This window comes from Xyrauchen texanus, chromosome 27 (genome assembly GCF_025860055.1).
Source record: "Xyrauchen texanus isolate HMW12.3.18 chromosome 27, RBS_HiC_50CHRs, whole genome shotgun sequence".
NCBI lineage: Eukaryota > Metazoa > Chordata > Actinopteri > Cypriniformes > Catostomidae > Xyrauchen > Xyrauchen texanus.
Window position 1 is genome coordinate 22163069 of NC_068302.1, and position 288358 is coordinate 22451426.

Sequence of the window (288358 nt, forward strand, 5' to 3'; positions counted from 1 at the left end):
GTTTTTGACAGATTTGTCAATTGGAAATGACAATGCAGACTTTTTTGCATGTCTGTCAAAACTCCATAAAAGAAGCAAATAAATCCTGTCATAATACACTTACAAATACCATATTTTGTACATAATTTGATATGAGTTGTACGGTGTTTATTTTCTGTTGTTCAACTCTTGGGTGGGGGAGGTTTTGTGTGGATGATTGAAAAATACATCTGGATGAAGCATATTTTGTCCACTTATTTTTATAAAGATACTGCTATTAATCGTGATAAATTACAAAAAGATTGGCAAAGCCAAAAAGTATTTGGGACATGCCCCAACCATAATGCAATTCTAGTTGCTATGCATAAAATGATAAATTGCCCAGAATAGTCTGCCATTTAAATGTGCAATTTAACAGCTTTAGTCTGCTAGACAATATATTTTAACCTTTCTATTTTGACACTGTTGCAGAGCACTTGTGGTACATGTGGCCAAAGTGATGCAGCTTCATGCAGACATCCTGCTGGGGACAAATAGGACTGGTTATGACAGTTGCTAAATTTATATTGTGCATTTCTTGTTGTAGCTAAGCAAATAAGATAAAGTCCATTAGCTTTGGACTATGAAAACAGCTGTGTGGTCTCATTTAAATCATTTAAAAGGAGAAGATGGATACAAATGTGCACAAAACATTTGTAGTCAATTTAAAATAAATTCACAGATCTCTACTATCCAGTGACTAAATAATTACATGAATTTACCTTGTAGGCCAGTGTTTCATTTGAATTTAATCTAATCTCAATATTCTGAAAGGAGATTCAGTGTTCACTGGATAAATCTCAATGATGATGTAAGAGCATAGATGAACAGCAGACATTCAATAAATTTATTGAAATTAGATATATTGAGAATAATTTATTGAGATCTTCCCCTATCATATGTTACCAAGTTGTGTATTAGCATAATGTCTGATGATGATTAACTATAAATACAACATGAGTAAGAATATTAAACCATAGAATGTCAATAAAAATGCTTCAACCCAACCATATAGTGCACCAGACTTATTGGTAGTGTGTTGATAAAGAAATCCCATCAAATGTGAAAAAGCACAGATTAAAGTACTATGATTTGATAGTGATGCAGTGGTGAGTTAATGTGTTACTTTTTGTACATATATATATATATACACACACACGAACAGCTTGTGTAGCAAAGAGCTCACTCATAGGGTTATATTTAACTTTTTCTTTATTTATTGAACATCTCCAAATAACTCTGCAAATATAGGTTGAAAGCATCTATTCAGCATGTAATGGCATTACTTTTTACAAACAACTTTGTGGTATAAAGGGTTCAGTCCTTCATTTAAAAAAAAAACATCACTTATTCATGCACAAGCTTCCAATATTTTCTGTCCAGTGTGCATGCATGTCCTTCTGAATGCATGTTGTTATATTTTCATATTTGAAATCTGTCTGTTAGAATTGCCCTGCTTTCTGTCTTTCTCTCTTTCCTCTTAGGATTACTTACACACACACACACACACACAAAAAAGAGTAAACTTTAACTAAATAAAATAATAATAATATTTATGTTTTATTTCTTTAATATTGTTGAAAGTTATACAGTTCAATATGATGGAATTTTGCTATTAAATTGAAATGCGTAAATCTTAAAAATAGGCTAAACTATTTTTTTTTTAAATTGTATTCATAAATGTGCTTTTAACTTCTGATTCCTTACTCAATTATCCAATTTTTTTCTGAACGCGAAAGTGTTCTACGATTTATAAAGGATTCCTGTTTTCAATTTCCTGTAACCAGTGTTTTCCCTTGTAATGTTGTGTGTTCTAAGCGTATGATGTGACGCATGTTTGAGTATTACATTTGTAAAAATTGTAAAAAAATAAAAAATAAAAAAAAAAAAGCATGTGGTTCCATACTACCAATAGGCTATTTTTGATTTGTGGTGACGGTTTTTGACAGTGCCACACCTGAGTGGGTAGATGACAGGAAGAGATGGTCCGAGGCAGAAACGGTCAACAGAAATGGAAAGGATGTCCTGCCTTACAGGTAAAAGAGCCAAACACTTTTTAGATACAGACATCACCTGTAAGGGCCCTTACATAGTCAACGTGAGCTACGCAAGCAAGCAACGCGAGTGACGCGAGCGACGTGCTCCCTTTCATAGTCCGCAAGCAGACGCACGTGTCACGGGCGATGCGTGAAATGCAATACACCGCTCCCGCAACAGGGGGTAGTAGAGTCTGGTGATATTAGTAGAGTCGGGTCACGTCATATTCAGACCAAAATGGCAACTGAAGAGGAGTGCATATTGCTGATTTTATATAGGCGGCATCAAAGGCAGCGCAGAGATAGACGGTGGTATGTTCAGCCCTTTAAATCAAAAAAGGGATCAGGATGGTGAGTTTGTGTCTCTGGTGCTTCCCATACGAAGCATGGACGAGGAGAGACATTTCCAATATTTTAGGATGTCGGCGCCAAAATTTGATGTATTGCTATCAAAAGTCGTCCGCTTTCTCCCGGACACTCACCTAAATCACCGCTACCCGATTGGATATAATATACTTGAATTAATGTACAATACTTGCAATGTCGCCCCCACCGACACCGCGTAGTATTGCGCGCATCGGTGCGTCGCGTATCAAAAACTAGGACGACACATTTGGCTACGCATCGACGCATAATGGCGGCCGAAGCGTAGCGAAGCGTAGCCTTTCAGACGCGTACGCGTACCGATGCGTTGACTATGAAAGGGCCCTAAATCTACTCGAGAATGTGCATTAGCAATACAAACCTGGGGAAAAAAATAAATAACATTTTTGTGTAAACTGAGCTAAAGAAGCACAATTTATGATTCCATTGTTGCCGACAAACCATTTTGGAGATTTCGGTCATTCAAGTAAGCTGCACTGTCATGACTGGAAATAGCTTCCCGGGAGCATCCAAAAATGGCTGCCAGTGGACTCACTGGCGAGAAAGACTTTGGGTGTTTCTCAATTCTAAGAATGCAGAGAACAGACTTGTGTTCCTTATAAAGACCATTCTTGCCAAGCTACCTTGGAAGAATGAACTCAGAAGAACAGGAGGATGTAGAATGCATCTATTGTGAGCTTAGAGATGTTCTGCATTCTTCCTGTTGTGCAATTAACATCACAGCACATTTGACCCAGTGAGAGAACTACTGGCATTATAACATCAGTAACAGCATTGATATCATCACACCAGTGAGTTTTTGCAGGACTAGTGACACATTAAAAGAATAAAGTCTGTAAACACCAGTTTTATCCATGTTTATTAAAAATGATGACCAAAAAATACAACAAATAGTCAAAGAGACTCACAGAGAAATAGCTAAGCCCTCTTCTCCTAAACTTAAGCATGCCGCAGGTGCACAGACAGGGCATGTAACTCACTCACCCTTCTTGCTGAGGTAATAGCAAGAAGAAAAGAGATGAGAGAAATCTCTTAAATGAGAGAAAATATATCTATAATTGTCCAAGGGTTCAAAGGGGGGCTCTGTCAGAGCATCCAAGACAATGTGCAAATCCCATGAGGGGATAATTCAAGCTTGTGTTGGGCAAAATCTTTTAGAAAGCATCTGATGAGAGGCTGGGAACCAGCTGAAGAGCCGTCAAAACATGCATGGTGATCAGATATGGCTGCTACATACTCCCTCAAGGTTGATTATGCCGGACCACTCTCCAACAGGGCCTGAAGAAAAGACAAGATCAACTCAGCATCATAAGAGACTGGGTCTGTCCCCCTGGACTGACACCACTGAGAAAACCTTCTACAATGGTTAGCATAGAGCATTCTTGTAGACGGAGCTCTAGCTACCTGTAAGGTTGTCAGAACTCCTTGTCCAAGACCTCGAATGGCTCCCGTCCTTGGGCCAATCATGCAGTCTGTACTGCCCTGGATTCAGGTGCCAGAGTTGGTCCAAGGCCTGTGACAGCATGTCTTGCCTGACTGGGAGACACCACCGTAACCCCACCAACAAAGTGCCCAGATCTGGCATCCATGGCTGCTGGGGCCAGTCCGGTGCAACAAACAGAAACTCCACACTCTGACCAGGACCACTGGCAGAAGTAGAAAAGGAGGAAATGCATACAGGAGAACTTGAGGCCACTCGTTCACCATAGCACCCACCCATAAGGTTCCTCTGGGCCACACCATTGAATATCACAGGGGACAATGTGTAGTTTCCTGTGAGGCAAAAATGTTCACCTGGTCTTCCCCGAAGCAAGACCAGATGGCTTGAACATTGGCCGGTGAAGTCGCCATTCCCCTGGCCTGGGACCTCCCCTGGACAAAAGATCTGCTGCTACATTGTCCTATCCTTGAAGATGTATGGCCCTCAGTGACAACCCTCAAGCCTGTGCCCATACGAGATTCTCTCAAGCCTTCCTGTGTAAAGTTGTATGTATGTGACCACCGTGGTACTGTCTGAACGAATAATCACTTGTTTCTCCTGAAACTGTGGCCTTCTTCCAAGAGGCTTCCCACAGACCTCATACTGGATTGCCTCAACAGACAGCTCTGCAGCCCATCACTGAGGCATCCGTTGTTGTGCTTACCTTCGAGCACACTGGGCACAATGTAATCCCATCCTTCAGACCTGGGGACGAGAGCCACCACTGTTACGTTGGGAGAAAATCTGGGTTGGGTTCCTTGGACTCAGCTGCTGGCCATCCTCGTATGGACCCACTCTGTGCCTCACAAACCACAGCTGCAGCAGGTGCATATAAAGCTGCCCCAAAGGCACAACCTGACTGGCTGCCACCATAAGGCCAAGTAGCCTCCGGCCACTCCTCTATGTCACCTGCTCCTCTGCAAAGACCTGTGACAAGTGATCTCTCAACACTGATTGCCTCTGTGGAGTCAGAGAGGCTCTCATTGTTAATGAATTCAAAATCAAGCCGAGATAATTCACCACCCTGGTGGGAGTGAGGTAACTCTTCTCCCTTTTCAGTGTCATCCCCAGTTTTTATAGGTGGGCCAACATGACCATTGTGACTACTCCTGGCCTGCTGTTCTGTGGGGTAACAAATTAACCAAATGTTGATTTAATTGGCTATGAAAATACCCTGGCGACGAAATTGAATGAGCAATGTATACATAAATATTGGGACATCGACACAATTCTAATCTTTTCTAAATCCACAATGGATTTGAAATGAAACAAACAAGATGTGATTTAACTGCAGACTTTCAGCTTTAATTTGAGGATATTTACATCCAAATCAGGTGAACGGTGTAGGAATTACAACAGTTTGTATATGTGCCTCCCACTTTTTAAGGGACCAAAAGTAATGGGACAGATTAACAATCATAAATCCAACTTTCACTTTTTAATACTTGGTTGCAAATCCTTTGCAGTCAATTACAGCCTGAAGTCTGGAACGCATTGACATCACCAGATGCTGGGTTTCATTCCTGGTGATGCTCTGCCAGGTCTCTACTGCAACTGTCTTCAGTTCCTGCTTGTTCTTGGGGCATTTTCCCTTCAGTTTTGTCTTCAGCAAGTGAAATGCATGCTCAATCGGATTCAGGTCAGGTGATTGACTTGGCCATTGCATAACATTCCACTTCTTTCCCTTAAAAAACTCTTTGGTTGCTTTCGCAGTATGCTTCGGGTCATTGTCCATCTGTACTGTGAAGCGCCGTCCAATGAGTTCTGAAGCATTTGGCTGAATATGAGCAGATAATATTGCCCGAAACATTTCAGAATTCATCCTGCTGCTTTTGTCAGCAGTCACATCATCAATAAATACAAGAGAACCAGTTCCATTGGCAGCCATACATGCCCACGCCATGACACTACCACCACCATGCTTCACTGATGAGGTGGTATGCTTTGGATCATGAGCAGTTCCTTTCCTTCTCCATACTCTTCTCTTCCCATCACTCTGGGAAGAGAAGAACTGTGAAGGCTTTTTTAGATGTTGTTTGGCAAACTCTAATCTGGCCTTCCTGTTTTTGAGGCTCACCAATGGTTTACATCTTGTGGTGAACCCTCTGTATTTACTCTGGTGAAGTCTTCTCTTGATTGTTGACTTTGACACACATACACCTACCTCCTGGAGAGTGTTATTCATCTGGCCAACTATTGTGAAGGGTGTTTTCTTCACTAGGGAAATAATTCTTCGGTCATCCACCACAGTAGTTTTCCGTAGTCTTCCGGGTCTTTTGGTGTTGCTGAGCTCACCGGTGCGTTCTTTCTTTTTAAGAATGTTCCAAACAGTTGATTTGGCCACACCTAATGTTTTTACTATCTCTCTTATGGGTTTGTTTTGATTTTTCAGCCTAATGATGGCTTGCTTCACTGATAGTGACCGCTCTTTGGATCTCATATTGAGAGTTGACAGCAACAGATTCCAAATGCAAATAGCACACTTGAAATGAACTCTGGACCTTTTATCTGCTCCTTGTAAATGGGATAATGAGGGAATAACACACACCTGGCCATGGAACAGCTGAGCAGCCAATTGTCCCATTAATTTTGGTCCCTTAAAAAGTGGGAGGCACATATACAAAGTTGTAATTCCTACACCGTTCACCTGATTTGGATGTAAATACCCTCAAATTAAAGCTGAAAGTCTTTTAGTTAAAGCACATCTTGTTTGTTTCATTTCAAATCCATTGTGGTGGTGTATAGAACCAAAAGGATTAGAATTGTGTCGATGTCCCAATATTTATGGACCTGACTGTACACTTTGTGAAGGTGCAGGGAGCTAGAGACAGACCAAAAGGGAGCACCTTGTACTCGTGTACTTTGCCTTAAAAATAAAAATTGAGGTACTTACTGTGACTCTTGTGGACTGGGATGTGGAAGTAAGCATCGTGGAGATCCACTGCTGTGAATCAGTTCCCTTGCCTCCCGAAGGTGAAGAGGGTTTTTAGGCAGAGCATTAGATGATGATTAAACCTCTTGAGATTTAGAATGAGGCTAATACCCCTATCCTTTTTGGAATCAGGAAATAGGTGGAATAAAACCCCTGCCCTGTCAACTCTGAGGTCAGGAGGGTTACTGCTACCTTTCCTAAAAGCACTGAGACTTCTACTGTAAGAGACTGGAATTCTGTCTAGTTCCTTAGAATTCTGTCTAGTTCTCAGATGACCCTGCCTGAGACCAGCTACCACCAGCTGATATGTGCGGCACATGAACAGCTGGTGTCCGACACACAGATTCCCCCAGAATCACTGGAGCAGCAAGGACTGCTATGTAGTCTTGGTCTACTAAATTGGATTGGGATAGCCATGCTTGGGAACATGCCTGAAACATACAGACCATGGAATGGCCCAGAGCCTGTGCATGCGCACTTGTTCCCCAGATCAGCACATCTACTACACAAAGAGACTCTGGAATCTCTTTGCTGGACACAATGAGGGACAAATCCTGTATCCGGTGCTCCATATCCCCATCTGTGTGCTTACCTTTACGAGTCTGCTTCCTTCCACTGTGTTTTTGTCTGTAATCCTCCTCCTGTGGCTCCTGCTATGGCTGTTGCAATGCTTTGCCTGGCAAAACCTCAGAGGAAATGCCACTGCTGTCTTCTTCCTTCAGCATTGCTCAACAATATACAGGAAGTGGATTTAATCCAGATAACTTTTGCCCTCTTGGATGAAGAGGTTTCTTTATCTATTTATTTATACCTTCCTTAATTTTTTATTAACATTACTATTACATTGATAACAATAGCCAAAACAAAATATTATTTATACTAAATAAATGTGTAAACATGTGTAAATATAACTACTTAACTGAACATATATATATATATATATATATATATATATATATATATATATATATATACACACACATCTATAACATATATCCATCCAGAAAAGCAACAAGCCTACAATTAGGCAACTGCTAGGTAAAAATAATGTTGGTTGAATAATCACATACAAATTGCTATGCCAATTCCAACAGCCAATGCCGACATGGTAGTGTTCATCCTCACGGGCGAAGAGGCTTCGCCCAGCACGTGAAGAATTAACTTTCGCACGAGGGTTCTCTTCACTTCTAAATTTCTATCTTTGTCCACTCTTATAGTTGCTTTCATGTTTTAAACCCTAATAACAACGACTCGCAGTTACAAACAGCTTGTTCCTCATGAGGCAAAAAGAGAAAGTGCCGGCTGGTTCGCACCTTTAATACTAGAGGTTGGCATGCAGGGGCATGATTATTTTGCTATATGTCTCCTGACAATTTAACATCAGTGAGACTGACCCATACTGTGGAGTGTTGACCGAGGTGAAATAGAACTGCCTTTTCCGAGGTTAGTTATGTTAATATCATTAACTACTTTGAGTGGCTATGACACCCAAAAGTTGAAAAAAATTTTTTGCTCCAACTAATACATAAATGGTTGATGATAAATTTTTTTCTTGACACCAGAAACAGGCAATTATATTGAATAATGGTTGCACTACTTGTAATCTGGAACCAGATTACAATAACCCGCTCCATGCATGCGCTCCACTCATCTGCTCACAGCCCAAGCAGATGCTCCATTCAAGTATCGCTCACGCTCACCTGTAAAAATGCCTTTGCTCAAATCCTACCCCGACATTACATTTCTCTGTAGTATACTTGGTTCCAGGCGCACACACACACAGGGGGTAGCTACAGTGGTCCGAGCAACTGCCCCTTTGCCCACATGAGCTGAGGTGCCAATTATCAAATGCTTAGTAACATACACATCTGAAATTATGTGATTGTATTGTTGTGTTTTAGTATATAAATTCTCGCTGTTTTTTTTGGACTGGTTTACGGCTGTTAGATAACCGGGCCTACCAGACCTTCCTTATCATTTGTAATCAGTCAGATATTTCTCTGTTAGCACATATGTCATTGAACATCTTCAAATAATGCCATAACATTTGTTTTCAGTTCTAATTATCTTTATTTACTTTAAACAAGTCATCAAACATGCCTCTACAAGTGATAAATCTTATGTGCGTTAGCACAGAAACGCAAATTTGCACTTTTTAGTTTAAACTGGACCCGAGTGATACAACCGACCCAGAAAACCACAATCTTTTCAACTTCAAAGTTTGTTTGAGTTATGCAATAATGAAAACATGGACTGGTACCAGAAAAAATATTGCAAGTAAAAGTGAAATTCATAATTGTTTTTAGTTGTATCCATGGAATGATTATATTGAAGATTGATACATTAATAGGTTTCTGATTTAATTCTTAAAATGAGTAATTACTCATCCTAATTTTTTGTTCAGTTTTAAAGGGTGTATTAAGTTATCCAGAAAAGAGCATTGAATGTTTTTCTCTTTTTTCAGTGTTGTTGATTTATTAATATTCCCTACTATTTTATTAGTACAAATCATATGCAATCTAAAAGGACTTTGGTTATTTATATTATAATTACTATATTAGTAGATACCATGTGTCCCCTTTGTTTTCCCTTGATATTTTTAAAGCAGCATAAAGTGAATCTGGACTTTATATGCGTCAAACGATCATGTCTTGTACATGCGCTCTTTATATGTGCAGCAAATACATCCATAATAGTAAATCTCCATAGATTTAACAAATAAAAAATATTTGTCCAGCATAAAGTGAGATTTTGTCCAATATGTATATGAAATCATGTTTAATGATCCCAAAGCAAATATAAATTATCTAATTCACAAATTACACTACCTTCATTTAAGAATTAATTCCATGACCAGTATAACCAAATTTAAATAAATAACTAAACCAAAGCAAAACTAATGATACCACTTAGAATTGAACCCTAAATAAAATAAATCCTAAAACAAGACAGCAGCACTTCCTGTGAGTGGCCAATATTCAGCCCCGGAACTCCAGCACAAGGCCACACCATCAGATCTTTCAAAAACAGCATGAACACCAAATAGAACATATAAAAAAGGCAATTACTTACCCAAAATACGGTTACTTACTACCCCATACGAGCGCCGTATCGACCACTCGAGGACACAGCAAAGCAATCCGACCCCAGCCAGGAGCTAACTAGCTGGAAAATAAAACAAATCTAAGCCACTCAGCTGCCTTATAACTCTACAAAATGGCCATATGACCAAGCAAAATATCACTCATAACTGGGAGGGTACTGTTTGCCCACGCAAGGAAAATTATGTGGTGAAGAACACCAGCTTTAATCATCCCTATAAGGAGTAAGCAAACCAACTCACATTAATATTAAAACCAGCGATATTCACGCACAGTCACGCTAACACCATAACACATATCTCTCTCTCGCAGGGTGCCACGAACCTGAAACAAAACAGATACTAGGGTGCATTACCAAGAGGAAAATCTCCACCTTAAATAAACTGAAGGAAACACTGATAGGTTGTCAATTGCTGACATCACCATACAGTCCTTACAATGAGGGAATACTGCCCAACTACACAAGGATAAGAATCCAACCTTCTCCAAGCCATCTCTCCGTCCATCTTATGTGTACTCACACACATACTTAACACATCTCTACTTATAGGCATTTTTCCCACTACATTTAAGCAAGCTTGTGAAATCCTGCTGCTTAAAAAACCTGCACTTAACTCAACACAAGTAGAACAGTACAGACCATTCTCTCTCATCCCATTCATGGTAAAAACACTTGAAATGGTAGTTTTTAGTCAGATCTCGGCCTATCTCTCGCAGAACAAGCTGCTGGATGACAATAAGTGAGGCTTCAAAAGTGGACACTGAGACTGCCCTGCTGTCTGTCATTGAGTCGCTGAGACAGGCAAGAGCTGGATCCAGATCATCTGTTCTAATTCTGCTGAACCTTTCTGCAGCTTTTGATACAGTCAACCATCAGATTCTAGTTTCCACCCTCTCTACTCTGGGCATCACAGGAACTGTGCTTGACTGGTCTACGTCCTATCTCTCAGGTAGGTACTTCAAGGTAACCTGAAGAGGTGAGGTGTCCAAGTCACATCAGCTACTTACTGGGGTACCTCAGGGCTCAGTGCTTGAGCCACTTCTCTTCTCTATATATACAATATAACTTGGAACCATCATTCAAGCATATGGTTTGTCTTACCACTGCTACACTATACTTGTCTTTCGAGCCCAACATGATGACTACTCGAATCTCGGTCTGTTTGTAAGAGATCTCATCCTGGATGACAGAACACCACTTGCAACTTAACCCAGTGAAGACTGAGCTCCTCGTCTTCCAGCCAACCCAGCTGTTGAACACAACAGGGGAAATCTAGGGGTAACCATCGATAATCAAGACAGTTTCACAGACCACATCTCAAAGACAGCACGATCATGTAGATTTACACTCAACAATATCAGGAAAATAAGACAACTCCATCTATCAAGCAGACTCACTCTCGGTCACATCTTTCCATGAGCACATTACCATGTTTATATACATACATTCAGGATTAGGAGGGTTAATTTTGAAATGTATTCCACTACAGATTACAGAATACATGCTGTAAAATGTAATTTGTGACGCATTCCGTTAGATTACTCAAGATCAGTAACATTGCAGCAGCGGTAGATTTTTTTTCACTTGCTTTGACTATAAAAACTCTGCCAGTAGAGTAAAACAAAATACACATGTTAAAAATACATTCTCTGAAAACCTAAATATCTTATGCAGTATTGTTTGTAAAACAAGTTCAATCAAATTGATCTTGTTTTAAGGATTTTTTATATTTTTACAGGAAAACAATTATTTTTTTCATATCATATATTTTTTCATATCATACTATTCTCCAGTAGTTAAATCTATATCTTTTGAAGCTATATAATAGATGTTTGTGAGAAACAGATCAATATATAAAGAGACAGTTTACCCAAAAATGAAAATTCTCTCATCATGCCATTCCAGGTGTGTATGACTTTGTCTTCTGCTGAACACATTTGAAGAAAAATGCACAGATTTACAGTCTCAGATGCGGAGGCAACTGTGTTTCGAGGCAAGTCACTGTCCCACCACGAGGGCTTAGATTGCACTGGGAATTGGACATTCCAAATGGGGGAGAAAAAGGGGAGGAAAAAAAAACAGCATACTGAAAATTCCAAGTTACACCACAGCTTTGAAATGCAAACAAACAGCTGTTCTATTTTAATATCAAGAATAGAATGGACTAGAATATGTTAATTTATACAATAATATTCATATTATAAAAATGTAACCTCTCTCTCTGATTGACTGAAATTCCAGTGCATTGTAATGCTTTGACCCTGTTAAGCAAGCGAGCAGTCAAAGCTAGGAGCACATGAGGATATGAGTTCATGACCATGCAATATAACTTTTTATGCACTCAAAATATTATCTTACTCATACAGAAATGTTGTGTGTGCTCAAAATCACATTTTGCACGCTCAACATATCACCTTGTACAAGCAGAATTGTGGCACAAATATAGCTCATACAGATCCACAAAAAATAAATTCAGTAAAGTTAATATGTAAAATTACTCATTTAATCATGGTTGTGGTAATGATTTTTAACAAGTGTGTCAAACACTGCTTAAATTCTTAATTCTTTTTTTTAAAGTTTCTTCTATGCAGCTGCTGCAATCCCTCCTTTGAACACATCAGTCAAGTCAAGTTTTTATTGTCGTTTCAACCATATACAGTTAGTACAGTACACAGCAAAACGAGACAACGTTCCTCCAGGACCATGGTGCTACATAAAAACAACAAAGGACCAACACAGGACCACATGAGACAACACAACGAAATAAAATACCTATATAAAAAACCTACATATACCTATATAAAGTGCACGTGCAAACATGTGCAAAAAGTACGGGACAGTACAACAAATTTTTGACAATGAACAGGACAATAGATTAGCTCTTGTGTTCAGCTTGTGCTTGTGTTCAAACCTCTGAAAACACACACACACGATCCACATTGACAACAGCACACACATCTGCAGGTAGAATTTCATTTAACAAATAAATAAATAAAGATATTGATGATCAATCAACAACATTAGTCTGATCACTTGCCAATTAGCAAAACACATTTCATCCAAAATTTCTTAGATTGCAGTGTTTATCTCATACTTCGGGAACTTCAGTATGATTTTATTATGTATGCTCAGTTTAATTAAGAACAGTAAATAATTCAAAAGTTTTTTCTTCAATTTAGATGGTAATCTGTGTAGGGCCTAGTGTTGATTTATCATGGGTGTTGTGGTTGAGGACATGCTGTGCTTGAGGTCTTGTCTGTATTCTGAATAAACACTTTTCTGTTCTGGAAAATCTATTTACAAATGATACTAAATATGATTCTGTCTCTCTCTCAGATAATTCTAGCATATATGAACTAGTCTCACCAACAGTCCAATCAGGTTCCACACCCCAGGTGAAAAGCTCTGGTAACTGATACATTTGTTTGATTGTTTATTTAGCTGTTGGAATTATTACATTTGATTTGTACATGCAAGGAAATAGGACATTTATTTGTTTTTATGATTGTACTTACACTAGCTTATTTACTGATGACACTCATGTTGCAGCAAAATGAAAATCCAGTAATTATCATGTCATGATTTGTTTCCCATTCCAGTATACATGTCTATGGTTAGCACATGTATGGTTAGCGTATGTGTCTATGGTACCTCTGCTGTATATGTGCCAGATAAAAGAATCTTTTTCAACACAAGAAGCACATTTATTTGATCAAAAGAAAAAAGAAACCAATGATAAAATTCAAAAGATCAACATTGCATTAATACATTTGAATTGTATAGAAAGTAAATATCTTGAATACACTCAATATTGAATCTTAACTGTATCTACCCATATCATTCTCTTTTTCTTGCTCCCAGACTTTGGAAGACTGTCATCTCTATGAAGAAGTGTATTAGTTTATAGTAGTGTATTATCTGGATGATCCACCTAAAGATTCTATCTTTAATCTATACCACTGTGCATTACTGTGATAACTCAGCACTGAGGCTAAACTGTGGTAAACTCAGGAGGGTAAACTAATGTGAAATTATATATTTTCATACACATCACGTCTCATATGCAGTTCCATGTTTGGTTCAAAACATTATCTCTTGGCTCAGTCTTGTCTTCAGTGTTTTAATCTGTATATTATAAAAGATAATTGCTGTAATTGTTGCATGCAGTGTAACCTTCCTTCAGCTGTCCTTCAGCCAAACTTTTATATGTAGTTCATAATTTCCTGTGTGAAAATGCCGTTGCTCTGCTGCCCATTATGTTTTGACAATGTTGCAGAGCATTTGCAGTGTGTGTGTGGCCAAAGTGTGGAAAGTTGCTACTGTTCATTTCCTCCAGTTGCTCACCTAATATAATTGTCTTTGTTTGAATGTCTGTAAATTACGTGTCTGATCAGTAAGTTCTGAACCTTATACAGATTTTTGTGAGCCAAATCACCAAATTCACAGTTTGATGAGTTAATTGTCAAAGTCCTACTGTATCTGTTACCTTTGTGATCAGGGGAAGGAACCTTGATTCTCAAAGCGTGCAGTATTAATATGATGCTTCCATTTATATAAACCTTGTGTGACCTTCTGGACATTTTTTTCTTTTTCATTGTTTTAGTTTTGTGTCAAAATGTATGCCAATGGCATACATTTTGCCAAAGGTATATATTTTTGAGGGAATTTTGATATTTCAACCTCAGTTCCTATAATACATCCACAATACAATGTGTACACAAAATAGTTACACTCAGGACCTTCAGGAAGAAAAAAAAATGTCCCCACTGAAACACATTAAAACTGCAATATTTGAACTAGTGCCATTAAAGTATAAAATCATGAATTCTATATTATGCTTTCATTCTGGAGCCCAGGCTTCTTAAATTTTTAATATTTTTCACCAGATGGCGCCATTAGTTTAACCTACGGAGCAAATACATGCTTTTCTTGCTGTTTTCTGTAGAGCACTGCAGGGGCCTGTACCATGATGGTAGTTGAACAAACTCGAGGTTACAGGATTGGTTTTGAGTCGACAAAACCAAACCGATGCAATCAGGCTTTATTGGTACCATGACGCAGCTCATCAACTTTCTCTGTCAACTCAGGCTTTGATCCTTAAGCTATGATTACTCCACACGCGCGTGCAAATAAAAGAGTGACGTCGACACTGAACAACCAATCGCGTTCGATATGGATAGAGCAAGAGCTATATATTTTTCCGCGCAGGAGCAAGAGATTATTATTCAGAAATATGAAGAATATAGGAGTGTTTTTCAAGCACGCAGTAACACTGTATCTGCTGCCAAAGCAAGAGAACAATCTTGGAGGAAGATTGCTGATCGCGTTAATGCGTAGGCTAAGTTAAACAATTAATGTAAATTTATGTAGGATAATCATATTAAAAACTTATTAAATGCTAAAATTAAAATGTGTATTCGTGCTGATATATACATGCATGCATAAGTGTGTGTGTGTGTGTGTGTGTGTGTGTGTGTGTGAATGTATAGGCTATTACATCCTAAGAAAGATTGATATTCATTGATTTTTAGATGCAACCCCAACTCCAAACGTTCTTGGCAGCAGATCAAAACAAAATATAAAAATATAATTCAAAGTGGTGAGTATTTACCAAAACCTTTTATTACTTTTGTGAACATTTAATCACAAACACTTGTTTGCAGCAAACAGAAAAAAGTGTGACATAAGGAAAACTGGGGGATACACTGTGGCGGAGGAGTTGGTACTGAGTAACAACAAGGGGCGGCCGATTATGGATGGGATTGCAAGTGCTGTACAGTCTGACCCTGGTGCTGGCTCCTCTAAGCAAGTGACACTGGGTATGTGTGTGCAATGCATTACTAATGTTTTAAAAAAAAAAGTTAAATATGGCTGACTCTATGTTCTGAATCTGCACAGTAGAGGGAAATACAGTGTCCCTGTTGAAGCCAGCACACATGCACACAGTCTCCTGCACAGAGGTCAGTACACCAGACAGAACACAATGAACATAACCTGCTTTATAACAATTTTGATTTAAATTGGCCTTCAATTTATAGGGTGAACCAAATGATGAAGACACTCTGCCTGTGTCTTCAGAGACAGTTGCTGAGGTGAATGCACTGGGCTTTTTATTATAGCACACATTTGAATGTCATAATTAAATGACTGGCTCTTACACATCTTTTATTGTAGGATTTTTCACAACCTGCCCCAGAAACTGAAGCCTCTACCTCAATGGGCTTCAGAAGGAATGTGAACAAGGTAATGCTTTAAACCCTTAATTACAGTCAGTCCTATGTTTGTAGAAAGTCATGCCACTTTTTGTGATTTGATCAACCTCCAAAAAACGTGTAATGATTGTTTGTGGTGGAATTGTTTCAGGTGGAAACAGACTCAGTCAGGGCCCTTTACAAAAGGAGTCTAGAACTAGACTGTTGAAGGAGCTGGACTGTGAGCTGAGGAGGCTCCAAATTAAAAAAAATAAATTGGAGATCAAACAGCTGGAAAAAACAGATCTCAGTATGTGAACTTTTTTTTTTTTTTTTTTTTTTTTTAAAACCAAGTTACCCTGTATGAACACTATGAATGTTTATTAATGTCATTTTTCTTTCTCTCTTTCCTCCCTAGCCACATGACCAATAAAACAGTTTGAGACCTATCAGCAGTGTCAGTGTGCTTTTATTAAGTAAAATATTGTGTTGTGATTGCATCTCTGACAGCTGCGCCAGCTGGGTGGTCAATTGTGATGGGGTCAATTTCATCAGGGATAAGCTGGTTTTGTGGTGGTACTCGCTCCTTTCTGATAGTGGCTATATTGTGCAGAATGGCACATGCAGCCACTATCTGTGATGCCCACTCTGGTGACACTCTTAAACGCCTAAGGCAGTTGAAACGTGCCTTTAGGATGCCAAAGGTCATCTCGATCTTGACCCTGGTTTTACTGAGGGCCACATCGAAGCGGTTTTGTGGCCCTGTCTGAGGGTCAGGATAGGGGGTTAGCAAAAACCTCTGGCATGCATAACCTCGATCTCCTACCAACAGGCCATCAAAAAGCCCTGTCATAGAACAGAAAAGGGAAAAATTGTGTAAGCTTTTCAAATTAAAACTTTAAAGTGTACTGTACCAATTTCAACTTGCCTTCCTCAAAGCGCTGACACAAAATAGACTCACGGAAAATTTGTGAGTTATGCACTGAGCCAGGCCATTTGGCATCCAAACTTGTGATCATGCATTCATGATCACAAGTCATCTGCAGATGAAATGTACAGTAAATAATTGTCCTATCTGTTAGTTACTTAAAGACTGATCTCAATGCAAATAAAAATAACTTCACATTTTTCAAATACCTGAACATTAAGGCTGTGAAAGGACTTTCTGTTCACATAATCTGCCTCATGTTCTCCTAGAGCTGTGGCGATTGCAACGTGTGCAGTCTATTGCTCCTATGACTCTAGGGAATCCTATCATAGGAATTAAAAATATATATTTAAAATAATTCTTAACCGCTACTGTAGACTATTGCATTATATATTTCTAAGTATGAAATGTGCTTTTTTTGCAGAAGAAAAAAAACGAACGTGAAAGGTTAAATTTGTTCATATGATGTCACCCAATCAAGATATCTTACCGGCAATTTTATAAAATCCCTCTTTTATGGACATGGTCGATAAATGTCCAGGGAACACAATGAAGCTATTTATGTACCCCTGCAGAGCGAGGACCACCTTACGAATGGTCCGACAGACCGTGTTTTTCCCTAGATTCTCTGCATCACCGACCGCATACAAGTATGTACCACTTGCCAAAAAACGCAACGCAATACATAGGCCTACCATTTGCGGTACAGTAAGGGCATGGCTTCGACGAGTCACATTTGTTATGTGCGGCTCAAGAAGTTCACAAAGATAAGACATTCCTTCCGCGGAAAATCTGTATCTTTCATACAAGTAAGTATCGGGAAAGTCAAATGGATTTTGTCTGTCCCTAAAAACTCTTTCTCTACGAAGTGCTCGTCTAACAATTTGCGCGGAGATGTCCACAGGATTTGGAAGAAAAGGTGAAGCCATTGCAGCAGAGAACAGACGCTGGGAATTAGTTGCGTCACCTATATGTTTCTTTGCTCACAGCTGATTGGTCAAACTTCAGTCTGAGATCTTGGATCCAGAACATAACCTGCCCCGGAGCAGGTTAGCCGTGCAGCGTAAGATACCATGGCAACGAACACCGATTAAAGCCGAGCTACTTTCATAGTACCTAAAACCCAGGGTTGGCGGAAGCTAAACTGGAACATAGCTGGCTAGCCACCTAAACCGGCTTCATGGTACAGGCCCCAGGCCAATTGAAAATATGATGCCGCTAAAATTGCCTGGGTGTGTTGGTATATGGATGTCAGAGTGTGTTTTGTATGTGTGGTGTGTGAAAACAACAATGGCATTGTGTAAACAAACTGGCATTTAAAAGGTTAAAATCTTGAAAATTAATGAATATTTGGTAGTTATGTCCAGGACTGATGTTGGTTAAAATATCTAAGTCAGTGAAAGTGGAAAATAAATGTAATATATAATATTTTAGGGGAATTTTTTGACACGGACATTTTGTCCTCTAAGGATAAGTGTTTTTTTTTATTTTTTATCTGACACTGCACAACAAAGAATAATGTATCACCGTGATAAGATGCGCGGATTGACAGTCTAAGGCGCGGAGGCAACTGTGATTCCGCGTCTTTAAGTAGAGAATAATTTGTATATACAATATTAACATGGCAGTTTGTTGACGCAGACATTTTTGTCCTCTAGTGACCACAGAGTAACTTTTTTTATTGACGCGCAAGCTTACGCCACAGCAGCATTTTCTCTGCAGTAAAGTGTATTTGGTTGGACAGTAAGGCTCTTTTTTGTTTCTTCTATCTCCGTCTCTTTATTTTCTTAGCTAAACAGAACAAAATATTTTTGCACACTCTGAAAACTTCCACACCGAATCTTGTAGAGCAATCATCACAAAATAGTTCTGATTCAGCTGTACAATGTGAAGCAAGAATCGTCTGACCACGCACAGATTTCTGGACAGTTTCTCCTCTATATACAATTTTAAACTACAGAGCAGCTGTGGGCCTGTTTCTTGTAACTCACGATGGAGACTAAACAACTGATCATTGATTTCAAATGAGTGAGTGTTCATGTGTGGATATTGAATTGCTTTGGTACGAGAGTAAATTAGGTCTTTTTTTAATCATGTATATGCCATTTAAAGATTTAAGAGGCTCACATGCTGATATTATCTCACTTTGAACTTGATTCCATGAATAAAGAAAAGTAGCTTTCATTCACGGTGCCTTTTTAACCCGTCCGTGACTGCACGTGTCAGACCAGTCGTCCGCACCCTGAGAGTGACGTCTGCATTCTTGAGACCGGGGTCGGAGAGCGTGCGGCGGAACACGCGTACACGGTGAGTAAAGAGTTTGAAAAAACCCTGAACCACAGCGAGCTTGTAGGGGCATTTACAAGTACTTACGAGCATAATAGTCTGATTTTTTGGGGATGATCGGCGTGTAGAACCTCTCGTGATGAAGCTGAGCGCGAGCTAATGAGCCGCAGGCCGGTCTGTAGCCAGTTAGCATTGTCACCGGGCGGTGAAGCAGAATTGAGGCGCACAGCAGCGCCGCTATCCGTCGAAACTCACAGGAAACAACACTGCTTTACAGGCCGCGGTTTCTCCTGTGAGCACACGAATAAACATACCTGTCAGCGGTAAAATCTGTGCGTGTTCTATATCGTTAATATGGGTTGATGTATACGTTAAACTCCTGATGTTAATTCTTCGCACTTCGTACTTCTAGTACACTTGAATACACTGCTAACTTTCACTCGTCAAGTGATATTGATTTCAATAAATCAACGGTAATCAACAATCCAATTAGTATTACAGCCATTAGTGTAGTGTAAGCTATGCTTCGTGCAGTTCTGACTTTATAGTATTAGAAGAGCTGCGGATTGTGTTTTATTGCCAGATTAAAGAAAGCCAACAGTACTGGTGATACTAAAACCTAATTTAATATGTGTCTACATTACGATATTTATTTTGAATGTCTGGAAAGTTTTTGGATTCAAATTGAGATTGACGAAGCACTAGAAACAGTGTACAGTAAGGTTAGTTTGTCTCGTTTAAGATTCTACCTCCCTTCATAGTGGAGACATTATGTGATGCTTTGAATGGTTTTGTCTACATGTCATTAGAAAGAACACACGGATTCCATATGATGCAGTCTTTCCTAGAGATATGTTTGTGATCTTCAATATTTATGTATTGCAGTAAATAGACATGCCTTCAGGCTTCTTGCCCTGATCCTTGAACATTATGCTTTCACTAACCCCAAGTCTTGCATTAGAGATAGTGCTGGATCTGTATTTCATAATTCATGATCTGTATCATTCGTTATGTGCATGCTTGATTTGCCCTGTTAAAAGCCCTGTTATGGTTTAAAGCATTTAATTGGTTTTCATATATTTTCTAGTTAACGCATTCAGTACTTTTTAAAGGAAATCAAATAAAAATATAGTTGCAAGCAGCAGTTGCGGGGCCAAGCACACCAACGTCATGTAAAAGTATGATTGGACATCACTGATTATGATTAAAAAAAAAAGCAGAACAAAAAACTTGAGTAGAATCACTAATACTACAATATGACTTGACAAATAGGTGCATTGTCACCAAATTTATATGATGCAGTCAGGGTGTGGTGACAATGACATGCGCAATTTCATGTGAATACGCCAAAGCGTAGCCTCAGATCCTTATTGGCATATTCCAATGAAATATGTTGATGTTTCTCAAGAGACTGTTTGGGTTTGTCTATCAAAAAGCTTGTCATGAGTGCCCCTAGATGTTATACAGCTAATTTTGTACTTGTATTCAGCATGACCCAAGAAAGGAAACAACTGTCTAAACTTTGAGCAACTTTAGGGCATTGAACATAATATATTGTAATGCACTGGTAAAATACAGCATTTAAATCCAAAATGGCCGACACCCAATATGGCCTACTTAGAAAAATTGGGTATCATATGATTTGGTATGGCCCAAGGAATCCAAAGATACGAGACTCAGGATTTTAAGTTATAAGCAAAAAATAGCCATTTTCAGATTTCTTGACCAGTAAGTGGCGCTATGCCAAACATGCTCAGGTACACTCAAGGAATATTGGCATACATTTTCATTTCAATACGCCAAAGCATTTCAAAGATACAGCCTCATGTCCATTGTGGCATAATCAATGTCTATTTCCTTGAAGAGGTATATGAAAAAAGTTTGGTCAATCATTATGAATTCCAAATGAATGATGCATGCCAAATTTCAAGTGAGTCGGACACACGGTCTAGGAGGAGTAGAAAAAAAAGGAAAATTCAAAATGGCGAAAAATCTAGTCTTGGGGAAATTGTAACTGGTATCCATTCGACTCCGCATACATTTTGTTTCTAGGAAGTTTACATACACTTAGGCTGAAGACATTAAAACAAATTTTTTAACCACTTCACAAATTTAATAATAGCAAACTGTAGTTTTGGCAAGTCATTTAGGACATCTACTTTGTGCATTGACAGATTGTTTCACTTTTAATTGTCTATAGCACTATTCCAGTGGGTCAGAAATTTACATACACCAAGTTAATTGTGCCTTTTAAGCAGCTTGGAAAATAAAAAAAAAATTATATCAAGCCTTTAGACAACTAGCTTCTGTATCTGTGGATTTATTTTAAGGCCTACCTTCAAACTCTCTTTGCTTGACATGGAAAATCAATAGAAATCAGCCAAGACCTCATAAAAAAAACATTGTGGACCTCAAACAAGCCTGGTTCATCCTTGGGAGCATGATGGTACCATGTTCATCTGTACAAACAATAGTATGCAAGTATAAACCATGGGACCACGCAGCCATCAGGAAGGAGACACATTCTGTCTCTTAGAGATGAATGTAGTTTGGTGCGAAAAGTGCAAATCAATCCCAGAATAACAGCAAAGGACCTTGTGAAGATGCTGGAGGAAACAGGTAGATTAGTATCTATATGCACAGTAAAACGAGTCCTATATTGACATAACCTGAAAGGCTGCTCCGCAAGGAAGAAGCCAATGCTCCAAATCTGCCATTAAAAAAAAGACTACAATTTGCAAGTGCACATGGTGACAGATGTTACTTTCTGGAGAAATGTTCTCTAGTCTAATGAAAAGAAAATTGAACTGGTTGGCCATAATGACCATTGTTATGTTTGGAGGAAAAAGGGTGAGGCTTGCAAGCTGAAGAACACCATCCCAACCGTGAAGCATGTGGTGGCAGCATCATTTTGTGGGGGTGCTTTGGTGCAAGAGGGACTGATGCACTTCACAAAATAGATGGCATCATGAGGAAGAAAATTATGTGGATATATTGAAGCAACATCTCAAGACATCAGCCAGGAAGTTAAAGTTCGGTCGCAAATGGGTCTTCAAGATGGACAATGACCTCAAGCATACATACATATTTATGGCAAAATGGTTTAAGGACAGCAAAGACAAGGTATTGGAGTGGCCATCACAAAGCCTTGACAGAATCTGATAACAGATCACTCAGATCATTAGGATCACATCAGCTAGAAATACCAAGGGTTCACTCTAAGCAAGGAGAGTCTGCTTTTAGCTATTATGCCAGCCGCAGCTGGAACCAGCTTCCAGAAGAGATCAGATGTGCTCCTACAGTAGTCACATTCAAATCCAGACTCAAAACACATCTGTTTAGCTGTGCATTTACTGAATGAGCACTGTGCCACTGTGTGTCCGATTGTTTGTACTGTTTTTTTATTTTATATTCTAAACTGTTTCAATTATTCGTATTTTTTTAATTCTTATTTTAATCTCGTCTATGTAAAGCACTTTGAATTACCATTGTGTATGAAATGTGCTATATAAATAAACTTGCCTTGCCTTGACCTCAATCCGATAGAAAATTTGTGAACAGAACTGAAATGGTGTGTGCGAGCAAGGAGGCCTACAAACCTGACTCTGTTACACCAGTTCTGTTTGGAGGAATGGGCCAAAATTCCAGCAACTTATTGTGAGACGCTTGTGGAAGGCTACCCAAATCATTTGACCCAAGTTAAACAATTTTAAAGCAATGCTACCAAATACTAACAGTGTATTTAAACTTCTGACCCACTGGGGAATGTGAAATTTTTTTTTTTATTTCTACGATTATTCTGACATTTCACATTCTTAAAATAAAGTAGTGATCCTAACTGACCTAAGACATGGAATGTTTTCTACGATTAAATGTCAGAAATTGTGAAAAACACAATTTTTCACAGTTTAAATGTATTTGGCTAAGGTGTATGTAAACTTCTGACTTCATCTGTACAGAAGAAGTGCAACTTTGAACAGTTGGTGTCACTTGAGGCTTTAAGTTAGAGACCCCACATTTTAGTCATTTACATTTAAGAGTGTCCTCTATCAGTATGCTAAATTTCATAACTTTCCGATGGGCTGCCATGGACTTCAAGAGTAGAATAAAAATAATACGGCTCTGCACCTTTGGTGCTTTGCCCCCTAAAAATAGGCTTCAAGAGTTGGGTTAAAATATTCTGTTGGATTACACATGGTAAAATACGTGTTTTAGAAGATACTGGAGGGTGGTAGATATATGTAACAGTGCTGTTTCTGGGTGTCACTTGAAAATAAATGTAATTTTTTTCAAACTGTATCAAATCATGAATGGAAAAAAGGAAATGTAAATATGAAATCAAATTATTAATATAAATTCAATGAAGTACGTTCAAATTTGTATCTGGATAGGAACACATTCTTTGGTGACTGACCAACTTAACATGCTAGTTTGATTGTTCTTTTCATTACTGAGTCTATGTTTGTGTCAGTGGTGGTGTTATTTGGTTCTGATGTTTCGCTATGGTTTGGTGTATTCAGTTTAAAAAGGACGTGGAATAAAACAGATCAGTTTGACATAATTCACCTTTGTGGACAAAATGTGACTGCAGAGGCTTATGCCTTTTTTATTGCTTGTATTCATTAGCATTGAAGAATGAATGATGATAAAGGTAGTTGACTAGTGGTAGGTTTTGATCTAAACTTAACTTTTCCAAATGTCTTGATTTTATCCTCTTTTCCCAGATTTTAAGATCATAAGATGCTTGTATAATAACTTGGATTCCTTTCTATCCTTTATCACAGTGGAATTTAAATTGCACTCTCTTTGATATCTAACAGCCAACAAAGTCCTCAAAATCTATTTCTAGATAAGTGTGTGTGTGTGTGTGTGAGCGAGCGAGCGTGTATTTATCACTTTGTGGGGACCAAATGTCCCCATAAGGATAGTAAAACCCGAAATTTTTGACCTTGTGGGGACATTTTGTAGGTCCCCATGAGGAAAACAGCTTATAAATCATACTAAATTATGTTTTTTGAAAATGTAAACATGCAGAAAGTTTTCTGTGAGGGTTAGGTTTAGGGGTAGGGTTAGGTTTAGGGGATAGAATATAAAGTTTGTACAGTATAAAAACCATTATGTCTATGGAAAGTCCCCATAAAACATGGAAACACAACGTGTGTGTGTGTGTGTGTGTGTGTGTCTGTGAGACAGCTCTGGTTAGAGATCTCCTTTTGGAAGCACAATAATAATGTCGGGAAAAGTCTCTAAAAGTGGATTCATTTCTATCCTTTATCACAAAATCTATTTGGAGATAAACAGGTGTGTGTCTGTGTGAGACAGCTCTGGTTAGCGATATCCTATTGGCAGCACAATAATAATGTGGGGAAAAGACTCTAAAAGTGGTATTAATATGTTGTTCATTCTTTTGAAGACCTTGGAACAGTTGAAACAGTCCTTATAACTATATACTTCCTCAAAGCCAAGATACTCTTAAATGTGTTAAAATGCCAGTACACCAATTAATGATATGTCTGTGTGTGTTCTTTGATTTTAACTTACAGGCCTCAGCAGAGTGACCAACCATGCGTGAATATAAACTTGTGGTCCTTGGCTCTGGGGGCGTGGGGAAGTCTGCACTGGTAAGTTCAACCTAAATCAAATTGTTGATTTTTCTCCTTTAGTATTTATCAATCATTTTTATGGTTATTTGCCAAACATTCCATATATTCAGCAGTGTTGTTTACATTAATGTGCTATCATGAAATATTGTGTTAAATTTATTAAATAAGGTTGTTATACCATTGGCCACCCTACTCGTTAAGATATTGGCCATCATCAAACTATATAAGTTGACAACTGGTATTTAGTGCACTCTTTCTGGCCTTCTCTCTCACAGACAGTCCAGTTTGTACAGGGAATATTTGTTGAAAAATATGATCCCACAATAGAAGACTCCTATAGGAAGGTATTGTAACCTTCTTGACTAATGATACATTAGAGCATAAGAATTAAACTGTGTTTAAACTGAAGATACTTTGATCAATTCAAAATATAGGATTATATAATATACAGGATTGACACTCCCATTTCTTTTAGCAAGTTGAAGTGGATGCACAGCAATGTATGCTAGAAATCCTGGATACTGCAGGCACAGTGAGTTGAATATAGTGCACAAACTCTGCTTGCCAATTAGTTGATTTTATCCTCCATATTATTTGATTATTTAATGCTTGCCTACAGGAACAGTTCACAGCAATGAGGGACCTGTACATGAAGAACGGTCAGGGTTTCGCTCTGGTTTACTCCATCACAGCACAGTCCACTTTTAATGACCTGCAGGACCTACGAGAGCAGATTCTGAGGGTTAAAGACACAGAGGATGTGAGTCTCTTACCACATGATATAGAGTTTCTTTTTTTATCACTATCTACATGTAATTTTGTCTGTGCTATGTACATATTCTGAATGTTGATATTGATAGTTCAGGGTAACAAGTTTACTGCAGTTCTTATTAGTTAACTTATAAGCCATGTCTCCCCTAAAAGCAGAGCTGTTTGAACCTTTTTAATGTAACAACATTTTGATGCACTTGCTTCTATTGCCTACTTGGAGAGATGTAAAAGCACTATTATATTGATCTTGCTTGGACCTTTTTGGGAGATATGATGATTTGAAATTTGAAGATCTTTACCAGAGCACCACATTCTGTATTTAAAGCTACATATCCGTAAATTTGAGTTTTTAGCTCTCGATGAAAACTAAGGGTAGAAATTATGCATCCATATATGGGAATCTTTGTTACACAAACACTTGTTTATTTTTTTAAAAACTTTTTCTTCATCTTTTTTAGCTCTGTATATGAAATCTTGTTTATTAAAGGGATAGTTGATTTACTCGCCCGCATGCCATCTGAGATGTGTAAGACTTTCTTTCTTCTGCTGAACACAAAGGAAAATTTTAAGAGAAACATTTCAGCTCTGTAGGTCCATACAATGCAAGTGAATGGTGACCTGACGTTTCGGGTTCATAAAATCAGTTAAAGGAAGCATAAAAGTAATCCAAAAGACTAGTGGTTAAATCTAGGTCTTCAGAAGCTATATAATAGCAGGGTTTTTCCTGGCTCAAAATGAGGTGGTACCATATCGATCAAAAAAGTGATGTTAAAAACATGTAAACATTGGCTTTGCATTAATACAATCCTAATGACCTGGCAACTGAATACTAGTGTTAGATTTACCAGCTGTTTATTAATTTAGTCTTAGGCCTGTGTCAAATGTCCTTTTTAGTTTTTATTATATTTAGTCAACCCTATCCTATTTTTGTATTTATTTTTTGTCAATTTTTAGTTGTCAAAGTCTGGGCATTTTAATGTAGTTTTATTCAATGAAAACTGTTGACATTTTTAGCCATAAGAGTATTTTGTTTATAAGCATTTGTCAATCTAGTCTATCCAAAAAAAAAATATATATATATATATACACACACACACACACATTTTATTGTTGTCATTTTAGTGTTATTTTTCACATAAGATTGATATTATCATGATAATCTAATCAATGATGCAACTTTTTGTGAGCTGCAGACAGCGGGGGTGAGAGACGAGCGTCTCTGTGTTAGAGTGTGCATCAGGCGGCAGAAATTTAAATCTCTGCCAGACTCCCACTCAGATTGGGTCACTTCCGCAACTGGTTAATGTGGCTCTGACTGCACAGAGAATGACAGTTTTGGAGTTTGTGCTAATTTACATGTCATGCTCCTGTAGTATATGAACTTTAATTAAGGATGAAATAAAGATATATCGTCAAGCTGTGATCTGTGTTTCTATCAAACACTCGAGCTGCAGTGCTCCTCTCATCTCGCGTGTCATCATTTTAGTTTTATTTGATCTCATGTTAAATTAAATGACATCAAGGGACTTTTCGACAATGGACTTTTTTTATTATTATCGCTGAGATTTGCAGTTACAAATGACAATCCACCCAGTGCAATGCTTGTTAGTGTTTCCCATGAAGACACCCACCAGAGTTTTTGTAGACAGCCGGAGGCGGCACGAAATTTGATGGAGGCGGCCGCCTAGAAATTCTCTATGCAGGGAAAAAACCCTGAATGGGTTTGGTTGAGAAACCGATCAATATTTAAGTCCTTTTTTTTTTACCATCAATCTCCACTTTCACATTCTGAAAGTGAACGTGCAGATTTATAGCAAAAAAGGATTGAAAAGTGGAAATTCATGTTAAAGGACTTGATCTGTTTCTCACCCAATGTGATTGCATCGCTTCAGAATACATAGATTTACTACTGGAGTTGTATGGATTACTTTTATACTGCTTTTATGTGATTTTTGCTTGAAAGGTCTAGTAGTCACATTTCACTTGCATTGTAGGATGTACAGAGATATTTTTCTAAAAATCTTCATTTGTGTTTGGCAGAACAAATAAAGTCAACCACATCTGGGATGGTATGAGGGTGAGTAAAGGCATTTACATTTTTGGGTGAACTTTCCCTATAAGAAATTAGGCCATACTACTATTGAATCGACCACGTTTCTTTTAGCAGTCCGTGTTAATTCTCATTTAATCATAATACACACACTCATCAGATGTCGCTCTCTCTGTCTCTCTAGGTGCCAATGATTTTGGTTGGAAATAAGTGTGATTTAGAGGAAGAGAGAGTGGTTGGGAAAGAGCAGGGTCAGAATCTCGCTCGTCAGTGGAGTAATTGTGCCTTTCTTGAATCTTCTGCCAAATCAAAGATCAATGTCAATGAGGTGAGTCACACTTTGCTTAATCTTAAGAAAATTAAAAAAGTACTGGCACAGAATAAACATCACCCTTTGTTGCATATTTATAATCACAGTCCTCTAATAAATATCAGTTGTGTTTGTGTGTTTCAGATCTTTTATGACCTGGTTAGACAGATAAACAGAAAGACGCCGGTGGAGAAGAAGAGAACAAAAAAGAAGTCAAACTGCGTCCTACTGTAACACAACTGCAGAGCATGACTGCAGCAGCTCTGAGCCAGGTATATTACTAATTCAGTATATTAACTATTAGGAAATCCTTTAATCTATGTAAACAGAAAATGGTTGAAAGTAGGGTTAAGCGATTTGGTCAAAGAAACCATATTGCGATTTTTATTTGCTTCTTGGATATTGAGGCTAGAAAAAGAACAAAAACATCACACATCAAAATTACACCTAAAACAACAGCTCTCATTGAGTGCCGCCCATTCACTCAGAAGCACACAGTGCATGCAAACTATTTATGTATTTAAGTTGATGCCTTTTGCCATGAAATAATCATACTAGCCATATCATGACTGAATTTATTTTGATAAATTGTGCAGTTAAATTTTGTGCATACAATTACTGAAGAGTAAAATTGAGTGTTCAGCAGGTTACACAAAAGCTTGATATCCTAATATTCATCATATAAAATGATCGTCAAAATCTTTCTCATGGTCACGTGACAATATGTTTTTTATTCAATGTTATTTGGCAAGCAGTTTATCAAATGTGATTTGCGGTACACTTATTGCAGAGACGGGAATTTGATCTTTACTGCCTTTTTCACCAAAAATACATGGTGGTGAAGAAAAAGAGAAGGTGATGAAAAGATGGTGTTCTGAGAAGATTTTTAGGTTCACAGCAGAGAACCATTTCCAATTCCCCAATCAACAGAAAACAAACTGGAGGTCTACATACAGTGATGCGTCATTCTCAGATGGAGGCGCCCATTTAATTGCGTCATATTTTAGTTTAAGTAACAACAGCTTACCTGCTGACAACAGGATGTTCAGAGTGAGCAACGTTTGAGTGATTATGACCAATCAAAAAATGTCAGGGGTCGGGAACCTTTTTTCACTAAAGATCTAATTTAAAAATGTTTTGGTTGATGCGCTTTTTCGAAAGAATCATAGCACAAACTAATAATTTATTATTTTCAGAAACAAAGTTTTTCAAAAAAAATGTTTATATTGCCCATAGACTACTCGAAAACAAACGATTATGCAAAAATGAATACAGAGTACATGTGTTTGTGCAAGTCTCCATAAAATTTCTTCATTTTCCAATGGTTCATGAAAAAGTTAACTTTTGGACTGGGCGATATGTCAAAAATATTTTAAAGATAATAGCCATTAAAATATTGTGATATCCAATTGTATGGTCAACCCCCCCCTGCCAAGGGTCAGTGAATATTTTTGCTTTATTGATTTTGTTTTAAAAATTTTATTAATTATTGAAACATGAAAAACAAAAGACATTTCTAGATTAAAATTGCAATTTTAGCAAAACTAAAAAAGCAATTAAAATAACTAGGTGATTTAAAAAGTCTTATATATAAAACCCCTCCCCAAACATTTGCTGTCTCCAATGGCCAAATTTGCTATCACGTGAGCATCCGTCAACAGCACCAGGTGAAAAAATTAAGTACTAAAGACAATTATAAATGTATAGATAAAAATAATACTACTACTAAAATAATAAAACTTACAGCTCACCCACCTGTTGGGGGGTAAATGAGCAAAATTACTCGCGCATGAAATGGGCCTACCTGCATTTGAACGAGGAGCTCAAAACTGGATTGATCCTTGTCGCTTTTGCCAGGTGCCATTTCACACCCTGGGCACACATAAACAATAAAAATTTTTCATAAAATCGCTCATAGAAAATGCTCTTAACCACTAAGATCAATAGTTATTTGGAAACGAGGCCCAGAGCTCTGAATCAGAGCCCAACATATATGGGATTTGTTTTAGACCGATACTAATTTTAGAGGTGGATAATTTCACTGATTCACTGATATGAGGGCCGATATAGATTATTTTTGAGCTGGAATGGAAACGGACCTTTTTTTCTATGTGGATTGTGCACCGATTTTGCAACAATATGACTATGTAAAGGTACTCCGAAAGCTGCTTTCTTAAACACATATTTTTATCATAGAATATTTGACATTATTATTATTATTATACATTGTCAACCAATTCTAGAAAAGAACACTTGAGAAAATAAAGAATAAATAAAATAAATGGCTAAATAAAAATCAGTACTTTTATGTTTAGTATCAGTTCAATGCTGACCATTAAAATAAAATAAATAGCTAAATAAACATTAGTACTCTGTTTAGTAGGGCTACAACTAACGATTATTAGAACGAATATTTGCCGATTATTGCAAAGATTAATCATTGGCTCAACTGATTATTCAGCTTGTGCCCCGACTTAAAGGTTGGATTAAACATGCTTTCTAACAATAAAGAGGACAAAATCATCTTTTAAAAATACCTCCTAAAAGACATTCACTGAATTAAGTGAAAAAAAAAATACTTATTACGTTTCATTCAGTAAAGACATTCACTGCAAACAATCCAATATTGTAATCAAGTTTTTTTTGTCTCGTTTTCCATTTAAAATTGTCTAAATAAAACAAAAAATATTTACTTGAAGCAACATATAAGACTTGCTTTAAGTGATTGTATCTTAAATATAAGTGTATTTCACTTGGTTGTACTTCTGTGAGTGCAGTAAAGACAAAATATACTTATAATTCAAGATCTATTCTCTAAAAGCAAGTATAAATATCATATATGCTGCTTATCAGGTGAATGCATCTTAAGATATTTTAAAATATTTGTATTTTAAAAATTATATTTAACATTCTCTGATAATATTTTGTTCTTCTGCAGTATAGCTACTAAAGAAAATGTAAGTTGTTTTAAAGGAGTTTTAGATATTTATATTGGAAAACAAGTCAAAACAAAATCAAATGTATTTGTTGCAGTGTTTAATGGGGTGAAGACTACCTCTCGCCTTTTTGTACACTTAAATACATGTTTAACTCACTAATCAATCTTTAACTCCCTAAAAAAGAAAGTTCCTCTTATTAAAGAGAAATGCCAGTTTCAGAGTTTGAAGTTATTTACATGATCTGCTTCTGTATTATTTGAACTTTAATAAAGCTATAACGCATTAAATATAACGCCGGGGTGTTTCCTTTAAAGAGCTCCGGCTCCACTTATTCCACAACGAATATTTGATTTTTGTATTTTATTTTTTATTTTTACATAAATTGCAATGTACATCACCTGAAGCTGTTTGGAATGTTTAGAGTGCATCTGGACTGTGATCTGTGTAATTCTAAAGAACTGCCGTGCTGCTCTCACGCGTCATCGTTACAGTTTAATGTGATCCCATGTTACGTTAAATGAGATCAAACGGCTATTCGACAATTAACATTTTTATCGACAATTATTTTTATTGTCTATAATGTCAACTAATCATTTCAGCCCTAATGTTTAGTATAAGTCAAATACTGACTAGATTAATACAGCTGCGGTGTTACACTGTATTCTACTATAGAATTTCAGGGGATATTTTCAATGGTGGAAAACCAGACTTTTTATAAATGCAATGACTGAAATTGTTTGGTTGAAGGGGGTACCAAACTGCAACTCCTGAACAAAACAGTTTGGTGAATACATGTTTACACATTAGCTTCCACTCAACTGACAAGTGATGAAAGTAGCTACGTGGTTAGCTATAAGCTCGTTGTCATGGAGTGTAAAAGATGGACTTTATTTACTTTCCAGCATTGCGTCTCACCAAATAGGCTTCAACGTAGCATGAAATCAACACTCAACAGACACAATTGAATCCACCACTGCACTGTTGTCTGCTGAGCTGCAAAAAGATGCTCTGATGTTTACCTTTCAATCTGCTACATAACTGACTGCACAGACAAAACTATAGCTGGCTAACAAAACAAACAGATGTGATATGGTTGTCAGGGACAGGGTTTACTTTATATTAGTTATATTGAAAAGGGAAAATGATGGGGTCATTGTTTATTAACTTTCCAGTATGTATTTCACAAACTAGTTAGCAACATACCGAAAAGACTCCGCCCTGTCTGCAGAGCCACCTTCAGTTCTGAGTCCGCTCTGTAAACAATGGAGTTGGAGCACGATCTGCTGGACAAACTACGTTATGACACCAGTTCAATATATCGGTTGGGCACTACTATGAATGTGCGTGTCTTGGAGAAGCGCTTTCATTACACTCGTGAATAGCAGAGCTCACTGTGCACATATCAAATCAGATGCACATCGGCAGTTTTTCTTTCATCAGTTCTACACGTTTATATACTTCTATATAATCACACATGTTTAGTCAAACATGCATCTTTGTGTTTAATTTCTAGTTATATATCACTCCAAGAAGTCTTACAGGTCGCCCTCCAGAGTGGCTGGTACTTTAGCAAAATACTCTGCATGAAAAATCTGCATTTGGTTGGTGTTCTTTACAAACCTTGTTCACTAGGAGTAGGCTGTATGACAAATTAGAGAGAAAGGAAATCAAAACAGTGCAATCGCACCCACACTTTCTGCAGGAAAGTTATCTCTAGAAAGTTTTAAACGATCATGTGTTGGTGAACGGTGAGGCACCTGGCAAACCACTTTTTTTTAACAAAGAGCCACAGGTTCCCAACCCCTGCCCTATGTTGTTAAAATAGGCTACTGGCAGTGATCATGCACTTCTGCTAATGCTAATACAGTATCCTAATTTGGGATTACATAAACCCTGTTAATGTTACAGAAGCTGATATGGTTGTGGAATGGAACATTAGAAGAATAGTGCCACCTACTGGAACTTCTGCATATATTATTTGGGGGGCACGACTTGTATGATTGTAGTGCTGCAACACGTTTTTGGTCAGCGTTTCAGCTTTCAGACTTTGACAGAGATGAATCAAGATCAGTAATCTACTGAGCAGCTCTGAGGTGGTGTAAGTTCTAATTTAGATGAAAGACATTTTGTTTTTTCTCTTTTTGTTGCAGAATGCCAAAATGAAGAACTGTTGCCCAGCTGGCCAACATTCCAGTTCCTCTCTACAGTTATTGACCAAACGGTCAATAAGGCAGAACACCATAGACTCCTGGACTAATATACATAAGACTTGACAGAAAAAGAGAAATGAAGCCTCTGCCTTTTCTTCCAGAACAGTCTTGCAAATTTACTTCCCCCTCTTTGTCTACAGTTATTTCTGAAGGAGATTCCACAATGAGGATCTGTGTCTGAAGGAGAATCTATGTCTGTGATGGGGCGAGGGGGTTTAGGACTTAATAACTACAGAGAGAATGGAGACATTTCAAACCATTTTAATGTTTATAAAATGATCAGAAATGTTTTTTTTTCATTGTTTGGACCTTCATTAATCATTTGTACAGAGAAGGAGCTGTGTGTACTTCATTCTTTAGAAAAGGTTCAACCTTTTTTTACCCTGAGTGTCTAGGTTTCTGATGACTCACAGCTTTCATATTCCCCATAATAGGCTTGAATTCTTTTTTTTTTATTATTATTATCTAGAGAAACTGTGGAAAATTGAAAACTGTTTTGTAGTGGTAAGATGAAAGTAACAAGAAATTTGGTTCTGTGTATCTTAAAGATAAAGATATATTGTACTAAAGCCAATGCTGAAATGATCTTTTATGTTCTTTCACAATCAGAATGACATTAATTTTCCAGCTTTTAAAGATAATGACATTTTTGGTTGTATTTTGTTGATGGCTGTAGCTCAGCCTGGGAGGAATACCGTTTTGAGCCTGAGAAGGAGAAGAATGAAATCTGATCTATAACCCACAGATGACTTCTCTTACAACGGCTAAACCAATAATCAGTTGTCAGTTCTTGACACTTAATTTGCCATGTTAAATCAGTCTTGATGTTTTACTTTAAGTTCTTCATTGTTCTACTCCATGGTTATGTTAAGCATTTCAAGCAAAGTGTGTCTGATTAACTTTTAATTTTAAAGTAATGTGTGCTTTATAATTTTTTTTTGACATAGATTTAAATAAATTTATTTCATATTGATTTGGTGTTTGTCAATTTTTACTATTTTTATTTTTCCTAAGCAGTTTTTACAGTTCATCACGGCTCACGTTATATAGATAAAAATACAGCATGTGTCATTTAAATAATTCTTCTATTTATATTTTCATTAATTTATTTAGCATTCAGCGTGACTGACAAATGCAGAATGCTTTAACAGAAGCAATTCATTCTTTTATCTCCCAATGCAGCATATCATGTTGAGAAGTAGTGTTTCTGAGTCCAAAGGTCATAATGAGTAATGCAAGGAGTTATTAGGCTTGACAAAAGCTGATGCTTTTGACTTTTTTGGAAATTTGCAGGCCCCCTTTTTAAAAGTACTCTCAGTAACTTTAGTCTTTGTGTCATCTTGGCTTGTCTAAATCATCATTTAGTCTCACTGTCACACTGACAGTGGCTTGGATGCAGCATCATTTTAAGTCAATAGTTTTCAGTTCCAGATGCCATTGTAGAAATGTAAGATTTTAATGAGTGAAAGTGTCAAAGAACAGGGTGGTTACTGAGATTAAGCAGGTAGTGTTCGGCTTGTCATGTGATTCTAAAATGGCATGTGCGGACCCTCTCCATGTAGAATAAAAACACTTTTATAAGCTTACTGATATGAATGGTCTTAATCTTAATGTGAGTGGTCATGATTTTCTACATATATTGCAAAATTACAATTAATGTCTTTTTAGAAGTTAAACTTTTTTAATGAGGAAAAAATTACTGAGGGCACCTTTAAGTGTTTACTTCACATTACTCTTATCCAGGAACTCTTACAAATCTGCAGTTATAAAGTTGTAATACATGTCTTGTGTCAAATTATTTAGTTTAAGTTTATCCCACATTACATTATCTATTTATTGAATCGGAGAAGACGTGAAACTGTAATCACTTTTATCCAAAGCGACTTATTACAGGGACAATCCCCCAGAGCAACCTGGAGTTAAGTGCCTTGCTCAAGGACACAATGGTGGTGGCTGTGGGGACCGAACCAGCGATCTTCTGATTACCAGTTTTGTGGTTTAGACCACCACCACCACCACTCCAGATAACATGAATATGCTGATTAAATACACTGGTATTTACATTTATTCAGTTTTCATATAATATTTGTGGATAGTTGTTCTGCATTATTGCATAGTTTTTCTGTGCAACAGAAAAAAGCTTATGTTTTAAAAGCTTTTTTGAAGGTTTATGAGGTTTGTAAAAAATGGAACCAACCAGGATTTTTAAGTCCAGTAATTGACAGTTAGGCATCATCCTTAACTTAAACCTAAAGAGACGCATGTTACATTCTCAAGGGAAACTCAGAATATTTTTATATATTCGTCAATGCAAACAAGCTGACTGTATTCAGAATTTTCTATTTTGACAATCTTACGTCCGAGTCCACCATAAGTTGTTTGCAAATACGCTTTTTCTTTTCTTTTTTTCTTGAAATGCAAAGAAACCATAAGAATTATGGAATTCATTTGACAATTGTTTTTACAATTGTAACTTGGATCATAAGTACATAAGTTATGTCTTTAAAAGTATGGTTCACCCAAAATTGAAAATTCTGTCATTATTTATGGGAACCCATTATATACCCTCATTACACCCTCCAGTCACTCCAACCCCTGTCAAAATAGCACAAATATGGCGACACTTTAATAACATCAAACCTCATTGGTTCTTGTGAGATTTGATGTTATAGGTGTGTTGCCATAGTTGATCAATGATTTGATTTGAGAGTGAATAATGACTTACATTTTGGTTTGTTCATCATACAAAGTGATCGTATGCCTTCGGAATACTTGGAATATGATGCACTTTTAAGAAATCTTAGGGTGTTTTTAAGTTTTAAATTGAGTCACTATCAACTACCATTGTATTGAAATCAGCCTACGGAACATCCTTTAACAACTTTTGTGTTCCACAGAAGAAAGTCATATGGGTTTAGAACAACATGAGGATGAGTAAATAATGGAATTTTCATTGTTGGGTGAACTATTCCTTTATAGGTCACTAACAATATATCTCGCAGTTTTGTCTATATAGAATAGTATCAGTCTTAGACTAACACAGCTGAGCTGTAAGCAAACACAGGCTTGTGCTTCTTTGCAATCATGCCCAGCCCTCTTGCTGGGAGGTTTTGGTTTTCTTTCTCAGTCCTCTTGTTCCCCCCCAGAATGGCTTGCTGGCATCCCCTTTTGGCTTCCTGCATGTAATCTTTGGTTTTTTAAAGATCTCTATCCCCTCACTCTCTTGATGGATCCGTACAGGGCAATCCTGCAAGGGTTTATCTCTGCTTGTTCGAACACGACGTAGAACCCTTTTGAAGATGTTTGCAGTTAGGGACAGTCTACTGGAAAGCTCCTGATGGTGACTAGTAGGTGATGACTGAATAAATGTGTCTTTCAAGCTTGAGTCACTCTCCTCTTCACCTGCTGTCTGATATCCAACATCCGGCAGATCCAGCCAGTTCCCCACCAAATCAGCGAATGCATTATCACCCAACACCAATGGCTGTCTGTTTCTACTCTGATTCATCAACAATGCTGTCCAGTCACTGGAGTCGTCGTTATCATATTGAGAGAAATGGCTTTTGATTGTGTTTTCCTGAGAGCTGGAGAAAGAGGAGGAAGTGCTTAGACTTCCCCAGTGCTTGATCATCAAGGGTTCCTGTCGGAGTTTAAAGTGGTCCTCTAATGGAGAACTAGTCAGGAACAAAAATGGCTCCATACCAAGCTCAGTCTTGAAGCATTCTTGTGAAAGATTTTCTCTCTCTGGATTCCGTGTTGGGTTCAGATGGGATCCTCTTTGGTTGTTCTGATCAAGCATCGGGGTGTCTGGAGCACTGCTGCAGTTATTAGTGTATGGAGAAGACGCCAGGTTGGTTTTACTGGATAACTCAAGTTCTTCCAGCGCAGTCTGGACCTGCAAGAGTTTGAGCTCCTGGAGAGCACCAATCACAGAATTCATCTGAGTGTGGAGACCCTCATCTGACTGCCACAAAGAATCCTTTTACAGGAAAGTAAAGAGGAAAAAAGAGAAGTATTAACCCATAATGAGCACATTTAAAAATTATTTCTGTTTTACATTTACACATTTGGCAGATGCTTTACCCAAAGCGACTTACAGATCTCTTATTACAGGGACAATCTCCCCGGAGCAACCTGGAGTTAAGTGTCTTGCTCAAGGACACAATGGTGGTGGCCGTGGGGATCGAACCAGCAACCTTCTTAACAGTTTTGTGCTTTAGCCCACTATGCCACCACCACCACTCCCACAGTTTATTTAACTGACTAATGACTACTGAATAACTCATATCTCACACTCACTTTCCAGCAATTACCAAAAAAAAAATCTAAATTACACCGAACCAATGTTGCCATCACAGATACATGGCTCAGTATCTGCTAAAGATAATGCATATATTTTGTCTCTGTAAAATAAATGCTGTCATAAATAGGAATTTTAGTTCTTTAAGCTTTTTTAAGGGAATAAAGGTGCTACATAGCCACCTCATTGCAATATATTTCTAGATCAGTGTTTGGATACAAATCTTTTTCTTAAAAAAAAAAAATAAAAATAAAACAATGAAGGATAGTTCACCCAAAAATGAAAATTCTCACATCATTGACTCACCCTCATACCATCCCAGAAGTGTATGACTTTCTTTCTTTTGCAGAACACAATTTTTTTTTTAGAAGAATATCTGAGCTCTGTCGGTCAATTAAATTCAAGTGAATGTGAACAGAATTTTGAAATTCCAAAAAGCACATAAAGGCAGAATAAGAGTAATTCATACAACTCAAAGTGTTTTAATTAATGTGTTCTGAAGCAATCTAATCAATAATTGGTGAAAAGAGACCAAAATGCAACTTCCTTTTCACGTCCTAGTGCTTGATGTATGCGCAGAATGCTAGATGACACTAGGAAGTGTAATGGAGCTTGAAATCATAATTGCCAAGGAGACTGCTAATATCAAGATTTATAGTGAAGAAGGAGTTACATATCGGTCTTTTCTCATTCAAAACTTATGCTGCCTTTTTATGCTTTTTGGAGCTTCACAATTTTGGTCACCATTCACTTGCATTGTAAGGACCTACAGAGCTGAAATATTCTTCCACAAATCTCAATTTGTGTTCAGCAGGAGAAAGAAAGGCATGCACATCTAAGATGGTATGAGGGTGAGTAAATTATGATAGAATTTTCATTTTTGGATAAACTATACATTTATCGCAGTTATGCACTTAAAATTTTATTTTTGTGTTCGAACAAATGTGTACAAATACATAGTTGTAGCATCCTTGTAAACAGCTAAATTTAATTTTCCAACATAATTGTAAGTATGTGAATGTTAAAATAATCTATTCAGGAAGAAATGCATGTCTTTAAGAATGTTTAATCTCATAGGAGGTCAAATTCCAATCCTTTACAAAAACATGCTTTTAAACTTCATTCTTCTTAGTGCCTTCAAGCCACAAATAAAACCTCTATTATCTTACCTTATTTCAGCCTGCAGTCCCTCAGCTTCCCTGTCCACCCTTCTCTTCATTCCTCTCTCTCTCTCTCTTGCTCTGTTTTCTGTTCTTTCCCTCCTGTGATTGCCAGCTAGTCTTAGCACAGAACACAACTGATGCCTTTCTACAGTAGTATTCAGTAGAGGGCAGTATCTCAAAGCATGATGGGAGATGTAGGAACTGATGGGAGCTCCAAACCACCAGCAAAGATATACAGACTCAGAGCACCAAACCTAACCCTTTCCTTAACCCTAACCATGTGTGGAAGTGTCGCCCACTTTTGGAGTTGGCCTGCCCTCTTTTGGAATTTCCACACCCATTTGGAGATCTCCGGGCTGCAGCAATACCTACTTTTGGCATGTGTGTGAAATTACTAGACTGTGAGTTCATAGGCATGTCTTTTAATGTGTTGGTCATAAACTGTAGGTTTAGGTACAAGGAGGAGTCTGTTTCCATTTGCAGCAGACGTTTTGATTGTGTAATTAATTAATAATTTATTTGTAAGAATCACTACCAGTTATTCAAAACTACAACAGATAAAATTCCATCTCAATGTCATAGATGTTATTCTCATGCTAGTCAGCAAATACTTTTAAAAATATACTGTATATATATATATATATATATATATATATATATATATATATATATATATTTATTTATGCCCCCAATTTTGGGAACCAGGCCCTATGTATCAATAATCAAATAAGATGATATATATGTAGAAGGCTGCCTACTACTCAATTTATAAAAAGGCCAGAAATTACATTAATGATATACACTTTTTAAATTTTTAACTGAACCCGGTTTTCTAATTATGGTATGTTATGGGTTTCATCACTTAGCTGGAGGTTACCTAGCTCATTTTGTGATGTCACTGGCCTTGTTTGAGTCAGTTTCCTTTGGGAGCTGCCCAGACAGACAGGAGTATTAATCAGACTTCACTGAGGAGACAACACATAATTGATGTGTTCTTGAGAAACACCCCTGTGGCCATTTTTTCTTGTTGTCAGCACTTATTTACTCCTTACTCTCTTCTTTCTTCCCTCTTCTTCACATTTTTGCTCTCTCACACAAGATGAAGTAAGACAGGCAAACAAACCCTTCAGTTACAGATGACCTTTCTCATTGCATGGGTGTATCTATGCATTTGTGATGGAAACATCTGCATACTGAAACTGCTCGGAAGTAAAGCTGCGTTCACACTGTTTATACTCTCCATACACACCACTAGCAACCTGACCGCCAGCCACTGGTGACATGCAGCGACAAGTAGCTGGCAGGGTGAACACAGCTTAAGTGGCCTGGGGCTTTTTACAAACTTCACCTTGAAAAATATTTTAGCCTATGCACCCTTTAATTCCTAAGTATGAGGAGAGCTGAGATTCCCTAAACATTCCCTCACACAGGAACATACATTTTATAAGCCTAATATAACATTTCTTCTCATGTTTTTTAAAATGACTGATCAGACTGTCATTGCTATTTGTCAGTGAAAAGTGACAGATGTAGTTTCTGCAATCATACAGCACAGTGTCTGAACACTGAAGACATACTTAAATCTAGCCTGCAGCACAAACATTGATTTTGCAGCTTTGCATAAGAATGCACACCAATCTTAATTTAAACACTAAAGAGATTGCTCTACTGTGTTAAAATATTACCCAGAAAAAGCAACTGTTAAGCATTTTTCTGCTGCATAAGACATCCAAGAGGTGTTGATCTGAAGCAGCGCCACGCTGGTCACACTCCGATTTTAAAACGTTACTACACAAGGCAGAGCACAAGCCAATCAGCGCCCTCCTTTTCAAATACCGCTGCCAATCAGGTTGAATCTATTCTTTTCTCACGCACCTTTCAACAGCTGAATATCAAATATAGGGCTGTTCGATTCCTGTTTTTCTGAATCAATTCTAAGAGTCGATTCCAGAGAGATTTGTTCGATTCCGATAAAAAAAACATTGATGTAAAGTTAAATCTCATAATAAACAGCTAATTTTAAAGCGCCCGTTGCACTATTTCTGACAGAATGCATGGCATTTACTATTTATAGGTCTATTCTAGTATTACATTTGGTCCTAGATGCACATCCCCAAGTGCAACGATTCAATCGGGATACATTTGAGGGAACTGTTATCTACATAAAAATCAGTTGATCTTGTTATAAAGAGGTTTATATTAGTATGCAGTTGTCCGCTACCTTTTGTGCATTAACAAATCTGTCGTTTTATTTAAAAATCCAGGTTTTGTACCGATTTATTTAATATTACAATATATTTTGGGGTTGAATTTGATTTAATAGAATAATATAAATGTAGAAATTGTGTAAAAAAAAAATAATAAAAAAAGAGAATTAATAGAGATGCTAGACTGTTGCTTTTATGAGTACAGTCCATTCATCATTTTAAACCTACCGATTTATTGATGTGAACTAGGAAGCTAAATCGCTGTTGTTTGATCCTCCTCTGCCATCTCCTGCAGATGTTGTAAAATTGGTGTTGTTACTATACACACACAAAAAATTATATCACAAATTTGGCATTTTATTGGATTATTAGTTTGATCCAAAGTAAAATACTGGCAGACTGCAGTATATGTCAGAAAGCAGCTATCCGATGTGTTGAAGGGCTTGAGCGATTGCGTCATACAAACGAAACACATTTTATGGCTGACGAACTACAAAAGATTCAGGTTGATGATCGTATAGCTACACTAATCCTGCCATTTATAATCATTTTGTGAACTGAATTAGTGCTGTTAAGGCTTCTGGAATGTGTAGTAGTTCAGTGGTCACGAAAATTAACACGTCAGCCCATTTCCTCGAGCGGATTCAAAGCTTTAGAGTCGATTCTCGATTCAAAATGCCTCGGAATCGATTCCCAGCCTTAATCAAACATCAATGCACAGAGATGAAGAGCTGCACATCCAGAGACACTCTCCTCCTAAATGCAATTATAAAAAATGATGGCCTCAACCCAACCCCCACCCCCTGGCATAATTATTATCAATAAAAGCTGTTCGATATTAATTAGTGTCTTTCATTAAAGCACGTGCTGTAAAAATAGATGACGACAGAGACTGATAAAAGATGAAAGGAAAACGAAAGTCTCACCAGTTCATGTTTTAGACGTCTAAAGTTGTCCATGTTCATGCTGTCCACGAGTTCAAACTATTCTTCCTCCATAAATACGAAATTACACTATTATAAAAGCTTTTAGTTAAAAGGTACATTCATTAAACATTGCACTCGTCCTTTCTCACGACGATTGTTCCTGAAACACATTTAGATGCAGCTGGCTGCTGAGAGACAATAATCTTTGGACGCTTCACCGTTGATTTCTAATGGTCAGTCATGAGTGATGTCCAGCACTGTTTACTCTTCCTTCTCTAAAAGCTCAGTCCTTTCCCTCACTGTTTCATATCCAGGTGACATTACATATCTTCAATATTCAGGAATCAAGCGACGTAGTATGTTTCGTCAAGCTGTGAGGTGTATGTGGTGTCAAGTAGCATAACGTTGAATTGTAGGGAAAGTTCCTGAATAGGGTTTACTAACGGTTGTCCATCAACAAAACAAGGAATTCTTTAACCCCAGTGGTCAATTCATGATGAAAGGAGTGATTACAGAGGGTTCATACATAAGAATAGAGCTAGTCTTACCGCTTTAACTGAAAAGATCCACCGACTGGAAAAGGACGAAGGGATAAGACCTCCTGTTGGTGTAAAAGTGCAAATGTTTTATTGTGTTATTATTTTTTCTTACATGTTTTATCACCCCCCTCCCCCCGCCCCCCTCCTGATTTGCTTTAGTTCACCAAAAACAAACAAACAAACAAAAAAATTCTCTCATCATTTACTCACCCTCATGCCATCCCAGATGTGTCTGACTTTCTTTCTTCTGTTGAACTCAAACGAAGATATTTAGAAGAATATTTCGGCTCTGTTGGTTCATGCAATTCAAGGGAATGATGGCTAGAAATTTGAAGCTCAAAAACCACATAAAGGCAGCATAATCCATACAACTCCACTTGTTTGATCCATGTCTTCAAAAGCAATATGATAATGTGGGTGAGAAACTGATTCATATTTAAGTCAATTCTCCTCCTTACCCAGTAGGTGGCGATATGCACGAAGAATGCAAATCACCAAAATCAAAAGAAGAATGTAAAAATTAATGTGGAGATTTATAGTAAAAAAAAGGACTTAAATATTGTCCTGATTCTCACCCACACGTATCATATCTCTTTTGAAGATAGGGTTTTAAAAACAGGAGTCGTGTGGATTATTTTATGCTCCATTTATGCACTTTTTGGAGCTTAAGAGTGTTTTGGTGACCATTGAAATATTCTTCTAAAAATATTCGTTTGTGTTCTACAGAAAAAATATTCTGAAATATTCCTTTAAGATTTGTTTTTTTATATTTTAGTCACATAATAGGATTTAATGCGTGAAACATCTATTGTAGACGCTAAACAACACATACCTTTATTGTGATCACTTTGCAGTAATTATTATTTTGTATTCATATCGTTGCTTGGTAATGACCGTGTGTGTTTATCGCCCTCTGCTTTATGCCAGAAGGTACTGTTAAGCGGTGGTACCGCATCTGTGCAGCAGGGGGCGCAGAGATCAAATAAATGCATTTATTCAGTGCAGAAGAAGAGAAACAGTTCGCTTTGTTTGGGAATATGGCGACTTCCATGAGAGCAGCGGATGAGATGCAATCCAGAACCCGGACCGACGATGTTTTGATTAACGACGGTGTCGAGTTCAACTCTTTACTCCTCTCTAAACCTGTTTTAGAGGGGTTATCTGCCTCCGGCTTTCAGAGACCGTCTCCAATCCAGCTCAAGGCAATCCCGCTAGGCAGATGTGGACTCGGTACGAGACCCAATAAAACAAGAAATAGAGCCAAAACAGACATTTAAACCATTCAACCAACTTGGTTGTCATTAATCACATGTCATAACTAGTGTGCATTCTAATGGTAGGTGTGTAATGCTACCTTGAGAGAGAGAAAAAATATATGTAATGCATAAATCTATGAATACGGTGTACTTGTGAGTTATAACGAGAGTAATTTCTCTGTTGTGCTTTTGCTATTTAATAATACACTGCAATTATGAGTGAAATAATGTTGTCTTGCTGTTCAGATCTTATTGTTCAAGCCAAATCTGGCACAGGAAAGACCTGCGTTTTTACCACTATTGCTTTGGACTCTCTTATACTGGAAAACACCAACACTCAGGTATTAATTCGTACAATATTTTGTTTTTAGTGGATCAATCGTAATATTTATTAATTTCCCAGTCTATTATAATTAGTTTAGGAAAGGAAGCACACAAAACACCTGTCTGCTTGTTTGCTTCACTTTTAAAGGTATAGTTCACTCAAAAATGACAATTCTCATCATTTTATCACCCTCATGCCATCCATTTTGACTTACTTTCTTCTGCAGAACACAAATGACAATTTTTAGAAACATATATCTGCTCTGTATGTCCTTAAAATGCAAGTGAATGGTGACCAAAACATTGAAGCTCCAAAAGCAAATAAAGGCAGTACAACAGTAATCCATAAGACTCCAGTGGTTAAATCCATATCTACAGAAGTGATGTAATGGGTGTGAGTGAGAAACAGTATAGCAATGGCATCAATATTGAAGTCATTTTTTAGTAAAAATATATCTCCACTTTCACATTCTTCCTCCTGTTTTTGGTGATTTGCATTCTTTGTGCATATCACCACCTACTGGGCAGGAAGGAGCATTTATGTTTAAAAAGGACAAATATTTATCTGTTTCTCACCCACACTTATCATATATATTAAACCATTGGAGTCCTACAGATTACTTTTATGCTGCCTTTATATGCATTTTGGAGTGTCAAAGTGTGATGACCTACAGAGCTCAGATGTTCTTCTAAAAATCATAATTTGTGTTATACAGAAGAAATAAAGTTGTACACATCTGGGATGGCATGAGGGTGAGTAAATGAGATAATTTAAAATTTTGGGTGGACTATCCCTTGAAAATTATTTGCCCCAATGATCCACACTTCTCTGGTCAGGTTCTGGTTTTAGCTCCCACTAGAGAGATTGCAGTGCAGATTCATGCCGTTGTCTTAGCAATAGGCAGTGCCATAGAGGGATTGGTGTGCCATGTGTTCATTGGTGGAAGACCGATCAGTCAAGATAAACTCCACCTGAAGAAATGCCATATTGCCATTGGCTCACCAGGTGAGACCCAATTAAAACTTATTTTATAGATACAGAATAGTTTAGGTTAGCTAATTAGCATTTTTTTTAAAATATTGATTTATACACATTCAGACCACAAAACCACCTAGAAAACATAAAAAAAAAATACTAGTAATATTGAATGCACTTGGACTCTAAAGATTTAGCCAGAATAGTTAGTTAATACACAAAATATTAAAAACTCTTGTCATCATTTACTGACTGGATGTTGTTCCAAACCCGTATTCCGTGGAACACAAAAGATGTTAGGCGGAATGACAGTTTCAGTCACCATTCACTCTCATTGTATGTATACTGAGATATTCAGGTGACTGAGTAAAAGATTCTGCCTGACATCTGTGGTGTTCTTCAGAGGAAAAGAGGTCATAAGAGTTTGGAAAAACATTCTATTCATTTAACAAATGGCCAGCCAGCCTTTATCAGATAATTGTAAGGCAAAGTGAGATTTATGCCATTACTTTAGGGACATTGCTTTAGAGTAATATAATAAGACTGTCAGCTTCTCAGATGGAGTGTTTGTGGCTTAGATGGTATCTTGGGCAGTATTTTAAAATAGTGCTGTGTTTATAGGCCGTATTAAGCAGCTAATTGAGATGGGAGCCCTGATTACATCTTCCATTCGTCTGTTTGTTTTGGATGAGGCTGATAAACTGCTAGAGGATGACAGCAGCAGCAGCTTTCAAGAGCAAATCAAGTAAAAGTGGTTTGTTTGTTGCCAAAGGGGACATGTTAATTTGCTTTAGAGTCTTTTCTGTATTCTAATTGAACAGTTTTGTGTTAACTGATTCACTTTCATTTCAGTTTAACTTCTTTCTACTCTCTGTAAATTTCTTGCTATCACTTTTTGTTAGCTGGATATTCTCCTCTCTACCAGCAAATAAACAAATGTTGGCCCTTTCTACCACCTACCCAGAATCTCTGGCACAGCACTTGACAAGATACATGAGAGAGCCGACATTTGTTCGACTGAACCCAACAGACCCTGGACTCCTTGGTCAGTTTGCAGTCCTTTTCTGAAGTGTGTGTGTGTGTGTGTGTGTGTGTGTGTGTGTGTGTGTGTGTGTGTGTGTGTGTGTGTGTGTGTGTGTGTGTGTGAAAGAGAACCAGGTCTTTCATATGACAGTTTAAACTATTTGTACATGGAATTCTTTGATCTTTTTTATACTCTATTTTCCAGGACTGAAGCAGTACTATAAAATAGTGCCCTCGCATTCATTGCCTCATAAACTCTTTGAGGAGAAGGTTCAGAGTCTTCTAGAACTCTTCAGTAAAATCCCATTTAACCAAGCGCTGGTCTTCTCTAATCTCCATTCCAGGCAAGAGCTGTTCCCCCACTTTTCCAATTACTTACATTATTCTGAAAACACGGTGATGTGAAAAGTGCAACATATTACTTTTCCAGCCCATAGCCTTATTATTTAAGGCTATACAGACTTCAAACCTTTATTAAAAATTAATTTAGATCTTTATTGAACGTAATAAAAGACAAGAGTTGAGCCATTCTTTTGCAGAGCTCAGCACCTGGCAGAAACTCTCTCTTCCAAAGGTTTGCCTGCAGTCTACATCTCAGGTAAGTTTCACCCTGTTTTAAAATGTATAATTAAGTAAAATGTGGACATGTAAATAAAGGCCCAAAATGTATGAAGTTCATTATTAATGGTGGTTATATGCAGTCCCTTTGATGTTTGTGTGTGTGTGTGTGTGTAGGTGGTTTAAGTCAGGATCAGAGATTAGAGGCGATGTGGAAACTGAAACAATATCAGTGTCGAGTTTTAATATCCACTGACCTGGTGAGGCATGGCACATTACACCACCCACACCACAATTACCTAGCTTTTAAAACCCCCACTCCCCTTCACAGACGTCACGTGGTATTGCAATACCTATTTTGTTTTGGTCTAGACTGCAGTTATTCGTACTTTGACAATTATTTTGTTTTTCTCTATGGGCCAGTCTGAGCGTAAAGGGTTAATGACTGCAGCACTCCAGATTTAGAAATTATTATTGGATGTCTGAGACTCTTGTTCAGTGTCCACAGGTGTCTTGTCAGAATTTGACAGATATGAGCAAAATATGGGCAGAGGTGGACATTATCAACACTGTCTCTCCTCTTACCTGACGATGACCTCTTGTGCTTGTATTTCAGGTACTCTGGGGGTTGCTGTGACCTACTGTTGCCATGGAGAAGAGGAGAACAAGTTGATGGCCATAGCTCAGAAATGCTCTCTGAATCTCACTCATTTACCTGGTACAGAGAATGAGGAACTTTTTAAAATAAAATGTTTTCACTTGTATATGCTGTTTAATCTGTTGGGTAGATTACTTTTGAAAGGCAATCATGTATCTAAATATTACACATCACACAATATAATCTCTTAGAAAAAACATTTTTAGGTCATCTAATCTTTTTGATTACTTAACACTGTATATTAAATTAGATGCAAAACATGCGATAAGTACTTATTTTCACTCCCTATTTAAACATTAGTAAACATGATGAAATCAACCAGCAGTTTGCTTTTTTATTTTTAAGTCACAGAGGACCACCCAGTGCCTCTTTTCAAGTCAAGACTTGTAATATAATCCATAAAAAGTAATTTTAATCAAATCAGATTATACACCTTTTAAAGGGGTCATGACATGAAGAATCACATTTTCCTTCATCCTTTGACATATAAGAGGTCATTGTACTATAAAACATACTGTAAGTTTCAGACCTCAAAACTTTCCCCTCACTGGAAAAAGAGCATTTGTTGAAACCAAGTTGATTTGTTCTCTTCTTCCTCCACATTGTGATGCCACATTGTGGTAGACATTTGCATCTGACCACCTCCACTGCAACACTTATGCCTACTTTACCTTATCACTTTTGTAGCCTGCCAAGTAGTGGTGAACAGTGAGATGGCAAGTAGAGAGAGCAGGTCAATCAAGAACAGAGAGCCAGTCATAACAGTTGGCATTTACTGTCAAGTCTTAAAGGAGAAGCAGCACCAAAACTGAGCGTTTCTAAAAGAGGGTAAAATGAGGGTGGAAAATGGTAATGCTTTACAAATATGACTTTGTTTTCTTTAGCAAAATACTTTATTAATATTATAAGTGAGCTCAAGAAAAATAATAAAACAAAAAAGGCATGTCACAAGGACTTTATAATCTTATTACACACATTTGAAAATAATGTAATCTTATTACAAGTACTTGATTGTTGTAATTAAATTATTACATAATACAGATTACATGTAGTCCATTGCTATCCAAAACTGACTACTTAGCATGCTTTCTAAAGATTTGTGTTAAAAACAGATTTCAGAATTGTCATGTTGTTTCTTGCACAGATCCGATCCCACCAGGAATCATGGAGGAGGCTTGTGACTGGAATGTGATCGTTGAACCTCCTGTAAAACCCACTCAAAAGTTTCCCGATGCTCCCAAACCAGAGAACAAGAAACAAGTTAAATGTGAACCCATGGCACCAAAGCTTTTAAGAGACTCTGACCTCTTGCAGGTCACAGAGAGTTCAGTGGATGATAAAACCTCATATGGAGCTAAAATCCACACACCTAAACCTAAGAGGCAGAAACTATTACGATCTGCTACAATCTTGGAACCGGTTTCAACTGTTAAACCGAGAGAGAAGTGTGACACCCTTCCCAAAATCGCTCCACTGCCCTCCTTTAAATCACAAGCATGGAGGGTTATGCCATTCAACGAGGCTGTGGCGGATTATGAGAGCTACATAACAGAAGGTCCAGGAAGATCTGTAGAAATAATTCGCCAGTATGAAGGTTTCCACAGGAGTCAAGATACAATCAGTGGACTGCAAAACGTTAATGATGATAAGGATGGAGATAATCAATCAAATATTAAGGAGTCACACTCCAATGAAGATGTTTGTCAACTGCAGGAGGTTTTAGAGTTGTCATCTGAACCAAAGACGGTTTCCTTGTCATCTAATGACTCCTGCTCAGAGTCTGAGATGGAGAGTAAATCAGACTCCCCAGTGCCCAATAGATCATCACATTACACACCTTCTCTGCCAGAAAATGGAGAACACATGTACAATCCTGTGGACAGCAGCATCAACCAGCAGAATGAAGCCCATTTACCTGCAGCCAGAATATCAAAACAGTCCAGCAGAAACCAACTCCTCAGAAACACCAGTCAGCCTCCAAATCCAGCAGGAAGTCTGCCGTAGCATGGCAAAAGTGGAGGAAGGAAGAGACTGAGGAAGGTGCTGGGCAGGATTATTGGAATGCATACAGAGCATGGGTTGAATATAACAATTCATATTTCCACCGTTTACCCTATAACTGGATGACAACATTTTACATGAACTCCATCTACATGATGGAAATGATGAAACGCTAAAAACATGTCATTGACTTTGTTGTGCTATCACCTTTTACCCACTGATAATGTACCAGTTGCTCTTACTGATGCCCCTTATATTGAGGTTTAATTGCTGTTAGTGTTCAGGAACTCGTTAAATGAATTGTTCCATTACAATGCATTTACTGTTTAAACAAGGCTCATATTATTCTTAAATGGTTTGTGTGTAGTTCTCTAATAAAAATGAATGAAAAACTTGTGCTGTGTGGAGAGCAATCAAATTGTAAAAAATATTTAGTCGCTACCTCCAGTTGTATTATACTACTATATGCAATTTTATTCTATCATGTACAAATAATGTATGTTTCGCATAGATATTTACCAAGCAATTATGGAAAATACTTAGCGATGCAAGCAAAGTAGCCATGCCCACTAATCTGAACTTCACATAGGAAAGAAGTTGGATAAAAGGACTGATTAGCAGCAATAAACTTCAGTCAAGGACATCTTGAATAGGCAGGAGACTGTAAAGAATGGTACAAAAATAAATGCTGAATGACCTTTCTAGACTATAGTGATAACTCTCTGTTTCATGATGTGCAGGCTTTTAGAAAAGTTACCAGGTTCACGCACGGACCCCATTGACGTGTACATGTTTTTTTTCTTCAGTTTGGGGTTTCTCTTAGATAATGATAATTATACACTGTTTCTGCATCTTTCTTTGTTTTTAGGCAGCATACAAGGGTGTGCAATTTAAAGGAATGTTACAGGTTCAATGCAAGTTAAGCTCAGTTGTCAGCTTTTGTGGCATAAAATTGATTACAAAAATATATCTATATTTTGGCATGCCTTTTCTATATAAAAAAGCTAAATCTGGGTTCCAGTGAGTCACTTACAATGGAAGTGAATGGGGCCAATCCGTAATGTTAAATTACTCTGTTTCAAAAGTAAAACCACAAGACGTAAACAGTATGTGTGGTAACATGATTGTAGTGTGATACAATAACATTTTCTGTGTAAAGTTATAGCCAATTTTACAACTTTGCTGCCATTATGATGTAATGTCAACAAACCCTAAAATTACTGTAAAAATTACAATTTAAACAACTTTACAGTTTAAATAATACAATAGTTTTAACTAAAGAATTTATGTAAGTGTTTTTATAAAATTATAAGCTTCATATACACTCACCTAAAGGATTATTAGGAACACCATACTAATACTGTGTTTGACCCCCTTTCGCCTTCAGAACTGCCTTAATTCTACGTGGCATTGATTCAACAAGGTGCTGAAAGCATTCTTTAGAAATGTTGGCCCATATTGATAGGATAGCATCTTGCAGTTGATGGAGATTTGTGGGATGCACATCCAGGGCACGAAGCTCCCGTTCCACCACATCCCATAGATGCTCTATTGGGTTGAGATCTGGTGACTGTGGGGGCCATTTTAGTACAGTGAACTCTTTGTCATGTTCAAGAAACCAATTTGAAATGATTCGAGCTTTGTGACATGGTGCATTATCCTGCTGGAAGTAGCCATCAGAGGATGGGTACATGGTGGCCATAAAGGGATGGACATGGTCAGAAACAATGCTCAGGTAGGCCGTGGCATTTAAACGATGCCCAATTGGCACTAAGGGGCCTAAAGCGTGCCAAGAAAACATCCCCCACACCATTACACCACCACCACCAGCCTGCACAGTGGTAACAAGGCATGATGGATCCATGTTCTCATTCTGTTTACGCCAAATTCTGACTCTACCATCTGAATGTCTCAACAGAAATCGAGACTCATCAGACCAGGCAACATTTTTCCAGTCTTCAGCTGTCCAATTTTGGTGAGCTCTTGCAAATTGTAGCCTCTTTTTCCTATTTGTAGTGGAGATGAGTGGTACCCGGTGGGGTCTCCTGCTGTTGTAGCCCATCCGCCTCAAGGTTGTGCGTGTTGTGGCTTCACAAATGCTTTGCTGCATACCTCGGTTGTAGCGAGTGGTTATTTCAGGCAAAGTTGCTCTTCTATCAGCTTGAATCAGTCGGCCCATTCTCCTCTGACCTCTAGCATCAACAAGGCATTTTCAGCCCACAGGACTGCTGCATACTGGATGTTTTTCCCTTTTCACACCATTCTTTGTAAACCCTAGAAATGGTTGTGTGTGAAAATCCCAGTAACTGAGCAGATTGTGAAATACTCAGACCGGCCCGTCTGGCACCAACAACCATGCCACGCTCAAAATTGCTTAAATCACCTTTCTTTCCCATTCTGACATTCAGTTTGGAGTTCAGGAGATTGTCTTGACCAGGACCACACCCCTAAATGCATTGAAGCAACTGCCATGTGATTGGTTGATTAAATAATTGCATTAATGAGAAATTGAACAGATGTTCCTAACAATCCTTTAGGTGAGTGTATCTGTCTTTTAAACCTTTCAAAAATTGGCCACATTCACTTCCATTGTAAGTGAATAACTGTAACATCGATGTATTCGATTTTTCTTAAGGAAAATGATAGATGAGTCGAATTTTATTTTTGGTAATCATTGTTTTGTATTGACCGGAATATTCCTTTAAAACATACTTTGCAAGACACCTGTGTAGATGTGATCCTTTGGCGCCTTCAGCACCATGTACAGCAGCGCGCATGTAAGCGCCTCCTGTCCGCTGCTCAGTGAGTGCGGTGTGTATTCTCACCTCAGCAGCCCGTGAGTTGGGTAAGAGGAGATTGGGCTACATCATCATGGTCATTTTGTTCTGGGCGCTGCTGTTTGGCACCCTCAATCAGAATCAGGTGACTAATTGTAATTTGGCAGTATATATCTATATATACATATATTTATAAAAAAAAATTCTGGAACAAATCGTTTTCCTAAAAATTTATGTCCACATATGTGGACAATGGGACAAAGTTGTGAAAATGTAAATAATACCAAGCTATAGATCAATTTTGTTTTTTATCAAATTGTTTAGTATGTTGCCAGGAGGATGTTGGGTATTTGTGCTTTTCAGACATTACAGACATAGAGTTGATCAGCTTATAGTCCAAAAACACAGAAGATAATTCGCTATGGGTTCCCTCAGAAATTTCCAATGGGTTTATATAATGGGGTTTTTGAACTTGAAAAGTTATTAATTTGTAATGAATTCTGAAGCCATATTGAATTCAATTAAATTCACATTTGAGGTTATGACTGTGTGTAATTTATGTTGTAGAACAAAACGTCCTTGTATCATCAAGTAATATTTATCACAGACTTAATTTTACACATAAGTGTTGAACAATGAGTTCACACAATGGACCCCATTGTGAATTAGACTTTCGGGTTCACTTACAAATTGACGTCACGGCTGAACAGCTCTATTAGCTCTATTATTAAATTAGCATAATTAATTCTGTTTCCAAGTAATGGGAAGCATCATCCAGTTACTGCCTACCATGTTAAAATAAAATTATGCATTATAAATGTTGAATCTACATACAGATTATCATTGTCCAATGTCTGCCAACCATGTTGAGTGGTCCAAGCATCACCTGCAGTCTGAAAATTAGGAGTGAAAGCACTTAGCTGCATGGAAAAGCTGAAAGCTATTGCTCCCTATTTAGTGAATGACTTAACCTCCACTGTAATGTCTGTCTGCACTGGTCTCAGAACAGTTCGAAATGCACCTTCATTTTCATCCTAACTCCATATAAAGCCTCTGAAAACAACATTATTCATATTTTGGATGAACCCATTGATTCACAATGTGATGATGCAATGCAAATATATGATTTCTAAGGAAAATAATGTGCTAAAATACACATTAGTGTAAACTGTGTTTAGCAGCGTGGTGTTTTGCGATGAATTGCTCAAATTTGAAAAAAATGGCATATCTGCTGAAACTACAGACTCTAATCTTATGACTCAAACAGGTTTCAATGTAAAAACTTTATTAGGTTTCTTACCAGATGTAGTTTTGTTTGAAATTCTCCCAAAGACAAACTCTGCTGTGGTCGGCGCCATGTAGTTTTGTCACATGACTCTGTGCGTTGAAAGTTAAAGCCTTTAATTACAGTCTCTCCTTAACTGAGATCAGTCAGTTTAAATGAATTTAAATTATGTGCTGTGTATGGCAGAGCCAAAATACAATGTCCACACGATATTACGATTACGATGAAGTTACGATATTTTCACAGCCTATATATTCATATCAGAATGTACATGAACTACTGATCTGCTAAGCATTACATAATGTTTGTTAATGACTTATTAATCAATGTTATTTTAAAGTGTTGCCACATAAAGGCAGGATAAATTCAACTGTGTGAGTAGTACACTCTGAAAGTCTTAATTTACCACTTAATAACTTTAAAAACACAAACGACAAATCCAAAGTAAACTGATAAGAAAAGAACTTCTATTAATCCATACAGCAATTTATATTGCTTACTGTGAGACAGAAATATAACTGAGTTTGCGAAAACAAATTGAGAAAACTATATTTGTATTCTTTAAAACCCTTTGAACCTTTTCCTGGCCATTAGTTAATTATATTATTACAAATGCTTTGATTCATGAATAACCATAAACTCAATGGAGCTAGAAATACACAATGTCACCAAAGCTGCATGTGGTAACATTATAATCCTAAACAAAATCCTTAAAGTGACTGTAAATAAAATACTAATAAAACAAACCTATTTTAAGCAAAATTATTCTAATGTCGTCTGTAGCAATCCCTGTGTAACAGTCATGTATGTGTAACATTTAACCGAAGCAGCAAGGAAATTAAAATAATGTATTTAAAAGATTAAAATTATTTCTATGGGACATGAAAGGCACATTATTGGTGTTATATCTACATATTGTAGAAACTGTTTTGAAATCTATTTGGGGTGCTCGCTCATTTAAATATTTAGGTGAATTTGAATGGCCAATAGCTAGATTGCTTTTTCAGTTGCAGCTAGTTACCAAAGTACTTCTGAATAATCTATCAGATTGCAACCCCAAACTGCTGTTAGATCACTGTTTAGCATTGAAATGATCAGAGGAACTGAACAAACAGCAAAAGGATTTGTGGCAGATACAATTCTTTTATCAGGCGTTTCACAACTGTGACACAAGACAAAATCATAAATAATATTTAACATCTGACAGTGAACAGGAATCTGCTGAAAAGAACAAGGACAACAAAACAGAAGCGAAGAGAGTAAAAGAGTTAAACAAGCACAGATACACAGAGGAAGAAAGAAGACCCTTGACAGGTACGCAGATGCACACATACAGAACTCCACTTACACTCAAAACAACCAGTTCTGTCATATGAAGGGACTGCACTTCACTTCCATTACATTTATTGTTTTGTAGTGTCCCCTTCTAGGCTGGATGTAATGACAAAGCAAAGTTGAAGTAACTTGAACACATTACTGCTCTCTCCAATATTAAGACCACAAGTGACTCAATACTTACACAACTATCATCTTAAAATTTAGACTCTATTGGCCACACTTTCCCTTCTGATTAAATAGACATTACAAGATTTCAATATGTCCTTCATCTATATAAACACTCATGTAAATCAATAAATCACAAAGGGACCAAATATTGTTTGGATTTATATACAACATATAGGAAGATAATAGTCATACGAACACAGGGACCATCAAAGAAGATTTTGAAAACCTGGTAAAAGAACAATGTGGGCCGGATACCCTGATATTCCTTATGTCAAAATGTGCTTTTCCCTGTCATGTCCTAGTGGTCGGACCCAAAAATGTAATATTTGTTTTTAAACAAAATGATAACTCTTTAAAACTGCCATGCTTGTGTAATTGGTTTAACTGCAAGGTTAAACTATAGGTTATTTGTTATGTAATCTTATTGTTTAATTTAGATTTTGTGATGCTTTCTTGAAAATATGGCTTATACTACCTGTGTAGGACCAGTCATTTGCCAAAAAAGTTTAAACTCCATATAAATGACGTTAAGTGCATTGGTCTCACTGCACTGAACCCTAAAACCTAGTGGCCCTGGAACAAGATCCTGAGGGGAGGGGTCACATCTTATGTATGCTGGTGTTAGAGGCACAAGTGAGTGGGGTTTAAGGGCAAGGGTGGGATTTAATGTACTGAAGTGGGGATTATGGTAAAGAAGGTGGGGCTTAGTGTACAAAAGTTGGAGCTCAGTGGGTATTGTGTGGTAATAGAGCACAACAGTCTGATTCCAGAAGTAAAAGTCCCTTTAATTTCTTCCATAGACAAATAGATTTTAAACACCAACTTAGAAATCTTTATAGACAGACCAACCTTGAGCTCAGAGGTTGTTCATCGATGGTATACGCTTCTGTTGAATCCATCTGTCAGCATTATTTCAACTTTATTGTTTAAATAGAGAAATTCCTGTTTAACAACTACCTTACCCCTGGTCCAGCAGAGAAAGCTTCACCAATCAGAGAACCGCGGCCAACAAACCAGCAAAATAAAACCGGAAGCTCTCTGAATGATGCAATCGAGTCGATCTCCACGCACTCTGAAACTATACACTGGCGGCCAAAAGTTTGGAATATTGTATAGATTTTGCTGTTTTTGTATGTTAATTCACCAAAATGGCATTAAACTGATCACAAAGTATAGTCAGGACATTACAGATGTAAAAAACAGCAACATCACTATTTGAAAAAAAGTAATTTTTGATCAAACCTAGACAGGCCCCATTTCCAGCAGCCATCACTCCATCATGCTTAAATGCTAATTTGGTACTAGAAAATCACTTTCCATTATATCAATCACATGTGAAAGCTATTTGGTTCATTAAATGAAGCTTTACAGTGTTTGTTTTGAGTATCCACAGTATGCAATAGACTAGCATTTCTTGAGGTCAATATTAGGTAAAAAATGGCAAAAAAGAAACAGCTTTCTCCAGAAACTCATCAGTCAATAATTGTTTTGAGGAATGAAGGCTATTACAATGCTTGAAATTGAAGATTTCATACAAAGGTGAACACTACAGTCTTCAAAGACAAAGGACAACTGGCTCTAACAAGGACAGAATGAGATGTGGAAGGCCAGATGTACAACTAAACAAGAGGATAAGTTCATCAGAGTCTTTAGTTTGAGAAATACATGCCTCACATGTCCTCAGCTGACAGCTTCATTGAATTCTACCTGCTCAACACCCATTTCATGTACAACAGTAAAGAGAAGACTCAGGAGTGGCCTTATGGGAAGAATTGCAAAGAAAAAAACACGTTTGAAACAGAAAAACAAAAAGAAAAGGTTTGAGTGGGCAAAGAAACAGACATTGGACAGCAGATAATTGGAAAAGAGTGTTATGGATCTTAACCCCCTTGAGGTTTTGTGGGATCAGCTTGACTGTGAGGTGCGTGAGAAGTGCACGACAAGCAGCCACATCTATGGCAAGTGCTACAGGAAGCGTGAGGTGAAATATCACCTGAGTATCTGGACAAACTGACAGCTAGAATACCAAGGATCTGCAAAGCTGTCATTGCTGCACGTGGAGGATTTTTTGATGAAAACTTTCAGAAGAAGTTCTGAATATTTTTTCAAATTGTAACAGTAATTTTTCACATTATTAATGTCCTGACTATACATTGTGATCAGTTGAATGCCACTTTGGTGAATAAAAGTACCAATTTCTTTCCATAAGAACACAATCTGTACATTATCCCAGACTTTTGGCTGTCAGTGTATATTTGTGTATATCAGAATGTTTCACAATATAATTATAATCAACAACCTAAAATCAATAGTTTTATAAATTTCCATAGTTTTATATTCGATTACGTCATTCGCAATGCTTCATGGCATTGTAGTCTGTGCCTTAAAGGTAAGTAAATCATGAGAGGATTTTCATTTTTTGGTGAACAAATCCTTAATGTGTAATGGTGCGATTTACCTCAGAGGTGGTTGGTTCTGTTCATGCTTCACAACTCTTAATAGAGGATTTTTTTAAAAGTCTATGAAAGTACTGAATGGGAAAAATACTTCTGGAATACAGACAACTGAAAAAGTCGGCAGGTACTGTTGCACTCTATTGCTGGCAATTCTGCTTAAAGGAATAATCCAGGTTCAATACAAGCCGAGTTCAATCGACAGCATTTGTGGCATAATGTTGATTTTCACAAACAGTAAGTTGACTCGTCTGTCCTTTTCTTAAAAAAAAAAAGCAAAAATAGAAATTACATTGAGGCACTTACAATGGAAGTGAATGGGACCAATTTTTGGAGGCAGAAATGTGAATTTTATAATTTTATAAAAGCACTTACAGTAACATTTCTGTTAAAACTCATGTATTATTTTAGCTGTAAAGTTGTATTATTTGTCATTTTTACAATCATTTTTGTATTTAGGGCTTGTTGACTACATCGTCATGGCAACAAAGTTGTAAAATTGGCTATAACTTTACACAGAAAAGGTTAGTAAGTGATTTTATCACACTACAATCATGTTAATACACATTTTGTTTTCGTCTTGTTGCTTTCGTCTATACTTTTGAAACAGTGGGTATTTTAACATTTATGGATTAGCCTCATTCACTTCCATTGTAAGTGCATCACTGGAACATCGATTTTTGCTTTTTTTAATGAAAAAGAGGGACAAGTCAAAATAAATTTTATGCCACAACTGCTGTTGATTGAGCTTAACTTGTATTGAAATGGTGTTCCTTTAATTGGACAACATGACGCAGACTAAACCTGGACAATTTTCGATTACAAATTTGAACTCTCTTGTTTGCAATGCCATTCTCCTGAACATGGCTGACATTAAAGGACAAAGACAGAAAAAGGAGGAAATTTACAGGGAGAGAAATGTAGAATAGCTCTGATTGGTTCGTACAGTTGTTGGTTTCTCTTCTAACATCAACAAATAACTGAAAATCAAGAATTAAAAACATTCACCGTTAATGAAAAGACACAAACACCAAAAGTTTCCTACCCATGTAGAGTTTACGAAAACTAGACACGTTTTTTATAATACCCATTGAGCGATAATGACGATAACACTTAGATCAGAACAACTACAGAAAGCAGGCCAGCAGTGGACAGAGGAAAGGGACGGGGCATACATAAAGGGGCGGGGAAGGCAGCTGCTCTGGTTTTGCCAAACAATGGCTAAATATTACAAAATATTCTATCAACAATATTCACAGTTAAACCAAGGCTTGATACACATTGTAATCACAAAATATCACCTTTTATCTTGTGCTTGTAGTCACAGAGTTTTTTAAAACACTTCTATGTTTCTTTCTCTCTTGTTTCTTTTGGTTCTATATTACATAGGACTGTTTGATTGGTCACAAATGACGTTACAAATTCAGCTCAATGTTTTGGAATCAAGGAGAGATAGTCGCTTAGAAGGAAACTCTCCTCCCCCTGAGAGGCACGAACTGTGTGAGAGGCTGAGAGTTTGAGGGATAATCTGTAACACACACACACACACACACACACACACACACACACACACACACACACACACACATGCGCGCGTTCTAACTTAATCTAACCCACAAATTCACACATATTCCAAAAAGAATAACTTATATTCTAATACACACTCATATAGTTATCTTTAGACTCTAATTATGATTTTCTTTTATACTATTGGAATGATGCTAGATAAAAAAAACAAAAACATTATTAGGATAAAGAGAGCAGAGGCTTTTTGAGAGGATGAAAAAAAAGCTTTGACAAGACCTCTTGTACCTTCTTCTCTAGTCAAAATATTCATCTTTCTCATCAAGTAGTTTAAAAAAAAAAAATTGTATGCACAGTGACACTCTCATTGCATCAGTCCTGAAGGAGAGCGATCGAATACTTGTGGTTGTCCTGCTTTCTCGCTTTACACACACACATCCTTTTTCATCTTCCTCTTTTTTTGTGTCTTTGGGAGTCTGAGACAGTGCACTATATCTCCCACTAGGGGGCAGTCTACTCATCAGTTTCTCTTCCTGAGTTCTGTCCCTTACAGCGAAGAGATTTTCACCACGTCAGTGCAGGGGTTCAGAAGAGGCGGAGCTTCAGGGTGTGGAGAGGGTGGGACATCAAGGCTGGCTCTAGAGTTGTTTGAGGGAGGGGTGGGGATACTGATGATTGCCGTGGTAACCAGTCCACTGCTCTTGCAGTTCAGGCTCCCCGATTCATCCGATATCAGATTGAGACTGGAACGACTGAGACAAAGGGAGATAGAGGGGTCTGCTTAAGGAAAACAGTATACAAATACTTGTTAAAAGGGAGGGATAGTTCACCCATAGGAAAATTCTGCCATCATTTATTCACCCTCGTGTTGTTCCAAACTTCTTTCTTTCTTGCTTTACAAACACAAAAGGCGATGTTAGGCAGAATGTTAGCCTCAGTCACCATTCACTTTCGTTGTATGGAAAAAAGATGCAATGTCTAACAATCTGCCTAACATCTTCTTTGTGTTCCATGGATTTTGAACAACATTACGGTGAGTACCTAACATCATTTTCTGAGAGTACTAACCTGGTGTTTAGCGGCTGCTGTTCCCCACATTGGATGTGTAAGGCGCTGAGCTCCTGTAGGTTGTGTGTGTGTGAATGTGAGTGTGTGGCATTGAGAGGCTGGATGTTTTTCTTGACTCTCCGAGAGCAACAGGTGCCTGTGATGCCCTCCTCACTGGACAGAGACGGACTTCTCGATGGGAAGTTCTGGTGTGTTGTCTGAAGATACCCCTGTTCGTACAGCCGCTCATCCACAAACTCATGATTCTGTTTTAGAGAAATACAGAAATGAATTCCCCCATATACTGGATTCTGATGTGTTATTTACTGTTTTAAGGGATAGTTCAACTAAAAATTAAAAATGTATTCACCTGCATGTTGTTCCAAACCCATATGACTTTCTTCAATGTAAAAAAAGATATGTGAAGCAGAATACAAGCCTCAGTCACAATTCACTTTCATTGCATCTGTTTTCCATACAATAAAACTGAATGGTGACTGAGGCTAACAATTTCTGCCTCACATCTACTTATTTCTTCCATGGAAGAAAATCAAAAGGGTTTGGAATTACATTCAAGTGAGTAAATTATGACAAATATTTTAAATTCTTGGGAAGACCTTTAACCCATTAAAAATTTTCCCTTTAGCTTCTAAGTCTGTACGTGCATGTTAATGTGTCAATTTTAGACAACATAAAATAAAATAAAACAATGCCTTCGCAATGCATTTATCTTCTCAAAAATTATATTCAGCAAGAAATTATTTAGATTTTGTCAGTCAAAATTTGATTGGAACGATTTAGGGGTAAAAACAATAAAAAGCTTTTATAGGTTGTGCTGACTCCAGCCGGGTCTCCTAAGCAACCAAATTGGTCCGGTTGCTAGGGAGGGTAGAGTCAGATGAGGTAACCTCCTCGTGATCACTATAATGTGGTTCGCTCTCGGTGGGGTGCGTAGTGAGTTGTGGGTAGATACCACGGTGGATGGCATGGGCCTCCACACGTGCTATGTCTCCGTGGTAATGCGCTCAACAAGCCACGTGATAAGATGCATATGTTGATGGTCTCAGATTCATCCTCCGCCACCCGGATTGAGGCGAGTCACTATGCCACCATGAGGACTTAGAGCACACTGGGAATTGGATGGGAATTGGACATTCCAAATTGGGAGAAAAAGGGGAGAAAATCCCCTTCAAATTTTCCTTGATATTTTGACATATAAGAGGTCATTCTACTATAAAAACATACTGTAAATTTCAGAACTCAAATCTGCAATAAATGCATTTATTGAAACCAAGCTGCAAAAATGCTTCATTCTCTACTTCCGTGACTACCCTACGTCACTTGGGGTACATTAATTCATGACCGCCTCTACAGCTAAAAAATATTCATGCCTACATTACATATATAAACCTGTGGCCCCGCCCACTGATGATTCAGTTTGAACTCAGAGAGAGAGACTGCAGGACATAGGCCTACTTTGGCCTCACTATTCCTGAACACCAAAGGGGACCCATCTGGGCTATTTTTTAATAATTTTTGTGTTTAAACATGCACAGAAAGACATCTTTGACCGCTTGATACATATCTCAGACTGCTTTTAAAAGACATGGTACTTGATACACATTTTGAGCACAGACGCGTTATGGACACATTCTTTCATCCATCTGTGCAATTTTTAATTGTTGGTGTAAGAAAACATGCGCTGGATGGACGTCATGTAGAGTTAGATGCGTTTCCGGCAATGTGCATTTCAGTGCAGGATGATACTGGAAACTACAGGTGAAACTCGAAAAATTTGAATATCGTGCAAAAGATCATTCATTTCAGTAATTCAACTTAAAAGGTGAAACTAATATATTATATAGACTTTGATACAGCACTTTGAGAACATCCAACTTCTTTTGCAATTACCTTTTGAGGCTTTCCCTCCTTGTGGAGGGTGTCAATGATGGTTTTCTGCACAATTGTCAGGTCAGCAGTCTTCCCCATGATTGTGAATTCAACTGAACCAGACTGAGAGACCATTTAAAGGCTCAGGAACCCTTTGCAGGTGTTTAGCTGATTAGAGTGTGACACTTTGAGCCTACAATACTGAACCTTTTCACAATATTCTAATTTTCTGAGATTCTGAATTTGGGGTTTTCATAAGCTGTAAGCCATAATCATCAAAATTATATCAAATAAAGGCTTGAAATATCTTACTTTGCTTGTAATGAGTCTATATAATATATTAGTTTCACCTTTTAAGTTGAATTACTGAAATTAATGAACTTTTGCACGATATTCAAATTTTTCGAGTTTCACCTGTATGTGGATGGAATGTTTTTTGGCTCATATCAATGTGAATTGCTTGTGAAACAGTCATAATACGATTCAAGCTTTGCTAAGGAAATGTTATTGAAGGATGGGGCAGATAAAAACACTTGGACTCGATACAAAACACTAAGTAAACAGTACCATTCATGATTATTTAAAATGTCATGAATGTATGATAGTTTATGGTGCTGATACCCTGTTTACATTGGGCACGTCCGTTGATGCAACGCGACACAACGGCTTGAGGCTGTCTACATCGGCGCATCGACACAAACTTTCTAAACAGTTTGTGATGTTAGCAGTTTTAGCTTCAGTGCGTGCAACACAAAATGGAAGTGGACATCTGTTTACTGTCGGCACAATACACCACGCTACAAAGGATGCTTCCATGGTAGACAGCATCATTGATTATAATGGATTCTATTGCTTTTGACACGCCGAAACTCTCGCGTCCAATGTACTAGACAGGGTGTGCGTGTTAACATTACTTTTAAAAGTAACTCGTTAGAATATTTTGTTACTCCTTAAACAATTGAATTATCTAAAAAGTTAGTTTTAATAAATAATAGAATACATGTAACATATAACATATAACATGTATTTTGATTACTGAAGAGATTACTTTGCATTTTGTTGTCATTTGTTTCATTTAATATTTAGTCTTTTCAGATGGAAAACATTTATACATATAAATTATATGATCCAAAGTGCATTTGAACAGCGGTGAAACACTTTCTTATGATGTGTTACATTCATACAAGCAGACAGAGAAGTTAGTTTGAAGTAAGTTTGGAGCAGAAGAAATAGTAATAAACCTTGTGTAAATTGTCAGCTTTACGCTAAGCTAAAATGCTATTTCTAGCCATTTTACATGCACGTTACCAGGTACGATCATATTTTTTTAATAAATAAAATTCACATTAGATCAGAATTTCTTTTTTCTAGTAAGACCTTTGATATTAGGTCAAAAATCTCATTGTTTCCAGTAAAAATATCTAAAAATCCTTAAAACCAGATCAATTAGATTGATCTTGTTTTAGAAAAAACACTGCATAAGACATTTAGGTTTTTCAGAAATTTATTTTTAACATGTGTATTTTGTCTTACTTTATTGTTAAAACAAGTGAAAAAAAAATCTAATGTAGTAATCTAATGAAATACGTTACAAATTACATTTTACAGCATGTATTCTGTAATCTGTAGTGGAATACATTTCAAAAGTAACCCACCCAATCCTGACTATAGACCAACAATGCCAATCATGCACTACATTTCCTCCCCGAAGTTTGCATATTTTACTCCCTATTTCTCGCTATACAGGGACATTAGATGTGTACAAAAGCAATGTGTTACTTTATTTAAAAAGTAACTCAGATATTATGGTCTAAAATAAAAAATATTGCGTTACTTGAAAAAGTTATCTGATTACATTACACGCATTACTTTTATCACGTTACCTCCAACACTGTTCACGTGCAATGTTTGGATATACCTTATGTGTAACTCCTGAAATGTTGGTTTATAATGTTGTGGAGCTTGTTCTTTCTTCAAATTGAGTTAATAAATATATTTATAAAATATATATATATATTGACCCCTTTAAGAAAATAAATGTTTCATTTTACCTTTAATGTGAGAGAGATTGAGTGTTTTTGACTGACCGTGGTCTTCTCTAGGCAGTGAAGAAGATGGTGGTGTTGACTTTCCAGAAAAGACGTGGTCTTTTTCATTTGCTGGTCTTCCTCTATGGAGCCCTGCAGAATACACAAAAAGACATCCAAATAATTTTTATCACCCATAACACAACATAAGAATAATGAAGTGGAAAGAGGTTGCAGGTGTGTGCTTTTGGCTCAGTACCTGTGGTGAAAGTTTCATCTTGTAATAGGGGAGCTGCTGTTGTATGGGGTGGGAGGGAGAGACATGGAAAGTGGTTTACTGCTTTTGGAAGGAATTTCATCCATAACAGAGCAGCACAATATATCATCCATAACTTGTGAGAAATTAAGGACTTTTCAATTGAGGTGCCTCAGCAGACTAAACTGAGTGAATCAGAGTGGTTCCACTTTATTCTGTTTCACAAATCCTTTGGTACAATCTCTAAAACATCTAGGTTACGTATGTAACCTCCGTTCCCCGATGGAGGGAACGAGGCGTTGTGTTGGAGAAGCGACACTAGGGGTCTCTCTTGAGCACCGAAATATGCCTCTGAAATATGCCTCTGACTTATGGACCCATGAGGGCTAGGGAGGAATCAACCAGGGATCCGAGAGGTGGGATCTCATGGGAAAGAAGGCGCACTATTTTACCTCGGCTGAGGGAAAGGGCGCTAGGCAAAAGCAATTCACCCGGACAGTTCGTCAGCGTGTTACCGACTTCTACGGGCTCGGACCTGAGAAAACACGAAGATTGTAAGAGACTCAACCCGGACATTGTAAAATCTTGCGGAGGTATTGGGTGTTGCCCACCCTGCTGCTCTACAGATGCCTGCCAGGGAGGTGCCCTTGGCCAGTGCCCACGAGGACGCAACACTTCTGGTTGAGTGCGCTCGAACCCGCAAGGGGGGGGCACGGCCCGAGTGTGATAAGCCAATGAAATGGCGTCAACAACCCAGTGGGCGAGCCTCTGTTTGGAGACAGCGTTCCCTTTCTGCTGTCCCCCGAAGCAGACAAAGAGCTGCTCAGAACGCCTAGAGCTCTGCGTGCAGTCCAAATAGATACGCAAAGCACGTACTGAACACAGCAATGAAAGGACTGGGTCTGCCTCCTCCCGGGGCAGCACTTGCAGGCTCACTACCTGATCTTCTGAAGGGCGTGGTAGGAACCTTAGGCACGTAGCCCGGTCGCGGTCTTAGGATCACGTATGTGTCTGCCAGACCGAACTCCAGGCAAGTGTCGCTGACAGAGAATGCTTGCAGGTCCCCGACCCTCTTGATGGAGGCGAGCGCGATCAGCAGGGCCATTTTGAGAGAGAGGGCCCTGAGTCCAGCTGAGTCTAGCGGCTCGAAGGGGGGTCTCTGGAGGCCCGTGAGGACCACTGAGAGATCCCAGGTGGAGAACAGGCTTGGCCGGGAGGGATTTAGCCTCTGGGCACCTCTTAGGAACCTAATAATTAAGTCATGCTTACCCAGAGACTTGCCGTATCGTGGTGAGCCGCGATGGCGGCGACATACACCTTGCAGGTGGAAGGGGACAGCCTCCCCTCCAGCCTCTTCTGTAGGAACAAAAGCACTGACCTAACTGTGCACCTCTGTGGGTCTTCAGCTCGGGAAGAACACCAATATACGAACAAGCGCCACTTTAGGGCGTAAGGATGCCTGGTAGAAGGGGCTCTGGCTTGGTTGATTGTGTCTACGACGGTCGATGGTAGACCGGCTAGCTCTTCCGCGTCCCGTCCAAGGGCCAGACGTGGAGGTTCCAGAGGTCTGGGTGTGGATGCCAGAGCGTGCCCCGTCCCTGAGAAAGATGGTCCTTCCTCAGGGGAATTCTCCAGGGAAGGGCTGTCGTGAGAAGCAGGAGATCCGAGAACCAAGTCCGAGTGGGCCAATAGGGGGCCACTAAGGTGACATGCCCCTCGTCCTCCCTGACCTTGCACAGCACCTGTGCAGGAAGGCTCACTGGGGGGAATGCATACTTGTGCAGCCCCGTGGGCCAGCTGTGTGCCAATGCATCTGCCCCGAGGGGAGCCTCCGTTCGGGCGTACTGCTGCTGCTGGCTCCAAAGGAGGAGACGACGGGCGAGTTGTGACATGTGGTGGGAGCGTACTCTGCCTTGGCGATTTATGTACGCCACCACTGCGGTGCTGTCTGACCTGACCAGGACATGTTTATCCTGAACTAAGGGGAGAAACCTCCTCAGGGCAAAGAAAACAGTTAGCAACTCTAGGCAGTTTCCAATGCCCCGCGGCTGCGTGCCCATTGCAAACGGTGCCCCAACCCGATCTGGAGGCGTCGGTCGTGACCAGGACGCATCGGGACACCTGCTGCAAGGGAATTCCTGCCCGCAGAAAGCAGAGGTCTGTCCAGGGTTTGAGTGTTTGGCGGCAGGCGGTGGTGATCATCGCACGGTGCGTGCCGCGGCGCCATGCTCGTCTCGGGACTCGAGTCTGAAGCCAGTGCTGAAGTGGTCTCATATGCATCAACCCCAGCAGCGGGACCGCCGCGAAGGATGCCATATACCCCAGGAGCCTTTGGAAAAGTTTTAAAGGGACCATAGTGCCTGGCTTGAAGGAAGCGAGGCATTTCAGCACCGACTGTGCATGCTCGTTGGTGAGACATGCTGACATTGAGACTGAGTCTAACTCCATGCCGAGAAAAGAGATGCTCTGAACCGGGGCAAGCTTGCTCTTTTCCCAGTTAACCTGAAGTCCCAAACGGCTGAGGTGCCTGAGCACCTGGTCTCTGTGTGTGCATAGTAACTCTCGTGAGGGGGCCAGGATGAGCCAGTCGTCCAGGTAGTGGAGTATGCGGATGCTGGCTTCTCGGAGCAGGGCAAGGGTTGCCTCTGCGACTTTCGTGAAGACGCGAGGGGACAGAGACAGGCCGAAGGGGGGGACTGTAAGAAGGGTCGGTGTCACGGCAGAATCGAGATGTGAAAATACACGGCCTTCAGGTCTACCGCTGCGAACCAATCTAGATGCCGGATGCAAGTCAGAATCTGTTCCTGCGTGAACATTTTGAATGGGAGTTTGAGCAGAGCCCGGTTGAAAACTGGCAGGTCCAAGATCGGTCGTAAGCCGCCGCCTTTCTTGGGTACAATGAAGTAAGGGCTGTAGAGACCCTTCTTCATTTCTTTTGGAGAGACAGGCTCTATTGCATCTTTGAGTAAAAGAGTGGTGATTTCCGTGCACAGGGAATTGGCATGTTCGCCCTTTACTGCGGAAAAACAGATGGGGCCGGGGCCTGGCAAAAGGGGGGCCGGGGCCTGGCAAACTGAATTGCGTAACCAAGTCGAATGGTCCGGTGCAGCCAGCGTGATGGGTTGGGCAGTGAAAGCCATGACTCTAAACTCCGAGCTAGGGGCACCAAGGGGACGAGTATTTTGGATGTACCCGGCGGGGCGGAGCAGGTAGTGTGGCGTCGGGAGGCAGGGTGCATCCCGAGGCTTTGGTGCTGAGAACAAACTCAAAGCACTTACCTTGCTCCGCGCGCCCGCCAGGGGGGGAGGTTTCCCACGAGCTCGGGATTCCCCCTCATTCCGAGCTCGTGGGAAGCAAGCAAGCGTGCCGGGGAGGCGGGAGGTTTCGAGGGGATTTACCCGCCGAAAAACGTCCCGTTATTCTCCCCAAATCGTCTTCATCGCCCGTGGCACCTGCCCCAATCCCGTAGGAAGGAGACGAGGCGCGGGGGGCGGCTGAAGTGGCTTTCTCTCATTACAAAAGAAAGCCGCGACCGCAATGCTGTCATGGCTATGTTCTCGTACTGAAAACATAAACCATTCATAAAAACGCTGCCTGCGTGTGATCGCAACCCAGGTACGCGAGGCAGTTTTTATGACCGTCAGAGGTGGGGAGAAATCAACCGCATCCAGAAACTACACAGGGGCGGAAAAACATCTTTAAAAAGACGTGTCCTGAAAAGGACATTCAACGCCGCTGTGTTTTGCTCTTTTTAGAGGAAATTACTCTTTTAAATAAAATCACTCTTTATAGAATAACTCTTTCAAGTTGTCTGCGCTGTCGACGTGCCCAGGGGCAACAATGCACAGCCGTGAAAGGAAGGAGAAAGCCGCTGTTATGCGCCGTCAATCCAACAGCATGCAGAGCGTCAGAGGAATAAACAGGAACTGGTGTCTGACTCGCAGCAGACTGCATGCACGACCATCGACGAAATTTTCGGAATGAACTCCCATATTTGCCTGCCTAAATACCCGTATGTCCAGGGGCGGGGTATGCAAATACTGTCTGCCAACTTCTCATTGGCCATATTTCAGCGCTCAAGAGAGACCCCTAGTGTCGCTTCTCTGACACAACATCGAGAGAGCGACAGAAGGGGAACTCAATTTATCTGTCTTTTTTACTGCAGAGCTTTGCCAGTGAACATTTGCTCTAACACTGGGCCCTCCAGCTGACCTTAGATACACTGTTCCACATTTTTATGTCTTAATATGAAGCAAGCAGTAAAATAACATGAGCGAGTAAGTGAGTGATGTGTGGGAGGAGAGAAAGAGAGACCGAAATAAAAGGAAAAATATTGATAGAAATGTAGCAGGAGCAAAATTATGCACTTTATAATAACACACTCTGAGTACTCTTTTTCTGAGCAGCTGTAGTGCATGTTTCAACTGATTAAGTAAACTCATTCCCTCAATTGGATTGAGTAATGGCATCTCCAAAGCTTGTGTAAATAAGTTCACTTAACTTGTTGACCATCTAGAATGAACTTAACTATTTAAGTTAAGGTAACTAGATGACAGTACACTTAACTCAGATTTGCAATTTAAATGTTGTTGTTTCTACTTAATAATTTTAATTGAATAGACTCAGTTTTAGGTCATACTATTAAAAAGCTTAAATAAAGAAGATTTTTACAGATTTTAGGTCAGTCATTAATTAAACGTATATATCCTCAGAAAAGCATAGACATCCAAAGGGAACACAGTGACATCACACGAAACAATTATTTGCAATAAAACAACATAAATAATACTATAAAATAATTATTTACTTAAATGCCCCCATATGTTCCCTTTGACCATGCAACATAATAAAATAAATCAAGCGAAAGGCGTTATGGGTATTCCCCATCGCCTCAATTTTGTACTCAATGTTTTGAGCTATTAACAGCTAAAATCTTCACAGCTAAGTCTATGGATTATTAAGGAAAGTAAGTTCAAGGAACATAGATATTTGATAGTTATCTAGATTTGTAGTATTGTCAAGTTCTCATCTCTTACTCTGGAGAATGTTCTATGAAAGTGGTTTGCAGTTTGTGAAGTGGACTGCGATGCATCTTTGAACTCTCTGTTCACTCTCAGCATGTTCATCATACCTCATATACATTTCACACATTCAGAGAAACTGTACTGTTCTTCCAGGAAGAAGAAGCTTCAAACAACTGCAGTAATAAAGACCAGATCTCTTTTGCACACATATGCTCACATCTTACTCAGTAATAGGGGTTTAGCAACACATTAAGACATTTTCACATCAGTTTGCTGCTCTGTCATAATAAATTAGATGTTATTGTTTTAATTGCAGAGGTGTATAGTAACGAAATACAAATACTTTGTTACTGTACTTAAGTACAGTTTTTTTACTTTACTTGAGTATAAATATTTCTTTGGACTTTTACTTCCACTTCACTACATTTTGAAGAGACAATGGATACTTTTACTCCAATAAATTTCTCCAGACACTTTTGTTACTTCTGTGACTGAACACCGCAAAAACAATAACAGCTGTACGTTCAAAAGTACATGGAGATCGGTGATAGTGATGTGTGAATTCTTGAATGAATCATTTGAGTCTAATCTTTTACATTTGTGCTTTTTGAGCTTGAAATGTCTGGCCACCATTTACTTCCACTGAATTGACCAATAGAGCTGAAATATTCTTCTAAAAATCTGTAAAAATGTGTTCTGCAGATGAAAGAAAGTCATGCACATCTGAGATGGCATGAGGCTGAGTAAATGATGAGCACAACCAATCAAATAAGTTGCCATTGGTTTAATGAACTGTTCCGTAATTTATGCACTTTACTTGTAATTTTGACACTTAAGTAAATTTAATATCAGTTACTTTAATACTTTTAGTATTAAGTAATTTTCTTATGAGCTACTTTAACTTTTACTCTTGTCAATTTCCATGAAGGTATCTTTACTTTTACTCAAGTATGACAAATGGATACTTTATACAACACTGGTTAATTGAGCTAATGTTTGTGCAAATATGCAAACATGAGAATCTCATAATCACTCTTAAGTGCTGAACCTCACCCACTCCTCATGGGTCTCTTAGCATTGAACTGACACTTTCACCTCAGCACTTAAAATTCTGCATGCTAGAATATTCACATTTATGCATAATGTTTGCCTAATGAAAAAAAGGAGTCACAAGAATGCAAACAAAGAACAACATCTGAAAAAATTTCTGTATTTGCAAATGACAACGTGTATATGAATGTGTGTGTATATATGTGGGTATCTCACCGTTAGCTCCAGTGATTGGTTGAGTCCATTTCGTTTGCTATGCAGGAAGGCGGTAGAGCTGCCACTCTTGGAAATTCTCATTCGGGCCAGTCGGGCTTTCTGTCAACACATACATACACAGAGCAAGTTACAATTCAGTCTACCAGTGCTTTTCCATTACAAAGGTCTTTAGTTTCAATCCGGTCTCTGTTGAAAGAGTAAATTAGTTTTAAATACTTGAGGAAACAAAATGGATTTTCACATGGATTGCTGTCCATCATGAGGCAATGAAAAATGCAAGAGCCTTCAGAAACTACTAAACAAATCAGGACTACTCTGACAGCTAAGAAGCCAATCTGTGCATAGAGTAGTTGCTCGCTTGCTCTATGAAATGTAAAAGAATGGTAAATTATGGAAACACAGCTGAGTAATGGTTAATTAGATTAAACGTCTGTGTAACGCAGAATTGCATCAAGCACAGCTGTGTAGCGATAAATCACAGTCAGAGCAGCGGTTCAAGTTCCCTCCGTCTATGTCATTTTTTAGGCACAGCATGGATGATGAGTGGAAACCACCAGTGAAATCCTCAGAGGAACATAAAATTTTAATATTTACAATGAATGAACTGATGAGTATTATAATCTTCACAGATCCAGAGGCGTGAAATTTTCTGATTTGTGCTCACATTCGCTCGACTTCTAATAGAGAACTGATTCTTCCTTTTTACTTTCCCTCAAGATTCAAGAAGCTGTATTGACATGATTAAAAAGGTTTACATTGCCAACACATTAATCTTTTTGAGTTCTGAAAAATGTGAGCATTTGTTATGGAAAGTACCATTCCAGACATTCTGCCTGATCTCTTAAGTATTTGTGTGTTAGTAATTTGATGTGGTCTAGCTGTGTTTTCATCCATTCTCTCACACACAAGGAAATGTTTGTGTGGGCCCCCTGTGAGGTGTGTAATAGGACTGTGTAGGTGTTTATCCTAAAGAGTACTTATCACTTTGACACACACTCAGGAAGTGTTCATGGTCTGGACTGCTAATCGCACAGCTAAGTGCTAGAGTTCACCTTCACATAGAGAGCAGCAAGTCACTCAGGGGATAAAAACACTGTTTTGCACTCCCATTGTCACAATGCGTTGTGAATAACCTCACTCCTTAATACAACTCTGAAAAGGGTTACAGACTCACTCCCCAAAGCTGATCTAGGCCAATCGGCTGCTCTTTCCCTGATGTGGATGTACAACTAGATTCAACGCCAATGAGTGTTATGTGCATGTGTGTGTTTGTGTTTAAATTATTGAAGAGGAACAAATTGTGTCTCATTGCATCAGAGACCTCGCAGAGATCAAACCAGTATTCTGATGTTCATTAATTTCTCACACACACTTGAACACAGATTGAAAGAACACACCATCATTACAACTCACACACACACACACACACACACACACACACACACACACACACACACACACACACACACACACACACACACACACACACACACACACACACACACACACACACACACCCTGTGGGTGTGAGGAGTGCAAACTCTGCTCTTTACACAGGAGATTGTCATCACATAATGTAATCAGTTTGGGCCTCTGAGACCATTTGTGTTTCCAACAATTGTTGCAACAATTTTCTACTATCATGGGAAAAAAATGTGAAGCATTTTTCCTGGGGATCAAACCATGGGCACAGGTTCTTTATCAATGTGACACAATATCACTGTGGAAAACCGTCGCTCAACACTAGGATAACACGAAACTGTACTATGCTGAGATCAGATACTGAACAAATCATCAAATCCACATATTACACTTTAATTACAAACACAGTTTCATAAAGCCTAGTGTGACATGCCTTATACCTTCCATCTCTATCCAGCAACACAATCAATGGAAATTTTCATTATATTTTGTGCTCAAGTATTGTTTCATGGTTTAGACCAACAAGATCAGATTCCTGTTGAGTAGAAAAGTGTCCTGCCGGTTTAAAAGTATAGTTCACCAAAGAAAAAAAAATTCTCTCATCATTTACTCACCCTCATGCCATATCAGATGTGTATGACTTTCTTTCTTCTGCTGAACACAAACAAAGATTTTTAGAAAATACTGCAGCTCTGTAGGTTCATTCAATGCAAGTGAATGGTGACAAGAACTTTGAAGCTACAAAAAGCACACAAAGGTTGCATAAAAGAGATCCATATGAATCTAGTGGTTGAATATGTCTTCTGAAGCGATTCAATCGCTTTGGGTGAGAAATAGATAAATATTTAAATGCCTTTTTACTATAAATCTCCACTACCACTTTCACTTTGAGAAGTGGCGATTTATAGTTAAAAGTCTTAAATATTGACCTGTTTCTCACCCACACCTATCTTATAACTTTTTAAGATATAGATTTAACCACTAAAGTCAGATGGATGACTTTTATGCTGCCTTTATGTTTTTAGAGATTCAAAGTTCTGTCCACTTGCGTTTTAGGGACCTAAACAGCTGAGATATTCTTCTAAAAATCTTCATTTGTGTTTTGCAGAAGACAGAAAGCCATGTACATCTGGGATGGCAAGAGGGTGAGTAAATGATGAGAATTTTCATTTTGGGAGAACTATCCCTTTAAATTAGGGGTCTTCAACCTTTTTTAGGCCAAAAGCCCCTTCGTTGATATAGAGACGAAGTAGGACCCCCTGTTACATATTGTATAAAACTGAGTTTGCATTTGAAGCCTGGCCTATAATAACATGTATACTGTACATATGATTGTTTTTACTGTACATACTTTGTGATGTGTACATTGCAAAGACATTAAAATAATAATTATTAATATACAGAGAGTCACATACTTGTATGTTACATTTTAATTTTATGTAATACATTTTAATGCAGGAGGGACACGGAGAATTTGGTGGAAATTAGCTTCTTAACTTAATGTTGTATTTTTGTTTAATACATTTCTTCCACTTTTTTTCTCACAAAAAAGTGGGTGGTTGCTAGGTGGTTGCTTAAGTCAAAAGAGTGCACAGATCATGATTGTGTTTGCATTGTGCATGTATGTGATGCAGATGCTTAGTTAATATTGAATTAGACATGAATATGCTTCTCAGCGGAACTATTGAGGTAGCACAGCCAAACATTCTGTTCTCTGGAGTTCAGACTGGATTGACTGCTGGACTAATGAATCAATTACCCCAATTACTGGACAAACTTTGATCAAAAACTCTGATTCCTGGACTAACTTTGAACAAAACTCAGACCTTTGGATCAACTGTGAAAGCTTGAGCATAATGAGATCATGAGTGATCAGTCATGAAAGAATTGTGTGATGTTGGAAACTGTCTGTTCTCTTTAGCTCTCTGGCTGTGCAGATTTGCACTGGTTATTAATAAGCTGTTCCAGTGAGTATGGATTTCTGTAGTTACTAAAAAATAGTGTATGTGCATGAGGTGAGACACAATCAGCCACTGTAGGATGATTTCTGAAGCTTTCCTCACTTTGATCAGTTTCTTTAAGGTGATGCTATCTTCAACGGTTCTGCATTGAATCCAGCTGTCATGTCTGAGATATTCTAAGTGCCTGGCCTTCTGGAAAGCCCTAGAGTGACCTAGAAGTGAGGCAAAGCCCTCAAACTAAAGGTGTGGTTTCTGTACACTAAAATGTGCATTCCTGTAACAATAGTTAAAGTTCGCATGTAATCAGAATTGACCATATTTACTTTGTAAGCGCACATTACTAGTCTAGTGGTGAACAATTCATCTGTGCAAATTAATCCACAGAAAAAAATAGTTTATATTCATAATCTTCTATCAAAATCTGAAAATTAGATTCACCTCTGCAATGACATTCCTTCTAAGATGATGACAGTTTGACAGCTTGGGCAGAACATCTTTTAACCACCCCTTCCAACCGTCAGTCTACGTTGAGCTTTGACAGCGAGTAAAAAATACATAATATATAACAAACAGAGATGGCAAGGAGATACATTTTAGGTTGTGGCTCTCCTAAAACCCTTTTACCAATCCCCCAAATATCCTGGTTGCAGGCCCGATGGCTTGATTTTTTTGCATTTCGAAGAAGGAGGGATATCAGAGAGGTCGCGGTTGTGTTTGAGGCACTTCACCCGTGAATGCCTTGTCCGTCAAAATTACGGATACATTTTTTTGCATAGCCGAACATTAACGTAAACACGCTACTAAGATGGACAGAAAACATGAACAAGTTATTGAAAAGTAAAAATATTGACGAAGGTTAGCCTATGTGGGATAGTGGTGTGCCATAGAATGTTTTAGTCATAAAACGTGTGCCGTGGCAGAAAAAAGGTTGGGAAACACTGCCCTAATGTCACTACATCGACACAATGTTGAGTGATTGACAGAAGGGGAATGTCTCAGTTACTGTCGTAACCTCCGTTCCCTGATGGAGATAATGAGACATTGTGTCCCTCTTTCCACAACACTGTACTAGCTGGGACCTTGTCTCGGCTCCTCAGCACAAAACCTGAATGAGAGTGGGCATTCCAGCTCCTTTTATACCAGTATATCCAGGGGAGTTGCATACACATTCCACTTGCCAATTCTTATTAGCCTTTTCTCAATGATTAAGGTGTTTTGGGCCTCTCAAAAGCTAATGTCACTACATCGACACGACGTCTCATCCCCTCCATCAGGGAATGGAGGTTATGACAGTAACCAAGACGTTTCCTGACTCTAGAGTTGCAGAAATTACACACTTCAACTTTGAAAGTTTATTATTTTGGTTTATTAATATAGGTCCAGTGTTCTCGCTGTATCGTGCCATATTTTTTGATTATGAGCTCTGGCTCCTGTACAACAGGTGAGATGGAGAAAGGTCAACTCCTAAAACCGACTGCCTGAACAAACAAACCACTCCCCTCAGGTCTCAAAAGGGAGAGCTATTTGTGGAAGGACTGCCATTAGGATGAACATCCCTCTTGGTTATCATTCCCTCTCTCTGTCTATCTCCCTCTCTCTCCAATGTCCTGTAGATGGTAAGTACAGCTGCTTCGATGACTGAGGTTAACTCAGGGCTCAAGGCAGGTTCATGCACTCAGGCAAGTCTCTTAGTAGTTTGAAGTTAGGAGTGTGTTTAAATGCTCACATGAACAACACATTTTTAAGATGGTACTGAGAGGTTTGGTCACATCTGGCAGCTTTAGTTTGGAGTGAAAACCAACTTGCATCCCCTGCAGCCATGCAGAGAAAGGACAGAAAATATTCATGACAGAAATGTTGTGGAAATTCACATCAAAACTGAGTTTAGGGTAATGCAAGCTGAGATAAAGTGCAGACCAGGCACTGTTATGGTAGGAACACATAAAAACAGTGGGTAAAAATCTGCCATACTGGATAATCTGTGAATGAACACTAAATAAAATGCTAAAGCCACAGGGAATGTTGCCTGTGGAGAACTGTGGCCCTATAAAGCCACCCTAACCTTAGCATACATTAATTTCTCATTTGCATAAATTAACTCCATGACTTCTTGCTTGATGTGCCGCTGGGTATAGAAGCTGGCTCTCTCTCTCTCTCTCTCTCTCTCTCTCTCTCTCTCTCCATACAAACAAACATAGGAGTGATATAGAAGTACACACATGGAGTGTCATAGGAGTAGCTTTGTAGTTTTTTCTGCAATTAAACTAATCTCCAGTAACTTTCGCAATTATCAGTAAAAGAATGCTGAGAGGCCTGTGGTTATTTAACAGATAATTACACCATAACTAAATAACCTTCAGGCAGAGAGATATAGAGATGTTTCGTTGGAAGACATGGAGCAATGGAGTGATAGATGGATAGACACAGGGCATGTAACCCTGCTGGGAACTCCTTCAGAGTCTAGACTCCATCTTTTGACACCATGCTGCCATTAAACGAGTGACAGGTCATCCCTTCATTCCCTCACTGAGAAGATAATGGCTTAATTTAACATTAAGGCTGTTTGCTTGAGGTGTTATTTTGTATGAGGACAGAAAAGGATAGTGAAATAGTACTCATATCCTTCCTGCACTTGGAAACAAACAAGTTTAACAACCTTATTAATCAGGCAAGAAAAAAAAAGAGTAGCGATATTGCTGGGTGGATATCAGCAGAAAGAAACATACAGAACTATAAAATTCTGGTGCCAAGACACCATACTCTCATTTTGAGCATCTGAGTAGCGAAGGCAGCTATGTGGGGAAAAAGCTTTAGGTTTGAAGTAGAGCTGTCAAAGTTAATGTTAATGCAAGCAATTAATAAAAAAAAAAAAAACTAGCATAAACCAGCATAAACACTTGTCAGAGTAGGGCAGAACTCTCTGCACGGCAGTGCAGCTTTGCCCCTGGGCGCTTCGACAGCGCAGTTAAAAGAGTTTATTTCTCTAAAAGAGTTATTTCCTCTAAAAGAGCAAATACACAGCTGGCGTTGAACGTCCTTTTCAGGACGCATCTTTATAAAGATGCCCTTCCGCCCGTGTAGTTCCTGGATGCGGTAGAGTGCTCTCTGCTCCTGACGGCCACAGGCGCTGTCTCGTGTGTCTGGGCAGCAATCACACTGCGAGAACATGACCATGGCAATGTTGCGGTCGTGGCTTTCCTTCCTCAGAAGGAACGCCACTCCAGCCACCCCTTGCGTCACTCCTTCTTCCCACGGGATTGAGGACGACGCGGCTGCCAATGGAGGCGATTTAGGGATGGCAGCGGGCTCGGTTTCGCCGGGTGCGTCCCTGCAAACCACCCGCCCCCCGGCACGCTCGTTGACTTCCGTCCGGGCTAGAGGCAACAGCGGCTCACCTCACAGCCAGCCTGCCTATCCTCTTGAGCCCCCCGAGCCGGATGAACTCGCTGCTGCATCGGAGAGCAGTCCGGCGTCTGACGTGGATGACTCGACTGGGCTGCCGCCTTCGGGCCAGCATGCCCAGTCTGAGGCTGATGCCCAGATGTCCGACATGCTTGCCCGGGCCGCCGTCAGCGTGGGGCTGGACTGTAACCCTCCGTCCTCCCCACAGCCTTCGCGGCTGGATGATTGGTTCCTTGGGTCTGCGCGCCTCTCACAGCTGCGCTCCACCTGGTCCCTTTCTTCCTGGAAGTGAATGATGAGCTGACAAGTTCGTGGAGGACACCCTTCTCCACCTGTCACAAGGCCTCTTGCTCATCCGCTCTCACTACCCTCAAAGGCGGAGCGGCCCACGAGTACACAACGGTCCCCCAGGTGCGATTGCGATCCACCTGTGCCCCGAGAATGCCGCCACCTGGCGGGGTCGCCCTGTGCTCCCCTCCAAGGCCTGTAGGATGATGTCTTCACTGACCTCCAAAGCCTACAGCGCCACTGGACAGGCCGCTTCCGCCCTGCATGCCATGGCCCTCCTGCAAGTCCAGCAGGCCAAGGCACTTAAAGATCTGCACTTGGGTAGTCCTGATCCCGACGTGCTGCAGGAACTGCCCTCGGTCACTCAGGCAGGCGATGGCCACTCTCGTGGTTCAGGAACGTCATCTGTGGCTGAACTTGGTCAAGATGCGCGAAGTTGACAAGACACGCTTCCTCAACGCTCCTGTCTCCCAGTTTGGTCTTTTCTGCGATACCGTTGAGGAATTCGCACAGCAGTTCTCTGCGTTAAAGAAGCAGACGGAGGCCATATCACACATCCTGCCCGCCGAAAACCTGCCGCCATGGGCCACGCTCTGTCTGCTCGCCGTGGGCGTCCTCCTGCGGCTAAGAAACGTGCAGCTCCAACCTCAACCCGGGCCCAGCTCTCAGCCCCTGCGATGAGCGCCCTGCAGGAAGGCGGACCCCTTCGAGGACCCGGAAGGCTCCCAAGCAGTCCCGAGACGCCCGACCCAGAGACCAAGATGTTCGCTCCGGAGCTGGTAAGAAGACCACTCCGTTCCCCGGTGGAGGGCCGGGAGGAGAATCCCCCTCGGGGCTGCGGTACCCACATTCTCAGTAAAAGACCTATTTCCTTTGTCACTGGGTCACCTGGCCCGCAAATGCCGTTCTCACGGCACTCTGCCACCACAACTCAACAGTCCCGGCACACTGGATGCAGACCTCTCGCCTTCAGCCCCATGACTGTTCCCCGGCTGGTTCTGACGAGTCCAGAGGACGCCTCCACGGGACCTCCTCCTCAGTCACTAATCTGCCCCCTGCCGGGTGTGCGGAGCAAGGTAAGTGCTTCGAGCCTTCTCTCAGCACCAGAGTCTTGGGACGCACCCTTGCCTCCCGACGCCACATTACCTGCTCCGCCCCGCTGCTCCGCCCCGCCGGGTACATAAAAAATAACCGCCCCGTTAGTGCCCCTAGCTCGGAGTTTGAACACGTGGCTCTCACTTCCCAATCCATCACGCTGGCTGGCCAAGACCATTCGACTTGTTTATGCAATTCAATTTGCCAGCACCACCCCCCCCCCCCTTACTGCAGTACACGGCGAACATGTAAAATCCCTGCACGTGGAAATCGCGACTCTCTTACTCAAAGACGCGATAGAGCCTGTCCCTCCAACCCAGATGAAGAAGGGTTTCTGCAGCCCTTACTTCATCATACCCAAGAAAGGCGGTGGCTTACGACCTATCTTGGACTTGCGAGTTTTCAACTGGGCCTTGCACAAACTCCCGTTCAAAATGCTGATATGAGACCGCTTCAGCACTGGCTCCAGACTCGAGTCACGAGACGAGCATGGCGCCACAGCATGCACCGTGTGATCATCACCCCCGCCTGCCGCCAAACGTTCAAACCCTGGACAGACCTCTGCTTTCTGTGAGCTCTTTTTTTCCTAAATATCTCCATCCAGCTGGGCTCATCCACAATAACACCTTTAAAAATGGTCAGAAATCTTGGGGTAACAACTGACAAACAATTCAATTTCAAAGATCACATCTCAAAGACAACACAGTCATGCAGATTTTTACTCTATAACATCAGGAAAATAAGACCCTTCCTCTCAAAACACAACTCCTTGTTCAATCACTTCCTGTAATGCTCTCATTGAAAGCCTTCCAGAGTGTGCAATTAGGCCTCTGTAAATTATCCAGAACAACACTCCTTTTCTCTCTACACTGGCTGATGGTTGCTGCACGTATCAAGTTCAAGGCTCTGATACTGGCATACAGGACACTCACTGTGTCTGCTCCAGCATACATTAAATCATTCCAGCAGAGCTACTTTCCCACCAGGGTCAGCTAATGAGTGGCACATTGTACCAACACAAAGAGGCACCAAATCACTATCCCGGACATTCACTGTACCTTCACTGAAAGAACTTCCCAACTCCATCCATGAAGCAGACTTAAAAAAATGGCTAAAGACACATCTTTTCCAAGAGCACTTGAACATATATATATATATATTCTTGTTGCACTCTAATCTGTTTACTATTATTCTGATGCAATTAAAACTTTGTGATGCAGCACTTTTCGTACTACTGTCTTCTTAAGATGAATCGCTTATGATGTATTATTCCTCGTTTGTAAGTCGCTTTGAATAATGTGTTCTTCCCATTTTATGCCAAGCATCCACCTGTAACATATAAATTCAAATGCTCTTAGTTTGCTTCTGTCAGTTTCAGTACTACCATGTTTTATTTTTAAATCATGTATTTTTGGAGATATACTATGGCATTCTTTGAAGTACTATGTAAATAACATGGTGCATGAATATGGTAATGATTCTGCACAATGGTAAATATCAGAGTACTTTGGTATTATCATCTGATACCATCATTATACCATGGTACCACCACAGTACTTTATTTTGAAGAGTACTGACATCTCCAGTCATTTGATTCTACTCACAAACCCCCTTTAACTCCTTTAAAACTACCTCCAGGACGAACCATTACTTTGTTTCTTTTTTAAGCACAACATGGAAAATGATGTGATATAATTTAACATGAGCTTCACTCAGAGGTAAACACTGATGGTCCACTTCTCAAATTGTGTTGCTCCATTCAGAGGAAAAAATGGCCCTCAGTCCCACTAACCTGAACTTTCTGAGCCCGACGCTTGTCAGCTCTCTGGTTTTGATGGTAAATGCGGCTGAAGTTGGAAACAATAACAGGAACTGGCAGAGCAATGACCAGCACCCCACTTAGAGAACAGATGGAGCCAAAGACCTTCCCTGCTATAGTCTTAGGGACCATATCTCCATACCTGCAGAGAAAGAGCAAGAAATAGAGAGAGACATTTGTTACTGAAATATGTTCGCTCTTGTTTCACAACTCAGTAGCAATAATAAAACCAGGCACATACACGATGTCCCACCTACACAAATTTAGCTCCACATAATAATTACATTCCATCTGGTGTTATTATTACATTTAGAATAATGAATAATCACAAACTCTTTCTAAAAATATTCATATGGTTTGACTGCAAATTGGCACTTCCTCATGACACTCTAACAGTGCTGTTTAATGAAACAAAGCAAGAATGTGAGTGCGATAGGGATGTTAGAGGTGCCAGACTTTAAATGCAACAAATTATAATCAAGCAGAATGTGATCATGTGTGGGATGACACTTTTATTTACATATCTATTTGTTTAAAAAGCCATTTGTCTGGAAAGAAGTTTGATTGGAAAGACTTTTTCTTAGAAATCTGTCTGTTTGGAAAAACTTTTATTTAGAAAGCTGTTCGTTTTTAAAGTCCTCTATTTGGAAAGAGTTTGTTTGCAGAGTCAATTGTTATCAACAAATTTGTTTAGAATATTTGTCTACAAATCCATTTGTTTGCAAACTAAGTCTTTGTCCAAAGAGCTGAGCATAGCTGGGTATTGGTCCTAAAATACACATCATAAGTGGCCCAGTATTATAAGCATTCTGTAAAAAATGACATCACCTTTTAAAAGACAGATAAACTCTTAAGAAACAGGAGAAAAATCCAGCAGGGTAAGACAAAAGAAGTAATTAAAGATGGTTAAATGTGAACTTTTAAAAGTTTAAAATACAATTCTATAGTTATTTAAACAAATTAAATATGAAAATACAATCAATCTTCCTTTGCCTGTGTAACGGTTTGCCATCTAAATTCAGGAGGTGTGGAGTGAAAATACTTTCTAAGAATGCAGATGAACAAATATCTACTCAAGCAAATTGGCTGGTTCAAGACATTAGTTTTAAAAGCTATAGTCTAAAGTAACAGGATGCTAATAGAATGCAGCCACAGAACATAAGAGAAAATGAGACAGAAGCACCAGGTTGAACAGACATAACAGATGCTAAACATTAACTCCAGATAGTAAATACACTGTTTATGCATGATTTATGTGACAATGCATACATATGTACAGATGTTCAGAACTAATACCTTATCTCTGTTGAGCTAATCCAAGTCCATCCATGTGAATGCCAGAGAGCATTTAATTAATGGATATTCCCATTCCTTTAAATTCCATATAATTTATTTTGTGCAAGAGAGGCACAATTCAGTCAAATACATTCAGAAAACAGGCAGCCAGGAGAGGATTTGTAAAAAGCAGTGGCGATTCCTCAGGGCCTTCTCTGCTGGCCTAACATGCCAAATAAATATATTAGGCTTGCTTGAGCTTTAAGTGTCATTTCAAGTTTTAGCTTTCATGCGAGATGTGTTTTTAAAATGTCAATAGGTATTATTAGTTAGCTGCAACATAATGTATGATGCCCAAAAGCATAGGGTGTCTCATTCACTGTGAAACTGTGTTTTCTTAATGGCATGAATCACACTGAAGGCCTAGACTTAAAATGCACAGCCTGCCACTGGTAAAGAGACACTAAAATCAGAATTTAAATGCCTCTTTTTTACAAAATGACTCATTAGGAGTAAATGCTGTTTTTGGGTGATGAGGAATTCTTCCAATAACTCATTTAAATAAAAGGAGAATGAATGAGTTTTTTGCTTATTCACAAATCTGTGTATTAGATAATATTTGTCTTAATTTTGGAGGCTTGTTTAACACTTTTTGTTAACTCATTTCAAAAGTTGATAAGAGTGGCATTCTAAGAGGACTGGATTTTATCCATGTGGGAATATTTCAGAGTGTGTTTATATAACCTAAACTAGTTACACTAAGTATATGCACCACAATACTCAATACAATCTGGGACACAAGCAAGTTGATGGCACACACAAAAAGACACAACTAAACACCCTGCAGGATGGAGAGCTTAGCAGTGCTGACTGCACAAACTACAGGGCAAACAAAAGTTCCCTCTGGAATGAGATCAGGATTATGGCTTTCATCTAATGTAGGTGTATTAAGGAGTAAATTCTGCATTCTCAGTTTTATTTTACTTTGATCTATGAAGACAAGTATTGTATGTGTGTCTGTGTTTAGTACGTTTGCAAATTATTAGGATGTTTATTTTGGTCTGACTAACATGAACAACCTGCAACGGATCTGCTTAGAAGAAGAATCGCTGAACAACAACAACAGCTGTCATTGCTTGAAAAGGAATCTGTAGCAAACATTCAAATCCTGGGATTGGATACTTAATCAGAGTGACTGTTTGCACTATGTGTAAATAGCACCTGCCCACACAGCTTGGCTATTTGCACTCCAATAGTTTGTTCGAAACAGAAATCAAAGACAAACTGTGCCCTTAGTGTCGCTGCAGTGACGTGGGTTGTAATGACGGTGTGGATGTGCTTTTCCATGCGGAAGACTTGGGTTTCATTCCGCCTTTTGTTCCATGTTTTCCAAATCTTTTTCCTGTCTCCACTCTTAATATTTCATAATAAATAAAAATTTTATATAAAGTAAAAAATAAGAGAAAGGATTGATCCGGATAAAATTAACCATAATTTTACTATAGTAATATTGAAGTAACCTTGGTTACTGTAATAAAACCATGGCTAATGTTTTTAAGGGGAGGAAATAGGGTTAGATTTAGGGGTAGGTGTAGGGTGTCTGTGGGACACTCTGCAGTGATGCCCCTATACTGGATGTAAGAACTTAAATAGGAGTGCAAATAGTATTTGTCACTATTTGCACTGTGGTGCAAATACAATCTATTGCTATTTGCAAATAGCCTCTGCCATACTTCATCCAAATGGGATTATTACATTTTTATTTCAACAGCATATTAAAAAATATTAAAGAGAACAAAAAAAGAGTTAAAAGTTCATCTAAGAACTTTTCATAGGAGAGTTTATGATTCAGTAAAATGGAACACACACACACACACACATGTTGTGTTTCCATGTTTTATGGGGACTTTCCATAGACATAATGGTTTTTATACTGTACAAACTTTATATTCTATCCCCTAAACCTAACCCTACCCCTAAACCTAACCCTCACAGAAAACTTTCTGCATTTTTACATTTTCAAAAAACATAATTTAGTATGATTTATAAGCTGTTTTCCTCATGGGGACCGACAAAATGTCCCCACAAGGTCAAAGATTTCGGGTTTTACTATCCTTATGGGGACATTTGGTCCCCACAAAGTGATAAATACACGCTACACACACACACACACACACACACACACACACACACACACACACACACACACACACACACACACACACACACACACACACACATGTTGTGTTTCCATGTTTTATGGGGACTTTCCATAGACATAATGGTTTTTATACTGTACAAACTTTATATTCTATCCCCTAAACCTAACCCTACCCCTAAACCTAACCCTCACAGAAAACTTTCTGCATTTTTACATTTTCAAAAACATAATTTAGTATGATTTATAAGCTGTTTTCCTCATGGGGACCGACAAAATGTCCCCACAAGGTCAAAAATTTCGGTTTTACTATCCTTATGGGGACATTTGGTCCCCACAAAGTGATAAATACACGCACACACACACACACACACACACACACACACACACACACACACACACACACACACACACACACACACACACACACACACACTTCAATTATTAAACTCTCCTAATGCAGTGTAAGATTTAATAGCATTTGTAATCAAGGGTTTAACCTTCATTCAGTCTATAGCATTTAAAAAGGATTTTGATTTTAAGATCAAAATTATTCACCGTATGCAGAATAGCAGCTCACACAAAGAGACAATAACTCACAATAGGTTTATCAACTTGGATGGATTTCATCCATCAGTTTTATTTATTCAACACCTTCTGTACACACCGAGCGATAGCGAGAAAAAACAGACCCAAGAGCAGAGGAAATGTTCAAAATATTTCTTAACAAAAAATAATAGCAGCCACTGGGTTGTGGAATGTCGAAGATCCTGGCACTGGCTGCAGCAGCGGGAAGCGATCTCCGATAGCATGTGCGCCGTGGCTGCGCAAGGGGAAGTCTGTGAAGAGCGTGTTCATAGAATGAGTGTGTGCGTTGTGGAAGTCAGGAACATACTCGTAGAATCCTCCATTGAAGCTTAGTGAGGTGCAGAACAACGCCCAGCTTTGCAACAAAAAATATGGACTCCAAGCAACAACAGTCTTGGTTGATCAATCAATGTGTGGGTTGTGCGTTACCAACCAAGGATGCCCCAACACTACCAGTGCCAATGGAGATTGGATAAGGTACTCCGTATGATTCCCAGAGACGAAGGTGACCGGCTTTGTGGATTGAGTGATGACGGACAGCGGTGTGCCACTTAGAGTGTGGGCGGAGATGGGTCTCTCCAACTGGACCATAGGAAGTCACCACTTAGAAGCCAATTTTAAATCCATAAATTTCCCTTCAGCTCTGGAATCAACAAAGGCAGAAACCCTGTGACAGGCAGACCCATACTGCAGCTGGGCCGGGAGAAGTGTCCGAAGTCCAAGGTTTTTGTCTAAATGTGTCTTGCTTGCCAGTAAGCCCTCTCCTACTGATGAGCAATGTATTTTTCCTGGACAGGAAGCAAAGAGATGATCAGAAGCAGCACAGTAAAAACACAGTCCATTAACGAGACATATTTGTTTCTCCCTGCATGATATTTATGTTCCAGCGACTTGCATAGGCACAGTGTTGGGCCATGATACTGGCGAGTTGGCTGGACAGGCAGATCGGGAACAAGGATCAGCTGCCAAGGAAGGTAGATGATAGTATCGATGATGGCGACGGCGTGGGAGCAGGTGTTGATCAACTCGGATGGCCAAATCCACCAAGTCAGCGAAGCACGGAGGCAAATCCAAAGAAAAATGTTGTCCATAATGTCGTCGGAAAGACCATGCAGAAAATTATCCAACATAGCGTGGTCATTCACAACAGCAACGGTGCAAAATTCAATTGCATATTCTGATACTCGTCGATCTCCTTGAGACAGTCAAATCCTCAACCTTAAGCTGAGCGATCAAACACTGGGCGGAGCTCCGTGGTAAAGGCATGATAGGAAGCACAGCAGGGATGTTTGTTGTCCCACATGGCAGTTCCCTATTCGCCAGCCCTTCCCGTAATGACATAGGCCACCATCATCACATCTGAGGCGAAAGAGGAGGGCTGTAACGTGAAGAACAGGGAACATTGCGAAAGGAATGCACTGCTGGATTCAGCCTCACCTGAATATGGGGCTGGAGGGGGGATGTCTTCAAGGCATCCAAAAGCCAGAGGAACCACCAGAGCCATTAAGGAAGCTTTCTGATATGGGCCAGCATCAAGGGATAGGTGGAACTGCTGAACAAACAAGGTGAGCTCGGTGAGCTGCGAAACCATCATCTCCAAAGCCCGGTTTGAGGCAGAGATTTGATCCTGCTGACGTCCCAGCAAGACTCCCTGCTGAGAGAGGGCGGAGAGAAGAGTAGATTCCTCCGCTGGGTCCATACTTGGCTAGACTTTCATGTAAAGTGTGATAGAGAGCACAAACAGACCCAAGAGCAGAGGAAACATTTAAAGGATTTATTAACTACAAATAAGAGCAGTCTCTGGGCTGTGGAATGTCTAAGATCCTGGCGCCGGCTGAAGCAGCAGGAAGTGATCTCCAATAACTTGCGTGCCATGTCCACGCAAGGGGCAATCCATGAAGAGTGTGTTTGTAGAATGAGTGTGTGTATTGTGGAAGTCAGCAACAGACTCGTAGAATCCTCCATTGATCTTACTTCCGACATGCGGGCAGAGACGATGTATTCTCCATGTAAGACCAGCTGTCACAGCAAAACTGGAAGACAACCACACACCCAACACACGGCAACCAACAGATACACAAGACAGGACCAACTAGGCGGAGAGTGTGAGGTTAGTCCTCAACATTAAACAAAAATCTAACAAAGATTCTGAGAACCCGACGGGCTAAAGAATTGAATTATGGGAGAAAAGGTGTTGCTCTGCATGCTAATCAACGGTATGATCTGCGTTCCCCCGGGAACAATCAGTGTTCCCATAGAAACGCAGATCATGCTGGCCATGCCTGCGAGACATGAGGAAGAGAAAATGCCAAAACATACAAAACAAAATGACAAACTCACCAGAGCTGTGACACCTTCATATCGGCTTTGAATCTGACTTGAATCAGAATATTAAAGGAAGAATGAAAGCAAAAGGGAAAAACAAATGAGTGTTGGTTGTTTGCACTGTCAGAGCCAAGGCATCCTCATGCTAGGTAGAGCCAGAGATTTATTAGATTTCACTGAAGTTTTCTTTCATTTAGAGCTCAGGAATGTGCATGCACATTCAATGCATCTGCGGGCAAAAAACCCAAGTACTGTTCTGTGAATGGCAAGTTTTTGTGGTAAATCCAAAGAGACAAAATTTAATACTTTATTTAACACAGTGACGTCTTCTCGAGTTGTTACCTAGTTACAATGGTAAACAGAGTGGGTGGTGGTGACGTAGTGGGCTAAAGCACATAACTGTTAATCAGAAGGTCGCTGGTTCGATCCTCACAGCAACGACCATTGTGTACTTGAGCAAGTCACTTAACTGCAGGTTGCTCCGGGGGGATTGTCCCTGTAATAAGTGCACTGTAAGTTGCTTTGGATAAAAAGCGTCTGCCAGATGCATAAATGTAAATGTAAAATGTACAGTGGAAAACAGCTGTCGCTTCTACTCAAGTTGATGATGTAATCACACCGCGGTTTGGACCCAGATAATATTATGTGAACAGAAACCAGTGCGGACAGCATGAGGGGGAGGAAATGAACTCTGGTTCAGTCCAAGCAATTGAACCAATTGTGAAAGCAACCTTAGATAGTTTAAAGGAATATTTCACCCAAAAATGAAAATAGCTTACTGTCATAATTTTCTCACTATGTTCATTCATTTGCGAACTTGTGTTGTTTTTAGTGCTAAAGTTCTTGCATGAACACATGAGCCAATATGAACTAGTTTGACATAGCCCTGTTGAATGTGGAACGGATGTCAATATTTTTCATATAAAAAGGGTGCGCTTTCAGCTGCCTCTGTGTTTGCGAGCATATTTCTGAAACACGTCAGAACAATGAACTGAAACTCTGTGAATACTTATCACACAAACACGAACAATATGTCAAAAGAAAGCTTAAAATGTCTACTTTTAAATAAAACAATTTAAATTTAAAACAAAGCGATATACAGTTTCTCCTGGATCAGCTAATTATCCCTAATATGATCACACCCACGGGCAGAGGGCGCAATTCATACAGAAATGTGCTGAGGTGATCAATGCAAATGGTAAACGCCCCCGACTGTGCCTTAAAAACATCAAGTTAATTCACTTTTCTGCACGTTTGGAAGATGCACGATACACAGGTGAGGAAACTCCTGGATAGTGATGAGGATTTAATATTTTCCTCAGAAGAGCGGGACTGAAAATGAACGTTTGCATTTTGAAGAGAGACTTGATCCAGCCGAGGATACAATTTCGGATGAGTAAGTCATTTAGATTTACTTACATTAGTTGACATGCTATTTTATATAAACGTACATATTTTAGTAGTGGGACTGTTTCCAGACTTGCCAGCCAGGATTCAGAGTATTGAAATTTAAAATATGAATTCTTACATTTAAATGTTGTTTCGGCTAAAGCAGGTATTTAAATTGTATGCTGTATGAAATAAATATGATATGTAATATGATATAAAAATAATATGAATGTTTAGATTATATTTTAACTGTGCTTATGCTGCCTCATTATCATCAACCAAGCTTGTGCTTGCAAGTATCTGTTCAGGTGTAAATGTGTCAAATGTGATGTAAATATGCCCATATTAGAAAATCTGCATATTATAATGATTTCTGAAGTATCATGTGACACTGAAGACTGCAGTAATGATGCTGTACATTCAGCTTTGATCACAAATTGCATTTTAAAATATATTCAAATAGAAAACTGTTCTTTTAAATTGTAAAAAATGTTCACAATATCACTGTTTTTACTGTATTTTGGATCAAATCCAGTTCCCAAAAGTCTTGTGGACAAATGTTTAGTATGTGTTATATGGCCTTATTTCAATGACATGCATTTTCTCAAAAACCATGCATAAACGTTATTTTCTCAAAAATACAAACATGTACATACATGTTGCTGACATATTATTGTAGCCTAGTTTGTGCTGAATACAGTGTTATCATATATTAGTCATTAATTGGTTTTTAAGCAACTGAAAAAAAGCACAAATGTCAAGGCATGTCAAAACTTCTCCGTGGCCCAAAACACCCTCAGACCCCAGAGGGTTAAAGTGAGGAATCCACTGCCATTGTATTGAACACAATAACAAGATGGCGCTGTGGATGGCTGCTTTGGTGTATAGCTCTTTTCTGATTCTTATTGAAAAGACAGAGGGAAGATCTTCATTAATATATTTATTTTTGTGTTCTGCAAAAGAAAGAAAGTCACTGGTTTGAAATTGTAAATTATGACAGAATTTTCATTTTATCGTGGATTATTACTTTAAGATGCAGGAATCAGCTTGAACTCAATTGAACACCATAATTAAATGAGAGAATGCATTGTCTTAAAGAGCCTATAGTATACTAATTTACAGGTTCATGATTTTATTTTGGGGGTCTACTAGAACAGGTTTACATGCTTTAATATTCAAAAACAATTTTTTTCTCATACTGTACATTTCTGCTATACCTATTTTCATCCTCTGATTCAAATGCTCTGATTTAGGTCCTGTCTCTTCAAAGCCACCCTTTCCGAAAAGCTCAGTCTGCTCTGATTGGTCAGCTGGCCTAGTCTGTTGTGATTGGTCAACCGTGTAGAATGTGTGTCAGAAATGTAATGTCCCTTAACATAACTGAGTTTCAGGTTTCCTTAACAGCTGTAAACACTATTGTAACTATGGTAACAATGGTGTGGTTTGTTGCCATACCAGTTTGAGTCCAAGACCTATAATGAAAATTTGGAAGAACAAAATGATCTTTGCAAAGCATGAGTGGTAAGTTTTAATTCTGTAGCTTTCTTACAAGTACACTGTTGATAATTGTGAACCTAACAAAGCTTCAAGTAAGACACATAATGCATCTTAGTTAGTCATCATATGCTGGGATGGGTGTAGCCGAAATCTTTCGTCAGAGCTATGAACGGAGAACAGAGGCTTACTCTCGGTTGGACATTACCGGGGGTATTAGAGAGTTTGTAATTATATCATTATATAAGTCTCTTGAGATCGACCATTTTGTTACACAGGTTTAGGTAAATGCTGTTCCACAGCTGAATAGTAAACCCTTAACAAAACAATAATGTTAGCATCTTCACGACATGGCGACAACACTAACCCTTAGCCCTTAGCATTATGAAAATGTGTTTCATAGTGACGTAGATACTTTATGGAAGAAATGGCTGGACTACCATCCAGCTGTTACTTGTAGTTCTTGACAATGTTGTCTGTGGGAAAGAATAACTCCCTTTTGTGTGGACTTTGTACATTTGCAGACCTTTTACATGCACATACAGCTATATTACACACTAAAGGAAAGGTAAAGGAAAGGGCCTCTTTAATATCAGGAGGGGCAGGAGGAGGAGATAGAGTAGAAATACATATAGAATATGATGCTGAGTGGAGAACCTTTTATTTCTACAGATTTGTTCCATGACCCTGTGAAAAAGTAGGTCCATGAACTTGTGTAGCACAGCAAGGGAGGCATCAGAGGATTGTGGAACAAATCTGATGTGGAATTCCTTGTGTCACTGCCTCTCAGTTTTGCAACACCACTGCTCCCAGGATCTGGGATAGATCAGCTGTCATAAAAAGGAGTATTTGAATGTCACATAGCGTTGGGTTCTCTTTAACACACATAGTCACATTCACTCTCTTTTATGCTTGAAGACTGATGTGACTGCTTTCATTTTCATTGCCACTTCACTGGCGTGGTAATAAGCAGAAGGATGTCGTTAGCATGGAGAGCGTATCATTAGTCTTTTAGAGCTGCGGGCCGCAGTCTTGAAGTTAGCACTCTGTACATTACAGCCCCACTACTGTTACACAACACACTCCAAAACCCAAACTCTCATCCCACTCACATCACCAACTCTGCCTCTCTCTCATCCTCCTAAATCCTTTTTTTTCCAGCTTCCAACCACCTTGTGCTTTCAGATTCAGCTCCCACGGAGTCGGTGTGACCCGCTTGGAGCCATCATTTTCTCCAGCATTCACAAACCCTGTGATGTCTGAAACAACAATTCAACAGAAGATTAACTCCATTCATTCACTAGCAAATCTGTTGCTATATGAGCACAGAAGGATTCCACTGAAAACACTGGAAAAAGCCTGGAATATATGCCACCAATCACCTCCACGTAAACATCATCTGTTTTGTGAGGAACTGGAGCAGCTGCAGGGCTTCAAATGCATTATGAAGTTTTAGAGCAGCTAGTCTCAGTCTCAATCTGCATTCCCATGGAGCGCCCACATTCCGTTCATTGACCATCTAATGCATACTGCACACAATAACAAAACAGGCAAGCACGGTCCAAAAAATGGATAGGAATGATAGGTTTTCACAGGAAAATCCATTAATTGAAATCCAGTCCTTGATATATCCACACAAACCAATAAACAAGACAAGTTTGAGTTTTTATACTGGCATCTGATCTCATTAATATCTGCACACTCACAATGCAGAGTGAAAGCACAGGACGTCACTGATTACAGTGTCATATGCACAAATTGTGACATGCTCCTTCACACAGTGACAATCCTGCACCCTGCTATCTGTGTCACTTTGAATGTGACTGTATAAAAATCATTTTATTAATCGCAAGCCCTTGCGATATGCATATTGCAATATCTACATTTGTGATATATTGATACATTCGATATATATTAATAGTTTTTTTTAACAAAGTTACCTTTTTTCTTTATTTTTCTTTCTTATCTGTATTTTTGGTCAAGGCAAAAGCTTTTATATTAACCCTCAACGGTGTAAAAATGTGACTGTACAGGAGAGGATTTGTTTACCAGAGATTTCAGTGAGACCCTTTTATTTGCCCCGTGAATTTCCTCAGGTGTTCCTTATGGTGGTGTACATTCATTCTAAAGCAAATGCTAAAATTGCAAATGAAACAATTTACAATGCTACAGAGACTACAATCTACTTCACCTGATGCTCTGTGTTTTTTTTCTTGGAGATTTTAATCACAGTGACTGTAAAAGAGCATTGAGCCACTTTGATCAGTACATCACTTTTTATACTTGTGGGAGAAAAACTCTTGATCTCTGTTATGGTTCTATCAAAGCAGCCTACAGGTCTGTTGTAGACTCTCCGTTGGGCTCCTCTGACCACAATATTCTGTATTTGCTTCCAGATTTGCCAAAGTGGGCCAGGTTAGAGAAAGAAGTTCAATGAAAGATATTCAGAGTTTAGGTTTAGGCACTTAGTAGCGAGTTAACATGATATCCTCAAGTATTAGGGCCAATCTCATTTCTCCCCCTTACCCCTCCCCCTCTGTCTGCATCTTCCCCTTGGCCCTCAATATCGAGTGAAGGGGGGTAGGGGTAAGAACGTACTCTAAGAAATGAGACGCCACTTGATTACCGTTTGCGTCATCTTCCCTTGCCGCTAGCAGGCTGCTACGTCAACAGAGGCGACAAGCGCTGACATAAACAAACGAAGATGCCGTCATCACTTCACACTGATTTCAACTAAAAAACATAAATATGAAGTGTCATGTCAAGGATTATCAGATAGCTCAGCTCGACAAATAGCGCATAACTGCTAGCTGGCAGTTAAATAGCGATTCAAAACAAAAACATTACAATTAAAACCACTTGAACATTTTATTAAAAGTATCATAAAACACAAGTGTCATAATTATAATATCAATTAAACTGCTGAAAATACTTACATTTGTGCGACTCAGTTCGCCGTTCAGCCATGAAAAAAGTTTGATGCCGGCACTATTGAGAAATTCATACGTTGTAACCCCTCTCTTTGAAGTGTAGTCCTCCCAAGAACTTCGCTTCAAGGGCTATGTAGCCCTACGCCTTGGCCCTAGCCCTTAATCAAAATGAGAATTGAGACGCCGCTTCACCTCACTTGAACGCGCAAAACCGAGGGGGAGGGGTAAGGGGAAGGGGTAAGGGGGAGAAATGAGACGCAGCCTTACTGTTTTCTTCTTTGTAGAAAATAATCAGTACTTATTACATTTGTAGCCTAATCTCATGAAAATGTAACGGATGTGGCGAATTTTTGCAAAATTACATTGTGATTCCTTTAAATAAAAATAACTACATCCCTACAGTTTCAAGGTGAAATATATGCTGCGTGGTGCTAAGAGCAAGTAGAATTTTATCGCAAACAGATTAGGTTTTTTAAGTTTATGCATCTTCAAATTTTAAATCAACAAAACCAGCCTCCTTACCATAAACCTCAAACCTAAACGATAAGTGTCATTAAAAGCAAATGAGACGAGAAAAATGGCATTTTTCAAAAGTAACCAGACATTTTGTTGTGCTTTTATGACACTGTCGGCTCATGTGTCGATGCTTGTGGTCTTCAAGACTCCTTTGCATCTCAAGTGCAACGCTAGTAGTTAGTTATGTAATGCAAACATTAAAATGTATAGCATTACAATTTATACTCTATAGTAAAATGTCATAAGATAGAATTGTGTGAAGAACAGGGCAAAAAGTAAGTGTTTACGAACTGTTAATCTTCGTTTTATTTGTGAAACAAATATGTTTCACAAATAAACTATGCTTTATGTCAGTCAGAGCGTCCCTTCCTGTTTAAGTTGGCCATTCTTAGCCAAAATAAACTACGATGTGGACTGAAATTCAAAAGTCTGGTTATGCTAGGCTTTTGAGCAACAGTCTATAGTTTGGGCACAGGCCTCATAGAATCTGTATGAAACTCTGGCTAGATGATCCAAAACGTAGCTCACAAAAACCTGTACAAACACATGCCACCTGCTCAGATGTAGGAAAGTGTCAGATTCTGGGGTGATGGGCTTCATTTCAAACCTACATGTACACACATACACTCTACCATTTGGCATAGTTTCAGCCACAAACATTCCTAAAGGATTCATCTGCTCATCTGAATTCATCCGCCTGCTTAAGTTTTGAAGTTTGTAAGTAGGTTGCTGAGGAAACTAGGCCACTCCTCCTCCATCACCACACTTCAGACATGATTTTTCTTCCTTGTCTGTCCTCATCTGAGGACACCTACCACCCCAGTTATTATTCATCCCATTACACAAATACACACATAAACTCTCACAATCTGCTCCACATGTGACATCCAGGAAGATGATAACCTTGAAAAACGGTCAAGAACCTATGGCTCGCAAGCCACAAGTGGCTCTTTGTTAAAAATCAAGTGGCTTGTCTGGTGTCTCACCTTTCACCAACACATGATCATTTAAAACTTTCTAGAGACAATTTTCCTGCAGAAAGTGTGGGTGTAATTGCAAAGCTTGAAGTCAGAGACACTGTTTTGATTTCCTTTCTCCCTAATTTGCCATACAGCCTACTCCTGGTGAATAAGGTTTGAAATGAACACCCGCCAAATGCAGATTTTTCATGTGGAGTATTTTGCTGATGCACCAGCCACTGTGGAAGGTGAACTGTAAGACATCTCGGAGTGATATATTATAAGAAATTATACACAAAGATGTGTGTTTGATGAAACATGTGTGATAATATTTTGAAGAACAGATGGAAGAAAAGCCGCTGATGCACGTCTGATTTGATATATCCACCACCCACAAAATGTGACGAGACTAAATCCAGTTTGCAAGCTCCTTGTCCAAATGCAGGTATTTCATCCACAAGAAATTTTTCTCATCTACCCGCAACAGGTTGTGTAACCTATAAGACGTCTCGGAGTGCACAAGAATGTTGTTAATCACAAAGACACACGCTTGAAGAAACGTTATTATATTTTATCAAATCAGAACAGACAAAAGAAAAGGCATAATTTTTTGTGTAGGATTCGCTGTTTGTTCAGAGGTGTGCAGCGGGACCCTGTCTCGTGGAACACGTGCATGTAAAGAGTTATCACTCCTTTTTCTCCATTTCGTTTGTCTGAAAACTGTATATATACACAGTGTTGGGGAGTAACAGAATACATGTAATGGGATTATGTATTTAAAATGTGCATATTAACCCTGTTTGCCTTCCACTCTCGGTCGTTTGTTGAATGTTGATGTTCGCTCCCATACCCGTGTTTCCAGTGTTCCAGCGTTTTTGTGTTTTGCTTTCATTTTACCCATCGTGGTTGTTTTGTTTGCTCCTGTTGTGTCTGTTCATCAATAAACCCGCATTTGGATCCTCAACCTTTGTCTGCCTCTGTCCTCATTCGTAACAGAACAAACGACCAACAAACATGGATCCAGCGGTTCTAAAAGCGAACTGTCAGCTGCTTAGCCTCATGCAGGTAAACCGTCCGGTGGAAGACCACATCCGCGATTTTCTCGCGATTGCGGGTGCCACCGACTTCCCTGATTCCTCCCTGGTCGTATTCTTCCGGGCTAACCTGAACAGTGCGCTCAAGGAGCGGTTGTCACCGGCAACGCGCGGCTGGACGCTCCGCGCGTTCTTGGAGGAGACCTTACTGGCCTGCGGTTCCTCTTTCACCGTGGACATCGTCAAGGAGAACTCCGTAGCTCCTCCCATAGTGGTAACCCTCCATTCGCCCGTGGTTCGTCCCATCGCGTCTGCCAGCGAGCCAACCTTCGTGCCTGCCGTGATCAAAGAGCCAATGCTGCCAGCTTCGTCTGCCCGGAGGAGGAGGAGAAGAAAGGCTTCCGCTCCCCAGTTCACGCCTTCTACGGTCTGAGAGCCAGAGCCCACGCATGTCACTGTGAGCAAGCCAGAGCCCACGCATGCCACGGTGAGCGAGCCTGAGCCCTCGACCGTCCCTGAGCCAGCGCCTGTAGCCTCTGATGTCAGTGAGCCAGCGCCTGTAGCCTCCGATGTCAGTGAGCCAGCGCCTGTAGCCTCCGATGTCAGTGAGCCAGCGCCTGTAGCCTCGACCGTCCCTGAGCCAGCGCCTGTAGCCTCGACCATCCCAGAGCCAGCGCCTCCCAAGCCTCCCAGGGCTCCGCCTTCCGAGCCTCCCAGGGCTCCGCCTCCTGAGTCACCCGAGCCTCCCAGGGCTCCGCCTCTAGAGCCTCCTACGGCACCTACTTCCACGCCTCCGCCTGCAACGGCTCCACCTCCCACGGTTCGGCCTCCTGAACCTGTCCTTGCCCTGTGGCCAGCTCCCAGGCCGCCTGACCCGGTCCCTGTCCTGTGGCCTCTTCCCAGGCCCCCTGACCCGGTCCCTGTCCAGTGGCCTCCTCCCAGGCCTCCTGACCCGGTCCCTGTCCTGTGGCCAGCTCCCAGGCCACCTGACCCAGTCCCCGTCTTGTGCTCCCCTTGGACTGTCTGTCTGCCCCTTGTACCCCCGTGGATTGCTCGCCTGCCCTCTGTGCCCCCTTGGACTGTCTGTCTGCCCCTTGTGCCCCCTTGGACTGCCTGTCTGCCCTCTGTGCCCCCCTTGGTCTACCTATCTGCCCCTTGTCCCCCCCCTGGATTGTCTGGTGTCCCCTTGTGCCCTCCGTGGTCTGCCAGTCCCCCCCTCATTCCTTGGACGATTCTGTTTTGTTTTTTGTTTTTTTTGTATGTTTGTTTTTAGGATCGTCTGGGATCCGATCCTTTGAGGGGGGGCTATGTCATGTATTACCCTGTCGTGTTTCACCTTGCTCCATAGTTTTCACTTTTGTCCGTTATTTAATTCCATAGTCTCCTTGTTAGCGTTCGTGTTCACTGTCATTGTTCTCACCTGTGTCTTGTTTGTAATTATCCTGCCTCGTGTGCATATTAACCCTGTTTGCCTTCCACTCTCGGTCGTTTGTTGAATGTTGATGTTCGCTCCCATGCCCGTGTTTCCAGTGTTCCAGCGTTTTTGTGTTTTGCTTTCATTTTACCCATCGTGGTTGTTTTGTTTGCTCCTGTTGTGTCTGTTCATCAATAAACCCGCATTTGGATCCTCAACCTTTGTCTGCCTCCGTCCTCATTCGTAACAATTCCACTACAGTTACTTTTAAATAATTGGTATTTAGAATACAGTTACAATCCAAAGTATTTTGATTACTGAAGAGATTATTTTTGCAATTTATTGTTATTTGTTTCATTTAATATTTAGTCCTTTCAGATGGAAAACATTTATACATATAAATTATGCAAAATGATTTCGGTCAAAGTGTTACATTCATATGAGCAGACAGAGAAGTAAGTTTGAAGTAAGTTTGGAGCAGAAGAAATGGTAATAAACCTTGTGTAAATTGTCAGCTTTACACGAAGTTAGAATGTTATTTCTAGCCATTTTACATGCACATGTTAACAGGCACGATCATATTTATTTTTATCAAGAAAATGCACGTTGGATCATAATTTCATAATTTTATTAGTCAGCGTCTTTACTTGCTGAGCTACCAAGTTGATGATATAATCAGATATCAATCACTTTTTTTAAGGCAATTATCATAAAAGTCATTTTAACATACGCCCAACCCAAAAGGGAAATGAACTTTTTCATGAACAATTGTTAAATGTTCTCAAAACTCAATTCCATGTTGTAACATGTTACCTATTAATTGTTGCACATTTGTTTGTTTTTGTGTTTTTAAGTAGTGTATGGGCATAATAAAACATTTATTTTATTGAACATTTTTCATATTTTTGTTTTTAAATAGTAAGTTAATAGTTTGTGCTATGGCACTTTTGAAAAAAATGCATCAACCAAAAATTTTAAAACTGGCTTCTTAGTGGAAAAAGGTTCCCAACCCCTGGCTTAGAGGAATAGTAAGCAATTCCATTACGTACGATAAATTCACCAGCCTTCTTTGGGAACGCACAGACCTCTTTGTAGCAATACTATACGTACACATTACTGTGCAGTCTTTTAGCCACAGAAAGCGTCTCCACCTTCAGATGCTAGCGACAGCATTTTTTCTTCGTAATTTCTTGCAGCGACACCACGGAGTTGTCACACGGCTGAGGTGTGAATGGTACTAGCAAAACTGAAAAAAGACATATAAAATCATTGCATATGTGACTAGACCATGTGGTACATTTACCAATTAAGGTAAACCAATGATTTTCCTGTAATTTACCTGGTTGCATGTGTGAAAAGGCCTAATGATATCACAAGAAAATCTGTGGCAACAGTTCTTTTAGTCTTACCAAGCACTGCCAGGCAAATACCTTTTCTTGTTATTCTGCTCTTGCAATGTGTAATAGACAACAAACTTGCAATCTTGCAAACAGGTCAACAAATTTAATGAACAATATTCCATGAATTATTCCTCTGGACTACACATGGAATCTATAATTTCTCTCACTTTTTGTTTATTTCTCACTTTTTCTTAAATTCAAATCCCTTTTAGCATCCTTTACTGTGGGAATGTTTCTAAAGTGGGGACACACAAAATACCACCTATGTTTTTAAATGATGTAAAGCATTTGAATTATCCGGCAAATTGTTTTTTTAATTAGGTAAATGATGGAAACGTTTTATGTAAGTGTGGCAGGCAGGGCGATTTTTGCTTTCGTCATTGTATTTGCCATTCCAGCCTATTATCTGCGTCCCTGGGCTATAAAAGCCGCAACGTCTATGCTGCTTGTTATGCGTCACCTTTTGAACTGCTGCGTCGTTAACGCGATTTCGTTACCACTTCCGGGAAACCGGATGAGAGCACCCGAGCCGGTAAGGAAAATACACTGCTAGTTTGTAGGCCATGAAGCGTATTTAGTTATGGAATGCGCGTCTTGATTAATGTGTATTTTTAGAGACGCTGATTTGTGTTGGAGAGTGTGCTGCCGTCTCTCCCGTTGTACGAGCTTGTTTCTATGTGGTCGCGGTTTGCGTGAACTGGAGGAGGACCCGGGAGACGGTAGGGAGAATGGGTTGTTAATCTCTCAGTAATCGTTCGTAGTGGTATGAGGTGCGTGTTCCTGAAGCGCTGGTCTGTACTTAAAAGTGTTGCTTAATCTACACCCTTTTTCAGCTGTGAGAATTCGATGTCATAAATGCTGTTTCTCTACTCTGTTCTTAACCAGTGAAAGCTACGGTTTCACTGTCTTTTGGTAAACCATTCACTAAACTTCTCGACGATCGGTATGTATTAATTGAGTATACACGCATTAGTTTAGGAGGGAACGAAGTTGACAGAGTAACAGTCTCATTTTTGCCTATAGGTTTGTGAAGGCCCATATCTGCATTCCAGTCAGGGTGCTTCGCGTTTTATCACGGCTGCAGTGCTGTTATGTTTCCAAGAAAATTTGAGTTTATTGTTTTTGTTTTTCAACTGTTTTGTTTTTGTTTGTAGTGGACCTTTTTTTAACTTTTAGGATCTTTTCTGGAGATCTGAATTGTCTATTGTTTCCTTTTCATTTTAATAATTTTCCTTTTGTTTCCTTAAGTAAAACTAAAAAATTTTCCCCATTGGATTATATTTGTCTATTTGAACTTATTTTTTATAAGTTGCTTTTTCTTCATTTCTTTTGAAATATAATTGTTTATTTTTGGTTGCCATTTGTCTTTGCTTTAAGCAACGGGTTATTTACCTCACTTAGTGGCAACATTTTTCTTTATTTGGGTTTGATTAAGAGTTGTATACGCAACCCATAAGCGATTATTTATTTTGATCATCTTTTTGTGTTTTGGCAGGACTTGAGCACTGGGGCAGAGCACGGGCTTATTAGGTGGTGGTATCTTCCTCGCCGTGTGTTATCACCACCTCACCATGTGCTGTGATTGGTATTAACCCCTGTGTGTGTGTGTGTGTGTGTGTGTGTGTGCGCGTATGTGCACCGTGAAGTGCAGTGATCTTCATTTGCGGGTGGCGTGGCCTGACTTTCTGCCTCTTGGTAAGCCTCGTCCTTGGCCCTGATGTTTCTTAACCAGTAGGGGCCGGTTGATCTGTAACAAAATGCTCCATAACCAGTTTTACTATAGTTTTCTTTTTTAAGAAATGTCAATGAAGTGTATTTTTGTACGATGACAACGTCTGACTCATATCTGTGATACAGACCTGTGTATGCCTTCTGTAGGGGCTAGTGTTAATTCTTTGGGTGAAATTCCCAGGGTGGCGTAGTTGGAGTGTAAATGGTACATCTTATTAATTTATTCTAATTCTTTAGGAAACCCCCCTTACTGCCCTTGTATCACCCGCCACATAAGGCAACCTGCAGTCACACAAACCTGCAAAAATCAATGCATGCCTCAAGGCATCTCTCCTATTGTAGATCCAAGGTTTAGAACCGCTCTCATAACTCACCTCAGTCCATCTTAGAAAAATCAATCCAATCATGGGAGCCGCACCCTTCCTTGAAAACAGCACCTACTATATGCAGTTACGTCACAGTGCCGATCTGAAGTATCATGACTAATTTATACATACTCTTTCACTAAATAATGCTAGCCTCTGAACCCATGCCGTTCTTTCAAATGAGGGGTCGGTTACACATGTAGCCCTCGGGAAATTGATAGACAGGCCAGCTAATGCTGGAAAGGAAGGCAATACCCTGGAGCACACACTTCCTGGCCAATCAGAATGGAGATGCGGGTTAACACTCGAATCACCAGAGCAATGCGCAACGCTAATTGATCTTTGACCCAGGCAGGAGGGCAGCATCACCCGGCCCCAAGCCAGTGATCAAATTTACTGATTAGCTTTTAATGAAACCACAGACAGTCATTGATCTCAATCAAATCCGGTTCAGTTACTGCAGTTAGTGCCCTAGCACACACCTGATGCTTCTCTTTGTTCCACCCCAGATTTCAACAGCCTTAAACTGTCATGTAATTGGTGATGACAGCCACCTGTCATCTGTCAGTGTCTTATCAGCAGTCAGTCAGATTGCACATTTTCAGAGTTGGTCTGCCCATTTAAGACATTGTGCACCTTCATGCATATTTGAAAAACTGCCGAGCTCAATGGAACTAACACCAGGGCTCAGTGACCTGATCTAAAATCTGCTCTGCTCAAATAGTCAAACGTGCCAGAGGGTGATGACATCGTGGAATGTTTTAGTACAGTAATCTTTTCGTACAAGTATGTGCTAAGTTTTGGTGCAAATGGGTTTGGCATATTGCATGTTCAAGGTGCTAATCGGGTCAAGTGCAATTGTTTGCATTCTATTTTATAATCCATTCACTCAAGCTATATAAATAAAGACAGTAAATTCATATGAAGTTGGTAGTGTAATAGAATGTATGCATATAGGCTTAAACTGTACATTCTTTTGTGCATTAACATTCTTTTGTGTCCTTGAATTTGACACACTTTTTATATGCATGGAAAATGTGGTTCAGGATATCGATGTAGGCTCCATTAAATGATAAAAAAACTTAAGTATTATTAATAATTTTTTATCTACACACAAATCCGTATATAATATTAAGTGTTTGTATCGAAATGCACTTCACTTCTACTGGTCAATTTTGATTCTGAGAATTTTAATTTATTTGAAACGTGGAAAAATTAAACCAAAAATATTTCTAAATTCAAATTACACTTCAAAAAGAACGAAAATATAATCAAAATAATGAAGTGGTCAAATTCATACCAAATCCAAACAATTCCACTAGCACCTTTTGCAATGACTACAAAACCACTCTACAACAACTGGTCGAAAAATACCAATACAAATTAGATCATATATAAACATAATAATAATAGAAAAATAAACCATGACCTATATATATAGTTTAACACACATCTCATAAATATGTTTCATTAAAACGGTCACAACAACAGTGATCAACATGGACATAATTTGATGTTCCACTTTATTTGGACATGAACTTTATTACCACATGCTGGTGGAATCTCCAAACTGAAAATGTAGGAACTGAATTAAGAATGAGATAAAACCTGCTATTTATATGTCTTCACACATGACCTATTTCTCAAGAAAATTTGCTCCACTTCATGTGTACACAATAAACTCACAGTTTGCACACATCCACCCCCAGATATCGCAAACATTCCCACCCACGCCCTCCTGTGCTGACACGAATATTGTGCTTCGAATTAGCACTCGCATGAAAAATGGAGATGCAGTGCACAGTCTTTGTGCTTAGCGCTTCGTTTTGTGAGCTTACAAAAATAGAGCCCTTAATCTTTGAAAAGCACCCAAAAGTATCATAAAAGTAGTCGACGCGGCCTACCTGTCGAACATGCGAGCCACTGTGAATTAACTTCTCTCATGAACATAAAATGGATGTCAACGTTGAAAAATGACTTACTCTGTATGTCTTCTGATCATATGCTTTCATTAGACTTGCAATATAACAGAAGTCGCATGGACTACTTTTATAATACTTTAGGGTCCTTTTTAAGCTTTAAAGTGAATCCCTTTCAACTGTTATTGTGGTGAGAAGATGGAGTGGGATTTTCATTAAATATTCTACATATGAAAAAAAGTCACAGGTCTGAGTGAGTGAATTATAACAAAATTTCCATTTTTGTGTTAACCATCAATTAAATTTCAGTTTTAAAAGATTCTGTATGTTAAGTGGTTCAGACTGAATTAATTGCAGACATTAAATATTTGTAGCATTTAGAATTAACTTGCAAAATCTCTTGCAAAAAGCACTGTACTGTAAAAAGCAAAAGCCACTGTAAAAAGGAACTTTGGATAGGAGAGGAGCCTTTTTGTGGCTTACTGCAAAAGAAATATTGCACTTACAAAGTGTCGCAACCTCTCAGTCCGACATGATACATTTGGTGAATTTGAATATGCTAATTTTTAACAATTCAATTAGCTGCCAAAGTAACAGAATAAGACTGAAGGAAGACTGTTGTGTTATGCTCTCAGAAGCGGCACTATATTAGAGGCATTTGTCTCCTCTGTCTCTCCCTTTGACATTCTACCTCTGCTTGAGACATTAACAGTGAAGGAAATGGGGCAGAGGCCATTCCCTTTCTCCTGTTGTCCTCAAAGTCAATTTCTCTTGACTTGTGGGATCATTATCATGACTTTAGTATCCAGGGTCTCAAACGCCATGACCAATTAATACACGTCTCCATGGTGATTTAAACAGCAGGGATCTCAGTTGAAACCTTCTCATTCATCTTATTACTGCCAGTGTCATCTGTAATCAATGATGCCCCATTTCATTCACTCATTCTGACTTTGATGTGTGTGTCTGTTTCCTCTGGTGTATGTCCATACATGTGTGTTTGTGCATATGTGGGTGGTGTGTGTTTAAATCCCCTTTAATGGATTCTTATTGATCGAATGGGAAAATTATCCAACTTCACCTCACACAGGCACCTGATGTCCTTTAGCTGTCTCTGTCTTTCTCTTTTTGCACTCTTATCCAAGAATTCCTCTCTCTCACTCTTAGCTCATCTCCAGCGACCCTTCTCTGACTTTATACCTGCTCACTGTCATCTCTCGTGTGAGTGTTTCTATTTGTGTGTTTTTGTCTCTCTGGTTCTATGCTGACTATATTAAAGGGATAGTTCACCAAAAAATGAAAATGATCTCATCATTAACTCTCTCTCATGCCATCCCAGATGTGTATGACTTTCTTTCTTCTGCTGAACACAAACAAAGATTTTAAGAAGAATATGTCAGCTCTGAAGGTCCATACAATGCAAGTGATTGCTTACCAGATCTCCAAAAGCTCCAGAAATCACGCAAAGGCAGAATAAAAGACTCAGATAACCACTCTGTACAATTGTAGCGAGTAGAACAGTATCTAAGAATGCACAAGTCGAACCTTGAGGTGGATGGGCTACAACAGCAGAAGACCACATCGTGCACTTTATTAGAGCCACAGTGTTCCTAATAAAGTTCTTAATAAGTGTATGTTGCAATAAAGGCAAACATGGGAAAAATTATTTGCTTTAGTGAACAGAAAGCATTCTAATTCCATCAAGGTGCAACTTATCTGTGTGGTGCAAATGGCTTTGACCAATGTAGTTATGATGAGGTGGCCTGGGTTGACATGCGTTTCCAGCATTTGCTCGAATAGTAGTGTAGATAACCAACTTCAAGCTCAAGTTGTCCATGATGGATGACTTCTTGGTGAGAAAGCTTCAGTAATGTGTGATGAAATTTCAACTTTAGTTTAATTGGGTGACCATGTAGACATTTTAATTAATTAGAATCTGAAGTGTCAGTCGGAACCCACTTAAAGCCTGGCTGCTCACACCAATCATCAAAAACAAAACAGTTTCATGCAATGAGACCTCAACAGATAATGAATGTCTCCCTGAGCTCTGCACATGCACATGCACACACATTCCACTCACTTTATACACTTGGGCGCTCACTATTTCTAATATATCCTCTATTTAATACATTGTGAATTACATATTGTGATGTTTGTATTGTATTGTAATGTCTATACATTAATGTGCATACACATTGTATTGTAATTAGTGGTTGACTAACATGGGGTTTTCAACCGCAAATACCATTATCTAGAGAGCTGGGTGATAATACAGATCTGTGCTGTATAATAATAAAAAAAATTATATTAATAAAATGAATATTAATATAAGTATATATTTTAATCAGTCAAGCAAGCACAGTTCCCCGTCGGTCGCTCTCTTCAATGTTGTGTCAGAGAAGCGACACTAGGGGTCTCTCTTGAGCACCGAATATACCTCTGATCTATGAAAAAAGGCCAATGAGAAGTTGGCAGCTAGTATTTGCATACCCCGCCCCCGGACATACCAGTATAAAGGCGAGGAAATACTAGAGTTCATTCAGAAAATTTCTTCTGAGCCGATGGTTGTGCATGCTGTTCGCGTGAGATCACACCAGTTCTAGTATTCCTCTGACGCTATGCTGTTGGATTGACGGCACATTACAGCGGCGATTTGTCCTTCTTTGCATGGCAGTGCAAATTGCCCCTGGACGCTTCGACAGTGCAGAAACCCAAACTCTAAGAGAGTTATTTAAAAGAGTGATTTCCTTTAAAAGAGTGATTTTCTCTTAAAACAGCAATACACAGTGGTGTTGAACGTCCTTTTTATGAGGCATCTTTATAGAGATGCCCTTCCGCCCCTGTGTAGTTCCTGGATGCGGTAGAGTGCTCTCCGCTTCAGACGGTCACAGGCGTTGTCTCGTGTGTCTGGGTAGCGATCACACCGAGGCTGCGTTTGTGGATGGTTCATGCTCTCACTGCGAGGGCATGATCATGGCAATGTTGCGGTCGCGGCTCGCTTTCAACCGAAAGCAAGCCACTCCAGCCGCCCCCCCGCATTGCTCCTTCTTCCCACAGGATTGAGGACGGTGCGAGTGGTGCTGGAAGCGATCTGGGGATGGCAGCGGGTGCGGCTCTGTCTGTAGTGGCCGGACCATTTCTGGCTCCTCAGAAAAATCCTGAATGAACTCTAGTATTTCCTCGCCTTTATACCCGTATGTCCGGGGGCGGGGTATGCAAATACTAGCTGCCAACTTTTCATTGGTCTTTTTTCATAGATCAGAGGTATATTCGGTGCTCAAGAGAGACTCCTAGTGTCGCTTCTCCGACACAACGTCTCGTTCCCTCCATCAGGGAACGGAGGTTACATTCATAACCTAGACGTTATTGGCCGATACTGATAATCTTACTTTGACCAAATATTATCAGATAAATCGGCCAGGCCTATTTATCAGTCTATCACCCTGACATGCAGGTCCAAAAGTGGGCGCTAAGCCGATAAAAATGTTTATGCTTAAAATGTTCAAGTCTCTGAAATACAAGTCAAGCATATGGGGTATCGTTTGAAAGTTTACAATCTGAACTTTTCAAAGATAACCATCACTTCTAATTGTTATGTAACATTAAATAACAACATAAGGCCTGAAAACATTTGTGTCGCTAATCAGCGCCACATAGACGATGTAGTAGAAATATTAATATGAATATAAAAGTCTTTCAAATAGCACGTAAATAGAAACATCATACATCAAATGAAAGCTCTCATTGTCTGGAAATGTAAAGTTTATTTTGTTACCCTAATCCCACATTACCTAATAATGCTGACAAAGTGAAATATGATTTTGTTAAGACAAACAAACAAACAAGCAAGCAAGCCAACCAACCATACAAACATACAAACTGAAGTCCCAAATAGCTAAAAACTCAGTTTTGAAAAACTGAGACCTATTTTTGGCAATTAGTCCACATGTGTAAATGTTATATTTGAATTTAAAAAACTGTAGGCAGCAGCCCAAAAATGCCCCAGAGTTGAAGAAGATAAAGATAGATGCTGATCACTCCTGATCTTGTTTTTCTGGACAAGTTTGTCTTTTCTAGGCTTGTGTGAGACTGAAAGCATATTAATAGAAAATAAGAGTCTGTGACCCACACAAACATGTCTCTTTTCCACTCTCTGACCTCTGCTCATTGATGTCTCTATCTGTGATCTCAACAGAAAGAGGTAGAGACAGACAGAGAGAGAGAGAGAAGAAGAAGAAGAAGAAGAAAGAAAAAGAAAGCATGAATGTGGCTTTTAATAATGCAACAAAGACCAACCACACCTGGGAGTGTAGGAGCCACAGCAGGATCAGAACCACTCTTTTGTGCATAAGATCTGTACCTGAGTCTCCTCCCTCATAAAACTGGCCCTCAGAAGCTCAGCAGAACACAAGCAAAATCAGAAAAAAGACTTTATAGCCCAGTGACAGCATACGTGTTTAGTGTCATTAACGATCAAGATTCTTTGGCACAATTAATGCCATCTGAACAGTTCTAGTACGACAATGTGAAAAAATACACACAACATTTTTTTATTTTTAAATTATGATGGGGACTTCCCATTGACTTTTACTGTTTTTAATTAGGCTAATTATATTTGCTAAACACTACCCCTAACGACACCTTTTGGCATTTTTAGATATAAATTAACACATTATTTAGTCCCTTTATTACTGTACAATAAACATGAGACCGCATTCACAATCCATTTACTTCTGTAATTGGACATATTTTAGAGTAAATCAGGTTGCTGTGTGCCACTCACATAAAAAATTAATTTAGGGTGGGTCTTGGCTTCATCCGTCAAGAATTGGCTGAATTGTGAAAAGTGGTCTTCAAATGACAGGTAAACGGAGTGGAGTGAATCATTCATAATAACACCCACATGAATGGGATAAATTTCATGTCATTTTAACTTAAAAACATGTCCCACAATGTATGTAATTTCAGGGCTTACTATCATTGTAGAAAATTTGGTTCCCTCAAAGAAAGCAAAAACTGACCCTCACACACTTATAAAGTAGTCAACAACACATTTTAAATATGGACAATCTAAGATTTATCAGAAGATAAACTACTGTATGGAAAGCACACAATAACCTGAAACCTGAATCCCTTGTTTAACGAAAACATTTAAATAGAGTCATACAATTACAGGTGAATTCTCTAAACAGTTCCTAAACAGTGGAATTTCATTGCAAAAAACTGCATATGAATCACTAACCACCCACAAACCAGCTTAACTATGCGCTCGCTATCTGTGCTGGTAAAGCTCGTAAAAGAGACACTGTTTACATATTCAAGCGATTATGGCAGCAGTCATTTTTAAACGATGATCAAATGATAGAGAAGAGCATTACAACCAGTCATATGTCAATGCGATTCTCTACAGTCCCAGCAAAGTATGCCAGTTTGTGGTAATCTGCTGTATCCTCTACAACCATGAAGATCCAGTAAGATGCGAAACTGCACTGAGCAGTTGAAATTGCGTTCAACGCTCATTTTGGGGGCGTCTATGTGCCATTACCTGATTTGTATTATTTCTTTAGTGAATCGTGTGATAAAACAATGCAGATAGCGCATACAAATAAACACTATCATTCTTAGTGGATTCAGTCCTTATTTTCCTCCAATAGTACAACAACAAAGATTATTTATTTGTAATTTTTTTAGGCTTTTTAGCTTTTATTATACTATCAACTGCGCCACGGCTCTTACAACAAAGCTTATTTTATGGTGAGGGGAGAGGAAGAAAAAAGAAATGACAAGAACGGGAGTGAAACAAGAATAAAGCAACACTTCCAGCACGCTTTATGTCAAGAGGTTGGAAATCCAGTGACAGGGAGTCAATACCAGCAGCTGTAAATAACTTTGCCATTTCCTCTTTCTATCTGTCTCCTTCCTCCATCTGTCTCCTCTCTCACACTTCAACCTTCTTTTGAGAGATCCATTAAAATGCAGGACAAAGAGCAGAACGTTCTTGTGGAATGTAATGACACTGAAGAGAGACTAAAGCAAAAAACTACCAGCTCTTCATGTTCACGAGGCCCAGGTGTGGAATATAACACTTGCGATTCAGCTCTTTGCGAAAAAAGGAGAGAAATGTGTGTATTTCTCAGGCAATTTACTGACATGTTCAACACAGAGAAAGTTTAATATTGTCTACTTGAAAATTCAAGAGGAAAAGGTCCAAAAGCAAAGCAAATTATCGTTAGTTGAAAACTCTTAAGTGCTAGCCATTTCCATTGTCTTCAAAAACAAACAATTTTACTCTCAGGTTTTTAATCCGTTTTAATCCTTTTTATATTTTGTGAGCAGCAGTGTCCAGGTGATATTTCTATAAAGCGATTTAATTTGGCTCAGAATAGATTATGGCTGACATTTAACCAAAATGTGCTGGCTAATTCAGTCAAGGGGTTTAGAGAGCCCAGACGGGCCTGGCGATGGACCAGATCAAAACAGGACCACAGAGCTTGGATATTAAGAGAATCTGATAAAAATCCACTCGTATTAACCCAGCAGACGCAAAGCACTGCTGAAAGAGTGCAGTTGGAGCTTATTTCCAAGATTGCCATAAAAAAAGAGAATGCCTATTTACACTAAGTGCAAATACCCCATCTTTTTGGCAGAGGCTATTTACACTAACTCCGCCCACCACTGCTCAGACCAAACTCAAGACAGCCACAACAGATTTATTTGGGGTCAGCTGCTTTTACTCAATTGAAGGCAGGCATATTTTAATTTTTTGTGATGGGACAGAGACATTAAACTGGTTAACGGGGTTAGACATTTAGTGGATTAAGAGATTGGATAACTAAATGACTATTTGTGGACCAATAGTCTGGTGGAAACACATGATTTTACGACAAACTGCGCCCCAATGTGCAGTTGTAGTAGCTGTGGGTGTAATGATGGTATATGTATGTGTTGTCAAGCTGGAGATCCAGGTTTTAATCTCACCCCTTGACATACTTTTTCCCCATGTCTTAATATTTCCTATAATACTACTTAGTAATATTAATAAATAAAAGAGATTCCTCGCAGTGATTTGGTAACATTGAAGATCGGGGAATTGAGAGAAGGATTTAATGAGAAGGTTGGTGGAGGGTGTAAAATAAAAACAATAAAAATGCTGCAGTGATGCCACTATACTGTATGTTAGTATTTAACACTAGAGTGCAAATAGCATCTTACGCTATTCAGACTTAGTGCAAATAATACGCTTTTTGCAACTGTCACTATTTGCACTTAGTGTAAATAGGATATATCACTTTTTGCACTTAGTTTAAATAGCATCTATCACTATTTGCACTTAATACAAATAGCCTCTGCCAAATAAATTATGTAAAAGCTTTCACAGCTGTCTTCTGATTACACCGGAGATTAACAGTCTGAGAGTAAATTCCCAGCATTCTGAGTTTATTTTCATAAGGCAATAATAGTCAAAGCCCAGTTTAAAAAATCTCAGTCTGTATTCAGTCATGTTCTGCTTCTGAATGGAGGAATTCCACACACATGACATGGGTAGAGAAATCATTATAACACCTTTAGAAATTACTTCATTCATCCCCCTCATGTTTGGGGAGATAAACAGAGCTTTTCAAAAACTCATGCCTTAAAGGAAAGTTCAGTCATGCTCATGCTGTCTCAAACTCATATGACCTTTCTTCTGCGGAACAAAAATGAAGATATTTTCATAAATGTATAATGTTATTTGTTTTGGGTAAGAAACAGATCAAAATGTAACTCATCTTTACATTTTACATAGGTGCCAGCATGATTTGAAGCTCGATTACAATTGACTCATGTACAGAGTGATGTGCAGAGGACTGTACACAAGCGCTGTACATGACTATGAAGTGTAATCAAGCTTGTAATCAGGTCGTATGGATTACCTTTAAGCTGACTTTATGTTCTTTTTGGAGCTGTAAACTTTGAGCCCATGGACTTGCATTATGTGGATATGAACAAGAGCTGTCAAAATTAATGCGTTAATATTTCTTAATCAAAATTAACGCATTTACCATTAATACAGCATAAACCAGCTTAAACGCTGGTTGGAGGGGCAGAAGGAGCTATTAACAATATTTTAGAATTAGAATGAGCTTTATTGCCAAGTGTGCTCACGTACACAAGGAGTGTTTTTTGGTGATAAGAGAAACCAGCAAACAAGTACACACAGAAAGCGCAGCGTAGTTCTAGTGGGAAGATTAGCAGCTTTACATCATGGCACCATTAGCTGGGTAATTCCTAGCCAATCACATGTAAGCCATTGCTTTATAAGTCTGCACACAATCTATCTGGCTGTAGCAGTTTCCTTCAGTCTGATTTGATGGCTGAACCAAACCAGACAGTTATAGACGTACACAAGACAGACTCAATGATGGCTGAGTAGAACTGAGTCAGCAGCTCCAGTGGCAGGTTGAACTTCCTCAGCTGGTGAAGGAAGTACAACCTCTGCTGAGCCTTCTTCACAATGGTGTCTATGTGGGTGTCCCACTTAAGGTCCTGAGAGATGGTAGAGCCTCCATGACTCCACTTCTGCCACAGTCCTGTTTAAGATGGTGAGGGGGAGTGCAAGGGGATTTCTCCTAAAGTCTACTATCATCTCCACTGTTTTGAGCGTTTTCAGCTCAAGGTTGTTGTGACCAGACAGCCAGCTGTTCAACCTCCCATCTGTATGCAAACTCCTCTCCATTGCGAATGTGGCCAATGATCGTGGTGTCATCTGAAAACTTTAGGAGCTTGACAGAGGGGCCCTTTACAGTTCAGTCATTCATGTGTCCTATTGAACTGAAGTCCACAAATAGGATCCTTGCGTAAGTCCCAGGTCTGTCTAGGTGTTGCGGGATATAATGCAGTCACATGTTCAAAGTATCATCCACAGACCTGTTTGTTCAGTAAGCAAACTGAAGGGGGTCTAGCAGGGGTCCAGTAATGTCATTCAGGTAGGCCAAAACCAGTCTCGCAAATGACTTCATGACCATAGACGTGAGAGCGACAGGTCTGTAGTCATTAATTCCTGTGATTTAGTTTTTTTAACTACCATCAAACGCAGAATGACGCATAATTTTGTCTGTCCTTAAAGCGGTGCTTGAGGCTGGCATCTCACAGTCTGCCGGCTGATTAATATTGTGGAGGATGAGAGTTTAAGGGGTTAAGTGCCCATTGCAATGAAAATGCAACCTATGTGGAGACTAGTTCTTTCAATAAGTCAACCTCCCAACCTCCCAGAATTTGGGAATGTTTAATGTTACTTGAATTGGTGTTAATTTATTGCATTTCTATCTTTATACTGTAGAAGGCTTAGTTTGGAAAATATTAAAAAAAGCATTATATTGTCACATAATGTTTTGTTTTCTTTCCTAAGAAGGAAATAAATGCATTTTGACAGGAAAATATTTATATTTAGAGTTATATTTCAGCAATGTGATTAATCGTCTATGAAAAAGTATGCAATTAATCATGATTAAAAAATGTAATCAAGTGACAGCACAACATATGACACATCTTATCTCTTTTAAAAATCTTCATTTGAGTTCCGCAGAAAAAAGAAAATAAGTTTGAAACAGCGTAAGGGTGAGTAAATCAAGAGAGAATTATAATTTTTTATTGAGAACTCTTCCTTTAATGCGCCCTTTTTTAAAGAATTTCTATGAACTGAGTGGAACAAATTAAAACTGTGAGTTAAGTATTTTTTCTGCTACGACACGCCATAATTTCATTATAGCCTACAATGAGTCTCTGGTCTCTCTCTTTCTCGCAATTATATCTTACAAAATCACACATATCCATATGCATAGAGCTTACATCCTGTATTCATACAGTCTACATAAGGCTGTTGAATGGATCCAGCAAAAAGTTAACCGAGCAATTCAGAGCAAGATGTCCCAAAAAACTAACCAAACCATAAACAACAACCAGAACAAAACTAAACAACAACCAGAATAAAACAACAATCAGAACAAACAAGAAATGGCAATAAAACATTATAAATATCAAGAATAAACATATGCAGTGCATTTAAAAGTCTGAGTTTGTGTATGAGAGCGACAGTGGGAAAGAGAGGCTAGTAAATAAAGGAGAAGATTTGAAGAAAAGAACAGAATTTAGAGAATAGATGCAATACTGACTATCTGCAAGCTCTCCTATCAGACAGTAAGGGTACACAGCATTGAGAGTGATACCAACAGGTTACTCAGTCCAGGAAACTGTCCGTATCTCTCTCTCTCTCTCTGCAGGAAGCCATGACCTTTCAGTACCCAGTCTCTCTCTCTTTCTTTCTCTCTCTGTGCAGACACACACTCTTTTGAACTGTTCATCAATCTTGCTGTTTGTTATTCCGTTTTTCTTATTTCACATCTGCTATTGTGCTATAGATCTTTGTTCCTGCTCTGCCTTTGTTTTATTCCTCTTTCTACTTGAATTGTAAGCCCTCAGAGAGGATCATCCTGCATTTGACATTTCATCAATAAAACACTTATATAGTTTTATTATTATTTGTAACACGTATCAATATTTTTGCTTTAATTCATTTTACTGCCTTATCGGCAGTACTGTTTCTTTTGGAGAAAATAATGCCACAATAATATAAAATTAAACAGAAAATATAAAGGAGGCTTGATACACTTATGATTCAGACACCTTCAGAGAAAGCCTCTCTCTCTCTCTTTCTTTCTTGCTCATTTCACTGCTTTAGCTGTATGAATGGAGCATGTGTTTGGAAGGAGTAGAGCAATGAAACGGAACTGAAATAAATCACACACAGCTTAGAGCTGCCAAAAAAACAAAACACTCACACTTACATGAGAGTGCACTCACATGCAGATGCATAAATCCAATCTCACAGAAAATAGTGAACTAATGATGGAGGATTGAAGTTAGGTAAACACAACAGGAGAGAAAAATTCACAGATTCTGTATATAGACTGTTAATTTGACAGGGGAGGTCTGAGATTAATATTGATATTTATTTGCAATACCAAAGTTTTTTTTTTTTTCAGATCAGCCAATTATAGTAGAATAAGAGACACCTTTTCTCAGGACGTAACTCAAATTGGATACACACACTGTGAGTGTGAGAGCTGTATGTGTGAGAAATGTGTAATGAAGAACACCTTTGGTACAGACGTGAAAGATGTGGGGTGTAAAACAGGTGTGTAAAACAGGAGTGGGGAGTGAGATCCGCTGAAAATATGAACTGTTAAAGCGCAGAAGATTACATCATTTTTATTTTCAGAATTGACAGAATGTATGAGTGTGTGTGTATGTGTCTGTGTGTGTATGTGCAGAGCGGGAGAAAGATAGTGTCTCTGACAATCTACAGTATGAGCCTTTATTCTTAACACATGCATTATTTAAGGGTGCATTCACTTTTCAATCTCTGCTTCTTTACAACTTTTACTGTCATAATTTTCTTAGTGCTTGTTAATATTGATGTTCTGGTTCACACAGAGCTCTTTTATTGCATGTCATTTGTCTTGTACAACATGGCTTACTGTACCAACACACACATGAAAATAGCTGCCGAGAAAAAAAACTGTTATACAGTACAGTAGCCCCAAAAAGGATGTGGATACTTTGGATACACTTAAAAATTTATGAATGTCTTTGCATTATATAACAAAATATCAAACCAATTGATATTTCTTTTCAAGAAATAGCACAAGAATAATGTTTAAGGAAAACATTGAATCAAAACAAGTTTGTAAGCTTCCAGATAATAAAACAATTTATATATTGCAGTTTCTGGTTGTCACATTTAGTGGAGCTTGTCCATAGTTATGTGATGAACTACACTTGTGCTTACTCTGCCAGGACAACAATGTGAGCTTGAGGGGAACGGACTTCATACATCCAAAAATTATCTTGGAACTGTTGTTTAAAAGTAATTGCAAAATGGTGAGGTAAAGTGTAGTTAGTTCTGAGAAAAGGTCTAGCTTTTTTGTTTGCAGATGCCACTTGGTTTGACATTGCAAGGTAATTCATACATTTAAAGGTTGTTTTAAGTGTCCAAATTCATTCTGGGGCCATTGTAAATCACATCATTGGCACTGTGATATGCTAGTATTACCTACTTTATAATGAGAGGTTGAACTCTGCAATAACCTGCTGAACACTTGGCTCAGCATCTGAACTATATAACTAAACATCATGCATGATGGGTTCCACAAAAATATAAAATGGCTCCAGGAAAAACAGAGCAGAGAGAATGATTGCTCTTATTATGGCAGGAAATGGGTCAGTGATGGATTAGTTTTACATATATCTATTCAGTACAAGCCTCAAATACTGTATGACTCTCTGGGCAGAAGATCATTCAGCACAGAAGATTATGTGAATAAAATGTCTCAGTTATGTAGAAAGTCACCCTGTTTCCCTGAGTGGGAACGAGACACTGCATATTCGCTATGGGACACAGAGTTTCACATGGTCTGAAGCCCTTATACAATCACTGCAGTTTATTGGGTGAAGGCACTTAAGCGACGCTGTTAGGGAGCTAAGTCACAGGCTCCATAAAGGCACTAGCTTTTGCGCCATCGAGTCAGATTTTCTGCAGGAATGCATGAGCCTATGCAGCTACTAGAGAGTATGGCCAGCTACACAGCATCTCATTCCCACTCAGGGAAACAGGGTTACGTTCTATGCAACCAAGACATTCCCTTTCATAGGAACTCGAGCTGCGTATTTGCTATGGGAACGATATACATTCACACCATGGTATCAGTATCTGCCAACTATCTATGCCCTTGAACATATTCAATGCTTGTTCACCAGAGGTACAGATAATGCACTTTAAAGAGACTTTATTAGTATAACAAATTAAGAATACAGCCTTTTCTCATCAGAGGTTATTAAAGGTACTGAATCAAGATATTTGAGTCATATGAATGAAAGGAAGTGTTCCTGTCTGACCCTATTTCAGCGTGAGACCTGAGGATTGGTGCATCAATGGAAGCATTTTAAATCCAGAAATTATATGTTCCCAACCCACACATGCCTCTGACCCCCACCACTTATATAACTTACACTATACGTATTTGTTTGAACACAAACCAAGACTATAAACACCTGGCACTTTCCATGAATAGGGATCTATTGGTGTTCTATTACTTTTTAAAATATGTAGAGACTAAATCACATGTTTTATTGTGAGCAATAGTCCTATTAGATGTGTTCAATAAACTGTTAATTAAAATAAAATTAACCTAGTGTAAAAGTACAGTAGACCAAAACATAATGTTTAGCTGTGTATCATATTTTATTGCTCAACACTGTTACCGCACAATTTACCACCATGAAAAAAAAAACATAAAAGAAACATTCCTAAATCTTGTGACACCTAAAAAGTATAATAATTTGGATCCTTTCCACATCACGGCGAAAAGATAAGTAAATAATTGCATTCAATTTGTTAAAATAAATAAATAAATAAAATCATAGTGCAGTAATTGTCAAGCTTAGGAGTGGGCGATATGACCAAAATCTAATATCACAAAATGAGTCATTTTATATAACTATAAAAAAATATATATATATCACAATATAGTAAACATTTTCAGGAAAATCAATATAAATTGGATTATATATTAAGTAAACGTTTCGTAATGGCTATTTTTGGTGAACTCCAGTCAGTGAATTAAAAATGTATATACTACTTCTTTATTTGGAAAAAGACAAACAATGTCAAAGTAAATAAATAAATAAAAAATTTTAAATAAACTTTTCAAAAATCAACCTTACCAGAATGCTAAGTATGCTAAATTTCAGTTTAAAATGTTGTTGACCTGTATTATCATTAATAAAAACTTTGCTCAAGCAACTTAAAATCTTCTCAAAGCAATGCAACAAAGAAAATAAAACTAAGTAGCTCGAGCTGTTTAAATTATTGCATTAATGCAAGCGATATATTTAATATGTTAATTGTAAAAAAAAATATTAATGATTAATGCATTTACCGATTTGAATAAAGATTCTGACATTTATTCAACTGTGTGAGTTCTAAACAAGGGCGGAACCTTTGAAATGTGTCGGATTCATAACACTGATTACACACCATAATAGTGAATCCTTGTCAATGATAAAGTCATTGAGACAGGACAACTCAACCGTTATTTTTTTGTACAAAACAAATCCATATGGGGCTTGTAATAAGCCACATTCTCACGACTCGATGGAGTGAAGCATAAGCGTTTCGTTTGTGCCGCATTGCGTTCTATCTTACCAGACAATCCGGATGAAGTATCATCATGTGGACAGTACCAGCACTAAAAGCAAAACCAGATGTTTTCTGAAGTGCTTTTCATGTGGAGTTCAAAGTGTCTTAAAAAGTGTGAATATAGCTTCACGATTACTGTAGCAAATTGAATATCCATGATTAATAATGTGGGGGAAGAGGGTTTAAGATATTTAATGCCAAATGCAATGAATTCACAAACCTATGGTAACTAGCTCTTACAATTAGTCAACCTCCATCTTAGACTTTGGGAAATGTTAAAAATGTTACATGAATTGATGCTATTTTAGTACATTTCTTTCTAAATACTGTGGAATGCTTTGCTTGGAAAATGTTAATAAAATATTATTGTTACGTATTATTTTATTTTCTATGTAGGAACTAAATGCATTTGGACGTATAACACTAATTTGAAAATGAATTTTGGCTTTTAATTTTAGTTGGGAGGACACTACATTTTCAAATATTTTCTACATAAACGGGAGATTTGAAATTGGTCTATAATTAGCCAGTTCTCCAGGATCAAGTTGTGGCTTCTTAATTAGCGGTTTGATAAATGCCATTTTAAAGTTTCTTGGGACATACAGTTGAATGCATAGTTCCAATTTTATTTCTGATGATTTCAATTTTATCAGTAAAGAAATTAATCATTCCTCATGTTCCTTGTGCTGTGACGGAATATCTGGTTATGTCGATGCTTTAATCCTAACCAATTTAGCCACAGTACTGAATAAACACCTAGGATTGGTTTGCTAAAATATGCTGACCAGGCAGCTTTTAGTGTCTATCTGTAGCTGCAGACACTATCCTTCCATGCACCGCAAAATACCCCTTATTTTGTATTCTTCCATTTACGCTCCATTTTCCGAGCTGCTCTCTTTAGAGCATGAGTGTGATCATTGTACCATGGTGCAGGGCTTTTTTCTTTAATTGAAGGGCGGCGACACTATCAAGAGTGCTAGAGAAGACTGTATTTACAGGTGAAACTCGAAAAATTAGAATATCGTGCAAAAGTTCATTAATTTCAGTAATTCAACTTAAAAGGTGAAACTAATATATTATATAGACTCATTACAAGCAAAGTAAGATATTTCAAGCCTTTATTTGATATAATTTTGATGATTATGGCTTACAGCTTATGAAAACCCCAAATTCAGAATCTCAGAAAATTAGAATATTACATGAAATCAATAAAAAAAAGGATTTTAAATACAGAAATGTCGGCCCTCTGAAAAGTATAATCATGCATATGTACTCAGTACTTGGTTTGGGCCCCTTTTGCATTAATTACTGCCTCAATGCGGCGTGGCATGGATGCTATCAGCCTGTGGCACTGCTGAGGTGTTTTGGAAGACCAAGATGCTTCAATAGCGGCCTTCAGCTCTTCTGCATTGTTTGGTCTCATGTCTCTCATCTTTCTCTTGGCAATGCCCCATAGATTCTCTATGGGGTTCAGGTCAGGCGAGTTTGCTGGCCAATCAAGCACAGTAATACCATGGTCATTGAACCAGGTTTTGGTACTTTTGTCAGTGTGGGCAGGTGCCAAGTCCTGCTGAAAAATGAAGTCAGCATCTCCATAAAGCTTGTCTGCTGAAGGAAGCATGAAGTGCTCTAAAATGTCCCGGTAGACGGCTACGTTGACTCTGGACTTAATAAAGCACAGTGGACCAACACCAGCCGATGACATGGCTCCCCAAACCAACACCGACTGTGGAAACTTCACACTGGACTTCAAGCATCTTGGATTGTGTGCCTCTCCATTCTTCCTCCAGACTCTGGGACCTTGGTTTCCAAATGAGATGCAAAATTTGCTCTTGACAATCCTCTCCAGGCTACGGTTATCTCTGCTGCTTGTGCACCTTTTTCTTCCACACTTTTCCCTTCCACTTAACTTTCTATTAATGTGCTTTGATACAGCACTTTGAGAACATCCAACTTCTTTTGCAATTACCTTTTGAGGCTTTCCCTCCTTGTGGAGGGTGTCAATGATGGTTTTCTGCACAACTGTCAGGTCAGCAGTCTTCCCCATGATTGTGAATTCAACTGAACCAGACTGAGAGACCATTTAAAGGCTCAGGAACCCTTTGCAGGTGTTTAGCTGATTAGAGTGTGACACTTTGAGCCTACAATACTGAACCTTTTCACAATATTCTAATTTTCTGAGATTCTGAATTTGGGGTTTTCATAAGCTGTAAGCCATAATCATAAAAATTATATTAAATAAAGGCTTGAAATATCTTACTTTGCTTGTAATGAGTCTATATAATATATTAGTTTCACCTTTTAAGTTGAATTACTGAAATTAATGAACTTTTGCACGATATTCTAATTTTTCGAGTTTCACCTGTATATTTTCTGTTATTTCATCAAGTTCTTCTAGACTTTGGGGCTTATTGAGTGTTTGAGATAGAACTGGAAGATTATTAGTGAAGCTATATTTAGAAGTCAAAAAATTGTTCTACATGAACGATAGCATGGTGCAGATTGAGTAACATTAGCTGATCGCACCATACAAGAGATGAGGTAATGATGAGATGATATCGCTCTGTGGAAGAATTTCTATAGTATCAACATCAACTCCATTTGATATAATTAAATCTAGCATATGATTTTGGCGATGAGTTGGTCCTGTCACATTTTATCTGACTCCAAGTGAGTTGAGAATATCGATAAATGCTAATCCCAATGTGTCATTTTCATTATCTATGTGAATGTTGAAGTCATCAACAATTAAAGCTCTATCTATAGTAACTTCAAGATCTGATTAACAATTAGCAAATTCACCAAGGAAACCAGAGTAAGCCCGGGTGATCTATATACTGTAGCAAGGGCAAAAGATGATGGATTTGTCACATTAAGCATTATTAGTTCAAAAGACTTAAACTTATATCCTGTCCTCAAAGTACCACCAACAACTTCACTGTAAATTGTAGCAACACCTCCTCCTCTACTCTTCAGACGAGGCTCATATTTATAACAATAACATGGGGGAGTAGATTCATTTAAACTAATATATTCATATGGTTTAAGCCAAGTTTCAGTCAAACAGAGTGCATCCAAATTATGATCTGTAATAATTAAATTTAAAATGAGTGCTTTGGTAAAAAGAGATCTATTTAATTATCTTTTTTTTTCAAGTTCAGCTTTAATAAACATTTTTCTAAATTATTAAGTGAGGGGTTTGTGTTTGGTAGTTTGGGGAACAGACACAGTCTCTATATGATATCTAAGTTATACAGTCTCTATGTGTTGTAGTTTATGTGACCTGTGTGACGTCTCAAGGCAACTAGCAGACGTTCGGATTAACCAGTTTGTCTGCGTCCTGACCTGGGCCCCAGTTAGTCAAATACTAACTAAAATCATTATTAAGACAATGAGCCAAAATACTAGAGAGGAGAACAGCACATTCCCTGGAGGGATGTAGTCCATCTCTCTTAAGCAGGTCAGGTCTAGTGTTGTCATGGTACCAAAATGTCAGTAGTCGGTACCAATACCATTGAAATTTCATAGTACTCGATACCATTTTTGGTACCAAAGCAAAAACAGGTTACTAGACATCACTCTTTTATTAACAAAGTTAACAAAACATTAGCAGCAGAACTAAGAACAGAAATATGCCATTGAGCAAAACTTTAATTTAAATATATTATTTTTGAAATATAACAAAACTGTACAATGTATGGTTAAATTATTTTTGAACACTTATATAAGATTTGCTTCAACCTTTGCAACTTTTACTTTAAGTTTTTACCAAGTACTAAAAAAACCCCCGAAATAAACAAGCATACAATAGAATGAATAAAAAACAATTTCCAAACTAATGTGCAAAGTGCTCTTGTATTAATAAAGCTCCATTTTTCTTCACAATAAGGAATGCACAGTGACATATATTATGATTAAATAAGTAGCGAGCCATCGCGTTCTAATCTAGCTAATATTAAGCGTCCGCGCTCGAGAGATGAGCGTCCCCGAGGCAGAGTCTCTCTCAGTCGGGTGTAATTTCAATCTCTACCCCTTAGATATTCGCGCAACTCATTGAAGAGGTTACCACACAGAGAAATGCCAGTTTCTGAGTTTAAAGTTATTAACATGACCTGCTTCTGTATTATTTGAACTTTAATAAAGCTATAACACATTAAATATAACTGCATTTGTAACGCCGAGATGTTTACTTTAAAGAGTTTCGGATCCACTTATTCAACAATGAGACTGCTTCTGAATGTACTTTTTTGTTTTTTTATAATTCCCTAATACTTTGGGATCTACATAAAATTAAGCTGTGAAAGTTTAGAGTGCATCTGGACTGTGATCTGTGTAATTATTCCTCTCTTCTGTCAGGCATGAACTGCAGTGCTGCTCTCGCGCATCATTATTACAGTTTAATGTGATTTCATTTTACGTTAAATGAGATCAAACGACTGTTAGACAATGCAAATTTTTCTCTGCATTTTTTTATTTTCTTTCAGGTGCTTTATTAAGTTCGATGTGTTTCCTCCTTTCGTCTGAAAATTGCGAAAGCACTGTTTACAAATAGGTTTTTGCTGATCTATGATGTTTCCCTTTTCATCAGCCTCAAATACAAAGAATTTCCAAAACCCTTCCAATTGCCTATAAATCCTGTGCTATTCTCCAGACACCACTCAGACATCCAGCCATTCAGTGACACTAATCTACTTTAAACCTCATCACCACGACAAGCAGGGAAGGGGCCAGAGCCTTTATAGTGTCTGACATAATTTTTGCAAGTTAACGCACCTCTTTAACATTATCTCTAGTGATCTCCACCTGGTAAAGCCAGACATCATTAGTGCCAACATGAAAAACAATTTTAGAAAATCTACATTTTGCATTAGCCACCACTTGTAAATTTGGTCTGATGTCAGATGCTCGAGCCCCGGAAATGCATTTAGTGGTTGGAATCTCTACTTCCACGTTCCTTACAAATGAATCACCAATTATAAGGGCTCTTTCAACATGATTCTCAGTGGGTGCATCAATGAGTGGGGAGAATCGATTGGAAACCCTAACATGAACGGAGAGTGGTGTCACTTTGCTGAGCGAGTATGCCGCAGAGGTGTCACCCTATCGCCCTGCTGCAGCGCTCTTCAGCTGGAACCAAAGTTGGTGTGTTGCTCGCTGTGCTACCAGCATCCGAAACAGTATCTGCCGGCTTTTGAATTTTATAAACACTAAGTTAACTGTGCATTTAAGCGGCTTGGAAAATTTCAGAAAATAATGTCAAGCCTTTAGACAATTAGCCAATTAGCTTCTGATAGGAGGTGTACTGAATTGGAGGTGTACCTGTGGATGTATTTTAAGGCCTACCTTCAAACTAAGTGACTCTTTGCTTGACATCATGTGAAAATCAAAAGAAGTAACCCAAGACCGCAGAAAAACAATTGTGGATCTCCACAAGTCTGGTTCATTCTTGGGAGCAATTTCCAAATGCCTGAAAGTACAACATTTGCCTGTACAAACAACAGTACGCAAGTATAAACACCATGGGACCATGCAGCCATCATAGCACACAGGAAGTAGATGCATTCTGTCTACTAGAGATTCACTTTATTTGGTGTGAAAAGTGCAAATCAATCCCAGAACAACAGCAAAGGACCTTGTGAAGATGCCAGAGTAGACACGTATCTATATCCACAGTAAAACGAGTCCTATATCGACATAACCTGAAAGGCTGCTCAGCAAGGAAGAAGCCACTGATCCAAAACTGCCATAAAAAAGCCAGACTACAGTTTGCAAGTGCGACAAAGATCTTCCTTTTTGTAGAAATGTCCTCTGGAAAACAAATTCAAGGTATTGGAGTGGCCATCAATACGCCCTTAACCTCAATCCGATAGAACATTTGTCGGCAGAACTAAAAAAGCATGTGTGAGCAAGGAGGCCTACAACCTGACTCATTTACAGCAGTTCAGTCTGGAGGAATGGTCCATAATTCCAGCAACTTATTGTGAGAAGCTTTTGGAAGGCTACCCAAAATATTTGACCCAAGTTAAACAATTTAAAGGTAATGCTACTAAATACTAACAAAGTGTATGTAAACTTCTGACCCACTGGGAATATGATGACAGAAATATAAGCTAAAATAAATAATTCTCTCTACTATTATTCTGACATCTCACTTTCTTAAAATAAAGTAGTGATCCTAACTGACCTAAGACAGGGAATATTTTCTACATTTAAATGTTAGGAATTGTGAAAAACTGAGTTTAAATGTGTGTATGTAAACTTCTGAATTCAACTGTATATTGAAAGGATACAACTCCTGCCTGGATCCTGCGGGAAGCGGGTAGATGACTTGCTAAGCGAAGAACCCGATCTGGCGGCGAGGTGGAGAGACTTCTTCACCGGAACACTAGGGGGTGGGTGAAACTTCGCTGCAGGAGAAGAACGTCCTGATGCATCTGCAGGGAATCGTTTCAACTCAAGGGTGTCCGTCGATGGCGAGGAGCTGGCTGATCAACATGAGATGATCTGTCATAGTCAAGACGAGACAATGTTGGTCTTCAAGGAAGAAATTCTGAAGAAATTATGTTTGAGTGCCAGCTTATACATGGCAAATGCGAGACGTAGCTAAAACATCTTTGCCAATCACAAGATTGATACAAGGGCTTCAACTAGGTTGTGGAAAAGGGATTTTCCCCATAGCATTCATATGCAATGTCAAGTGAACTGAATTGATAGGGAACAAGATACATCCAGTGAGTGGCAGTTATGTGGACGAAAAGTCCTTGTTGATGAGAGAGGTGAACAAAGAATGTTCAGGCTGGTTTGAGCTTACAGAAAAGCATCTCAGAATGCACAACACGTCAAACCTTGAGGCGGATGGGCTACAACAGCAGAAGACCACATCAGACACTTTATTAGGACCATAGTGTTACTAATAGAGTGCTAAGTGAGTGTATATTATAATTATTTTGATGGTTATTTACAATATATATGGCATTATCTTTATTTGGGTCCTATTTTAACAAATATATATTGATATATGCGATCAATTAAATTAATTAATGGGCATATTATATAAACTGTATGAACATGTCCCAAATTTTGATTACAGGGCTGCAAAAATACTAGACAATAAAAGAACTCATATAATATCTTCAGCTCGTACTAAATAACAACATTCTCTGGAGCTTAAGCACCCTCAGTCACTAACCCTTTGTGAAAGAAGAAGAAAAAAGACAATTCTTTTGGAACAAACTTCAGGAAAAGACAAGTAGAGAAAGAAGAAAGGCAGAGAATGAAAGAGGTTCAGAGAGGTGGAGAGACACTGAATTGAAAGGTCGGAGTATGTGATTTCGGCAGTTTGCTGTCTGGTTCACTAAACTCTAGTGAAATTACTTCTACGTTTCTAGCCAAGGATTTTTTCAAAAAAAGTTTTAGCGCATCAAAATAAAGCTGATGGAAATGCACATTATCGATAAAATGTCAGTTTAACTCAAGCGCATAAACTGTATGTCGATACATCAAATGTCGCTAAAAAATGGTTTGGAAACACTTTTTGTCAATAAAATTGGCATTAACGCAAAAATTTAGTGTCACATGACAAGAGTTTGCCCCAATCGTTAGCCTGTGTTAAACATGACAACAGTATTGAAAGCCAATTTATTGTAAGTGCTAACAGATTGATCTTTATGGCATATAGAGCCGATCTGCAAACACACTTCCAGGAGTGGCAACACAAATATCTCTTGCACATTGACCAAATGAATGGCAACTGTTTGCGATTAATTTAAATACCAGTATCCATGCGTTTATTTATTAAAGTTCCTTTTCCACACCATTCAAAATAATAGTCGGCAGTCACGGAATTAGCCCACAGTACAAAAAACATATAATTTCTGTGCACAAAGATGTTTTAAATTAAGAAAAAAAAACACAATACTAGGTGAAAAGCTTCAGCATGCTTTTTTTTTTTTTTTTGGAACACTTACAGCCCAATTCTATTAAATTATTGTTTAGTCTTCTTTTGAAAAAATGCCAGTAAAATCCCCTGTATTAAATTAAATTTTAATTAGACCTATATATGCCTTTTATTTACACAAACTTAAATTAGTTTTACCCCGTTCTGTAGATGAAACAGTCGGCTGAATGACTCTCAGAATGTTCTGCACTTTTTTCAAGACTATAAACTATCAGAACTAGTTTTCCAATTCTGAGTTCACTTTCAGAAAACAAGCTTTTGAACATTTTTAAACTTTTTATTTTTTAAATCTATCATTTGCATCAATCGCATTTACTGCTCCTTCAGAAAATATAAATTTGCATTTTGAAGCTAAAATACATTTTAGATGATAATCAAGTTCAGTTGGTCGTTAAAAGTTGCTGGAGATATAATGCAGTTGTGATGGCAATGCTTTTGATTAGATGATTGTTCAAAATATTGAATATCAGGAATGTATCATATGTAAACCCTGATATTACACCGCATAATTTTTTTCTTTAAGAGCTGTGAACACTGCATATACACATCGATTGTTGGTCCTTATACTGAGACAAAGTTTCCGTCACTACTTGGTGCAGGTTGCCAGCTTGAACAGCGCCATGACGATCTGCTTTCGGGTCGGAACCGGTGTCAAACTGCGATAGGCGCAACATCAGGACCGATATTACAGTCCTATCAGAAGAGCAACTGCACCCTTTTGATTGCAATTCCTCCTCTTCCGATTGCTTTTATTTGTGAAATTAAAATGATAGAAAACTGGCTAATTTTAATGAATTGTCTCAACTAAACACACATTTCTGAATGGAAACGGATTCAGGGGAGATTTATTTTGCGCTAAACCAAAACTTATGTGACAAAGTGTTTTTTAGGCATGACGTCATCACGCACACCATTTTTATTGATAAAAGGCAATTTAAATGTAAAAGGGCAGAAGGTGGCAAATGTCGCTATTTTATTTTTCGCATTTTCACTTTGTCGATAACAGAACTGGAGAGCCTCTGATATGCCAGAGAGGATTTATCATAAGACTTAAGATTTTTACCTCATTTGACCCCTTTTAAAATCTACAATGTCTTTGTATCCAAAATCAAATCAGTCCTGGACAACTGTTTAGGTCAGTTGCCAGCAGTGTTTGCAAACCCCCAGATTACTCAAAGCTGTCCATTTTAGTAATAAAGTATTCAGCTATGTCACAAAAAGATTACTGTTGCACCCACCCAATACATCCTGAACACAGAATGATATAGGCAGAACTAGTGCTAACATGCTAATATGACTCTCCATTAAGTGTTTTGAAAGACCTCAAATGTCAACATCCCTGATAGCAAATACTCAATACATCACAGAAAGATCTATTGATATGTGTGTTTTCATCTGGAAAATGTCTTTAGAATGTTTGCTCATCTGCAAGACACCATTAAACATTAAATATAAAACAGCATTCAGCAGATGCTTTTATGACATTTATGATTTAGAATCAGAATATTGTCGCTGTCCAATGAAAAACATGTATGTACACTATTTTGACTTTTTCCATAGACAGAATGCGCCTAATGACCTCTTCCTACTGTTTGAATTGTGCATCGAAATGACCAATGAAAGATGTTTAATCCGGCTTAATGTTTAATCACAAGTATCTCCACTGGCCTTGAGATGTGTCCATCTAAACTGCGTATGTGTATTGCACTTATGTTTTGAAGAGCGTCAGCTAATTTACATCATCTGTCTGGCTGTCACTTGAAGCTAGAGAGTTGGTCTGCTCATTTATAACACCACCACCAAGGTTAAAATATGTAAAACTATGAAAGGAGACCAAAAGCATAGATTTGTGTTAATAACACAACACAGTGAAGTGATTGCCTACATCACGCTGGCTCTGTGATTTACCTGACGACCAAAGACATTCATGCCCACAGAATTGGCTTTAATCAGGTGGCTTTAAAAAATATACTATACAAGCCATAAACGGTTGCCATATTTCCATCTAATTCTGACTAATCTCATTTTAAGCAACTGATCTGTAAAAACGCACCTCAAAACTGAACTGTCCACTCAACAACCGGGCTAGAAACCCTAGTCATAAAACTGATTTTGATCTAAAATAGTAAGTGAAAGCTCAGATTATAGTTCAGTTCTAGGAACACGAACAGTTAGACTTAAGTCTGTAACTGAACATACGCCATTGGAACCTATTATAAGAAAACCGTGAATGTCCACGTTCACTAACATAAATCCATGTTAGTTCAATTAAAATATCGAACAGTGTGTAATGATAGAATTCTATTTATGGTGCTAAAGATGACTAATTATGTTATTTTCGATTGATTTTGTAAGATTGTTTTTGAGAAAAATAATTTTTCCATGCTCTTGAAAATTGTATTTTACATTTTTTTGGAGATACATGCCTTTCATCAGACAGCAACGATATACTCTTTTAAATATGTTAATCATATGGGTAGTTGACGCATTACATCTCCTTGGACTTTTTTTTAAATCAACATCAAGATTTTAGGATGACGTCGATGACGTCACGACTAGTCAAATCCGACTCAACTGTTAAAAAATTTAAATCATGGTCATGTAACTGGTCATACTGGTCACCAAGTTTTTCCACAATTTTTTATCACCTTTGTGCCTTCACTAGTTAATTTTAAACGATCCTGCCATGCGACAAATACATTTGTAAAAATACAAGTATTTGATGTAGTCCCTTAATTAATTTGAGGTCATTAAACATGTTTAATAATTCAACCCATATGATGAACGAAATAAAACACGATTTCCATATGATGTTTCTCAGAGGTCTTGGCAACAAAGGTGTGTTTACTTCGAGGAAAGAATGAAACACAATGCAGCGACTGAGCATGTCAGATGCCTGCCTTGTTAACGCTAACATCCTTGGTTGACAACTATATTTGAAGAGAAAATAGGATGAGACAGTTATCTTTGCATTCAGCACAAGTGCAATAGAATAGGGCAATACAATTCCAGCATGTGCCATTTCCTGAAACCCATCTCGTCCCATGGGCCTGCTAGTGAATATGAAGTGTTTTATAGGCTCTGTCAAGAAGCAATAGTCATATTTATCAGTCCCTCTGTCAGGACACATTCCATTTTCAGCTTTGGTCTGTGCACAAGCCTCCTTTTATACCTACTAAATATGCTGAGAAGTAAAATTCCAATAAGTCATAAATATTAAATGGACATCCAGAGAGAAAAGAGGGAGAGATAGAGAGATAAGGAAGGGCTATAGCTAATTTAAGATGCTCCTACTCATTAGCAAGTCTTTAGCTCTCAAAGCACATAAGTCTGAAATAAACATCCTCAAAACCATAGCAGCTCTCTAAGGAGATAATATACTCTGCAGAAAAAGAGAAAAGATCTCAATTAAGAGTTTAAGAGTGTCGTGTGTGACATTCAGCAACTAACAAGCTTATGCCTTGTTTAGGCTATGCTGTGCTTTTACACTTTCAACTCATTTTTAACTTTAAATCCAGGTCTCTGATGCAGTTTGAAACGGACGAACTATCACATGACGTTCGTTCTTCTGTTGTAAATAAGCGCAGCTTCCGAATTCTCATGTGAACTTGCCAACACACTTACATCACGCTATGATTCATCTGCTGGCATAAAGCGCGTTTTAAAAGGTAATAACATTTTAATTATCCATTTTATTTTTACACAAATATATCGATTTGCTTCAGAAGACATTCATTAATCGACTGGAGTCGTATGGATTACTTTTATGCTGCTTAAATATGACTTTTGGACCATCAAAGTATTGGCACCCATTTATTTCAATTATAAGGACCTAACAGAGCTCTATCTTCATCTAAAAATCTTCATTTGTGTTCTGCTGAAGAAAAACAGTCATACACATCAGGGATGGTGTTATGGATAGAGACAGAGGTAAATGGGAGGTGTGGATCCAAACGCGGAACTTTATTGTAAACAACTAAAAATAACACAAAACACAGGAACAAAAGAAAACATCCACGATGGGAAAACGGAGACTAAACCGAACTAAAAATAACACAAAACACAGGAACAAAGGAAACATCCACGAAGGGAAAACAGAGACTAAACCTTGACAGAACATGGAGACATCTACGAAGGGCACAGGAACCTCGAACGAGTAAGTGATAATAGGGAACAGGGCAGGAAACAAGGAACTAACACATACAACGATCGACAAACAAACAGAGGAAAGGCAGGGTTTAAATACACAAAGGAACAAACGAGGGAATGAGGGACACCTGGAGGAAACAATCAAGGGAACACCAATCATAAAAATGAACTACAAAAGGACTACAGAAAACCAAACAGGAACTAAACTAAACTTCAACATAAAAGCACAAAAAAGAACAAAAGACAACAATGAACATGACAGATGGCATCAGAGTAATTGAATAATGGGAGAATTTAAATTTTTGGATGAACTATTCCTTTAATGCTGATCTAGGATCAGTTGCTGTCCACTCATGAAATCATTAGAATGTACATTATGCTTTTATTAACAGTGACCCTAGATCAGTTCTCCAACTGTGAAAAATTTGGCAAGATTCTACTACAGATCAAAAGCTTAGTTATGAGAAAAGACTAAGCATGACAGTGATCGGATTGATGTTCAGGGTTGCAGAGGAGGCAATGATTACAGTAACACTGAGAAGAGAGATAAATGATTTTTACTCTGCAAATATTCTGAGCTGTTTTGAGGACAGTTATCCCAGACATTGTTTATATTATATAGTGATGTTCTTGAAATTTTGATGGAAAGGGATACAAAAAATGGTAGACTTGTCATGTTCGTTGCAATGAAGAATTGTTATCTATAATTAATTTTATCTGTTTTATCTACTTTGCATCATTTTCAATCCAAGTAAAAAAAAATAAAAAATAAAAATAAAAAGAGGCTTCTCTGTAGTTAAACATAAGGGTTTTCTCTGATTCTGAAGCAAACCCCTCCATCAAGTATTGGAATTAGCCTTCCATTGTATAATGGAAACATTTTGCCAAATATATACTATATAGAAATGCAAGGTTGACAAAGCTGTTATTAATAATTCCTGAGGTAATTTACTCAGTGTGATAGTGTTTGCTGGAGAACAGATGCTAGTAGTAAAGCTTGATTTGATGTGCCTGATGTGTGACCAGCGAGTACACACGCTTACCGTTACATTATCGTAAACATCTCTCATTCAGAAGTTAAAAAAGCATTTTGTATTAAAGTTTTTTATGTTTTTGCCTAACTGGAATTTAAAAAAAGAGACTGTCTTGGTGAGTCTGCTTTTTTCATTTACAATTGATTGTGAAGTATTATTGACTGGAACACTTTGACCTTCAACTTCTTCTGGAGTGTGAAATGTCTAAATCTTTTATATTTATACATTTAACTTTTAGAATAAGGTTTGATATAAGATTTATTACAGAAGAAGTAAAAATAAAATCAGGAGTGCAAAAAATTTGCCATATCAAAATTGCATATTTTTAAAATTTGTCTACCAAAACTGCACATTTGTTTGCTTTTAACTTATCCTTCATGCCCCATATGTGATCTACACATTTTAGAGCAGACCATGTTAACACATGCCTGACAATAAAACTAGAAAACTAATAAAACCAGCAATTGATTCTTGTTGACTAAAGTTTTTTTTTTTTTTTTACTTATGTAGGCATTCCTTTTTTGTTTTGCTTAAGGTAAAAATGTAACTTAATAGAATGTTAACACAATAAATGTTTTTCGGAAAACCTTAATTCATGGAAGAAATATGGTGTCATTTAATAATAAATGATACATTTAATGAACACACGTTTATATAAGCATCAATTCTCTTGGGTGTTTGGAATGAGTGAAGAATGGCATTGGCATATCTGTGTTACAAGTGAAGTGTTTAATTGTTTTGACTTTAAAAAAACATTCTCCTATCTCAGCTTATTAATGAACTCAAGGACTTTTTGCAATTCACAATTCGATTTTTCACCTTTAAAATGTACTCAACCAAAAAAAAAGCCATTATATAAGGCACTTTATAAATAAAACATATTATTATTAACATGCATTAAGGATGTGAAAAATGGACATGGAAAAAGGGAGGGGGTGAGGGGGATTCAGAAAGATGATTTAAATAAGATTGAAAATGCTAAATGGCCTTGCCCCATTACTAAACAGCAAAAGGCTGCGTTTTAAAATCTGATAATCTGCATTCACCACTTTAGTCAGCGCTGCGTGAACACAAGGCGCCCTCTAGCGGTACACGCTAAGAAGCACAGCAATATTAAATTATTTATCATTACAATTATACATGCAAAGTCAAAATTAGCACTTACTAAATGTTGGCTGTAGATGCAGTACACTTAAACCACGTCACAAAACAAAGCAATAATTAGCGATCTATATGAATCATCATGGTAAAAGGAGCAGTGGATGTTTGATTGTCCCATTCATAACCTATCCATATGATTTGATATGAAGCACCCCTAACTGTCATGTAACTAACACTTTGTTATAGGTTGTTAAATAAACGAATGGAGACCATTCATCATAATGCACACATGATGAGGCCAGTTATGGTCTGATTAAGCCAGTTTACATGCATTATAGACGAAGTTAAGCTACAATCACACTGTACAATCACATTTGAAGTATTACTGGCTTTTATATTACTCTCCATGTCATTAGCCTATATTGCGTTCATTTGGAGCATGCACACATGTGCAGCTGATCAATTTATAGGTTGATTTCCCCAAAAGTCTAAACACTGTGGCTTTGTGGTGCTTTCAAAACATTGTTTTGTGAGAATCCTGACCAATTTGACACAGATACATAGGCTCATCAAATGGCGTGAATTTGGGTCAGGCTATCTGTTTGAGTGACCAATGGCAGATGTGTTCAGTGTTCGGAAAACCTGTCATTATACACAGGATTCTATTTGGTGACACTAGTGGCATAGAAATTACACAATTCACCTTTAATGTAAAAGAGTCATACTGCAGTATAATCAGTCAGGTGCATCATCAGATACAACAGCGTTTGACAGTGAAACAGCCAGAGTTAAGCAAGAGATGCCTTGGGCATTGAATCACCACATATTGCAACAGCAATATCAACATCCAAACAAACAGACACAGGCAGAGTAAATCATATGTGACGAAAAATAAAAACCTCTAATAATCTCTGCTGAACAAATGAGAATAATACAGAGAGATGTTACAACTGTGCAAAAATGCTCTGGCTTAGGAATATGAACAGCATGGATCAGTGAATGAATAAATGAGATTTCATTTCTAACAACAATAATTCATTAAAGGACAACTTTTCTGAGCCCTTGGGAGAGAGATCTATCCTTCTTCTCTTTTGATGTGAAACAGGCCACACTGTTGTGTGTGGGACTCTTCCTTTACAAGAGGAGGAGCAGTAGGGATGGAACTAGTCGATTAGAGAGGTTGACTATTTATCATGATTTGTTTCCTTAATTTAATTTAGTTAAAGTTTTTTAGTGGCATTGATTTAAGAAGGAAGCTTACAGAGTGCTGTGCTTTACCATTGTAAAGTTTGCACTTTAAAACCTTTTTGGGAATTTTGTTTTCCCAGCTTTTTGTTCTTCAATTCATTCCCTTTAAAACACATTCAAAAACATGACTTTGGCCATCTCTCTCTGTTTTTGTGCATCTTGCCTCAGTCTAGTGTTTTCGAAAGTGTATTATGTAAATTGTCCTTAAGAAACGCATTTCGATCAGAGTTAGGTAAACTCAAAATCAGTCTAATTATACAAGAATTCCTTAAGACTGATTAGTTGACAAGTCATTTAGGCTCAGTGATTCTGAAATTATGTAGTTTTGCTTATCCATAGAGAATAGAGGAAATGCAGTACAAATCCCATTTCCATTCCACACTGAAACACCCATGCCTGTAGAGGGTGATGTTGAGTCCCGCAGTTCAACATGACCAACCTTCTCACCACAGAACTCAGTAGACCACAAACTTTGACCCATTACACCTGCATGGGACTGATACATAAGAGAGGTAGAGAGCCCTAGTTCTGTTTCTTAGGTTTCCATGGTAATCACTTAAAGAGTCTCAACTACTAGTCATCAAATTTTTTGGAGCATTGCGTGTGTGCCTTTGTGTTAATGCATGTGTTTGTGTGTGCTCCATATGTGTGGAGGATGGTGTTGGAGAGAAAGCAAGTGGTAATGAGAAAAAAGTAGGAAAGATGAAGAGAGAAATTAGGGATAAAGAGTTCCCAGCCAAGGTGATAGTATGAGAAGATATCAAAGGGATGAAGAGAATTCAGCAAACAGATGGATAAAAAAAATAAAACAGCGACATAAACTCCAGATCTGCGGGCAGAATGAAATAATTCTTGAATACAGAATTAGGAAGCTTCAGTAGACCGAGTTTGAATTCATCTTGTTTTATTTCGGTTTTGATTAAAACAGACATGCAACAATGGAATAAGCCACCAGAATGTTGTTTCCCTCTGGTTTTGACATCAAAACATAAAAATGTACTGTATGCGCACATGGAATAAGCACTAGAAATGTAAGCATAAGAGAAATTCTAGTGGGAAGACTCTCAGCAGTACATCATCATCATGCCATTATCTAGGTAGCTCCTTTCCAATCATACATCAGCCCTTGCTTTTAAAGTCTGCTTACAATCTATCACCTTGCTGTTTCAATGTGTCAACACGGCAACCTCCACCTCCCCACCACCACCACCACCAGTTGAGTCCCGTCCTGCATGGTGGTAGGCTACTTGCTCCCTGCCTCCTATCTCTTGCAGGTTCTCACAGTTCGAGAAGCAATTTCATTGGACCGCTAGACGGGCTTATGTCAAAAACTATGTTAATTCCTGTGTTTCATTATTATTCAGTCTGCGAGTCTTTCTGATAGAACGCAGTTTTCCTTTGGTTTTTATGTTAACATGTAAACAGATATGCACGCATGGAATAAGCAGCTAGAATACTGTTTCCTTTCGGTTTTGAAGTCAACATGTAAACAGACATGCATACATGGAATAAGTCGCCAGAACATTATTTTCCTCCAGGTTTGAGATCAAAACATTAAAATGCCAGGGCTCTACTCTAACATTTTTGTTTAGGAGTGCTCGTGCCCCCAAAAAGATTTTTTTAGGGGCATAGTCAAACATTTAGGGGCACAGTCAGAGATAATTTGACTGTTAACTGTAATGTGTTGCAACTCTAAATTCAAGTGCACTAGCAGGCTTTAAGAATTACTAAAGAATTCAGAAAAAAAGGATATACTCAATACATGACAAAGGACATTAGACAACTCTGATAAACCTTTTGCAAGTTACTTTTTACCAACAACATCAGTCCTGTCTGACCACCTTTATGAACATCTTATAAATAAAAACATGTTTTTCTTCCTAACATATTAGTAGTAGTTAATAAATGAAAATACTGGTGCCGATTTCTCAGGGCCATCAAAGCCTCCTCTGCTGGCGTAACATTCCTAATAAATAAATATTTTTTCATCCTTTCATTCTCATTTACATTTTTGCTTATGTATTTTGAGAATTAATAATTTATTCCTTGATGCGTCAAGCAAAGTGTGACAACTGTTTCACAAATCGCATGCCCGAAGCCATGCTCCTTAGCCGAAGCAAAGTGTGAGTCTGCGCTCCACCCCATCAGGCCTTCAGAATTTCCACTGAATCCCTCAACACTGCAGTGAAAAGTCAGATTGTCAGATTCATCAACCAATTAGATTTATTTGTTCTTGGTGGATGTGATCTTTCAGATATGTCCCAGTCCAGGCCTTCTAGCTGGCCTTGAGTGACGCAATCACACTTTAAGTGATGTAAGTAATTTGAAAGCGAAGAGATCTTACTGACAAGACAGCTGTCACTGCCTCATCACCATTGAGAAAGAGATCCTTATGGATTTAAAAACCTGAGATGTTCTGCATGATCGTGCGATTGATTAATTAAATAGGAAAGGTGGACTGATTTTCACTTCAAGCAAATTGGTGCTTTTTGCATTGTTATAGCAACATCAGGAGTTTTCTAAGTGTAAATTAGGCTGCTTGAGCATTCAGTGTCGGATCAAGTTTTGAAAAGTAACTGTGTACCCTAATGAAACAAAATTTATTGCAAGCAAAATTTAAATTGCAAATCTTATTAGAGAGTATTTTCTTGATATTAGACCTCCTTGGTTCTGGCTTTTGTGCATGGACATGTTTCTAAAAAGTCAATTGGTATTATTAGTTGACTACCACGTAATGTATGATGCATATAGAGTCTTATTCATGAAACTGTGTTTTCTTAATGGCATGAATCGCACTGAAGGCCTAGAGTTTAAATGCACGGGCCGTGGCTGGAAAATAAAGCATATTAATTAAACTTTCATATTTTTTTTTAATGTACCTTATTTATAAATAATAATTATTTTATCAATATAAAATGCAAAAATGCTTATTAAATGTTATTCATTAAAGTTATCATAAAATGTTAACAATAAATTTCCTATGATGCACAGTCACACCTCACATTCTTTATTGAAGATGCCTGTTTTTGCATTCGTATACAGTCAGGTCCATAAATATTGGGACATCGACACAATTCTAATCTTTTTGGCTCTATACACCACCACAATGGATTTGAAATGAAACGAACAAGATGTGCTTTAACTGCAGACTTTCAGCTTTAATTTGAGGGTATTTACATCCAAATCAGGTGAACGGTGTAGGAATTACAACAGTTTGTATATGTGCCTCCCACTTTTTAAGGGACCAAAAGTAATGGGACAATTGGCTGCTCAGCATTTCCATGGCAGTTCATTTCCATTGAATGAACTGTATCATACTTTATTTTTTACAGAATCCACTGTTATAAACATTTATAAAATTATCATTGTAATTTTTTGTTGCTAAAACTGTGTATACATGAAACAGAGGTATTTCAATTTGTAGACCTCAGACCAGAAACAACACAAGCTGGCTATAATGCAACAGTCAGACGTTGTTTTAATAGGTAACAAATTTTAAATTTATGGAAGAAGATTTATGTGTTTGATATTTTGTAAGTAAATAATTTTGTTTCAGAAGGACAGGATAGTAAAGTGGCTGGAGTAGCTCTGCAGGGCATTAGGTATAGAACAGGGCATCCGTTTAATGTCACTACTACGCACTGCGTCACAGCGGACACTTCCAGAGTGTGAGAGATATGCTTTTGACACAACATGCCGCTTGCCTCCAGTGGAGACAGGGTGTAAGACATTTACATAAATGTAACACTTTGGGGACTGGCTTGACAAACACATAGACATTTATTTCTTAAACATAACATAAAACAACTTCAGGTTCTGCTTCCCCGCAGACACCCCAAACACACACACACACATAGCTTCATACATCTCTCTCTCTCTCTCTCTGTCTGCCGCGGTCTCCTCTCCTGGGAATTCTCCAGGCTGTGACCTAGAGAGGGAGCGTTGGTTTGTCAGGATGGTCTCTAGGTCCGACCTGCACGTGCCTGGGAGTGGGAACAGGATGAGGGATGGGGGGTGGGGAGGGTGGAGAGTAGAAAGGGAGAGAAGAAGAGAGAGATGGGTTCGCCGGCCCCAGACACGCTTTTGACTGGTCCTCAGCCACTCCTCCACCCCCTGGTGGACGGCAGTTGTTCCACCGTCTCCTTGCAGATGGAAGCAGCGTCTCCTTCCCCTGGTGGACAGCAATTGCTCATCCTCCTGACAAACGGCAGCATCTCCTCCACTTCCTGGTGGATGGCAGCGGCGAGGACTCCATGACAGCGCATCCTTCCTCCTTCCTGTGTTTTGGCACCAGTGCAACAATTCAAAGGAATGCATGGGCAAGGAGGACGCTGGGACCGGCTTGACAAACATGTAGACATTTATTTTTTAAACAACATAAAACAACTTCACATGCTGCTTCCCCGCAGACATGCCGAACACACACAGCTTCATGCATCTCTCTCTCTCTCTCTCCATCTGCTGCTGTCTCCTCTCCTTAAATACTCATGCCACCCCTCACTGGAATGCAAGACTGGTGTGACACACAAGTGGAACTCATTCACCACTTATTTTCCCGACCTTGCTCCACCCAGACGCCGCTCGGCCCCGCCCTGCTTGCCACAATGACCTAACACATTGTCAGGTCACTAAGTATAATCAGTGTAAGATGGTGGATGTAAACACACTCATAGCTTCAGGGCTTTTTCCAGCTGTATGATCCCTGCAGCTGTCTGCTGGTCAGGGTTAATGTGCACTCTATAAATAAGCAGCATTTGGCATTTGATCAACAGCTTCTCTCAGAGGTATGTGATCTCCACAGGGCTCCAGTCATTACGAGACCTCAGACAGACATGCACAAAAACAGGTACACACTCAGACACACACACACACACACACACAGACTCTCTGCACCTCTCACAGAGCAAGAAAAACGACCAAAGCTCCTCTGGGAACGCTTGTTGCTAGGACATGAGAGATTACCAAGCAATCAGATTTACAAAATGACATAATAGCTTTATGGCAGAGAGAAACAGAAAAGGAGGCAGAGAGAGAAAGAGAGAGAGAAACCATCAATTTGTATGTCTTGAGGGAGATATGCTATTATGAGAAGATGTAATGCAAGAGATTGATCTCAGTCAGTGCTTATAAACCCACAGGATGACAATCATACCTCACACATCTTCTCCTAGGCACCTCTGCGGAGCTCTAGGCCTCCACACGATTACTAATGGATCAGCGAAAGCCCTTTAGGGAGTTTCAGTTCTTCATTTGTTGGGATCAGACAATATAATCCCTGATGCATAAACAGACTGAAGCTAGATAACTGGACAGTGCCAAACATGCATGGATACTGTATACTCTATACTAGAGTATACAGTAACTACATTTGCTATATATAGCTATAAATAAATACAAAGAAATGAGAAAGTAATAATTTTGATCTCAAATATAAAGCTTAAGAAGCAAATATGAAGCTTAGGAGCACATTTGAACTGTCACAAAATGCAAAATTGTGGTTTCACAACTAGGGATGCACCATTAACACTTTTTCTCTTTAAAGTTTAGAATATCTTTACATTATTGTGTGGATCTAATTGGGTGTACTCTTTAATATGTAAAGAAACACAAACCACTAACTACACATTATTTCAATATAAATGTATAGCTTATTAAGAAAAACGTTGTTAACTAGTATACTGGATAATGTAGCAGCAAAATTAACAGTAATTCCAGTGTAAGTCATTAGTAGAAAAGAAGAGTGACATTTTTTTTCAACTTGTATCTGGACTTTAAAGGATTCAGATCTCTTTTTTGTTCAATTTAGTTTTAAGATATCAGTCCACTTTTCATTCACAGTTATTTTTTGGAACCCATTCAACGTAAATATTATTATAATTTGTAAACAATTGATAATAATAATAATATATTATAATAGTAATATATCTAAATCATGCACCTTTAACTTTTAAACCCTCATGCTTTTATTTTGACATTGTGAACTCTCCAGGAAGTCCTGTGTGTCTGTTTGTTGGCAAGTTCACAGTAGTTTAATTTGCTTCTTACAGTGCCGTTCTAAATGCATATTATAATTGAACCGAACTTTTGACCATCTGAGCTGTTCTTCGTGAGTAGCACTCAAATATTGCCCACTGTGTGAAGGCTAAAAAGCCTCAAGTGTGTGTATAAACAGAGCAGCGCCATTCAATGATGCGCTGGAGCTGTGCGTGCATTTTATATATTTACTTATTAAAATCAGCCTTTTGTGATTCACATAGCTATCGTACATTTTCAAGTGGCTTCGAATAAATTGCACAAATCATATGAACTAATTGAATTGTGATTTTATGGTTCTTTTATGTCGGCCCCCCCGAATCTGCCGACTTTGGAATGGTAGATGGTGGTTGTAATGACGGCCGTGCACACTGTTTATGTGACCCAGGGAATGAGGAAACTGCTCTTTTGTTGAACTTTTGGGTACCGCAGCTACTTAAGCATGTGGCGAAATTAAATGAAAACGAAACCGGGGGATGGAGTGGTCTGTTCACTGGCTCCAGAACAGCACGTCTCCTCGTCCCTGGGTCGACCTTCTCAGGGGTGCTTCGAAGCCTTCCTCGGGTTATTGTCGGCCTGCCGTGAGACGGGTGGCGTCTGCTTCCTGTGGTAGGCTCGACGTCGGGGCGGGGCCGCTGGGAAGAAAGGAACTGGGGATCTTGAGCCGTGCCGGGGCAGGATGTGTTGGATAGCCTCCGTCTGCTGTTTCTCTCCTGAGAACTACTGGGCAAAGTCCTCGACAGTGTCGCCGAACAGGTCAAAATGGGAAATGGAGGAACCGTATCTTGTCGGCCTCTCTCCTCTTGACCAGGTTGAGCCAAAGGAGATGCTCCTGGAGTACTGAGGTGGATATCGCCTGCCTGAGAGACCTTTGTCACCCGGAGGGTGAGGTCTGTTGCCGAACACAGTTCCTGCATCAATCTCGGGGCATAACTACCCACGTGCAGTACTTTTAGCGCCTTGGACATGCAGGAGAGCCATGCAGGAGAGCCATGGCGTGCAGGGCAGAGCGGCTTGTCAAGCGGCACTGTAGGCTTTGGCCGTCAGGGATGACGTAAACCTACAGGCCCTGGATTGGAGCTTCGGAGCTCGCGCCAGGTGGCAGCACTGTGCGGGCATATGTACACCGCTAGCGCCTTATCCACCATGGGGATCGCCGAATACCCCTTGGCTGCTCCACTATTGAGGGTAGTGATGATGGGGGAGCTGAAAGATCGGGTCCGGGCAGTAAAAGGTGCCTCCCACGACCTCGTCAGCTCCATGTGCACTTCTGGGAAGAAAGGAACTGGGGCGGCGCTGCGCTCGTGGCTGTTCGGGAAAGCATATCCGTCATATCATCGGGGGGGGGGAGTCCAGTCGAGGCCCTTCTACCCGAGGGGGGAAGCCCAGCCGTGGCTTCTGCGTCCGACTGGACGAGCCGGCGGAATCATATGAAAGCCCGGTCTGGGCAAACGAGCATGCTGGGGAATGGGAGGTCCGTGGGGGAATGCCCAGTGGAGGTGGTCCCATTGAGGTCGCGCTGGCGTCATACCCGTAGGTAGAAGGTCCGATGCGGGGAGCCGTTGGGGTGGCTTGCTTTCTTACGAAGGCAAGCCGCGACCGCAATGTTGCCATGGTCATGTTCTTGCAGTTTTCGCATCTATGCAGTGCACCAGCCACTGAAATGTGCTGTCAGATCCAGCAGAGTTGAATGGGAAGCAGAGGGAATTCAGCTCAGTGAACGTCAACTGCTTGCTCCGAAGAGAAAATCTGAATGAGCGGTTTGCACGCCAGCTTGTTTATACCCATATGTTTGGGGGAGTGGCATGCAAATACCACTCGCCAATTCCCATTGGCCTTTTATCAAAGAGGTGAACCCTAGTGTCACTACATCGACACAACATCGAGTGAGTGACTGATAGGGAACAAAATTTACTGAGCACACCTTTAGCTATCACCAAAACAGAGAATGAGACATTTTGTCTGTAAGCACTTTTTATGTGGAGATTGAAGTGGTGCTGACACCCTGACGCAAATCATGAACTCGGCTTTACGATTGCTTTAACAAAGCAGATAGCCACAGTCTGCCGGCTGATTAACATTGTGGAGGATGAGAGATTGAGAGATCTTTCAATTAGTAAAAATCCAACTTAGACTTAGGGAAATGATTAATGCTACTTGAATTGGTGCTAATTTATTGCATTTCTAACTTTATACTGTGGAAGGTTTTGTTTTGAAAATTTTAATAAAGTATTATATTGTTTAATTTAGTTTTTATTTATGTATTTTTTACTTAGAAGGAATTAAATGCATTTTGACAGGAAAATAAGTATATTTCGTGTCAAATATCCACACTTTCAAAATCGGCAATTAATCGCAATTAACTAAGAAAATGATGCGATTAAGCACGATTAAAAATGTAATCGACTGACAGCACTAAACATAATAGCTGTATAAAGATAGGCATATACTTTAAAATAGACACTTGTCTTTCTATTGTGCTGTCTTCACAGACTGCATACGACAAAAACAAACAAACCAGTAGTTTAATTCACAAATGACTGTTAAAAGCTGCTTCTTTTGATACATTTTTCACAAACTCACAAGTTATCAGTTTGAATCAACAAATTACTCACTGAATCTGTCTGAATATTACTGAACTCTGACATTTGACTCACTTTCTGGATGCTTGTATGACAATGTGTAGTTAAAGATAAACATTCACTTAAACATTGTGTTATATACATACACACACACACATGTTGGTCTACCTATCATTATGAGTACTTTCCATAGACATAATGACTTTTATACTGTACAAACTATAGATTCTATCCTCTAAACCTAACACAACCCCTAAACCTAACCCTCACAGAAAACCTTCTGCATTTTTACATTTTCAATAAAACATTGTTTAGTATGATTTTTAAGCGATTTGAATTATGGGGACACTAGAAATGTCCTCATAAATCACATTTATAGCATAATAACCTTGTAACTACCAGTTTGTAACTTACAAAATTGTCCTCGTAAATCACAAAAACACACACACACACACACACACACACACACACACACACACACACACACACACACACACACACACACACACACACACACACACACACACACACACACACACACATATATACAATTTAAAATCAAAAGACCAAACTTGGCATCCACTCAAGCACCTTCAGAAGATCTAAAATCTGAAAAATGTCCTGAAAGCATTTTAAGTTTAGTCTGCTTTCCTCTCATCTGACACCATAAGCTCATTACTCTAAATCATATGAGGAAAGTAAAATCTTCAAAAACAGGCATTTGTGAAAGTGCCTGTCTGGGCATGATATTTAGCAGCATTTTAATTCATCCGACTCTGAAGGAGTACTATGGCCTGACTACAAATATGGCTCTGTTCCATATTACTAAATCAAGACAAATTGTTACCCATACAGACAACATAAAACATTTATATTTAATTTCTAGCACTGAGCTCAATGCACTAAAAGCATCTCTATGTTATAGTGCATATGTTACATTGGATTGTACTGCAAGCAAGTTAAAGTATATGTTTTGATCAGCCACGGCATGTGCATTTAAACTCTAGGCCTTCAGTGTGATTCATGCCATTAAGAAAACACAGTTTCATGACACTATATGCATCATACATTACGTGGTAGTTAATTAATAATACCAATTGACATTTTAAAAACATGTCAATGCACAGAAGCCAGAACCAAGGAGGTCTAATATCAAGAAAAAGCTCTCTAATAAGATTTGCGATTTAAATTTTGCTTGCAATAAATATAGTTTTGACAGGGTACACAGTTACTTTTCAAAACTTGATCCAACACTCAATGCTCCCGATGTTGCTATAACAATGCAAAAAGCACCAATTTGCTTGAAGTGAGTGATTATTCATATCTTCAATTTTTTTTTATATTTTAATAAATAGATTCAGCTTTTCTGATATGCGAGCCTGCTCCCAACGTTCACCAACAAGAGCCGGCTCTTAGAGCCGACTTGTTCGCGAACGACCCATCACTACCGCTCATGGTGGAAGCACAACAGGTGGGCAAAACAAAACAGAATACAGGAATCTTGAGACATGATTTTTAAAGACCACGTCCTAAAATGCAACGTTTAAGATCCTGAATACCAGTGAGATGCTCCTTGTACATAGAGCGAAAATTTAAAAAAGCGCAGAAGAACGTGTAGCCTACAGTTAGGACTGGACACATTGACAAACTCAGTGCAAAACAGATCAATGGATTGTTCAATGATGTGAGAATAGAACAAACAATATATTGAGTTTTTAAGTCACTTTTTTGCATTTCTAATCAATGCTTTATTCATCTGCCACAATAATGTAATTTATTTCAAACTAAATTTCAAACCATATTATATATGTATTTTAGGCCTTACATATTATATTGATAAATATTTTAATTATTATGCATTATTTGTATTATTTATTTATTTATTTGGAGGCCTTTCTCAGCAAATAATGATGTATGCGATTAATTAATCAGCATGTCATTTAATTCATTTGATTACCATTTATAATTAATTTACAGCCATAGTTGTGATTAGTATTTAATGCATTCATTCTCTAGTAAAGGTCCAACTAATCAACATAAATCAAGACCATCAACTTTAGTGGTTACAGGATCTATAAAGTACAAGAGCATGTCACATGCACATTGAGGATATAGTTTAAAGGATATATATTTGTGCTTGATGTTGAGAACTTGTCCTATTTTACACTTGCAACAGAGCTGGGGAGAATTATCCCCACAAGGAAAGAAAAACCTGAAATCACCTTGTGTGGGACAAGCCAACAGACCCCAGAAGAAAACATCTTTGAAACAAAGGTTTTTTTGTATAATAATGTTTCATGGAAATATGCTGTAATTAAAGGGTTAGGAATATTGTTAGGGGTTCAAATATCATTAGCACAGAAAGAAAAACAAATGTGTGTGTGTGGTTCTGTTCTCAGAGTTGAGTCTGTGGATCAGAACCTGAGAAGCCCACATACCAAACAAGAGTAATAACACTCACACAAACATTTCAATGTAATCATATTCTTGTTATGAAAATGTTTTTTTAACAATACCATTTTCCTGGTGTGTCTGCATAAAAACGGTACAATACAACACCCTGCTTTAACACCTACTGCTTCTCGTCTGATAAAACATTGAATTGGTTGCTTGGCAACCAAAGGGCAGAGCAGGCAATATACAAATGAGGGAGAGATAAATAATCAGAGCACATATAAACAGAAAAGGGGACACAAAAACAAGTATACACGCATGTACACACACATGCATACTGGCACTAAAACTGTAGGCAGAGAAATAGACAAAATACACAAAGAGAGGGGGGGGGTTGCACTAAGCTTAATGTCCTTTAAATCTAGTGGCTACATCAAATACATCAAAACCTGATGGAAAGAGAGGGACAAATAAAAAAAGTGTTTGTGCATGCACTTCATAACCTATTTCTGACCCCTATAATCCACTGAATTCCTAGTCATAAATCTTTCAAAATCATAATCATGATAAGAGGTCAGGACCCAGTCTGGACGGTGCACACACACCCAAAATTTTGTTTAGAAAACACCATTTGCTTTGCACAATTCTCCGTCTTGCAGGTTAGTTCTGAGTGGTTGGTTGTGAAAGTACACTTGACATGCATCTGGAAAATGCCCATTTAAAACACTCTTCCACATAATTAAATCATAACTTTTTTAATTACCACACTATGATTAAAAAATGTACTCTATGATTAAACGAAAAAGAAAACAATCATCTCTTATTAATAAAATTACATTTCCTGCAGGCTCTCCCCAAGCAGTGTTCACTATGTTAACTATGCTTAACAAATAGCAGTATATAGTTTTCTATAATAATCTTACTTTACACAAAAAAGAGGCATGAGTTGTGACAATGACAGTAAATACTGCACACAATGGTTTAGAGAATTTGCTAGAGTGTCTATATACTGGGTCTAACAATTTCTTTAAGATTAAGAGAAACAGAATGAGCTAAATGATTGTGTACTCAATGCAGATCAGGCTTTATTTTAGTAGCTACAAAACAAAACCAAACAAAAAAATCAACTGTTCTGATGTTGCATATAAAGTTGATAATGAAAAGATGTACTTGTACACAGGCACTTCTTTATGATTGTTCATGGCATAGTAGTCATTAACAGCTATATTTTTAGCATTTCTAAATGTGTGGAAGTGGCTGAGCTACATAAGTTTAACCAAAATAATCGGGTCCTATCCCTTGAGGTAAGAGCAATCTGGCATCAGGGAATAACACCAGCCATTTGTGTTCAAACAACGAAAGCATTATGTGACTTGTGTAACTGATAGCTCCACTCTGTGATACTCAATGATACCATAATCGGAGAAAAAACAACAACTATAACCTCTGACTTGGGCCATATGGTACTCCAGTTGATGTCTGTGCTAATGTGCATTTCCGCCTGCAGTAGAGGATAAAATGCCATGTTTGAGTCTGTCATGTTGGATCTACATGAATTGAAATGAAGAGCTACAATTCACTGGTTTATGCTCACAGCAGGAAATAGAGGTGAAGTGGCTTGACTGAGGGCACAAAAAGCCCATTACACTCCGCAGTAAGGGGTCTAAACACAAAGGTCGGGTTTGGTACACTTACCACACAAACCACGGGACATGTCTAGGCGGCATTTTTGCACAAAAGCTCATACATAAAACAAGATGTGGTTGTGTGTGTATATGTGTGTCTAATCTGATAGTCTGAGCATGCTTTCACTGTTGTGTGGAGGCGAGATTGAGGCCAAAAGTCAGCTCTTCCTCATTAGCCTTTGCCAAGGTGGGAGGCATTGTGGGACAGAGTTGTGTGGGTGAGTTTTGGAGCCGTTTTTGTGAAGATTACGTGTTAATCGAGGATAATAGGTGTTTTAATAGGTGTTTTTCCTGACGACTGCATAATTCCAGCCAGAAAGTTTGGAAGAATAAGTCCAAATGAACAATCTACAGCTCCGGTGTGGGAACATTTTGGCTTTAAGCCGAATGAGAGAGGAGAGACCATTAACGTGAACGAGCCAGTATGTCGACTTTTTTTTAAAACAGTGGCAATACAGCTAACTTAAAGATGGAGATGGAGGTGGAGAGGGGCCTTACCGACTTAAATTTTTTTTTGGCATTCCAATTCCAATGTCTGAACATTCTTAAGAATTAAAAGTGAATTGCTCTTTGAAAGGGTGTACAATCATGATTATGCTATTATATTATCAGTATAGCAGTGGCATAAAATGGTCTTAAAGGTGTCATGAATTGGATTTTTATTTTATAATGTTCCTTGAGGTCCACTTTTAATGTTAGTGTGATTTTGTCATTAAAATAGTTATAATTTAGGAATAATTTGTTATATTCTATCCAGTTTTTGAGCCTCTAATTCAAATGCTCCATTTTTTTGGGCCATGTGTCCTTGAAGACTAATGCCCACAGCAGTGATTGGGTAACATATTTGTATGTGGATAAGTGCAAATTCCCCTGCCATTATGCACGTGTGGGGTTGTTTTGAAAAATTTGGATGGTTAAAAAAATGACAACCGGAAGAATTCATCCATAAATGTTTGAGCCAGAGTCTGATCCCAAATTAACCCCTTCCACAAACACCACAGATACTGCAGTCTTTGACAGCATGGTAAGTAATCGCTACAATTTACTTATTATTATCACTTTTATTCTTGTTTAAACCAAATCACGACACATATGCGTGATATGAGGGTGAAGCGATCGTCTGTGTTCCGCAACTGCTTTCGGGTCCTTGAATAACGTATAACGTTAAGGGCAGCTGGTTGACTTTCTGGTGCCCTCCTAGGGTAAGACTTTGCCCCACTAGGGAGTTGGTGCCCTACGCAGACCGCGTAGTATGCGTATAGGGAGCGGCGGTACAGATCTTGTTACATAGTTGGGGCATTTTTCAGTGGTGAAACATTTCCGTGTTTTACAAATGCTGTGTAACGCATGACAGTATCAAATAAAGTGTAAATGCATGGTGCCATCAAGTTTATAACTGTGAAAGGATACAATTACTGTGCAACATATAAACATATACTGGATACATTTACCGGTGTTTGTCGCACTGTCGTTCATCACATAATCATCTTTAAACATATCATTACAGTTCATTACAATGAGTCATGTTTTCATTAAAAAGGAATGTATACTTTCCTTTAGGTGGATCTGTGGCAATTGTGCCATCATGCCAACTGAACAAGAAAATATACAGTGCATCTGGAAAGTATTCACAGCGCTTCACTTTTTCCACATTTTGTTATGTTAGGGTTAGGGTTAGCCTTATTCCAAAATGGATTAAATTCATTATTTTCCTAAAAATTCTACAAACAATACCCCATAATGAAAACCTGAAAGAAGTTTGTTTGAAATCTTTGCAAATTTCTATATATATATATATATATATATATATATATATATATATATATATATATATATATATATATATATATATAAAAAAAATCACATGTTCATAATATTCACAGCCTTTGCTCAATACACCTTTGAAGCACCTTTGGTCTTTTTGTGTATGATGCTACAAACTTGGCACACCTATTTTTGGGCAGTTTCTCCCATTCTTCTTTGCAGGACCTCTCAAGCTCCATCAGGTTGGATGGGGAGCATTGATGTTCAATCGGGTTCAAGTCTGGGCTCTGACTGGGCCACTCAAGGACATTCACAGAGTTGTCCCGTAGCCACTCCCTTATTATCTTGGCTGTGTGCTTGGGGTCATTGTCCTGTTGGAAGATGAACCTTCGCTCCAGTCTGAGGTCCAGAGCGCTCTGGAGCAGGTTTTCGTCAAGGATGTCTCTGTACATTGCGGCATTCATCTTTCCCTCGATCCTGACTAGTCTCCCAGTTCCTGCTGCTGAAAAACATCCCCACAGCATGATGCTGCCACCACCATGCTTTACTGTAGGAATGGTATTGCCTGGTTTCCTCCAGACATGACACTTGCCATTCAGGGCAACGAGTTCAATCTTTGTTTCATCAGACCAGAGAATTTTGCTTCTCATGGTCTGAGAGTCCTTCAGGTGCCTTTTGGCAAACTCCAGGCAGGCTGTCATGTGCCTTTTATTGAGGAGTGGCTTTGGTCTGGCCACTCTACCATACAGGCCTGATTGGTGGAATCCTGCAGAGATGGTTGTTCTTCTGGAAGTTTCTCCTCTCTCGACAGAGAAATGCTGGAGCTCTGTCAGAGTGACAATCGGGTTCTTGGTCACCTCCCTGATTAAGGCCCTTCTCCCCCAATCGTTCAGTTTGCCTGGCAGCCAGCTCTAGGAAGAGTCCTGGTGGTTCCAAACTTCTTCCATTTACGGATGATGGAGGCCACTGTGCTCATTGAGACCTTCAATGCTGCAGAAATGTTTCTGTACCCTTCCCTAGATCTGTGCCTCGATACAATCCTGTCTCGGAGGTCTACAGACAATTCCTTAAACTTTATGGCTTGGTTTGTTCTCTGACATGCACTGTTAACTGTGGGACCTTATATAGACAGGTGTGTGCCTTTCCAAATCATGTCCAATCAACTGAATTTACCACAGGTGGACTCCAATCAAGTTGTAGAAACATCTCAAGGATAATCAGTGGATCACTGTCGGGTGCAATATAGTTGGCACTGCATCAGCTTTTAATTTAAGTCTCTCTGCAATGCCTGCTTCGAACTGTGTCTTTTTTGTGAAAGAATCATCAGTAAAACGAAGCGAGCAAACAAACACGTTCTTCCCAACGCGATCCGGGACACCAGCCACTCTTTCTTAATTTTGTCATTCTTGCAAAGCAAATGCAAGAAATCTAGTTTCCCACAACCTGGAAGTGCAACGTCTTGATCTTCGTGGCCATCATCCTGTCGCTCCAAAAATAATCTTACTGCTCTACTCTAACCGCTAGACTGGTGCGCGGGCCTAAGTAGTGTCGACGATAAAGTAGGCGTTGATCTGTTTACGCAGAGGCTGGCCTGTGCTTATGCACTTTGACGTATTAGTGAGGAGGAAGTAGAGAACAAGCCATTTTGGCACCTTGGTATCAATAAAGCCTTTTTGAAGTTATTTAAATCGTCATTTTTACTGTTGTTTTAGGGTTTGCTTACATCACATCTTCATAGCAACGAAGTTGGTTCTCTTACGAGAGGTTCTCTCGTATTGCGTAAGCTAGCTTACGCTACGGGAAAGATTCATCTTTTCTGAGATATTGAAGCCAAAAAATTATCCTTAATTTTGTATCCATTGTCAACGCAGTGCAGCAGCTGCATACCTAGAGCGGGCTAGCTAGCGAGCTCATTGGTTGCTCTGCGGCAACTGCTGCAGCCTATAGACGAACTTGAGTGAACTCGCGTCCAATGACAGGTGCCCGCGCCGTCACTGTATCAAAGCCCGCCAGAATGGGGAACTCCACGCCGAGCTCTCTAAATCGTGGAATGCGCCTCTCTCGGCCAGGAACCGTCGGTGGACAGCGCCACCGAGAGGGGCTACTCTTCCATCCCCCCGGTCGAGGATTCGGTAGCAGCACACCTTTGCCCACCCTCCGCGAGATGGCGATCTAAGCCAGTGCTCCCGTCTAAGGCCTGCAGAACTACTTCTGCCTGTGTTGGCCGCCTCTATGCCGCCGCCTGCCAAGCCGCATCTGCTCTGCGTTCCATGGCCGTTTTACAGATCCTCCAAGCGGACCTCCTTCGAGAGTGGGATGAGAAAGGCAGGCACCCAGAGGCTGTTTCAGATCTAAGGAGCGCGACGGATCTCTCCCTTCGCGCCACCAAAGCTGGGGGAAGTGCATGGCCGCGCTGACTGTGACCGAGAGACACCTATGGCTAACGCTAGCCGACATAGGAGACGCTGAACGCTCCACGTTCCTCAACGCGCCGCTCTCTCTGTCCGGTCTCTTCGGTTCCGCGTTGAGTGGCATTGTTGACCGTTTCTCGGAAGTCCAGAAAGCCACCCAAGCCATGAATCTCTTCCTGCCTCGTCGCACTAGCTCCTCTGCAGGACGCCCACGTGACCAGCCTCCTGCACGAGCCTCTTCACAGCGCCCAGCTCAGCAAAGCCAGACTTCTCAGCGTCGACAGGGCAGCCGCCCTAGAACGCGCTCAGACAGCCGCCGCAGACCGCCGCCCCCCCGCGGGCCTCGGCCTAAGATTGCGCTGAAACCTGAGCAACCGAAGTCTTCCTAGCTTTGTTGAGGAAATGACGGATCAGTCCCGCCGCGGCCGGACCACCGTCAAAGCTTCGCCCCCTGTCAGTCCCCTTCTCTCAGGCTACTGCAGTGGTGGATTCAGCAGCCAACAAGCCGGTGATACTGCCCGCTTGCCTGCACTCAAATGCCGTTTTCACGGTGACCCAAAGAAATCTTGTAAAAAGCCAACATGCCTTATGTGTAGAAAATGTGCCCACAATCCAGTGTTCACCCCTACACACAAGCATTACACTTCCCGTGTCCCTATCAGAGCTCACTCACATAAAGCGGGCACAGCCAGCTCGAGTGTTAGAGTCAATAAACGCGCCCACGAATCCGTGCGTGCGCCCCTTCTCTGCCCGCTCTGTCACACGGCCAGCAAACACCTCTCTGTATGTAAGTCCCATGCCCGTGACTATGCTTACGCATCACTTCACAGATGTGACTCTTTCCCCATTCACCTCAATCGGAAGTCCCTCACAGAACAGCCTGTCCCTGCTGTCTGCGAGCAGTCATGCATAAGCACAGTAAGCGCTCACACATTCTGTTCAGCTCGCTGTGTGCGGCAATCAGGGCGACTTGGCCATTCACCCTCTAGCGTTACGCTTCAAAGCGTGGAAAGCTATCCCAGGGATATCCAAATGGGTGTTAAGCACAATAAAACAGGGCTATTTGCTACAGTTCGATCGCCGCCCTCCCGCTTCAGAGCTGCTCGAAACTACTGTGAACACGGAAGCAGCCTGCATGCTTCGTTCAGAAATAGCAAACCTTCTTTGCAAAAGGGCCATAGAGAGAGTACCACCTTCTCTGAGCGAGTCGGGGTTTTACAGCCGTTATTTTCTTGTCCCCAAGAAAGACGGCGGCCTCAGACCAATATTAGATCTCAGGGTTTTGAACAAGGTGCTCGCAAAAAGACCGTTCAAAATGCTTACAATCAGGAAACTCCTCGTGCATGTGCGCCAGGGGGACTGGTTTATTTCTCTCGATCTGAAAGATGCCTACTTTCAGATTCAGATAAATCCCCGTCACAGGCCATTCTTGAGATTCGCCTTCGACGGCCAGGTTTATCAATACACCGTCCTTCCGTTCGGCCTGTCTTTAGCACCCGTACTTTCACGAAGTGCATGGATGCGGTGCTCGCACCCCTGCGGAGTCAGGGCTTGCAATTCTGAACTATTTGGACGATTGGCTGATTTTGGCACAGTCACATACGGAGCTTCTGTCTCACAGGACAGTTCTCCTCAGTCATCTGAACAGTTTGGGTCTTGCAGTCAATTGGACCAAGAGCTCACTACAGCCCAGTCAGGCAATTTCCTTCCTTGGAATAGAACTGGACTCCATGGCGATGACGGCTCTCTTATCTACACAGCGCTGCGTGCGTGTTCAGCGACTAGCAGCGTCCTTTCAGATGAACAGCCTCACGCCTCTGAAAAAATTTCAGAGAATGCTAGGTTACATGGCCTCAGCCGCAGCAGTACTTCAGCTGGGTTTACTGTGCATCGCCCGCTTCAGCATTGGCTAAACACCAGCGTCTCGCCGGGCTTGGGCCACGGGCGCCAGCCGATCAGAGTGACTCAGACCTGTATCTCAGCTCTGCAGCCCTGGGCAGTGGCCGAATGGTATCAGTGGGGAGTGACGATGGGAGCTATATCTCGACGAAAAGTCATCTCGACAGACGCATCCAACACGGGTTGGGCGCGGTCTCGCGAGGGCTCTCCGGTTTTTGGCCTATGGTCAGTTCAGGAAAAGCTCCTTCACATAAATTGTCTGGAAATGATAGCGGTCGATGCACGCTGCGTGCGCTTCCTCCCGGTCATTCAGGGTCACCACGTCCTGGTCCGTTCGGACAACAGATCTGTGGTATCCTATCTAAACCGTCAGGGCGGTGTCAGATCCAGGAACCTCTTCCATCTGACAAAACGAATACTGAATTGGTCCCAGTGCCACCTGCGCTCGCTGAGGGCGACGCACGTGCCAGGCCACCTGAACGACGGCCCAGGCAGACTGTCCAGAGACAATATTTCCCCAGGGGAATGGTCCCTGCACGCTCAAACAGTCCAGAAGTTATGGAGCATATTCGGCAGAGCAGAGATAGACCTCTTTGCATCAGAAGAGAACTCTCACTGCCCAGTAAAAGCGAGGACGCGCTGGCCCAGGACTGGCCCAACCGCCCGCTCTACGCCTTCCCTCCCGTCTCGCTATTGCCACAGGTAATGCAGAGGATCAGGGAAACGCGTCACTCGGTGCTCCTCATAGCCCCGCGCTGGGAGAATCAGACATGGTTCCCGGAGGTTACGCAGCTGTCACTGATAGCCCCGTGGCCCATTCCAGTGAGAACAGATCTCCTCTCTCAAGCTCGCAGCACGATCTGGCATCCCCACCCAGAGCACTGGGCGCTGCACGTGTGGGTGATCAACGACTACCCGTCGCTTTGCCAGAAGGAGTAATAAACACTATCATACACGCTAGAGCCCCTTCCACGAGAAGACTCTATGCGTCCAAATGGTCTGTGTTTTCAAAATGGTGCACCGACAGAGACCTGGACCCACGGACATGTGGGGTGTCATCGCTGCTCGTGTTTTTACAAGAGCTGCTGGATAAGGGCAGATCCCCATCCACGCTCAAAGTGTACGTGGCGGCCGTCGCAGCGTTCGCTGAACCCCTGCATGGCCAGTCACTGGGAAAAAACGAGCTGGTCATCCGCTTCCTCAGGGGAGCTAGAAGGATGAACCCCCCGAGCCCCCCATCGGTTCCTATATGGGATCTTTCCGTAGTTCTCGAAGCTATGAAAGCCCCCCCTTTCGAACCGCTTCAATCCCTGGATTTGAAATACCTTTCACTCAAAACCGTTTTTCTAACTGCCCTGTCATCAATTAAACGTGTGGGAGACCTTCACGCGCTGTCTGTCAGCGCTGCGTGTCTTGAGTTTGGACCAAATGACTCCAAGGTCATTTTAAAGCCTAGACACGGCTATGTCCCCAAGGTGATCGGTACTCCTTTCTGAGCACAAATCATTTCCCTATCGGCGCTGCCAGTATCCGATAGCGAACGCGACGCCAATCTCCTTTGCCCAGTCAGAGCACTGAGATTGTATACTGCACGCTCCGCCTCTTTCAGACGCTCTGAGCAGCTTTTCGTTTCGTTCGGAGGGCACACCAAAGGTTTCGCCGCCTCGAAACAGACACTGTCTAGATGGATAGTGGACGCTATTGCTGCCGCGTACGCGTCAAAAGACCTACCATGCCCGTTATTAGGGCTTACTCCACTAGAGGCATGGCCTCCTCGTGGGCATGGTCCAGCGGGATTTCCATTCACGACATATGTGTGGCAGCGGGCTGGGCTTCCCCCTCCACCTTTGTCAGACTACTAGTGGTTTAATACGCTACAGCTCCCCTGGTGAGCTACACTGACGGGACACATTCCACACAGACCGGCACCGCCGCTCTGTCTTTCCCTTCCCACTATGTGCTTATGTATTACACACACACTGGCCCGCACTCTTGCCGGCCAAATATTATTCCCCCACTCACAAGGGCTCCCCCGGGTCCCCCCACCCCCGGGGCTCATGCAGTGGATGCTTGGCGCGCACGGCGTTGACAATGGATTCCCGTAGCGTAAACTAGCTTATGCAATACGAGAGAACCTCTCATAAGAGAACGAATCGGTTACCTAACGTAACCTCGGTTCTCTCTAGATGAGGGAACGAGTATTGCGTAGCCGGCCGTGCTCGCGCCACGAGCGATTTTCGCTTCATTCAATGAAAACCAGGGTTCCAGCCTACGAACTTACGCTTATATGCACTCTAGCCACGCCCATTCTGGCGGGCTTTGATACAGTGACGGCGCGGGCGCCTGTCATTGGACGCGAGTTCACTCAAGTTCGTCTATAGGCTGCAGCAGTTGCCGGAGAGCAACCAATGAGCTCGCTAGCTAGCCCGCTCTAGGTATGCATCTGCTGCACTGCGTTGACAATGGATACAAAATTAAGGATAATTTTTTGGCTTCAATATCTCAGAAAAGATGAATCTTTCTTACACTAAAATCATGTTAACACACATATTGTTTATGTTTTGTGGCTTTACTTTTGTATTGCATTGTATTTCTTGAGTATTTTAATATTCCATTCACTTCCATTTCAAGGGCCTCACTGAAACACAGATTCTGTGTGGGCTATGACATCTGTTGCAGAGGCTCCCTGTTCTTCTATTCTATATGCAGAAGGAACGTTTGGGAGTCTAAAATGTATATTACATATATACCTCTATATATATATATATATATATATATATATATATATATATATATATATATATATATATATATCTATATCTCTCTCTCTCTCTCTCTCTCTCTCTCTCTCTCTCTCTCTCTCTCTCTCTCTCTCTATATATATATATATATATATATATATATATATAGCAGGGACATGGCGTCCATATAAGCAGGGTAAGGAGTGCTTACCTAACAGAAGAGTGAAAAGAAAAATGACACTATGAAATAGTTAAATACAATTGTAAATATAAACTACTGTTTTCGTTCAAATTCGTCATCTTTCATCTCAGTTGAGCAGCACAGACAGTTATTAATTTATTCGTTTGGCGCCAACCTCAGGTATAAGCACTTTATGATATGCTTAAACTTAGATTCAAAGCATTGTTTACCACCCTTTCATTCAACATTATACGTTCATTCAAATTGAATCACGCCCGCTACAAATACTACAAATGACGAAGGTAAGCATGCTTACCAAAATCAGTAAGCCAATCAGAAGCTCCTTCCTTCAGTCATGCTATCTGATAGGCTAGATTTTTGTTCAAGTTCTCATAACTAATGTGTTATTAAGCACTAAAATGGATAAAGTGTAAGCATCGACGACCTACGCAGATTTGACAAAGTTAATTTCATTAAAAAATTGAGAAATAGAGGCTATTGAAACTTAAACAAGCGGGCGACTTTTACAACAATGTGACGGTGATGTCCATTTGCAAGGAGAGATGCATGGATTTTGTTTTCCAGTAAAGGTAAAGGTGTTATAGATACAAGGTTATTGTTTCTGGTTAGTCTGAGGCTATGAAGTGGTGATCTGGCAATCATGTCCTTCTTGTGTTATGCTCTGTCTGTTTTATAGTTCTAGCGTTAGCGTGGACGTTGTTTTAAATCAAAAAGAAACTTGATTCTTTCAGAAATGTAATCACAGATCATTTCTGAGAAGTTTTATATATAATGGCCTCTCTTTGTTTAACAGCATTCAGCTTTACAATACTTCAACAGGAAAGCTTGATTAGGGCTACAAATGTTAATCAGTTCTTTGTAACATTGTTTGTTTACTTTTTGAAAACAGATACGTGCTAATTAATGGCATACAGGTGCTTAAAATGTCTGTAGATGTGATATTGTGACATCATCAAAAGAGGAGAAAATAGTAAATAATTGTATATTTTTCAATTATTTTTATATTTGATTACATCATTCACGGTGCTGAGTGGAACAGTACTTCATGCCTTCTTGAAAGATGTAAGTACACTATTTTATATAGACAAAGATTGTGCTGATTCATGCAACAATTTTATCTTGACTGTGAACAGACGCTGAAAACGTATCATGCCGCACCTGGTAAGGACACAGTGTAAGATTGCTGTCTGCACATTACTTCAGTTGTTAAGCACCTTGAAGGCCTTGCATTTCTATGTAAGTGTTACCCCAGTGCCACATTAGCTGGATCCGCTCCAGTTCACTTTCAATTTCTCATTATACCCTAATGCAGGAGGTGGGACTAGTCGTGTCCACTACAGGATGGCTGCCGGGTGATTGGGCATGGCGCCAGATACTGTGGCATCAGACGGTGATGGTGGTTTCAGTCACCAGTGGAAGCCGCTCAGCGTGAGAACATTTCTGCACTGTTGTACATGTCAGCCTGAACATAAAGGTCCAGATTGTGCAAACACATGCTTCCCTGCAGGTCCTCTGGTAATCACCACAAGACAATAACAAAGAGACAACAACACACAAGCAAAGATGATGTGTCAGTTTATCATAACCTAGTTTCCATTCAGACATACATACAGTATACTGATGAATATAATAGATTTGTGGGTCTGCATGTGTGTATATATTTGACTACATTTACTACATCCAAATGCTCTTTGATGCTTTGAGAAAGGGTGCATATGCACAAGACCTACGAGTCAGACAATATCAAGAGTTGAACCCAGGGCCACATGATACGAGCGTGAAGTGATCATCTGACCAGAGGGGTGGGGCGGGAAGCGATCATCTGTGTTCTGAAACTGCTTTCGGGTCCTTGAATAACGTATAACGTGCGACTAAGGGCAGCCGGTGGACTTTCTGGTGCGCTCCTAGGGTAAGATAGTGCCCCCCTAGGGAGTTGGTGCCCTACGTAGACTGCGTAGTCTACTTACAGGGAGCGGCGGTACTGGTTGAACCTCTATGATCGGACAGACCTATTCTCCTTTCCAATAAATTACATTTCCTGGACTCTGATCTGACCTTAGTTAACATGGTTAGTGCTTGATATGATAAATGGATGTTCACTAATGGCTCATTACACTAACATGGATTAATGTAATGTTGATCACAGAGAACTCAATATACCAGACATATTTATAGCAAGCATTTTATTTGTAAATCATAGTATGCCATGCTGTTTTTTAGCTGCTAGACATTTTGCACAGTAAAACTCTAAGAAATGTTGTTTCTTATAATTCATCCTATATAAAGCATGGCCACTACAGCCTTACACATTCAGATGGACATTTTTGACCATTGCGTATCAGACCCACCATGATCGTTGCATTTTTAATAGCCCAGTTTTGTCTGATCAGAGTCAGGTAAACCCGAAATAAGTTTAATTATACAGGGCTTCTCTAAAAACATTTTTATGTGAAAATATATTCTACTATGCCAGTTTATTGTTCATTGACAACTATAGGTATGCGCATCATGGGTTTACCTCCCCCAAAAGTATAAACACTGAGCTTCTCTGGCACTATCAAAACATTGGTGTTTATATTTTGAGCAGCACGCTCAGCTCCACCCATCTCTTTCGAGTTCAACCTATAGTTTGAGGTTGGGGTGTGGCTACTTGACCATCCATGGTGGATGTGTACACAAGAAAATAAATTTAGCTTTGCCAAAATTTGAAGACTTGCTAAAATACACATTTACAAGGTGGAGGACTTTTTGGGGTTCGATGGAGATGCCTAACTTGCAATGTTTATTCTCGACAGGTAAGCTACACTCAAATTGCCAGTTAGTTCATTACTGTCAAGCTCCAGATACATATATTTATAAATATATACTCGATACGTATCGTAATGCTTACTAGTTACCAGAAGAATCCTACCTCGTGCTGGATGCCCGTATACCCAACTGCCGTTCAATCCGGCAATGTTGTTGTCCGGTGTGTATATGTTATAGTGGTCTTGTTTAATATAACATTAAACATTTATCATCTTTTATTTAGTATGGCCTATTTTTTCATAGGAAAGGAAAGAGTGCAAAAGGGGTTATGAGTCTAAGTGGTATTGGCAAACATTTGTTTGAATTTTTTTTTTAATTCCGCCACAAGTAGCGCAGAAGTAGCATACTCGACCTTTAAGACCAATTAGTCTATTAGTGGTTCAGACAAGATATGTTGTTTGCAAATCCTTATTTTTAGGTTTTCTCATGAAAATCATAATCATAGTTTTAATGTTATTTTGTAACCAAGATTAGCAGCATATTTTTACTTGCATACCAACACACCCACTGTCTTTCTGTCTTTCCCCTCGTCATGTCCTCACCCTGCATTGTTTGGTAATTAATCAAAGCATCCACTGATGAGTAAGCAGGGACGACTGACGAGTAAACTCAAGCTTCTGAAACCCTAAAGGGATTTTATAGGCTGCATTTCTCTCTACTTTTTACCCATGTTTCTGCTGTAATTTTCTAAAAGTATCTCTTCAATATCCCGCTTTTCCTCAGCTGAAATATTTTAACCTCAATTGTACAGTAAAACCAGAGAACTGTGCTGAAATCTGCTGCAGGTTAATCAGTTTTGACTCTTAAGGAGAAACAGAGAGACAGTCTGAAAGTGGTCTTCAGCGTAAGTGTGTGTGTTTGTGCACTCGTGGAGGAGGGTAGGTGTCATTAGCTGAGTGGAGAGCTTGTCTTTATCTATTATAAATGAAGGCCGAGGGATGCTTGTCTCTGTTAATAGAGAATTAAAGATGATCAGTCCTATACATGAAATACCTCATTTCCATATAAAAGATTGAGTGTTGACAACTCATGCTGGATTCGGGTAAAACCAAGAGTTCTCGGGTGAAAGTTCTACCTGTCAACCAACTGCTGTGCTAAAACAAGATTTTTAAACTTTGCCGGTTATGTGTGGCTTTAGTAGGAAATAAACGTTCTATTTGAACATTTGAAAAAGCGCATACATGCACAATTTCACAGATCTTCTTCAGTGTGTCTGATATCAACATGCAGTGACAGAAAGATGAGAAGCACATACATTTGAATTTCAGTCTACACCAATATTCTGCTGAAATAACAATTCTGCAAGTATAATTGGGAGAAACGATGCGTTGTTTTTTTCCGCAATTTCTTTTTGTCCTTATACTCTTTTTTTGTGTGTTTATTATCATGCAGTAACACACTGACATAATGATTTATGTATGTAGTCATGAAATCAGAGACCCTTGACTCAAAATCCGAACCCAAGTGGTTAAAAGAGATGCATTTAACCAGATGCAGGCGAAATGGCGATGTGCCAGTCAACTTTTGACCAGATCACATGAAACACATCTTTAACCAGGCAATAAACAGGGCAAAAACCACACACATACACACGCAATCACACTGGGAGAGTGATAAAGAGAGTGGAGTCTGAACATATGCACTAGGTTAAAATGCATTAACCATGGTAGCTGTCAAAATGACTGTCAGCATTTGGAATTATCTGTCAATGTTAAAAAGAAATCAGTAAATCTTCGGTTAACACAACCCTTAGTCTCAACAAATGGCTGCTGGTATAAAAACCGGACAGGCTTTACTTAGGGCTCCAAATCTAAAGCCATCCCATCAACCCAGACCTCATACATAATGTAAAAACTGGTATCATAGCTTGGACATCATACTGGAACATTGCCACAGTTAAGTTCCTTTCATATAACTCATATTAGGGCTTTAACACACCTCTCAAAACAAGTGTCATCGGCAATTTGACCTTGATAGGAAAGCAATGCGGGTAGCGTCACGGAAGGAAGGTTTCATGAGATCCCTAACAAAGTGAAAAGTGCACACAGTAAACTATGATAATAATGAATGCAAACAAAAAAGGGAAAAATGTATTTGTCTGGTAGCCAATGGTTGTGCTACGAAAGGTAATTGGCCAACAGGGTAAAGTTGAAATCGTGTGAACTTTGAATATCGCTTTACAATGGTTGACCTGTGCGCAATGTGGCACTTATTGCCATACAGTTCAAGAGTTATCTTGTTTGAGATTATATTCTTTTTTTTTAAAAGAAAGATTATTTGACCAGCTTTTTAATGGTATTTCTTTCTTTTAGATGTCCAACCTCTCTCAGACACAATTAAGTATTATATCATATTCGTTATGCTATGAAGTGTGAATACAAATCAGAGTTTGTGGTCTTAGATAGGTTTTATCCAGAGCTTTTCATATCTAATCCTCAATACACAACTTAAAGGCTGTATGTTACAACATAGTCTAGAGTAAAGATATAGAGAGAAAAATAAATAAAATGATCTCAAATGCCATTATGTTTGAGAGCTAAATAAACACATCTTGCAGTAATGTTTGTCATGCAACTGCTGGTAACTGCTCTAAACCTGCACCTAATCTTAAGAGAAAAGTAACACATACACACAAAGTAACTTATGTGTCATGAACTCCAGTTCCACAATCCACCCCGCTTCTTCCAGTTCCCACACTCGTTCCCAGTCACCCGAATATTAGTTTCACCTGTGCTGTTTTGTTTTCTCTTTATACCCTGCCTGTTCACTTAGTTTTTGTTGGTTATTGCTTGTTTGTCACTCTGCTTTGCTAACTCCAGTGTTTCGCTTGTAACTACTCATTTGTTTATTCTCGTGTTTGCTATTTGAACTGATCTCCTGGCTATGACTTTGCTTTCTGCTCGACTACGCTCCTCTGGATTTGCCCTCTGTATTCTACCAATATGTTATTAAACCTGTTTTCTGCAACTGAATCCATCTCGTCCAGTTTCGTCACAGAATAACCAACCTTTTAATCATGGATTCAGCAGAAAACCTCCAAGGCTCTTTAGAACGGATATGTGTTTTTTTTCAAGGATCTACTGTTGGGAGGCATGAACAGGTGTTGACCACCCAGGGACAGCAGATCCAAGAAATAATGCAAATGGTACGTGGTACTCCATCTGATCAATTAAACCCTGTTCCACCTCCAGCTTCAATTCCACCTCTACCTATCACTGAACCTGCTGATACTCCCAACACTCGGCAGAGCGCAGCTAGTTTTATACCTCCCGAGAGGTTTGATGGGTCTTCTGATAATTTCCGGGGCTTTCTCATGCAGTGCAGTTTTTACCTAAAATATCACCCCCATTTACTATCCGACAGCGAGAAGGTTCACTTTATGATTTCACTACTTACCGGCAGAGCAAGACAATGGGCCACAGTGCTGTGGACAGCTAATAGCCCAGTTCTTGCTTCCTATGATCAATTCTGTGACCAAATAACCGTTGTTTTTGATCATCCTGCACCTGGGAGAGATGTAGGCAGCTGCCTCATTACATTAAACAGGGGTCGCGTACTGCAGCCGATTATGCCCTAGATTTCCGCACCCTTGCCGCGGGTAGCGGGTGGAGCGAACCCGCTCTATTAACTGTGTATCACCTCGGTTTAAGTCCTCGATTGCAAATGGAGCTAGCCTGCTGGGGAGAATCATTGAATTTGGAGAATTATACCCAACTCTCCATCACAGTTGATAACCTGTTGCGAGATCGCACATTCGGAAATTCTTCCAGTGGCCTTGAACGAACTGTAGTCTCCGACCCATTACATGTCCCACCTCTGGAAAGTCCTGCTCAACCTGAACCCATGCAGCGTGGTCGCACTCCATTAACCCCTGCTGAGCGAGTGAGGCGTTTAACGCAGCGCCTCTGTTTGTACTGTGGTAAACCGGGACATCGCATCGCTTCATGCCTAGTCTGTCCTCAGCCTCCCTCCTCCAGGAGCCAGGTTAGAACATCTATCATTCTTAACATTACCCAGAAGCAAGTCTGCCTCCCCGTCGAACTATCCCTCAACGATATCTGCTTTTCCACTTCAGCCCTAGTTGATTCCGGGGCAGCAGGGAATTTCATTGATGATGACTTGGTCCAGAGACTTGGTATCCCTCTCAGTCCGGTTGAGCCACCCCTCAAAATTAATTCTTTGGATGGAGCACCACTCAGATCAGGATTCATTACCCATAGAACTGTGCCATTGTCACTTCAAGTAGGCTTGTTTCATAAGGAAATTATTCAATTTTTTGTTGTTCATTCACCCAGAGACCCAGTGGTTTTAGGCCATCCTTGGCTGTCTCCATGACCCCCATATTTCCTGGCGCACGGGGGAGCTATTGAGCTGGAATACACACTGTCTATCTCATTGCCTTAGCTTACAAGTTTTCTCAACCTCTGTAGAGAGCCCCGAAATTAAGTCTCCCGTTTCCATTCCCCCTGAGAATTTAGTGTATGCTGATGTGTTCAAAAAGACTCAAACTGACCTTCCTCCACATCGTAGCTGTGATTTCGCCATCGATCTTCTTCCGGGGTCTCCTCTCCCTAAAAGCAGAGTATACCCCTTAACACTTCCTGAAACTAAGGCTATGGAGGATTACATCGATGAGGCCCTAAACCTTGGTATAATTCCTCTGTCTACTTCTCCAGTTGCATCAGGATTCTTCTTTGTGGAGAAAAAAGATGGCGGACTCCGTCCTTGTATCGATTACCGTGCCTTAAATAATGTCACCGTAAAATTCACATATCCCTTGCCCCTTATCCAGCCGACCCTTGAGCATGTCAGCAAGGCTCCGGTATTAACCAAACTTGACATCAGGAGCGCATACAATCTCGTTCGCATCAGGAAGGGAGAAGAATGAAAAACTGCTTTCATCACCACTAGGGGGCACTACGAATATTTGGTTATGCCATACGGCCTCGCTAACTCACCTTCGGTGTTACAGTCCTTCATGAATGAGATCTTTCAGGACATGATCGACCGGTTCCTAATCATATACATATATGATCTGTTAATTTACTCACCTAGCCTATCTGAACATACGGACCACGTTTCCAGGGTGTTGCAAAGACTCAGAGAACACCACTTATTCGTCAAGGCTGAGAAATGTGAATTTCATTGTTCTTCTGTCTCCTTTTTGGGGTATGTCTTGTCCGCCGGAACGATGAAAATGGAAACCAACAAGGTAGCGGCAGTCCAGTCCTGGCCTGAAGCCAAGACTCTTAAGGAACTTCAGCGTAGCCCTAGAGGAATGGCGTCACTGGTTGAAGGGTTCGAGGTATCCTTTAGTTGTTTTAACTGACCATAAAAACCTGGAATACATTCGCTCAGCCAAACGGTTAAACCCCAGACAGAACAGATGGGCCAATGTTCTTGCTCGTTTCAATTTTTCAGTAACTTTCCACCCAGGATCAAAGAACACAAACGCCAACGCCCTGTCCAGGCTTTTCAACCATGAATCTAAACCCACAGAGCCTGATACTATCCTTCCAGCTTCATGCCTGGTGGCCCCAGTGAGGTGGGAATTAATGGAAGCGATACAACAAGCTCAAGATAACCAGCACCTCCTCAGACTCCCCCTAACAAGATATATGTACCTGATGTGATTCGCCCCCAGTTGATGCAATGGGTACATACATCCCTTTGCTCCGGCCATCCGGGTATAACCCGTTCGATGGCATTACTTACTAAGAAGTTTGGTGGCCCTCTTTGGCTGATGATATCCGTGACTTTATTCTTTCCTGTCCCGTCTGTGCCTAGTCCAAGACTCCTCGCACCCTGCCCGCTGGACTTCTCCAACCGTTGCCAATTCCCAATTGGCCGTGGTCACATATAGCCATGGACTTCATTACTGACTTGCCACCCTCTGACGATTACACAGAGATCCTGGTTGTCATAGACAGGTTCTCAAAAATGAGTTCTGTTACCCGGACTACCCAATGCTAACCAGCTTGCTGACATAATGATCAATCATGTGTTTCTGGAATTTTGGCATTCCAGAGGAGATTACTTCAGACAGAGGAACCCAATTCACGTCCAGATTTTGGCAAGCTTTTAGTGACAGACTGGGCACCAACTCAAGTTCTCATCTGAATACCACCCGCAAACTAATGGTCAAACTGAACGCCTAAATCTGGAAAATATCTCAGAGCGTATTGTTCCCAGAACCAAGCAAACTGGAACACCTACCTCCCTTGGGCAGAGTATGCCCAAAACTCCCTGGTCAGTTCGTCAACCCAGCTCACCCCGTTTCAATGCATCCTGGGTTATCAGCCACCCCTTTTCCCGTGGGAGGCTGCTTTGAGTGATCTTCCTGCAGTGGATACCTGGGCCCAGAAGTGCACTCAACTCTGGAGGGCAACCCATGATCGTCTACCATGCTCCACTCAAACCCAGAAGTCTAAGGCAGACCGCCGACACAGACCCACACCCATTTTCCATCCGGGCCAGCAGGTGTGGTTATCAACCCAGGACATTCGTCTTTGTCTCCCTTCCAGAAAACTGAGCCCCAGGTATATCGGTCCATTTAAGATTTTAAAAAGAATCAATCCTTTGACTAATAACTTTTACTGCCACCCCGCTACAAAATCTGACCTGTTTTCATGTTTCCCTGCTTAAGCCAGTGTTCTACAGCTGATGTTTCCGCCTGCGGCTTCTCTGACCCTCTCCACCACTCGATATTGGAGGTCAGCCCGCCTATATTGTCCCGGCCTTGTAAGACTCCAGATATCGTGGTGTCCAGTTGCAGTACTTGGTAGACTAGGAGGGCTACGGACCTGAGGAGCAGTCTTGGGTACCATCAAGGGATGTCTTGGACCAAACTCTAAAGGAAGATTTCCATCTCCAGCATCCTGATCGACTGCACCGCTTCCTAGGGGACGCACTCCTCATCACCGAGCGTGGTCGTCAGGAGCCGTCCGCAGTGGAGGGGGAGTACTGTCATGAACTCCAGTTCCACAATCCATCCCGCTTCTTCCAGTTTCCACAATCGTTCCCAATCACCCAAATATTATTTTCACCTGCACTATTTTGTTTTCTATTTATACCCTGCCTGTTCACTTAGTTTTTGTTGGTTATTGCTTGTTAGTCACTCTGCTTTGCTAACTCCAGTGTTTTGCTTGTAACTACTCGTTTGTTTATTGTGGTGTTTGCTTTTTGAACTGATCTCCTGTCTTTGACTTTGCTTTCTGCTCGACTACGCTCCTCTGTATTCTACCAATCTGTTATTAAACCTGTTTTCTGCAACTGAATCCATCTCGTCCAGTTTCGTCACATTATGGCACTTTTCCACTGCACATTACGGTTTGACTTGCCTCAACTCTACTCGCTTTACTTTTCTGAGCTTGCATTTCCACTGCAGTTTAGTGCCTCCTCAGCGCAGGTGGGATTATAGGCTGATCACCATAGTTGTGCCGCCTCTACCTCTGTGACATCATCTTAAACGCGACACAAACTGACCAAAACAATAACACAACTGCTAACTGTTAGCTACTAGCTCATTGTGCTGTATAAAGCAGTTGTTGCTTGGGGATTTTACATAAGTGTAACAGATAAATTGGCCTGGTTGTTTTAGAAGCAAGCCTCCAGTAGCTAGTCACCTAAATAAAGCGAAGCTTTCAAGCAGAGTATAGAGTTAGCTTAACAAAACGTACCATCCTCCATCGTGGCTGAGTCCAGGGCACTCTCCGTCCCATTGTTCACCAGTTTAGATAGCGTCAATTTGGTCGAACCGCTTCCACTTTTCCATGATGGTCCTATAGTCACTTTTAAATTTTGTTTTTAAACTTTTTTCCTACACTGTTGGAAGGTCCGGTGGTAGCCGTAGTCGTTTATTGAACACGGCGTGGTTTTGCGCACAGCCATTTCTTTTTTCACAATTCGAAAGTCGCATGAACAAATGATAATGCTATCGCTGAACTAAATTTAAAACTAGCGGTTTGATTTCACATGTTGGAAATCCAGTGACGCTGGTAGTGACGTTTCTCCCTGACCAATCATTGATCTGCAGGATTTTGACTTCACATTTAGTATCGGCTCGACTCGCTTGGAACCTCGACCGAGGTGGTACTAAAAAAGGTATCGGGTACCCGGTACTATCCACAGTAGAAAACGGCAAAAATGCGAGTCGAGCAGAGTCGAGTTGTACTGTGCAGTGGAAAAGCCCCATACTTTAGAGTCTCTGCTCTGTCTCAAGGCAGCTATCCTAAGGAGAATTTGGGTCATATTCAAGTCTCAAAAAGCAAATCTGGCATGAGGTGACAAAAGCAGAGTTCTCAGGAAGCAATTTCTCTGTCTTCAGCTTTAAATAAGAGTCCGGCAATCCCACTGTGGAGCCCCAGCCACCAAAAAAACTGAATCATACTTAATCAGCTATTTCTACCTGATCTAACCCTTAAAATTATTTTTGTTTGCGTATCCTAATGTATCAGATTGATTTAGTAATGCTAAACAATATTTTTGTTTTGAAAACAACCAGTTAATTATGTTACCACATGAAGCACATTATTTAGGTTTACATTTTTCAGTGTATATACGGCAGCTATATAGGCTACGTATTTGACCACCTAAAAATTCAATTACAGCCATATCTGGGCTGTTGGTGACATTATACCTTAAACACACCCTCTAAACATATCAACCTTATGACATCATCCCCAGTGACGTGCGGTGATGTCTTAAAGAGGCTAGGCACTGAGTTATGAAAGCCAGATTACCTGATTTATTGTTTAAGCTAATAATACGTAATAACAGTGAACGTTACGCACAAGCGCGGCATATCAATAAATGTAAAAATCAGGATGAATTATTTGTCAATAAAAAAAAAAATCAGGATGTATATCGTGTACTCTCTCTCTCTCTATCACAGACACACACACACACACACACACACACACACACACACACACACACACACATGTTGTGTTTCCATGTTTTATGGGGACTTTCCATAGACATAATGGTTTTTATACTGTACAAACTTTATATTCTATCCCCTAAACCTAACCCTACCCCTGAACCTAACCCTCACAGAAAACTTTCTGCATTTTTACATTTTCAAAAAACATAATTTAGTATGATTTATAAGCTGTTTTCCTCATGGGGACCGACAAAATGTCCCCACAAGGTCAAACATTTCGGGTTTTACTATCCTTATGGGGACATTTGGTCCCCACAAAGTGAGAAATACACGCTCACACACACACACACACACACACACACACACACACACACACACACACACACACACACAGTGAACGCATGCACAAGCGGCATATCAAGAAATGTATGTATTTTATATATGTGTTATATATAATATATACGATTTTGTTAATATATCTTCATTAGATATTATTATACAAAATTCAGTAGTCAAAACACAGAACATATAACAGAACATAAGTTGTTTATTTTTTACAACATTATGTGCTTATTTTTTTATGTGCAATCATCAACTTTATAACAGAAGATACAATACAACAATTCTTTACCTTTTCATTGTGGTAGGTTATATACAGCTTCCTTTGCTCATCAAGTGCAAGGTCGATCCGAGATTTTCCAAAGGTTTTCAGTGTAATTTGACACTGGATGTGAGCTGACGACTTTTCATGCTTGGTTAAAGCTGCAGGCAGGTTGTTCAAATCACAATATCCTGCTGAAGTCCAAACAGTCTGACTGGTTGAAAAAAGCAGGCAGGGATAGTACAGCCGCTGATTGTTAGCACAGCCGCATAGCCAATCTTTTCTTACATACCAATCAGTTTGAAATGATCGGATAATTTTTGTGCCCTTTTGCTGTACTAGTCAATCTAAGGCTGGCGTAGACCTCCCTCTTGCAATTAACTCATATTTGGAATTAAAATCGAGCTTGGAAAAAATTCTTAATTCCGTGATTACGGCCGGTGCTGTCATTTTGATTTTGAATTTGGCAGGGATTAGGCATGTACGCTAGCTGTGGTGTAATGACGTTAGCTACGCAAATGTCCAGGAATATCTCGATTTTAATTGGTCCATGTCTGATACGTAACGGAGATGATTACGGGCATAACATATTTACGTCAAAAGGCACAGCAGATTTGTGCTTTTTGCCGTACATGTTAAAGAATACAGGATCGAAGTGCGCATGCGCAACATGGGTTTTCCGCGCGTCGTCTGCAATGAATGGACCGTAAAAGCACTGCTTATTCTACCATATGTTTTTAGTTGATTATGCGTAACTGCTACATTTGTCATCATAACGTCTAAACAATTGGAATAACACACATATTGCATATATAAATCACAAGAATAAAAAGCAAAAATACAAATACAAGTTTATTATTTAATAAACATTTTATTTTTGAATTTTGGCAGGGTAGGCAGTGCCTAGTTTGCCTACCCAGACCGCATGTCAGTGATCATCCCCCAGAACCTTCTTTTCCTCCATCTGTTCATTTATGACCCCCGACTCCTCCCGGTATAAGTGTGTTATTCTGTTTGTGACACTCTCTGATCATTCCAACCCTGTTATTACAATCAGTGGGATTCAAATCTATGCATGCTGTTTCGCACAGCAGTTAACCCCTCTCTCTCTCTCCTTCTCTTTCTCCTTCTCTCCATCCCTCTATCTCTTTTCTGATCAAGTTTGTTAACCATCTGTCAGAGTCTTTCCTGCCAAACCCTCACAGTGCTGCATGAACCTGTACACAGTCTTTTAGGTCAGTATTAACCTTTAGGGCCTTTGGACTCAGATGTGCTCACAGTAGCCAGATTTTAAATTAGTTCTAAAATTAGTATCCGTCAGAAGGTCAGTCTTAAAGTTACATTTTAAAGAGAAGCTTGGATTTGATTGCAAATGAAGCAGAGTCAAAAATTCATAGCCCTCAGTGAAGAAGTGTTTGTGAGTAACTAATGGTAGTGACACTACTAACTACTTTGCAAAGCGTGACAGCTTTTTTTTTTTTTAGATAGTTTAGTTTTTTCAGTAATGAGTCCCCCTTACAACTAGCAAGGTGAGCTGATGCAAAAATCCAACACACTCTTTCTCAGGTACTGTAATGTTGGGAGGTTCCTTGTAATTTAGCGAATTGGTTTCAAAGAACTGATTCAAAAAACATGTTGACTGTTTTAAGTTACCACTCAATAGTAGTGCTGTCAGTCGCTTACATTTTTAAATCACGATTAAGTGCATATTTTTGGGTAGTTAATTGCGATTAATTATTAACATTTTCCAAACAAAGTCTTCCACAGTATAAAGATAGAAATGCACTAAATTAGCACCAATTCAAGTAACATTAAAGAGGTTGACTTCTTAAAAGAACTAGTCTCCCCATAGGTTGCATTTTCATTGCAGTGGGCATTATTCCTCTCATCCTCCACAATATTAATATGATGGCTATCCGCTTTCCTACAGCAATCGTGAAACTGCATTATTGATTCGCTTAAGAGTGTCAATGACACACTGTAAAACAAAATCAGTAATTTTAACGGTAAAAGAGTGTAAAAAATGCTACAGTAAAAAAACTTAATTGGTTAATGGTACAATTTATATTATGTTTAACAAGAGTGTACATGTACTTTTTATGGTAAACTATTGTTAAAATTACGGTAATTGGGCATTCCCAGAATGCCCTGCATGACCCATTACATCTCATTATATTTTATGTGAATAGTTATGTTTCTTCTTATTTTTAATATTACTTATCTTTATTGTGGTGTTCTGTGTTATATTTCATGTAGTTTAGTTAATATTTATTGCAAAATTGACTGTATTGAAATGTGCAAAAAAATCTAGATTAACTGGTCAAAAATATTATTTAACACATCTGATTCAAATGGACTACATTAGGTTATAACATCAAAACCAAAAATTCTAAGGATTAGGTAAGAAAGAAATGGCTCCTTAAGGTAACAATTGCAGGTTACCATTTTTTTTGTGTAACTGCTTCATATAGCTTGTAGTTTCAAAGAATCTGCCCCAAAATTGCTATAAAAAGCTTGATTCCTTTTACTGATATTATTTCTATTGAATCTAGCACTATGGGAAGTTTAGGATGGACAGAAAAAGCTGCTTACAGCTCAGAGGTGAAGCCTAGTACAAAACTCTATGATGAGGAACTGCTGGTCTCCTCTTTTATCTTCATTTGTCTGACCAGTTTCATTGAGGAGGAAGGTTGGATCACTACTTTCACTGGGACAACTTAATGCAGATTGTATAAACAAGATAAAAGGTTTCATCTAATATAGCATCTGTACTATCCTGTTAGTTAAAATCGATGCTTTATAAATTGAATTCTTCTGCCAGGTGCTTCATTGTTGGAGGAGAGTAGATTTCTCATTTTCTCTTTTTCAGGCTGTAGTAGATGAGAACTCATTAAAGATGCATGCTTAGGGAAATTGAAAAGTGCATAAAAATTAGGCTCTAATATTTGGCTGTGAAGAAACACAAAAGAACAAGGCTACCAGAAGACAAAATGCAACAATCTACTTTCAAAACCTGTGGAAGTCATGCAATGATGAATTGAGGCTTTTTTGAGAGCAAATGGAGGCCCTTCCCAGTAGTAGTATAGTGCTCATAATAAAGTTACAAGTGAGTGTACTTTATTTAATCTCTGCAGAAATTTGCAGGAAAAAAGTTTGGGACCTTTTTGAGTTACCTGGATTTTTGCTTTAATTATTTAGAAAAATATATATTTTGTTATTCTGCTTAAAGGAAAAGTTCACCCAAAAATGTAAATGTAGTCATCATTTACTCTCCTGTATGACTTCACAAAATGTAAGGCAGAATGTTAAGGATTGACAACCTCCTAATTCCCCAGTCCCCATTAATTTTCATTGGACAGAAAAAACAGCAGCATCAACATTCTTGTTAAATTTCTACTCTTGTCTTCCACAAAAGAAAGTCAAATGGGTTAGAGCAACATGTGGGTGAGCAAACGATGACAGCATTATTATTTTTTGATGAACTAACTCTTTAGTTTAAATAAATAAATAAATTATCTTTGCTGTTTCTCCACTGACTGGAGAACATGATTTATGAGAGAAGAGCAGTAACTCTCATACAGACGCAGATGAGCTGATCGCACATCTCAGTTATGGCTGAGTGTAGCTTATGTGTGTGTGTGCATGTTCCATACTTCATAAATGTTTGCGATGTTAAATAAAAAAGCAGAATGCTTCAGTATCGAATCAGATCATGAAACCCAAGGGTGTTCATCCAGTTAGAGCCTAGCGGAATGAAGGTGCTTGGCCAATCAGATCACAAGAGCCTGAGGGGTACCCTGCCAATTTGCTGCAGCTTGATGGGAGTATTACATCACTCTGTGATCCGTATATCAGGCACTGAATAATGCAAACCCTGCCCATTCCAATGAAAGAGGGAAAGGCTGAAAAACGAGTCCCTCTGCCAGTATTCTCAGCAAGGGAGAAAGAAATATTATTGTGCTGGTGACAGAGTGACAAAATCATGTAAAGATGTTTCTCCTGTCTGATGCAATATGCAGAGGCTTACACAGTGATATAATTTTCATACAGAATTTGCACGGCATTTGTAGAGCTGATTAAATTAAATAGAATTTCTGTCTCAAAAATTGCTATAAAAATGACATCACTAAATGTGAATAAGGGGCTTACACACAATGACAGCAATGAACTTAAACTGCGTCTGCACTGACTCTAACTCACATTAATTAAAACCATTAAAATACTAAAGAGAGCGACTGAAACAAAGAGGGAGATAGACTCTTTGTGTGTATTTGTGAAACAGAGAACAAATGGACACTTACAGGAGTCTAAATGAGGAAAAGAGAAATAGGCCATGTCAAATCAATACTGTGAAAGAACCTTGAAAGTTTTAGCGTGGAGGACAGAGTAGTGGTGGGACAGATTACTTTTTATATAAACATCTAGTATTGAAATTCAGTATTTAGACATACATGCTCTGTTTCAACTGAGCTGAGAAATATGTATCTATCTGAATCTTCTGATTAGATTCCAAGTAGTTTTTCTTCATTCGTGACATGATGTGTGTGTAACATTATAAAAAGAGAGAGAACTGTGTATAGTGAATAGAGAATGAGTGAATGGCTCAGTTGTTTCAGACACAGCATAAGCAACTGTAATGTGTAAAATACAGTAAATTCTCTGACTATGTTGTCTCCAACCTGTTCTCAATTTTTGCAAAGGGATTTTTATGTGGCTTCTTGTATGTATCCCGTTTTCTGGTGAAATAAACAAGAAAGGCACTAAACCAACAATTTTTACACAAATTACGAGTAAAAAGCCACATAAAAATCCCTTTGCAAAAATTATGAACAGACAATCTAGTAAGATCCATGGATGGAAGCAAAAACGTGTTTGTTGTGAATGGCCCCTTAATATGGAACAGCACCAATAGAAGTTTCTGAAAGTTACCTCTCAAAAAAGCAGTCTTTTGTTTCAAATGACTGTAGGTAAATCGTCAGTTTACCTACAGTCGAGATGGCAAAATGAGATGGCAAAACGGCTGGGGCCTTTACACACATCGTGGGAAGGGGGTCTTACCCGGTTTCCTATTTTTTCAGGGGGAAAAGACCCTGCGGAGACCACACCTGCCCAGAGAGTGGGAGGTAAAAGTGGCGATATACAACATGGGCTTTTAGGTCACATGTGGGAAGTGGCGTGGTGGTAGATCCCGCCTCTTTGGAGGGAGGAGTTGTAACAGACACGGCGACCAGGGGGCAGTGGGAACTGCCCACGGGAGACACGAGTCCGCTCGTGAGGGGGCCGTACCGCAGAAAATACACACGGGGGGAAGTCCACGTAGGAGCCCTGACCTGTGGAGCACCTATTCCAGTACAGGGTAGATTGAGTACCTGCAGTGGATTGGGTTGGCAAATTCCTCCGCTGAATTGCGAACACTGAGGGCTAGGGAGGAGTCATCCAGGGAGCCGAGTCAGTGGGATCTCCTGGGAGAAAAAGCGCACGGTTTTACCTCAACCGAGGGAAAGGGCGCTAGGTGCAAGTGATCCACCCAGTTAGTCCGTCAGCGTGTTACCGAGTTCTACCGGCTCGGACCTGAGAAAAAACAGGACGGAACTGCTTCTACCCTGAGATTGAAAATCTCGCAAATGTATTAGGTGTTCTGCATATGTCTGCCAGGGAGGTGTCTCTGGCCAGTGCCCATGAGGACGCAACACTCCTTGTTGAGTGTGCTCGGAGAGGGGGGCACGGCCTGGGTGCGATAGGCCAATGAAATGGCGTCCACCACCAAGTGGGAGAGCCTCTGTTTGGTGACAGCGTTCCCTTTCTGCTGTCCACCAAAGCAGATAAAGAGCTGCTCAGAACGTCTAAAGCTCTGCGTGCGGTCCAAGTAGGTACGCAAAGCACGTACCGGACACAGCAACGAAGGGGCTGGGTCTGCCTCCTCCCGGGGCAGCGCTTGCAGGTTCACTACCTGGTCTCTGAAGGGCGTGGTAGGAACCTTGGGCACGTAGCCCGGCCAAGGTCTTAGGATCACACGTGAGTCTGCCAGACCGAAATCCAGGCAAGTGTCGCTGACAGAGAACGCTTGCAGGTCCCCGATGCTCTTGATGGAGGCAAGCGCAATCAGCAGGGCCGTCTTTAAGGAGAGGGCCCTGAGTCCAACTGATTCTAGCGGCTCGAAGCGGCTGGTAGAAAGGGCTCTGGCTTGGTTGATCGTGTCTATGACAGCAGGTGGTAGATCAGCTAGATCTTCCATGTCCCTTCCAGGGGCCAGATGTTGAGGTTCCAGAGGTCTGAATGCGGATGCCAGAGCATGCCCCGTCCCTGAGAAAGAAGGTCTTTCCTCAGGGGAATTTGCCAGGGAGGGGCTGTTACGAGGAGTATGAGGTCGGAGAACCAAGCCCAGGTGGGCCAATAGGGAGCCAATAGAGTGACTTGTTCCTCGTCTTCCCTGACCTTGTACAGCACCTGTGCAAGAAGGCTCACTGGGCGAAATGCGTACTTGCGCAGCCCCATGGGCCAGCTGTGTGCCAGTGTGTCTTCCCCGAGGGAAGCATCTGTTCGGGCATAACAGAGCGGGCAGTGAGAGGTCTCTTGGGAGGCGAACAGGTCTACCTGAGCCTTGCCGAACCGTTTCCAAATCAGCTGGACCGACTGGGGGTGAAGCCTCCACTCTCCACTGGGCAAGCGCTGTAGTGATAGCGCATCCGCCGTGACTTGAGTCGCTGCTGGCTCCAAAGGAGTAGATGACGGGTGAGTTGTGACATGTGGCGGTTTATGTACGCTACCGCGGTAGTGCTGTCTGATCTGATCAAGATGTGTTTGCCCTGAACAAGCGGGCCCATTGCACATGGCGCCCCAACCCAATTTGGAGGCGTCTGTCATGACCAGGACGCATCGGGACACCTGCTGCAAGGGGACTCCTGCCCGCAGAAAGCAGAGATCTGTCCAGGGAATGTTTGGCGGCAGGTGGGGTGACCATCACACGGTGCATGCCGCAGCACCATGCTCATCTCGGGACTCGAGTCTGGAGCCAGTGCTGAAGCGGTCTCATATGCATCACACCCAGAGACGCGACCGTCGCGGAGGACGCCATATGCCCCAGGAGCCTGTGGAAAATTTTTAAAAGGACCGCTGTGCCTGGCCTGAAGGCGGCGAGGCATTCCAGCACTGACTGCACACGCTCGTTGGTGAGGCGCGCTGACATTGAGACTGAGTCTAACTCCATACCGAGAAAAGGTATGCTCTGAACCGGGGCGAGCTTGCTCTTTTCCAAGTTGACCTGAAGCCCTAAGCGGCAGAGGTACCTGAGCACCTGGTCCCTGTGGGCGCATAGTAACTCTCGGGAGTGTGCCAGGATGAGCCAGTCGTCGAGGTAATTGAGTATGTGGGCTTCTCGGAGCGGGGCAAGGGCTGCCTCTGTGACCTTTGTAAAGACGCGAGGGGACAGGGACATGCCGAAGGGGAGGACCTTGTACTGATTAGCCTGGCTAATCAGTAGCTCTCGATTTCCACATGCAGAGATTTTACAAGGTCCAGGCTCTCGATCTCCACGTGCAGAGATTTGGCCTGTTTGCCATGTACTGCGGTAAAGCGGACACCCCGAGGGGGGGGGGGGGCTGGAAAACTGAATTGCGTAACCGAGTCGGATGGTCCTGGCCAGCCAGCATGACGGGTTGGCAAGTGAATGCCACACATCCAAGCTCCATGCTAGGGGCACTAACGGGATGATTATTTTTGACATCCTTGACGGGGCAGAGCAGCGGGGCGGAGCAGGTAGTACGGCGTCGGGAGGCAAAGGTGCATCCCGAGGCTCTGGTGCTGAGAAAAGCCCCTAAAACAAAAGATATGGTTGTTGACTTTAGGAGAGCACAAGGTGAACACACTCCGCTGAACATCGACGGCTCCTCTGTGGAGATCGTCAAAAGCACCAAATTCCTTGGTGTTCACTTGGCGGAGAACCTCACCTGGTCCCTCAACACCAGCTCTATCACCAAGAAAGCCCAGCAGCGTCTCTACTTTCTTCGAAGGCTGAGGAAAGCACATCTCCCAACCCCCATCCTCACTACATTCTATAGAGGGACTATTGAGAGCATCCTGAGCAGCTGCATCACTGCCTGGTTTGGGACTTGCACCGTTTCGGACCGCAAAAGCCCTGCAGAGGATAGTGAGGACAGCTGGGAAGATCATTGGGGTCTCTCTTCCCTCCATCAAAGACATTTACAAAAAACACTGTATCCATAAAGCAACCAGCATTGTGGACTGACCCCACACACCCCTCACACAAACTCTTTACCCTCCTCCCGTCTGGCAAGAGGTACCGAAGCATTCGGGCCCTCACGGCCAGACTGTGTAACAGCTTCTTCCCCAAGCCATCAGACTCCTCAGTACTCAGAGACTGGTTTGACACACACGTGTCCTGAGTTGCACTTTAATTACTGTCACTTTATAACTGTCTGCTACCTCAATAACTGCTATGTGCATAGAACATTATCTCATAGTATGTTATGTTTACATTTTTAGAAACTGTCATCTTTTTGCACTACTGAGTACTGGTCGGCGCTGCACTGTCTATTGTCCTGTTCACTGTCAGTAATTTGTTGTACTGTCCTGTACTTTTTGCACATGTTTGCACGTGCACTTTATATAGGTATATATAGGTAGTTTATATAGGTATTTTATTTCGTTGTGTAGTCTCACGTGGTCCTATGTTGTTTTTATGTAGCACCATGGTCCTGGAGGAACGTTGTCTCGTTTTGCTGTGTACTGTACTAACTGTATATGGTTGAAACGACAATAAAAACCACTTGACTTGACTTGATAAAAGACTCAAAGCACTTACCTTACTCCGCACACCCGGCAGGGGGACGGTTAGTGACTGAGGAGGAGGTCCGGCGGAGGCGTCCTCTAGACTCGTCAGAACCGGCTGGCCAGGGAACAGTCGTGGGGCTGAAGGCGGGGGGTCCGCACCCAGCATGCCGGGCTGTTGAGGTAAGGCGGCAGAGTGCTGTGAGAATGGCATTTGTGGGCCAGGTGACCCAGAGACAAAGGAAATTGCTCTTTTATTAAGAATGTGGGTACGGGGCTGCGGCAAATGAAATAAATCCAAATGAAGATTCTCCTCCCGGCCCTCCACCTGGTGACGGAGTGGTCTGCTTACCAGCTTCGGAGCGAACATCTCGGTCTCTGGGTCGATTGTCTCAGGAGCGCCTGGGAGCCTTCCGGGTCCTCGAGGGGGTCCGTGAGACGGGGGGCGTGCGCTTCCTGCGGGGCGCTCGACGCTGGGGCTGAGAGCTGGGCCCGGGTTGAGGCGGAGCTGCACATTTTCTAGCCGCAGGAGGATGCTTGGCAGGATGTGAGAAATGGCCACCGTTTGCTTTTTCAATGCGGAGAACTGCTGGGCGAAGTCCTCGCCGAAGAGGCCGAACTGGGAGACAGGGGTGTCGAGGAAGCTTGTCTTATCCGTCTCGCGCACCTTGACCAAGTTTAGCCACAGATGACATTCCTGGACCACAAGTGTGGCCATCGCCTGCCCGAGTGACTGCGCTGTGGCCTTCGTGGCCCTGAGGGCGAGGTCGGTCACTGAGCGCAGTTCATGCAGCACGTCGGGATTAGGACTACCCTCGTGCAGATCTTTAATTGCCTTGGCCTGGTGTACTTGCAGGAGGGTCATGGCATGGAGTGGCTTTCCTTTGGTTGAAGGAAAGCTGCGACCGCAACGTTGCCATGGTCATGTTCTCGCAGTGAGAACATGAACCATCCACAAACGCTGCCTCGGTGTGATAGCAGCCCAGACACAGGAGACAGCGCCTGTGGCCGTCTGAAGCGGAGAGCACTCTACCGCATCCAGGAACTACACAGGGGCAGAAAGGCATCTTTATAAAGACGCGTACTGAAAAGGACGTTCAACGCCGCTGTGTATCGCTCTCTTAAAGGGAAATACTCTTTTAGAGATCTCTTTTAAGTTTTGTGGTTTCGAATTGCCCAGGGGCAAACTGCACTGCCGTGCAGAGAAAGAGAAAGCCGCTGAAGTGCGCTGTAGATCCAACAGCAGTATCGCTCAGAGGTAGAGGAACAGGTGTGTGACTCGCAGCTCGCTGCATACATGTCCATCCAAATTTCTGAATGAAACAGACACATTTCCCTGCCTTTATAACCGGTTGTCTGGGGCGGGACATGCAAATTCTGTCCGTCAACTTCTCATTGGCCTTTTTTCATAGATCAGAGGTATATTTGGCGCTCAAGAGAGACCCCTAGTGTCGCTTCTTCGACACATCACGAAGTGAGCGACAGACGGGGAAATCCATTTTATCCAATGAATGTTTTGTTCTCCGTTTTCTAATTCAGTGAGACAGAAGGTGTGATTGGACAGAATAGCGAATCAGTTCAGAGCTTTTTGCTAACTTGTTTGGACAATTCACTGAAAAGAACCGACTCAACAGAATTATTTATTTGTGAATCAGAAATCAATAGTTATGATTCTACACAGCCAAATGAAATACGGGACACATAATTATTGCTGATATTGTCAGTCAAAAAATTTTTGACAGATAAGTTGAAGCTTTCACTATTTCTTTTTTGAAAAGGGACTTGAATGGTCTCAGGGTTAATTCCGAGTCCACATTTGTTAGAGTCCGAGTCAAGACCAAGACCAAGACCAAGTCCAAATGCTCACAAGTCCATGACAAGACCAAGCCTATGAAAACATGGACAAAACATGGTCTCAAGACCGAGTCCCGTCTCTAGTACTACAAAACTGTGTTTAAGGTTTAAGGTAGGGAGGCAGGTTTTGTTGACTCAAATGAGCCTTAAAAACCTCATCTGTTTGGGAGAACATTTTTCTCGCTTTTAGCGCCACAGTAGATATTTAACCTCTAAACTGCTGCAATACGTGTAAGGAACCATGTAATATAATTTTGCTAAATTTTTTCCACAGTAATTTTTATGAGATCTGGGTGGTTATCATTGTATCATTGTACCTCATAAATTCATCACCGTGGTGACAGAGGTTTTTCATTCTCTCATTCTACAATGACATCAACTCTCAATTGTTGTTGAAAAATGTTTATTGGCATCATGTTGACACTGTCATTATGACAGCAACTGATGTTGAAACACAGGATATTGACTACACAGTCTAAACAAACAGATCCAATTTCATTACTTGCAAAATGACAGTGCGGACAGTTAGTTCTAAAGATTGGATTATAACAAAATTGGCCAAAACTAGGTATTTTAAGAGACAATTGTGCCAATTATGCCTTAAAATTTTGCCTATGTAAGCAACTCAATATGTTTTGTAACAGAGCCATAGTCTCTTTATTTTGAATATATTTGCCTTTGCATCTGTTTGCCGTATGTTTGTGTGTGATGACTGGGTGAAAAGGTGGTGAACAGAAGGTTGAAGAGATAGAATCTGATGATGAAAGCAGCATGTTACTTTTAACCTCTGCTTTGAGTACAGCTTGAGGGTGCAGTGCTATTTTTAGCATCTGAAGAAAAATCATTCTGAGAGATAACATGCATGTGTGTGAATGACAGATAAAGAACCAAAGAGAATGACATAGAAAAAGAAAAAGGTAACTCCTGCGTATGTGGATCTCATCAGATGCAAAGTGTGAATGGGTCAGGTTTATCAGGTTTTGTGTACATTGTGGGGACCAAATGCCCCTACAAGAATATTAAAACCTGAGAAATTTTTTTTTTTTATAAATTTATTAAACACAAAATAATATTTGTATTAAAATTAAAAAAATTAAGAAAGTATTCTGTGAGGGTTAGGTATAGCGGTAGATTCACTAATCACTTTTATATCGTCTTAGTATAAAAACAGTAGAAGTTTATGGACAGTGCCCACATAATAGAATAACAAACGTGCATGTGTGTGTTTGTTCTTCGATATGGGGGTTTTGGGACACAAATATAAATCTGATAAAAATCTAAAGTTCAGTTTGACATAACCTCCCTTTGGGGATCAATTAATAAATAAGAACAAAAGTGTTTTTAAATTAGAAAAATGCAAAAAAAAAACTTTGAGAGTAGGGATAATCTGTAGTAATTATAATTATCTTTACATAAAAACAATAGAATTCTAAGGTATGTGCGCATTTTGAGTTTGAGATTGAAATTGAGACAGAAAGAAAAAAAAATGAATGATCCATCTCTCTGGAATATACATGTTTCATCTCTCTGGAATATACACATTAGTGCCCCACAGGGAGGCCAGGAGGCCTCTTTCTTGTACAACAAATACATGTATTTGTGTATATATGTTTATATAAGCAAGGGGCAGTGAGTGTGTATATGCTGTATTTTAGTGGTAGTGCCTGTCAAAGCTACCCTCACTTTGCCGTGTTTAATAAAGAGCAGCGAGATGATTGTATAAAACAGCTATCCACTTAGCGAAAATATCTGTCAGCACACATGCACACACACACGCACACACATCCCTCTTTGTTGTAACTGCTGCAATGTTATCAGACCCCTTCTAATTAAATACTTACAGCTGGGCTTGGATTACCCACACTTCCTCTCTCTTTTTGATACACACACAACTATATAGGCAGGACGAGATGAAGAAAAACAGATAGATTGAAAGAGAAAGCAAGCAAGCAAGAGAGAGAGGGAGAGAGGAGAGAGAGAGAGAGAGAGAGAGAGAGAGAGAGAGAGAGAGAGAGAGAGAGAGAGAAACATAGATGAGTATGGTTGTGTGCACCAAGTTCATTCTTTGCTCCTGTATGTTGAAGCACTTTAATTCTCTTTCACACCAAGACAAACAACTCTGGTATCACACACACATAGATAGTTTTTGGTAAATGTGTGACAGCAATACACTCACTGAGCACTTTATTAGGAACACCTGTACACCTACTTATTCATGCGATTGTCTAATCAGCCAATCGTGTGGCAGCAGTGCAATGCATAACATCATGCAGATATGGGTCATGACCTTCATTTAATGTTCACATCAACCATCAGAATGGGGATGAATTTGGGGACAAAAATGTGAGAACATCGAAAATTAAAATTAAACTGAGAAACATCGAAAATTATTTCAGAATCGGATTGTGACCCCCTGAAATGACAAAGTGTGGCTGGAGGCCAGTTATGCTGATCTTTTCATATGGGTACACAGAGCAGAATCACTCGTATGTAGTTCATGTTGAGCCCTACATATCCTGAACTTAAGTTTTGTTAAAAAATCTGACCTTGTGGCTATTGAACTACACAGCAATCGTCAATCTCAATCAGTAAGAAAAATCTGCATTTGGCCAGCAGCAATCGGAATCAGAGTGGATCTGAGGAGGCTTCAACCCAATCCCAATATGCTTAACACAGGGATCTACGCTAAAATATTTGTTTAGGATCACTCGTTAGGGGCACAGACAAAGATTTAAGGGCACAGTCGGGGATCTTTTTTTTTTTTTTCTGTTAACTGTTATGTGTCACAACATTAGTATGCACAAGCAGGTGTTAAGAATTACTAAAGAATTCAGAAACAAAGGATATACTTAAGATATGACAGAAGCCATTGGATACCTCTGATAAAGCTTTTTCAAGTAAAATGTTTTTTCCAGTTAAGCAACAACATCAGTCCTATGAACATATTATTAAAAAAAAAATATATATATATATATATTATTATTATTATTCTTCACTTATTAATAGTTCATAAACATTCAAATATATATGAAAACACAGTATATTAAAGGTGCAATATGTAACAATTGTCATGTAATATTTGCCCTTTTTTTTGCCAATGTATGAATGGCTTGTACCGCAACTTAAAAAAATGAGCCCTTTCCAGATTTCCTAGGTTGCCTATTAAGGTCTGTAGATTTATTTTCATGGGAAGGGAGCGGGTCACTTTTGCCGGGAAAATCCAAAGGATGTGAAGTTTATGTGCTCTTCCGAGTGCCTTGTCTCAGACAGTAATAGTTCTCTTCTGCTATTCAACAGCGACAACAAACTGCAACATTAGGTAATGTTATCTTAGAGATGGAATCGAGCAAACGTCCGGCTCTCAGCACAACACCGACTCCTACACAAACTCAGAGTAAGCCCCAAAAAAAAAAAAATGTATCTACTGAATCCTGTCTGGCTAAGCTGGAACGTGATCGTGGTCGAGCGAAAACTAGAGTGAACATCGGCAGGGCATTTGATTCCTGAAGGGACCTTCGTTCGGTTTTGGGGATCAAACCCGACCCTGAATTGGTGTTATTATTTTTGGACAGGTCATCTTACATTACTGCAAAGCATGTGAAACATAGTGCCATAAGGATTGATCAGTTTAATTTTTGCCTGCTAATGCTGACGAATTTCAACGATCTTCTCTTTATACTAAAAGTCAGGTATGCTGATTCACAGTAACTGACATAAACAACGCTAATCTGTAATTATTCAGCAAGGCTAGACAAAGTTCAAGATAATGCAATAAGCTCCCTTCATTAGTGTAACGTAACTTGGTTATACAGAAAATATATACATTCTATTATTATAAATAAAACAATAGCGCATCTGTATATCAAAATGACAGTTGTGATGGAACCACATCAATACTGAATTGTGTCAACATATTTATAATGTACAGTCTATTTTATAAACATCTACTGTCATCATCCACCAAATGTAGCTAACAGCTATTGATAAAGCTGGCTAGCTAACTAACACCGACATAGGCTATCGTATAAATGCAGTCAATGTGTCATGCAAAGAAAAGTTCAAACTACAGTCTCGCATAGTCAGACCATATCCACATTTTGTTTTAGCCCTGTTCCAGCACTGGAGAGTCAAATATAATATACAGTCTCAAAGTCTAATCATAACTGTACAATTTTAATTATGCTACCTCATCTGTCAGCATGATGTCGGTGAATCATTTTCAGTCTCTTTGTACTTTACGTCATTGTTTTTGTCGATGCTCGCTCACGTCCCTATGGAGTGTGTGCACGAGCATGAACAGCAGGTAGCTGGCTGCAGTTCACTTAACTGCCACAGGTGTCATTAATAACAAGGGCTTCTGAACCTTACTACTGCACCTTTAATGAAACTTTAGAATTTACTGTACTTTTAACTAATAATCGTTTTACGCTATGTATAATGCAACAAAGCTTGTTAATGATATTCATTAAAGTTAATATAAAATTATAACAATACATTTCCTATGACACACAGTCACACATAAAATACCGCACATTCTTCATGGAAGATGCCTGTTTTTGCATTTTTTTTTTATGCTGTTTTGTAATTGTTTTTCCATTTGAAAATGCTTTTGATTGTTGCGCTGGTTATCACTACTACATCAGCATCTTGCGCATGAGCACCAGGTTTTTAAGACATCCGCCATGTACCAAATTTAAAAACATTGACAGTAAATTCAAAGGCTTTACATCTTTTTGACAGATTAAAAACATCTTAACATGGCATATCTGCCTTTGCTGCTTCACTCTCTTTAGGTTTCTGCATGCACGTGAGAACGAAAGAAAAAAAGAGAGTGTGCCTGAACATGCGCTGTCAGGTATATTACAGTGAGAAAACAGCAAAAATAACTTTTGATGCAAAAATAACAAGTATAAAAAGTATTTTAAAAGTATTTGTGCATAATGTTATGTTCATTAGGGAGTTTTTATTCTGATGGTACAAAAGTTCATAAGTTCAGGTGTCAGGTGCCACTCGCACTGTTGCGTCCCAATTATTTTCCACATTCACGTGCAGTAATTTTTTCTCGCAAGTGAAGCAGTCGCACTCTAAAGACCTGACTTAACGTGGTTTACATAAGTAGGCCATGTTCCTGGATCTACATCCTTTGTTGTTGCTGGAACAACATTTCTATCAGCCAATATAAGAGTTATTTTAAGAGAAGGGTTAAAGCTGTGATTAGTTGATAGATATGTTATTCCAGGAACAACAAAGGATGTTGATTCACATCTTCTACTTGTGTAAATCATGCTATTTTATTTTATTTAACCCTTATTTAACCAGGGAAATCCTTTGAGAACAAGTCTCTTTTACGGAGGAGCCCTGGCCAAGAAGGCCGCAATAAAAGTTTCACATAAAATACAAAATATACAATAAACATGCAAAACATAATACATTAACAATACAATTAAACAGCCACGCTTAAAAAAATACAATGGCATTACAACAGTTAGAGATACAATGTAACAAATTACAATACAATAGACTTATCCTAATTTGGGAAACAGGGACAGGTGCCCATTGTGCCTGCTTCCCGATACTTTACTAGCCTCTTAAAGTGACCAAAGGAGACCAAGTTATCAAGTTTTAAGTCATTCTGTAATAGGTTCCTATGCATCTCACCATCATCCTACAGACCAACATTATTTATCTTGTAGTAAAATCAAATCAGAGTCAATGCAAACCAATTTATAGAGATTAATGCAGAGATACACATAAATCTATGAACTGTTAACCAGTGGTGTCAGAGATATGTGCATAGTATAGTGAGCAAAACAAATGGAGGAAATGGATGCCCTAACCTAACACTAACACCACCTAACCTAACCCTAACCCTAAACCAGTCTAATCTGAAGCCATACAGGGACATAAATATAATTAAACAAAACTGTTTTAAGATCAGAATAACACTGTTTTCATTTCACCAATATACATCCTGCTGACATGTTCAACAGACTGACCACAGCAGCCATTAAATGATCTGGTCTGAGATCAGATCATTTGCCCTCTGTCTGCTCTGATAGTGATGGTTCAGTATTTAGCGTTAACTGTCTGACATGAAACAAAAAATGTTGGCTGTGAAGATGGACACGAAATCAGGAGCAGAAGGGGGACCATCTGCCTGTTTACAGACGCTTTTGGTGCCCCGGGGTGTGTGTGTTTGTAAGTTTATGTAAGTGAATGTGCATGTTTGTGAAGGAGTTTGGCTTCTAAAATAGCAGCAGCTTGTCTAAGAGAGTGATTTAAATAGCTATCAGTGGTTGTTTGGCAAGTGTGTGTTTATCTTGTGTATTCTTTGGGTGTTTATGTGCTGTTTTTCAGAGAGTTCAGAGTTTTTTAAAATACCATTTACCTACAGATTAAAATCAAAACGGTAATGGTAATCTTACAGAATTGAAAGATTCTGGTTCCAATTCCACTTAATGCTTACAATTCCTATTTTTGCTTGAATATATATATATATATATATATATATATATATATATATATATATATATATATATATATATATATACAGAATCTCTCCAGATCATTCAAATTCAGAAGTCAATGTTGGTGGACTCTCCTCTTCTGTTCACTCTACATATTTGCAATGGGGTTCAGGTCAGGGGACTAGTATGGCTATGGCAAGACCTTGATTTTGTTGTCAGTGAACCATTTTTGTGTTGATTGTTTTATGTTTGTTTTGGATATTTGTCCTGCTGGAAGATACAATCAGGGCCCATTATAAGCTTTCTGGCAGAGGCAGCCAGGTTTTGATTTTTTATCTGTTGGTATATGATAGAGTCTGTGATGCCATGTATCCAAACAAGATGTCCAGGACCTCTGGCATAAAAACAGCCCCACAACGTTAAAGATCCAGCACCACATTTAACCACTGACCTTGGGTACATCTTCATCTCTGTATGTGCCAAACCCATCTCTGGTGTTTGCTGCCAAAAAGCAATTTTTTTTTTATTCATCTGACCATAGAACCCAGTCGCATTTCCTGTAGTGTCTGGCAAACTGAAAACTCTTGAGTTTGTTGTTGGGTGAGAGCAGAGGCTTTTTCTTGAAATCCACACAAACAACTTGTGGTGATGTAGGTGATGTCTGATATTTGTTTTGAGACTTTCTTGAGACTATTTGTTTTGACCCCAAGACCCATCTAATTTCTGTAATTCTCCAGTTGTGATCCTTGGAGATTCTTTGGCTAATTGAACCATTCTCCTCACTGTGCGTGGAGACAATATAGAGACACGTCCTTTTCCAGGACGATTCTTAAGATCTCCAGTTGATTTCGAACTTGTTAATTATTGCACTGATGGTGGAAATGGGCATTTTCAATGCTTTGGCTATTTTCTTATTTTCTTTATGATTAAGGGAATTTGGCCTGTGTGTTACCTCAAATTTATGTTATGGCTGAACATTTTCATGTTCCTTGTCACGCAGGTGTGCTAAGATTTGTTAAATATGAATAGAAATATAGTTCAGATATTTATTAAATTAAATATTTATTTAATAATGAGATATTTTGTCTTTCAATAGTTTTCCTTGAATTAAAGGTTCAATTTATGTGTTTTTTTTAATGAAAGATCAAAAGAATACACAATGCAGTTGTCTTTGCTCATATTTACCAAGGGTGCCAATATTTATAAAACAATTTTATTGAAGTACCATTTATTAGGTTTTATGTTAAGTACAAATAACACAGTTATAGTTTAATTTCAAGTCTGATGTAAACAAATAAACAACTGTGGTTAATAATCATGTAAACGATTCAAACACATTTCTTATAGGATTGAGAGTTTTTTGTCTTTTTGGCCAATTCATTTAAAAGCATCATAAGAATCATTCATTGCCATATTGGACTACACTGGCCATGGTACATTGTGTTTGTTGTTGCATGCTCTGCCAGTTTTTTTTATTTAGAATTTTAGAACTGTGTTCTGTCTACATAGACCATTGACAGAACTGAACATCATGAAAAGCATTCTCAACACCATTAGCATCACATAACTGATGATGTTTACTGATTAGTTTTAATTGGATCGAGCTCTGTGTTTGTCAGAGGAAAAGTTGTGGTTCTGCAGAAGGTGTCATTAGAATCTGTGTTCTTTCCAGCCATGTGTTTGCCTCAAGTGGTTTGACCACATCTGTGTGAAGTAGAGACAACTGAGAGGACAGCGGTGTGACCGCAGCGAGATGAGCTCCCACTGGGAGGCTGATGTTCAATTTGTTTGACCAGATTCACCTTGACTCACCACAGCCAAGCTATTGTGACTGTGCCAATGGAGAGTCGCAGAGGCAAGGAATAAAGGTGAAAAACAGTCGAAGGGTACACATGCAGATAAAATTAACAGAAGGTAGTGTGTAGATGTCCTATAGTGTGATTGCATAATGCTTAAATAAAGATAAAACCTGTGGAAAACAGCACAGGTGAGAGAACAAGACTGGGGTTTATTGCCCACAATGTTTACAATTAATTATATTCATCTAAAGATACAGTTTATAAAGAGATTGTATGACAGTAAATTTCTCATTTAATGTTACTGTTAAATAAATATTTCTGGGTTCAATACTAAAAATAATAAGTTAAGCTCAATCGACAGCATTTGCGGTATAATGTTGATTACCACAAAAATGTATAGACTAATAGACCACCAAACACACATGCTAATAGTCACAATCTCACAAACTCAAGCTATGTTCAGAAGAGCATACTACCATACTGCTCTTACTATTTTTGCAGTATATGGTATGTATACTGTGCACAGTGTACACATTTTCCCCCTTTATTTGTGATAGGATATACCATTACTCAGTCAATTAAGATATTATTTTAATTTAATAATAATAATTATGATAAAAAGTTATACTATACAAATATAAAATTGCAGTCATAATTTTTCAACTTTACAACCCTCTGGCTTTTATTTTGGCAGAACATTCCAGAAAAAACTTTGAGCTTCCTGAGCTGTGTGCACGTGCTATGAGTATGTGTCACTTTGAATATAATGCACGATCCACATGGATGAATTTAATGGTGCCTTTATGCTTCTTTAATATCATATTGGAACTTGACAGAAACAGCTATAACACACAATAACACACATTATCAGAGTACTGGTAAATGCTCTTAATTAAAGTTCCTGTAAGTGATTTTAACCATTCTACTTCCATGAGACTGAGATGTTGAATTGGCCATGCCCCCTCTTTACAAAACCCTGCACTCCAAATATTGTCTCGGTTACTGTCGTATTCGCCATTCCCTGATGGAGGGAATGAGATGTTGTGTCGATATAGTGACACTAGGGATCACCCTTGGGAGCCCCAAACACCAATTAGTAATTGGCGAGTGAAATTTGCATGCCACTCCCCCGGACATATGACTATAAAAGGAGCTGGCTTGCAACTACTCATTCAGGTTTTGTGCTGAGGAGCAGAGACAAGGTTCCAGCAATTTCAGTGGGTAGTTAAGTGTTGTGGCAGGAGGGACACACTGTCTCATTCCCACCATCAGGGAACGGAGGTTACGACAGTAACCGAGACGTTCCCCTTCTGTCACGTTGTGCCGATGCAGTGACACTAGGGGTCCCTATACAAAACGCCACAACTAACTGAACTGTGTTACGTGGACTGGCAGTGCAAGATGGACAGACCTCTGCGTGCCTCTTAGCCAGCGCACCAGGCCGCTCTTACAGGCGTCAAACGGTCCCCTGCACCTCGGGGCCTGAGTGATCGTGTCTACCACTGCAGGCCACATAGGTCTTTTGTGTCCAGAAAAAGAAACCTATTCAACACTTTGCATGAGTTTGATAAATTAAAACATGATAACCAATATAACCTTCAACAACCCTTCCAGAAAACATATCCAAGCATTATAGCAAGTAAACAACTTTGCCAAACAATTAATAGTTAAACATCCATCCAAACTGATGTCTTGCCTCTGATGTCCAGAACTGCGATGGACTGAACTGCCATAGCTTTGCCAGCCAAGACTAGCATGACACAGTAGCCAGCCCTTCTTCTGTGTGTTTACATATTTAACATAAACACGCAAAGATGAATGACGTAAGCCTTCGATTTCGCACCAAATCTAACCATACTGCTAAAAATTGAAATCATTATTGTAGGTTTACCGTAATGAATCCGGTAAAGCAGCAGGAGCTATCAATGCAAAGTCATTAATTAATTTGTTGCCATGGGCAACTAATATCAGGGGTAAACATAAACACTGCACAGAAGTGATGATTGTTTAGTGACATTAGCAACAGCATTAACCAGCTGGGGCCGAAAAGGATCCATGGGAGACAGATGGATAGCTGCGAATTCATGCTGGTATGTGTGAGTGTGCTGAGTGTGTGCTCTTATGTGGGTACTGGCTGTACATGTGTATCAGTATGTATGAAGTGTTTCTGCTGCAGTCTTGTGACTATCAAACCATCTATTTCATTCCTCTGAGTCACTAATGATGATTAAATTGAAGCCCGAAGACAAAAACAACAGACATTCATAGCAGTTTATTCAATGCAGCAAGAGCTGTCAGAGTTTTGAATTCACACAAGCAAAGTTTTGATGCAGTCACGCACATGCACATTCAAAATACACACATGCACACACAAACACAGAGAAATTTATGCACAACCTCAAGCAGCAGCAGCTGGTGGTGGTGTGGAATTATTCAGTGTGACAGTAGCAGATTCATTACCAGCAGTTAAGGTGACAGTTGTCAATGACCAAATGCATTAGACAGAAACACACAGAGAGAAAGAGACATTTATTTATATCATATCATATAGATTCTTTCTTCTCCTTTAAGCATCTTCCTGTCTCTCTTTAATGAATTGAAAAGATTAAAATAGAATACAATGTTTTACTTGCCAGCACACAAACCGGGCCATTGGAATTTGTTTATTGTGCTGTTCACACATACCACAAATAAGGAAATGTATAGGTAATGATACAACTTTACATTAAGGAAAATTGTCAGAGCAAAATTTACCAGTATTTTCAAAAGGGTCATGTTCACACTTAACCTCTAAACTGGAAATTGTAGGTAATTTTCTGGAAAAGACTGTATGTGTGATTGTGACTTACTGTTTGATACGTAAATGCAATGTCACCATAGAAATATGAAATGAACTTATTACAGAGAGAGCCCAAATGGAGCAAACTGAGGTTGGCTGTCTTGCCCTAAAACAAATAGCATAATTTGTCTATGATTATTTATCTATGGGTTGTGCTTTATTGAATGGAAAATTATAAATACAAATGTATACAAACACTGGACTTTTTAAAAGAAAGAAAACAAGCATTTGATTAATATACATACATTTTATATCCAATCTTGCTATTATCATTGGAACGTTAACTTAAAGTGAAAAATACAAAACAACAGGTTTATTCCCTGTTTTGTAAGGTAAAACTTTCACAACAGAGTCCAGGAGGTCCTTTTGGCAAAGGACTTTAGACCTAAGTTTGACTGTGGTGTGGCTCTGAGTGTCAACGGACCTTGCAGAGATCTCACTTTCAGCTGATGGTTTCTCTACATTGATTGGAACATTTTGGAATATTACAAGGATGGTATCATGTGTGGAGCCTGTTCCTGCCAGGGTGCTTTCATTGCGGTCAAAGTTATCCAATGCCCCATTTAATGGGCTTGTTGCTTCTAGGACAGAAGGGAGAGGTACTCTGTTGTTACCTGCTGTAGTAATGATACGTTCAGCAATGTCCACATCAATCCTCTTGACTGTGTTGTAGCTGACACATATTCCGTGATGGTTAAGAGCAGTCACCAGCTCTTTTGATCGTGTCAGACTGTGCACTCCTTGAGCCACCATTACATGGAAAGGTGTTGGTTCTTTGCCATCGGTAAGGATGTTATGCAGAATTTGAAAGACTACATCTGTCTTCAGCTGAGAGGATGTTTTCCCCTTAAACATATAGGAGAAAAACTCCTGACATCTTTGTGGTCGGTTCTTAATGAATATGTCATTGGACAGTTGGAGGTCTTGCGGTTCACAGAAGCTCTTCTGTAGTCCAAAGCTGTATTCCTTCAACTCCTGCGCAAGCTCAGTTGCCACCTGTCTGATAGGGGAAACTCTCAGGGACTCTACCAAGACCTCTGGAGAACTGTTGGTGGAAAGTACCATCTGAGATGTTCGTTTGTTACTTGGGTATGTAAAGCAGACAGTGTCTCCATACAGCTCGATGATTAGCTGCTTTGCAGCTCGGTTTGACACTACTTGAGTTGAACCTTCATTGAGCCTGTCTCTGATGGAAGTCAGACTGTATGCTGTTTTGCTCAAATCAAGCCCAAGAGCTAAAAATTTAGCCTTCAAGGAGTTGTCTTCAGCTGTTATTGAATCCTCCTTTTCAAGGTTTTTCAGTATGTCCTCAATTTTGGCATTATACTTATTGAAATAGTCTTTACGACAAGGGTCATGATATTGGATATCAGCTGCAAAAACATCCTCTACCTCACACATTACCACTGTTTGAGTATATACATGGTCCTTTAACAACATGGCCGCATTTAGTAGTTTCTGGGCCATCGGTTTTTCACAGATTCTGAACAATTTGTGTATTTTCTTCTGTTTAACTGCTTTGCAATCTGAACCACAAAAGATACATACATTTTTAGTTGCACTGGTCTTAAATCTCCCGCTTCGCCGCTCAGTTGGATCATTAATAGGTCTCTGCTGAGATGGCTTTGATTGTTCTAATGGTTGAGTTGTGTGATCAGCCTTAGCCATATCCCTTTGAAATGTTTTGTAGCAAGATTTGGTGTGGTATTTTATGATATCTTGCTCTTGCACTGTCAGTTGAAGAACCCTAGCAGTTCGAGTGTCATTGATCTTTGTTTGGCAAGCGAAACAATAATACCCCTGCCAATTTCACCACTAGAGAGGTACTCGGATTGCTTCTTCTTCTGGCATAGGATGCACTCGTCGAGATTGATCAGTTTAGCACTAGGTCTAGGTGTAGCACAAGGAGCAGTGAGAGGTACCTCATCCTGAAAATAAACAATTATACTACTGTTAGGTTGCTCAAAAAAGCTAGATTACATTTTTTCTACCATAAAATATTTCCCACTTCAAACAAAAGTTGCCTTAAGCATGGCATGTCACTTTTCTATTTTTTAACCCCCATAATCCACAGATAAATTTAAATAAATTAATTAATTAAAACTTATCTTACCATGTTTCCCGCTGTAGCCCAGTCCAATGAAGTATTATCTATGTGACACTGGATGGATAAGTTGTTCTCTCACTCTCTCCAGATCTTTTGGAATTTTGTAAAATAAGGTAATTGGTATGTACCAACTTATCTGTTCTTTGTGAGGAATAACTTCATGACATGAAGACACTGTAACTTCATCAACAAGTTGTCATTTTGCAAAAAAACAAAACAAAAACACTAGCAGCTAGCTAGTTAACAAACTGTAGTTAGCTAGATACAATACACACCAAATTAAATATAAAACTGATACAAATTCATTATAATTATTTAAATACACAAAATTACAACTCAAATGATAATGACACGTACTGTAAGTGTACACGCCAACACAAAGAATAAAGAGTAGATTTCCTTACTTTTCTTGATCTCAAGTCATCTTGCTTGACAGCCATGTGCTCTGCTATGACCTCAGGTCACTATGGCTACCAAGTAAACTTTTGTCCAAAAAAAAGTTGGAGTTGATGACGTGATGACAGCAATATTTAGAATAGGTAGGAAATGTAAGCTTTTAAAGTTTAGGTTAATAAATAACTGGGAATTCCTGTATGTTGGTAGTTGTATGTAATAGGTTGACTGTTTTTTAGCCATTTTCTTTATATCAAATCAGAATGCTTACACTCTTCTATGACCTTATAATCATGGTCATTGTGAACATTGTGATCACCTTAGAAAATATGTAGCTTCAAGGGTTTATATGAATGCATATTTAATGAGATATTGCCTCATTTGCATATTTTATTTTATTTTTTAGACAAAGTGTAATACAAAAAGTATTTCTCTTAATATGAAGATTAATCTGGTAGAAATGTATGAGAATATCTATAAAGGGAAGAAAAAGTCCCATTCACCTGAAGTGTCATTATAGTGTCACCTATTGTGGTCATTTTCAGGACTTTCGTCCCGGTTAGAGATTTTGGCACACATCCCACGTTGTTCAATGGAGTCATATTAGTCTATAACAGTTGAGATATTCTCCGCTAAATGAAGTGCATACAAATCTTACCCAGGACCTCTACTATTTGGTCAAATCAATTGAGCTGAGCATAAAAAAATTTCATTGGTTGCTGAAAGAATAATAAAATTAGCCAAAATAATAATGAACATGCAAGTTGCGTGGGATATGTAGAACGTTTTGAATCATGGACATTTTAATTCTGCAGAAATCTGCGGTGCTAATGGTTTCCCTCTTGCAGGAATTGAACTAAGAACCTTCTTGTTACCAGCACTACACAGCACAACCAGTAAAGTGAATTTGGTTAGGTAGCTGTCAGCTAGCGCACTGCAGTCGTTTCTGGATGCATATGCCTCTTGAAGGGTTACAGAACTTTTCCACTCTGCAAGTCTGACAGAACCAGAAAAAACAGAAAGAAACTGAACTTGTTACTTCCGTTACAGAAGTATGCAGTAGAGAAAGAGAGAGAGGTTTATACCAGCTTTGGGGGTAATTCATTTTAACTTGGTGATTTCAGGCATAACCTGACCTAAGATGTGTTCTAAAGGGAAAGAGAAAGAAAGTGTGCATGTCTGTCAGTGTGAATGTCTGTGTGTAAGAGGGATACTTGTGTGATTCTCATATTTAAGACACATAACATATCTTTGTGATTGTAGTAAGGTCATTTGCACACAGCAGCATAAAAAAAATCCTCATCATCAACACCATCATCATCCTTTATGCAGTTTTAATGTTCTTTTTATGGCAATGAACACTCATATTCTCTCTATGCAAACATTAGCCTAACATTAAGGGTTAATGAATTCTATCACACATAAATTCCGAGAGCCTCAGTATATCGGCTTATGGGACAATTTCAGCAGGAAACAATGATTATTCCCCATGCTGAGAGATAGCAATCTGTACATCTATCATAAGCAATGTATATAGAGCATATATTATACAGCACAGTAAAACATAATTTATATTCTCACAGCTCTGAAGTCATCATCAGATTTGGTAGCATACTCAGTTTTTTGGAGTGGTGTTTTCTGATGCTTTTAACAGGGTTTCAAAGGTCAGATGTTCTGCTTAATGTCACCTTACTTTTGTGCCCTTTCATTAGAGAGGAGAGCTTGACCTAACATCTGTAATCTTTTCTCATCCCTTCTGCTGTCAGCACTAAACCAGCACACAAACAAAGACACAGGAAATCAGTACAAAAACCCTTGGAATCCAGACATCCATGACAGATGACCATTATATAGACTGAATTTGTCAGGGGTCAGAAAGCTTGTTGAAAGGACTTTGAGTGTACTTTAATGGTTTAAATCTGTGTGTGTGTGTGTGTGTGTGTGTGTGTGTGTGTGTGTGTGTGTGTGTGTGTGCGTGTGTGTGTTTTAAAGTTTGCTATACACGTTATAACAATTTCTTACATCAATAATGCTCCCATTATATGACATCAGAACTGATCGCTAATGGTGGAAGTGTGTTTATGGATGGCTGATGGAATAAAACTGCAGCAATTTGACCATCCCAGAAACTCTAAACCTCACAGAGCTCTTTGAAAAAAGCAAGGCAAAAACCCAAACAAGCAAATTAATCTTTATCTTTCTACCTAGTCCTTTGAATTTTATAAATTATCTTGTATGATGAAATAGCCTGCCAGAGTTGTACTGATAAAGAGAAACTGATATTTCTTTTATTTATTTTTAGAGAGATGGATATATGATTATGGATGTGCCATTTAGAGACAGCTAAAGGTTAGAAGTTAATTGTGGGTGGGGAAGCGAAAGAGAGAGAGTAAGAGACAGAAAGACAGAGAAAGAGAGAGATGACTGGATACTTGGATTTTAATCTGTATATTTTGGTTAGTCCATTTATGTAATGTTTTTTCTTTGAAAGCAGCTAAACAGCAAATGCACTGGAAAGATGAATGTACAATTAATTGTTTTGCCAATAACAGTGGTGGGTTGTGGACTTTGAAATTAGGAGGCAGAGGTTTTTTTAATCCAAAGTAAATTAATATTTCAGTTCCATTTGACATTTACATAGCTTTCACTCATAATAACCTGAAATCTGATATAACAAAATACTGAAATAAAAAAAGCAGGCTTTTATAAAAATATATTAAAAGTCACTTGCTTGCACATATCTGCAACAACATATATTTCAAATTAATAAAAAATTACTGTTTACATATATGTAACATTTGTTTTCAAATGATTGTTGTTGCCAGACAGGCTGGTTTTAATATTTCTCTAACTGCTGATCTCCTGGGACTTTCACGCACAACATTCTCTAGAGCAGGGGTCCTCAATGGGGGTAGTACCACCCCCCAGGGGGCTTTCAAAGGATGCCAGGGGGCGCTGAGAGCAAATTAGTAGAGAGGGAGTCGTTACAAATGGGGTGCATTTATTACTCATAATAATCAAATATATCGTCAAGTTCCTCTTTGCATTAAAACGTTTATCTAGACTTGGAGTTTATCAGTTGGTTCACAATTATACTGGTTGGTACACATTTGTACCGTGGTTCATCTGATTTTGAAGTCTAGCGACACATCTGAATTATCTGGTTTAGCAGTGCAAAATACACAGGTGGAGGCACAACCTCGGCTAATGCACCTGTATGGCTCTGTAGATGGATACGTCTCAATGGACAGAGCACTACGAGCGCAAAGCTCTTAAAGTTTGAGCTCTTAAACTTGCAGATTTGCAAGAATCAGTGAAAAGCAAGACGCAAGAAGAGGAAAGCATTTGAATTCAGCAAAGAATTCTACATCACCGCCCTTGAATTTACTACAGTAACACTAACTGTTTTTAGGAAAAAATAGATTGACAATAAATATTATCATATCACTAATTCAGCTAATTCAATAAAGTTGTCATAGGCTACATTAGGGGAGTGAGAGAATATAATAAATTTTTGTAACAACTTGTAAATATTTACAATTTGTATTTGTTGTTTTTATATGTGTTTAGTGTAGGTCTACTGGTTGTAATTACAAAAATGCCATAGTTTGTTTTATAGAAATCATGTTACATCTAACCACGGTAGTGAAGAAGATCCATACCTCCATGTGTTTACTATATGGTCTTGTTACAAGTCAAGTTAGCTAAAATTACACAGATCAATCCTTATGGCACTATATTTCACATGCTTTCCAGTTATATAACCTTGCCTGTCTAATAAGAAGAATGGCAATTCAGGGTCTGTTTTGATTCCCAAAACCGAACAAAGGTCCCTCCAGGAGTCAAATGCCCTGCCGATGTTCACTCTAGTTTTCGCTCGACCACGATAAAGTTGCCACTTAGCCAGATGGGATTCAGTAGATACATTAAAAAAATGTTTTGGCTTACTCTGAGTTTGTGTAGGAGTCGGTGTTGTGCTGGGAGCCAGACGTTTGCTGGATTCCATCTCTAAGGTAACGTTACCTAATGTTGCAATTTGTTGTCGCTGTTGAATAATGGAAGCACTGTGGCAAGGCTCTCGGGAGCGTGCATAAACGTCACATCCTTTGGATTTTCCCAGCAAAACAACCCACTCCCTTTGTATGAAAATCAGTCTACAGGCTTTAATAGGCAATGTAGGAAGTCCAGGAATGGCTAGTTTATTAAGTTGCTTTACAAGTCGTTCACGCCTTGGCAAAAAAGGCGAATATTACATGAAAATTGTTACATATTACACCTAAATTCGTGCTTGCAAGGGACCATCGGAAATTTCCACCCACAGCACTAATACATAGGAGGTATCTAAGTATTCATCCATTCATTCAATTAAAGTGTAAGTTATGCATAAAATGTACAATCTTTAGAAAGTGCAAATATGTGTTTAAGACAGAAAATGCAAGGCAGTTGCATTGAACACTTGGCCACCAGTTTTAGCACAGTATGTGGACTTTTTAGATGATCACCTATAAACCATAAGCAAATATTTAATAAACTTTATTTTTATAAACTTTAATTAAACTTTATCCCACTATATATTATTATGATGTCATAATGAATTGATGTTTTGTTTAAATATAATTTATTTGATCTATTTATTATGATGTGGGGTAACTGAACTCTCAATGGGATGTAAAATGAGAATACCACTCTTACCAATTTTGATGAGGAGTAGGGTGTGGCCGGGCTGTGAGGATGCATGCCCAGCGCTGAGTTGCCTAATCAGCAGGAGAGAGATAAAGGAAGAGCCGGGGACACCAGAGAAAGAGAGAGACGTACGTGGCCACTGAGTGGGCGTGTGTATGTTATGTTTAAGTTCGTTTGTACAATTAAAGGTTACTTTGACTGCTCAGCCAGTTCCTGCCTCCTCCTTATCCTTGAACCCATTACATTGGTGCCGAAACCCGGGAAGTATGAAGGCGCTGTTGTGGAGTCTGCTGACATCTGACAGGAGGCGACAGGAGGCGATGGAGGTGCTGCTGCCATCTGCCAGGAGGCAGTGCAGCTAAGGACCAGTCGACAGCGTGTTCAGGGCCGGCAAGCCCGTCACTCTCTCCCCTCTCCCTGCTTTCTCATCTCTCTCGCTCTATCCTCCCTCCCCCTTTCCTCTCCCTTGTCCTATTCCTGGCCTGTGTTTGGCAATGGGGGTACATGATGAGCAGGGTGGGGCCGAGCAGTGTCTGGGCAAAGCGAGGCCAGGAAGATAAGTGGTGAACGAGTTCCACCTGTGCACCACACCGGTCTCGCGTTCCAATGAGGGGCATGGGAGTACTGAAGAGAGGAGACAGCAGCAGATGGGGAGAGAGAGACACACAGAGCTGTATGTGTGTTTGACGTGTCTGAGGGGAAGCAGTACTAGGAGTTGTTTTATGATATTTTTAAGGGAAAATAAATGTCTACGTGTTTTGTCAAGCCGGTCCTAGCTTCCTCCTTCCCATGCATTCCTTGAAACCCATTACACCATTCTACTACTCCAATTTAAGGGGGCCATTGGAGGGAGAGAGAGTGAGCAAAGATGCTGGGTTGTTCCTCTTCTCTTGCAAACAAAATACAAGAGAGCACTAAATAGTTTACAGAAAAGATAACAAACACAACATCCTCTTTATGAACACCATTTATCAATCAAATACACGTGGTGCACCAATCACAAGGGAGAAGCACATGTGTGCTTAATAAAGAATTGAGCTTAATGTAGCAACTGCATTCTCTAATAAGCAAAATGCGCAGACACTGACATTAAATACATTTACATTTTTTAAACATTTTTACTCAAATTTGGTGAATCTTTGGTTGTCTTTAAAAAAACTGCATGTCTGTAGTAAATATTAAAACAGCAAAACACATTTTTATATGTGTACAGGGGACACTTGGCATAATACAGCTGCCCCCATTGCACCAGTCAAAATGGTCTAGAACCATCCCTGCCATCAGTTTGTCTCATTCATAGCGATCTGTGGAGAGCATGAGAGACAGGCAGCACATTGATTGATTGACAACATTCTAAACAAATCAGCACTACTTGGTGGCATCGTCTTCCCTCACGTGAGGGTTTTGCCTGCATTTTGTGGGTACCACACCTCACATGCCAGAGTTTAATGAGGGATGCATTCCACTTCACTTTAAACATCCACTCCCTATCTTCCCTAAGGAAATCCCCTAGGGGAAATCCCTGCCGCCATTTTGGATGTCCGTTGCACTTCTTTAAGAGGGTGAGGGAAATTTCTGTTGACAGACCCTTAACCATACCTGCCAACACTCCGGGTTTCTCCCATTTTTCCACCCCTGCTGTTGTACTCCCGATTTACAATTTCTCCCACCAAACTCACGATTTTCTGTATTCATACTTTGCTTGTGAAAATGTTTTAGTCCTCCAAGTATGATTGGTTTTACATATGAAATTACGTGTCCCGTATTGAATCAGTATGGGATGCTATTTGTCCCATAAGCTGGTCAGATGACGCAATTGTTCCAGAGCGTTAAATAAATTTCAGGTAAGTTATACGGTGAATAAGGTGTCATCAGAAAAGTCCACACATTGTGTTTAAACGTGCTAATACTGTGAAGGGTGTGGTAAAGGACTGTATAAAAATCCACACATTGTGCTAAAACAGTGGACATTTTATAAGGGGTTGAATAAGGGGTCGTCAGAAAAGTCCACACGTGCTTAAATGTGCTAATACTGTGAAGGGTGTGGTAAAGGACTGTATAAAAAATCCTCACATTATGATAAAACAGTGGTTCCCCATCTGTTGCTCACTTTGACTTTGTGTCCAAGAAGTGACACTAGGGTTATCTCTTGAGAGCCTTGTGCATCTCTGAACTTGAGAAAAGGCCAATGAGAAATTGGCAGACAGTATTTGCATGTCCCCCCCTCGGACATACATGTATAAAGGGAGGGAAATGTGTCTGTCCATTCAGATTTTTCCTTTGGAGCAGTTGTGTGATCAGCTGTATTCACTGAATGTTCACTTCATCTCTACAGAGTGCATGCTGTTGGATCTATGGCGCATATCAGTGGCTTTCTCCTTCTCTGCACAACAGTGCAGCTTTGCCCCTGGACGCTTCGACAGTGCTTCTAAAAGAGATTATTTTCCCTAAATAGAGTTAATTTTCTCCAAAAGAGCAATGCACCGCTGCCGTTGAACGTCCTTTTCAGGACGTGTCTTTTTAAAGATGTCTTTCCTCCCCTGTGTAGTTCCTGGATGCGGTCAATTTTCTCTCCACTTCTGACGGTCAGAAGAGCTGCCTCACGTGCCTGGGCTGCGATCACGCGCAGGTAGTGTTTTATGAATGGTTTGTATTCTCAGTGCGAGAACATAGCCATGGTAACGTTTCGGTCGAGGCTTTCTTTCCTCACGAGAGAAAGCCAGTTCAGCCACCCCCGCACCGTGCCGCCTTCCTACGGCATTGGGGCCGGAGCGGCTGGCGTTTAAGACGATTTGGGGCATACGGTGGGCTTGGTTTCACCAGGTAAATCCCCACGAACAACCCGCCCCCAGCACGCTTGTTTGCTTCCGTTCGTGCCAAGGCACTTGAAGATCTGCACTTGGGTAGTGCTGATTCTGATGTGCTGCAGAAACTGCGCTCGACGGCCGATCGCGCCCCCCTGGGGCCACGAAGGTCACAGCACTGGCACTCGGATGGGCGATGGCCACACTCGTGGTCCAGGAATGTCATCTATGTCTCCCTTGGGCAGTCCCTGCTTACCCTCGGTGTTTGTTGAAACTCCTCCCTCTCAGCAGATAGGATCTACCAATGCGCCATTTTCCACATGTGGCCTGAAAACCAGTGTGATTTATTTCGCCACTCTTTACCTCCCCTAGCCTGAGCAGGTGTGGTCTCTTTTCCCCCTGAAAGAATAGGAGTTGGAAAAGAACGCCTTCCCCGATACGTAATAGCGTTAAGATGGCCCCAGACTCTTTAACTCTATGCGAGAAACATAGAGAGAGAAAAGGCGTGGCTTGCACCCATGCTTGGCATGTTGCCTTGTTCCCCCCTTCGGGGTGCCGGGAACTAGAAGGTTACGGCGATGTTATGGGACTCTTCACAAATTTGGACAGTTTTTAAATATTTATTTTTGCTATAATATGTATATAATATAGAATATGTCATTTTTGCTTAGTACTCTCAATGACATAATTGGTGAAACAAAAACTTGTGTGTGAAAAACACTTTGGTGTAAAGTGACTTCACTTCATAGACCTCAATGTATTCTGCAGCGCTGACGTGAGTCATCTGAAACACCCTCAACGTATATTGTTTCAAATGGCTAATTCCTATGAAAGGTGAGGAGTTTGGATCCCTGAAATTATTATATTTTCATGCATTTATTACTTATTTTGTGGAATTTTATAATTTTCCATGGCACACCTATCAATCTTTCACGGCACACTAGTGTGCAGCAGCACAGTGGTTGGGAAACACTGTGGTAAGAGACTATCTGAATACATTTCTTATTACACTCTTAGAAGAAAAGGTTCCATATAGAACCCTAAAGGGTTCTATCGCTCGCTTCATATTTGGAACCCCTAAAGATTCTATATAGAAACTTTTAGGTTTTTTTTTAATTTTATTATAATGTTTAATGGATATGTGACTTGAATAGTTCAAATACTATATAGATAAGAAAGTGAAGTAACCATATAAAAGACATTTAAGGATTATTATGTAAAGAATTTTTAATAGTTTGTATTTACAACAACACAATCAATAATTAATACGATTCATAATGCACTAGTTATGATAATTGACTTAATAAATCTTTTATTAATAAATCTAAGGTTTTTAATAATGAGCTAAAAGTTCATTAGAGGACAAATTATTTATATAAAACTTATAAACATTAAATAATGTAACTATGTGTTAACATTATAACCATGAATAAGATTAATAAGTAAAAAACTAAATACAAATAAATAAAAACAAATGACCTATGAAAAGCTGTTAAACAATTTTAGCATGAGTGAGGTCTTTCGGATACAACAAATTAAGCAAAACTTCACTTCAGCCATCTCCATGTCATCAGTTTCTCTCTCTGTACAGAGGGGTCTTCACACCATATGAAAGATCAGGTTGAGGATGGATGTGCTGATCCCTGTAAGTAAGAGAAACATTTAATAGACCAGCTGTCAGTATGCAGAGTAATTAAAAACAAAGGAATTAGGGGGCTTGGGTATCTCAGCGAGTATTGACGCTGACTACCATCCCTGGATCCAGGTTGTGCTGAGTGACTCCAGCCAGGTCTCCCAAGCAACCAAATTGTCCTGGTTGCTAAGGAGGGTAGAGTCACATGGGGTAACCACCTCGTGATCGCAATTAGTGGTTCCTCGCCCTCAATGGGGTGCATGGCAAGTTGTACGTTGATCGTGGACCACATGCTGGGAGTCTCTGCAGTGTCATGCACAACAAGCCACGTGATAAGATGGATTGACTTGTCCTTCACCACCCGGATTAACCGTGCCACCACGAGGACCTACTAAATTGTGGGAATTGGGCATTCCAAATTGGGGGGAGAAAAGGGGATAAAAAAAATAAATGAAATTGGTATCTCTCTAAATTGCATCTAAAAACTTTCTTTATCTGTATGAAGATGGTCAAACATAATGCAGTACTCCAGAGCCACTGCAAACAGAAATTAACCATTATTTAATATCATAAAAATGCAATACAAAATAATGAGAAATAATAGAATAATATGTACCTTTTATGACATTGTTTATGTCATTGTTTTGATGTCAAATGTCCCCTTTGACTGTCACTTATCATGGCTCTGATGATGATGATGTCCAGAACTTCAGAAGTGCTCTGAGTTAGGCGAAGGTCTTTGCTAAAACCCATGTTAAATTATTATGGCACATTCCATCACTTCCTCTCTTTGACTTTGGACTTTTGACATATTCACACTCTAGAATAGAGCTGGATTAATATCTTTATATCAGTGCAGTTGGCTTATGCTGCATTCCATTTAACTCGGAAAGTATGTTTTTACAACTTCCTACTAGGAAAAGTGCAATGGAACACCACTTGAAATTGTAATTCCAACTTGGAAAGTGGTGCAGATTTTTTTTACTTCGATTTTGCCAAAATGCAGGTGCGTGACATCACAAACATTTCGGCACCCAGGAAGATATAGAAAATAAGTGATAAACATTCACTTTTATTACATAATATCGATGAATGTGTCAAAGTTCCAACATTACATGATATTAAAGCTTGTTTAACAAATGTTAGCAGAGTAGCAGTTGTTCAAAATGTGGTAAATGATACTAACTTTTGATCATTGTACACCTGTAGCACAAATGCTAGCATTACAGATTGTTTATAAATTGGGTAGCTAGGAGTAATCTGTGGTGACAGTCAAACACCTACTAAGCTAACCAGAGCATTACAGTTTTGTTTCCTTAAACATCATCTTCCAAGCATCTGGCAATGGAATGTATTTATCATTCGAGATCGGAAACATCAAGTAGATATCCCACATCCGACTAGAACAGAACGCAGCATTAATTAAATGCTGTGATGTGCTTTTGGAAACTCGTTTTGTTTCCCCCATGTTATCTGATGCAAAGAAATGTTATTATAACATAACCTGGTCTCAGGAATACTAGTCAATCAACAACAGAGATTTTAGTGATTCAAGTTATTACTAACCTGGACGAAACCGTTTTGTCGACATGTATACTTTGTGCTTGCTGATATAAACGTGTAAGTCATAAATGACAAGGAGTTAAGTCAAAATAAATAGAAAATAACAAAATCAATCAAAAAATTTATTAATTTATCTTAATTACCAGGGTAACGTCACCCTCAATCTTTCAGCTCAAACGACTTTCCATGACTGTTAAAATGTTAAATAGGATGCTCGTGTGCATACCTGTCAAAATCTGGGTAACAAATCCAGGAGACCTCTAAGCTGGGGGTGGGGTGCTGAATGGCAGTGGCAGGCTAAATACATACAAATTGTGCAGTTGTGATTTAATGAGCTGAGTAACGTAATTTTTCCAACCATGTCCGATATTAAAATAAGTGCGACACACTCTGCAAAAGGCGTGGGCATTGTCGATATTGCTTCGAGATATGAAATTAAATTCTTAAGTCCAGCTGTTGTTATATTTACATGTGTATTTAGTTTTTTCGCCAGAGTACCACCTTCTCCTCCCAACTACCAGTGATGCTTGATTCAACTTCCCGCGTCTACTGCCTGCGCAGATATCAACAGCACAACTGGATTGTAGGTTGCCAGATTGAGGTCACAAAGGGGTTGAAATTTCTATGATTTGTCGATTGTGTGGATGTGTTTCATAAAAGATCTGGCAACAGCACAACCTTGGAATAATATATTGATGTGATTATTCATATAACGAGGTTTGGGCCATACAAATTACAGGAGTTTCCCGGGAGAAATAACAAAATGGGAGGGAGCGGGATTTTGAAAGAGGGTTCGAGCCTACTCATATGTTCAGACAGTTCCATATCCCACAATGCAACTAGATTGTGACATCACAGCACAGATCACGCTTAAACCACCCCATCCCCAAACAACTCTTTTGTATTATGTAAGTAAAGTTAGGTTAGAAAGGTTATACTGAGATTTAACAGCATAATACTTGTAGCTACCTTAAACTGACTGGTACACAGCCTTAGGACATGTGCTCATTGTAATGATACCATTTTCATTTTTGTTCAACTTTAATACTTTATAACAATTAATTCCAATAGAAACATGTTTGTTTTTCTTTCTTTAAGATTTATACATAAGGCTCTGAAATTACAACTAAATTTATCTGAATCTGTGATTGCATCAGTCTCCAATATCACTGTCTTCTCAGGTGTAAAATAATTCCTCAAATTGACATCAGCTTTCAATGTGCTCCAGGTGATCAAGGGCTTTGGGGGTGCTTCTCATTTCTTAAATTGTGCATTCTCGTTACCTTTCCTTGAATCCTTTCATTGTTTCCTAGCTCCACCCTTTTAGGAAATGAGGAAAGGTTGGAAGTAAAGGAAACGATGACGGAGTTATCGAAACAAGACAAATTTGTAAAATAAAATGTCCTGCTAATTCACGCTGCACTTCAAAGTGCTGTTTATGTGCAGCGTGCTTGCCGTTGTGTTATTGAAGCTTGAATTATTAATATATTCATAATAATCCAAATAATTTAAATACACTGTATTTATGGTTTATTTAAACTGTAAATTTCAAATATTAATTAAAACTATTGTACTGGATGTAAAAAGGTTGATGCATGTGTAGGGTGCTTCGACCAAAAAGTCTTCCGCATAGGATGCTCCGGTGCATTTCATACGTCTTTAACGATGGCAGTCTTTTAGCAGTTTCCGGGTCACGGGCTGGATGAAACAAAGATGCAAAATTTTATAAATGAGAAGCATCCAGGGTGTTCCAGTGGGCAGGCCCAGACTGGCCATCGGAAGTGGCAGGGGGAGTCCCGGTGGCTTGGCGACCGATTTGGCCTCGCTGCCCCACTTGTTTTCATTTATTTATTTACTTATTCATTATTATTTTATATTATTGCCACCCAAGTGATTTCTGAATTTGGCATTTGATAGATAATCGATAATAAATCAAGAATGCACTAGTCTTGTCTAATCTGGGCCACCCCTAAATGGGTCATACCATTGATAGTGCGTGAGCAGTTCAAGTAAATTCAGCGGAAAGTCCCGCTCTTTCAAGGACGCACGCGCATTCATTCAGTGCATGGACAGTGCAGTTAACGTAAGTGTCTAAACGCATGTGGTCAGTTCAGTTGAATGATAAAGTTTACCCTCTTTAACTTAATACTGTTGATCCAAATGTATGAAGCATGCTGTCTGCTGAAATCATGAAAAATAACCACAAAATTAACTGAAATGAGAGTGCGCGTTTTACCTGTCAATCAGATGCGTGTGGAAGTTGCGTCCGTTACTATAGTTACGATAGGCTGCAGGCACGCTTTCTCTCAAAATCATCATTGACGGTAGAAAGAAAAAGAATGAAACAAAACTGCAGTTTTATTTAATATGAAAATTAGATAAATGCTCTCATGTCATACAGAATATAATTAAGTAAAATGAATGCATGTTCATTTAGTGTTCACTGTTATGTTTTCTATTTTCCATATTTCCATTAAAACAACCACACAAATGGGGGCCTGTGTAGATAAGCGAGTAAAGACTTTGACTACCACATCTGGAGTCTTGAGTTCGAATCCAGGGTGTGCTGAGTGACTCCAACCAGGTCTCCTAAGCAACCAAATTGGCCCGGTTGCTAGGGAGGGTAAAGCCACATGGGGTAAACTCCTCGTGGTCGCTATAAAGTGGATCTCGCTCTCGGTTGGGCACATGGTGTGTTGTGCGTGGATGCCATGGAGAAAAGCGTGAAGCCTCCACACGCACTATGTCTCCGCGGTAACACGCTCACAAGCCACGTGATAAGATGTGCAAATTGATGGTCTCAGATGTGGAGGCAAATCAGTCACTAAGCCACCACAAGGACTTAAGAGTGCATTGGGACTTGGGCATTCCAAATTGGGGAGAAAAGGGGAGAAAAAAAACACCCTCACAAACACCACTCTATGCTCAAAATGGACATTTCCTGCACCCTTGCAACAATGGCTAGACTACAGTTATCTCATTCAGAGTTATCGGTACATGGTAACTACTGTACCTGAGTGCATGTGAACATGTGTTTGAGAATTTCACAGCTCCACATACAGACAGCAGTTCTGTATTAAGTACATTTATTTTATTTATTTATTTCGTTTTTTTTTTTTGTTGCACTACACAACCCCTGAGAGCAAATATCATGAGAGGGGCAAATACTCTGACCTCCATGACACAAACACATATGTTACCTTATCGATCAAAAACAGTTCAGTTTGACACCCTGCAGCTTTGGGTGATTATCATCATTCACCCTGGCTAATGGATTCAACCCCATTCGTCTTTCTGTCCCTTATCCTCTTCTCCCTCATCCTTTGTTCTCTTTAATCAATGCTTCAGATCAGCATTGAAAGAGCACGTACAGCTACCAACAGAACAACAGAAACAGCGAAGAAGAGAGCGAACAAGAGAGTCATGTGTTTGTGCCGAATTGGGAGTCTTGATCTATTCAGCGTTTGAAACGAGGGCGTGAATTGTGAGTGTCAAGTTAATTGATGGTTGTGGTAACAACTGAGAGCCCTCATTACAGTGGTGTTTTTTTTTTACTGCAACATTAGTGTGCAAAATATGTAGGTCTGAAACATAAGGACACAGAGAGCACATCTTAACCAATTCAACCACTACTGCGGGGCAAGAAGCTAATAAGCTACCAACAGAAATAATTATAGAGAGAGAGAGGGAGAGAGAGAATAAAAACCATATTTCAGGTATATCTCATTGTCGCAGCTCTAAGCTGCATGGCTGAAAAGAGGCTAGAGATCTGTCTTTCTTTAAAGGTCATTTAGAATATGCTACTCCACCTAAAGGTCAAAACCGTCTTATCACAAATAAATAAATAAATAAATAAACAAACAGCCATTCTCTTCCCATCTCTGCCTCTAAATCCCAAACTGCTTAAAACTCCTGTTTTTACCACAGAAACATGACTGTAAAAGCTCACAGTGATTTTAAAACAGACCTTGCCCTCATACGGTCAAAATCTCTCTATCTAATAGCATTTAAATGCTGATAAACCCCTGCCAGGAGCTGGTGAGGTGATTCTAGCACTGTGGTTAGGGCCAGATTAACATAGGCAACAAGCTGCAACTGATGCAAGAACAGTGCTTGGACACTTTATGCAACAACATCTGATGCCAGTGTATTACACGGCACACAACATAGGGTTTGCAATCATTTTGTCTGCTTATTTGTCTGCTATTCCATTGTGACCTAAGGTTAATCTGTCTCTCTTTCACTCTCTCTGCACCCTCTGTTTCTCTCTGACTGTCTCATCCATTCTCTTCCTTTATTTTAAACCATTATTCTGGCCTCTTGCCAAGACAAAACACAGAGCCTTTAAATCCAACAGGAGAGCACAGAGATCACGATCTGGTAAACGAGAGTAACCAGAAGTCCGAAAAAAAAAGAGAGAGAGAAAACCAGCAATTTACCTTTCACAAACTTTGCTACATTCACATTTACATATTTGGCAGACGATTTAATCAAAAGTGATTTACAATGCACATGATGTATAAATTGAAACGTTCCATTCTTTTAACATGTTGTCACAGAATCACGTTACTATACCTAAATTATTGCAAAATGATTTTTACATGACATACACAATGTGCCAATTTTCTGGTGAAATAAACACTAGAGGCGCTATAACAACAATTACTTTTACTCCCTTTCATACAAATCCCTAGTAAAAGGGCAAATTATCAATCCAGAAACACTTTTCACCCAGTTTTTCTTATGGCATCCAAAAAAAATTATTCATAGCACATGACTTGTAAGACTTAATTTACAAGCCTATTAGAGTGCATTAAAATTGCAAGCTAGTGCAACAGATAAAGCGTTGTAATTGCGAAGGGTTGGAATATGAGTCCACAAGAGCACGTGAGTCAACACGTGAGCTATAAGGTTCATAGAAATACATTTCAAATGAAAAACTATCAGTTAGGTTTTGGGTTTGGGGTGGGCAGGTCAGTTTTGTTGACTTAGATCTCGATAGAGCATTATTCATAAACATGTTATATATATATGCAACTCGTTTTAGCATGAGTGAACGTATTATAATTTTGCAAAAATGTTGCCCCAGTCACATCATTTTCATGAGATCAGGCAGATTCATTCCCTGGGAATTCAACCCCAGACCTCATAGTTGTTAGCACCATGCTCAAGGTAGAGTTTAGAGGTAGTTAGAGGAACACAATAATTTCCAAATATTTCAGAAAAAAATACATAATTCTTCTAGCACACAACAGTGATGCCAGTGTGTAAAACGTGCTGAGTATCACGCATGTGATTGCAGGGCAATGGATCTGCTCTTTACGTGTTAACACGATGTCACTGTCTTATGTAGGAAGCAGTCACATGACACCAGAGCAGCTGAACTGCAGTGCCGTATTTTGCTCTGTACGAATGAGGTGAAGACACGAGGTAACATGCACTTCAGTATGAATGAATCAATGAATAAGAGAAGCACTAGAAGTGTAAAATACACCACTGCACTGGTCAAGAGCAGAGACAGGAAAGATCATTTTTAAAGCCTTAGAATCAACAGGTGTATTGTGATACAAATATGAACCCATAACTAACTGGAACAATCAACTGTGTTAAAATTCTGGGATGTGAATCTAAACCCTCCTGTCTAGTTTGAACATGTGACGTCAGTGGGGTTGGAAATGTCATGGTGGCTTACATTGTTCAGCAGATGTACCTGAGAACATTAGTCACAGTGACACACACTTCTACAGCGTGTTTTATTGATGAGAAGTGTCTCTCTCTCGTTCGTTGAGGGTCAAGTCTCAGATGCTGGTGGAGACTGGATCTTTGGTGCGAATGTAGTAATGTGTAATGAGATCGCCTCTACACAGGAATCCATGTAAAACTAGCCAACACATTAACACAACAATAACACTGATATAGAGGATTATAATTCAACAATTGCACATAATAAGAAATTCAGAAGTTATCTAACATCTAGACATTCACGTGACAAAGATAAAGCAATCAAATTAAAGAGCAAGAATTAATAAATTAAACAAGCTTTTAACTATCTGTAATTCTTCATAAGAATAAGACAATCACCTAAAAAGGTGCATTGCTTTGTATGAGTGTAAAAAATGATACTGCTGTATTCATCAGGGACCAAACCATTTGGCAATGTAGCATTCATGATTTACTCTTCACCATGAATTAAGGTATTTACCTTGTTGTTTTGGGGTCACAGAGCTCACTGGCAGGTGCATCAGCCAATGAGTCATGCAGCCTACTAAACAGGAACTCAAAGACTTTGACTGTGCAGCTCTGGTTAAAGACACCGTGACACAGCAGCTACATAGTTTTGTCACTTCACAGGTTGAAACGGTCTATTGCCATAGCAGCCATATATAGCCAATTACTCAAGTCATAAACCACATAATCGCATTAACCAATCACTCATAAATTAAATTAATCCTGTACTTTCTCAAAACCAATCATGTCAAATGTCTACTCATATCAGTCATGGACATTTGAATAAATGGCCTGTAATTTGTGAATTGCAAGGGGGAGAGTAGCAGTGAATGTGTCTATACAATCTTTCAGCTGCTGTCTGTTGTTACTGTGTGGGAGAAATGCTGAAGGATGCTCCTCCGCCTGCTTCACACATGCTTAAATATTAATTGGTGTATAATAGGGATGAATAAAAGTCTAGCCGGGGGCAGTGAGTTAAATCCAAACCTATCGCTGCTTTGGGCAGGCACAACTGCAGTGAGCAACCATGGTCATTAGGAATTTGGTTGATTTTTTTCAAATACAGATGCTAATAACAGTTAACTTTGAAAAGATGGAAAATCCAATAGCTGGAGGGAAATAACTTGTCCTGGTATAATGTTATAATGTAAACAACTATTTTAATATATGTGTCTGTTTTCATCTACATTAGAGCTCATTGGACAAAACAACACATTCAACCACAACTTGTACAAAGGCCAACTTTGTAGGGTGCTGCGATATAGCATTTTACACTAACCTTCTGAAATGCCTGAGGAAGGGTGTGGTATGATTTGAGTTTAGCGCAAAAAAAGAGGGTAAGTCAATCTGAAATAAAATGACTCACCCCAGAGTTGTCATGGTTACAATGGTGTACCAGAAGGAGGCTGGGATGCTTGTGAACTTGCTGGATGTGGAGCCTTTCTCAGCGTAAAACATCACGGTGGCAAAGATGATGATGGCCATGGAGAGGGAGAAGAGAAGGAAGCCAAGTTCGGACGCACAGCTCTTCAGCGTGTAGCCAAGGATTCGGAGACCCTGAGAGTGGCGAGAGAATTTAAAGATCCGGAAGACGCGGAACACTCGTAGTGTGACGAAGGCTCCACTCACATCCTCGTTGTTGGTCATGAAGAGTCCGATGTAATACGGCAGGATTGCCACCACATCGATAATGCTCATCACGCTACGCATGAAACGGTACCTGCTGGGTGCCGCAAACAGTCGCATCAGATACTCCACCGTAAAGATCATAACGCACGCTGTGTCCATACAGAAAAATGACTCTGTGTAGCGTTCCCCGCAAGGAATGTCCCTTTGATTCATCATCAAACCACACGGAACTGTCTCAACCACATTAGTGATGACAGATATGGCAATGAAGAAGCCAGTTACATAGTAGAAAACCAACGCCATGGTGCTAGTGTGTGGGTTCTCAAAGGCCCTCCACATGGTCTCGCGGAATGTCATGTTGGGGAGTTTGCTGTCTTTGTTGTCCTCAAGGTCATCCATAAGACGTTCAATGTTCTCTCTCTTGCGGTCCTTATACTCTTCATAGCAGCAGTCACTGATGATCTCAGGAATGATTCCGAAGAATGACAGCTCCTCATCATAGGCAGAGATGCACTCATAGCGTGGGTAGTGCAACTTCCCTGTGCGGTAAAAGTTAAGAATACTTCTAAATACATCCGGATCTCGGTCAAAGAAATACTCCCTGGTCTCCTCATTGAAGAAGAACTCTTTTTCTGAGCTCCCCAGGAGTGTATCAGGGTAACGATCTAGAGTGTTCCGCCAGGTCTGGAAGCGTCGGCCACTGACATTGAGGATAATGAGCTCATCCTGTCGCTTGTTCTTATTTGTTGGTGCAACAGGCATGGGTAAGTTGGCCACAGGCATCCATCCTATAGCCGCTGCCCGAGCAAAGGGGAGCCAGGCCGCCACTCCAGCAGCCATGGGGACTCCGTCTGAGGTCGAGAGGACCAAATCGAACACCTTCACAACCAGCTTGACATTAGATTAGACCCCATCTACATAGAGAGAGACAGAAAGAGAGACAGGGAGATGAAAAGATGGGAAAGAGTGAGAGATTTGAAAATGTGGGAGGACAAGGACACAGTTCCAGTGGGTGAGATGGGACAGAGAGCAAGAGTGAACATGATGACAGCAGAATAGAGAGGCAGAGGTTAAAGGAGTGTGGTAAAAGAAGTATGAAAATACAGAAAAGTGAAGAAAAAGGAAGAGGAGAGATAAGGAAGACAGAAATTGCAATGGAAAAATTAAGGTACCAATAATATGTGCAAAAAAGGGAGAGGAACAAGACAAGAAATCAGAAACAAAAGATAAATAAAGTGAAAATAGATGAGGTGTTACATTAATGACTGGGATTTCTACAAAGTTAGATCCAAACTCATTGGGATTCTGACATTCTGTCTTTACATTCTGTGTTTCAATGCCTGATATAAATCTTGAAAACTGATTTCAGACTTCAGGTACCGTATAAAATTAAAAAAATATCTTTCAAACCTCAAACCTGTTTCTTTAATATGGCAGATGAATAGAATACTGTACTAGACATCCTTATTCCATCATTTTTACAGCATAGACACAAAAATAACGTACAGTAATGCCTGTATTCTTCTGACACGAATATATTAGAATCTTCTGTACAAATAGCCATTTTCAAAGAAAACTGCAGATTAATTATCTGTTTATCAACATTATTTTGCAATGAAAAACAAATATCCTCCATGCTTCATTACATTACATACATCATGAAAACTCGTTAAGAACGCTTATTACCTTTTAAATAAAATTTCAAAACTATTAGCCTAATTCTCAGCTCTTGTAATACGACCACGATTTGTGATTGTGTAAGCGAGCCCTTCTGCAGTCCAACAGCAGTTCGAAACAGACGCGAACCTGTTGATCTCAATACAAAAAAGAAAAGAAAAAAGCCAACAAATATCTAATGTATCTTAACACTGATATTATTACAAAACAGTTTTTTTTTACCTCACGAGGATCAAGATTTCCCTCAACCGCTATTCTCATCTGCGACCAATTATTGGACAATATAAGGATGATGAATATTATCGGTTCCAAACGTTCACATTTGGTTATCAATAATAATAATAACAATAATAATAGTTTCAATCAAACACAATCAACTCATTTGATTCCATTTCCACATTCTTTTTTCACTTACCCATGAAAAATATTTGAATTTTTCATTCATTCAGCTAAATTTACGACATATCCCCCTGATAATACTTCGAAAGTGCGCACCGAAAATCCGCACATTAATGAGAAAAGATTGACAAAACAAGAACCCAAGTGGAAAATTAGCATAAACCAGCGTATTTGGAGCACAACGCACAACATACTAGTTTAGTTTTTCATTCGTGCCGCTCTGTCACATCCTGCGTTGTTCAGTGATCCATTTGCTCGGACGGTCAGAAATGCAGCTCGCGCGCTGGAAGTGACTTCCCGCAGGATGCTCGGCTGGCTGATGGATAGAGGTGGCAGTCTTTTCCCAACCTCTCTCTCTCTCTCTCTCTCTCTCTCTCTCTCTCTCTCTCTCTCTCTCACTCACTCACTCACTCACTCACTCACTCACTCCGAGTACTCCAGAGTACAGTCTGGATGATGGGGCGGGGCGACACGTGTAGTCCCGCCCACATCCATTAAACATTGGTTTATATACCAGAGCTTATTGGTGTATGGTGTGGACTGATGAGATGTTTGACGCTTTAAGCTAAGCGTACACAGTTTTATGAGGACATGAATAAATCATTGCATATATGTATTACCGAATGATAACAAAGCTCAAAAAGTGAGCTTCGGTTTCTCTTAATTATAAGCAAACGTGACGTTCATAGAAGAATTATGAGTTAATTTAGTGCAGTATTTGTAACTGATTATACTGTGCGTGCATGCCTCTCATATCTCACGAATCATTTCGTGAAGTTCATGTTCATGAATTCGCTTTTTAACAATTTCTGATCATGCAGTTATTTCCTACTATGGAGTTAGAATCATGCCAAAATCTCACACACACACACACACACACACACACACACACACACACACACACACACACACACACACACACACACACACACACACACACAAAACGTGTTTTACTCACACCCAACGATTCACAAACAAACTCAGTGTGGTTTGCAAATACAAAACATCACTCACAAACTAATGCATTTTGTTCTGCAAATACAAAACGTACCTATCAAACAAATACAGTATGTTTTACATATACATAGAAACGTATTTCTTCAATGACAAAAATATCCTCCAAGTACAAACTAAAATCTTTCAAGTACAAAACAAAATTCTACAAGTACAAAACAAAATCCTTCAAGTACAAAACAAAATCCTTCAAGTACAAAACAAAATTCTACAAGTACGAAAAACTGTCACGTGACTTTTGGCACTAATTTTCCACCTTGCTGATCCACACACAAATGCCTTCAGATCCACACACATGCTAGTAAATTGTCATGTAATTCGCACTCCACAACATCAGGTGGCGCCGCCACGGACATGGAAAGAGAAGAGAAGAAGAAACGTTAGCGTGGGTAGGGTGTTTTGAACACGATGAGTGGCCAACAGGTGAGGTTGCAGTCGTTGCTGGTGAAAAATCAAATGTTAACTAACTAAACTCCAGAATGCAGCCAGTTTGGTTCTCTTTAATCTTTTTTTTGTCGTCTTTTTGACATTTCAACATTGTCTCCTGGGTTGTTTGTTGTCAGTTAAACAAAGTTATTGTATTTCTTTGGTTGTTCCAACCCCCCAGATGTTTTAAGATTGTATTCACACTACAATAAAAATAATACAATCTACATGTCTTTGGTTTGAACATTCATTATGATATTAAGAGAGCTGAAAGTCCGCTGCTAGCACTGCTTGAGGAAAGCTATGCTTCCTGCTGGTCTGATTTGATTAAACAGAGAAAAATCAAACATGAGACAACCTCACTGGTTCTGAAATATTTATTTGGTTTTAGTGTGAAAAGAAATGATAGGCCTATACTGTAACATCTCTTACAAATCAGTTATTAGCAGGGGCATTATTCTGTAAATAAGTGTTCTTTTTGTTACCCAAATGTATGTAGAGAATGTGAGAGTGTATTTGTGCTACAATTGCATCGAATCAGGTCCTTTGCTGAGTACGTTTTACTGTAAGCCTAGTAAGTGCTGGACATCCTGCACAGTAAGTAGGTAGATGTCTGAGCCATGTGATTGGGAGTGTCCCAGGGGATTTATGGCTGCCCTTAGTGCTGCCATTTGCTCATCACTCAGTACATCGCCCATCTCAGGAACAGTGACGCCATGGTGTGGCTCATCAGGCAGACCACTGTCCTCCCAGTCCAAATGTGGTAGGTACAATCCCTGAAAAGACATGTAAAGTGTTTATGTAGAGCAGTGGTTTTCAAACATTTTTACATCATGGACCCGGACCACATTTGATAACATTTTGAAACAAACTCCAGAAATACACAATATTTATTCTGAGACTGAATAACATTACTTTCTGTCAATGTATGTTCAAATTAATGTCAATGGGATGCATTTTTGGTGCAAAAGAAATTTGTGGAAAAAGTCTATTTCTAGAAAAAGTCAGAATTAAAAGTTGTGTGTATATATATATATATATATATATATATATATATATATATATATATATATATAAAGACCCCTTGAACCTCCCTCAAGTTTATTCTTAAAACTGATTGAATATACTTTAATTCAATTAAAATCTTCGCACATACTTAGCGCACTGTGGCTGTTTCTGCTTACACTTTAACCTCCTGTAGTATTTATAACTGTTCCGTGAACATATTAGCACCAAATATCTCCACATCTTTTCACGTGAATTAGCGCGAGCAGCGTCGCTAAAAAAGGTTTGCGCTAATGACATTTCAACTCCTATAAACTCTTCACAATTAAAGCCTCCCGTGACTTTGTTATTTCAGTGACTTAACATGACTCCTCAGATGGTGCTTAAACAAATGTGTGTGGCCTGAGGTGGTCTTCACTTCAAAATTCCGCCTTAAGACCAAGACATATCAAGTGTAACATTATATGTGACCATAGTATAGTTTAATTTAGTTAAGTTAGAAACAAAATGAAAAATTAGCCTAATCGGTGTAAGCTAGGTTAGCTCCTCGTGTACCATAAGCTACACACATATAAATATGTATATGTATATATATCTCACCCTACCCACGACAGACATTCCTGGAGTTTAGTTAGTTAACATTTGATTTTTCACCAGCAACGACTGCAAACTCACCTGTTGGCCACTCATCGTGTTCAAAACACCCTACCCACGCTAACGTTTCTTCTTCTCTTCTCTTTCCATGTCCGTTGCGGCGCCACCTGATGTTGTGGATTGCGAATTACATGACAATTTACTAGCATGTGTGTGGATCTTAAGGCATTTGTGTGTGGATCAGCAAGGCGGAAAAGTAGTGCCAAAAGTCACGTGACAGTTTTTCGTACATGTAGAATTTTGTTTTGTACTTGAAGGATTTTGTTTTGTACTTGTAGAATTTTGTTTTGTACTTGAAGGATTTTGTTTTGTACTTGTAGAATTTTGTTTTGTACTTGAAGGATTTTGTTTTGTACTTGTAGAATTTTGTTTTGTACTTGTAGAATTTTGTTTTGTACTTGAAAGATTTTAGTTTGTACTTGGAGGATATTTTTGTCATTGAAGAAATACGTTTCTATGTATATGTAAAACATACTGTATTTGTTTGATAGGTACGTTTTGTATTTGCAGAACAAAATGCATTAGTTTGTGAGTGACGTTTTGTATTTGCAAACCACACTGAGTTTGTTTGTGAATCGTTGGGTGTGAGTTAAACACGTTTTGTGTGTGTGTGTGTGTGTGTGTGTGTGTGTGTGTGTGTGTGTGTGTGTGTGTGTGTGTGTGTGTGTGTGTGTGTGTGTGAGGTTTTGGCATGATTCTAACTCCATAATTTCCCTTTTAAATCCTTGCGTAACCGTCAAATTGTAAACTCCTGTTTTATTATGCAGTGCTCTGCTGCTGTGGCACAACAACCTCAAAATCTGAATGTGTTTGGAGTGGGCAGCACAGAATAGTCACAGCTCCACCTGACTATAACTATGCAGCTAAAATGCTAGTTATATAGCTAAAACGAATTCTATTTCGAATGCATAAGGTCACAAATATGCATAGCAAATAGATGTCATAAGGTTATTGACATCAAAAGCTTAAGAGTTAAATTTCAGCTAAAATTAGTTTTCTCCAAATTTTAGACATTGCTGTCTGCACACTGAAACATTATCCAGACTCATTTGATTCTCAAACATTGCGTTATTTTGTATTATTTTTTAAATATATTAATTAACTTTACACCGACCAGTTTCTCTCACCTCACATAACGACAACGTCCTTATGTTCACCCTCTAAAATCATTACACTGTTTTAAGTTTGGTCTGCCTCTTTTGGTGGAGCTATTCGGTATTTACGTGTCACTCTGGCCTGGCTCCAGCTCTAAGATGTATGGTGGCCCATAGGACCTGCTGGTTGGGCCAGTTGGAAGGGTGGGTGTAGGTGTAGTTCTCAAGGTGGGCCAAGTTCATGATTGGGTGGGCCAGGTCACTTATGGATGGGCGATACCACTTATTTTCTTTTCCATCCCATACCAATAATCCAATAGTCCAATATCATCGATACCGATACCAATACCAATACCGATACTTCTATTAAATATATATTTTTTATTTCTTGGGATAAAATGGGTAATTTAAAATATATTTTTAAGTCATAATTCAAGTCATTTTATTTTATTTTTTTACATTTGTGAGCCTAAATAGAAAATTATTAGACTTCTGTTTTGTTTACCCTTACTAAAAATAACCATGGTTTCACTACATTAAATATAGTTTAATCATAATATTTAGTTAAACCATAGTTACACAGTTAACCACTATTAACCGGTATTGTAGTTACTACTACAATATTACTGTAGTAAAACCATGGTTTCAGCCAAAAAAGAAAGAAAGAAAAGAAAACATGGTTATTACAATATTACTTTAGTTAACAACAATTACACATAAACTCATAAGAAATGTCACATTTAGATATGTTAATTTAGTGTGAATTTACCCCAGAAGCTGTTTCTCTGATTTTCTATCATTACCTCTTCAAGGCACTGATCCCTCATTTGAATGAATATTGTGACTGCACAAGTGCTTCTCTGCTTGTGTTTTTCAGCATGATGTTCAAATGAGGAAGAACAAATAGTTCCCATCCTACACAAGTATTTACTAATACAGCCTAATCCCTTTATTTAACTTTGAAGCACTGTGAAGATTATTGTTCTAGTACATGGTAACCAAATAATAATATCCCTAGTTTCATTTTTTGTTTCTCGATATTTTAGTGTGAGGATCGATATTTTTGATGCAACATCAGTATCAGAAGTATCAATACTTAAGGATCGATCCTCCCGTCCCTTGCTTTCATGCCAGTCTGCCTGTGGAAATGCAACCAAAAGTTTGATAAGGCGTTGATCTCACCCGGCTTACTGTGGATTTGTTACCTGAACCCATTTATAAATGAAGACAAAGGTAATTGATTAGAAAAGTTAATAAACAGGTTTGTTGCCAGTTTGTTGCCATTCCAAAACGTCCCTAACAACATCTCAATCTCATTAATTCGTAATGCTTCTTAATGCGCAAGTTAAAGTAAGGCTCAAAATATTAATGCAAATGCACCAAAAGTAGGCTATAACATTATGTTCATCAGTTTTAATCTGGTATGTGATCTAAGAAATTTAGCTTCAGAGAAAAAACATTATGTAACCCGCACACACAAACACAAGACGAGACAGTCACAATGTCGGAGAAAACTGCTTTATTCCAACAAAGCAGGCAACAGTACAAAAACAGGGCAAATCCAGTGAAGAATGGTCAGGGTGAGCGTTAAATCGAGCCGGGAATCAAGATAGGGTAAAGGGGCAAATCCAGGAGAGAGTGGTCAACGAGAGCGTAGGGGTCAAAGCCGGGTAATCAGAATAAGAATAACAAGTGGGAGCAAAAGACAGGGGAACAAGGGAGCTGGCAAGCTAAGAGGTGAACGAGAGGAGGTCAAAACTAGACGAGACTAGCGGGGGCAAAGACACGGAAACTAAATACAATAACCAACAACCATGAGACTAAAGGGTAGTGATATATATAGGGGCAAGTGCAGGTGTAAACCATGACAGGTGATGAGACGAGTGCAGGTGAAACTAATGTGCAGGAGTGCAGATGACGCGAGTGCAGGTGGTCATAATGTTCTGGGGGATTGGAAACGCGTGAGAAACCTCGAGGAAGGGAGATTGCCTACGAGCATGTGAGCCAGTAGGAGCAAAGTGGGCGTGAGGGCTCGAAGCGAGCCAAAAAGAGCGCTGCGAGCTCGAGGGGGCAGAACGAGCGTGGGAGCTCGAGGGGCGGAGCGAGGTAGCGGGTTCGTGACAGTACTCCCCTCTAAAACGGACGGCTCCTGACGGCCGCGCCGGTTGCGAGGAAGTGGTGCTGGACGAACCCAACAAACAAAAACCCTGAACAGACAACCCACAAAACACACAAACAAAATTGAGGGCAGTCCAAGGGGCACAGAGGGAAATGAGACAGTCCATGGGGTCAATGGGCAGTATCAAGGCAAGGTCTGGGGAACATAGCGGACAGGCGGGTGGTCGGGAGATCTAGGGGCAGCCGTAGGGCAGAGACAGGGTCAGGGGGTCTGGAAGGCGACTGGAGGACAGGGACTGGGTCCGGGGGTCTGGAAGGTGACCACCGGACAGGAATAGGGTCCGGAGGCCAGGGAAGAGGCCACAGGACAGGGAGAGGGTCAGGAAGTCCGGGCTGAGCCATGAAAGGCGGTGCCGTCAGAGGCGGCACTGTAGGCGGCTCTGGAGGTGGGGTTCTGGAAAGCTCTGGAGGTGGAGCCGAAGGAGGCTTTAGGGGCGAAGGCCTGAAAGGCTCTGGAGGTGGAGCCGACGGAGGCTTTAGGGGGGAAGGCCTGGAAGGCTCAGGAGGTGGCGCCGTGGGAGGTCCCTGAGGCGACGACCTGGCAGGCTCTGTAGTCTCGGGGGGTAGAGCCGTAGGAGGCCCAAGAGGCGGAGCCATAGAAAGCTCTGGAGTCTTTGGGAGCAGAGCCGTGAGGGGCTCGGGAGGTGGAGCCGTGGGAGGCTCGGGAGGCAGAGCCGTAGGAGGCTCGAGAGGCGGAGCCCTGAGAGGCTTAAGGGGTGGAGCCATGAAAGACTCGAGGGACGGAGCCCTGAGAGGCTCGAGGGGTGGAGCCATGAAAGACTCGAGGGACAGAGCCCTGAGAGGCTCGAGGGGAGGAGGAGCCCTGAAAGACTCGAGAGGGGAAGCCCTGAGAGGCTTGATGGGGGGAGGAGCCCTGAGAGACTCGAGAGGAGGAGCCCTGAGAGGCTTGGGAGGGGGAGCCCTGAAAGACTCGAGAGGAGAAGCCCTGAGAGGCTCGAGAGGAGGAGCCCTGGGAGGCTTGGGAGGAGGAGCCTTGGAAGGCTCGAGAAGAGGAGCCCTGGGAGGCTTGGGAGGAGGAGCCTTGAAAGACTCAGGAGGAGAAGCCCTGAGAGGCGGCGCTCTGGGAGGCTCGAGAGACTTGAAAGGCAGAACCCTGGGGGGCTTGGGAGGTAGAGCTCTGGGAGGCTCGAAAGGAGGAGCCTTAGGAGGCTCGAGAGGAAGAGCCCTGGGAGGCTTGAGAGGAGCCCTGGGAGGCTTGAGAGGAGGAGCCTTGGGAGACTCGAGAGGCGGAGGCCGCGAGGGCTCTGAGGGGCGAGCAGAGGCTGACAGAGCCGTGGAAGACTCTGAGGGCAGAGCAGAACCCGGCAGAGCCGTGGAAGACTCTGGGGGCGGAGCAGAACCCGGCAGAGCCGTGGAAGACTCTGGGGGCGGAGCAGAACCCAGTAGAGCTGTGGAAGACTCTGAGGGAACCTCTGCGGTCTTGAGCACAAGATGAGACTGGGGAGAAGGGGCCCTCTTCCTTCTCTTGCGTCCTCGGCCAACAGGGGACGTGGCCATGGGGACGGTCGAGGCTACAGGCGCTGGCTCGCCGACCGTGGCGGGCATGGGCGCTGGCTCGTTGGCCGTGGCGGGCATGGGCACTGTCTCTCTGGCCGTGGCGGGCATGGGCGCTGACTAGCTGGGGCCGTCACAGGCTTCGGGACTGGGGCCGTGACAGGCCTCGGGACTGGGGCCGTGACAGGCTTCGGGACTGGGGCCGTGACAGGCTTCGGGACTGGGGCCGTGACAGGCTTCGGGGCTGGGGCCGTGTAAGGCTTCGGGGCTGGGGCCGTGTAAGGCTTCGGGGCTAGGGCCGTGTCAGGCTTCGGGGCTAGGGCCGTGTAAGGCTTCGGGGCTAGGGCCGTGTAAGGCTTCGGGACTAGGGCCGTGACAGGCTTCGGGGCTAGGGCCGTGTCAGGCTTCGGGGCTAGGGCCGCGACAGGCTTCAAGACGGGGGCCGTGGTAGGCTTCAAGACGGGGGCCGTGGTATGGAACGCTGGTTCAGTTTCTGCCTCCCCCACAGTAAACGAGGAACCAGCGTACAGTAGGGCGAGGTCAATAAACTGAGCCAGGTTGAGAGAGCAGCGACCACCAGGCATGAATGATGAGGCTGGCTCATTCAGTCCAAATTGAAAAATGTCTTTCAGAGCCACCTCATCAAAATTCACCTGGTACGCCAGGGCACAAAAATCCATAATATAAGCCTCCAAGGGTTGGCTCCCCTGGCGCAAACCCAAGAGTCGGGCCGCTGGCTCCATAATGTCAAGGACAGGGTTATGAGTTACATAACCACTGCCTTGCACGGAAAACCCTTGGTTCGCGTCCGATGAGCCATAAAACCTCTCCGGGATGGAGAGCATACGGCGCTCAGCGGATGCGTGGAAAGCATCAACGGGCTCAGGGGCAGACACAGGTGAAACAGGGTGAAAAATTTCAGACATAGAACATACCTGCTGCCCCTGGGCCGCGAGCGCTTGGTCAAGTTTCCACACCGTAGCTCCTCGCGCTGAATGTGACGTGTTCCTCCGCTCTAGTGAGCTGCGCGAATCCTCAGCGCAACGCATTGTGACTGTCTTCGGTGAGGTTTGGTTATTTTGTAACCCGCACACACAAACACAAGACGAGACAGTCACAATGTCGGAGAAAACTGCTTTATTCCAACAAAGCAGGCAACAGTACAAAAACAGGGCAAATCCAGTGAAGAATGGTCAGGGTGAACGTTAAATCGAAGCCGGGGAATCAAGATAGGGTAAAGGGGCAAATTCAGGAGAGAGTGGTCAACGAGAGCGTAGGGGGTCAAAGCCGGGGTAATCAGAATAAGAATAACAAGTGGGAGCAAAAGACAGGGGAACAAGGGGAGCTGGCAAGCTAAGAGGTGAACGAGAGGAGGTCAAAACTAGACGAGACTAGCGGGGGGCAAAGACATGGGAAACTAAATACAATAACCAACAACCGTGAGACGAAAGGGTAGTGATATATATAGGGGCAAGTGCAGGTGTAAACCATGACAGGTGATGAGACGAGTGCAGGTGAAACTAATGTGCAGGAGTGCAGATGACGCGAGTGCAGGTGGTCATAATGTTCTGGGGGATTGGAAACGCGTGAGAAACTCGAGGAAGGGAGATTGCCTACGAGCATGTGAGCGAGTAGGAGCAAAGTGGGCGTGAGGGCTCGAGCGAGCAAAAAGAGCGTGCGAGCTCGAGGGGGCGGAACGAGCGTGGGAGCTCGAGGGGGCGGAACGAGCGTGGGAGCTTGAGGGGGCGGAACGAGCGTGGAAGCTCGAGGGGGCGGAGCGAGGGAGCGGGGTTCGTGACACATTACTGAAATATTCTGTGTTTGTGAACTTGAATGATGGATGATTTGGCAATATAACTGGACCAAAAGCTAAACCATTCCAACAAATTAATGAACAAACAGAAAGCCATATGCACTGCTGTTCTCCAGGCCATTTTTTTTAATTATTATTAATATTTATGCTCCCTTTATATTGTATATGAGTGAATAATTTATATCCCTCTGCTGTTCAACTGTAATGTCCTTCAAACGTGGCTCAGTGGATGAGTCCTAAGCAGTTATCGGGTTTGGAAAGTCTTGATGGATTTAGTGTGGAGCGTCTTCTGATATGTGTAACCACAGATTCACTGCTTCAGTAAGCAATATAAAGCCTAATTAACTCTGCTGGGAATCTCAGCTCTGAAGGTTCTGAAGAATACCAATAAAATTAGATCAGTGGTGACAGCATTAAAACAAACCCAAACTGCAAACATTTACAGCTGAATGAACAGCAGTGCTTTTCTCTAAATTTCACTGTATGTTAAAGTTGAATATTGTTTTGTGTCTTTGTAACTGAGAAGAACACAAATCACAAACAGCTCACCTTTGACTCTGCTAAATTGCACTTATTAGGAAGTTTCACAGCTGAAAATGTTAACCCAGGATCATTCTCAAATCAATTGATTATGACTGCTTTTAAATTGGAACTGCTTATCTGTGGAAACGTTGCCACTCAACTCCTCCCTGTTTGTCTTGAGTCTTCTGAAGCATACTACAAAATCATGTGAAAGCAATATGGCATCCCTTCAGACGTCATAGTGCGTGGAAGTTTCTGTGACATACAAAGCACATTATATTTTAATAAAGTATGCACTTCTGCAGTTTATGATTGCTTGTCTGTGGCTAAACAACTTGGTGTAACAATTGAGAACTGCATTGTTTTACACTTTGGCACCACAACACAAAGGGCTGGGTGATAAAATGATATTGATATATATCTCGATAAAGAAAATCCATGATAAGCTTTAGAGGAATTTTCTATATTTACTGCGTGTTGCTAAAACACAAGCAGTTTGGCTTTCTCAGGCTGCGTTTCCACTGGGGCAGACGAAATCTGCTCAAAGGCGCTCAAAGCGCTAGGAGAGAGCTTGCTCCACACCGCTGCCAATCCTACGATCCACCTTGCGAGCATGATGCTCGGCTTTCAACAAATCGAATAAACAAATCGATTTCTGTTCTAATTTTGTGAAAATGAATTGGATGTCTGGAATGGATAAGGAAAGACTAAAATTACTAGTTGGTAGTCTAGTCTCTAACTTTAATGAAAATATACAAATGTTTTTTACATTTTTAAAAATATGTTTTATAAATTTTCTCTCGGGACACCCCTGAACCCACATTCTGCATCATTCCACAGTCACAAGGTCTTCTATGCCCCATACTTGGGTATCTGAATCTAAAGAAATATAAAAAATATTTCATTTTAATTTAAAAATATTCCAACAAATACTGGACTGCTGTCACTATGCTTCAGAACAAACATACGAGACTCTATGAGCTTTTAACATTCATTTTCAATTGATAAACTGTAAAATACGGTAAAATTGGTAAAAGATCCCGCAGACCCCACTGCTTTGGCTGTCTCTGGACCCCCTGTGCAGTTTTGTAGATACTTTTTTGATTGTTTAGAAATAATTTTTTCTTCTTTTCTACCATCAACATTGAAATAAAAAAAAGAAAGTGCAATGTGTAAATATATATCGTGATAAATATCGATATCGAACAATATGAAAAAGATTATCGTTGTAACAATTTTGGCCGTATCACCCAGCCCTAACAACACAGGGTAACCCTGAAAAAATGGTCCTAACCCTGCTCTGGAGAACTCTTGGATTCCGGTGGTGTTTGTTTATTCTATTCTATAAGTTACTAAGGACAGATAAAAGCAGGCACTGATAAACAAACACAAATCTTAATCTGGAAAGAGCTTCGCTTGAAGACCCACTAAAATATCCTGTCAAAGAGAAAAGGCTGATCAATGGTGTTCTACACTGTGCTTAAATCTACAAGCACAGGCACGGAAACACGTTCAGTGTCTGTGGTTAGAAGGAAATCATTAATCACTTGAACTAGAGCCATTTCAGTTCTATGACAAGGTGTAAAACCAGACAGCAATAATTTACATAATTACAGCTTGCGTAAATGACTGCAGTAATTTAATTTAATTTAATTTAATATTTAATGTAAACAGTAAATAAAAGGTTAGGGTGCTCCTTGGGTGTAACTGATGCTTTAGCTTCAGGCTCTTTTAATATCCAGTCTCCCCCACAGATGCAGCCAGATATTTCAACCTGGTCTCAAGTCATAATAATAGTATGAGATGGCAAAGTCATAAGGAATCTTACAAGTTGACTCGTACTGAAATGTAGAAAAATTAACAAACTGATGAACAATGTTTCCTAAATGTGAAGCTTAACCCAAACCTAATTCTAAGCATAATTTTAATAGGGAAATAACTTTTGTGTACCACAAAAGAAAGAAAACATCAGGGTTTGGAACCAGTGGCTGTGCTAGGGGCTACCCCATTGGCCACCCCTCTCACAATTGCCTTTTCGCTAATTTTGTTTTTCTTAGGGAAAATGTATGTTTCTTGGAGATTAATTTATCCTTTACAATCACAACACACGGAAAATGTTTCAGTTGCGCACACCAGTTAATCACGTTGGATTTATTTCATATCTAAGACGGTAACCATCGAGCTGCGAAACTCTCACGAGACTTACTATAACCATTCCACTAGTAGCAAATGTGCTCCCATGAATTTCCTAAATGTGGAGGTTACGACCTTTTGATACGGGTTTAACGTACTACACGTTACAGTTTTTTTACAGCATGCAAGCAGAAGAGTTAATCTTCGGAGCCTGACACAATTGCATTAGTGATTGAGCATGAGTCCTCTACGTGAACACGTCGTTACATGTGAGCACAAAACAGGTTAGCTTTGAGTGTTGCAAAATTTTATTGCTGTTAATGATTTTTTATCATGACATATTTCATACAAGGTTTTTACACATAAACAATACCAACGCAAATTTATTAATTTGTTTTCTACTTCTTTGTTCATTCATAATAAACCTTGATACATCAAACACATTCTAACTTCTGCTGAAGAGTACCTTAATTTGCTCTTGTTAAAACCATTTGCTGCAAAAAGGCTGATAGGCTATGTTTTGCTTTTGCATAGACGTATGCACATCAGAAAGACATCAGATAAGGCATCCTTCTTCAGTAAGAGTAGCAAGATGAAACCAGCTGATTATTGAGGCTCAGGAGAATTACAGCAGGGTGGTCTAGAGAAGGTAAACCACCTATCACAAATACACTTCATTTTACTTCTCTTTAAGATTTCAAATACATTTTGCCCACTCCCAGTAGGTGGCGATATGCACAAAGAATATAAATTGCCAAAAACAAAAGAAGAAGAATGTGAAAGTGAAAGTGGAGATTTAAAGTAAAAAATGACTTAAATATTGATCTGTTTCACACCCTCACTTATCATATTGCTTCTAAAGACATGGATTAAACCACTGGTGTCATGCGGATTACTTTATCGCTGCTTTTATGTATTTTTTGTACCTTCAAACTTCTGGCCACCATTCACTTGCATTGTGAGGACCTACAGAGCTGAAATATTCTTTAAAAAATATTGTTTTTGTTGAGCCGAAGGCGGAAAGTCATGCACATCTGGGATGGCATGAGGGTGAGTAATTGATTTTGGGGTAAACTATTCCTTTAAAATAAAGTGTTGGATGGGAGGCAAGCAAACATTTTAAGCCTGTATGTATCGATTTGAATCCCTGTTTGTATAAGAGTCGTACCTTTTCATTTATCTTACAATTTTGCCATCTCGTACGAATTACGAGTTGTCATGATACTACGTTGTTAGTACGGTGAGGAAATATCTTAGATATCCCCTCTAAACACATTTTTATAAACACATTTAACCTTGCTGTGAACACACCAGGGGTCTACAATAGACAGCTTGGGATGCCTTTAGACCTCTGCTGAGAGTGAAAGATCAGAGAAATGAAGAGCAGTTCAGTTATTCGTCATGCTGATGAGCATTTAGTTCTGACTCGCATCATAAATTGTGATTTTACACTGCAGTGGCCAAAGTAAGACACAAAAATTGTCCCTTACTGATTGACTAGTGAATCAGGGAGTGTGTGTGTACATCTGAATGAGTTTTTTTTATGCAAGAATGCAGCAGATCTATCAAAGGGGGTAAATGTGTTCTGAAATGCCATGCTTTTAAATAAAGATAATAGTGCAGAAATGTATATGTCAACAATAGAGCTAAAAGCCCCTAAAAATTTGGCTGACATTTCAATAAAGGTTGCTCAGTTAAATAAAATTTCTGCAACATAAATTGTTATTTTTTTCCTCATAATGTATATCTTATATCTGCATTAAAAGACTAATATGACATTTCTTACATCAGTCCATAACTGGCACAGCTTGACAGTTTGTGCAGGGCACAGTACATTAGGTGGTGATAAAAGATATCTGATTCTTATTAACTCCCATGGTAGCCTTGAAAATGTTGTCAAGCTGTGCATCCTTTTAAAAAAGGCAGTTTCCACATTGTGTAAGTCAGAGTAACCTCTGTGTGACCTCCAGGCTGTGATCCATGTTTGTTAGCACAGATCGAGGGACGTAAACCTTTGATCATACGCAGCTTCATTATTAGGTGTGTTTGCGGGTATATAATGTAACTCTGTGATGAGTGAGGAACAGTGATGTTCCCTGCCATGAGGCTGAATAAATAAGCTGCAGAGAGACTAAGAGCCACAGCTGTGTTGAGTCTATTAAAGGTTACTGTATTCTAGGCCCAAAGGCACTGTGCACGAGTATGTTAGTGTTTCATTGACGTTGTGTGCGTTTCTCTGCTTTTCATATTCAGGCACACATATGTGTTGATGTAGTTTGGTGCAAAAGAGAATTTAGGCACCCAGGTGTATGTTGTATTTTGCCCCCTCTTTCCAGACCACACAAACATATATACACACATACACGATGAGTTAACCTCTTGAACAGTTCAACGGCATACCGAGGACCCTTCGCTGGCTCTTACTCTATAAGGGCAGAGAGCAGAGGCATGCCCTTCTGTAAACACACATCTCACTTTGTCATGTGAAATGGAAAAGTTTGTGCTGTCACATTAGCAATAAGCTGACCTGACATTACCTCAACTTCATGAGTCTCAAAGCACCATAAGCGAGCAGCGCAGCACCGCCAGCACTACTGCAGACTTCCACTCCCAATGCATGGGACACCCACCTTTTTTGACCCATAAGTATTTTTCCTATTAACTTTTTCTGTAGGCTTTTCAGAAAAATTTGTAAGCCATGAACCAAACCTATTGATTTTAGTTTGTTGATTATAAGTATTACTGCAATTGAATATTTCCTGTTACTCATTGAGAGCATGTGAAGCTACATTTTAATGACGCAGCTTGCAGCCCCTCTCCACCCAGCAAGCAGTGACACTCAGGAACTGAACGGTGTGGCACTCTGAAAACAAGGAGCCCTCTCATGCTGCACTCACACTTACATATAGCTTACGTTTACTGCACAATATTCTGATAAATATAAATATATATGTAGTTTGAGGGTGTAGGGTGACCTCATTCACAGTGCATCATGGATGTGAGAACTCACTGCAGGTCTTTGTTGGCTGCAATTCTGTGATTTGTTGATCTCTCTCTGCTGTACCATGGGCAGTGTAGTTGTTCACCAGGAATTCCACTATTAAACACGATTTCAAATATTCACAAAGTTCAAATATTGCGGACTGATTGTTTCAACGGAAGCATACACTGTACCATCAATGAACAACCTTGGAGGTCACGGTAGGTGGCTTTTAAAGGTTTATACGTTATCGTAAAAAAATGAATAAATTGGTCTATAGAAGTTTTTTTTTAGGGATATTTAATTCCAGATCCAGACTTTTGCATTCTATTCAAAAACTTAGAAAAAAGTGCTGCCTATATAAGTACAAGGAAGTACTATCTACAAGTTTTTAAAGGAGTAGTTCACCCAAAAATAAAAATTCTGTTATAATTTACTCACCCCCATGTTGTTTCAAAACCATATGACATTCTGTCTTATGCAGAACACAAATGATACAAGTGTTAACACAAGAACTTGCAATGTTTTTAGTGCTTAACAAAAAGTTCTCATGTGAACAAGCTTTTCTCATTGTGCTCATGAATGTGCAATGGAAGTCAAGATTTTCACAGGAAAATTACTTAAATTTCAGGTTTTTACACACCAAAACTTTTCGAATGCTTTCAGAAGACTTGGAATATTACACACAAGCCGCATAGATTATTGTAATGACACTTTTGGGTCCTTTTTTAAGCTTTAAAGTGAGGCACATGTCAACTGTATTGAAAAGATCTAGACTGTGATATTCATTAAAGCAATACATTTTGTGTTATATTGGTTTGGAACAATATGAGGGTGAGACCACATCTACACTAATCCATTTTCAGTTTCCTAGCTTCATCATATTCTGAAACATACGGATTATAGAGAGCTTTTGCTAAAGTCTTTGTTTTCGAGTGGAGGACAACATAGCAAAATCAATTAGAGCTGCAACTATCGATTATTTTGATAATCGACTAATCTAACGATTATTAGAACGATTATTCGACAAAATCATCTTTTAAAAATTCCTCTAAATGACTCACTGAATTAAAGGAAAAAGTTTCAAGTTTAAAAAAAGTGTTTTTGTCTTGTTTTCCATTTAAAATGGTCTAAACATACATTTACTTGAGAAGATATATTTAGACTTGCTTTAAGAGACAAATATAAGTATTTATTATATACGTTTTTTCACTTGGTTTTACTTCTGCGAGTGCAGTTAAGACAAAATATACTTATATTCAAGATCTATTCTCTAAAAGCAAGTCTAAATATTATATATGCTGCTTCTCAGATGAATGGGTTTATCATGAATGGGGGGTTATACATTTTAAAATATTTGTATTTTTTATATTAAATGCAACATTCTCAGATAACAATTTTTGTCAGAATCAGAATGAGCTTTATTGCCAAGTATGCTTATAAACACAAGGAATTTGTAATGCACTGTAAACCCTAAAGTTGTCATTACTGTAAAAATCAAGTTGTCTTAATTATTACTTGAAATGTCAAGTTTTGGACTCATAACTCAAATATTTAAGTTCATTGAACTTATTTTTTTCTTAAAAATCTATAGACTTAAGATTTGAAGTGTTAATAACTACTGAGTACAAAATTGGGGAATGGGAAATGCCCTCAATCCCTTGCTGCTTGAATTATGTTTCATTGGTCAGAACAAATTGGGCAATTTAAATAAGTGTTTTTAAGAATTCATAAATGTTTTAGCTCTTTTGATGTATTATTTATGCTTTGTTGCATATAGTTGTTTGGTGTAATGTCACCATTAGGGTGATCTGTGTCTCTTCGTCAAGTTGGACCCTGGTCACATGTGCATGTGAAGCTGAAGTGTATTTATACATTTCTGTAAACAATTATGTAATAACTCTACCTATAACTGAATCAGTTATCATCTTTATTTGAGCTGTGCTGTTGTTTGACCTAAAATTTAATCAATTCAATTAAAATATATAACAGTAGATACAACAATATTTAAATTCAAATTTGAGTTAAGTCTACTTGCATGTAGTCAACTTAAATACTCAAGTTTTGGGAGACCCCATTACTCAATGGAAGAGCAAATAAAAAATATACAAATACAACATAAACATATGATTATATATATATATCATGGCTTCACTGTTTATATATATATATATATATATATATATATATATATATATATATATATATATATATGTATAAACAGTGAAATAAGAATAAAAAATAATATACAATAGATAAATTGATAGAGGAAACTACAGTAGGGCTATAATGTTGTTCAAATATGTTATATACATATCGTCTAGGTTACGTATGTAACCCCTGTTCCCCGATGGAGGGAACGAGACGTTGTGTCAGAGAAGCGACACTAGGGGTCTCTCTTGAGCGCTGATATTCACCTCTGGACTATGAAAAAAGGCCAATGAGAGTTGGCAACCAGTATTTGCATGTCCCGCACCCGGACATACGGGTATTTAAGCGGCGCAAATACGGGAGTTCATTCAGGATTTTTCTGAGGAGCCGGAAATGGTCCGGCCACAACAGTGGCTCGGCTAAGCGACGTGGCAGGGGAGACACAGCGTCTCGTTCCTCCATCGGGAACGGGGTTACATACGTAACCTAGACGTTCCCCTTCTGTCGCTCTCTCCACGTTGTGTCAGAGAAGCGACACTAGGGGTCCACTTATAAAAGTGCCATGCGCTGAGCCGTGTACGTGAACTGCTGATACAGGAGTGAGCAGGTATTCTTACGTGCAGGATGACCAACTGTATCAGGCTGCACGTACCCTTCCCTAATGCCCCATTTAAGCCATCAGGATTCCTTATCGTTACCCTTGGAGGGGGGAACAAGGTGCTGGCCGCCAACCTGGGAACGGACCAAGCCTGGCCGGGCCTCTTTTCTCTCTATGTTTCTCGCATAGAGCAACTAAGGCCGGGGCCCTTACACGCATTGAGGGAAGGGGGTCTTAGCCCTTATTCAGGGCGGAGAAGACCCTGCGGAGGCCACGCCTACCCGAGAGGGGAGGCAAGTTTAAGTGGCAAAACCATCAGAGGCCTGCTTAGGGCCTATGTGGAAAAGTCGGTGCGGTGGTGGATCCAGCCTCATAGAGGGGGAACATACAGCACGGCAACCGAGGCAGCCATGACTGCCTAAGGGAAACACGGGAGTCAGCTCGCCAGAGGGGACAGAACCGTGGTGTTACACACAGGGGAGTCTGAAGGAGGCCTTACCTGTGGAGCACCTATACCAGTACAGGGTAGCTTGCGGTACCCGCAGTGGCTTGGGTCAGCGAGTTCCTCCGCTGAACTGCGACCCACGAGGGCTAGGGAGGAATCGACCAGTGTCCCAAACCTGAGATCTCCTGGGAATGAAGGCGCACTGTTTCCCCTGGTTAGGGGGAAGTGTGCTAGGTGCAAGCGATTCACCCGGTCAGATCGTGGGCGTGCCACCGAGTTCTACGGGCTCGGTACCTGAGAAAACACAGGACGATACTGACTCAACTCGGAGATTGTAGAATCTCGCAAAAGTGTTAGGTGTTGCCCAGCCCGCTGCTCTACAAATGTCTGCTAGGGCAGTGCCCCTAGCCAGTGCCCATGAAGACGCAACACTCCTGGTGGAGTGAGCTCGGACCCGCAAGGGGGGGGGGCACGGCCTGGGTGTGATAAGCCAGGGAAATGGCGTCGACAACCCAGTGGGCGAGTCTCTGCTTGGAGACAGCGTTCCATTTCTGCTGTCCCCCAAAGCAGACGAAGAGCTGCTCAGGGCATCTGGTGCTCTGTGTGCAGTCCAGATAAATACGTAAAGCACATACTGGACACAGCAGTGAAAGGGCTGGGTCTGCCTCCTCCCGGGGCAGCGCTTGCAGGTTCACCACCTGATCCCTGAAGGGTGTGGTAGGAACCTTGGGCACATAGCCCAGTCGCGGTCTTAGGATCACGAAAGTATCTGCTGGACCGAACTCCAGGCAAGCGTCGCTAACAGAGAACGCATGCAGGTCCCCGACCCTCTTGATGGAAGCGAGCGCGATCAGCAGGGCAGTCTTGAGAGAGAGGGCCCTGAGTCCAGCTGGGTCAAGCGGCTTGAAGGGGGGTCTCTGGAGTCCCGTATGGATGACCGAGAGATCCCAGGAGGGGAACAGGTTAGGCCGGGAGGGAGTTATCCTCCGGGCACCTTTTAGGAACCTGATGATTAAGTTGTGCTTACCAAGAGACTTGCCGTCTACCGTGTCGTGGTGGGCCGCGATAGCGGCTACATACACCTCGAGGGTGGAGGGGGACAGCCTCCTCTCCAGCCTCTCCTGAAGAAACACGAGCACTGACCTAACTGCGCACTTCTGCGGGTCTTCGGCTCGGGAAGAACACCAGTCCGCGAACAGACGCCACTTTAGAGCGTAGAGATGCCTGGTAGAGGGGGCTCTGGCTTTATTGATTGTATCTATGACGGTCGACCTCCAAAGGAGGAGACTCCAAAGGAGGAGACGACGGGCGAGCTGTGACATGTGGAGGGAGCGTACTCCGCCTTAGCGGTTTATGTAGGCTACGACCGTGGTGCTGTCTGTCCTGACTAGGATGTGTTTGTTCTGAATTAACGGGAGAAACTTCTGCAGGGCCAGAAAAACAGCCAGCAGCTCTAGGCAGTTGATGTGCCAGCGCAGCGTGCCTCAGTTCCACCGGCCTGCGGCTGCACGCCCGTTGCATACGGCGCACCAACCCAATTTGGAGGCGTCGGTTGTGACCAGAACTCGTCGGGACACCTGCTGCAAGGGTACTCCTGCCCTTAGGAAGCAGAGGTCTGTCCAGGGTTTGAAGGTTTGGCGGCAGGCAGAGGTAACTTTTATGTTGTGCGTGCCGCGGCACCATGCTCATCTCGGGACTCGAGTCCGGAGCCAGTGCTGAAGTGGTCTCATATGCATCAACCCCAGCGGCGCGGCCGCAGCGGAGGATGCCATATGCCCCAGGAGCTGTTGGAAACGTTTTAGCGGGACCATGGTGCCTGGCTTGAAGGAAGCGAGGCATTTCAGCACTGACTGAGCACACTCGTTGGAGAGACGTGCTGTCATTGGGACTGAGTCTAACTCCAGACCGAGAAAAGAGATGCTGCCAGTATGAGCCAGTCGTCGAGGTAATTGAGTATGCGTATGCCGGCTTCTCGGAGCTGGGCAAGAGCTTCCTCTGTGACTTTCGTGAAGACGCGAGGAGACAGAGACAGGCCGAAGGGGAGGACTTTGTACTGATATGCCTGGCCGTCGAACGCGAACCTTAGGAAGGGTCGATGTCGAGGGCGAATTGAGACGTGGAAGTACGCGTCCTTCAGGTCTACCGCTGCGAAACAATCTAGATGCCGGACGCCAGATAGAATTTGTTTCTGGGTGAGCATTTTGAACGGGAGTTTGGACAGGGTCCGATTGAAAACTCGCAGGTCCAAGATCGGTCGTAAGCCGCCGCCTTTCTTGGGTACAACGAAGTAAGGGCTGTAGAAACCCTTCTTCGTTTCGGTTGGAGGGACAGGCTCTATCGCATCCTTTAATAGAAGGAAGGTGATTTCTTCGCGCAGGGAGTGGGCATGTTGGCCGTGTACTGCGGAAAAATGTACGCCCACGAAGGGGGGCGGAGACCTGGCAAACTGAATTGCGTAACTGAGTCGAATGGTCCGGTGCAGCCAGCGTGACGGGTTGGGCAGTGAAAGCCACGCCTCTAAACTCTGTGCTAGGGGCACCAAGGGGACGGGTTTTTTGGACGTACCCGGCGGGGCTTTGCAGCAGTGCGGAACAGGTAACGCGCGTCGGGAGGCAACGTGGCGTCCCGAGGCTCTGGTGCTGAGAATAAACTCAAAGCACTTACCTTGCTCCGCGCATCCGGCGGAGGGCGGGTTCGTGACTGAGGAGGAGGTCTGATGCTGGCGTCCTCTGGACTAGTCTGAACCGGCCGACCGGGGAACAGTCATGGCGCTGAAGGTGGGGACACCGCGTCCATGGAGCCGGGACTGGTGAGGCCTGAAAGCAGAGTGCCGTGAGAACGGCATTTGCGGGCCATGTGCCCCAGAGACAAAGGAAATAGCTCTTTTATTGAGAATTTGGCTACCGCAGCCCATGTTAGGGGGTGCAGCAAATGAAAAAACAAAGGATTCTCCTCCCGGCCCTCCACCGGGGGATGGAGCGGTCTTACCACCTCCGGAGCTAACCTCTTGGGCTCTGGGTGCGTTGTCTCAGGAGCGCCTGGGAGCCTTCCGGGTCCTCGAGGGGGTCCGTGAGACAGGGGGCGTGCGCTTCCCGCGGTTTGCTCGACGCTGGGGCTGAGAGCAGGGCCCGGGTTGAGGCGGAGCAGGAGCTTGCCTTCTGGCCGCGGGAGGACGCCCTCGGTGAGCCGACGGGGCATGGGCCGTGGCGACAGGCTTGCGGCGAGGCATGATGTGAGAGATGGCCTCCGTCTGCTTCTTCACCGTGGAGAACTGCTGGGAAAAGTCCTCGACAGTGTCGCCGAAGAGGCCGAACTGGGAGACAGGGGCATTGAGGAAGCGAGTCTTGTCGGCTTCACGCATCTCGACCATGTTCAGCCAAAGTTGACGTTCCTGGACCACTAGCGTGGCCATCGCCTGCCCGAGCGCTTGCGCTGTGACCTTCGTCGCTCTCAGTTCCTGCAGCATGTCGGGATCAGGGCCACCCCCGTGCATGTCGCGTAGTGCCTTGGCTTGGTGGACCTGCAGAAAAGCCATGGCATGCAGGGCGGAAGCGGCGCGTCCGGTGGCGCTGTAGGCCTTCACTGTCAGCGAGGAGGTTGCTCTACAGGTCCGGGAATGGAGTACGGTGGTGACCTCGCCAGGTGGTAGGGCTACCGGGGCATAGATGGATCGCAACCGCCCTATCCACCTGGGGAATCGCCCCGTACCCATGGCGCGCTCCGCCGTCGAGGGTGGCGAGGGCGGACGAGCCTGTGGCGATGTGACGAGTGGTGAGGGGTGCTCTCCAGGAAGACGTCAGCTCGTCATGCACTTCCGGGAAAAACGGGACCGGGGGGGGCGAGGCAGTGAGCGGCGCCCAGACCCCAGTTACCAGTCGTCCAGCCGTGATGGTTGTGGGGAGGATGGAGGGTTCCAATCCAAGCCCACGCTGTTGGCTGCCCGGGAAAGCATGTCAGTCATCTGTGCGTCATCCTCAGCCTAGGTGTGCAGGCCCGAAAGCGGCAGCCCAGGAGAGTCCTCAGCATCAGATAACATGCCCTCCGATGCCGCGGCGAGCTCATCTGCATCCATCGCAAGAGGGTCGGCAGACTGGCTGTGAGGCGAGTCACCACTACCTCGAGCACGGACGGGAGTCAACGAGCGTGTCGGGGTGCGGGTGGTCCGAGGGGGCGTACCCGGCGGAGCTGCACCCGCTGCCATCCCCAAATCGCCTCCATCGCCAGCCGCATCGTCCTCAATCCCGTGGGAAGAAGGAGCGACACGGGGGGGCGGCTGGAGTGGCTTGCTCACGGTTGTAAGCAAGCCGCGACTGCAACGTTGTCATGGTCATGTTCTCACAGTGAGAACATGAACCATCCACAAACGCAGCCTCGGTGTGATCGCTACCCAGACACATGAGACAGCACCTGTGGCCGTCGGAAGCGGAGAGCACTCTAACGCATCCAGAAACAACACAGGGGCGGAAAGGCATCTTTATAAAGACGCGTCCTTAAAAGGACGTTCAAAGCCGCTGTGTTTTGCTCTTTTAGAGGAAATTACTCTTAAATAAAATCACTCTTTTAGGGAAAAAACTTGTGAGAGTTTTTGAATCTGCACTGTCGATGCACCCAGGGGCAAGAATGCACACCCGTGCAAACAGGAGAAAGCCGCTGTTGTGCGCCATAGAATCCAACAGCATGCAGCAGAGGGATAGCAGGAACTTGGTGTGTACACGCAGCAGTTGCAGACACGACCATCGGTTCCGAAGAATACTCCCGTATTTGCGCCGCTTAAATACCCGTATGTCTGGGGGCGGGACATGCAAATACTGGTTGCCAACTCTCATTGGCCTTTTTTCATAGTCCAGAGGTGAGTATCGGCGCTCAAGAGAGACCCCTAGTGTCGCTTCTCTGATACAACGTGGAGAGAGCGACAGAAGGGGAAATACAGTTATGTGCAAGGTGATTTAATGTATTGCGCAGAAGAGTTAGGATATGTCAAATAAATATAAATGGAATATAAATATGAATGAATAGTTGAAAATGCACATGACTGTATTGCCACAATGGAGAGTATTGGGGGCAGTTTTAACGGTTCATAATGTGAATGACCTCAGGGAAGAAACTGTTCTTGTGCCTGACTGTTCTGGTGCTCAGTGCTCTGTAGCGCCAGCCAGAGGGCAACAGTTCAAAAAGGTAGTGTGCTGGGTGAATGGTGTCCAAAGCGATTTTTCCAGCTCTTTTCCTCACTCTGGAGGTGTACAGTTCTTGAAGGGTGGGAAAGTGAGAACCAATAATCTATTCAGCAGTCCGGACTTTCCTTTGAAGTCTTCTGATGTCTGACTTGGAAGCTGAACCAAACCAGACAGTTACTGAAGTGCAGAGGACAGACTCAATGACTGCTGAGTAGAACTGTATCTGCTGCGCCTGTGGAAGGTTGAAGTTCCTCAGCTTTCTTCTGCAGTATAGCTGCTAAAGCAAATGTACATTGTTTTAAAGGAGTTTTAGATATTTATATCGGAAAACAAGTCAAAACAAAATCAAATCAAAATGTATTTTGTTGAAGTGTATAATGGGGAAAAGACTACTATCTCTCACTTTTTGTTCGCATAAATCCATCTTTAAATCACAAAAAAACAAACTCGCTCTTATTAATAAACCTGTGTATTGCCAATTTACTTTGAGTAAGAAATGCACAGTGACACATATACAGTATTATGATACAATGAGTCGAGAGCCATCACGTTAAAATCTAGCAGCAGCAGGCGTGCGCACTTGAGGGATGAGCATCCCCGCGCCAGAGTGAGCCTCAGCCAGATGCAGTATCGATCTCTCCCCCTTAGATCAGGACATTCATGCAACTCATAGAAGAGGCACTGACCGGACAGAGACATGCCAATTTCGGAGTTTGTAGTTATTTACATGACCTGGTTCCTTATTATTTGAACTTTAATAAAGCCATAACACATTAACTGCATTCAAGTTTTAACACTGGGGTGTTTCCATCAAAGATGCTCAACGTGCAAGTTTTGTTTTGGCAGAGTGGCAGCTCTGACTTCGCTTTCTCCACAATGAGAGTGTTTCTGTACTTACTTATTAGGCCCACGCCATCCACCACGGCATCTACACACAACTCACCACACACCCCACTGAGAGCGAACCCCATTATAGTGATCATGAGGAGGTTATCCCATGTAACTCTACCCTCCCTAGCAACCGGGTCAACTTGTGAACTCCAGGGGAGGTAGCCAGCATCTTTACCACTGAATTACCCAGGCCCCCTAACCTCAGAATTCTTGAAAGAGGTCAGTCTTGCTGTTCTCACATGTAGGGTTGATTTCTCCATTTGAGTGCTTGGATAGCAATGTGCTTTGTCTTGTTGTAGGGGCAAAGTGATAAAGCCAACCTGCACCATTCTAGTCAGTTGAAGTGGACGAGTCGTGATCTTGGATGTCAGTAAAATAATTTAGACAATTATATGTAAGTGTGAGTGCAGCATGAGAGGGCTCCTTGTTTTCAGAGTGCCATACCGTTCAGTCCCTGAGTGTCACTGCTTGCTGGGTGGAGAGGGGCTGCAAGCTGCGTTATTAAAATGTAGCTTCACATGCTCTCAATGAGTAACAGGAAATATTAAAATGAAGCTCACACAGTGCTTTGTCATTGACTGTTAAACGCCTCCACTGGCAAAGTAGCACCATAATTGAGTATTAGACATTCAAAGAAACAAGGAAAAACTGAAAAACATGTTTCAAAGAGCAGACGCTCCTATTGACCCTGGAGAACATTTACAGCATGTTTCAATACCTATTCATTTGTATGTCAGCTCTGACCAGCCATGACTCACGTAATGGTTTATTTATGTCATCTAAATCTAAAAAACATAGAACTTACTCATCACATCTGCTCCACACCCGCATCTGTAGTGTACTACAAATTCAACAGCACAAAACAGGCAGAAGGGAGAAATGACAAAACCTCATGAGGATAACCTAGCCAATAGATGATTTTGCTGAATTTGTCCCATCTTTACAAACACAAACGCAATGGATTTGCATCTGTGGCACTGTCACAGTGTTAAATGCATCTAACTAGAGACAAATAAATGGGTAGCTCAGCCAAAAATTCTGTCATAATTTACACACCCTTTTAACCTGTATGTCTTTCTTTTTTTTTGTTTGTGGAAAACAAAAGGAGATATTAGGCAAAATGTTAGTCTCTGTCACCATTCACTTTTATTGCATCCTTTTTTCTAGACAATGACAGTGAATGGTGACCAAGTGCTGTCATTCTGCCATCTCCTTTTGCATTCTACGTAAGAAAGAAAGTCATACCGGATTAGAACAACATGAGGAGGAGTAAATGGAAGTGTTTTTGTCCTCACAGAATTAACTTCCTCTGAATGACTGATAAACCCAGACATTCTCAAACCAAGATATTCCACCATCGTAAATGAAGGTTGTGATGCGTTCGTTTTCTCTCTTTATTCTTCGAATAGCCTTCTGAATGATCCAGGTGGTATTTGACAAATTTTAGATGGGCGGCAATGTTTCAAGAAGCAGTAATTTGACTGTCCTTGGTATCTTTCAAAGCATTCCTAATGATCACTATTATCAGCCAATGCAAGGCTGATTCATACATACACTCGGTGACCTTGAAGCATATTGAAAGAGCAACAATGGACCATTTTCACAGACTTGTTATGATGCTTTTCCACCTTCTTTAACCATGTAAATGTTCTAAACATTTTTATATTTCCAATTTTAAAAACTTTTAGAACACATTTATAATATGCAGTATTACCCTGGAATAAATAAAACAAATCAGTTACCATAGCCGCGAATCTGCGATGAGACTTCAAATACTGCTGCTGAGGGAGTGACAGAAAATTAGGCCTGGTTCTCTGTTCTTACTGCTGTAATCCAGCGCTGCATATTTTTATCTTCTATTGCAAAGTTGTGAAAGTGTAACCGTTGATTTATTCTTTTGCTGTTGGAGCAAATGGGTAAGCAAAATTTGTATTTGCTGTGGTCCCCCATTCACCGCCAATCAAGTTTAGCCAACTATTATGATTTGCTTCATGAATGCAGACGTGTTAAAAGGGTCCATGGGTTTGAATGCTTCAGTTTGTACAAAAATGGCTATTTCTTCATGATAGAAAGTTAAAAGTAGAGGATGTTAAGTCATACACCATAAGAGTTGAATATACTATTAAACACGTATTGAAAAGTAAACTTTCCTACAGTCCACGTACTTTCCAAATAGAACAGTGGGTGTTGGATAGATATGTTCAATAAAGACATTAAATAAGATTGCTATTGAAAAATGTGTTTTCCAATCTGTTTAATAACATACACTCCATGATTAAGGTGAGTAGCTCATATTTGTTATTTGCATAAGATTTAAGCAATAGCCTATCACTGATTTTTGTGATAAAAGGAATCACAAACTCTCAAAGAGGAGTCCCATTGTTTTAAAAAAATCCATCATTCTAATCCAGAATCAGAAGATGCTCTCTACAATTAATCAACTGAAAACCACCCCAAACAACATTTTTATGTAGAGTGTGTTTATGGACTTGTAACTCTGGGCTCTTTTGCTAATAAAAGACATATTTCTAGTAGGATTCTATATAAAAATATTTTTACAATAAATAAATAGCAACATTAGAGTAGACTGAATCTTGGCTGGACTGATTAGAGTTGACTTTAGTTTCAGTTTTTATCAGGAGAGCTCTGCTACCTGACAGAGTTCAGGATGTGCGCACATATGGGATAGAGTGACCTAGTTACTTACTCTCTAGAGGAGAGCAGAGTATGTGTGTCTGTCTGCATCTTTCTTTCCAAGAGATGAAGTGTGAGAGAGCAGTGTGGAGAGTGCGGGTTTTGTTAGGTGTCTGTCAGGGAAAAGGAAGTTGAGGTCTGGTTTCCACAACTGGCGCTAGTGTCTCTTCAAAAGTCTCATTCTAAATATCTTTTTTTTGTTTACCAAAGCAGGTAGACGACAAGAACTCAACAGTATAATGTTTGTAGTTTTACATATGTTTGAAATATTGTGTTTCTATATGCCGGTGCCTCATTCATTACATTTCATTGCCCAAAAAAGGATTTGTGGGTGGTTATTCTGGTGCAATTCTGGTGCAACTTCGCTATCCAACAAGGTGGAACTAACACACCACTGGTAAAAGATAAAACCAACAACACCTGTGGATTGGAGATTTTGAATTTTATTTTGTTTTTTTGAGTGTTGCTAATTTTATCTTTTGCTGTGGCCAAACATGTGAAAGCATAATATGTTCCATTTAGTTATATGCCAAGGAATTCTTTAACTTAAACCAAACCCATAAAGGGTGTTAAGTCCCACCCCAAACTGACTATCTGAATTTTGTTGCTGGTGTTATTGAGAGAAAGTCAAGAGCAAAAATTGTGTCCTCAAACTGATGTTTGTCCTGCTCATCCCTGGCTCATTATTTTCATGTCAAACTATGTCGGTGCATTTCACTGATGATGTCATAATAGGGCTGGAGGGAACAGCTGCTCTCTGTCAGTGAGAGTTCTAGAGCACTGCAGGACCAATGGAAGGCCCCTCAGACTGTTGATTGATGGATCCATGGGACAGTTCTCTTCCTCAGAGGAGCCAAGACAGAGACTTTACCATGGCAACCTGACAAAGGAAGTTTGACTTGTTAAAATCATGTCCTGTACTCAAAACTATTTTGACATGGTCAGTACTTTCTGATGGAACTCTCTTTTAATCATAATTTTAATGTTATATACAATCACCTAAAAATGTTGTTGCCCCTTAAACATTATGGACACTCTTTTGGGTCCAAACGGGGCACTATATCGCAAACTAAGTTTACACTTAAAACATTAAAGTCTATATGGTACAATTTGAAAGCTTACAATCTGAACTTTTCATAGAAGATTTCATAGAATCACTTTTGCATTTATGTTACATAAACTAACAAAATAATGGCTGGAAACACGCCACGTTGCAAATAAGTGCAACTTAAATGTGATGTGGTAGAAATATTAATATCCATATAAAAGTCTTTCACATAGCACTTAAATGGACAATTCATATATCAAATGAAAGCTCTCATGCTCATGAATGTGACTATACAGAAAGTGAAATTTGATTTCTGTAAAACAACAAATACAAATGTCTAATGATACCTAGATTGAGATTCTAGTCCACTCAGAGGCAGAGATATCTGACGAAACAATGGGGGAGGTGCATGAACTAAAAATTAGACGAGCACATCTATAGCTATGTTTCCATCAACCTTTTTATGTGCATTTTGGGATATCACATAAAATCTGCTGGATGGGAACACCAAGATGTGAATAAAATCTCCAAAATGTGCACAAAAAATGTATACACTCGCTTGATAATTATTTTATTCGATAAGAAGAAATGCACGTAGACTATGATGGAAACACATTTACCGAATAAACTGAATTTATGAGGAATACAAGATATGCAAAATAATGGTGTCTAGAAAAGTCAAATTCAAAGCTAAAAAGACGAACACAAACTAGAACTGTGCCAAAGAGCATGTTATTGATACTTTTGAAAAATATATTATAGATCCGCACGGCAAAGACATAAGGAAGGAGTAACACACACACATAGTGCTCCCAAAACTGTTCTTTAGAGTATTTTATTAATAAAGGAGTCACAGTGGCTACGGTTTCTCTGGAAGTGGCGATTTTGTTCTTTTGAAAAAATGGGATGGAAAAGCGTCTTTATTCACAAATTATTATTTTTTGTTTGTTAGTTTTAGATTTTATGCTAATTTGCATTAAAATAATGCAAAAACGTTTGCTGCAACTTGGATGGAAACATAGCTTATGAGGGCTAAAATGCTGTAGAGCACCACTTACATTTCAAATCTGCATATTGTGATGGAAGGTAATAGAGAAAAAAAAAATTCCTAGTACTTGCTGTCATCTAGTGGAATAAAAAATGACTTTTTGCCTGGAGAAAGAGCAAACAGAACAATAATTACATGCTTATAAAATTAGGACAACAACACAAAAATATTTTCTTTTAAACTTTCTGTTTATCATAAGATTATAAACATATTCAACATTATTTATGAATTATTGGAGTCTAGCAATGAGTCCACAGTATGTGTTAATAGTGAGCTTTTAAATTTGAGCGTGGAAAATTGCAGGCAGCAGCCAAAAAATCTGACCTTCTAAACAAAGGGGTACAAATTAGCTTGTTTGTTAATTAGCCTGGACATAATGGAGAATCTTAATCTTGGTTTTAAAATCTGTATACACAACTGTACTGTATACAAACTCTCATCATCTGTGTTTCAGGCATCCTGCTATCAGACACAACCTGAAGTCAGAGAATGTGAGTGTTGCAACTCCGAGTAGTAGAACAGGGTGCTTCCTGCAAGAGAGAGCAGGAATATTCATGATATTGATCACTGAATGGTGATTCAAATAACCCCCTCTGCATTTATCACCCTACAAAGTAAGATGTAGCAACATTTTACTCAATAACAAAATCAATACCTCCGGCCCCTCATTTCTCTATTACACCCCATTAACAATGAGATGAAGGCTGACGGTAGAACGCTCTGCCTCAGTAACTGTTGTTAGTCAAGATGCAGACAGGTTGTTAGTTCTGCTCTGATTTCACCCCACAAATGATGAATAAGTCATAATAAGAATGTGAACAGGCCGCCAACCCCTTTTGCCACCCTGGGGAATATTCCATGCTACCCATGGGAGAGGATTGATTGGGCTCCCTTATTTCAACCACTTATTTTACCGAGTAAAGATCAATGAGAGCTTCTTGACTGCTCATTGGCTCCTGTCTGCTAAGAGAGTGATTTCGCCACAGCTGTCATAGCATGTTAGAGATTGTGCCAAACAGGTTGTTCATTACCACAGAGCTAGCCTTTCTGTGTCTGCATCACCAAGTATCATTTGCTGTTTTACAATGGAAGATGCCAGTGAAAGCCTAACAAGCTTAGACAATTAAAAAGTCTGATAGTGTTAAATATATCTAGTCTGATGCCAGTAACATACTTTGGCTAATATATACAGTGAGATCCAAAATTCTGAGACTACATTGAAAACCTGGGATTCAAAATGTAATTTAAATCTGGAATGAAACAACAACAACAAAAGAAAAAAAAATTAAAAGGTAAAAAGGTGGAATATTTAAGATTCTGCACAATTTTCTAGGTCACTAATCAAATGTAAGCAAATGTGACAGAGAACAAAGTCAAAATAGAAAAAAAGGAACATTTTCCTGCTTTCACTGAAAACATAAGATGCTCTTTGGCAAATTCTCAAATCATGCTTGATAACTTGGACCATCAGGTTGAGGAAGGAGGAAGCTTGCGCTGTCAAGGAGGATTGTGATGCCGAGAGAGTGCTCGATCCGGTGGCACTGGCATCTTGGCAGAGTGAGGCTGGGAACATAAGTGGTGAATGAGTTCCACCTGTGTGCCACCGGTCTCGCATTCCAGTTAGGGGTGATGGGAGTATTTAAGGAGAGGAGACAGTGGCAGATGAGAGAGAGAGAGAGATAGAGAGAGAGAGAGACGCACTGTCTGCTGAAAAGCAAACCCTTTGTGTGTGAAAATTAAAAGTGTTTTATAGTTGATAAATATCTACGTGTGTTGTCAAGCCGGTCCCAGCTGAATGAGGAAATACTAAATAAATAATTTTAGCTCAATCAAAAACAATAATGAAAAATTACATTTGTGCAAAATAGAAGCATTTTCACTTGTGGCCTCAGACTTGTGGACCCCACTGTATATTTCAGGAAAACCAAATATATTTTGTCATGCTCCACCTAATGTTATTTATACACAGCACACGTAGAGATGCACACAAGCCCAGACAATGCACATCCTATCTCTTTTTTATCTCTCTCCCTCTCTCATGTTTTCTCCTGTGGTTTTGGCAGAGGGCCTAAGCGTGCTGGCTGGGTGGGGATAAAGCAGTAAGAGTCAGGGGCTGAGAGCACTTCGGCATGACGCTGTCTTCTTGTGTTCCCCGGCAAGGCTGCCGAGCTCGGGGTATAAAATCAGTGCACTCGTAACCAAGCAACAATTCATTAATGCGGCCGACCCTGCAAGGGGCTTTGTGAGTCTCAGAACAGAGATGTGCGCTAGTCGCCTTACAGAGTATTTAAGAACCAGTGATTACCAAAAACATATCCCCATAGGAGCAGTGAAAAAAAGCCTTGCATGGAAGCATTCAGCTGAAGACTTCACAAAATTAGGACACTTAAAAGTACTTGATCAAACAATACCAAAAGATTATTTTTTTAAATTAGAACCCAAGATTTATGATAATGTTCTGCAAAATCAGTGGTTCTACACTGATGGGTCGTAAAGCTAAAAATGAGTCGCAGGTCTTAGTTAGAATGCATCACTTGGTTGAAGCAAGCCAAATAAGACAGATGCCAACTTGGACAGGTTGTATAACATGCCCTCATTGTCAAAAACTAAATGCAGACTGATCACACTGTGAATTTGGTAACAGGATGTTGAAATCGTTCTGTGCAAACCAGAAACACTGCCCCTAGTGGCCAGAGCTGAAAGTGTTGTTGAATGTATGGGTACATGTGAGCTCCAGTTTCTTAGTGAAATGTCCACAGAATTGCACCAAAGTGGAGTTTTATTTTTAGTTGTAAATACAACTAAATGTCCCATAACCCCTAATCCAGGGGCTGGCAATCAATGGCACATGTGCAACCATTGGCACACATTGGTGTAATCACCGGCACACAAACCCTAACCCAAACTGACAACATTGAGAGAGGAGTATTTTATTTATATGAAATCGCTTGCACCTGCATGCCAATTTACCTCTTGTCTTGATGTAATTCTTCCTCCTAATCACGCAGTGTGCTTTATTTTGTTATGAGATGAATGGAAGTGTGATGGAGAGCCTGCGAGTCTACTGTGTTCAACGAACATTTTTATTGCTTTACTCGCCAATTTTCAATATTTATTGGGGGTTTATTGTGCAAATCCATCCTATTTTTGGTTTTATTTTTAACTCTCATTTGAACTAATTCTTATGTATTTATTCAAAGATTTTGCATGGATGGGGAGGTGAGGGTTAATTCTATTTAAAATGATTAGCAAAGGTGGGAACATTTTGCATTTAAACCAGCCGCCACTAGGGGAGAGAAAAATATATGGCTGATGGATGATTGTGTTTGGAGCACATGGAAAAACAAGGTTGTTTGCACTGCTTGAGTGCCTTGGACTCTGTCCTGTATTGTTGAAGAAGGGGAGTTGGTACTGCATTAGCTCCCAACAGTTCTAATTTTTAGACTGTTTTTAAATTACCTTGTTTTTATTTGCACTTCATGGACAATGTAAACCTATTTTTGGAATGGCATTTTATCTCTACGGTGTGATTCTCCTTGTGACTGCCTGGCTTAGGCTTGATACTATTGAACTAATCAATTAAGGAATAGACCGATAACATGGATAATCAGGTTTTGGTCCATTTCAGTTTGAGTGCATGCTGTCATTAAAGCTCACAGCAGACATTCCAATCTAAGAAACTCTGAATTTCATGTTATTGACAAGGTGATTTACAAGGAAAAGCAAAAACTTAATGTCAAAATGGTTGCTGGCCCCTGCCCTAACTCAAACCCCAACCCTAAACAACAGTCACTGTGGTTAAAATTTTATTTCAGAGCAAATATGCCAACTCTGAATTGCGCTCACCATCGTTTCTTTGAACGCAATTACTTCCAAAATCAGAATCAGAATCGTCATGGTTACTGTTGTAACCACCGTTCCCCGAGGGAAGGAATGAGACGTTGTGTCGAATGAAGTGACACAAAGGGTCTTCCTGGGATGCCAAACGTACCTCTGAACCTGAGAAAAGGCCAATGTCAAGTTGGCAGACAGATTTTGCCTGCCCCGCCCCGGACATACGGGTATAAAGGGAAGCAAGGCAGCGAGTGCCAGTCAGGATTTTGCACTGAGGAGCCGAAAATAAGGTACGGCCGTTTACAGTGGTAGGTCTAGTACTGTGGCAGGAGGGACACAACATCTCATTCCTTCCCTCGGGGAACCATGACGTTGTGTCGAATGAAGTGACTCAAGGGGTCCCATAAAAAATGCCACACACTGACCGTGTTACATGAACTGCCAAGACAGGTGCAAGCAGGCTACTGCGAGCTAGAAGCAACTGTGTCGGCTGCACATAGCCTTCACCAACACCCCCCAAAGAGGTGTCACATACAGACCTTAGGTTCCCCATACCCCTGAGGGGGGGAACAGGCACTACATGACTAGCATGGGAGCAAGCCCGGCAGCAGCGCCTTTTCTCTCACTATGTCTCTCACAAAGGATTTGAAGCAGCTGGAGCTATCCTAACGCTATAAAATGCGTCAGGGAAGGCTGTCTTTCCCGGTCCTATTCTTTCAGGGGAAAAAGACCCTGTGGAGGCCACATCCTGCCCAGTCTAGGGAGAGGTAACATATGTCAAATACACCACGAGGGTTGTGAAGCTGTATGGGGGAAATGGCATGGTGGTAGGTCCAGCCTAATGAGGGGGAATGCCTGAAAAGGGAACTAAGCCCGTGGAGCCCAACCCCAGTACAGAGCACCTGTGACTTGTAGTGGGTCTGGCCGCAAATTACTCCTCTGAATTCGCCGGCCAGAAGGCTAGGGAGGAGAACATCCAGGGAGCGACGCTTAGTGGCAAACCTGGGATAGAAGGTGCACTGGATCAACTTGGTGAAGGGTGCTGTGTGCAAGCGGAACTCCCGGTCGGTTGTGCCATGTTGGTTACTGAGTTCTACCGGCTCGGACCTAACAAAACATGGGAAGAGATTGGGTTTGGGGTTGAGATTGTAAAATCTGGTGAAGGTATTGGGTGTTGCCCAGCCCGCTGCTCTTCAGATGTCTGCTAAGGAGGTGCCATCGGCCAGTTGCAGCCTCAGGATAACTTGAGAATGTGCCAGACCGAACTCCAGGCAGGTGTTGCTGACAGAGAAGGTATGCAGACATCTTTAAAAAGACACATCCTTAAAAGGACGTTCAAAGCATGCAGTGTATTGCTCTTTTATGAGTGTGAACTCAAACTGCTTTATAGGAAATATACTCTTTTTAGGAGGAGAAACACTCTTTCAGGCAATGAAAGCACTGTCAAAGCGCCCAGGGAGCAGAGAGATAGAACGCCAGCTGGAAACGCTTCTTAGATCCAACAGCAGTGTTTAGCTGCCCCACTTCCCTTTATACCTGTATGTCCGGGGCGGGGCATGCAAATTCTGTCTGCCAACTTGACATTGGCATTTTCTCAGGTTCAGAGGTACATTTGGCATCCCAGGAAGACCCCTTGTGTCACTTAATTCAACACAACGTCGAGTGAGTGACAGAAGGGGAACTATTTAGCAGAGACAAGCCACTCCTATTAAAATGAATGGGAGAAATTGGAACACCCAACGGTCAGTGGATGTAGAATAGGAAGTCCCGCATCACAGGTAAAAGAGACAATCACCTTTTAGATGTATACTGTCAATCAACTCGAGAACACACATGCGCATTTGCTATACAAGCTGGGAATATTTGTTTTGCGTAATGTGAGTTGAAGTACCACAACTTATGAGACAACTGATTTCAGATTTTTGCTTGTATGCTGGTTTACAAAGAAAAATAGCTGCCCAGCTTGCCCGGGAGCATTCCAAAGATTGCATTCAAATGGGCCGACTTGCTAAAAAGACTTTGCTTGATTCCATGTCTTCGAGGTTGCTTGCACAACATGCTACCAGTAGCACCACAGGGAAAGGTGTACACTATAAAACTAGTGTACAATTGATGCAAAAATGTCTGATGGTGGATGGGGTTGATTTCAGGGTACATAAACATCTGGAATCATTGTGTCGAATTCCATGTGATCATGTTGAAAACAACCCAGACTACCTTAAATACATATTGCAGTACATTTGATAACGTGTTGGGTTGCCACTTGATGCCCAATGAAAAACCTGGGCATAACTAGTTGAGAACCACTGTGCTGGATGGAGATATTCTGGCAGTGGTGATTTTCATGTTTTGACAGTAACATCTGTGATGAATTTATATTAACAGTTCATTAAGCATTAGGACTGGTTATGTTATTATAGCTCCATCAGAAAATTGCTGGTGGCTGTTTGGTTTTTCTGTGAAAAACTCTATTTTGTTTTTCTCATAATACAATAGAGTACAAACCTTAACCAACTCAGACCTTACCTCAATCTAAACTATAACCTAAATGGGTTTAGAAGAACAGGGTCAGCTCACACAGGTGAGGCAAATCCCTAGGTGGTCTGATTGAAGTTGTAACCAGATCAACTCTCTTGGTTCCTGCATTCAGCCTTTACACCGAGATGAAAACATTTGATGTCTACTTGAATTATTAATGGAATGCCCTTGGGCATATTCCCAAGATAGAGTGGACAAAGGGAACTGCTTTAAGGAGGGACTGGAAACACAGACATACAGAACATACATTGCACTGAGCAGGATAGGAAGGCATAAGAGATGTAAGGAGAGAAGAAATGGAGAATAGAAAAATGGGGTGAGGATTAAGAAAAGATGTGATGGTAGAAGTGAAGCATTAAAAGACGAGGAGGGAACAAATCATGCTGGGTACTTGCAATCTATCAAAATTCAGGACCTATGATATCCCAGCCTGAAACCAGGCTGAATTTTAACATTCAGTCAAAGTTTGGTTAAGACTTAGGGGTTGTTCATATCAAACGTGTTTCTGCATCCATCTGCACTGTTTTTCAATAGTTTTTTCAATTGCACCGCGTCTAGCTTTTTTAAGTAAAAGAACATGTTCAGTCTGAATGGCCCCTTACAGTCTAAGAGCAATCAGAGATGAGAGTAATAGACAATCAGGTGGAAACCCATTGAGTTTCATCGAACCAGCTCCATAACCTAAAGGCATTTCTAAAAAGCATGTATTTCATCTTGACCCAAGATTATCAAACCTCTGGAACATTTCCAAAAGATGAGCTCTTCTGTCAATAGACTAAATAATTTATTAATGTTTCCAATGTTAAAGGCAGATGCAATAATTAATGGGTTATGTAGAGTGTGTTGAGACAGGAGAGGAAGAACACAAAAAAATCAGTTTCTTAAACAGTAGTTTTCTTTGTGTTCAGTAAACAAAGTAAAAACTGCATAAGACATTAAAGCTAGTTTTATATAATATATTTTAAATCTAAATTTTATTTTTTCATGCCCCTTGGCAAATAGCTTTTAAGGAGTAGCCTAATTTTTTTAGATATGTGCTTAAAACAAGAAATGTTTTGTGCTTATTCAAAATATTTTTAATAATTGGAACTCATGCAAATGTAAAGATAATGTAACATTGTGCTGGCACTGGTAAATGATGACGATGATGTAAAGGGAACTCAAGTGCAGTTTATTTATAAAGTGCAGTAATCCAAACGGGAGTTCAAATCAAAACATAAATGACTTGATTTAACATAAACTAGGCACAGACTCAGCATGAAACGGACTCAGTTGCACAAACACATCCAATACTTGACAAAAACTATACTTGGAGTGGCGTGGCGTGGCGTGGCCAAAACAACAAATCACAGTACCTGACCAAACAAAATGGCAAACATGAGGGCATTGTTAACAAGTAAACAAGACAACCAATCACAAGACTAAACTATACACAAGATAACAAGACTAAATGAACTTAAACCAATGAAAAGACAAGACTAATAACAAAGTAATCAACCAATGAACCATTGAAAACAAGACACATGGGAAACGGGAAAGACATGACAAGCTCACATGAGGGAAACAGGAATCATACGACATACAACAGGAATTCGATTTTCAAAATAAAAGACATGAAAACATGAACCAACAGAATAAACATGACAGATAACATCCTTGTTTTAAGGATGTTAAGATATAGTTAACCTTTTACTCTCCACAGTGGCAGAAGAGTTAAACAAGTTCTTTAAGAAGCAAGTCCACTAGAGGTATCAAGACACTCCGGTACAACCAAAGTTTATTGAAAGATTTAGGCCTTTGACAGAGATCTAATTAACAAATCAATTTAAAAGATGAACATGCAGATGTGAAGAGAATAGGCTACTAAGTAATGTCACAGATGTGTTGTGTGAATTAACAGTCACCCGAGCTAGACCATAAATGAATGGTTGCTGTAAATGGTGTCTATTCTCTGTTTAAAATAATTCTTTATTACTTAATAACATGCAGTATAAATTAAATAGTAAATGAAAATATCACCCAGATGTGGGTTTAATTCCAAAGACTGACAGCCCACTAATTTCCATAGTTATACCATTTAAATTGTCAAGCAATTTTAAGCTATTCTTTGGGGACATTCATTTAAAATTGTAATTAGATGTACATACTAAAAATGCATTAATTATTTTTAGAGGTTTCCTTTCAAGTGTCCCTCCTGTACTTGAAAATGTCTGATATACATTTACATGATGATGTAAATGCATGTTTATTAGCACAAAAGTCAATCTAATGTAGTCCATCATGTTTTAATAATAGTTTGATTGATGGCATTGATATGTGCACCTGCAGTGTTATGAGCTGTAGTGATGAATGCCCTTTTGTTTCCTCATACCGATGGCTTGTACAGTCCTCTATAAAATGAGAAAATGCAGATTTCTGTGTCAAGCAATTAGCTTGATTACTTGCCATTTAGAGAATGCTGCTCATTCAAAGTGCCTTTGAAGTACACAAACTGCATAGACATCCCCTTGAAGCAACCTAGGGTTTAGTAGTCTTAAGCACTGGGTATACTTATATTTTGACATGAATGTTAAGCGTCTCCGTACAGACAAACATGAAATTGTCAAAGTATACTTCATTAAACTGTGCGCTCATACATAGGCGCTTGGCACATGCGCACGAAGACTGCTATGAGACACCAGACTTTCTTTTCAGGATTTTAGACCCATAAAGATGTCTTTATATTCCTTCAGACTCAAGTTATACAAATGTTGCCACCTTGTGGACCCACTAATTAGTGCAAATAACTCCACGCACATGTGCGTTCTGCACGTTCAAAGACGCACAATTAGAAAAATCAAGCTGCATGCATTCAGTGCTTGCGCACTCTGCTGATTTAATCATGAAAAAGTAATCCCACATGTTTGAAATGTAATCTCAACACAAGCACGTTGTGTAGAAAGAACCTTGTTGAATTGGGTAAATCCAACAAATCCAACTCAAAAGAATCTGTTTTATTTCTTTATGCTCTAATTAGTGAAAGCAATTGTAAGCATGCTAAACTTGTGCTGGTTGGGAGCATTACTATGGTTAGCACAGCATTTGCTCAACGAAGCGAGTAGAAAATATCATATGCGACATTTACCTGTCCTTGTTGTTAGCTCAGCTCTTCACCATAATGGTAACCTCCAAAATGCCAACAAAACACTTCTAAATCTCAACATAACAATATAATAAACAGTGTCCCTCATTATATTCATCTTGCACACAAACACATTAAATAACACTTCATTTTAAAATGTACTCTCCCTATCAAGTTCCATGCAAAGCATGCTTTGATATGGAAATCCTCTGCCCAGTTTCATCAATGCTATATTAACACCATGTAGTCCAACATGTTTTCATGTAGTCCCAACTCAAATGGCTTCAGTAAACGTACATTTTACTAATTTAAATTGATGGAAAGCAATTAAATCAAATTGTGACAAAATGTTCTAGAATTATGTTGCGTTAGATCATTTTTATTAAGTAAACTGAACAAGTATAAAAAAAAAAAACATTTCTAGTTCATATGTTTATTCTCTCTTGTGCTGAATCATCAACCCTTGTTTTACAAACCAAGAGTCTTAACAGTAAGAGATCAACACCTCAGACCAAATAAACTTTTAGCAATAATAGGAGAAAACGGCTCTTTCATTTAAAGAGTAAATGGTTTTCTATGACTAATTTTACAGTATATTGTTGAAGACCACCAGTCAGAATCTACTTCCTTATAGGTTGTGAAATATAGAATTTAATAAAATACTGAGGACAAAAGCCACTGATTTATAAATATTGTATGCTTATCCATTAAAACATAAAACAACTCACAGTTATCCTACCACGCCTTGAGTCACAAGTTCGAATCCAGGGCATGCTGAGTGGCTCCAGCCAGGTCTCCTAAGCAACCAAATTGTAGTCACATGGGTAACCTCCTCGTGGTCACGATTGAGGGTTCTTGCTTTCAATGGGGTGCGTGGTAAGCTGTGCGTGGATTGCGGAGAGTAGCATGAGCCTCCCTTGCTGTGAGTCTCTGCGGTGTCATGCAAAGTGAGCCATGTGATAAGATGCGCAGATTGACTGTCTCAGAAGCGGTGGCAACTGAGACTTGTCCTCCGCCACCCGGATTGAGGTGTGTAACCGTGCCACCATGAGGACCTACTAAGTAGTGGGAATTGGGTATTCCCAATTGGGAGAAAACAAAACAACAAAACAAAACAAAAACAACACAGTTTCACAGGTGGAAAATGACCATCCAATTTAGCACTGTCATATAAACTGCATTCCAACAAGTTTGACACACATGCATTGAATGAATAGAGGCTTACGTTACAAAGGAGTGGGGTTAGTGGCTTAAAAATATCTATAGCATATAATTATAGTTCTATCGGGAAGACACGCAGGCATCCTGCATCCTGCAGTCCGAGGGAGTTGTACCCGGAACCGCCGTGTCCTGCCGGAGATAGGAGGCAGGGGCGAGGAGCCTACCCCCCTGCGGGACAGGGCTCAACTGGTGGTGGTGGGGAGGTGGAGGTTGCAGTGTTAGCACACCGAAACAGCAATGTGATAGATTGTGAGCGGACTTATAAAGCAATGGCTTACGTGCGATTGGCTAGGAGTTATCCAGCTAATGATGTGATGATGTACAGCTGCTAGTCTTCCCACTAGAACTACGCTCAACTTCCATTTTTCAGCATATGTAAAATATGAAATGCATTTCAGTTTAACCCACTTATGTTTTGTGTCATGCAAACACATGATAATATTTTAAGGTTGCAGGGGCTGTGACAAACTCCTGCCTGCAAAACAATTATATATTTAACAGAAATTGGTCTAAATACACACAGGGTAACCTTCTCGTGTTTCATGTTTTAAACTGCCAGCAGTATTTGTTTCAAACAGGGTGTCAATGCTTTATTCATTTGGTTAGTATACTATTAAGGAGAGCTGGACAACTCTTCCACACCAGAGTATTGGGTGGCCTGCTCTGCAGATTTAACAGTGTTTAATCATTTATAAATTACCTGTTAAGTTACTCTGTTCTATACACGAACTGACCATATATCAAATATATAATTTATCACTAACTCAGAGCAGTAGAAACTATAACAGTGCAGGGAGGTGTACATGTGCATATGCATAAGACTGAAAAAGAATAGGGATTAGTTGAAAGAATGAAAGGGAATATCAAGAGAGGGAGAGAGAGAGTGTGTGTGTGTGTAGGATGTGTGCACTGAATTGCTCTTTTTTATGGCTGATTTAGGGTAGAGGTGACCATTGAAATTGTATAACTATTCTTTGGCATGTGAAACTTTACATATAACATTACATGTCTCATCTAGAATTTTAGAAATGACCTGATCAGCATGTGCTCAGATTTGCACAGACACAAATGTCTTCAATCAAATTTCCCAGTTATCTTGGCTATGCTTTGATTTTATAGCTACAAATGCCTCATGGACCCACTTTGGTGTCTTTAACTACTACAGTATGTAATAAGCATCTGATACAGTGTACTTCTTGTGTACATACAGTACTGTGCAAAAGTCTTAGGCACATAAGATGTTTCACAAAAAGATTTGTCTTAAGATGGTAATTTATATCTTTAGCTTTAGTGTGTCAATAGGAAATATACATTTTAGACTCCCAAACATTACTTTTGCAAATAGAATAGAACAGAGAAGAAGAACCCCCCCCCACCCCCGAACATTGAGTCAGTCGGGGATTACATGAAGAGACAGAAGCAATTTAGACAGTTTAAATAGAAAGAAGAACTGTGGCGATTTCTCCAAGAAGCTTGGAACATCCTATTTGCCAACAATAAATAAAAATGGTGTCCAGATGAACCTAGGAGAAATGGTGCTGTTTTGAAGACAACAGTGGTCACACTAAATATTGATTTAGCTTTTTAATGTTTACTGGATATTATATTGTGTTAATTGATAAATGAAAACTGCAGAGTACTGTATGTGTTGTTGTGTTGTACTTACATTAAAAGTATTTGCATTTAATGACATCTGCATTTACACTGTTAACCCTAACCCTGAACCTAACCTTACCCCAATTCATACCCTAAAGCTAACCCTACCCCTACTCCTAAAGGCCTGATGATATATTGTTTGTCCCCATTGCTGATCGCTCTGCACACAGTATGCATGACACAAATGACATTATCAGCACAGTCTGTGTGGACAGACCACACTCTGCCCAGTTTTTCTCGACATGCAGACAGTCCTCCGTTCTGCACATCATCAGCACAGGCATGCTGTTGACTGTACTAAAAGAGTAAAACATGGCAGTTGTAGTGTGCATGAGTCGAACACATTCGTATTCACTCATGGTCAAAAGAGTATATTTTGAAGGCAATGTGGCTGACCGGCCACGATCCAATCCGGAAAACAGCAAAACAAAACATATCTGAGCCTGAAACCTACCTGTACCTCAACCACAGTAGCAGAAAATATGAATCTTCTGAATATCTTTCAGAACAACATGTTATTACACATTAAATAAATTGTATTATATGTATTTTAATGCTAGTTACACCTAATATACTGTAAAGTGGGACCTGCCTCATTTGTGTAACATGTTTTATTTTTCAACATAATTGCAGAAATGGTGACTTTTCAAACAAGATTCAAATACACTTCATAACTACACACTTTACCGTTAAGGACTTTTAGGAGAAATATTTGAGACATTTGAGAAGTTCATACTTAACTGAAACAACTGATAACTCCACTAAGTCTTCTGAACTTTAGAAAATCAAACTTGGAGCTGTGATCTCACTTGTTAACACAAATAATCTACTTTAACAGTCTAATCGAGTGCATAATCTGCCTCAGTTCATAATCAGAACCAACAATAAAAATAAATTATTAACAACAATATTGGAGAGCATTACTGGAGGGTGATCATATTGTTTATCCATTAGGGTCTAATTATGCAATGTTAAAGCAATGTTGATTAAAGCCAAGCCAAATAAAAAGTCTCTTGTTATTCTTCTTATTACAAGCCAAGTGAAAGAAAAAGAACAAAACAGCTCTCCTCTTTAAATGAGGCATGAGATATAACAAGAGAATGAAAATGCCAGATGATAACAGTGGCAGCCAGCCCTAGACAGCAGATTAAACAATAAATAGAAAAATATAAAAGGTGTTGAGAGAGGCAGAGAAAGAATACATTTATTGCTGTTAATGCAGTACAGTGAGGGGCAGAGCACCCATGATCCATAAAATTAGCTGAGCACTAACAGAGGATATGTGTGGTGTGATTTTCACATGGCAATTACACGTGAATATAAGCACATTTACACACAAATCCAAACCCCTTTGATAGCACTGGTCTAATCAAGTTCTGCACAGACCACAGCAGTGAAGCTCGGTTCTCTAATTAAAGGCTCCCATTCAATTTTAATACACCAAAGAATTCCTGAAGTCAGTCTTGTGTGTGTGCATTCGTTTAAACCGTCTGGTTTATGAGGACATTTTTTTACATTACAAACTGGTAATTACAAGGTTATTATGCTATAAATGTGGTTTATGAGGACATTTTTAGTGTCCCCATCATTCAAATCGCTTAAATAACATGTAAAAATGCAAAAGGTTTTTTGTGAGGGTTAGGTTTGGGGATAGAATCTATAGTTTGTACAGTATAAAAATCATTATGTCTATGGAGAGTCCTCATAATGATAGCCGCACCAACGTGTGTGTGTGTGTGTGTGTGTGTGTGTGTGTGTATTTCTCTCTGATTGTGGAAAAGAAACACAGGGTTAAGCCACAACACATTTTAGATGTGACCTTGAACATTCTTTGTCTCTAACACAATATTCTGCACAATATTCACTCTTGCTCATACACTTACATTTATGTTAAACCATTCATATTTGAAAAATTCTGTTCCTTGTGGTTAAACATGGAACAGTGTTATCTTTGTGAGTAAGTTGTAGAAGCACACCAGAATAGACTCATAATTTAGTAAGAACCTCTTTTGTTAAGGATTTTCTTTTGTTTGGTGACATGAAATATATTCAAGGCTGCACTCATATTCATTACTGATCAAATCATTACTGATTTAAGCTCCATAAACTGGTGCAGTATTTAACTTTGCTTCAGCTGTAAATTGTCATTGTAAATACATTATATTTAAAAACCTGCATTTTATTTAAAACCTACATCTTCATGAGAGCACCATGACTTTATTGTGCCACAACAATGTGAAGTTGTTACCTACTGTAGCATAATGTCCAAGCTGTACTTTTCTATACAATAAAAATTAATAGTGACCATGACTCTGTTTCTTCCATAATAAATCAATATGGGGTCTTCTTCAAACAGTGTAAGAAGCTATCAGAGTCTTTCTTTCATATTTTTTTAAGAGCTAAGCCAAGGCTGCTTCATAGTTCAATCATTGCTAATTAAAACTCTCTTTTTTTCACCAGTGTGTTTGCATCTTTACTTAAAGATTAACCTGTGGATGAGTCATGTAAACACGCCTGTAAGAGAAGGAGCATGGGATGAGTTTGTGATGTTTCTCTTTATGACTCTACAGTATTTATGTTGGAGATGTGAGAGATGGACAGTGGAGTCCTGCAGTCTTTGCCTTGACTTTGAGAAAATCAATTATGAGAATTTGTCGCTCTGTGAAAAGACCATTAACTTAACGAGCGGTGGGAAATTGGTGGGAAAATGTCTGATTAGGAGGACATCTCACTGTGTGTGATGGCCCTGCTCTCTGATTAGATTACTGCACTAATAGGCTAAAAAGAGCATTAACTGCAGTTGACGTGATGAATTTGATCGACTGGTTGGGGTAATTGTGTCAGACAATAGAAAACATGAGGGATGAATTAACAGAACTAGTTGCTGTTCCACCGCATATAGTCTGACTAATACTGTTTATTCTTATGGTTTTCATGCTGTAATGATTTTGGCTTGACGAAGCCAACATGCTGTTATTTAAAAAAACATTTAGGTTTTTTTCAAAATCCCTAAACTGAGACCAACATTTTTAACACTAACTCTGCGTCCTTATCTTCACCATAGTGTGTAATATTAATTTCTCTATGCTAGTTTAGCCTGGTGAGGGAGGATAGCACACCACCACAATAATATGCAAAAATACATATGTATTTATTTTTTACAGAGACACTGCAAAAACCAGGCTGACCAGAGACAACAAGTGGTAGTGTTTCCAGCAAGCATAAAGTGCATTTATCACTCTGAATTAATTAAAAAAAGAAATACTACACACAAGTGACAAGTCACAATCTTAAAACACCTCAAATCATCAGTCATGTGTAGGAACTAAATATTATGCTTTCCCACATACCACCCACGTCTCAAACTCAACCCACCCTACAGTTTGCCTTTAAATTATGAAAGTTAAAATTTTATTTCAGGATATAAAGCTGGAGCACGAAAAGTTGGTACTGATCCATACATGAGAATCACATTTTTAGAAAATCCTGATTTATATTTACACTCATTCACAAAGCAGTCTGGTGTAAAATTATTTGCACAAACATACACAAATTGTTTTATGTTTTGGGGCACATTTCCTTCAAAAACAAAATGTGTCTACTGCGTCTTCAGTGGCTCTGATGCCGGGAGTACATGAAGACACTTATGTTCAAAGTGTCAAACACAGAACACTTATGATGCTTACAAAGCTGAGACATTATTCTTCTCACTGTATCTGCTCCAGCGTGGAAAAAATGGCAGAATGTGTGTAGATCACTTAGGGGAGGATCTATGATAATAGGGTGGAGTTCGTCACCAGTCGTGGACGAGGCCTGCTCTAACGTGACGTCATGTTAGAGCAGAAACGAAAACCATTCATTTTGACACACTGTTTTTGATTAATAGAAATATAAGAAAGAGGAGTGGGTGGACTTTTAACATTGTAGGGTGGTTATTTACACACACTGTCGACTCACATTTATGTACAAACACCAAGTAAAAGTGAATTTTGCATAATAGGCCCTCTTTAAAGTCTTAAAACATGTAACTTTCCAAAGGTCCACGATCCCTCCCCTTGGGGTTTCATACTTTAATTCAAGGGAGAAATAGTCCACAGTCAATTTAGAGGAGTAAAATTGAGACACAATTTCCTCAAACAGCCAATACTGTGAGTGGGTACACTAAACGCATACTTCGAATCAAAAGAGAAAAACGAAACATTTCAGTCCTTCTGGAACAAAGTTATACCCTATAAAGTTATTGCTATCAAACGGGGAAGAGTGGCAATTCTACAAACCAGTCCCTACCTGCACCTAACCCACACCCTCTAACTGTCTATCTTTTTCACCCTAATCAGCCACAAACTAACCCACTTCCCAAATAACTGATTGCCACCATACCCGTCTGTACTTGTGTCCATAAACAGGCCACACACTCACTCCCCACTCACTTTTAAAGCGTTCTCCACACAGCATTCACAAGCACCCAAGTTGAGTCCCGGTGATCCTCATTCTATAATCAGTCCTGCTAATTATTTTTCAGGCAGAGACCAAAAGTGCAGCAAGGACTACAGTATGTTGAAATAAGTGTCCCAAAGTTGCCTGGATGGTCTACTATTTCTGGTGGATTTCCGAAGAGTGGATCCGTGAACACTTTTTTGGCTAATTTAACCGTTTGCTTTAGATCTTCAATGGTCATACATGAAAAACTACAAGCTTGGCACTGAGACTGCTGATGATCGCCTCATTAAATTTTGAAAGATCAAGGGGGTCCATTTACAGTGATCAAAAACGGGCACAAGTGATTAATAATCCTCATCTTACCAGGCAGTCTTTTATGTCCATCTACTGTATTTGTATTTAAAATTTGTAAATGCTCTTGTGTGTTCTTAATAGGGTCTTTCTCGAAAATTATCTTTAAAGGGGTCGTGACATGAAGAATACAATTTTCCATGATCTTTTGACATATAAGATGTCATTGTACAATAAAAACATACTGTAAGATTCTCAAAACTTCCTCCTTACAGCGAAGAGAGCATTTGTTGAAACCAAGCTGCCAAAACAACTCGTTCTCTACTTCCGCCACATTGTGATGTCACATTGTGGTAGACATTTGTATCTGACCGGCTCCACAGCAACACATCAATACCTAATTTACCTTTAATCACTTCAGTAGCCCCGCCCAGTTGTGGCAAACAATGATCTGGCAAGTAGAGAGAGCATGTCAATCAAGAACAGAGAGTCAGCCGTAGCTGTAGGCATTTACTGTAAAGTCTTAAAGGAGAAGCAGCACCAAAATCAAGTGGTTCTGTCAGAGGGTCAGAATGAGGGTGGAAAATTAACATGTTGTAGAAATACATGACTGTTTTTTGTGCTAAAACTTCATAAGTCAACCTCAAGGAACATAAACAATAATACATAGGTCATGTCAATAGGTCATGACCCCTTTAAGGAAATTTTAAGCACCATAAATAAAAACAGGATTTTCATAAACAGAAAATATATCAAATTAACACAATTGTCTGTTCTCATTTTATTTTTGTCATTTATTGTATCACTGAAATATAGCAGAGCTCAGATGGATGGTTTTAATTTTGTAAACAGTAGGTGATACTGCCAAAGCAAAAATAAATAAGCAAAATAAAGTTGAAAAGATAATCCTAGATTTTTACTTAAACTGATGATGAATCATAAGTTTAGAGATACCGACAAGAAAATAGATGAATTTGGTCAATATTGACTACACATTACTACATGTATAATTATGCATTATTATATGAAAACATCAGCGGCTCTCCTCATGAAACACCCTGCAACAGATCTTTAACAATGTGATTTTCTTTTCCAATATGGTAGGAAGCATTGTAGGGTATCGTAAATTAAATGCAATGATGAATAATAAATTAATGATAGTAAAAGTTAAATAAGGAACGTGCATGTCAGGATAACTGTTACAGGATGATTGAAAGGTCTGTGTACGTTGACAGGATGCACGTAACAATGTGACTAAAGGGTCTTTTGTTTCAAACAGGATTTTATGACTTGATGGTATGTCCCAATTCTTGACACTTTTTTGCTTCCCACTAAAAAGTAGGCACTTTTCCATAACAAAAAGAGTACACATTTTAAGGGCTAGTATCCAACTTTTTCACAGGCAGCGAAATTTCCTATTATGCTTAGCGTGTTCTTCCAATGTGGATGCAACAGACTTCCTCTTCGCAACCTATTTCCATTACCAAGCACTATAATATCACTAACAGCAGTCAAAAATGGCGTGTGTGTGTGTGTGTGAAAGAGAGAGAGAGAGTCAGACTTACAGCATGCAGTGAGGGAGATAATCCATGAATATGATGCATTAGATTTCATTGTGTTTTTTGTTGAGCAATTCAGTATGAAAACAGCCAAATCCCGGACATTTAGGGAATCTAGAAATCCAATCAGATGCTTTATTAATGTTCGGAAAAGAGAACATGTCCGTGAAAAGAGTTTCACAGGTTTCATAGGTTCCATTTAAAAATCTTCAAATTTATGGCATTATTTCTGCATTAACAAGTGCCGCCTTCTCACACACTCTGCCAAGAACAACTCTGTGTCTAACTCATTCACATACACTCACAGCGTGACATGCGATATGAACCTCATAAAGATGATTCATAATAATAATAAAAAACCAACAACAAGGAGCTTGGTTTAAATATTTTTCATCTTTGTTATCTTCCAAAATGACAGACAGTATTTGGAATTATATATCAATGTTTTAAAAAATAGGCAAGTGACAGAGAATTAGTTTAATGCAACCTCTACTTACTACATCTGGTTTGACTCAAAATGTTTCAGCATTGGCAGCTTTTGAGGCGGCTTATTGTTGTGACATTGAATTTACAGTAGTTTTTAAGCCACATGCAGTTGTTATAACATCCTTAAACAGCACATATTCATCCAGAGCCTTCGCTGCTTGCAATCACCAGTAACATTAGTCTTGCTGAAAACAACATCTAATGCCGAGTTTACACTACACAATTTTAAGCGTGATTTTCACTCGCCGACAGTTTTGTGGAGCTCGCCGACAAAAGCCTGAAATCGTAGGCAAATTGGAGCTCGCTCCCGTGAACGATGAACGAAATGTATGAGCTATCATAGACGGGATTTGAGAGAAGCACCGAAGTGTCACCGATGGCAGCAAGATATCTAGAATGTTAAATATCTGGACCTGTCTGCGATTCCAAATCGTGCAATGTGAAATGTGTTTTGACTGAATACAACTGCAGGGTTGACCTACAGCCAATGAGAGAGCAAGAAACGGGGCACAGGAAGTTTCAGTGGGAGGAGTCCTGATGTTCCTGCAACAGAACATCAACTAGCATGGCTGCATTATTTCAATGGACCGAAGAAATGGAGGAACAATTAGTGGAACATTGGCACGAGCACCAGTGCCTATTTGATGCTTCATCTGAACTGTACCACAACTGGGTGGAGAAAGAGAAGAGTTTGAGAGAAACGTACAATTCTCTTTGACAGTCAGGTAAGCAAATAGGTAGATTTTTCAGTAGGAGGTACTTTTTCATATTGTAACCAATAAAATATTTGATGAAAAACATATACATCATATTATGAAATGCATAACATATGATCATCCATTTGTTTTTGTATCTCGTATCACTTCTAACGTGCACTCTGTTGTGAAACTTAATTTTTAAGACGACTAAGAGTCGTCTGGGATTCGTCAATAGTGAAATGTTTTGCAATGTGTTCACCCCGTCACTGATTCGTCGTGTAATTTGAAAACACTACGACTTCCATGACAAGACAGACAGTTGTGTAATATGAACAGTATTACGATCCGACGTCTTTGAAAGTCGTGTAGTGTGTATGAGGCATAAGCGGAAGTGTGGAGCATCCTAGAGGAAGTCTCTCGGCGTAATGGCGCCGCCCATAGAGAAGTCAGGAAAAGGTGGATAAGAAGGCTAATTGGTAGGCAGTATAAATCCTCCTGGAGTTTTCATGCTACATCCACCAAACTCGGCACATACCTTCAGACTGTTCTGGAATAGTGTGCTATGTCTTTTCTAAATATCTGAAAAATTCCATAGACTTTCATTGAATGTTCAAATGGGCCAAGAGATCTATATTACATTTACATTTAGGTTGCTAAAATTCTATAATAGTTACATGAAATTGTTACTTTAAAGTTGTATTGCTGCTTGTTCTAACCCCTAAAAATAACTTCTATTATTGGAACATATAATGTATTCAGGTTGATTCAATCATGTAAAATAATTTTTTGGACAAATTAAAAAAGTCTCTTAAAGATTATATCACATGAAGCACATATGTAAGGTTACCAGACTAAATATTTTCACTGTGTATTTCAGTTGTTAACTTACCTGTGCTATACTATAAATCCCTGAACATTTTTATTGCTCATTTACAGTACATCAGTGACTATTGCTAGCATTTATGTGTAAGTGTGTGAGTGTTAGGGTAAGTATTTGTGTGGGTGTACAGGGCTAAGTGTGTGTGTGTGTGTGTGTGTGTGTGTGTGTGCTGATGCATGTGAATTAAGTCGATGATGATTGGCCAATTCAGGGTTCAGCAGTAAAACACGGCAGTGGCAGCGCGCTGGACAGACAGAGACAGATCACAGTCTACACTCTGTTCATTATTTATTCTGGTCTGACACTTCCCTCTCCCATGTTCTCTTCCCTCTCTCCTCAACAGGGCCTTGTTGACAGGTCAAGCAAGGGTGTCAAACAATTTTTTAATACACGTGAACAGCCTCAGAGGGAGAACGAGAGATATATATAGAGGTAGAGGGAGAGGGACAAAGAGAATGACAGAGAGAGAGAAAGAAAGAAAGAAAGAAAATAAGGGAGAAAGAGCAAGAGAAAGAGGCATAAGAGTATGAATAATGGAGGGGTTGTTGTTTTTTACATTCCCTCAAAACCCATTCACACTCAGGTCACAGATCTCATCTAAATTCACAGAAACGGGTCAGCTGTGAGCTGAGGTTTTAGCACTTTGACAACGAGCATCTCAGTTCTCCATTTATGCAAAAACTAGAAAAACGTAAAATAAATATATCATAGAAAATGACAACTCTGTCATAATTTACTCATCCTCATGTCGTTTAAGACTTGTATGATTTTCTGTCTTCCGTGGAACACGTGGAAAGGCGAAATGTTACCGAATATACTCATAACAACATAATTAAAGGACTGTCAAGTCCAAAAAGGAAGTCCATATGGCTTACACACAATATTCCATGTCTTCTGAGGTCATACAGTAGCTTTATGTGAAGAAATGTAATAATTTACCATACATTTTCTCAATTCAAATTACAGCGTTAGACATGTAGCGCCAGGTCTGACGTCAATGACAATTTGTCATAACGTAATACCTGATGTTGCATGTAACTTATATTTTATATTTTTATATTTTCAGTGTAGAATTACTTAAATGTTGGTCTGTTCTTCACACAAAGCTATTATATGTATTCAGTAGACCTGACAGCCCAAATTGACAGTACATTCCTCAGCATTTCTCGTTTAATGGGTTTACATGACTTTACATATTGTCAGCTTATTAAGCTTAAACAGTGTAAGAACATGCTCAGTGAGAATGTCATAACGAGCATGACTCGCTGATTTAAAACACCCAGTCAATGCTGTAAATTGTGCCCAAAGTCTTGGCTATGATGTACTGTATATGGTAGTCTGACATTAAAGATGTTGATGTCGTAAAGTTTGCCTTTGCTTTTTGCAAGATCTCACAGAGATATTAACATACTTTATGACCAGCAACAATCGTAAAGGACAGGGGGGTGAAAAAATCCACAAATTCCCACTTCAATCAGGGTCACCTTCAGGACACCTCTCGATATCTTCACCTTTAAAATTGAGCCAGTGTGACCAAGTGCCACCCATGTTCAGGGTTTGGCATCTGCAGTGACAGGAGACTATAGAACAGGAGGACGTCTCTTGTCCTTGCTGTCTAAAAGGATTTTCAAAAGTGTCAGCCAGGCGCAGGTGAGCTTGTTTGGAGGGAAATGAAGCGTGTTTGTGACTTCAACAGCTGTTTACTTTGCAAATCTCTTACGAAGACTCATTTCTCTCTTTCATGAATGAAAAAAAGGAATGAAGCAAAATAACTGCTCGCTGTAAATGTTGAGTGGCAGCGCTGTTCAAAATATATTTCACTCTGAGGGTTCAGCAGGACTCTATGGCATATTTAAGAGAGCCTGGGGTTGTGAACATAGCAATTCATGAATGACTGTTCCTCATTACGTTATACATTTTTTATGAATCTGGCATGTTCTGAAATAGGGCCATTCAGCTAATGTGTGTCCAGAGAGAAACAAAAGAGAAGAATGTTCAGCTTGAAAGTCTAAACTGATAAGAACTCTGCTTTGATATTTTCCTGGACTGTATGCAGGGGTGTAGGAATAATATAAATCTTATCAGCTTGGCTCATAAATATCAATTAGGTGACAATATTACAACAACGCGTCTATATCCACTGTATTATTGTGTCTTACAGCTCACTTTGTGTACATTTTCTACTGTTATAATTGTTGCTACACCCCTGGATGTAGAAGATTTGCGAGGATTTTCCCGATGATTATTGATATTTATCTGGAATTTTTCAGATATAAAAGGGCTACGCATTGCACAATAGTCTGTCTTTTCAAACATATTGCTGAACACAACTTTGGTCAAGTGTGAGCGGCTGGGTAAATGAAAGGGGTTCACAAATTGAACGTGTCTGACGGACGACATGGAGCATTCTAAAATTCAAAACAATTATTTTCTATGAAGGTACATAGGCACACACTGCAGGCTTGCTGTCTCTTGAGGCTGCTCAAAAATATGCACCACCACAGAGCTCAACATGCATAGTTTTCCATATAATTCATTACCATAGGACATAGATTATATGCTCTGGCCATCAGTGTATAATACATTTTGTATGTGCATCTTTCATATAGCCTACACAATGTAATTTCAGTTACAAATATGTCTTTTTGTGGTTTTACAGCTTGAATGAAACCTCTTCCAAGATACATATAGAGAAATTTCAAAATAATTTCTAATCTTTCAGTTTGCGCAGTTAAACCAGTTTCATACACTAACCTGCAAACTCATCATGTCACTTTCAGTCTTGAGGAAGTACAAAACCTTTGTAACTTTTGTGTATGTGTGCTGTGAAAAGAGCTCTAAAATACCCATCCCATGTTGTGATACCTGTGCCTTGTGACCTGCTTCAGTAAATGTTATATCACCACCTTGTGGTCTCCCAATGCTATTATGCCAGACATTCAACAGAAGCCCAACCGAGTGAATTGGAAAGCAGGCAAATTAGGCTTCTAATTTAAATGTTGGCTAATGTAAATAGATTGATGCCTCAAAAATTTAATGATAAAATGATGTGCTGATCAATAATCAATAGATCGATATGCATAAAGTATGCGGTTTCTCATGAGTTTCAACTTCAGGATAAGGTTTCCATGTTATTAAATGAGCAAATATACCCTCTTAGCATTTAGTAATGATTATGTTTCAAATTGTAGCTGTGAGTTGCATCATCCCCCCCTGTTGGACCCCCAGGTCGGTACTTTCATTCTTGAATGCTTGTCAAAGTGGAAATCTATCCCTCTCTCTCACTCTCTCTATCAAGCTTTGAAACCTCTGGCTATAGACAAGGCTTTAATTTTTGCTTGGATGTTAGTCAAAAGATCAAAGACTGCTGTTCATTTTTTAAAGCTGTTAATGTGTTTGCTCCCTTTGGCACTGACGATCAGAGGAAATGAGGTAAAACCACTGTCCAAAAATAATTACCGTACAATGATCTTTACTTAGAGGCATGACCCAAAGATGCACAGAGGAGCTAAATACAGCTCAGAGGTTTGGACTGCAGAAGTGTGCATTTGGATGTTTATGGTTTGATTGGTTCTCCATTGCCAGGGCTCGCACAATAATTGCACGATCCAAAAGATTCTGACACACAAGGCGAAAACAGGGAATGGAGTTGGGGAGAGATAGTTATATAATTTATTGCTGTCATTATTCCTTACCTAATATTGTACACAAACTGGTTATGTAGCATTGTTTCAATAATAATCCAGTCACTCATACAATGATCAAAGCAGAAAATTAACCCTTTGTTCATTCTTCAACAAAAATATACAGGTGAAACTCGAAAAATTAGAATATAGTGCAAAAGTTCATTAATTTCAGTAATTCAACTTAAAAGGTGAAACTAATATATTATATAGACTCATTACAAGCAAAGAAAGATATTTCAAGCCTTTATTTGATATAATTTTGATGATTATGGCTTACAGCTTATGAAAACCCCAAATACAGAATCTCAGAAAATTAGAATATTACATGAAATCAATAAAAAAAAGGATTTTAAATACAGAAATGTCGGCCCTCTGGAAAGTACAGTGGGTACGGAAAGTATTCAGACCCCCTTAAATTTTTCACTCTTTGTTATATTGCAGCCATTTGCTAAAATCATTTAAGTTCATTTTTTTTCCTCATTATTGTACACACAGCACCCCATATTGACAGAAAAACACAGAATCGTTGACATTTTTGCACATTTATTAAAAAATAAAAACTGAAATATCACATGGTCCTAAGTATTCAGACCCTTTGCTGTGACACTCATATATTTAACTCAGGTGCTGTCCATTTCTTCTGATCATCTTTGAGATGGTTCTACACCTTCAATTGAGTCCAGCTGTGTTTGATTATACTGATTGGACTTGATTAGGAAAGCCACACACCTGTCTATATAAGACCTTACAGCTCATAGTGCATGTCAGAGCAAATGAGAATCATGAGGTCAAAGGAACTGCCTGAAGAGCTCAGCGACAGAATGGTGGCAAGGCACAGATCTGGCCAAGGTTATAAAAAAATGTCTGCTGCCCTTAAGATTCATAAGAGCACAGTGGCCTCCATAATCCTTAAATGAAGACGTTTGGGACGACCAGAACCTTTCCTAGAGCTGGCCGTCCGGCCAAACTGAGCTATCGGGGGAGAAGATCCTTGGTGAGAGAGGTAAAGAAGAACCCAAAGATCACTGTGGCTGAGCTCCAGAGATGCAGTCGGGAGATGGGAGAAAGTTGTAGTAAGTCAACCATCACTGCAGCCATCCACCAGTCGGGGCTTTATGGCAGAGTGGCCCGACGGAAGCCTCTCCTCAGTGCAAGACACATGAAAGCCTGCATGGAGTTTGCTACAAAACACCTGAAGGACTCCAAGATGGTGATAAATAGATTCTCTGGTCTGATGAGACCAAGATAGAACTTTTTGGCCTTAATTCTAAGCGGTATGTGTGGAGAAAACCAGGCACTGCTCATCACCTGTCCAATACATTCTCAACAGTGAAGCATGGTGGTGGCAGCATCATGCTGTGGGGGTGTTTTTCAGCTGCAGGGACAGGACGACTGGTTGCAATCGAGGGAAAGATGAATGCGCCAAGTACAGGGATATCCTGGAACGAAAACCTTCTCCAGAGTGCTCTGGACCTCGGACTGGGCCAAGGTTCACCTTCCAACAAGACAATGACCCTAAGCACACCGCTAAAATAACGAAGGAGTGGCTTCACAACAACTCCGTGACTGTTCTTGAATGGCCCAGCCAGAGCCCTGACTTAAACCCAATTGAGCATCTCTGGAGAGACCTGAAAATGGCTGTCCACCAACGCTTACCATCCAACCTGACAGAACTGGAGAGGATCTGCAAGGAGGAATGGCAGAGGATACCCAAATCCAGATGTGAAAAACTTGTTAGCATCTTTCCCAAAAAGACACATGGCTGTATTAGATCAAAAGGGTGCTTCTAATAAATACTGAACAAAGGGTCTGAATACTTAGGACCATGTGATATTTCAGTTTTTATTTTTTAATAAATGTGCAAAAATGTCAACAATTCTGTGTTTTTCTGTCAATATGGGGTGCTGTGTGTACAATAATGAGGAAAAAAAATGAACTTGAATGATTTTAGCAAATGGCTGCAATATAACAAAGAGTGAAAAATGTAAGGGGGTCTGAATACTTTCCGTACTCACTGTATAATCATGCATATGTACTCAGTACTTGGTTTGGGCCCCTTTTGCATTAATTACTGCCTCAATGCGGCGTGGCATGGATGCTATCAGCCTGTGGCACTGCTGAGGTGTTATGGAAGACCAAGATGCTTCAATAGCGGCCTTCAGCTCTTCTGCATTTGAAGCCCATGTCCAGGACCCGTCTGTGTGTGGTGGCTCTTGATGCAGTAACTCCAGCCTCAGTCCACTCCTTGTGAAGCTCCCCCACACAATTGAATGGCCTTTTCCTGACAATCCTCTCCAGGCTACGGTCATCCCTGCTGCTTGTGCACCTTTTTCTTCCACACTTTTCCCTTCCACTTAACTTTCTATTAATGTGCTTTGATACAGCACTTTGAGAACATCCAACTTCTTTTGCAATTACCTTTTGAGGCTTTCCCTCCTTGTGGAGGGTGTCAATGATGGTTTTCTGCACAACTGTCAGGTCAGCAGTCTTCCCCATGATTGTGAATTCAACTGAACCAGACTGAGAGACCATTTAAAGGCTCAGGAACCCTTTGCAGGTGTTTAGCTGATTAGAGTGTGACACTTTGAGCCTACAATACTGAACCTTTTCACAATATTCTAATTTTCTGAGATTCTGAATTTGGGGTTTTCATAAGCTGTAAGCCATAATCATCAAAATTATATCAAATAAAGGCTTGAAATATATTACTTTGCTTGTAATGAGTCTATATAATATATTAGTTTCACCTTTTAAGTTGAATTACTGAAATTAATGAACTTTTGCACGATATTCTAATTTTTCGAGTTTCACCTGTACAATCATATCATATTTAGGATCATTCTTGGATTCGGTAATATTACTTGGAATTTTTTTTTTAACTATATTTGATTAATTGTCTGAATACTCCACAACATTAGGTGCATGTTAAAGCTACAACAAATCATACTTTCCTACCTCAGCCCTTTTATATTTTCTTTTAATTTGGACACCATTTGTTCTCAACCCCATCACAGACATAATTGAAGTGGTTTAACAATATTGGTGATAAAATAAACATCTAACTACTGCTCATGTGTCCCTCATTCAAATTGAATGTCTACAAATATAACATTTATGACAGTTTTCTCATTTTTATGTGTTTGTGTGTCTGTGTCTCATTATTTTTTGTTAAATTTTTTTTAAATGAGGTTTTAGCCCTTAACATGTCAGGCTGTGTTCAGCAAATAGTATATTGAGTTTTAATTGTGTCCCTATTTTAATTATCCAGTGTTGTCACTCTTTTCTTAATCTCTTCACCAACAGAGGTGGGTAGAGTGGCCAAAAACTGTACTTAAGTAAAAGTACAATTACTTAAAAAAATAATTATTCAAGTAGAAGTAAAAGTATTAACATAAGAAATTACTTGAGTAAGAGTAAGAAAGTATCCAATTAAAAGAGTACTCAAGTAGTGAGTAAATCATTACTTTCACATAAGACATAATGGACATTAACTCCCCTATATTTCATTACATAACACACATTTAACATGCATAATTATTATTATTATTAATGGAAAATTCTGTCATCATTAAGCATCATGTTGTTCCAAACTCTTATGACTTTCTTTCTTCCATGCAATACAATAAGGAGATATTAGACAGTAAGTATAAGTACAGTAATCAATTAGTTTAGAATAAAATCACTACAATTCACCAAAATTATATTTTCTCATTCGTAACTTGTAGTAACTTCCCAGAGGATAGACAGACTTATTACAGGATAGATTATTACAGTATCATTAATTATATAAGTACAGTAATCAATTATTCTATAGAATAAAATCATTACAATTCACTAAAATGATATTTCCTCATTTTAAAGGCTGTAGGTTTTTGTTTTTAGAATTTTAGTGATTAAATATTAAGTCCTTCTATCCTCTAAAATGTATTACTGTACTTATATAATTGATCATATTGTAATAATCTGACCTGTAGTATGTCTGCCTGTCCTCTGGGAAGCTATAAGAACATTCTGAATGTGAAACATTATTTTACACTTTTTTTCATGTATAACATGCACGTGAATTGAATGAATGAGTGGACATCTCCTATGTTTTTGCGTAGTGAGTGGAGTTTTCAGACGGTCCCTTACATCTGCGTCAAATTTTACCGCGCTAAATCAGTGAGGCCAACAACATCCAGCTGGATAGTGAGTATGGGGCGAAAAGAGCAGGAGAGACGGAAGAGAAAGAGTGCTCGTTAAGATACCAGCAGACAAAATAATCCATTACAATTTAGTGCATAAAAAGTCACCAAAATGAAGTATTTGAACCTCATAATTAAAAACAAAATGAGGGGGGAAAATTGCAAAAAGACTATTAAAAAAAAAAGAAAGAAAATAACCCCCCCTTCCACTAGGCTGGCTACGTGCCCATAGTAGCCTACTTATTACGGTGAAAATGTCCTGAATTACAAACCAAAGCAATATCATTCTTTCTATTGATATTATATTCATATCTTTTAAAGTCCTGTGTGGATTCTTATTTCAGTGTAGTTACAGTTTTCAGTGTCGAAAGAATTTAGATCATTAGTTCTGTACAGCATTACTGCTGCTCTCTAAACAGTACACAGACCGCGTATGGTCGCAGAACACTCGCTGTGTCTGACACCGCCCCTTATCCACTATATAGTGCACTATTTTGAGTATGCACTATTTTGTTGGAGTGTCTGAATTCTGAGTGAGCCACTCGTTCCCTACTTTTGTTCTCTCATTCTTACACACAACTCACTCTAATTACATTTGATGTAGCTTACAATCGACGATGGTTAATTGCCCATTATCCACATCGGGTAAGACATACGAGCTGGGAGTTTATGGCTTCCTTCACTCATGCAAAGTTTTATTTAATGCTGCATGTATTAAATTACTTTTTGACAAATCATTACTTGATTAAAATAATAGCATTTAGAGAGGCTGTATTATATTTATACAGAATTTTGCAGTTAGGCTGAATAATTCTTTATTTACTAAATAATTCACTGAGGTGATATTATTTTAACTCAGGAGACTGCACACAGTAGAATAACATATTCTGTTATAACATGTAGGTTATGACAATTTGGTTGGATGAGGGCGCTATGCACCCAGAAACTATACCCAGCTTGAATTGGAGTTTAAAGATACTAAAGTATAACAAATAAATACAATAATGTATTAATCGGTTTAATCTTTATACTAACATAGGGCTGGGCAATATGGCCAAAATTGTTATCATGATAATCTTTTTCATATTGTTCAATATTTATCACAATATACATTTACACATTGCACTTTCTTTTTTTATTTCAAAGTTGACGGAAGAAAAGAAGAAAAAATTTATTCTAAACAGTCAAAATAGTCTTTACAAAACTGCACGGCCAAAGCAGTGGGATCTGTGCGATCTTTTACCAATTTTACCGTCTTTTACCATTTATCAATTGATAATGAATGTTAAAAGATCATCTGTTTGTTCTGAAAAACATAGTGACAGCAGTCCAGTATTTGTTTGAATATTTTTTACATTAAAATGATATATTTTTTATATTTCTTTAGATTCAGATACCCAATTATGGGGCATAGAAGCCCTTGTGACTGTGGAAAAAGCATTTGTATATTTTCATTAAAGTGAGAGACTAGTCTTCCAACTACTAATTTTAGTCTTTCCTTATCCATTCCAGACATCCAATTAATTTTCACAAAATTATAAAAGAAATCAATTTGTTTATTATTAAAGGCTCGTAACATGATGATTAATAAAGATACATTTAGAAGGGAAAAACGTTATGGTCTAAAAGGTGCTTTGAAACCACGTTAACTCATGAGGCGCTTCATGTCTACACACATGCAGGGAAAAGAGGCAATGCGTACGGAGTGGGACAAGGCAGAAATTATGCGTGTTTGGTGCCAGAGAATAATATTTAAGATTACAGCGCAGAAAGATCAGAGCTGTTGTTCTGTCGCGCTCTTCACTAAAGATGATGAGAGGGCGCAACAGTTGTCATGAAGTCTTGCGGTGCGGATGGAATCAATCCGGTGTCCGACGTAACCCAGTGGAAACATAGGGTCAAACTGGTTGAATTGCTAATGCTAGCTGTCTTGCTAACGATTAGCACGTTGTGAGCAAAGCTGAGAGCGTTTTCAATTAATTCCTATGAAAGCCAAGCATCATGCTCGCAAGGTGTATCGTAGGGTTGGCAGCGGTGCGGATCAAGCTCTCTCCTAGTGCTGTGAGCGCCTTTGAGGGGATTTTGTCCACCCCAGTAGTCCACCCTGTCGTCTGTTCCTACCAGACTACACTTCCCATAATTCCCTGCCCTCATCACTGCCAGCTATCTTCGATTGTCCTCACCTGTGTTTCATTAACTCATTATCCCTTGTGTATATAATGCCCTGATTTCTGTTGAGTCATTGTGAGTTATGTTTAGGTATGTAATTCTGTAGTTCATGTTCCGGTTTAGTACTTCCTAGTTCCCAGTTTAACCCTGTTTTGTATTTTTATTTATTCTTTTATCATTTTAAACTTTCTGCTCTTATATCCAGCTCTCTTGACCTCCTTTCAGACATTACAGAACAACTCACCGCACAAATGGATCTAGCAGCATACTTTATTCAACTGAGCCACGTGGATTTATCTATCGATAAGAGAATATTCCCACATTTTCACCACGGTTGCCAGTCACACAGGATTTGATGATTCCACCCTAAAATCCATATACCAGATTGGACTCAGAGCTCGCCAGTGGAGGGAATTGCTGGAGACCGGAGATTACACGTGGGAGGAATACATGAAGCTAATCTTAGAAACACTTGCTTCAGAGTATCCTCCTCTCTCAATCCCGATCCCGGTTTCCGAGTCTTCCACATCTGAGTCTGCCCCATGCCCATACACAGCCATGTCACATTCGGCTCCACGCCATGTCACAGCCACATCTGAGTCCGCTCCATGCCATGTCACAGTCAAGACTGAGTCTGCTCCAAGCCATGTCACAGTCAAGACTGAGTCCGCTCCACGCCATGTCACCTTCACAAGAACCCCCACCCCACACCAGGCTGTAAGGTTACAGGGACCATCAGATTTGCACAACTCTAAGAAATTTCATCTTAATATAGCATTGCTAGATAATGCTGAAAATCACTTTGAACTGTGGTAACATTTGTACCTGACAAATTAATGATTATAGACTGATGGACCTTTTTAAAATGTGTGTAGCGATGTGCAATCACCTATAATTGATAAATATAATCTTTAATTCTGTATGATTTTTCTCATTCTACTAAGAATGGTAACTATAAGGCTTAACTTGATAAAATACAATGATGTGTAAAACCAATATGATTTTGTAACCAGGGATTTTAATGTTTTATTACCTACACGTATAACATCCATAAAAAAATGTCATGTTTAGTATGTAAGCATTTGTTTGGGTATGAAGAAACAATCTGGTGAAAATGAATATCATGTCTCTTGTACCATTCTCAAGATATAAAAGCTCATGATTAAATATGCACTATTTTTGAGCAGGACATTTTTAAGAGTCTGAAACAAAGGACCATAACTCAACTGTCGGAAAAGACAGCCCAGTTGACCATGTGACTCTGAAAAGTCACTTCTGATTGGTGCAGGACACCTTTTGGGATGCGGCCAATTTCAGTTCAAATAGTTCCAAACAGGAAGAAATCGCTCTTGCTCTCTGCTCTTCACTCTTCTTCGGCCTGCACGTGCTTTGTCTGGTCGCTCCGCTGACGGCCAGGTCCTCCCATGTGAGATCCACGGTAGCTCGGGACTCGACGTCCCGAGAAGGAGTGAGGAGGCCTCACTTCACAGCTAAAATCATCATCTCATATAGACAATAAATTAGATCATACAGAAGTTAAAACATTGACAAGAACCAAAACTTTCGACCAAGAACCAAACAACACAAAGAACGCAAGGAAACACCTCAAAGACAAGCAAGTATATCTCCAATATTGTGCTCAAAGTGCTGGTGTATTAATCAAATAATTTGTGTAATCCGATAGCAAATCGATGTAGACTCAAAGAAGGATAAATGGTTCTTAAGGTATTGTCAACAGACACTGTAATTTAAATCTTCACTGTACTGATCAGTTATTTCACATACTGTCACTTTTCACCAACCTGTCTCATGTATATTTGTGTTAGATTAGATTTATGTTAGAATAGTAATAAAGTTTGTCTGTATTCAAAGATGATTTGACTGTGGTATATTTTGATAAATAATCTCATCCCTGTTTCTGAAAGATTTCGCTTCAAAGCTGTACCTAAATATATGTGATATTATTTTCAACAAGCCATGAGAATAATATCACTCCAATAAGTGAATTAATCATAATTCACTTATTGAAGCTAATTCCTTACAGTTGAAATTGTGAGCTGATACAACTAGACGTTGTATTACAATTTCAATGGTGGAGAATCTATTAAGACAAATAATGTAGTTATTTAACTTATTTATAATGGTTGTCGAACATGACTAATTCTGTTATACATTTCATTACTTAATAAGGACAGTTTTAGTTTAGTTCATAGCTCACATATTTCAAGACACTAAATTCCCTCCTAAATTTAGCATGCGTGCAAATTACCCTACATATAGTGGTGGTAAAATGCATGCAAAATACCCATTTTAACTGACCACGTCCACATCTCTAAATTATATATGTAATTCCCTACAGCCTTAATCGGGGTGGCAGAGGACAAGTCTCAGTTGCCTCCACTTCTGAGACTGTCAATCCGCGCATTTTATCAATTTTTCTAAATTTAACCATCACATTTTCATACCCAGATTGAAACTGATGGATGAAAACCATCATCTACTGGGATCATTTTTCTCAGAGCAAATCAGTTCACTTGAGAGCTCTGAATATAAGTCTGTCAGGACAAATCAATACTAAACATACATTTTTGGCCAGAAATGAAGAACAAGTGCTGCCAAAGCTATAGCCATCCCCATCTACACTATGCAGTCAGGACTATGTGTAACAGTATTTATCCAGTTTAATTCATGGTAATTTTTAAAACTTCACTATACTTTCTCTTTCAGGGATGACTATAAATAAGTTACATTTTATCAAAAACTCTAAACACTGTGTTTCTGTGGTGCTATACTAATTCCTCTGCTGAACACAACAGCACTGACTTATCCAATGGGGGCCTATTCAGAAAGCTGTTATTTTTACAATTCCTTTCAGTGGTGCAGACATTATACACTTTAGTTTTAAAAGGTGGTATAATTTTTTAGATGTTAAAATATTTTCTCCTATCCAAGCTAAATGAAGATAGACACCATATACTTAAAGTTATTCATAGGCTAATTCCCCCGAAAAGTGTAAAAGGTATGTAAAACAAGGCTTAACATTACTTTTTTGTTTGATCAGCCTGACACACCAATGGTGTTTTTATTTTCATTGCAACTTTCATTGCATCTATTTTCCATACATTGAGTGAATGGTGATGGAAGCTGTCAGTCCCTAACATCTCCTTTATGGTCCATGGAATAAAGTAATATCGGTTTGGAACGACATGAGGGTGAGTAAATGAATTTTATTTTGGGGTGAACTAATATACTCTATATTAGTCTATATTCACAAATATTAGATTCACTTATGTGCCTCTGAATATGAAAATGTGCTGTAAAAGCATTGAGTCAGAGCTCAACAGAAACACACACTGACAAAGTTTCTTTGATCTATTAATACTTCCTATTATTTTAAGTTTGAGCCCTTCTGCAATTTCAATAATGTGGATTAGGAAAGACACCAGCAATGTTTTTCACATTATCTCTTTCTCAGACAGGGCCTTTATTTTACAGAATGTCATTTTCTTTGTATTTTTGATAATGTCTTTGAGCTTGGTGCTTTTATTTTAAGCCTACCAAGTGCTCCAGGGTGAGGAAAACAGAATCCTTAAACTAAAAGGTGATGAAGGTTTTCAATCTCTTACTTTGTCAACCAACATTATCACATGTGGAGTCAGAATGTTGTATCTGAGAGCTCCAGCACCCTAGGATCGGTCACATTATGCTGACTCTCTGACAAGCCCAAACTCCCATAAGACATTTTAGCATCGGCTCAAGCATGTTTACATTCCCTTGTGCCGTGACTGGGAGTGTCAGCAGCATGGGAGACCTGCGCTGAAACCAGAAAGTAATGCGTTTGCATAATCAGTGACTAGCAAGATTCAGAGGTTGCTTTTTTCCCCTAATATTAAATTGTTACTCCAGTGATGGTTAGGTTTGGGGTTTGTATTGAGGGGAACAGTTTATAAAATATGCATTTCTCCTCACTGTTTTACATCCTGTACAGCTGAAAACAACTCTATTCACAACTCGCTTTTGGCGCCCCTCTGTTGACATTTCACTGAGAAATGGAGCTCACAAGTACCCATACGCCCAGCAACACTTACTGCTTTGGCCCCTGGGGACAGTGTTTCAAATTTCAATAAATACAGTCCAATTATAGCTAGAGAAAAGTCAACCTACTCCAGTCTAGCATCATATCAGTCTAACACAGTAGGCCTTTAAATACAGAAACAAAATCCTCCGTTTGAGTGCTGAGCTGTCATTCTTCTCCAAAAACATACACTGGCATGCTCCAATCTGTCTCCTTGCACAAGCACTCACTTTTTCAATAACCTGACATTTACAAATAATTTTAATTGCTGTTGTCTTGTTACTGAAGGCTTCACGCAGATAGAAGGGCTAATACAATTCTCGTTAACTTGAAGGATGCGTCGGCCTCAATTAATTTCCCATTTCTTTTCATTTTCAGACTTTCATATTCAGACTAACATTCATGACATTTCTTCACTGAACCTGTTATTGAGCATGTCACGACAGTTTATAATAAAACTTAGAAAAGTTTATCACAGATTTCCCTGCTGAAAAAAATGCAGCTGTAAAAGTGTTCTGTCCTTTAAAAAAAAGTTAGAGAAAGCACAACAGAATGGAAAAAACACAGAGCTCTCGAGATGATTAAAACAAAATATTTTAACAATGCATTTTCTCCATACTCACTCACATCCCGGGCCACCTCAACAGCACAGCCGACGTGCTGTCATGGCAAGTTTTGCTCAGGGGAGAGTGGAGACACCACCCTCAGGTGGTCCAGCTGATCTGGAGTCGATTTGGCCAAGCACAGGTAGTCTCATGTGAGACATTGAAAAAAACAGTCCTCACACAACAGCCAAAGGTGTCTATCTGCATGTTTATAAAGCTAAACAATAAAAATAAAAAATTGTTGACAGAAAATGCCTCAAAATTGTTTGGAAAAAATTATGATAAACTCATCAGTCAGCTTTACTTATTGACTAATCAGTTGGATGAATAATCAACCATCCCAACTCATCAAATTTATATAAACTCACTGACTAATTGTTTTTTGGACAACTAATCGACTATCCTGACCTATCCCTAACTGGTGTTCCCTATCTGTCACTCACTAAATGTTGTGTCGATGAGTTGACACTAGGGGTCACCCTTGGGAGCCCAGACATCTCTTATCTATGAGAAAAGGCCAATGGGAATTGGCGTGTGGGATTTTCATGCCACTCCCCTGGACATACGGGTATAAAAGGAGTGTCGCTTGCAAACACACACTCAGATTTCATCTTCGGAGCCGAGCAGACACATTCACTGAGCTGAATCCTTCCTGCCGTTCCATTTGTCTCTCCTCTGCTGAAAGCTGCTGGATCTAAGGCGCATTGCAGCAGTTCTCCCCCTCACACACTATGGTTGTGTCAAGCAACACCCCTGGGTGCTTCGGCAGTACAGCAGAGCCCTTCTTTATATATATATACGTATATATAAATCACCAAAAGAGTATATAATTCTCTAAAAGAGTTGCACAAATGAAAGCATCTTTTTCAAGATGCCCTTTCATTTGTGTGTAATTCCTGGTTGTGTTCGATTTCTCTCCGCTTCTGACGGCCACGCGGAGTCAGCGTTCTTAGATGGTTCATGCCCTAATTGCGAGGACATGACCATGGCTACGTTGTGGTTGCGACTCGCCTTCGTAAGAGGCTCCCTGACTCGGTCCTTCTATCTACGGATATGAGGTGGGGTCGGTTAGCACTGGGGGCGATATGGGGACATCAATGGAGCCTCTCATTCCACGTCATGCTCGTATGCTCCGACCGAGCTCTGGAGCGAGGTTACTGGTCCATCTTACAGCGGACCCGCGATCTCGTTCGTGGCTTGTGACGAAGATGAGTTGTCGATCGCATCATCGGAGAGCACGCTCATCATGTTTGACACCGAGGACTCGGCTGGACTCCCACCCTCGGGTGCGGTAGCTCAATCGCATGCTGATGTGGAGCTGGCGGCCATATTTGCCATACTCTTCCCGGAGGTGCATGAAGAGCTCATGCGTTTGTGGCAGGCACCTTTCTCTGCCCTCATACGGTCCGTGAGCTCCTCCGCTATCACTACCTTCGATGGCGGGTGGCAAGGGGCTATACGGCGATTCCCCAAGTGGACCAAGCCGTGGTTGTGGTGCACCTGTGCCCACAAAACGCCGCCACTTGGCGGAGTCGCTCGAGGCTCCCGTCCAGAGCCTGTAGGCTGACATTGTCACTGATGTCTTGAGCGCGGAGATTGCCACCCTTCTACTGAAGGATGCAATAGAGCCTGTCCCTCCAGCCGAGATGAGGAAGGGGTTTTACAGCCCCTACTTCATCTTACCCAAAAAAGGTGGCAGTTTGCGGCCAATCTTAGACCTGCAAGTTCTGAACCAGTCCTTGCACAGACTCCTGTTCAAGATGCTTACGCAAAGAAGCATTTTAGCGATTGTCCGGCATCAGGATTGGTTCGTGGCAGTTGACCTGAAGGATGCGTACTTTCATGTCTGAATTCTTCCTCGACACAGACCCTTTCTCCGGTTTGCCTTCGAGGGTTGGGCATACCAGTACAAAGTCTTCCCCTTCGGCCTGTCCTTGTCTCCTTGCTCCTTCATGAAAGTCGCAGAGTCCCTTGCCCCGCGAAGGGAAGTGGGCGTCTGCATTCTCAACTATCTCGACGACTGGCTAATCCTATCTCACTCGTGGGACATGTTGTGTGCACACAGCGACCTGGTGCTCAGGCACTTCAGCCGTTTGGGGCTTCAGGTCAACTGGGAAAAGAGCAAGCTCGCTCGATAACAGCGTGCCTCACCAATGAGTTCAGACAGAATACGCTGGACCCACTAAAATCCTTTCAGAGGCTCCTGGGGCATATGGCATCCTCAGCGATGGTCACACTGCTTGAGTTGATGCATATGAGACCACTTCAGCACTGGCTACAGACCCGAGTCGAGAGACGAGCATGGTGCCATGGCACATACCTGATCAGACCTAGCATTCCCACGGGCAGGAGTTCCCCTAGGCCGGGTCCCCAGGCACGTTGTGGTTATGATAGATGCCTCCTGGGGCACTGTGTGCAACGTGCTGGCGGTACTACTTGCCCTCAGGAAGCTATTGCCGTTGTTCCGGGACAAGCATGTTTTGGTCCGGACAGACATCCAGGAGGTATAAGGTCAGGGAGGACAAGGAGCAGATCCTCTTAGTGGCCCCTTACTGGCCCTCCTGAACTTGATTCTCAGACCTCACACTCCTCGCGACAGAACCCAACCCCAACAAATTCCCCTGAGGAAGGACCTTCTTTCTGGCACCCAAGACCAGACCTCTGGAATATCCATGTCTGGCCCCTGGATGGGATACTTAAGTAGCCTAACACCTGCCGTGGTAGACACAATCACTCAGGCCAGGGCCCCCTTGACGAGGCGTCTCTATGGCCTGAAGTCTCGTCTGCTTGCTAAGTGGTGTTCTTCCTTCCAGCATGACAAGTTGGAGTGTCGGCTGTCCCCCTCTACCTTGAAGGTGTATGTGGCTGCTATATCGCCGCATCACGACGCAGTGGATGGTAATTATTTGGGGAAGCATGATTTGATCACGATTTGGTTCCTGAAAGGGGCGAGGAGGTTAAATCCCCCCCAGGCCGCACCTCGTTCCCTCATGGGACCTCTCCGTGGTCCTTCTGGGCCTTCAGGGAGCTCCCTTCGAGCCCCTTGAGTCAGCTGAGCTAAAGGCGCTATCTCTGAAGACCACCCTCCTGATGGCGCTCACCTCCTGTGATGTATATTCCGCAAAATGTTTTCCCCGCTGGTAAACCACATCTTCCTTGGGCTGAGGGCCCTCTCCCCCTGGTCATCGTGTTTGTAGTAACTCCTCCCCTCCCTGTGTAGGCCCTACCCCTGGTGCCACTCCGCACAATGTGCTTCCGCTCCGTTGTATTCACTTAGAAATCCGTCGCCCCCTCTCGGGGCTGGGTGTAGTCTCCGCGGTGTACTCCTCTTTGGAGGGACACCCCCAACTTGGACCTTATATGGCCCCCAGCTGAATGATTTGTTCCTTTTTGGGGGAGAACAATAGAGAGAAGTCTACGGCTGGGCCAGCCAGTCCTTAAACTTCTGAGCAGTTAGCCACTCCCCAAGGTGTAGGGGACTGCTTCATGCCTGCCTGTGTGTTGGGGTATTTATGCGACAGCTTGCTGCGCTGGCTACAGAGTTCTGCCCGTCTCGCGCCGCCAGTCTGCGTATCCCGGTTCAGCTCTTGTGGCGTTTTCCATTGGGACCCCTAGTGTCAACACATTGACACAAAGTCGAGTGAGTGACAGATAGGGAATGTCTCGGTTACTGATGTAGACGTTGTGTCACTCTTTCCACAACACTGAACTAACCACTGAAATGGCCGGGTCTTTGGCTCGGCTCCTCAGTGTGAAACTTGAGTGTGTGTTTGCAAGCAACACTCATTGTATACCCATATGTTTGGGGGAGTGGCATGCAAATCCCACATGCCAATTCCCATTGGCCTTTTCTCAAGGTCAGAGATGTCTGGGCTCCCACGGGTGACCCGTAGTATCAACTCATCGACACAATGTCTTATTCCCTCCATCAGGGAACGAACGTTACATCAATAACCGAGACGTTTTTTAACTTGCTCAACCAGCAAGACGTCCTTGGTCAACCAGCTGCATCAGAAAGACCTTCCTGATTAACCATCTTCTCCAGCTCATTTTTGTTGGTAAACAGCACAGTTAAAAAGCCATATTCATCTTCTATAAAATCATGTTTTCTCACATTAATATTTTGAATCAGCAACTCAGCAGAGAGATTTTGTTGTTGTTGCTTATAAAGGCAGAAGAATCTGTTACATTAAATATAAATTGTAAATGGTGCACCATTATTTATATACTTGTATGCCGCTTGTGTCCATAGAAAATAGTGGAATGGGAGCATTTCCAAGTAGACTAACTTTATTATTCTCCCACCTCAGGTCTTGAAATGATTCAAAAGTCACCATGGCGGGTCACAAAGGCAGGTCGCCATGGCAGATCGTGATCGCAGGTCATGGTCAGTGTCTGTCTGGTGATCAATATAGTGCACCAGTACAAACAGAAAAAAAAGGATTTATTTATATCCACAGTATCATTTTGTATGTGTAAATGTGAACACATGCACAGGGAGCCATCTGTGTGGATTATGTGTGAGTGTCTGTGCATTTGTAGGTGTATGCATTGGAGGGGTTCTTGCAGCGTTTATAGAACGTTGCTCTCAAAATTCAATATTTTTTCTCTTTCTTGAGGGTTGTTTAAATTAATGTACACACAATGCCCGCCCCAGGGGGTTAGGTGATGGAGAAAAAGCTGTGAAGGAGATTGGCAGCACCTTTCTTCACTATTGTCCTGCTCGCATATGTCCACACGCACAAGGGTCCACAGCCTAAATATGCCTCGATTGATGAATGCATATCGATCGTTTACAATTCTGTCCTCTCCTGCTGGTTTTGTTTGGCGTCTCACCGGGTTCATCTGTGGTTGCGGTTACTGTTGATTTTGTTTTAACTGCTCTGCGTGGCTCTCCAGGGTGATGTTCTGGAATATACTCTAATTTACAGGACAAGAGAATACTCGAAATGTAAACTGAATTTATTTTCCTACACAAAGAGCTAATGATCTAAAGAAAAACACGAACAGATTGTCTAGTCTTTATTTTAATCTTAAACAATTAGTCATGTCCACAAATCCAGACAGTGCCCAAATGTGTAATTGCTTGTTTGCTTGAATGTTATTAAAAGAAAAAGACCTTTGTTCTATTCTGAGCCAGGCAGAAAACGCTCTCTACAATGACACTAGTAAATCAGAATGTTTCTAAATTTAGAAACTAACATACCATTGGCACCACTGCCTGTAGAGGAACATCAGGCTTTAGTGGTAACTTAGCAACTGGTGCTAGGCAACCTTGTTGGTAAGCATGGATCTGGTGCAGAGGGGGCGTGGCTGAGGATGTCTTTGAGTTTTAATTTAAACAGATAGGACAGACTGCTAATCATTAGCAGAGCAGTAGTGAACAAGCATTTCAATACCTGCTTCATGTCTGAAGTTTTGTGTACACTTGATTTGCATATTCTTGGAATTCTCAGAGCCATTTGATCATCTTAGCAGCCACAGCTAGCCAAACATCCATCACTGTCTCGAAATCTGAAAACTCTACTAATTAACAATTTATTACATTAGCCTGCACACTAATTACTTTTTTAAAAATTCAATATGAGAAACAGAATAATTTAGCTTCTTTGCTAACACTTGTCATCTGTTCATTACTCTATAGGAATAGCTGTGCAAGCACTAGCACTGTTTAACTTGAAGGTTTTGATGGATGTCTCGAGCTGGCTGCCTCACAAGCTTACACACAACAAAAGAGAAGAACCATGAGAAAGGAAAGTGCCGCACTTCAGTTATGTATTCTAGAAGTTACATTCAAGTACATCTTTTAACTTGATAGCTTCAGGGGCTGATTAGAAAGTCTAAAGAGTGGAATTTGTCATACAATATGATTTTTGACAACATGAACTTTATTAATCCTCAATGGGCAATTGACCATGATTCAATATTGTCATGTCTAATTCTTAACTCCACCATAGACAGGCCACAGATATGGCTCATGGGCAGCCAATAAGACACGGAGGCAAGAATAACTATTATTGCAGTATTAATTATGTATATATAGTAATGAAATTTTCTACACAGCAGAGATGAAAGATTCCAACCATTACAGTACAGACATTTCTTCTAGGAGCACATGCTCTGTGATAATTTATGGTAGGTACATAGTGAACCTCAGTCCTGCAAAATATATGTGTTCACATACAGAACATTCACATAAATGGCATTGAGTCGGCACCCTAATTCCACTGCAAAAGTGCTTAAGCTTTACATGTAACAGTGGTGACGATCAATAAAGTCACACACAAACTGGATGCCTCTCACAAAAGATTATTACATGTAGATACAAGGACGGACGGACGGACAGACAGACAGACAGATAGATAGATAGACATACAGAGAGAGACAAACATACAGATAGACAGATAAACTGACAGACAGATAGACAGACAGACACATAATAGACAGACAGACAGATAAATAGATAGACAGACAGAATGACAGAGAGAGATAGGCAGACAGACAGAAAAACAGGCAGACAGAGAGATAGGTAGACAGATAGACAGACAGTCAAACAGAGAGATAGATATGTTTCAAGACAAGTTAAGTCAAGTGGTTTTTATTGTCATCAACCATATACAGTTAGTACAGCACACAGCGAAATGAGACAAAGTTCCTCCAGGACCATGGTGCAACATAGGACAAACACAGAACCACATGAGACTACACAGACTAAATAACATTTCTGCATAAAGTGCATGTGCAAACGTGTGCAAAAAAGTACTGGACAGTACAATAAATTACTAAAAGGAACAGGACAATAGGCACAGTTGGAGACATTGCAGCGCCAACCAGTACACATTTGTAATCTGAGTAGAGCAAAAAGATGACACTTTCTAAAAATGCCAAATGTAAACATAACATACTATGAAATAGTTTTCAATGAATTAAAGTGCAACTCTGGACATGTGCAAAAGTTGGATGGTGTATATGTGTGTTTGTGTGTGTCAGTCCAGTCTCTGAGTATTGAGGAGTCTGATGGCTTGGGGGAAGAAGCTGTAACACAGTCTGGCCGTGAGGGCCCGAATGCTTCGGTACCACTTGCAAGATGGCAGAAGGGTGAAGAGTTTGTGTGAGGGGTGTGTGGGGTAATCCACAATACTGGTTGCTTTGCAGATGCAGCGTTTTATGTAAATGTCTTTGATGGAGGGAAGAGAGAGCCCGATGATCTTCTCAGCTGTCCTCACTATCCTCTGCAGGGCTTTGCGGTCTGAAACGGTGCAAGTCCCAAACCAGGCAGTGATGCAGCTGCTCAGGATGCTCTTAATAGTCCCTCTATATAATGTAGTGAGGATGGGGGGTGGGAGATGTGCTTTTCTCAGCCTTCGAAGAAAGTAGTGATGCTGCTGGGCTTTCTTGGTAATAGAGCTGGTGTTGAGGGACCAGGTGAGATTTTCCACCAGGTGAACACCAAGGAATTTGGTGCTCTTGACGATCTCCACAGAGGAGCCGTAGATGTTCAGCGGAGAGTGGTCACACTGTGCTCTCCTAAAGTCAACAACCATCTCTTTTGTTTTGTCCACATTGAGAGACAGGTTTTTGGCTCTACACCAGTCCGTTAACCGCTGCACCTCCTCTCTGCTTTCTTCATTCATTCTTGCTGATGAGACCCACCACCACGGTTGTGTCATCGGCAAACTTGATGATGTGGTTCAAGCTGTGCATTGCTGCACAGTCGTGAGTCAGCAGAGTGAACAGCAGTGGGCTGAGCACACAGCCCTGGAGGGCCCCAGTGCTCAGTGTGGTGGTGGTGGAGATGCTGTTCCCGATCCAGACTGACTGAATTCTCCCAGTCAGGAAGTCCAGGATCCAGTTGCAGAGGGAGGTGTCCAGGCCCAGTAGGTTCAGCTTTCCAATCAGGTGCTGAGGAATGATTGTGTTGAATGCTGAGCTGAAGTCTATGAGCAGCATTCGAACATATGAGTCCTTTTTATCTAGGTGGGTGAGGGCCAGATTGAGGGTGGTGGCGATGGTGTCGTCTGTTGAATGGTTGGGACGATATGCAAACTGCAGTGGGTCTAGTGAGGGGGCAGCTGGGTCTTAATGTGCCTCATGACGAGCCTTTCGAAGCACTTCATGATGATAGGTGTGAGTGCGACAGGACAGAAGTTGTTGAGGCAGGACCCTGAAGACTTCTTTGGCATGGGGACGATGGTGGTGGCCTTAAAGCACGTTGGAACAATGGCTCTGCTCAGAGAGATGTTGAAGATATCGGTAAGAACATCTGCCAGCTGGTCTGCACATCCTCTGAGCACTCTGCCAGGAATGTTGTCTGGTCCAGCAGCCTTCCGTGGGTTGACTCTGTGTAGAGTTTTCCTCACATCAGCCGTGGTAAGACAGAGCACCTGGTCGTTGTGAGGAGGGGTGTTCTTCCTCACCACCACATCGTTCTGTGCCTCAAACCGAGCGTAGAAGTTGTTCAGTGCATCTAGAAGGGAGGCATCTTTGTCATAGGGAACTGATGTTGTCCTGTAGTTGGTGATGGCCTGGATGCCCTGCCACATGTGCCGCATGTTGCCGCTGTCCTGGAAGTGACCGTGGATTCTCTGGGTGTGTGCGCGCTTTGCCTCTCTGATGGCCCAGACAGTTTGGCCCTCACTGTTCTTAGGGCCGCCTTGTCACCTGCTCTGAAGGAGGAGTCTCAGGTCCTCAGCAGCCCACGCACCTCTGCAGTCATCCACGGCTTCTGGTTGGAGCGTGTGGTGATGGTCTTGGAGAAAGTGACATCATCAATGCACTTGCTGATGTAGCTGATCACTGATGCTGTGTATTCCTCCAAGTTGGTAGAGTCTCCATAATTTGCAGCCTCCCTGAACATAGATATACACACACACACTACCGGTCAAACATTTTGAAACGCTTGACTGAAATATTCTCATGATCTTAAATATCTTTTCATCTGAAGGCGTATGCTTAAATGGTTGAAATTAGTTCTGTAGACAAAAATATAATTGTGCCACCATATTTATTCATTTAATTATAAAACTAAAATTTTATAATAATAATAATAAAAAAAACTATTTTGAAATTGATGAATTGGACCAAATAATACAGAAAAGCATCCAATAAGTGCCCAACATAGATGGGAACTCCTTAAATACTATTTAAAAAGCATCCCAGGATGATAACTTAAGAAGTCAAGAGTACATGTCAGAAAATTCTAGGCAAAGAATGACTACTATGAAGATGCTAAAATATAACACAGTTTTGATTTAATTTGATTTTGTTTAGTCACAACATAATTCCCATAGTTCCATTTATGTTATTCCATAGTTTGATGACTTTACTATTATTCTAAAATGTGAGGAATAAAAAAAAACTATTATAATAAAGAATAAGTGATTCAAATCTTTTGACTGGTAGTGTATATATATATCATTTTCAAAATAAAAGACCCTAAACATTATTTAACAAGGGACTAGATAATAGATATATAAACAGACAGACAGAAAAACAGACAGCCAGGCAGACAGAGAGATTGACAGACTGACAGACAGATAGACGAATAGATAGAAAAATAGATCAACGGTCAGTGAAAATTTTCACTAAATAATATATTTGATTTAGTTTTATTTCCCAACAAACCGTATCATATGCTTTCCTAACAATCATGAGTCTCATGGAATAATTTATTAGACTTCTGAACAATACTTTTGTGTCCTTTTGAAGCTTGAAGAGCTAGTCACCATAAACTGCCATTGTTTGACATCACTGAGCACAATTTTTTTCTCTCACAATTTCTCCCTTTGTGTTAAGAAATTTCTTGGTCTGCAATTATATAGCACCTTTTTTAACCTTAGAGGTTACCAAAGTGCTTTACACTGTGTCCCATTCACCCATTCACACTCACATTCACACATCAATGGCGGCAGAGCTGCCATGCAAGGTGCTAGCCTGCCATTCGGAGCAACTTGGTGTTAAGTGACTTGCCCAAGGACACTTCAGTATGTGGAGTCATGTGGGCCAGGAATCGAACCACCAACCCTGCGATTAAAAGCCGACACGCTCTACCACCTGAGCCACCTTTCTTTTCCCACAAAGAAAGACATATAGGGTTGTAACAACACAAAGGTGAGTAAACAATGACTGAGTTTTATTTTTTGTGTGAACTATCCCTTTAACTGTGCCAGGCAAATAGCACTGACTTTTGTAAATAAATCACAGTTTACACTAATCCTAATTTATTTAAAAAGGTGTGGTTAGTATATAACATTTTATTTTGTGCTTTATTTATGCTGCCATACATCTCATATTTTCTAGCATTTTAATTACACTCAGATTCCCATTACTTTGCAATGAAATGATGAAAATGATAGCTAGGAGTGGACATTACAGAACTTTCCAATGGACCAAGTGGACAACATCAAAAAGAAATCAAGCTACTTTCAGCTCAGCTTGACCCAAATGAGCAATGCCCATCCCACCCCAACCCACACTCTATAGATGCTTAATTTAAAGCACTGGAATCTGCCAAAAGCAGTCAAATCCACTCTGCCCTGCTGTCTTTGCCCATATCTCCCTTTGCTTTTCATATTTTTTGATGAATAAAGGATGACCTTTGCTGTGCAGGTGAGCAGTGGGGCTCTCTGAAGTACAGGCTAAATCTCTTTCACACACACACACACGCATACACAAACACACAGTCCAGCAGAGAAAACAGCCGCAAGCCAAGTGCAGATCAGTGTGGCTGCTGTTTGAGGGACAGACATAATGAGGAACTACTGAGCAGGTGTGAACAATGGCGCTGGAGGTATATGCAGGTGATATGCATGTTAATTAGGGCAGTGGAGAAGATGTTTTGTGAAGGACAAGTCTATGCATTTAAAAACATTCACAATTACATATTTTAAACAAGATTCTGTGAAACGTTTTTAGGGCAGCTCTATGTGCATTTGATGGACTTCACAGATGTATTCTCAATTCGCAGTAAGCATAAATGCCAAAGGTAAAGAGCTCTGTGGAAATCAATGGCTGTTTCATGGACACTGGAAGTGGCAAAATGGTGTTATAATAAATTATCTCAGTGTTTATCAGGGCATAAAGCAAAATCAAATGTTTGTGGCCAATTCAAATTTTGCTTTAAATATTCAAATGACTAATTCCTAATGCCCTGAAGGAAAAAAGGCTGGGAGGAAAGGAAATAGTCTTTTAAAAATCTTTCATGGAGAGATAGAGAAAGAGAATTAAAAATATATAAATCTTTGTAGGGGATTTTTTTTATTTTTTTTATTTCTTTTTAATCAGTCCAGCTATATCCTGCTTGTGATGCACTACTAAACTCTTGGTTTTCTGGCTGGACTAAAGAAGTGTAAAACCCTATTGCAGACAAGATGTGTCGCGACGAGTGTTGCAATTTATCAAACCTTTTTTTTAAAGTGTGATTTTGTTTTGGAATAGCACATATAAATGTTTCAAATACCTGACAGATATAACTGAAATTGGTGTCCTGAGAAATCACACTTTCTCTGTGACAGAACAAGGCTTTATAAATAACAAAAGTGGGTCAGGGGACAGCCTGCTCTTTTTTTAAGTCCCATTTTGTTTTTTTATTTATTTTTCAAAATGGTGTGTAGATGTGCTATTCCTGGATGATTCAACAGACAGAATGCTTTAAGCGTGAGGAAATGTGAATGAGCTTCTCTCATGAACAGTCCATGGAGAGCTAGGGGTGAAATTTCTATTTTATTTCTGTTTCTCACCCAAACCTATTGTATCACTTCAGAAGACTTGGAATTGTATGGATTACTTTTATACTACCTTTATTTGCATTTCGAAGCTTTAAATATTTGATCCTCTCTAGCCACTTTCACATATGGAACCTGTTAAATTTTAGATGCACGCCGGACCCGCACCCCCCGACTCCTGGCATGAGATGCGATGCCAGAGGATTGGAGCACGTGTCGTGACCGATGGGCATGGATGCTGGGCTGCCCATCCTCTCACACTCACTGCTGTTCCAGGAAGACAGGCTGCTACAGAAGCGCTGCCCCTTGTGCCACAGATCACTGAGGGGAACACACTGCGCCCACTGGACCCCATCCACATCCTGGACCATTCCCTTGGACACTCCCCTTCCTACACAATGCCTCCTTTCCCGGCGAAGATGCCAGATCCCCCTTTATTTTGAACACTTTGACCCAATTCCCCAATGACACTTTATTTTCCCCATTTTGAACAGTTTAATATTATTATTTCCAGTGAACCCCTCTACGAGGCCTGATGCCACACCCACTGTCTGTCTCTTGTTGAATCCCCCCAAATGGCTACAGACAAAAACTGGACATCACACACTAAAGGAATAAGGATCAAATACCATCCGTCTGTTAAGTCAAACAAATCTGATCACAAACCTTCCTTTCGCATGACAGATGTAAACAAACATGTACGTTCAAGCTGGCTGCCATTGAAGTTGTGGTTACTCTGTTCCGAGTTGTGAAAGAAATAGGGTGAGTGCGTCTAGATGTGGTCTTTTGTGGAAAGATAGAGAATGTGACATGAGTTGGAGGCGAGTGTCGTTAAAAGTTCAGCTCCACTTTGAGTGTTCGTTTGGCTTCTCTATTTCTTCGTTATCTAGTTGTGACTGCTAACCATGTGTCTTCAGATTTGACTTGTGGAGCACTACAAGATTTTCCCGATAGTCATCTCTAAAACAATTTACCGAACCGAAGAAACGGGCTGTGTCGAGAAAAGATCGAGACATGGAAGTGTGCCTTCTTTCAGGTCTACCGGCGTGAACCAATCTTGATGTTGGACGCACGACAGAATGCGCTGCTGCATCAGCATCCTGAATGGGAGATTGTGCAGGGCCCGTACCTGCAGATGGAGCCTCACGCGGGGCGGAGCATGAACTGCGACGTTGAGGAGCCTGGCATCCCGAGACTGTGACTGTGCTGAAAGAACCGTTAAAGCACTTACCTTGTTCCGCGTGCCCACCATAGGACCGGTCAGGGATGGGGTAGAAGACTATGTGTCCTCATGGCTCGTCACAACCACCTGATCGTGGGTGTTTATGTGCCACAGATGGGTGTGCGAAGGCGGGGAATCCGCGTTCGTAGTGCCCCGGCCTCGTATGTTTGATGTATGTCGATCGTGAGAACGACAGCCATAAACACAGAGTGTGTGACCCAGGGAGTGAGGAAACCACTCTTTTATTGAAAGTGTGATACCGCAGCCCCTCGGGCATACGGCGAAATGAACACAAAAGGAAACAAAAGATTCTCCTCCCGGCCTTTCACCGGGGGATGAAGTGGTCTGTGCACCACCTCCAAACTTACAGCGGGTCTCCTCACCCCTAGGTCACCCGTCTCAGGGGCACTTTGAAGCGTGAGGGCTCAGGGCAGGGTGGAGGGTTCCACTTGAGCCTGACATTCACAGCAGCCCAGGCAAGCATGGCAGTCAGCTTCCCATCAGCCTCAGACTGGGTGACCACACCATGATGGTGGGAACCTAGCCGAATCTTCCATGTCTGACCGTACCAGCCCACTCTCCAATGCTGCGATTGAGAGCTCATCCTGCTCTTGAGGCCTGAAAGAGACATTGATTTCTCACTGGGGCGTGTTGCCTGTCTCATCCTAGAAATCAACTGGTGTAAACGAGCATACTGGGGAATCGGACGTACGTGGGGGTTCACTCTGTGAAATTACTCCCATTGGGTCCCCAAATAGCCCCCAGCACTAACCGTTGTGACCTGATA

At 40.2% G+C, this 288358-nt stretch overlaps 3 protein-coding genes and 2 pseudogenes across 6 annotated transcripts; 2 read left to right on the forward strand and 3 right to left on the reverse strand.

Moving 5' to 3' along the window:
* Window positions 1–16615: 16615 nt before the first annotated feature.
* On the reverse strand, window positions 16616–18000 carry LOC127620664 (putative nuclease HARBI1; annotated as a pseudogene).
* Window positions 18001–18791: 791 nt separating this feature from the next.
* LOC127621159 (ras-related protein Rap-1A) lies at window positions 18792–34150 on the forward strand. Of its 3 annotated transcripts, XM_052094653.1 has the most exons (9): window positions 18797–19099; window positions 19242–19378; window positions 24901–24978; window positions 25236–25304; window positions 25436–25492; window positions 25580–25720; window positions 27966–28109; window positions 28236–28363; window positions 33181–34147. In XM_052094653.1, exons 3-8 carry the CDS (start codon window positions 24922–24924, stop codon window positions 28323–28325), a joined length of 558 nt encoding a protein of 185 aa, XP_051950613.1. In that variant the 5' UTR covers window positions 18797–19099; window positions 19242–19378; window positions 24901–24921; the 3' UTR covers window positions 28326–28363; window positions 33181–34147. The 3 variants fall into 3 exon arrangements, with proteins under 3 accessions (XP_051950614.1, XP_051950613.1, XP_051950615.1); XM_052094654.1 differs by lacking the exon at window positions 19242–19378 and having other exon boundaries at window positions 18792–19099; window positions 33181–34150; XM_052094655.1 differs by lacking the exons at window positions 18797–19099; window positions 19242–19378 and adding an exon at window positions 19421–19649 and having other exon boundaries at window positions 33181–34150.
* Window positions 34151–34279: 129 nt separating this feature from the next.
* On the reverse strand, window positions 34280–41971 carry LOC127621158 (PAK4-inhibitor INKA2-like). Of its 2 annotated transcripts, none has more exons than XM_052094650.1 (2): window positions 41837–41971; window positions 34280–37219 (listed from the first exon to the last, which is right to left on the reverse strand). In XM_052094650.1, exons 1-2 carry the CDS (start codon window positions 41873–41875, stop codon window positions 36323–36325), a joined length of 936 nt encoding a protein of 311 aa, XP_051950610.1. In that variant the 5' UTR covers window positions 41876–41971; the 3' UTR covers window positions 34280–36322. The 2 variants fall into 2 exon arrangements, with proteins under 2 accessions (XP_051950610.1, XP_051950611.1); XM_052094651.1 differs by lacking the exon at window positions 41837–41971 and adding an exon at window positions 38710–38829.
* Window positions 41972–43399: 1428 nt separating this feature from the next.
* On the forward strand, window positions 43400–49556 carry LOC127620665 (probable ATP-dependent RNA helicase DDX20; annotated as a pseudogene).
* An 8099-nt stretch (window positions 49557–57655) lies between these two features.
* LOC127620626 (potassium voltage-gated channel subfamily D member 3-like) lies at window positions 57656–209932 on the reverse strand. Its single transcript, XM_052093809.1, has 8 exons — window positions 209817–209932; window positions 207462–208638; window positions 80187–80355; window positions 70227–70325; window positions 63940–63975; window positions 63741–63833; window positions 59785–60029; window positions 57656–59468 (listed from the first exon to the last, which is right to left on the reverse strand). Exons 2-8 carry the CDS (start codon window positions 208562–208564, stop codon window positions 59264–59266), a joined length of 1950 nt encoding a protein of 649 aa, XP_051949769.1. The 5' UTR covers window positions 208565–208638; window positions 209817–209932; the 3' UTR covers window positions 57656–59263.
* Window positions 209933–288358: the final 78426 nt, after the last annotated feature.

What these genes read in the sequence shown, in the direction of transcription:
- LOC127621159 (XM_052094654.1), top strand. Translation starts at nt 24,922, where the DNA reads ATGCGTGAATATAAACTTGTGGTCCTTGGCTCTGGGGGCGTGGGGAAG. An exon ending in TAGAAGACTCCTATAGGAAG is followed by an intron (nt 25,305 to 25,435) that starts GTATTGTAACCT and finishes CATTTCTTTTAG; the next exon opens with CAAGTTGAAGTGGATGCACA. An exon ending in TCCTGGATACTGCAGGCACA is followed by an intron (nt 25,493 to 25,579) that starts GTGAGTTGAATA and finishes GCTTGCCTACAG; the next exon opens with GAACAGTTCACAGCAATGAG.
- LOC127621158 (XM_052094650.1), bottom strand. Translation starts at nt 41,875, where the DNA reads ATGAACATGGACAACTTTAGACGTCTAAAACATGAACTG. An exon ending in GACGTCTAAAACATGAACTG is followed by an intron (nt 37,220 to 41,836) that starts GTGAGACTTTCG and finishes TTCCTGTAAAAG; the next exon opens with GATTCTTTGTGGCAGTCAGA.
- LOC127620626 (XM_052093809.1), bottom strand. Translation starts at nt 208,564, where the DNA reads ATGGCTGCTGGAGTGGCGGCCTGGCTCCCCTTTGCTCGGGCAGCGGCT. An exon ending in GTAACCATGACAACTCTGGG is followed by an intron (nt 80,356 to 207,461) that starts GTGAGTCATTTT and finishes CTTTCTCTGCAG; the next exon opens with GTATGGAGATATGGTCCCTA. An exon ending in ACCAATCACTGGAGCTAACG is followed by an intron (nt 63,976 to 70,226) that starts GTGAGATACCCA and finishes CCCATACAACAG; the next exon opens with CAGCTCCCCTATTACAAGAT.